At 44.5% G+C, this 267,038-nt stretch overlaps 8 protein-coding genes across 19 annotated transcripts; 2 read left to right on the plus strand and 6 right to left on the minus strand.

Annotated features, from left to right (window-relative positions):
* Positions 1–9,948: 9,948 nt before the first annotated feature.
* Positions 9,949–14,273, minus strand: LOC103058933 (platelet-activating factor receptor-like). The gene has a single exon (XM_088140296.1). It carries the CDS (start codon positions 13,610–13,612, stop codon positions 12,479–12,481), a length of 1,134 nt encoding a protein of 377 aa, XP_087996422.1. The 5' UTR covers positions 13,613–14,273; the 3' UTR covers positions 9,949–12,478.
* An 11,685-nt stretch (positions 14,274–25,958) lies between these two features.
* Positions 25,959–32,876, minus strand: TMEM35B (transmembrane protein 35B). Its single transcript, XM_088140235.1, has 3 exons — positions 32,709–32,876; positions 29,923–30,103; positions 25,959–28,212 (listed from the first exon to the last, which is right to left on the minus strand). The coding sequence occupies exons 1-3, from the start codon at positions 32,814–32,816 to the stop codon at positions 28,082–28,084; spliced, it is 420 nt and encodes a 139-aa protein (XP_087996361.1). The 5' UTR covers positions 32,817–32,876; the 3' UTR covers positions 25,959–28,081.
* A 6,769-nt stretch (positions 32,877–39,645) lies between these two features.
* SFPQ (splicing factor proline and glutamine rich) lies at positions 39,646–59,149 on the minus strand. Of its 4 annotated transcripts, XM_088140237.1 has the most exons (13): positions 58,318–59,149; positions 55,257–55,445; positions 54,856–55,157; positions 54,644–54,739; positions 53,395–53,591; positions 52,859–52,943; positions 52,371–52,530; positions 52,067–52,115; positions 51,859–51,980; positions 47,949–49,203; positions 43,173–47,829; positions 40,738–40,812; positions 39,646–39,737 (listed from the first exon to the last, which is right to left on the minus strand). In XM_088140237.1, exons 1-10 carry the CDS (start codon positions 59,029–59,031, stop codon positions 49,066–49,068), a joined length of 2,052 nt encoding a protein of 683 aa, XP_087996363.1. In that variant the 5' UTR covers positions 59,032–59,149; the 3' UTR covers positions 39,646–39,737; positions 40,738–40,812; positions 43,173–47,829; positions 47,949–49,065. The 4 variants fall into 4 exon arrangements, with proteins under 4 accessions (XP_087996363.1, XP_087996366.1, XP_087996362.1 ...); XM_088140240.1 differs by lacking the exon at positions 47,949–49,203 and having other exon boundaries at positions 43,173–43,220; XM_088140236.1 differs by having other exon boundaries at positions 43,173–49,203.
* A 20,582-nt stretch (positions 59,150–79,731) lies between these two features.
* Positions 79,732–134,604, plus strand: ZMYM4 (zinc finger MYM-type containing 4). 5 transcript variants are annotated; one of them, XM_007428303.4, is made up of 31 exons: positions 79,980–80,117; positions 92,198–92,257; positions 97,430–97,493; positions 98,899–98,941; positions 99,573–100,100; positions 100,677–100,744; positions 101,245–101,415; positions 101,758–101,836; positions 102,522–102,774; positions 105,334–105,508; positions 109,320–109,532; positions 110,486–110,636; positions 110,742–110,857; positions 111,964–112,233; positions 112,928–113,078; positions 113,313–113,485; positions 114,865–115,051; positions 116,607–116,750; positions 116,975–117,012; positions 117,970–118,114; positions 118,673–118,794; positions 119,304–119,466; positions 120,985–121,038; positions 122,470–122,649; positions 122,831–122,925; positions 123,804–123,975; positions 124,589–124,740; positions 126,854–126,965; positions 127,129–127,377; positions 130,053–130,170; positions 132,915–134,604. In XM_007428303.4, the coding sequence occupies exons 5-31, from the start codon at positions 99,596–99,598 to the stop codon at positions 133,120–133,122; spliced, it is 4,464 nt and encodes a 1,487-aa protein (XP_007428365.1). In that variant the 5' UTR covers positions 79,980–80,117; positions 92,198–92,257; positions 97,430–97,493; positions 98,899–98,941; positions 99,573–99,595; the 3' UTR covers positions 133,123–134,604. The 5 variants fall into 5 exon arrangements, with proteins under 5 accessions (XP_015743573.1, XP_007428365.1, XP_007428366.1 ...); XM_007428304.4 differs by having other exon boundaries at positions 118,676–118,794; XM_025166711.2 differs by lacking the exon at positions 79,980–80,117 and adding an exon at positions 80,347–80,712.
* A 2,680-nt stretch (positions 134,605–137,284) lies between these two features.
* On the minus strand, positions 137,285–140,860 carry LOC107326129 (interferon alpha-inducible protein 27-like protein 1). The gene is made up of 5 exons (XM_088140258.1): positions 140,729–140,860; positions 139,679–139,840; positions 139,066–139,095; positions 137,622–137,783; positions 137,285–137,533 (listed from the first exon to the last, which is right to left on the minus strand). The coding sequence occupies exons 1-5, from the start codon at positions 140,730–140,732 to the stop codon at positions 137,448–137,450; spliced, it is 444 nt and encodes a 147-aa protein (XP_087996384.1). The 5' UTR covers positions 140,733–140,860; the 3' UTR covers positions 137,285–137,447.
* A 33-nt stretch (positions 140,861–140,893) lies between these two features.
* On the plus strand, positions 140,894–144,611 carry LOC148216074 (interferon alpha-inducible protein 27-like protein 1). Of its 2 annotated transcripts, XM_088140256.1 has the most exons (5): positions 140,968–141,149; positions 142,031–142,192; positions 142,811–142,840; positions 144,111–144,272; positions 144,363–144,611. In XM_088140256.1, exons 1-5 carry the CDS (start codon positions 140,972–140,974, stop codon positions 144,446–144,448), a joined length of 618 nt encoding a protein of 205 aa, XP_087996382.1. In that variant the 5' UTR covers positions 140,968–140,971; the 3' UTR covers positions 144,449–144,611. The 2 variants fall into 2 exon arrangements, with proteins under 2 accessions (XP_087996383.1, XP_087996382.1); XM_088140257.1 differs by lacking the exon at positions 142,031–142,192 and having other exon boundaries at positions 140,894–141,149.
* Positions 144,612–146,592: 1,981 nt separating this feature from the next.
* On the minus strand, positions 146,593–214,006 carry MAP7D1 (MAP7 domain containing 1). Of its 4 annotated transcripts, none has more exons than XM_088140242.1 (18): positions 213,047–214,006; positions 178,522–178,941; positions 177,659–177,727; positions 173,807–173,970; positions 173,101–173,215; positions 168,567–168,677; positions 162,349–162,471; positions 160,793–160,935; positions 158,850–158,971; positions 157,840–158,096; positions 156,697–156,883; positions 155,290–155,428; positions 152,302–152,406; positions 150,856–150,909; positions 150,408–150,471; positions 150,093–150,201; positions 148,356–148,558; positions 146,593–147,311 (listed from the first exon to the last, which is right to left on the minus strand). In XM_088140242.1, the coding sequence occupies exons 1-18, from the start codon at positions 213,111–213,113 to the stop codon at positions 147,301–147,303; spliced, it is 2,463 nt and encodes an 820-aa protein (XP_087996368.1). In that variant the 5' UTR covers positions 213,114–214,006; the 3' UTR covers positions 146,593–147,300. The 4 variants fall into 4 exon arrangements, with proteins under 4 accessions (XP_087996368.1, XP_087996367.1, XP_087996372.1 ...); XM_088140241.1 differs by having other exon boundaries at positions 160,793–160,938; positions 213,047–214,004; XM_088140246.1 differs by lacking the exon at positions 168,567–168,677 and having other exon boundaries at positions 213,047–213,999.
* Positions 214,007–225,851: 11,845 nt separating this feature from the next.
* LOC103053807 (uncharacterized) lies at positions 225,852–256,856 on the minus strand. Its single transcript, XM_088140247.1, has 15 exons — positions 256,607–256,856; positions 249,468–249,622; positions 247,640–247,800; positions 245,850–246,009; positions 245,009–245,179; positions 243,523–243,614; positions 240,110–240,267; positions 237,907–238,010; positions 235,855–236,079; positions 233,937–234,022; positions 232,496–232,632; positions 231,377–231,466; positions 229,342–229,550; positions 227,339–227,545; positions 225,852–226,430 (listed from the first exon to the last, which is right to left on the minus strand). Exons 2-15 carry the CDS (start codon positions 249,615–249,617, stop codon positions 226,143–226,145), a joined length of 2,238 nt encoding a protein of 745 aa, XP_087996373.1. The 5' UTR covers positions 249,618–249,622; positions 256,607–256,856; the 3' UTR covers positions 225,852–226,142.
* Positions 256,857–267,038: the final 10,182 nt, after the last annotated feature.

Genomic DNA, 267,038 nt, shown 5'->3' on the forward strand with positions numbered 1-267,038 from the left:
GGAGTGACAGACAGTATGAATGTCTGGTAGTAATCTCTGAGGGGATCTAATTTTTGGCACGTGCTCTGTTTCCTCATATTCATAATTTAAGGGGCAATTCAGTGTAAATCAGTGTGCCACACACAAGCAAAGCTACTGAAAGCTAAATGGTGAATTAGTAAACCACAGTTTAACCAGGCATCTTGCACAAACTCAGCTAGTGCAATCAAAGTGCATGGCTTACTGTGCCATGCAGACCAAGAGAGGTGGGTTAGTTAATGATGGATAAGTGTGTCACACAAGTACAGCACTATATATATATATATCTCTTGGGTGGCCAATTTTATTTCTGTCACAAACCAGAGCCTTTAATGTAAATTTCAGGGCAAGCAACTAAGTATCACTTCAGGGATGTTCCTAGGGGGTGGTCAAAAAGTCAAGATGGCAGTCATGATGGCGCGATTGAAGCTCTGCTTGTTTTTCATGTGCCCCAAGATGGCTGCCATCTTGATTTTTATGACCACATCATGGGGACATCCCTACCTCCCTTAAAGGTTCCCCCATCTTGGGATGTTTTGGAGTGATGGGAAAGGCAGCAAAGTGGAAAATTAATTCTTGACATGTGTTTTGTTGGTCTGTTTGTAATGGAGCAATCTAGCTCAACCTAGTTGTGCTTAACACCCATTCAATCCTATGGGAGAAGCAAAGATCAGATTCAGAGTGGGTCAAGGCATTCTCTTCCCATCTGTGCCAGATTTCCATGTGCTCACTGATAAATCCATTTCTCTTGTGCTACCCCATTAATCTGCATGAAAATTTGCACTGAAACACTAAACTGCATGAAAAAAATTACTGAAATTCACACCCTTGGAATATTTTCTCTCAAAATAACTTTTTCATGCCTTTTTCAAAGGCATGAAACAGCATAAGAATATCCAAAAAGTGTGAAAGCAGACAAATAAGTAGGTTAATTAATCTGGGAACTGCAGATTAGTTCAATTCTGGTTTGGAATTTGCAGATGGGATTCTAGAGTTGGACTTTATGTACAAAATGTTATGAGTCAACCCATATGGTGCTTCATAGCCTCACTATTCCAAAAATATAAGTTGTTGGAAGGAAAGCTAATATGTTATTTAGGATTGCTGTGCAAAGGCTTCGCTGCACGGAGTTGGCAAAACATTGATATTTCAATGTCTCAGATCAAGTCATCAAATTAATAATCAATTTGATTCACCAAATCAGATCAAACAATTAGATTTGGTCAATCAAACAATCTGTGCGCATGTTTGCACAGGAAACCATTTTTTGGAATCACAGGAAAATCAAACGGATCCAATCTGAAGATTCAGTTTGACTTTTCAAGCAGAATCAGTTTGATGAACCAGATTGGACAAGATTCCTGCACCCCTACTGAGCTTCGTTTGGACTGCAAATTAGTTTAATGAGACATTTTCATATCATTTTAGGCCATTCTGGTTGTTTGTAAATACAGGTAGTCCCCAGGTTAAGAACCCCCAGGTTAAAGACAACCCATAGTTAAGAACGGAGCCTATTGTAGCAAAATTTGAGTTAAATACCCAATTATTCAGGTTAAATACACAAAGCTTCGAGTTCATTACACAATGCTACTCATACAGTATTATAAGTTCCAGCTTACATTCAAATTCAGCTTAAGGACAGACCTTGGGAACAGAACTCATTCTTAAACTGGGGACTCCCTGTATGTGCTACCATTTTATCTCTATCCCATGTAACACTTTAACCATGGTTAAGCATGTTGTTTCCACCTTGACAAGCCACCATTTCCAGTTACCTCTAGCTAGAACGTGAAACTAACAATTAACTATGCCAGCCACACATAACCATAGGCCTCTCTAGCCACTCGACATATTCAAGGAGCTGCAAGAGTGTCTGCAGGGCACGGTCAAAAAAGTTAAGTTCGCAATCATGATGGTGCAATTGAAACTCCGATGGGTTTTTATGCTTTTTTTCCATACCCTGCCAACACCCCTAAGGAGCAGCATGGAACAAGAGCACAAACATTCATGACACTCAACCAGAATGAGTTTCCATGACTCTGTGGAGACCAAAATGGGAAAGACTTGGATAGATCAACCACAGCTAAACTAAATCTCACTCTTCGAAGGCTGACGGTCTTGGCATTTGGGCATCCCTTTAGAATGGGGGCCCTCTAGCCCTTTCATTCCTGTTCACAGGGGTATAGTCTTGGCAGGTGGCAGTGCCTGGCTCACCTGGTCTGAGCTTAGAAGCTAAGCAGAGTCAAACCTGGCTGGGATGTGGATGGGAGACCCCCAGAAAATACTAGAGCTGCAAGCTAGATGCAGAAGTTGAAAATACCCCAGAAGAAAGCAGTAGGAAACTACTTCTGCCCTGTTGCCAAGAAAAGTGTGCAATTGGGTTTTTGCAGTCATTAGGAATCTAACTCAATTGGAAGGAATGCTTGCCCTTGAAAAGTCTTGGGAAAATATCTGGCATGGAAGAAAACTTGCCCCTTCATAGAATGGCTACGATGGGAGACACAGTGGTTCTGTTCACACAACATGCTTAACCAGCTCAGTTGTAAGCCAAGCAGTTGCCCTCATGGAACAGGGGAAGCTTGGTCAGTTGTAAACTAGTTTACTTTTTCTTTTTTCTTGGTTGTTTAGTGTGTTGTGTGAACTCAGCTAGTGTGGTTACTTTCATAATACGGTGTTCTATGGAAATGGGCTCATTTAGTACCCAAGTTAAGCATTTGTAAGAATGCAGTCAGTCAGCCCCTAAGCTCTGATTCCTCACAATTCTTCCTGCCAATTCTCCCTGTAGCTCCCCTCCACACACACACCACAATGCCAATAAAATACAAGAGGCACATCATGGCTGCCATATTGCCTTTTTTGACCACATCCTGTGGGCTCCACTGATACACATATTATTACCCCCAATAACCTTTTCTTTATTCTCTAAGCAGCTTATTGGGACCTCTATTTATCTATCTATCTATCTATCTATCTATCTACCTACCTAACCTACCTACCTACCTATTCTATCTATTCTATCTATCTATCTATCTATCTATCTATCTATCTATCGATCGATCTATCTATCGATCTATCGATCTACCTACCTACCTACCTATTATATCTATCTATCTATTCTATCTATCTATCGATCGATCTATTGATCTATCGATCTATCTATCATCACATTTACAAGCTTAGAGGCCCACAAGCATTCTTGGAAATGAAGTTCTTGCTGAAGCAGAGCAAACTGCATCACTTTGAAACACATCTACTTCTCCCCTTCTTCTTCTTTTTCTAAAGTAAATATAAAAAGTCGGTGGGGAAGGAAGCCGAGCAAGTGAGGAGGGAGATCACCATGTTTGGGACCCCAGCTGTAGGACATGGCTCTGGCGCTTCTGATCCAGAGCCCCTCCGCCCCACATCTCCAGCAATTCATCAGCTGCTGATTTTCAGCAAGCACATTAATATTAAATGGGGGTGGTCTTTAAGACTTGATGAGGTCAGAAAGAATGGATGGGGGAGTAATCAATTTATGGGGGAGGGGAGTGAATTGGCTTTTCTACTCTGGACACATCCACTTTCTACTTTGCCCACTCCACTCCCAACTCCCAGTTCCACACTGCTTACCAACACTTTGCACAAGGCCCACCTACCCCCCTCATCTCCCCCCAAAGGATGTGCAGCCTGTCACTCTGCATCTAATGGAGAAAGAAGCATATGATAACGATTTTCATAAAGAGGGGAGAGGATTCCTTATTGCATCCTTTCCTCCAACCCTGTTCCCCTGCAAAAACGTTGGACCTGCCACTCCAGCGAGTCCCAACCAGCTGTCAGGCATCGTGGAAACTGAAGTCCCAAATATTTGGAGGCTCCAATGCTTCAGAAAAACTGCTTTTTTGCTTCAGCAGAAAACACACAGTCACTCTGACCACCTTCCTTTAATCTTCCTTGTAATTCTGGCCACCTAGAAGAAATCCCCCAAATCATTCAACCTAACAATGAAGCTTTCCTACACCCACAAATACATCTCTTATTCAGAAAGCAATACTGCTCTCTGCTGGCCCAGGAGTGCAGTGGCTAAGGCCTTCTGGCTTTCTGTATCCAGACCTGCCTGACCTTTGGGAGCCCCTTCCTTCCTTCCTTCCTTCCTTCCTTCCTTCCTTCCTTCCTTCCTTCCTTCCTTCCTTCCTTCCTTCCTTCCTTCCTTCCTCTTAGTCTCAGTGATTGCAACCTGGCCAAAGAGGCCAGTGTAGTTTCAGGGCCAGCCTGCGACTCTCAAAGGTTGCCCCTTTGGGAAGCAAGTCCCACAGCTCACAATCCATGTGAAAGGGCCCTGCCAAATCTTGGAGCCTCACTATCAACCCACAACAGAAGGCAGCCCTCCAGTCTCCAGATATTTTGGACTACAAGCCCTATAACTCCTTGCCACTGGCCAAGAGGGCTGGGGCTGCTGGAGTTGCTGTCCAAACATCTGGAAACCTGCAAGGTAGTCCTGAAGCTTCTTAAAGTCCACTCTGCGGGGTTAGTTTGCATAATAGTGGTGAGTAAAGGTTGAGGAAGCCCTTGGCAAGACAGCATATCCTGGTTCTTCCAGATTTGATTCCAGCTTTATTTTTCCCAAATGCAGTTGGCCGCACTATACTTTTCCACACACATCAACAGCGACAGCTGCCTTGTTATTTGTACTTACTGCTTTTTCATGTTGTTTTTCACATCATAGCACTGGACCTTCTGGCCCACTATCTTTGGAAAAAATAGGGACCAAAGCAGGGGGCATTTGGAGAGTAGGAGAGCCCCCGCAGGCTTCATTGCCAGTGGCGTAAGAGATGGATGAATCCATTTTTTTCAGTTGCTCTTGTCTGTGTGTGTGAATATGTCAAGCTGGGTTTGCCAGACTCGAAATGTTTGGCTGTGTTTTGGTGCGCATTTCTCCAAGCCTTTTTGTTGGCAAAAACTGGATCTACGGCAACATGGCAAAGAATTCTCCCTAAAAACATGCAATTTTGCACACTGTTTTCATGAATAGGTGCATTTCTCATTCTGCATAAGATTTTTCCTTCGTGTACTTTTTAAAAAAAAATTGGTAAACAGCATTACAAAATGTAAGTAAGTGCAACCTTTTGTTGTTAACTAATTTTTTGGTTCATACATTGGGTCAAAAATACAAAATCAGCTCAGTACAGGATCAAATATCAACTAAATTCCTTTCTCCCCATCCTTGGCGGTGTGGGACCCAGAACTTGGCTGATTGTGCTACGTCTAATATCAGGCCTGATGACCTTTAATTATCCCCCAATCTCAATCCGTCCTGGAAATGTTCCAAGAAGCCCTCCCTGGGCTGAAGGTTGAGGGCAAAATATTATTTTCAAAGCCTAAAACCAGATTCATTCATCCTTCTTCATTTCCATCAGAATATTCATATTCTTTGCATTAATAACACCAAAACAGTATCATCTCTAATGCTTTTCCCTGTACCCTTGGAACAGTTTTGTTCCAATAAGCCTTCTTAACACAGGCAAACATCGCTATAATGTCACATTCCCTTTTAATTAGAAATCAACCCATCATCAGCGAAAGCAAGGTCCTCATAGCACATGACCTTAAAAAAAAAAAAACGAAGAAGGGCAATTGGTTGTCTAAATCTACCTTTGGTGGGGATTTGATTGAAAAATCTTGCATACCCCTTATTAACTTTAAAACAATGCCAAGCTATGTTCTAAACTGCACTCACTCACTCATTTCATCTAGCTGGAAATGTCCAACAGAATTACTTATTTGTCCTATATTCAGGAGCAACGTTAAGTAGAGAGGTAATTATGTTCCACCAAGTTGTTTTCGACTCCTAGAGACCACATAGATAGACTTTCTCCATGATGCTCTGTCCCTAACTAGAGAGGTAATAGACCCCATTTTTTCCATGCATTCAAAGATGTGGGGTTTCCTGCTAAAGTAAAAATTAAAGCCATGCAGAAAAACTGTTGTCCTACCAACTCTCTCAAACTGCTTTCAGTTTTTCTTTTCAAGGGGAAACCCAATTCAGAGAAGTTCTATATGGGTGGATGGAGTCATGAGATGGCCTTTCTTTCTTTCTACATTTTCTCCAGCTTCCCATGTCTCAGTTCTGTTCCAAGGAAAAGACTTCAGGAGAGAATTCTCTCTTTTTCAAATCAGGAAGTGTGGGCAACCAGGAGTTTCAGAATGCATAAATAATTCCAAGTGAACTCAACTCAACAGTAGCAGTTTCTGCTATCTGCCACATTAAAATGGGCTTTAAAAGAATGCCAAGACAAATTTAAAATAAATTCTCAAGCACCCTGAAAATAAAATAGAAAAATAGCAGGGGAAGGAAACTTTCAGGAAAGAGAGGACAGATTTCTGTACAGTGTTTGAATATTTCCATGAGGGGCCCAACTCAGAGGATTCCTAAAAGAGCGTTCAATCCTGCACAGTGGGCTATGAAATATCCTGAGAGAACTGAAATTAGAAGATTTTTAGCATCTTGGTCTTTGGTCATTGACACTTGCATTGGTTTTAAATACCACAAAGAAAACTAACAGAGTATCTTTAAATATCCAGGGTGGCACACTAGATCAATGTCCACATGACCTTATAATATGGATAAGGAGAGCAAAGCTATCCAGATGTTTGAACATTTTCTGTGCTTTATGGTTTGATATCCCAGGGTTGTTACCAAATTTTGCCTCTCATCATGCTAGTAGAAAAGTTCTTGTTCTGATTAAACATCTGTAGGAATTAGAAGAGATGCTAAAAATGAGATTTATGACGCTTCTCAGGGGAAGAGGGGCTTTTCACCCCCACCTTTAAGTTGCTGCCAAGTTTGGCACTAAAGCAACATCTGAAGTAGATCTGGAGGATTCTGCTCGGGCAAAAAACACCCACATTTTTACAGATTCTGAGATAAACTTTTAGAAATCAGCCCATTTTCTCTTTGGATGGGAGGGGAAAGGAATGAGTGGCTGGGAACAGTCATCTAAAGCAGAGACACTGAAGGGCTGAAAATATCCTTTGATTTCTCCCCTAGACACCAAGTCCTCATACCGTACATCCTAAGTAGGAGAACTGATGAGGAGTGTTTGGGGAGGGGGAGTTTGATTTTTTTGTGTGGGGGAGGGTAGAGGAAATATCCAATGGGTTGAGAATGGTAGATAGACCTCCTAGAGGGCATCCATGACTAGTCTGGTGCCTTTCACTTGAGATGGTGACCAGTCCCATCACCCCAATGGCCAGTCTGCACAGGGTTGATGAAAAAGCAGTCCATCACTCATGGAGGTCACCCAGGCCAAAGGATACTTTGTATCTCCAGGCCAGTATCCTTCTAGCAGTCCTGCAAATTTTCATCTCCTTTCTCTTTCTGCTCACAGTCCCCCAAGCCACTCCCCTATCACACCCATAGAGCCATGGGCAAAGCATTTGGCCAACCTTCTGTCACCTGCAGAGGAAGCTTTTGCTGATGGGGAAGCAGGGATAGGTGGCCATCCGGCATCTGTGGAGAGTGAGTCAAGTGCTATCTTTGGAGGCTTCCAACCAGAGAGCCCCTGTGCACTGTGAAAAGTCTTTCCAAAGCGGGGGGGAGGGGGACTGTTTTTTTAATCCCATCCACCTCTTGAGTTGAAAGAAGCTTTGTCTCTGTGAGAAATATTCCAAGGAAAGCACGCAATGGACAGACATTTTCAAGCAAGACACAGGCCCCATTAAGGGACAAGGACTGGGCACCTCCTGAAAATGCAATGCCTGGTTGGGGCCATGGCTGGACTGTCAAGGACTTCCTACCTGAGGAATGCTGGGAAATCACACGGGTAAGCGAGGCGCTCTTCAGCTTTTTTCAGAGCACAAGTCAGATCTCCCTGTTCCAGAGCCACCAGCCTTCCTCTGCAGGATCTTTCCCTAAGGAAGAGTTCCAAGTGAGCCACAAGCACAAAAGCTAAGCCAGCTTGGGCTATTTGGTCTGGTTCTCATCTATAACATTGTAGAACTGATGATGATGATGATGATGATGATGATGATGATGATGACGACGATCATTACTGTTTGAAACATATTTACTATTCACCCTTCAGCCCAGAATGTCAATACACAGTTTTAGAAACAATCCATTGCCACCACTTAGAAAGACACCCTCCATATAGCCAAAACATCTGCTCAAACTGTGTGCCTCTTTCTCATGTTCTTTCTGGAGAATTGCTTGCTCGCTCCTCTGCTTTCCTAAAGGGGGGTGGCGTTTACATCAGGGGTGGCAACTCGCAGCCTTCAGGGGGGCTGTCCAGATCCATCTCTCTGAAAACGATTGCTGAAAATCCATAACCACACTGACCATTATTTTGTGTTAGGAAACACATTGGAGTGATAGCCTCAGATTAGGTAGTGCATTGCTTAAAAGGACAAAGAAACTCCCCTAACCCACTTGCCCAAAATCTGGGGGTGGGAAAAATATCCCTGCCTCAGTCATCCTTATGACACAGCTCTTGCCATTTTGCATTGCTGCCTTGCTCCTCATGACACTGGTTGACCCACAGCCACCAACAGATTGGCCACCTCTGATTCGTAACAACAAGGTTCCTTCGAACCTAGATATCTTGGGTCCCAGATATCTTGGGCTTCCAGCTCCCAAATTCCCATTCAGCATGGCTGAGTTCAGTCCCAACACACTTGGAAGGTGCAGGTTGGTGATGGTTGTCAAGAAATCTCTCTGTGATGAGATTTTCCTATACCACAGGAATCGCACAAAATCACCTTTAAAACGGCAGTGCTAAACTCATATTATAGAATACTTTCTATTAAGGAAGCTGAGATTTATTTCTGATTGATGATAAAATGATCAGGTTCCACTAAATTCAACGGTATCTCCTTCTGTCTAGACATCCACTCTCAGATTATCCAAAGAATATGAGGGGGTTGTCTACAATAAAGACAGGCTCTAATAATATTATCCCATAATTATGATGTCGACAATAATATTGAATTTGAACTTGACAGGTTTGTCCCAGACTCTCTGCAGTTTTCATTTTTTAAATACACACAAAATTTCAACCATTCATTTTTCTTAAAAAGAAATCAGGTAAGTCTTTAGAAGTTTAAAACCACCCTTAAAACAAAATTTCTCCACAAGTTTTTTGAACTAATGTTTTGAGCCAATGTCTGAATAAAGTTCTGGAGAAAGCTAAATATTGGAGTTGCTTGTCCACCTGGAGATGTATTCTTGACCCAGTTGTTCTGAGAGGGCAAAATTATTTCGCAAACAAGACAGTTGGGGGGTATCTGAACTCTCTTGACAAGGCTTCCTCTCCAGATATTCCAGACTGGGTTAGGTACTATGGGTAGATGAAGTTGTTTTCTTGCTGTTGAAATTAACCTCACTGAATCATCCTTTCCATGGTTTCCACACAGAATTGCCCAGTGGGATGTGTCCAAATCTTCTCATCCTTTAGGTCAAATGTGTCCTACTGTGGAAAGACTTTAGCACAACCTCACATCTTAGCAACTTGTTAAAAATAGGTACATCTCAGGAACTTTTCCCAGGAAGCAGGTCCTCTAAATCTGAGATCTGCAGCAGCTAAAGGCACAAAGGGATCTTGGCCCATTCTATCTCCTCTACCACGATGGCCAGGGAACCAAGACCTGGTCATCCCTTGATCTAGATCTCAGTCCATATCTTAGTTCTTAGTGATGTGCCTGAAAGAAGAAGGCCTTCCACTTGTAAGGCAAATAAACTACTGTACAGTAATTGTGCCATGTGGTTCCATTTTTATTGTAATGATTTTAGCTGTAATAATAATAATAATAATAATAATAATAATAATAATAATAATTCCAATAACGAACATAATTAAAAAAATACTCTTTGAATATTCCAGACCCAGAGCATTGCTTGGAAGAGCTTGGTCAAGTCTGAAGTCTCGCCTCTGATTTTTTTAAACATGTGTTCTTCTCTGTGGGGATTGGCCGTTGGTCTGGCAAAGGCACCATCAAAAACTATTTTGAAGGCAAAAGCTGGCTTGTCAACTTTGCTCCTTACAAGGTTAGGACTTCTGAAGGCAGTGATAAGAGGAAATTTTCTCCATAGATTTGCATTCAACTAACTGTTGTAACTTACCATGAAAATTTCCTATAGTCAACAGTCCACAGTTGTACAAACCAAGGCTTAGTTTAATGTGTGAACTTACCATAGAAAACCGTTGTCAAACATTGCCTTTACACCCCACTAGATACTTTTTGTCAAATTCCTTCCACCATATTTTGGTGAGCCAATCCTGATCTGATCTTCTCACAAGGCCCCAGATTCATAGAACCTTTACTTAAGAATGAACAGCCTTCAAACGTGTGGAATTGACTTCAGTACTTTTTTTTCCTACAATCTCCTGTCCCCCCTGCCATAACTCAGGCATGAAATACTGTCATGCAGATAAGGCAGTCACAAACAGAACCCTCAATCCAAGAATTTGCTCTCCACTCAAAATTAAGGTCACTGATGATTTCATGTAAACCTTATTTTCTTCATGTTTGCTCATCAGCGCTCTAACACTCAGAACTGGACCCTTGCCCTTTAGATGACTATATCCAGGTACATTGTCCACCAGCACCCCAGACTGGTTTTGTTCTATTCGAGACTGTTCAGATGTAGGTAGCCAGATATTATGTGATAGGGCTCCAACCTTCTACCAGAAACTGAACACATGGACCTCAAGAGACAAAACCAGATCATACTGCCTCCTGGTGCTCAATGTAATTGAAAACCCCACACAGGAGACATGTTGTGTGAAAATAAAGTAGATCCCACCCCCAAACTGGGGGGCAGACATTATGCAAAGCCTTGTACATGGGGGCATGGCATAATGTAACATCTGAATCTCTCTCTCTAACAGCTTAATGGGTGGACTATAAACACTATTTGGTTAGATTCTAAAAGAGAGGAAGAAGCTTTTAAATAATTTCCATTGTACAACAATCAAAATACCTTGCTGATCAGCTGCAGATCTTGCAAAATTCTACCACTGATCTACGTCTTGCCCATTCCTGTCCTATTTGTAGGGAGTGGAGAATTTAAGAGAAAAAATGTTACTTACTTTACCTTTCATTGTTCAATCAAATGGAATGCAATCATAACCAACTGAGCTGTGTATCTAGGAAAATATTTCTTGCTTCCCACAATGCAGATCCATAAATTCAACCTACAGATAACCTTCTTTGTTAACATGTTCTCAACATTGACAGAGTTCCCACCAAGTTCCAGACAATACATTTCTCATCCCAAATTTGTAACTTTTTCACTCTTAAGCTCTTCATCAAAATGATATATATATCTTCAGGTTTTTCATCCTAGCCTCACAGATCCCTGGGCTCTGCTTTTTATTATCATCTCTCTATTTGAACCAGAGAATGAGATTGCCCTGAGAGCCAATGTGATCTAGTGGATAAGTCACTGGATTAGAAGCTGAGATGGTGAGTTCTAATCTTGCCTCAGGCTTGGTAGACAGCTGGGTGACTTTGAGCTAGTCACTCCTTCTCAGCTGTAAGAAGAAATGACTGGCAAACTGGTTCCAAAAATGTTGCCAAGAAAACTTCAGGGACTTGTCCCTGTAGTCAGTCAGGATCGATCCAATGGACCATAACAACAGACTCAACCATTTTGTCTCCCCCGATCCAGCAAAAAATGGAATCAGAAACTATGCTCCCTATCAGAAGCAAGGGGCTCATTTTGTAACATCCTGCCATCTTTCTGGAAACAGCATAATATTCCAATATATATCTTACTAAACCAGACCCAAGCTGTCGACTCCCATCAACTTCAATGGCACCATGTCATCAGCGTCCATCTCTCTTACAGTTCTTGGAAGCCAAATGTATTTGTTATAAAGAACAGTCCTTGGTTGCAAGAAAATCACCGTCACCACCAGTGTAGAAGTATCTATGTTCAGTCCTTAGCAATTTATTGGACTGGGAGCCTCATGTCATTTTGTTCCTTGTCAAAAGATGCTATTTGTTGCAATTAGGAACAATATATTTAACCCTCAACTAACTCAAGGGGCTGCATTCCTACCAACTCACAAGAAAACTAACCAAGCCAAAACGTTATATCCACGGCTCCATCCTCAATGCAGCAATTTCAACAGTAGTTTTTAAGACGAAGTGAGAGATGGTGAGAAAAAATACATTTATGATACAAAAGGGATTAGGTTTAGAAAAGGTGTGTCAGAAAGAACACCTAGGTTTATTCTAAAATCACCCAATTCCTGCTTTATTACACCCATTTATCCCATCCACATACTGTCCCTGGCATACTTCTCAAGTCCCCCACGTTGTGGTCCTCAACTCAAAAGAAAGTGGTACATCAGAGCAGGGACCTATCAAAAGAGGTCTTCCTGTTGCTAGGCGTCTGCTAATCAAAAGCGCTGAGACCAGAAGGTACAAAATAAACCTTGAGGCGATTTCATCTGGTTGGATGGATGTGGCCTTCTTCTCATCATAAAGAGGTTAAAGAAGAAGACCTGAGGTTGGGTGGAACTCGGTTTTCTGATGGCGTTGGCAAGGGTGGCGGCAGAGATGAAGGGAGAGGATGGCAGCGGGCAGCCTTTCGCACCATAGTCCATAAATCAGTCCGGAAGCGCTTGATAGAGAAGCAATATATAAGGGGGTCGATGCAACTGTTCAGGCTCAGGAGAGCCACACTCAGCATGTGGAGGTTGTCTAGGAATGATGGAGGGCTGCAGGCCAGACCAGACATCTGGTCGGTGACCCAGGGAACCAAGGAGAGGTGATAAGGTGCCACACAGACCACAAACACTAAGAGCATGCCCAGGACCATGGCACGTGCTCTGCGCCGGTGGCCACCTTGACAGGTGCCAGCTGCAGTGGACAGCGTTCTCATGATAGACAAGTAGGTCCCCAGCACCACCAAGAAAGAAAGAGCGAAGACCACCACCATAGCGTAGGCGTACGTTCTCTGGCCTGAGTGCTGTTCAAAGCATTTCAGGCTTGTGGACTCTGCCTGGTGGGTTTGCTGCTTAGCCAACGAGGGAACAGCGCAGACTAGGCACAAAATCCAGGCCATCACACAGCTGATCAGTGCCCCCTGGGGCCGGTTCAGAACCAGTTCTAGCTTTGCCACCGTACAGTATCGGTTCAGGCTGATCAAGGTCATGAAGGCCATGGCACTGTAGGTGGCCAGATAGTAGACGGCTCCAGCCAGGCGGCAGAAGACTTCTGGCAGACCCCAGTGTCCTTTGGCTAGGTAGTAGGTGATCCAGAATGGCAGGGTGAGGTTGAAGAAGATGTCTGCCAAGGTGAGGTTCAGGAGATAGATGCGGATGGCTTTCCTGACCCGTCCACTCTGAAGGAAAACAAGCAAGGCTGCCACATTGCCTGGCAACCCCACACATAACACCAGGCAGTAGGTGGCCGGCACTAGGACAAACTGCAGAGGATCATTGATCTGACACTGGACACCTGCCAGCCCCACAACTGTGGAGTTGTTCATCCCAACACCCCTGGAAGACAGGAAGGGAAAGAAGATCAGGCCACAATAAAGCAAAGTCAGAGAGAAGAAAAAGGAGGAGGAGGAGGAGGAGGAGGAAGAGGAAGAGAAGGAAAGGCTCATCAGCTCATCAAGATGGAGGTGGATACAGTAGAGTAAATTGACCTGTTAAAAACAAAGTGATTCTGGCTTTCCAAGCATTTCAAAACCTGGATGGTTTGTAAAACCTTCAGAAGTGCATACATTGTTCCTAATTAATTTCATTGAACTCCAAATTAATTTTTTATCCTGAGCTCACCTGCTTTTCTCTTCTGCTCTTTTCCACTGGGGGGGATGTAGCACATCAAGACCAGATGTGGTCCTCAGCCTAGAAAACACACGCGCGCATACACAGAGAGAGGGTTTAGATGGACTAGGTCTTGGTGGGAGAATAGGTTCAGAGGCAGGCAGCCAGCCAGCCAGCCAAGATGGATTGGTGGAGGGGGGCGTAGAAGAGGGAAGGCAGTTGACAAATTAGGCATTTCTTGGCTGAAAAGAGAAAACAGATTGAGGAAGAGGACGGTCCTTGCAGGATACAGTTGATCAGGCAGGCAGCCGATACAAAATGAAACTTTTGAATGGTGGGACCAGCAGACGGGGCAAGCGATGGGGCGGGGAGGCACGGTACAGAAGCTCTGCGGTGGGACGACCCTGGTGCGTGCACCCCCTCCCCAGTCACCCCCGGCTGACAGCGAGAAGGCTTTGTGTAAAAAGGAAAAGAAAACCCCACTCACAATCCAGAGAAGCTTTTCTGCAGCTCCCTTTCAGAGAGAGCTCCCTGCACCGGGTGTTGCTGCACTGACATTTCTGAGGGAGGAGTGGGGAGCACAGCTGCAGGACAAAGCCCCAGGCAGTACCCCCCCCCCTTTTGCCTGCCTTTGGAGACGCGGCTCCTGGCTCCAGAGCAGCTGCTGGGGCTTAGCTTTGGGGAGGGGGGGAGGGCCTGTGGGCAGAACCCCTCCCCAGCTCTGACACACTTCACCTGTTCAGAGCCCATCTTGCTGCCAAGGAAGAGCACAGCTGAGCCTGGGGGGTGGGCAGGAGCTGCTCTTGCTCCCCCCCACCCCCTTCCTCATCAGCCCTGGAGGCCTTGGCCGAGCAGAAGACATGCAGTGGGAGAAAACATCCAGTCAATGCTGATTTTTTTCAGGCAAAGGCCAACCACGTAGGAACTGTGGAAGCTGGAGCCATTTCATAGCAAGCACTAACTGGACCCACAGAAAACACATATTCTCCACCCCCCCACCCCCCACCCCACATACATCTCTTTAAAAATGTATATATTGCGATAGACAGACAGACAGACAGACAGATAGATAGATAGATAGATATAGATATAATATTTAATTTTTTTTAGTTTTTTTTTATCCCGCCTTTATTATTTTTATTAATAATTCAAGGCAGCAAACATACCTAATCCTCCTTCCTCCTCCTATTTTCCCCACAACAACAACCCTGTGAGGTGAATTGGGCTGACAGAGAGGGACTGGCCCAAAGTCACCCAGCCGGCTTTCATGGAATGAGATAATAAGACTCAGTGGCAGATAAATCTTCTGAAAGGGAATTATTAAAATTCTTTATGAAAAGAAATAATCAAGGGCAATTAGCCGTAGCTAGATGGAACCTCCTTAGTCAGTGTCAGTATATCTCTGAATATCATAGGCAGGGGAATAACTCAAAGAGAAGGTGATTATCTAGCAGTGGGGGGAAAAGGGGCATCCTGCCATCTTATATAAAGGATGTCAAATGTAAATTTATGCTTAGTATTAACTAATGGGGAATCATGGGGGGTGGTATTATTATTATTATTATTATTATTATTATTATTATTATTATTATATTATTCAATGTCCTTTCATAGATTTTTGTTTCATTTTTTGATAATGGAAGAGTACTTCCCACCCCTGCTGATTTTATGCTGGATTGGTTTTGATATCTTGATTGAAGCTGAGGAATAATAAATATTCCCTCCTTTTTAACTACGTATGGATGGCAATATGGGTCCCAAAAGAGCAGCGATGCTCCCGTTGATGCCCCGCGCAGACTGCAGCGTTGTAAGAGATTGCAACTTTTCTGGTGAGGACACTTCCTGGATTCCTCAGTCCCAAACGGTTCCTTGAGTTTCACGTAAGAAGATTAAAAAGCAGGAAATCGCATGAAACCAGCCTGATGTCCATATTGGTTTTCTCTTTGCCCACTTCTGAAAACACCCTTCACCAGGGAGTAACAGTCCACCATAGCTCCTGGCAAGCATGGGGCATGTTCACCACATCTCCCAAACTCTCGGGGGATGAATGTCTCACTTTCTCCATTCGGCTGGGTTCACACAAAGCACTGAACCTGATCCATTAAAGAACTAGCTGTTGCATTCGCACAACATTCTAAGGTTGCTTCATTTTAGCCCCAGTTTCTTTGCTGGTGATTTAGCACCTGGTGCAAACCCAGCCCATTTGGTTATCTTCTGCATCAGTATATTGTGGAATCCATAAAATGGGTTAATTCAGCAATTAAGCAGGTTGTGGGAATCAAGCCAATCTGCGCTAGCGTGATTTAACTGCCTTGTTTCTAAATGAATCTCAACAGCTCGTGTGTTGACCGTGATTATCAACAACAGGCCACCCCAACTAGCTCTAAAACATTCATTGATCCTAGAAGGGTATCTCCCTTAGTGCGCTCTCAGCAAACAGCAGTAAACAGCCATTTATTTATTTATTTATTTATTCATTCATTCATTCATTCATTCATTCATTCATTCATTCATTCAAACTCCCAAACTGCCTTATCTTACAATGCCTTTCCTACTTATTCCCACTTTTGTAATCTTGCCTGGCACATGGGAATTCTGTAAAACTCAGTCCTGAGTAAGATATTCCCAATACTCAAATGCCTTTGAAAAAAGGCAAAAAAGTTCTGGTCACACACATGTTGAGTTCAGTTGTATTCAGATGAACATGCTAGGCCTGAGTCAGTGTTAAACTTAGCTAAGGTTTTTGTGGCTTATGTGTTGGATAATCCCAGAGAATTTGGTTAGTTGATAGTACAGTGTATGAGGCAGACTCAGAAAAATGGGTTAATTTAGTAACCTGGTTGTGTGTTGTATAAGCCCAGACCACAAGCCTTATACAACTGTGTTGATTTATTTTCTTTTTATATTCATGCAAAAGAGGGTAAAATATTTTAAAACTGTTCCAAAAACCCTTCATAATTGACAGAAGTTGGTGTGTGTGTGTGTCTGTGTGATAACCTACTGCACCTATCCCTCTTTGAGACAACCTCAAAAAAAAATTCCTTACATACCAACCGTTTTACCCACCTTCTTCAACCTTAGACGGCCAGTTCGTATTTATTTATTTATTTATCCGCTCACATGTTTTATTTATTTATTTATTTATTTGCACAGGATCATCATCCTTTAAAACGTAAAGGAAACATACACTGAATTAGCTGCTACCAGGTGAATAGCCTCCTCCAAGGTTGCCACCTTTTAAAACGGCTTGTGCTTTTCTGCACTGAACCCCAGCCCACCGTGTCCAAAAACAGGGTGGAAATTTCCTGATAAATCCCGTCAACCCTTAACGTCTGCTGTAATCAGCAAGGAAAACCAGTGGATTTGCTGCCTAGAACCACGTTTTAAGGCAATACAGAAATACGTATAGGGCAGAATTTGTTCCCTTTTGATCCTTACCTAGCCCGTCTTCGCTCAGGTCTGCCTGTTTTCAGTAAGTGCTGCTTCCAGTCACTACGTGAGACCCCCTCAAAATGCCGCTCTCTATGCCAGTTATAAATGTCTGTGGTTATTTGTCACGACTGAGTCATTTTTTGCACCAGCTGGGGGGATATTCTACAGGAATAAAACAGGCAGGTGGGGAACAGTTGTGATTTTATCCATACAAGAAGTAGAAACCAGCTTTAGTCACCAGCGGAGAAGGGAGTCTGAGAGTCCGCGGTCCTCTTGACCTGTTACATGGGTGAAAGTCTAATTTATGGAAACAGCTACTTCAAAGCAATGTCCATGAGTCATGCAGAAGCGGCAAAGAGGTGGAAATGATGAAATCAGTGAGCTGTGGAAGTCTTAAAAAGGGACTTCCTCCAGCAGGGTAAATGAAAAGAAGGGATGGGATGCAGACACAAGGAATCTCAGATGGATGGCGTTCACACAACACCTTTAACCAAGATGGCTACAATCCTAGCAGTAGCAGTTGTTAGAACATGGAAAAGTTCCATTTGGACCATTTATCGTTTAATAGGTTATACTGACTCAGAAAATTGGTTAATTCAATGAACACAGGCATTGGAGAGCAAATGTTGGGGAATATGGTTGATAGGGTTATCTAATTTTCTGTACACCCCTCTTAGCTTCTTCAGAAAGAAGAGCAGTAAGTAGTAGTAGCAGTAGTAGTAGTAGTAGTAATAATAATAATAATAATAAATGGAAAAGTAACACAATATTGGAATTTGCAAACTGAAGTTGAAAGACTTTGGAAGTCAACTGTAATACCAGTAGTACGATATTAACTGGAGTTTTTGGAGCCATACCAGATGGATTCACCTAATATTTGAAGTTTCAAATTTACCAGACTTGAAACCACTGACTTTGCAAAAAAAAAAAAAAAAACCCACTTTGCTTGGAACTTCCTTCATATTATACCTCCATGATTCCTAGGTTCTTGGTTAGAACCCAAATTATCAGAAATACCCAGTCCGTGATATTCATTGGATGAAATAACAATAAAAAGAAATCCTACCCAAGAGACGTGGCCCTTGAGCTTAATTCAAAAAGACCCACCGTTAAAGGACAAAGGAATGGGGAAGGAGCAAATATAGCTACTCAGACATCCAATATTAATTGTATGATTGTGTTATAATGACCAGATCAGCTGGTATCAGTTTAGGAAGAGAAAGTCCCAGAGATACCTGATCACTCCTCGTGAAATCCATCCCATTTCCCATCCTGGCCTCCATTCCAGCCATCTGCTCTGTAAAGAAGAGGAAGCAAATTTTTAATGCCTCCGGCTCTTTGTAGATCAAGCTGGAGGGAGGGCAGAGGAAAGGTTCCTCAGTCAAGAGCCCTGATCCTCATTTTGGGGGGCCCATACCAGTGATGGATGGGGCTAAAGCAACAATCGGTGGCAAGACAGATTTCAAAATAGGTGGGACTGTCATCTCTTTTCTGTCTTGTCATCGGTCTCTTATGACTTCTATCTCTCTAGAAGCCTCTGTAAACCAGCTTCCTTGCAAGATTCCATTGCCCATAGAGCCTTATTAAATTTACATTATTGGTTGTATGCCCCTTCTGCCAGTATGGAGAAAATCTGGAGAGGTGTGTCTTCGAGAAGCAGTTTTCTTCCCTCTTCCTCTTCCTTTTTCTCCTTCCCACCTTCTTCCTCTCCATTCTTCTCTACCGAGCAGGCTGCTAGAGAAAAGACTGATTGCTCTTTCCAGAGGGCTGAATAAACTACAGACCAAATTTGGGGCAAGAGTTCCAGCTTTTCCAAGGCCTGGCCTACTCACCACTGTCAAGGCAGTGCAATGTAGTAGTGAAGATGCTGGATGAGGAGTGGCAAAACCCAGGTTGAAGCCATGAAAGATCCCTGAGTGACTTTGGGCCAGGCCCTCCCTCAGCCTAAAAGTCAGGATGGTGCAGTGGTGAAGATGCTGGACTAGAAGCAGAGAGATCCAGGTTCAAGTCCAACCTCAGCCATGGGTGACTTTGGGCCAGTCACACACTCTCAGCAGAACCTACCTCAAGGGGTTGTTCAGAGATGGAACTTGCTTATCTTCACCTGTTGGGTTAGGAGTGGGAAAAGTCCTGTTCTAGTTCCTCCTCAGCCACAGAAGCTTCCTGTGTGACTATATTGAGAAGAAACCAGAACTTTATTGGGTTGATGGATCACCAATTAGAAAAGACTCATGGAAGATGCATTCTTTATATGGTAACTTCAGCAACATTTCATACGCACAATGAGGGAGAAATACTGAAACACCCACAATGGAGGAATGGATTGTGAAGATGGCAGAATTAGGAGAAGTGGCAAAACGAACCTGTTAGGTCAGAGACATAACAAGAAGTACTTTTATAAAAGACTGGAAACCCTTTATAGACTTTTTGCTGAAAATGGAAAAAAAGTGAAATGATGATTTCTGGATGTGACAATTGAAAAAGGATTGAATAAGGGGCTAAAGGGAATTTTGTAATGTTTAAGAGGGAGGAGGGACAATGAGTTCATAACTGTTGAAAAAACGGTCGGAAGTCACTTACTTTTTCTGATTCTTCCTTTCCTTTATATATTTTTATATTTGTCTTGTACCTATGTAAAAACTCTTAATAAAAATTATAGGAAGTGGAAGTCCTTGTGGGACTTTAACCCAGTCACTCTCACTCAGTCCAGACCACCTCACAGGGTTGGTGTTATGGGAAAACGTGTGGAAGGAGTGATATGTAAATCCAAATAGATGTATATACAGTGGGCAGAACCATGGAAAGTGCTGTCCAATTGGTATCAGGCAGAGAGAAGTTTTTCCAATCATTGTCTATATGAACACGATTTTTTAAGGCTATGCACACGCATATGGTCTCCCCCATCTGTGCTGCAGATATGCAGACAACCACTGGGGGGTAGCACAGAATCACTAAAAACATTAATGCTTTACTGCCCCCTAGTGGTCATCTGCATGTTTGCAGCTGCAGATGGGGGAGCTCTTGTGATGGAATGGTTTGGTGAAGGCCACACTCAGGGAGATAAGCATTTCCTTAGCCCCCAGCAAGAGCGTGGGAAGGTTAAGAGGATGAGACTGGCACCACCCTAAGGAATTCGTGGTGTTTGCTTGCTGGCTTGGGAAGTTTAGATTCAGTCTGGCAAGATTGATGTCGGGTTCAGCCCAAAGAACTCCACACGACAGTACAGATCTAATTCGATAGCTTTTATTAGCTTTCACCCACAAGACAGAATCTTGCCAGACTGAATCCAAACTTCCCAAGCCAGCAAGCAAACACTGTGAATTCGTTAGGGTGGTGCCAGCCTCATCCTCTTCACCTTCCCACGCTCCTGCTGGGGGGTAAGGAAATGCTTATCTCCCTGAGCGCGGCCTTCCCCAAACCATTCCATCACAGCTCTACACATCACCATTAACTAGGTTACTGGATAAGCCCATTTTCTGGGCTTGCATAACACATTGCGCCCTAACAGGCTGGGTCCAAAACATGCTGAGATACCAAAAAAAAGTATCCTACCCAAGTTTAAACTAATCAAGGTTAGCATCATATGCAAAGGTAGTCCTTAGGTTAGTAAAGGCCCTAATGAAGTATGCTGCATGAACAGAGCTATAAGGTAAATCAGCTTTCCCTAGCTGTTTCTCCCCCAGTTGTGTGGGATTTAAGCACTCGACATCTCCCATCTAGCCGTCCCACTGACTGTTGGGGGGAATTGTGGGAGCTGATGCTCAAGAAGACCCCTGGGGAACATCAGGTTGAAGAAAGCTGAGCGAGATGGTCTAGGTACCCACCGTTGCGAGCAAGGTCAATCGAATACTGCCACGTTCAGTCATCCCACGGCTAAGAAACTCACCACGAGTCCTCAGTGTGTCTCATCACCAATGATTTCCACTCTGTTCACCTCACTTGACCCCTCCCAAAACCTTGCCAGACCCCTCTCACTTCCTCCAAGTTGGACACCAGCCCAAGATGACTCCATATGCTGAAGCAGCTCCAGATTGGAGGCCGGGTTCACACAGAATCCTAAACCCAAGTTAACCCAATACACTTTCTGCCAGCTCACTGGGACTATGGAGTGAAAAAAGGGGGGGGAGAGGGGGCACTCCCTAAATGGCTGCCATAGCAGTATACCCACACCCAGAAGCCACTGAGCCCTGCTCCCCAAATGCTGTCCACAATCCCACAGAGACCTTTGCAAGATCCAAAGCCTTTTCTGAAGATGTCTGGCTTACTCCCAGCACAGCAGCTTATCTTATTTATTTTATGAATCAAATTTATAGACCGCCCATCTCACTGTATAAGTGACTCTAGGTGGCTTACAAGTAAAACTTCTTATTTGCTTCAGAGGGTAGGGAGGGTTATAGGAAGAATTTCTTTTTCAAAAGTTAGGTGAGAAGCCAGACAGATACAAGGGTGAACATTTGCATCCAGAGGCACAACATTGTCTACCGCTGATGTAGTTGTTGTATTATAAAAGACAGTTTGCCATCCTGGAAAAAAAATCTTGGTATTAAGGATGCAGGCGAAAAACACCATCCATTAAGTTAAGATATGGCGTTTTCAACAGCTTCCACCACCATCAGTTTTAAAACTTGAAAGAAGTATTAAAAAAAAAAAGTAGGAATATTTCTGACAGGCAAACCTTGAAGAACCTGACACTGTTCTCTCTCTACTCCCCACTACTGAAATCTAAGACGATGCTTCTAGGAATGTGCTTAATAGCCTTCCACCTCATTACACAAACACTGTTTGCTTCCTTCCATCTTAGCAGAATTTATAGCAAAGCCTCCACTCAGAGTTGAGTGCCAAAAAGTAGGGCGAGGTGGTGACTCACGACTGGAAATCAGAAAAGTGCTAAAAAAAGCATTCCGGACACACATCTAGGGTAGTTTGCAAAGTTTAATGGGCCCCAAAAGATGAATAATCTGGGTTGGATCTCCAGAGAAAGTATCTCTTTGAATCCAATTATTTCCAGAGAAGTAGCTTAGTTCTGCTTGGTTAGCTCACATCATCTAGCTGATTTTGCCCAGTCTCAGCATCTAAGCAGGGTCAGAGCTGGCTAAGACTTGGATGGGAGACCACTAAAAAATATCCCAGGACCCTCCCAGGCAAGGAAGAAAGCTCAGAAACCCCAGGGGTTGTATTCCCACAACATACTTAACCAGTTCAGCTACAATCCTAGCAGCTGCGCTAATCCAACACGCCAAGCTTGGGTAGCTGATGCTTAATTTACATGCATTGTGTGAATCTGACATCTGGTGACTTTGGTTCAACATACTGTACAAATCCAGTAACTAATTCGGTAACCAGTTTAAACATGCTGTATGGACACAGTCAAGGAAATTCTGAAGCATGCAGGAAAAACAGGGGAAAGCAACTTGGGGAATGGTGAAAATTTCAACAGTGTACCCTACTATCTTTGATGGTGCAGCATATTCACACATATACTCTAAGCAAGTGGAACAGTAACATCCTCCCATCTTGTTTTCCTCCAGGTCAGGATAAAGATTGTGCCAAAGGGGGGCAAACAGGTTCACTGCAACTCTAGTGGCAAAGGAATGAGTTCACACTGGAATATGAATACAGATACAGATACAGATACAGATACAGATACAGATACAGATACAGATACAGATACAGATACAGAGGGGGGGGCAAGGGTGGAATCAGAGAATAATTTGATCAAAGGCTGTGAAGGGCAAAAGATTAACTTTGAGAAACAGGAGGAAGAGCTGGAACCAACACAACAATCAGATAAATGAAATCTGAGTCCAGGGTAGATCTGTAACCAGAGAAAGTGTCTCAGACAAGAACCTCCCTAGTTCTCGTGAAGATAAAGGGAGGGAGGGGGGAAGCACATTCAGACTTGCACGATTCTGTTACTATAACTTTATAATAAAAGTAGTCTTAGCGCTCATAACTTTGGTTTCCTAGTCTGGTCCACCTTGGAGAGCTGACAAGGACTTCCCCAACTCAGGACAGTCATATTTACATCAACTTTCTCCAATCCAATACCCCTCCGATCCAATCCATCAACTTTCTCCAATCCAATAGTTGGAACTACAGCTCCCAAAATACCCATAATATCCAACCTTGCCTGCACTGAAAGAGATCAGCCCCTGAGGCTTCCAAGCATCCATTCCCATGTGCCCCAACATCCCTCCCAGAACTCTTTTGTTGTTATGTCCCCATGATGTTGCCTTCATCTCACTGAGGTTCAAGCCACCCTTAGCTACCGTGATATTAAAGGAGCCCTTTCTCTCTTCTTCCAACAACGCTCAAGGGCCCGCTCAAGCTGTCTACAATCTATGCGGCTTTCTCACCTTTTGCCTCCAGAAGCCAAGCAGGACTAAGCAACCTGAATCAGAAGCAAAAGCAGGAGAGGAATCGGCTATCGGAACAGGGAACAACCACTGTCATGCCGGTGTATTTTTCTTTCCACCGACTCAAGGATGGGTGGAGAGCAATTGGACTCAGCAACAAAGAAAAGCCTCAAAGAAGCATCAAAGCAGCCCCGAAGCTCAGCTTCCCAAACACAACAGCTGCTGAAGGGGGCAGGAAGGAGACAGAGAGGGAGAGATCGGATTTAAGAGCTTCTGGAGATTTCACAGAGGCACAGCATCAAAGGAACCTTGAAGTCTGGGCCACAGTAGATGAAAAAATGCCTTGAGTGGGCATGCTGTGATATGCCAGGAGGGTGTGGGACAAAAGAGTGAAGGGGGGATCCAGCCCGGATTAATCTGCCAGGCATTTGAAGAATTCTTCTGCACGTCACCCATAATCTAGGGCAGAAGAGTGGTGTAGAAAATTAGACAGAAAATTAGAAGCCCTCGGGTGTATTTCGGTTTTTCAGTAAACCTAGAAACACATCTCCTGGCTTTGGATCACACAACACCCTCGATTAGGCAAAAAAATGGGGTGAAGTGGTTGTGGACAACATGTTGGACAAACCCAGCCTGTTGTAGGAACCAGACCATCAGAGTGACAGAGATGATTTAGAAGTTATGCAAATATAGCGATTATCTTTTGTTAAATGAGTTTTTGCATATTCCATGAAGCTATATACAGTAGCGTGTTCAAACAATATGGTTTACATCTCTGTATTTATTGCCTAAGCCATAAGGGAGATTCACCAAACACAAAACAAACCCAGTTACGGCTTACTCTATTGAATGAACTCAGCTGAATAGTCTCAAAGGAATACCAGTGTTTCTCAAGCTTGGCAACTTTCAGGTGTCTGGACTTCAACTCCCAGAATTCCCCAGCCAGCATGCTGGCAAAGAAAGATCTTCCATAGAAAAGTTTGGCTCTGCCGCTGCGTAATTGGGACAAACATCAACCCCATTATTAAAATCATGATGTTAATTTTAATATGTAATGTTAACACATTTTAGTATTTTTTTCAGTAACAATTGCCACAGCACCCTGTCCCTAAGATGCTTTCTACTATTTATTGATGTGTATCATTTTGAAACTTTAGGATAATTGAGCAATTTTTGGATATATTTTTGTAGAAATGCAGAAAAGAAATACAGTAAAACTTGGTAAACTTCCAGATTGGATCTGGCACCTCCAGCTTCATATACAAGTGACAATGGAGAAGAAAAATCTGTTTGGAATGGGGGGCAGAGGGCAGGGAAGGGAAAGGCATTTGCAGCTTGGAGGTAAACAGAAGGCTGTTGATATCAACCTACCCTATTTTTTACTTGTAAAATGTATACCTTGCCTTCCCCACTTAAGGAGATGTTTTTAACCCCACAACTGTGCAAGGATGATTGGGCTGTTTCACTATCATTGGATCACTGGACAAACTTCCATGGTTTAGCGTGGACATAAATATGGGTCTTGCCAACCCAAGTCCAAAACTTCAACTGCTTTGCGCCCTGGCCCTCAGTTACTTCCCTTCTTTGCACCCTCTAGATATGTGGGCTACAACTGCCATGATGTCTAGCCAAAGTGCCCTTTGACTAGAGGAAATATGAGGAAAGATCAACTGCAGACCCAAGATATAAATGGTATTTCTTTACTGTTGTATATGAAAGAACCTTCCTATGGATCAGTCTTGACCGCTGGGCCATCATTGGGCCCTAAGAAAGCAATTATTCTCAGTCAGATTCAAAATCTGTTCACCAGTTGCCATGACACCTAAGCCGGTCCAACTGTTTGCGAAGTTGGTTGCTCATGGTCCAGCCGGGGTTAGGTGGTGGCAGAAGGCACCTCTGTATCTCTCCTGCCAGCAGTTCTTGGATGTACCAGCTTCTGCATCTGTCTGGCTCCTTCAACCAGCTCAGAACCTGGGCAGTTAAGGGACAGTCTTGAATTAGGGTTGGCCTTTTAGCCACAAACAGTTTTCAGAGGAAAACCAAAACACCTGGATTAAATGCACTCTTTCCACATTTAGAGAAGGATCACTTTCCACTAGAACCTGTTTTCTCAGTTGTACGACAGACCAGATCATAAACGAACCCAAAGATTTGGGTTCACACAACACCTTAAGATATTAAAGAATCAAGCCTAAGCAAGCTTAGCATGTGGAAATGTAACTGCTAGGTTTATAACTGGTTAAGTGTGTTGTGAGAGCACAACTACCACACATATAATAATTCTTCCCTCCTCTCACATTAAAACTTCGTTTAGTGGCCACATCTATGGCTTCTGGAGATACGTCTCCAGTTGTGCATCACTTGGGTTAGAGATCAGACAAGAGTCCATCACAAATTTTATCAGTTGCCAGGGACAAGTGTTTTATTTTTAAAGAGTCTATCATGATCTTTCTCCAGCATTAGGTTTATAAAAAACAGTGATAACGGAAAACAGGATCAAAATGCACCAACAGGTTAAGCAGGTGTTGACACAATCCACACAAATCATCAGGAGGTCACAACAAGCGCCAACCCCCCCCCCTAAGAAATACATGAATCAAACAGCACACCCAGCATCAAAAAATACAGTCTGTAGTAATACTCATTTTAAAAAGTTTGATTAAATGTAACCTTTGGGCTGGCAAAATAATCAGGGTACGTGAGACAATAAGTAAATTTATATGGGAATGGTATTCCTTGAGAGCAATGAGCAAATACATTTCTGACATTTTTTAAAGCACCGATTCTATTTTTGGCATCATTTTGATTTTACAAAAAGTGTGCACAAAATAATTTAATGGTTTCCACAGGCGCAGAATTTGACGTACGTTGTCCTGCTCAGCTCTTCCTAACGGATGAATGCTTTCCAAGTATTTTCCCCGAATTTTGTATGCAATTTTCTATAAGGTACATACTTGGGCTGCAGTTTCCTATCATTCCCGTTTTGTACACAATTCTCCCGACCAGACATATTTTGGTATGCATCCTTTGACTGGGGACCAGCATGGCAAAATCTGAAGAAGTGCAAAACCCAAAGCTAAATTGTCTTTAGATTTGTATACGCTAGTTCCAGAAGTCAAATGAAGTCAAGTGAGTAAATGTTAGTCTTGATTAGTTAGCCATTCCTGAGTTGTGCAAAAAAAACCAAATCTGTTGAATCTCTTTCCTAGCAAGACAGAGCGTTTCTCTTTCAAGATGAAGTCCCTCCACCACCAAGTTCTTCATGAATTTCAAGAAACGTGAGGGCAGCAAAGGTATCTTTACTCGACTTTCCTTAAAGCAGAGTGTCAGCAACAAGGGGATCAACTGGCAACTGTCCTACATACACACCCCCAAAACTCTCCTCTAAAAAACGTAAGTTTCTTTTGGGAAAACCATCGGCCGTGATCACGTCACACCATGAAAACCTACGAGATCCCATTTGAAACCATGTGAAAGACACATCTGCTTTAAGGAGTTACAGGCAAGGACTTGTGAGTGCCTCCGCGCTCTGGAGCATCTTTTCACCTTTGACTCAAAAGCACTGCACCGCCCCACTGGTTTTAACAAGCATTTTTTTAAAAGCAAGTCCAAAACCCCCAACAATCTTTCAGTCCTCCAATATGGACATAACCTTTGAGTCTACTGAATTTTGCAAATTATCATACTGGCATATTACATAGAATCCAGTGGTTTTGTAACTCGCCTATCCTGTTTCACTCCAGACTATTTATTATAAATGGTGATGGCTCAAGATCATGGCATACTTAGTAGAAAAAATCTATTCATCCCTCTACCTTTATTTCGCCAAATTCATGCCCTAACACTGGAAAGTTAAAAAGCACCTTCTATTGATGCCAATGGCATTTTTTAAAAAGTGGGTAAATGGAGTTGAATCTTTGGAAAGGGGCAAGGAATAGTGATTAAAGTAGACTTCCCCTACCCACAAAAATAAGTCCAAATCTGGATCAGGGCAACATGTGTTGAAGCAGGGTAAACAAAGTCCAGAAATCAAGCAGCACAACATGGAACAGATGCAAGATTTATCTGAGCCCTTAGATTACCATTCTGCAGAATTCCTGGGATTCTTTTACCCTCAACGACATTCTTTGGTGCCCCACCATAATCCCATACAACCCTCATTCTGGGCGCCTTGAAATGTTCTATTTCCATCCGACCCATGTTGTCTCCTGGCCTTAACCCAAGAAGGATCCACTGATTGAAGAGAGAGCAACTGGTTTTACAGAGAAGTCAAGATCTCCAATCAGGTCTAAAGAGGGGTAGAAAGCTGGCAAAGAGGGCAGCCGTGATAGGACCCAAGATAGGCCACCACCAATTTGCCAGACTTCGAGGATGCAACCCCCCTTCTGGATTACACATTGCAGGGTCCATATGATCTGGTTAGCAGGGGAACGGGAAGGGGGAACACAAGGTATCTGTCCTCCCAAAAGCTACATTTTGGATCCTTCCCATCTCTCCAGAGATCGCCTTCTCCTTGCCTCACTCAGACTTTGACTTCACACACTTCCCTCTTCCCCGGATGTTGAGGAGGAGCAAAAGGCCCAAGGACACAGTGGCAGGTATACACATGGCAAAAGGCTGTTTCAAAGCCAAGAGGCTGTAGATGGCACCTACAGTAACACAAACACAGAAAGGAGAGTCAGAGTTATAAAACCAAACGGCGATCAAAGGCTCCCAACTGTTATTCCAAGCTGCACTAGTTTCCATTCTCTTTACCTGTTTATTCTGTTTATGTATAAATAGGCTATCAGTCAAGTTGCAAAACACTGGGAAAATAACAATTACCAACCAAAACACAGCTTTACCTATAAAAACCAGGAACGTGGCAGAGGTTCAGTCTGATTAAAACAGGGGTCCCCCAACACTTCAGCTCATCAACCCCTTCATGAAGTTTCACATTGTTCATTGACCCCCAAGCATTATGAAAATAATTTAATAAACATTACTTTAACTAATAGTACTATAAATAACAATGACAGCTCAAGGTTGCTTTCGCTGGTGGCTGGCCATATCAACCACTTATTGACCCCCAGACATTTACTGATCCCCTCTGACACCCAGCTTGGATAGTCCCATCAACCCTTGGGGGCCGATATTGATCACTTTGGGGAACCCTGGAGTAAAGTCAGTTAGGCAACATGACGGAAGGATCGCATGAATACATGCTTCAGCTGGACAGAAAAGTCCTCCAGTTGAGTGTCAAGCAAATATCTCAAGATGAGCAAAGTGCTCAGGACAACATGTCATGCTTACTTGTGGCCATACATTCATCTTCCTCTACAGCAGTGTTTTTCAAATTTGGCAACTTTAAGTTGTGTGGATTTCAGTTTCCAGAATTCCCCAGCCAGCACACAAGTCCACACATTTGAACGTCACCAAGTTTGAAAAGGTCACGGCCTTTCCCCTCTGCTGAAGAGATGCTCTTCAACTTTGTCTTTCTATGCTACTCTACAAAGCACATCAGAAGATCAGTATCTTGAAAAACTATTCTTCCCCAGACCTGCTCAATATGCCATCCTCCAGAGGTGCTGGGACCACCCTTCCAGTAGCCCTGCTAGCTAGGAGTCATGGGAGTTGTAGTTTCAACTCATCAGGAAAGATCCCGGTTGGAGAGGGCCACAGCACATCCCAATAGTCCTTGATGCGTTCATCTTTCATCAAATTATCATTATCAGCAGCACCAGTCTGCTGGCACAGTATGATCTAAGGCAGTGTTCCTCAAGCTTGGCAGCTTGAAGATGTGTGGACTTCAACTCCCAGAATTCCCCAGCCAGCATAGCTGGCTGGGGAATTCTGAGAATTGAAGTCCACACATCTTCAAGCTGCCAAGCTTGAGGAACACTGATCTAAGGAGTACTTCTCTCCAGCTGCCAACGAACATCTGCTCAGCCACTATCTGGCTCAGTTTCCTGCTTCTCAGGGCAATTTCACGCTGAGGAAATTGGGGAACTGAAACGGATCCAAAAGCTGTTTTAACAGAGGCAGAATGGTCACGTCCGTTTGCCAATTCCCCAAAGTGAAATTAAATCTGTCGAAAAAAGCAAAAACATTTGAGGCGACTGAGATCACCCAACTCGATGGGACTATCCAAGGGGTCGATCAATGGCTGGGGGTCAAAAGGGGGTCCGTAAATATCTGAGGTCAACAGGTGGTTGATAAGTGATAAGCTCTTGTACAAGGCTCTTCGAGTGGCAGGAATCCGGTGATCTTCTGCGAGCGATCCACCCTAACCTGCCCCAACCCAGCATGAGCCCAGCCCAGATTAGAAATGGTTCAGGAGCAGGTCCCAGTCATAAAATCACGAACAGGACCATCCTTACCTATCATGATAACGGTGAGCACAAAATTGCTGATTTCCTGCAGCAGTTGAGGTCCAAAGGCTAAAAGGCAACCTCCCACAAGTTCTATCCAGCCCACTGTTTCCAGGTACCACGCTGGTTCTGGCTCAAAGCCAAACACCTTCAAAGGGAAGACATCTGCAAACTGCAGAAACTGGGTTTTCTGGAACAGGAAGGAAAAGGAGCATTAAACGGACAGCCAAGGAGGACCCAGGAGTAGAAGAGAGTTACCCAACTTAGTTTATAGCAGCCAGCAAAGACACACACAATCCAGGGTGGCAGAAAATGTGGGTGGCTACGCGAGGGTAGAAGCCACCTAGGAAACAGGCGTGCATTGCTGCGAGATGCAAGCAAAGAATAGCTTGTCCTTTAGGGTGGCAAGGCCCCTGATGACGAGGAGAAAAGAGGAGGTCCAGAAAAGACCGGATATTCTTTTCTTGAAGTTCTCCAAGCATTTGTTTGCTTAGGATTTTTCTCTCTTCTCATCTCTACGCTGAAACAAAAGCACAGAAACGGATGCCGGTATATCTTGTTAATTAAATCCAGATTATTTCCCATTTCCTTCCATTTCCCCCCAATTCTCCACCAACACTTAATGGCTGCTTTCATACAACAGACTTACTTGGTTAATACATTTTTTGAATTCACCCAATAGACTGTAGGTAAGCAAACTGGACAGGGCTATATTGGATCAGATTCCAGAAAACAGATCTACCTTTTTACCAGCTGACTTAATAGCTACTTTTTAATTGCTGCCTTTAACACTGTTATTGTTTATCTGTGCATTGTGGCTTTTATTATTGTTTATATGTGCGTTACGGTTTTTATTAAAGTTTTCAAATAATACGAACAGTCTATTTGTTAACTGCTCGTTTTCTCTTCTGTACTGTGTTGGTGTTTTTGTAAAATGGTTTTAATACTTCTTTTAAGGACAAGGAAGAGATACTTTCTCTACGTCATATTTTATGAACTACAGATATTGTATCCAGCATCAGTGCAAGTAAGATAAGAGAGTTGTCAATTACTGTGCTTGGGGATAATCTGTGATTAAGCATTATATCACTGTTTTTTTTTTTATTATAGTAGGTAACTCAAGGCCAGCAAAACAGATTGGTCCTATTAACTTCAGTGGGAAGTTATTAAGCAAGTGTATTATAAATTGGACCTTAATTTAAAGGGTGCATCTAAACCTTTAGATCAGCTTTCTCCAACTTGGAGCCACATGCAGGATCGGGAATTCTGAGCTGAACTCCTGTATCTGGAGGACAGAAGGCTTTCAAAGTATTTCGTTCATCTATATCAGTGTTTCTCAACCTTGGCATCTTTAAGATGTGTGGACTTCAATTCCAGAAGTCCACACATCTTAAAGTTGCCAAGGTTGAGAAACACTGATCTATATCTTTTCCACCAACTATTTTGCATTCTGATAAGGTCTTAATTATTTCTTAACAGTCAACAATCCCAACAGATCTGCATGTGTGTTTAAAATCTTGTGGTTCGTCTTAATTCAAGGAGGGGTTCTCTCTCCCTCCCACCCCACTTTTAATTTTTTAAGTTTACAAAGTAATTTCCACCAGCCCAGCCAAGGAAAAACAGACAGCCCCCCCTTCCGAACTGTCTTGCACTCCGGCCCCAACAGCCCACTAAAAAATCCGAAACATCAGCCTCAGGCGCCAAAATGTTTCTACAAATGGAAGCCTCGCCAAAGGCCAGGAAAAGTCCCTGATTTTACTTGGAGCGCAAAGCCAAGCCAGGCCGTTGACACAGAGGCCAGTCCCTGGGCTCTGGAGTTCTTCCCTCCAACTAATTTCGCAGAGGCAGGACCAGGGGGGGAACGGGGGCAGAAAGAGCTAAAGGACCCCAACTCTTCGGGGGACAGGATAAAACCCATTCACCATGGTAATAACCAGCTTTAAAACATCCCCACCTCCGATTCAGATACGTGGCAACGTCTTGGTTTCGAAGACCCAAATCCCATTTATAAATCCAGCTGAAATGAGAAGCGAGTTAAGCTCAGCCCTGTGTGTGTGTGTGTGTGTCTGTGTTTGTGTGTGTCTGGGCGCGCGTGTGTGAGAGAGAGAGACAGTGAGAGAGAGTTGCTGTTTCCTAAGGAGGAGCCCCGAGGGGGAAAAAAGATGGCCAATGTTTAGCTGGCCAGAAAGTGTGCCAAAGACATCGCTGGGCGGCGGCAAGGAAAACAGGCCAGGGCTGAAGAGGAGGCGAGCAGGCGAGCCCCTTTCCGCGCTGGACGCAGGGCGCGCAAAGGGAGCTGCGCGCCTTTTCCTTTGCAGCCGCGCCGCGCAACTCGGCAGGTAAGCCCAGAGCTCTGCCCCTTGCTGGGTCCCCGGGATCTACCCGCCGGGAAGGGCCCCGCTGCGGCTGGCAAGGCGGCTTCCCGCAAGGAAGGACGGACGGACGGCGCGGAGAACTCCCCCGCCAGAGCCACGAGCGCCGGCCCCACCGGGTGGCGCCAACCCGCCCCGCACAGCGCCGGACCGTGGCTGAGAGCCAGCCAGCCCGCCCGCCGCGCCTTCGGAGACGGCGGCGGGGCGGGGGAGCTCCTGCAGGTCCGGTTGGAGGAAGCGCCCCGGCGAGGGATCGGGTTAAGCGGCTGGATCGGGGCCGCCCAGCGCTTGCCGGAGGCGGGGGTGGGGGGCAGAAAGTGCGGCCGCCCGGACGGCCGCAGCCCCCGTCTGCGCGGTCGCGCTGCCAACCGGCGGGACGGAGCCCGGCGGCTTCCCCTCCCGCCTCGGCGGCGCCCGGCTCACCAGCTGCTGGTGGGCGTCGACCGCGATCTGGTCGGTGAGCTTGACGACCCCGCAGACCGAGAAGAAGAGGCCCAGCACCACGCGGAGGGCGGAGAAGAGCAGCGCCATCGCCTCCCTGGCCGTTTCCTCCCGCCCTTCCCGGCTGCTGGCGGGCAGCCGGGGGGCCGGCGGAGGTGGAGCCGGGGGCGGGGAGCGGAGGCCGGGGCAGCCGCCCGGGCGCGGCCTCCGAGCCAGCCGCCTCCCTTCGCGCGCAGGACGCCGGCCCGAGCCCGGGGGGGCTTCGCTGCTCAGACCGGAGGGCGCAGCGCAGGGGGGTGAGCCTTGGACGGCCAGTGGGAGACGACGACGACGACGACGACGGGGCTCCGAGGCTTGTGCAGAGTTGCAGGGAGACGCCCAGGCTCCGGGAGAGCTGCTGCGCCTTCCCAGGTCATGGGTCTTTGGGCGATGCTGACCCCTTTCCTGTTTGTGCAGCGGCCGTCCCGGGCGAGTGGAAATCTGCGCGGGGCTGCATTTCCCACGGAGCACGTTCGGGGTCGTCTCCGTTAGTTTAAGCATCCTCTAGGATGGCCTTAACAGCCCATTTATTTAATACATTCATAAAATCACACCCCTCACCATGGATAGAACCAAGAAGCGGGCTCCCCCCCGCGATCAGGGCCCCGGGCTTGATGGCAAAGCCACGTTTTTCATGCCTTGCGAAAGGCCAGCAGGGTTGGGGCACGTCTGATCCGGGGGTGGGGGATGAAGAGGAGGAGGAGGATCACGCGGGTGGAATAGCTCTGCCGAGTATAAAGAGGATCCAAGACTGGAAAAGCTGAAGGGAAAAGGTGGTCAAGACGGGGGTTCCTAGAAGAAGAGACCCCAAGCACACATTGCAAATAGTTCCGGGGAGAGAAGATGGGAGACAGCCGAAGCAGTGGGAGGGAGCCCCTCTAAGTTTCGGTTTGGTATGATTTTAGCGTTGTGTTTGGTCTTTCCGGCAGATTATCCGTCTCTCTTCTGCCTTTTTCATTGCTTAAAGCAGGGTTCCTCAACCTCAGCCCCTTGAAGATGGGTGGACTTCATCTCCCAGAATTCCCCAGCCAGCATCTTCAAGGGGCTGAGGTTGTGGAACCCTGGCTTAAAGCGCTCAGAGTGGTCTGGAGTTGAGCATGTGATAGAAAGAAAGAAAGAAAGAAGAAAGAAAGAAAGAAAGAAAGAAAGAAAGAAAGAAAGAAAGAAAGAAAGAAGGAAGGAAGGAAGGAAGGAAGGAAGGAAGGAAGGAAGGAAGGAAGGAAGGAAGGAAAAAGAAAGAAAGAAAGAAAGAAAGAAAGAAAGAAAGAAAGAAAGAAAGAAAGAAAGAAAGAAAGAAAGAAAGAAAGAAAGAAAGAAAGAAAGAAAGAAAAAGAAATCTCTTTGGGGAGGTCAGAAAACCAACAGATCCACATGGGAGAGAGGAAGAAGAATGGATCACCAAGAAAGCAATATTCATAGCCTGGAATGGTAGAGAGACCACTGTGAAACCCAAAGCTAAGAATGACGTACAGATGTTATAACAGCTGCTCCATCAGAAGTGACAAGGAAAAGGAAGGGCATTTCTTTGCCACCTGTTGGCTTCCAAACCCGATTCTTTGTGACCCGGGCTTTTCCCATTCGAAAGGTAGAGCGCATTCGTAAGGGCGTTCACAAAATGGCCTGTTATTAGTAGGCTGGAAAGCCACAACTCTTTTTAAATTGCAGCTGAGAAAAATGCAATTTGCCCGAGGGCCTGAGTTCGAGGCAGAAGTCAGGTCTATGCTTAAGTTTCTACTCCACTTTGCACGTGTGTGTACGCACACAAAAGGATGAGCTTCAGAGACAACTAAGAAGAAAGCCAAAGAAGTTATAACTATCGGATGGACTTGCAGAATCCAAGTGAAAGAGAACTTGCTTGATGAAGTATTAAAACATTTTAATGTGTTCGGGCTTTAAAACTGCATTGCACTGCATAAGTCAACTACCTGAAGCATTCTAAAGCCCCAGACCTGTGGATTAAAGCAAGCAAAAGTACATGAAAAAAATTAATATTTGTTTAAATCCGTCAGTTGCCTAGCCCTGCTTTAAGAATTCATCTAGGGCTGGCTTCCAACCCATAACCTTTATCTTCTCACCTTTCGACATCCGCTAACGAGATTTCATTTCAATCATCTTGGAAACATTCAGAGGAGCAAATATTTTGGAGTTTTCCTGATGATTTTTTTTTCCTTCCAGTTCTCAGTTGGGTGAAAGAGAAGCGGCTTTTGACATTTCTCTCAAAGGATAAGAGAATTTCACTGCACTTGGGTTACAAGGGGACCAAGGGTTTTGTGGGAATCTCTTCTCTAATCCTCTCTCCAGCAATTTGCAGCCTCCCTGGCTTTCTCAGAGGCAAGAAAATCAAAGCCAAGTCAAAGCAAGAAACTGCTTGGAGGGGAGGGGGTGTCTCCAGATTGGGAATGCCGGGCAGGTAGGGAGGTGTCATTGTGATGAGTTATGTGGCATAAAATGTCACCTGTGACACCCCCACCAACAAAAAGATAGTTCATAATTACCAAGGGCAATTTCAAAGCAACAGTCAAGCTCTGTAAAAGAGAAAAGAAAAATAGAAGCTTCACTTGCAGGGTAAGAACATTTCTTACCTGTGGTTTCTGTTCTTGTTTTGTAGAGAACGAAAGGGAGGGTATGAAGCGTGAAGGATGATTTGCAAGGATAGAGGGGTCTAGAAAGGGACAGCAAATGGTGTAAATCTTCCCCACCCCCCTGCATAAGATTTCTTCCATGAAAAGGAATGATCAGATGGATACGTATGTCTTGCAGAGAAATTTGCAAGGCGGAGATCAACACAGCATCAAATTCATTTGCCTTTGGGCTGCAAAGCAGGAGTGTTTAAGGACTTTAGATTTGGTTCAGAGAGGGGAATCCTGCAGGCTTAAAACACACAGTCTGTGCTCCGTCTATTCCCAAACATCTTCATCCCATGACTCAACCTCTGCCCTGGCTTTCTCGCTGGGGACATACACGTGGAGCTCCATCTTTGGTCTTCTAATCTGGGGTAGCAAAGAGGGGTCTCTGTGCCACGGGGGTCTGCAGTTCAGCCCAGTGATGGTGAAATCCTGCATGGTGTGGTGAGCGACTCGGGCACAGCCGCGCTGCTTGGGCCCCTGCAGGACATCGCGGCTGGCTTTGCAAGGACGCCCCGGCTTTGCAGCAAGGCGGACGGGTTTAGAAAAGTGAAAGTAGGTGTGCTTGTTCTTCAAGCCGTTGTCCAAACTCATGTTGGAAGAGGGGCAGTTCCAGCAACCATCTCTTCTCGGTTGAATTCTTGCCCCAGGAACCTTGAGGGAAAGTAGTTTACTCTTCTCCTGGTCTTGGGAACTTAAGCCCCTGTTCTGTTTTGAAAATGCATTTAAAAAAGAAAAGTATCAGGACTCTTAGAAGGCCTGCTAGACATCTCCAGTGTGATCGTTCAGAGCATAAGAGACCATTTGATCAAGTATAATTAAAAGTATGGGATAAATAAAAAAAGGCTAAGCCTAGTCTTTCTCTTCAATAATATTTTCATGAAGGCAACCAGGCTAAAAAATTGGATCAGCAAAGAGATAATTCACATATACTGCAAGATTTAACCTTTAATGAAACCAAGATGAAATCTTTCAAGGTTTGGAAACACCTTGTTGATTTTGCTGTCTTCAAGAGTGGTTCCAAAAGCCAGTTGGCATACTCGAGAGAGATTTGCAGGGTTTGTAACATAAAACTCAGAACCTCTATTAGGGCACATATGTAAGTAGCAGCCAAGAGATGATTCAGAAACAAGTCAAAGGTTGCATGATTAAATGGATGCATAATGTAAACAGGGCAGTTGATCGTGTGTCTGCCTCTCGGGGCAGGCCAGATCAAGAAACAGGTATGGCAGGAATTATCGCAGGGTAGAAAAACAATCTTGAAAGCCCATTTGATGTTCTCTCTGGCTCATCTGATACCAAACAAAATCAAGGTGGGATTATTCTGATTTTCCTTCCCATGCTTTCCTCTTTTTCAGGATTGATGAATCTTTTCTGAAAGCCCCCCCCCCCCAATAAGTTTGTTCAGTCCGCCCTTCCCAAAGCCAGGTCCATTTTCCATCACAATATGAAACTGTGGGAATATCAGTGGAAGACAAATAGCCAATTTATTTCTCCAGGCGTTGATTGCCAAAATGGATAACATTTTTTTTAAAAAAAGTGAAAATATAGCAATTGGGGGGAATCATTCACCGCATATCAGGTGGTGTCACAAAGCTCAGAAGCACAATATCTGGAGCCTTTTCAGTCAGGATTCAGACCTGGGTATGGAATGGAAACGGCACTGGTCGTGCTTTGGATGATCTCTGGCGAGGGCGGGATGAGAGTTTTGCACCCATCCTTGGCCTACTTGACCTCTCTGCGGCTTTTGATACCATTGATCATGGTATCCTTCTGGATCGGCTAAGGGGACTGGGGGTGGGCAGCACGGTGTTGTCCTGGTTTGCCTTTCTCCAGGGTTGATTTCAGTGGGTGGTGATTGAGGAAGACCCACCCTTGGCCCCACTACATGATTCAATGCTCTCCCCTCTTCTATTTAACATCTACATGAGGCCGCTCGGTGAGCCCATCTGTCATCATGGGTTGGGGTATCATCAATATGCTGATACCCAACTATATATCCCTGGCAAATTAAGTGACGCCATGAACATCTTATCCTGGTGCTTGGAGGCTGTGAGGGTCTGGATGGCAAACAGAGGCTTCAGCTGAACCCTGGCAAGACTGAGTGGCTCTGGGTTTTGGGGCCTGATTCTAGGACTATGCCATCTTTGGTGCTGGATGGGATGGTATTGCCCCGATAGACCCGGTGCTCAGTTTGGGGGTCCTCCTAGACTCACAACTGAAGAGCAGGTGGCAGTCATGGCTGGGAGGGCCTTCGCACAGCTTTGTGTTGTGCTCCAATTGCACTTTCCTGGAGCAGGCGGCTGCTCGGTCGTGCCTTAGTCACCTCCAGATTGTACAGTAATGCGCTCTACATGGGGCTGCCTTTGAAGAGTATCCAGAAGCTTCAACTTGTGCAGAATGCAGTGACATAGGCGGTTCCGTGTGCTCCTAGAAGAGCACATATTACACCTCTGCTCTGTGAGCTGCACTGGCTGCCAGTCAGCTTCTGGGTCCAATTCAAGGTGTTTTTTCTTCACCTTTAAAGCCCTTCTCAGCATGGGACCGGGTTATCTGAGGGACCACCTCTCCCCAATCACATCAGCCTGCCCTATTAGATCTGACAGAGAAGGTACATTGCGTGTACCATCTGCCAGGGACTTACATTTGGCAGATCACAGGAGACAGGCCGCCTTTACCATGGCGCCCACCTTACGGAACATTCTCCCCACCTACCCACTCCAAAATTAGGTTAACTCCATCCCAGCTATCATTTTAGAAGTCCAAGACCTGGTTATTCTGACGGCTTCACTGTGACTATTTTGCTATGCATGTGGGGTATATTTGAATTTATATTTTTAATGTTTTAACATATCTGTGGTTTTGATTGTTGCATGCCACCCAGAAAACTGAGGCAATGGAAATCAAAAAATCTTGCAAATCCAGGTGATTGCTATTCCTCCAGCCCTTGCCTGTTATTTGTAGCTTGGCTGAGTCACCTATTTGAAACTAAGGGTGCCAGTGGAAGCAAACTTACCTGGGGAGATCTACTGCAAGTTCCCAGTAATCCTGGAAAGCATGGCTGGTAATGATGGGAGAAGCATGCAGGCAGATACGGACTCATGGAGGCCCTCCTTGTGCCCCCCAAAGCAAGTTGGGTACCGTACTCCGTCTTCATTACAATCTGATAAAGGATGCAAAGAGCAAGAGCGTCTGCCCTTTTGTGAATTCCTCCAGCTGCCCTTTCTTCTAGCTCTTCAGAGTCTAAGCTGACACATAAATAATTCAAGCTCGACCTGCGCACAATATTCATCCGCAACCGAATAGGGTTGGTTGCCTGGCTTTGTGAACAGGCGTACTTTCACTTACAGGGAAATGATGTAACACAAAGAAACGTTACGTGGTTTGGGAGAGACTGGGAGCAGGAAGGTTTAAGGCAAGGCATAGAAACTTTCAATTTATCTGCCATCAGCAGAAGTACAATAGAGAGCCAGTTGGTCTGTTTGTGAGCCAAGAAATTTCATGTTTTGTTTTTTTTTTAAAGGGAAGCCTTATGAAATATGATTCTGATCATTTAGCAGGGACACAGAGCTTCCGGTTTGCTAGAGAGAATAGATTTCTGGCTGCATTTCAAACTTAAGTGAAAATTAAGCACACATTTAGCAGTTTTCAAAGCAACATCAGGTATGTATGAATGTAAACTAATATAACTTGAATAAAGGATCCTTTTCAACACTTCAACTGAATTCAGGATCCAACATGATTCACTGACTTGATTCAAGTCAGTGTAGTTCAAATGGTCTATTTCTATACTGCTATTCTACCACCATTGTGGTAGGGGATGGAAACCCAAGGCTTATATTTAAAAAATAAAATGTCCAAGGCCTTATATTAGGGAATAAATAGTTAAGCAGGCTATTTGAAATTGCTTCTAATCCTCACACTGGATTAGATAATGAATTACAGGAATATTGAGAAAGGGCCTGGTTGAATGCTAGAAACAGGAAGACATTTCAAATGTGAACTTGAGGGTTACAAAACATTGCAGAAATAGCAAAAGCCACTAGGGGCTAAACTCTCCAAAATCAATGCAGCTTGTTTTTAACATAATTCCAGGATATCTACTAAAGAGTATAACTGCTTATAAGGAACATTGTTCTGGAGATGAAGCAGTTAGACATATTTAGTGCATCAAATTCACTCCCACCTTCCTTCTGATATTTCAAATGAGCACCAATTATAGATTGTGAGCTTTTTCCAAGAAATGACACCAGATCTTAAGTTCCTGAACACTTTATTGAAGATTTGAAGGAAATGTTACTGCATCCCTGGACTCCTCCTTTCCGCAATCAAATCTACCATTCTTCTCCTGCAATAACAAAACATTAGCGATTATACTGATCAGCAAGACATCAAGATTTTTATAGCTGAATTTTACTGCTGCTGCATCCTGCTTTAGATTTTTATCCCACCTTTGTTTTTGGCCAACTCAAGAATGCACACATACCTAATGTTCCTGCTTTCTATTTTCCCCACAGAACCATCTTGTGAGGTGGGTTTGGCTGAGAGAGTGACTAGCCTGAAGCCACCTAGCCAGCTCTCATACCTAAGGAAGGACTAGAACTCAAAGTCTCCTCGTTTCTAGTCCAGCACCTTAGCCAGCATACCAAACTGGCTTTAGCACATTAAATGCAAATCAAGACTTGACATCAGAGTTACATTCAGAGAGTCAAGACACTATCAAAAACAAACACTGAAAATTCATTTTCAATGGAAAAAAAGACCTGCAAGTGTTCCCATACAGTAACTGGGATAAAAGCCAAGATCAGACTAAACCTGGATTTGGATTTGATTGCTTGCAACCATGATTTTGTGAAATCTGGATCTGGATCAAGCAAGAAACAAAAAGGTGGACCAGCACTGTCACATGATTTTATGTGAATAACCGTATCCATACACTTCTCTTCTACCTGGAGAACCTGACAGGTGCTCCTTAGTATGTCTACTGCAAACTGCTGTTACATGCAAGTCATAAAGATTTAGAAAAAAATGTTTGTAAAAATGAACCACTACAACCAGTGGCTCCTTTCATGTGCAGCTTGGCTACAGAGAATGAGAGAACTGGAAGAGGCGTTCTGACACCAGAGCCCACCTCCTGCATCGATGCCTAACCAACGGTTATCCAGCTTCTACTTCACCATGTCCACAGAAAAGGATCCTCACCACCTCTAGTTCTACCAGCAAGCTGCTTGTACTCTTAAACTCGCCACCCAGATTCACCTGGTGGGAAGGGTGGCCATACAGATTGAATGAAATGAATGAACAAACCCTTCAAACTTTCAGCAAGAATCTACCACCCTGTTCCTTACCTACAAATTGTGCAGAGTAGGTACACTTCTCTCTAGATCATTCAATTGTGTTGGCATATACTGGCCATTGCTCAACTGTAAAAAAAAAAATGTTTTAATTGTAACATGGAATACGTTAACAGGCTGTGTTTAATTTAATAACATCTAAAGGTTAATAATGACTTTCATTATAATTGGTTTATTGTAGAATGCCTTTTTAGGCAGGAGACTTGAGTTTCACTCACTTCTGTAAGGATCCAGTGATTCTATATAACTTGCAACTGACCCTGTACGTTTCCAATAAATATTAAATTTAAGAAGAGTCAGTGAAACAGAACACAGAACTACCTGCAATTAAAAGATCTGATGCTTATCTAGTTCTATATCCATCCTATGCAATTTCTGATTTTCCAGGAAATAGGTGTCTAACTTTTGTGACACAACCGAGCAGTACAGCACCAAGATACATCAGGCAATGCCTTGCCAGAATTGAATCTGCCCATCTGGGTATGGAGAAAGGACTCACAAATGTTCCCTCCCTCTGTGAGCCCTGCAGAGCAAGGGGAAGATGGCTGTAATAGTCCCCAGCTGATGGAATACTTTCACATGCGCAGACTTCACCTTGTCGCATTTCCAGAAACAGGGAAAAATTGATTTCAATGTGCTTTTGATCCCAGCTGTCTGATTGTGGATGCCTATCTAGGGTTTGATTTGGGATTTATGTGATTATTTTTTGGTTTTGACATTGTTCTGATTTATTTCACTTTCAGGATGTTCCTTAGTCTGTACTATAACATATTTTTAAATTCCTCATCAGATGACAACCTGCACCTAGGGCTTAATAAACTAGATTTAATAAGCACCTAGTTTGCCATGTTAGAGTGCTTTGTAATTTGATAAGCTTCCACACAGTTTATGCTCCCTACACCCATCTGAAGCCCCTATCCCTTCCTTTATATTCTTGATTTTTATATATTTTTAGTTTTTAATATAGCTTCTAACATTTCATCATTCTTTTTTAGATTTTTATTATCACTCTCGATATATATTTTTAGATCTTTTATACTTCTTTTCAATGACAGTACCCCACCCTCCCATGCTCATCTATGACTGCAATAAAGATTTAAGTTCCTGGGCTATGGTATGTTAAAATGAAGGCAATTAAAAAACAGATTGAAGGGCATAAACCCCATAAAATGGGTTCTTAACCTGGGGTCAGTGAACAGGTTTCAGGGGGTCAACTTGGATAGGAAAATAATTAGTTTTTTCATTTCTAATTAAAATTTTAAGATTGTCATTGAATGGATGATGTAGGCAACCAACTAATTTATGGCTTAGAACTCCAACATATCTGTTAACTTCAATGCATCTATCTAAAATTATTTTAACTTTTTAAAAATATTTTTGATAACTGGACAAGCATTATTAGTTTCCTCTGTAATTCAATCAATGTATTTTATTTCATGCATTCAAATAACTCTTCTGAGAAGGCATCCTTAGGTTTTCACCAGACTCTCAAAGGGGTCTGTGGCACAAAAGAGGTTAAGCAGCCCTGCATCAAAGGTTAGACTCTAATGCTAGTTACAATACTAATACTGTAATATCCTGTGGAGATGGCTGGTGGGATGATGGGTTGCCCCCCCACCAGCATCTTACAGATTTTTATAGGGCCAAAATTAGAGGAGGTTTTTTAGGGTATTTTTAATATGTTTTTAAATTATTTATAGTTTTTAGCCATCTTGGAGAGAATTGTATTTCTTTTTTATTGTGAGCCGCCCAGAGTCACCCGTGGGGGAGATGGGCGGCATACAAGCCGAATAAATAAATAAGTAAATAAATAAATATTACAGAATGTAATACTAGTTATTACATTTTGGGGCTTGCTTCTAAACAGGCACATATTATCAAACAAACTCTTAATTTAAAACAAACCTGGGTAGTTGCCTCAATAAATCTGAAATTACAGCATGTAACATACTTAAATCCAAGTTACCCCATTAACAGCAACAAAAGGCACCAGTAGGGTCCATGACCCACGTCTGCCTTTCTTCCTGTTCCGCTCAGGAAGCAGTTCATGACTCATCCAAGACTGAGGTTTATGGGGTTTTTTTAATTCTTAGTTATTTTTAAGGTACCTAAAAAGTAGGGCGCTCTGACTCAATTTCAATGCTGTGCAATAAAAGATACTGTATCAATAAACGGCACAGGAACAAAAATAAAAGCATGTAATATAAGCCACTGTAAGAATAATGTATATACTTAACATGGAAAACTAAAAATGACTGGGAGAAGGAAGAGGAAAAGCAAGAATATAAGCCTCAAGCATGCCTTCCTCTGGCTTTTATGTATTCGAACACTTCCCCATAACCAGATGCATGTGCCAAGTCGGTCCCCGGCTTAACATTTTCCATTCCAAGGGCTCAGAATCCTTAGTTCCATGAAGTGAAAAGCCTTACCTTATATGGGATAGCGTCCTAGTTTCATCCAGCTGATATTATCTTCACCTAAAGGATAAGAATTAAAGTTAGTAGGGGAATATAGACTGGAATATTTCTGAAAACAAAATTAAGTTTAAACATAAGTGCCACTTATAAACTGGTAAAATTGAGGGGTTTTATACAAAAGCTGCTAATAGTAATTGGGAGGTAGCAAGGGGCACGAGGAGGAGATGAATACTTTATTTCAAAGAGTGAAACACAGGATAGTGAACAAATGCAACTACTCTTAAAGACTTGACCCTGAACTGCCCCTCGAACAGATGCTACCTAATCAGAAGGACAGTTGCAGCCAGAGGTACGCTGCCCCTTAGGTGCAGGTGCAAAGCCGTTGCGTCCAGCTACTTGACTGCCTCTTTGAATTGCTGCCATGCACCCCCCTACCGCCCCATAAAGCAAATAATCCTTTCAGGTAATTGAAGGACAATCCAAAGCTTTCTGAATCTTTACAATACAGAGAAAGAATTTGCTTGCTAAACTGTCTACTACAAATTTCCCCCCTGCAGTTGTCCCTAACCATTTTTCAAATGTTCTTATTAAGGGCGTAAAGTGAAAGGTCAGCCTTTCCACCTGCAACTAACTCTTAATGGCCCTTAAAATGTAAGAAACACTTCCAAGCCAGCCAATGTGCCAGTCTCAAGACCACATATTGATTTAATACTTTTGCAAAACAAAAGGAACACATTTTAGGATGTAGGAATACAAATTATATTATTTTCCCTAGCTGTTTGTCTGCAGCCATCCTTTCCCACATTTCATTGTACTAACGTTCAGTACTGAAGTTTTCTGAGGGGGGATTGGTATACACCATCATTGGGCTTCCACAACACTTGCTAATGGAACAAACAAAATGGGAGACGCCTCCCTCTTCTCCTCCTCCCCCAGTCCCCCGTTCTTGCAGCATTTGCTTAAGCCCAGCAAGTAGCATAAAGACAGATCTGCAACTGACCTGTTGATTCCAACCTTGCTAGCTGTGATGGTGGAAAACAACCAATGGTCCAAACAAACCTAAAAAAGCACAATCTCTTCATGTTGGGCTCCAATTTTAGAAGTTACCACAGGCCTTCCTGATCAGCCGCTTGAAGTTATTTGCAGAGTTTCAGCCCCCTGGTTGCTTAGGTGTCTCCTAGTCTTGGGGGAGAGCTTCAGCCAATAGAAGCTTTGCATACTCACTGTAACAAAGCCTCCCCCCCAATAATGTTAGGAAGTGCTTCTGTCCTCACAGCACTAGTAACCGGAACTGAGAGCCTAGCAAAGTACGCATAATGTATTCTGGCACCACACTTCTGAGCTCTGAAGTCAGTTTTTGCAAGTAATGGGGGGGAAATCATAGACCAGAATGAAAGCTTAACATGGAATACAATGCAAGCACTTGTTATTTCTTATGCCACTTACACGCTTAGAGATGTTTTGAACAAAGAGTCATTGCCTTTAAGGAATACTGAATGTATTTCTGTTTATCACTGCAGTTAATCAAGTACACAAGAAACTGGAGTCCAATTCACCTGGTAACTAAATTCACTTATGTCAAGAGAAACCCTGATATAATCCCCACACTTCAATTAAACCATTGGCATATTGGTCAAAACTGAGTACAGCTACTATGGTTGAATATATTTGCAACCCAGTTACACAGCAAACATACTGCTTATTTACTGAGTTCATAATGGAATTATTATACTACTTGGAACATCCAGCTGGATTTAAATATAACTAGTCATACAATGAACATGCTTTCATAGGATTTAAAGTACACCCTTTTCCTCTGAATACATATACTATTTATACTGACAAGGATTTAAAAAACACTCTTCTCTTGCAAACCATTCAGGTACAAAAGACCGGGGACTCCAGTCCATTACTCGGCTGTTAAGATTCACTGCTGAATCCTGTTTGTGAATCAGCCTTTATTCTTGAAACACACTGAAACATGAGATTTGACAGAACTACACTTCAGTCTTAAATTGAGCATTGTTGTATCTTATGAATTGGTCAAGAGCCAAATCTTATGAAATGCTTTCAACAGGTAATATAGACCTAGCTAGCACAACCAAGCCAACAGTCCTGGAGGGCAACATGTGTTAGATATGTAACCCTACTGTGTTTTTTCATCAACAAGCAAGCAAAGTAAGCTACACTTTTTGGTAAGATGCATGGATTATAGTAAGGGGAGCTCTCAATTGTTCAGTATCATTTAAGTATCACAGCCATCATCCCACAGCCAGCCACCCATGTTACATAACTTTGCACTAAAATTACAAAATACTATTTACTCCCCAGCTCAACTTAACAGACGTTAAGTTAACAACGTTATTATAAAGGGCAAAATACCAATGCATTTATCTGCCTGACCATGAAAGAGGTTTCATACAACTTTTAACATGTAGCTGGTATGAACTGAAAGCAGCCATTCCTGCACACAATGAAAGACCCTGAGCAGCAAAATATGCATTCAAGTTGAACTTACTTTCCCCTCCCACTGAGGTCTAAGAATGTCTTTGTCACACAGTGAAGACAGAAACAAGTCATATGCACGAAGAAATCACGGGTCTGAGGCACAGATGTCAGCATCACAGTCAGCTTGCCTAATGCTGATTGCAGGTTAGGCCTCAAAACTAAGCACCGTACGGTAGGAGAAGTGCTGCACTGAAATCCCACCATCAGGAGTGTGATGCCAGAATACCCCCATAGCAAGATTACACAGAAAGTCACCAAGTTAGATTATAGTTCTTTTTACCTACCTGTATGCAGGCGACAATGAGAATCTTGGAGCAAGCAGGAATACTACATCCAGGTCCTAATGTCCATTGCCACTTGTGGTACTACGTTCCTCACAGTTATGCACTGCGGAAATGCTGTCTAAGTGCTGTTACATAGCAGGCCACTACTTTTAAACAGTGTCATATTGCAGTCTCAAACTCCAGAGAAAAGCATGCTGCCACAAGTGGTTGCCAAGGAGATGCCAAGAACTTTTTAAAAACAAATATACCACAAAATACGCACAGAAACAGAAATTCATTTATTACAACTAACAAGGATGTGGTTATAGCATGCTATGATTGTTAAACATGGGTAGACCCTTGAATTGGGATAACTTATGCATGACCTAAAGGCTTAATGGCGCGCAGAAGTGGAATAGTCACGCTTCTGCTCAAAAGGCATCTGTAAGTCTAAACAAATATTTAAATCCATTTAGAAAAAGCTAAAAAGATGGAACATTCAATTCAGTGAAAACTCCCACACAATTGGTTTGCTACTAAGGGACCATCCTGCTTGTTATCCTTTGGAAGTCAGACTATTGTGTAGATTTTTATATAAGCACGTTTGACAACAGTACTTGTCTAGTAAAGTGCAAGAATCTACTGCGGCCCCTCACTATTTCCTTCCATTTTTAACATCAGCCTAGTTTTAGACAAAGTGAAAACAAGAGATGAACCTTAGGAAGGAAATGGGACCATCAGCTTCCTTCACTCTTCCAAGATTACAGTACTACAAAAGAACATGGTTTAGGATATGTGCCAGCATCCTAAGGAAAAATGGCATGTAATCTGAAAAATAAACTGAAAATTAGTTTCCATTTCCGGAGGCCCCACCACTGTCAATCTCGGAAGTTCCTACAGCAGGTGTCCAAAAACACCCCCTTGAGAAATGCAAAACTGAGCTCTACACAGCCCAGGACACATTAACTTCCACATTTGTATCACAAGGGCTTCTCTACATCAGCAGTCAATGCAAGAACTGTAGGTTCTTTTCTTCCCCCTTTGATGTTAACTTCTTGAAGCTTCTGGGGATATAGCTCAATTCAACCACAACACTAAATGAGAGGCAGTCCAGCAACCTTGAGTATCAGCTGTTTACCATTCTTGGGTTTTCAAAAGGCTTGCTCAGCACAAGCTTTCGAGCAAATCCATTGGCAGAATCAAAATACGTAATAACTGATGGCAGTGAAGTTTCATATGCTGCAGTTATACAGAGTTTACAGGTAACGGATTCCTCAGCTTTAACACATTTAAAGTAGGGATGGGGAACCATGTGTGGCATTCTGGTTAACCTCAAGCTACTGGAGGTAGCACAGAGAAAGTATCAGTGGCTGAGAGAGGAAAAAACAGCCAAAACAGGTTACCTGCAAGCGATCAGTGCCAACTGGCCAAAAGCTATCTGCCCCTCCATCAACAACCTTCTGGGCAAAAAGGGAAAGTAAATGCACCACCACCCAGAGAATGTAACTTGTTTTAAACAGATATAAAATGGTTCCCATTAGGGGGGAAAAAAAGGTTCCCCACCCATATTTAAAGGATTTAAAGCACCCAAAATTATTGAATGAAAAACCAACAGGATTGATCACAGAATGGTCTGTGATCTGATCTGGTTCATCTTCATTTTATCAAGCCACTGTACCTTTTATATACCAGGAAACTGTGCACCCAGTATTCTAGGTACCATCAGGGTATAGAGTCCAAGACAGCTTGACTTCTTATAGTGTTTTAATAAATATGATTCAACTCTACCAAGTCAACACCACAAGTTGATACTATGTAGCCCAAGGAAAAACTTTCCATTTTTAATGGTACTGTATTTAGATTTCTACATGTCAGGCTTTAATCCAGTGTTTCTCAACCTCAGCAACTTGAAGCTGTGTGGACTTCAACCCCCAGAAGGCTGGCTGGGGGAATCCTGGGAATTGAAGTCCACACAGCTTCAAGTTGCTGAGGTTGAGAAACACTGCTTCAATCTAACAAATTACTGCACTGTAGGATACTACTTTAATCCTGAAGCTTCAAAGGATACTTTCATTTCTGCAGTTAAGTGCTGAAGTTTTGATATTAAATATAATACACAAGTGCCCACCAATGCTCAAAGCTTTGGGATCAAGATACTGGTTAAATCAAGAAACAATTTGATTCCCTCCAATGTTTGGATTGCAACTTCCATAAACCTCAATAGATATATTCAATCATCAAGGATTCTGTTAACATAAAACATCCGGTGGGCACTAAATTGCTTAACTCTAGCAAAAGAATTAGACGTGAAATAGATCAACCAGATCTCATATTTGAGTCGTTATTAGAAGAATGAGACACGGAATAATATGTACAAGTCATGCTATGACTTACAGCAGCTGGAATAAAAAGGCCTTTTGGAGAGACAACAGCTAATGCTATTAGATTACCTGCCCTTACCCATTCCCATCTCCCACCTCCTTACTCAAAACTGAACTACATCATTAATTCTGTTATTTCACCAAAACCCAGTTTGCTTCCTTACTGCAAGGACATTAAAATTCCACATACGTAAACTTGAATAATTATACTGAAAGTTTCACAGAACACTAAAAGCTTATTCTAAGGGTGAGACTTCATTGTGATATTACTTCAATACTGAAGTTCAATTAGGATTTTGAAATTGCATATTGATATTTTAGACTTTATGGCATGGCAGCATCTAAGCCTTATGTACTGTGCAACACTTCAGATTTCATTTCAAGAAATGCATTGCCTTTTGGAAGGGTTATTTGCCCTCTATGCTCAGACGTTTACGATAAAAGAATCTTGCTACATTTAGTCTATTTATTTTAAGCACAGTAAAAAAAGTTTACACTTGGGAATTCAAATGGCACACGGTACATTGCCATCAAGGTAGGGACGTTATACATCAAGAAAGCTAAGTTTAGAACACTGCATTACATAATTAGACTTTTTTTTTTGCCCAGACCACTTACAAATTCTAGGTCATTTTAAGTTTCTAACATCCATAAAAACGTAGCTTTCTTACTAAAATGCAAGAATTAAAAAAAAAAGTAGTGTCTAAACAAGACAAATAAAACAAACTGGAATGAAAAATCTACAAGTCACATCTAAAATCGGGGCTTTTTGTTTGGGCCTTCATATTCTTCTCTCCCTCTCCCATAGGCTGCAGGAGTTCCAGGCCCCATTCCTCTAGGGCCCTGGCCACCTACAGGCCCCGCACCTCCCTGTCCAAATCGCTCAGGGCGCTATTAGAACAATTAAGAGTTCATTATGTGTAGTTGATGTCCATGTGTGTTAAGAATTTATTTTAGAAGGTTCCGCAGTCAACGTTCGTCGATACAATCACCATTGAGTCGATCCACAGGTACCGGGAACATAGAAAGGAAAAAAGGGTAATTTAATAATTAGTTTAACTTAATACATGTCTTGAGGTATGTTCCCAACTTGATCCATTCTCAAATGTCTGTTTCAGCAAACAGATTTTCCCTGAAGTGCTAAAAATGCAAGCATTAGTATGGGTCTGAACCAAGAATTCTCTCTGAAAGGAATTCTGGTTATCTGCTACAATTAATTGCTAATCTGTAGTATCAGTGAACAAGGCACAAAGAGCTTCCTAAAGCATCAGCCATTTTGTATAAAAGCAGATGCCTAGTTAAAAGGTGCAAGACCATGTCCTTGAAATTACTTAGACTAATGTCTATTTAAATTATGTTTTTCAAAAGCCGCTAAAATCCTATGAAAGTACAAGAAGTATTATGCACCTGATAAAATTGCCCAGCCGAGACAAGAAAACTACTAAATGTTTGCACAATGTTGAGCTTCTTTAAATAGCTCCACTACAATAGAGGCCCTATGGCTTCAGTATGAGGATTAGCAAAGAGTCCATTATTACTTTGCAGTATCTAAATGCATTCAAGCTGGTCTCCTCTGAATCCACAAAAGCTCAACCAGGCTGCAATAAAGCAGACCAGTTAACTTGTCAATTTACCTGATCTTTCTTCATTTCTTGATTTACCAGGCACAAAGGAGGGTGTAATGAATCAAAGATGCTGATGTTGGTATTATTGGTGCTGTTAGGGCAGCATAGGAACTAGATTTATACAAAAAAAAGCTTTCAAATGCACTCAAGCTTAACAACAGAGCCAATTCACTCAGTATAATTCCTCAGACTAGCTGTATGAATCCTTTAACCAGATACGCATGCAGATGTGCTTTGTGAAAGGCTCACACTCAATTTGCTCCCCAATAACCCCACAAACAAAGCCTAGATTCCAGAATGCTACTGCCACAATCATCACAGATGAGAAAACATATGCATGAGCCCTTCACTGATTTGCATAAGTATCCAATCATGGAGTCACCAAGAGTCTGGAATTCTAGCATATAATCAAGACTCCATCAGATTTCCTCTAACAACTGGCTTACAGTTATTAGACTGCCAATTTAAACTCCCAAAGGCCAAGTGTCATGAATGAACAAATTCCATAAGGAGATAATTCTACTAAGCTTCTAAAGTTACGTACTTTAGAAAGACAGCACATTGCTTCACGCAAAGTACTGACCAGGCATTTTTTCTAGTGCCACCAATTACAAGTGAATGAGACGTTTAAGCACTTGATACACTACATTGTTAATTTTGAAAACACACATCCGGCTTTTACCAGACTACCTATTTCAACAGAAGTCTATGACTAATTGCAGACTCCTTTGAGCTATACGGTCAAACAGCCACAAGGCATCTTAAGAACCTGGGGTGGAATAAATGGTATTTGTTTCTAGGTTAAGTGACACATGAGCTACAAGTAGCCCACCTCATGTAGCAAAACCTTCAGTACAAGAGTAGCCTCCACCCTTACCCCCAACCCTATTTTATGTGTTAGATTAAACTCTTAAGGTGAATGTATACCACACAAGCAAGGATTAGACTTAGATTTCATTAATTCTATTTACCAGCTGTACTGCCCTTATATTACTCCAAGGCCAGAGATCAGGCTTCACGTATAGTGTGAATACAAGAATTTCTCTGAAGCCTACAAGTACAGGAACAGGAAGTAAAGTTCAAAGTGCTTGGAGAACAAGTGTACCATCTGCGGCTCCTAGTAACGGTACAAACCCTCAAGCATCAAAGGCAAGATACGCCTCTGAATACTGGTTGAAGGGTGACAACAGGAAAAAGCTACTGCTCATGGACATCCCCGAAGCATCTGGTTAACCACTTTGGGAATAAGATAGATCTTTAGTTTGATCCAGCAGCTCTGTCTATAGTCAGGAAACTTAAGCAGCACCTAAGCATGATAACCAAATTATGTATTATTTTAGAGTCAACAAGCAACTTGCTCAAGAAACAGATTGCTAATGACTTGCCTACCTAAAGAACTGCTTCTTTCCTCATCATCACATATTGTGTCAAAAGTCAATGTATACAATAGGGTACATTATTTGCATCTAAATACTCTGTGACTAATCCATTACATTAATAAGCAGTAGAAGTATAGTGCAATTATATTGTTTTTAGGCTTGGAAAAGTGTCTCCCTTTATTTTATACACGTTCATTTCTATGCACCACAGTTAACTCAAGTTCAGAAAGTGACAAAGACCACTTCTGCTCATTAAGCTAACTCAGGTAGATCGTTAGATTACAGAGCTAAAGGTTCCTTGCAAGCTTAGCCAGAGAACTCCCAACCCAACTGACCACAGAAAAGTCTAATATCCATTGCGTAAATATCTGGGCAGACCTGTCACCGTACTGGCAAAGACTAGACTCAGCTTTACGTTGCTCAACAAGCCTCTTGCTATCAGCAAACTGCTGGAAAGGGGAAGCTTAACTTGAAGTGTAGGTCATGTGGGATTAATGCAGAAATCTTTAGAACTGAAGTCAAGCTGCCACAGGATACATTACCATATCGCTTCCCATCATAGAGCCACTCATAGATGTTTGTCCGACTCCAGGACTGGTCTCATAGCCAAGGCCAGTACCACCTGCTAAAGGTGGGAATTTCTGAGCAGTTGTACCATAGGGATCTGTTTAAAAAAAAAAATCAAGTGATTATGCATAGGACTGACCACAATAATTTATGCATGCAGGTTTAATTGGAAAGCTTTTTTACCTCCCATGTTCATTGCACTGGTACCACCCATTCTCATGTCTCTTTCTCTCTGCAAAGACAAAAAGATGTTTTAAACAACAAGTAAATCACTTAAAAGCTCTAACACAGACCTGGATTAGAAGCTGGGAGACCATGACTTCTAATCATGTTTTAAGACACAAAAGCCAGGAGGATGACCAGCTCCAGGAGGGCAGGTAGCAATCCTCTATGACCCAGATTTACATCATCAAAATTGGGAAAAGACTTATAAAAAAATATATAAAAATAAAACTTATTCCTAGGGATCAACATGAGATTCAGGCACCTGGACAACTAGATTACTGGGATTCTTCCAGCCCTGACTTACAGGGTCCATGTAACCCATTCTGGTGTAGCTTTCTTCCCTCTGTCTTCTCATTTGTTCTTCCATCTCACGTTGACGGATCATCATCTCTTCTTCCCGTCTACGCCGCTCTTCTTCTTGCCTGAAAATACAATTCCTCCATTATAATTTTTATTTTTAAAGACTTGAAAAGTGTACTAATTCATTTTACCACAAAATAATCATACCTCACTGAAGCTAAGTAAGCCTTCAAAGTAATTAAATACTGTAAATAAGCCCTCATGAATTACAAGGCTACCAAAAAAAAAAAAAAGGCTCCTTGTCCTGGGAGAAGGCAAGGAGGAACAAAACCTGGCATTGATCCTCCATTAGTTCATTCACTTGGCTCCAAGCAATTTCTGGTTGCCCACAGATACAAACCTTGTACTTATATACAGGATTAAAAATGACAAGAGATGATCACAAGTTACCTCAATTGCATTTCTTTTCGTTTCTGCATCTCTTGATTGTGAAGTTCCTCCATGCGTCTCAATTCTTCTTGTCGCCTCATGAGATCTGTAAGTTTAACCATTTAAAGCAAACAATTGCTTACTAGATTATGAATTTCTATCAATTAAATAGAATCTAGACTTGACGCCATGTCTGAAATTAAGCTTACTTAAATACAAAAAAACCTAACTAAAATAAATTTGTACATAGACAACTTTGACTCCAAATTTTTTTAGTGAATGATCAATATACACAATGAACATTTAGCAGGCACATTACTGCTTAGGCCATCGTTGGGAGACAAATGCTTCTAGCTCGAACCTTTTCTGAAAATAGTAGCATAGGACTATAAGATAAAGACCAAACAAATAATAAAATATAACAATCTAAAAACAGCAAGTCTGTGTTTAAAAATATATTTGGGTAAAAGCAGTAACATTAAAATAGCAATAATGAAAACTTGAGAAAAGATGGGAGAAAGCAAGCAAAGTCTCAACCAGAGATCTGTGCCCTATACCTTGACGTAAAAGGTTTGCCTGATGCTCGTGATAAGCATCCTCCATCTCGCTTTCCAGTTTGTCCTTGGCATCTTTCATATTTTTCTCCACTTGATCTCTCTGCTGTTTCTCCATTTCATCCAAGGATTTCCACCGTTGAGAATATTCATACTCAAAACTTCCAGGCTGTGCAAATCGTGGAGGAGTTTCTCTCTCCCTAAAAATCCAATTGAAAATGAAATGCACATTTTGCAAAACAGCCAGCAGTGATGCTGGCAAAAATTTTGAAGCCTGGCAGTTTCAGATTAGGAGAGTCCTAGCAAATATCCTATAACATGGATACTTTTTTTTTCCATCTACAAAATGCTATTGTACTGGTCAGAAAATCAAGTACAGCAGAAGAAACAGTCGTCCAACCTTAAAACAGTTACAGAGGAAGAAGCATGAGCCTTTTTTGAATGGTACCATTCCATCAAAATAAACTTAATAAAATGAACACAATATGAGCCTGGCTGGAATTGACAAGTTTAACTTCCAGCTAAAGGGGCCACATGCTTCATCTCCTGCCAACAACATCCTACTTTTCAATTTCTCTTCCAAGTGGAGTATCCCAGGGCTACTGAGCATTTTCAATTTGCCAATTTTTTAGAAGACTGCAAATTATAAGATGCCCATGAATTCTGATATCACTATTGTTTCTCATCAGTCCAAATGTTTATTCCAGTCATCTTAATTTACAAAGTATGACATTGTTCTAGGCAAACTCAAAATCAAATTGCAATTAATTTTTTAAGTGAATATGCCAAAGTGTGTTAATATATAAAAGCTCTTGAAGCATGTACTTATTAGTGTGATAGGTTGCTTAAAAATATAGAGACCATAACAGAAATACAACACTGCATTTAAATTTTGAAAGAAAGCTCTGAATGTTTTAGATACATTTAAGCTACACTAACTTCACCAAATGAAACAATTCCATTTTATTCAAGTATTTCAGGTGATCTACTTTGCCTATTAGGAAAACTGTTCATAAACATACAGCAAAACTATTATTTGTTTAAAATACATACATACATTAAAACTATCTTAATTCAAGGCAATAGAAATTTTTCCAGATTTCTAATTTACATTACTGAAAACAGAAATGAGTCAAATTACAATATAGCAGGAAATCTATAACAATATTAACTGAGAGAGACCACCACAGATTTCAACATATCAAATACAGTTTAGTTGTAGTGACAATCCTGCATGGTTACATCTGCTTACTTTTGATACATTGGATTTTTCTGAGCCAGCTTTTCTGGAAGACCATCTTCATCATCTAGCTGTTCAAGTGGCTCCACAATAACTGGCCTAGGAGTGCTGAAAATCAGAGAGAAAGTGTTAAATTTGGTTTAGATATTGGCCTTTAAGTTTAGCTTTTATAGTTAAACTGCCTTCAGCTTACTAAACTACATAAAAAAGTGAGACCTACTTACGTTGTCAGAAGAAAGACACCTTCAGTACAACGTTCAAATGCTTTTCGTGCTGCAGGCTTAGATGCAAATTCTACAATGCCTTTTCCTGTGGATCTGCCACGATCGTCTACTATCACAATAGCTCTTTCAATTGGACCAAACTGAGAGAAGGCTTCTTCCAGCAATTCATTTGACACATATGGGGAGAGATTACGCACAGAAAGAGCAGCAGCATGGGTGGCAAAACGCACACGAAGCTGCCTTCCTCTCATAGGGATATCATCTAGTTCTGCCTTTGCAATTTCAGCCAAAGCTCGTGATTCCTGTGGATAGGTTAATAAGTCTTAATTTCAGAGCTATGTTCAATAATGTATAAGAATCTTAATATTAAAAATAAAAAAATCTGAAACATCAGTACTTACCAGTTTAATAAAGCCAAAGCCTTTCCCCTTGTTAATAAAGACTTCTCCTGGTTCACCATATTTGGAAAATAATCTCTTAAATTCATCTTCTGTGATATCAGCAGGCAAATTCCCAACAAATAGACGACAGCGCTGAGTATATGTTTTTTCCCCAGGGCGTCTCAAAAGTGACAAATTTGCTTTAAAACCCTAAAAAATTTAAAGACAAACACTAAATTTTTAACATGTATATATTTAACATACATATTTAGAAGGCGCACATCATTTTATCCATTTCTGTTTACACGTAGTATTATGCAAGCATAGATCTGACTATACACACACCTTACTCCATCCAACCTAACACAATACATCAGCCTGAAAATACCTATTTTCTTATGCTGATCTATATGCTATTGTCCCTTTTTTCATATTTACTTACATTTACTTTTCAATATTTGAAGAGAGAATTTTTCCTTCTATGAAAAGTGTTAGACTAAGCAATCTGACAATTTTCCATTTAGATGGACTTGATGAATCTACCATACACAATGCATAACCATTACTACCCTTACAGTATTTTAAAGAAAGGAAGAACTTTCTTAAGTACTGGTTGCCAGTGTTCTTTACACACCAGATAATATCTTTGTGTGAAGGAATAACTATTTTTATTGCATTATTTAAATTATAAGTTCCTCTTCTTTCACACAAATTGTAGAAAGTCACCAACATTTCAAAATGAATCTATAAAACAAATAAAATGCCTTGGAGAAAAAATGTTACCTTGACCAGTCATTAACAAAAATTAACAAAAAAACATTTAATGTCAGGACCAGTCATGCTTGGTTATTCCAAAGCTAAGGCATTATAAGTACTCCAAAGTATGCCTTCTCAGGCTCTTCATTAAATTTTATCTAATACCATCCACATTGGTAAAAACTCACAAATTCAAGAATTCCCAACATTCATAATAAAACTTTAGATTTGCACCATCACCTATTAAAGCATGCTGATTATAACTCCCAGGGAACTACTGCAAAGCATTATATTATGGACCACTACAACTACACTATAATATAAACCGTCTCGTACTGGTATCACCATTACCTCATTTTCCCCCAAGCCACTTAGCATGACACTAAATTATCCTTCATTAGGACTTTACTTCAACATCTCTATCAAGGATATCACCATTCTAACACAACTCATCATTATGCCATCCATTTACAATACTCTGGAGCACAGCACCTTTTTCTTGGCATTCAAAAACATGCAACTATACTTGAAACCATTCACACAGAAAAATGCTCCATGAAACAGCCACTCTATCATCTGCCATTCACTTGTGGCAGAAACTGAACTCAAACTAAAAAAGAATACTAAGAACTCGTATTTCCAGGCCATCACAATTGCCACTGCTAATACTCATATTAACCTACCGTAAGGGTAAAGTACATGTTTTTGGTTTTAATTGTGAGCTGCCCAGAGTCCCCCTTTGGGGGAGATGGGCAGCATACAAATTTAACAAATAAATAAATAGCCCACAATCGCCCTAAAGGAACAACTATCGGGTTTAATTTGGTTCACATAAACCACTAATACAAAGCATACCGTGACTTGCTTAGTTTAGGATTACAGTAGTGGCATCTGCAAACCATGCTTTATACGTACTGCTTTACATAAACCTAACTATTTATGGCTTAGTCACTAAATCAGGTATGGCATGGATGGGCAACCATTTGGTAAAGCCTAGACTTTTTCAGAATGCATGTATCAAAATACAATAAAAGTGAAAAGAGCAAGGATTGCTTTGTGTTATTAATTATACTGTATTTCTAATCCTGCACTACAATGCTTGCCTTAGATTGATGGGAAACTGGGCCACTGCTTTTCAGCAATTGAGGCTGGTAGAGACTCCAAAACGGGGTTTGGGAGACATGGGCAAATTTGGAAGCTCTGCTTGCGCCCCTCTACTGTGGCACAATAGTTAGATCTTTATGCCGCCTTTTTATATATAACTCAAAGTAAAGAACACATCTAATACTCCTGCCTCCTCCTTTCCCCACAATAACCACCCTCTGAGGTTGCTTGGGCTCAGAAAGAGTGACTAGCCCAAAGTCCCCCAGCCAGCTTTCACATCTAAGGGAGGCCTAGAGCTGAATCTCCTGCTTTCTAAACCAGCACCTTAACCACTACACTAAACTGGCTCTCTATACCATACGTTTTTTAAAATATTTTTTTAATCCTGCCTTTATTTTTATAAATAAGGCAGAGAACATACTTATTTTTCTCACAACCACCTTGTGAGATGAGTTGGTCTAAGAGAAAGGGACTGGCCCAAAGTCACCCAGCCGGCTTTCATGCCTACGGCAGGACTAGAACTCAGTCTCCTGGTTTCTAGCCTGGAGCCTTAACCACTAGACCAAACATATATATGTCTGTATATATACACACACACACATACATAAAAGAGCCAGTTTCGTGTAGTGATTACGGCACCAGACTGGGTGACCTTGGGCCAGTCACTCACTCTCAGCCCTAAGGAGGAGGCAATGGCAAACCACTTCTAGTCTCTCCAGTTTCCTTGGAAAGGTTTTTCTGGTATACCATTGCCTCCTTCCTAGGGCTGAGAGTGAGTGACTGGCCCAAGGTCACCCAGCTGGCTTCGTGCCTAAGGACTAGTCCTTGCAGTCGAAAACTGACTTGAAGGCGCGCGCGGGCGCGCACACACACGGTGAGCCTACTAAAAGAGCCGTGCGATCCAGGAAACCTCTGTTAATCACGCCAAGACCGCGAGGCAAAACTCCGGATGTGCACGCAGCAAACAGGCTCTGCTCCGTGAACGCCGCCGCCAGCACCACCGCTGCAGGTCCTACGAAACCACCCCTCCCCTTTAAAACTTGGAGCGCGCCGGCTGCCCGCCGCCACGCCCACTCCAGAGAGGCCGCGAGCCTCCGGCCCTCGCGCGCGCGCACTCCCGCGCCCAAGATGGCGGCGGAGAGCGCCGCCGGGGAGCGAGCCCGGCGCCATCTTGCCCGAAGGCGAAGGCAGGCCCGGGAGGGGCCGCCGCGGTTCTGCTCACCTCCGTGTCGGAGACTTTCTCCTCTCCCGCGCCCTGCTGCTGCTGCTGCTGCGACGGGTGCTGGTGCTGCTGCGACGGGTGCTGGTGCTGACTCTGCCCGCCGCGCCTCTCGCCGCCGCCGCGGTGCTGCTGCCCAGGCCCGCCGCCGCCGCCCTTGGGGCCGCCTCCTGGCTGGGGCCCACCCGGGCCTCCCTTCAGGCCGCCTACGGGCCCTCCTCCGCCTCCGGGAGACGGCCCGGGCCCCTTCTTGGAACCGCCCTGCCCGGGGCTTTGGTTCGGCGGCGCGTTAGGCTGCGGCGGTGGCTGCGTCTCCCCGCCTCGGCCGCCGCTCTGGAGCCCTGAAGTGGCGGCGGGAGCCGAGGCCGAGCTCGGCGTGGAGATGGAGGAGGCGGAAGAAGAGGTCGGGGGCGGCGCGCCGACCTGATTCTGGTTTGGCCCCAAGGAAGGCGACGAGCCCGCCGGGCTGGAAGAAACGGAGGCCGCGGAGGAAGGCGGGGTGGAGGCCGAGCTCGGCGGCTTGGTGGGCTCCGGCTTCGGGGGGCCGCCGAGGCCGCCGCCCATGTGATGGTGGCCGCCGCGCGATTGCCCCATGCCGCCTGCCATGCCCGGCGGCGGCGAACGGAAGTCGTGGTTGCCCGGGAGGCCACCCCGGCCTCCGCCGCCGCCGCGCCGGTGGAAGCCGCCTCCACGGCTTCGAAAACGGTCTCTCGACATGGCGAATATGGTGGCGGTTAAGATGGGGCCGGACGGCAACGCGGCGCTTTTCCTCCTCAGAGTGCGACCAAAGACAAGATGGCGCCCAGCACGAAGATAAAAAACGGCCTCGCGGCCGTCTTTGTCTCCCCCTTATATAGCCTCGGCGAACAGGCGCAATCCCCGCCTTTCCGGCTTGCTTTTTTTTTTTTCCCTCGGGTGAACCAACCGAAAGTTGCCCCGGACAGATTGATAGCTTCTGGAACCAATAGTTTTTCCGCCGGCAGGAGGGCAAAAAAGGCGGCCGGCCTCCAACCCCCGTGGCTGCCTCGTTAGTCCAATCGCGAGCCGCAATACAGAAAAGAGCGACAGTCTCTTTATGCAATAGGTGCTCGAGAATAAGGGATGAAGGATGCGAGAAGCCCCTTCACTTAGGTTTCCACTGATTGGATCGTTTGGTTAACAGAAGGCGGGGCTGGGTGATGAATGGGCGGGGGCCTAAATGGTGCGCATTGTCTTGCGGCGGATAGAGGCCACGTGGGTTGGCCTGGGTGAATGGACCTTTTGCTTACCTTGAGCATCCTCTCGCTCTTTCTACCCCCCCCATCCAATGTGGATATACTGTATTTCCTTGTTAGGAACATCCTTCATGGACAGGTTTAGTCTTAGATTTAGGTTTATCTTCCCCAGTTTGCTGTGTCAGCCACATGATTTAAATGCCAGGGAAAGGATAAGATGGGTTGAGCAAAAGAAACTGAAGGCGGGAGATAGGAGATACGGCTAACGCTCAGGCCCACCAGTGTGGTTCAGGCTATCTCACCATGCCGTTATCTCCTTGCAAGCTTGGCAACCTGGCTACCCGCTTCTGCCTTTTATGTAGCCTTGTGAGGCGTGTAGGGAAGGGTGGAGGCACAAGGCACAATTCACCTTTATGACATTGTGGTGGTGAAGAAGGGATGCTTAAGCAATAGCCCTCCCAGGTAGATGAGTCTTAGGCTCTGATCATAAACCTGATTCAAACTGCCGTATATCCCCATCCGGAAACACCAAACGGTAGTGGCTGATTTCGGTGTGAAAAACTGTTTGTTTTTGTTTAGCTTCTTTCCCTTGCAAGAATTTGAAACTGGCCCAGATTTGCAGTAAATATAGCCTCTCATGAGAAGTTGTCACATGCCAGCTTGAAGACGAAACTTACCTTTAAGGAGAACTGCCGATACATATAATGTTTATTTCTTGGCAGAATCAGGAAATATCTTTAGCCATTGTTGTCTGTTCTGAAAGGATGAATCCTGCCAAGTTTCAGATGATGAAATTTGAGGGGGTTATGCTATTATTCAACAACAACCCAAATAAATATTGATCTTCTGAGTAATGAAAAAGGCCCAATATGAAATGGTGAAAATAGCTCTGATTTCAGGAAAGGTTGTTTATTTACTTAATGTGTTTATTAGCATCCTGTAATATTCTTTATTTTCAACCCACTAGACCAGTGATGGCGTGTCAAAAATTCAGAAAATGCCTAACTTGACTCTGCTGGCGTGTCATCCACCCCAAACAAAAGGGAAACAATTCTTTACATATTCATTTATTTTTTAAAAATACAGTCCAATCATGGGTAGTGCTATGTATTATATAAAGAAACGTCAAATAATTACAACAATGAAATACGAGTAAAACAAACTCAATTTCTATCGTAACTCAGGGAGAATAGCTGTTGTTGCGTGTTGTTGAACGCTGGCATGTCATCCAAAACGTGTTGTGTCATCTTTGACATGTGTGTCATAGGTTCACCATCCACTGCACTACAGACTTTTGTATCAATCTATGGAAAGGCTTCAGTGTTGTGCCTGTCACTTGGTCTATGGCAGTGTTTCTCAAACTTGGCAACTAAGACCTGCGGACTTCCATTCCCAGAATTCCAAGACCTGTGGACTTCCACTCCCAGAATTCCCCAGAATGCTGTCTGGGGAATTCTGAGAGTAGAAGTCCATAGGTCTTAAAGTTGCCAAGTTTGAAAAGCACTGGTCTAAGGGAACAATCCCAGTTGGGTTGTCCACAGGGTATGGTCAAAAAGATCAAGGTGGCAGTTGCAGTGGGGCAATTGAAGCTCTGCCTGTTTTTACCTATGCATCACACCCTGTGAACTCCTCTGGACCTCCCGCATCACAACAGTTGAGCTTGAGACCCCCTGCTTTTCAAAGCACAATAGCAACATTCATGAAGCATGCTAAAGCAATAAAAACGTGAAGCCATCTTATGGATTACCCAATTTCTGCCTCCTGTTTTAGAAAACACAATTTTCTTCCTGCCCTCTGAGTTTTTTTTAACAACATCCCTTTATAAAATCCACTTAGCCACACTTTGGCTTGCAGGTAACATTCCTATCGCTCCTAAGTATGTCCACATCGCCAGGGTATTCCTTTATCAATCCCTCAAGAGCAGGTTGAAGGTAACCCACAATCAAGTTTCTTCCACCAACGTTGTAAGGCTAAGAAGGAGAAGGAATCACTGCCCTGGCCTGAGCTGTCACAGATCTTGGAGGAACAAAAGTCCTCTTTGGGAGTACTTGTCATAATGGAGAAATAAAATAAATTGTTCACACTTTCTCCCCATCTACTTCCTGTTCTCTGCATTTGTCTAACCATGCAAAAAAAAAAAAAACATCCTAGTGGTTTCTATGAGGGGAGAGTTGCAAAGCCATCACACCTCCTTTCTCTGCGAAGACCTGCTACGGTGCCTGAAGCCCAAAAATGGAGGCAACAAGAATTCCTACAGATGAGGAAACAGACTGTCAGCAAGTGCCCCTACAGCTACGAGTTTGCAATAAACTAGAATTGGGGTGGGGGGGAATCCCTGAGCTCTCAAAACCAGCCAACATTGTGTAGTTGTATGTTGAGAAGTGGTTCTGAAGAGGGGCAGGATCTTTCTGCGGAATAAGGGTGTCTGTAGGAAATTGTCAAAATGGTGGCCACAGTGTTCTGATCAGAAGTCTACCTGTTTTTTATCTTCATTGCATACGCAATGGGCAGAAAAAAACAGGCAGAGCTTTGATCAGAATGTCATGGCCGCCACCTTGACTTTTTTTTAAACATTCCTTGTAGATACTGTGGAAGTGTCTGTAGTTGGTCTTTAGGTAGACATGCATACTACATTCTGGGAATTTCTGTAGATAGAAATATTGAAAACGGAGGTTCACGGTTTTTGCATTTCTAGGACTGTGTGTAGGCTTCCCCCCCACACACTTTTTTTTATTTTCGTTGATATTCTGCCCTTTTTGTATCATCAACTTTCTCTGTTTCAATTTAATGAATCAATTTAAAATATTTCTTTCAAAGATCTGCACATGCTTTGGGGCACGAAGCAAAGCACCAAAAGCGGACTGCAGCAATTCTCACACCTTTGTTCAAGATAATTTCTTCGGTTATATATAATCTTGTATTTCTAGGTTACCTTGGCCAGATTTGTTATTTATTATCCTTCATTTACAGCATTTACCCACCACCAGCACCTTTTCTTAAAATGGGAGAGAGGGCATCTCCTCTCCTTTGGTCCCCACAGCAGCAGCCCTGTGAGCCAGGTGGGGCTGAAAACTAGCGACTGGCTCAAAGTCACCCGCAACCATCCTGGTCAAGGGAAAGTTGAACCTGAATTTCTAGTCTTCTCTGCAGTAGCCCCCGCTCTTTGGAACATCCTGTCCCCGGAGGTGCGATCGGCCCCCTCACTCCTGGCCTTCCGAAGGGCCTTGAAGACCTGGTTCTGCCACTTGGCCTGGGGTGGGGAGGGAATACCTCAAGCAGGGGGATGGCTAGCCCCATAGTGGCCAGCTCTCCGCAGCCTGATTTTCCATCTTCTTGGATCTTCCTTTTGTTTAGTATTGTTTTAAATGTTGGATGTATTATGTGTTTTAGATATATTTATAGTTTTAATGTTTTCTGTAAGTCGCCCAGAGTCCCCTATTGTGGGGGAGATGGGTGGGGGAGAAATCCAATAAATAATAAATAATAATAAATAGTCCTGGTTTCAACCAGGAAAAAGAACCAGATTCTGCCAGCTGGGTATTGTGGTTCTGTCACCAAGGACCGCATAACAGGCTTCCCATTGCTTCTGTCAACGAGAGGGAGAGGGTGCTATTTTGCATAGTTCAATGCTATTTAGTCCTCCAACCTCTAGAGATGGTTGGCCAGGCCCCTCGCTGCCAGCACTGTCCTTCCTTTGCAGCACATATTGACTTGCATTATATGGGAGCTGGGGTAAAATTGACTCTGGTTCTGCCAGTTCTGCTCTTTTTGGACAGAGTAAAGGCATGTACATAGCAGAGGGGCGTAAGGAGAAATAGGAGAGAGATTGCCTGATTCTCTTTGCAAGCCCTCCATCGTGCTATGACCTGTCACTTGGGCTATCTCTGAGTGTGGGTCTAGTGCTTTTCTGGAAGACACCCTGCCAATGTTCAGAAATAGCCTAACTGATAAGTTACTACCACAGAGGAGGGTCATGCCTGTCACTCAGACTACCATCCCAGGTACCCAAGCCCAACTAACTTCATGTTAAGGAAGCAGCTGGTGGTTGCTTTTCCTCCTGGCACCTGAAGTTGGTTGAAAGAGGAAATGTGGCCAGAAGAATCCACCAAACCCTGCCCTTAAACCAGTGTTTCTCAAACTTGGCCAGTTGAAGCTGTGTGGACTTCAACTCCCAGAATTCCCCAGCCAGCCAATTCTGGGAGTTGAAGTCCACACAGCTTCAACTGGCCAAGTTTGAGAAACATTGCCTTAAACTGTCCTGAATCAAAACTGTAAGGACAGCACCAATCACAAGCCTTGTTCCTGAGACTGTGCGATGTCTGCTGACCTACTTTTCTGACATTTCAAGGACAGGAGGAATGCACATTGACACAGACATGAGGAAGACTCCTATGATCCCAGAAAGCACTTCTTAGCTTCAGAGCAAATATTCCTTCAAAATCTAGACTGGAGAACTATGGTAGAATACAAGCTTTGTACACAAAAGACCTTAGGTTGACATCCCCTCGTGAGAATGGTAAAGACTCTGGTCTGCAATGCAGTAGAGTCACTGCCAGACAGTGCTGATAATGCAGAAATACATGGATGAATGATTCTTAAAGTATAACAGAACATTCTATACGCTTAATTATTATAAAAAACAAAGCATTCTTGATTGATTGATTGATTGATTGATTGATTGATTAAATGCTTATCAGTGGGGAGCCAAACAATAAAAAATAAACCCACACAAAATAAATCAGGCACTGTATACCCACTAAAATCCAATCCAATCTTGTGTATTGGACAGTATTTCCCATAATTCCCAACCAACATCCCAACCAGCTAGTGTGTGGTGCTCAAGACCTGCAATGAGAAGGAAAGAATGGCTGGATTCTCACCTCACATTTAAAATGTAGTTTATTTCTTTTGGGTTTTTTTTTTTTTAGCTATTGTGGATCATTTGGTTGAAACAAATCTTGACATAGAGACATATGAACACGCATTGTAAGTCCAATTGCCTCCAGTGTCAGTTACCTAGACATGTCATACTCAAGCTGCAAAATTCCTGATTGCCATTAGGTGGAAGCAAAAAGGCAACGTTTTCTGTAATTCTTGGCTATCTTCTAGAGGTCATCCAGATTTTTGCAGCCCAGATCTGATCAACCTAAATTTGCATTTGTATTTATGCTACAATTAGTTAATTGTTGTGGTTTCCCATGATAAAGAAGGGGCCCCTAAGAGCAGCTCTATTTTTATTTATTTGTATGTTTGCTTTCAAAAGATACTGTATACTTTCCAAGAACATTGAAGGTTCTTAAATGATCTTAAAGAAAATACAGGAAGGAAGGAAGGAAGGAAGGAAGGAAGGAAGGAAGGAAGGAAGGAAGGAAGGAAGGAAGGAAGGAAGGAAGGAAGGAAGGAAGGAAGGAAGGAGATGGTTGGGTGAGAGGAAGGCAGGAAAGAAGGAAGGAAGGAAAGAAGGAAAGAAGATGCTAAATAAAAATAGATCATTCCTGGAGTTTCTTGAGAGAAGATACAATAGTGAATGAATTAAAAGAATTCACAGGTTGCAGGACTAAAATAATGCTAAAAGGAGTCTGATTTGTTTATTTAGTTATTTGACATGGATAACTTTTCTTTTACAATTTTGTAAAAGTGGAAAGCTGAAGGGAAAAACTAAATAAGTTCAACTATGGGACCATGCCTGCTCATGATTTTGAAGTGAACTCCAGGCCTGAACATGGATGATCACCAAAGGGCAGAAGATCCTGAACTTCTGTGAGTCTTTGGCCTGACTGAGCTGGAAAGAGAGGCCACAGTCTGCTCTTTGCTGAGCTAACTTCTTGTAAGAGAGATGTGTGCACTCAGATCATAGGAAGATAAGCCCGATGGCCGTGTTTTAACAAAATGGATGGTCCTTTCAAAAGGGAACTTGTGTTTTCCAACAGCCATAAGCTTTTCAACCACTAGGTGTCTCAAAGTACAACCACAGGAAGTAATGAGGGAAGACCGTATGCTTTACCCTGGAACCAATTTGGAACAGTTTCTTGTATCTGTATAAAGCATCCTTTTACCAATCATCTCAGCTGGTTCCTGCAGGTCCAACTGCCCTGCAAAAGGTAGAAAGGTGGCCTTTTTTTAGCCTTTCTCATGACAAACAGAACTCAGTGGTCTTCTAGAGGGAAAGAAAGAAAGAAAGAAAGAAAGAAAGAAAGAAAGAAAGAAAGAAAGAAAGAAAGAAAGAAAGAAAGAAAGAAAGAAAGAAAGAAAGAAAGAGAAAGAAGGAAGGAAGGAAGGAAGGAAGGAAGGAAGGAAGGAAGGAAGGAAGGAAGGAAGGAAGGAAGGAAGGAAGGAAGGAAGAGATATTGGTTCTCTGAGTGAGGTCCTCATTCTTTTATTTGTGTGTTTTCAAAATGGGCCCATTGTTTTGCATTATGACCATCATCACAGAGCAGAAGATGAGATCAGTTCTGTGGTCTAGGTCTGCCTAGCACCCCTTCATCTGCCATCTTGTGCTGAGGGAGTCCTAAGCAGCTTTCCCAGTCAAGAGCCCTCCACGGGTGTTGAGAACGCCAGCAAGTCCTGACTGGTGAAGGGTGAAGGATGGACTCAAGATGACTTATGGAACAGGAGCAGGGAAGGGTTTCTTGCTGTCTGTTCAGGGAACTCAACTGGAGAATCAAGCAAAAGCTTGAGCTAGAATATAGTTTTAGCAGAAATATGAGTCAAATTTTGGAAAACTAGCCAATCATTCAAACCAACCAACCAACCAAGACAAATGATATAGTAGGGTTATTCTGGATAATGGTTGTGTTTGTACAACAGTCTTACTCATGCTTAACCTGATGGAATTAAGCCAAATACCTACACTTGGATAGCACATGAAACCACAAAGTAAACAAGGGGAAAGCAGACTTCAGCCATGCCATGGTATCATGGCACAAAAGACAGTATTCATGCCATTAGCATAATTAGGTCACAATGCAGGTGATATCGGGCTTCTGCCTCAAACCAACTAAAATGCGGATAGCTGGAGAATAGTACAGGGTGTCATGTAAACACAGCCTATGGAACAGTTTGGGGATGTCACTAGAGTTATCTCTGTCAGTATAGATTGAGGAGCACCACTTACCACCAACTTATCAGTGATGTGCTTCGCTAGACAGGGGCAACCCACCTACAACTGTACTTGGCTTGGAAAAGACAGATGGTGCAGAATGAAGCAGTTGAGCTCATGAGTGGGATGCTTAACTATGAACATATTATCTCCTGCTAAAACAATTACAACCACAAGGACTCATCTTGCAATACTCATGCATCGGCTTTCTCATTGGTGGTGCTTACCTCTTTGTGTAAAAGCTCTAGTCTACGGTTTGTAATCCACAGCAGTTTGGCTCAACCAATATATTAAGACACAAGCAAATCAACACAAGCAAATTATGCTGCAGTTTAGTGCCGTGCATGCCAGACCTCCCTCCTTGCAGTCTAGACTGGAAGCAGTTAATCCAAAGAACAAGACTGTAAGAGCCCTCATTAATAGTATTCATTGGAAGGAAGGCTACCACACAAGAATTCTAGCAAGTAGCCTGATTTCAAATGGGACGTCTATATATAGGCAATTTAGGGTGGCAAAACTCTTGTCTATTTCCTCCCTACGCAGAGGACTGGAAGCTTGCCTCTTTAGTAAAACAAGAAGCTGTCTGCTTCTGCTCACTGTCTTGATCTGTCATTCCCACCAGTCTGAGAAGCAGCTCTCACAATAAATATGAACCAGCCACAGGTGTCCATGGCAACTGCCAAGGGAAACAGCCATGAATACTCACATTCATTGGGATCTCCCCTCCCTTCCCATGGAAGACTGATGCTCAAGTACAGGCTGTGCACCAAGGACTTTGCTCTTCTGCCTCACCATGTCTTACTCGCTCTGCAGGTTCAGGTCCATCCTATCTTTCACCCCATGCAGGTAAGTTACCCAAGTGCTCCTGGCTGCTGGGGTGTATGTAGACCCAGAAGGATAAAAGCATTCGTGTTCCACTCTCTCACCCCATCAGATGCTACATTTGGGGATTTTTGTAAACTGGATTTTGTTCCCAGGGATGATCCAGTTTGTATAATTCCCAAATGGATTATTCTGTTTTATTTCAGAAGATATTGGGCATTGCAACATTATACAACAGGGGTTAAATGATAGGAGTGCACACTGGCTTCTGCGTGTCATATGGATAGAAGAGCAACTAGGTTCAGATCTCATGCTCAACCATGGGTTACTGTATAAACTACAAGTGGCTGGATTTTATTTATTTAGTTAATTTATATAGCTACCCATTTCACATAATGTGACTCTGAGCAGTGTACAAAGTTAAAAAAAACACACAAAAAGCAATACAATAGAATAACTAAAAACATAATAACAAAAATCATCAAAAAAAACATTAACAATAGAAACCATAAAAACCATAATCTGCAGGTTCATATAATATCTAGCAAACCGCAAGAACTAGATTTGTACAAACATGCTAAGCCAAAATAAACCACATTACGATTTAGTACAATCTGTGAACACCATCTGGGCTTCCGCATTCTGTTAAATCCTGCATTGCTTAACTGCAGCTTGTTTAATAAGCCACCACTGGCTGCCTCTCCTACAACATGCAACAGTATAAATCATGGCTTGCCTGCCACAATGACTGTGTTCCCACTACAGCGAAAACCAAACAAACCACCTTATGGCCTAGCGCAATGCGTGAACCAGCCATTGCATATTTTGATGCTCTGCCAGTATAAACAGAATTACCAGCAGTTTCACCCTCACCCTGTCTTGCTAGGTTTGGAGGGTTGCTCCATCGCCACTGTTTGGAAATATGTTAAATTCCCTTCACTTTCCAAGGAGGCCTCTTCAATCTCCTGCTTCTGGACAACAGTCCAGATATGAAGGATGGGGGATAGTCCTGGGGCACCTTCCATTTGTTAATCTTTCAGGCAGGGCTGGGGGATAAATCTTGGTGGCCAGGAGCTGGACTTCACCATTTTTGGTGGTCAGGAAGATGGTTCACTGAAGCAAATGATGTGATGGGATATGGGTGGGATTTTCTATTTTTCTCCAGGGTTTTAAGACGTAGTGATGGGGCGGAGGTGGGGTAGATGGGGGTTCTTTGCATTTTAACTGCAGTAGTCCTATTTTACCCAGCACTCATATTTTTCCAACCTTGGCTGAGCATAGAAGGTTGTACAGGGCCAGATTCAATTAGTACATTGTACAGGAGACCATGAGAAAATCCCAGGGCTGTAGGCTAGATCACGAAGTTGTGAAAAAGATCTCAAAAAGAGGCAAAGGCAAATCCCTTTCATATTGTTGCCAAGTGAACAACAGGGATGTGTTTATGATGCCATAAAGAGTAGAGCTTGATTGGAGAAGATTTTACATTAATCCCATTTTTATGGGGTTTCTGCCTCAGAATGGTAAGAAACCTAATTACCGATTTTCAACCACTGCTGAAAATCAGCTTCAGAAGCGGCGTTATAAAAAAAGTGTTATTCTTTCTGAAACTGCCATACATCGGGATCATATACGCACTTCTGTTTTCAAGAGGAAAAATGGGAAAGATGCTTAAAAAGTTTTGGGAGTACAAAGTTAAATAAATGCATTAAAAAAAAAAGATGAAGAATCCCTTTCATTGACTATTTAAGAGTAGGAACAGAGGATGCTCATTTTAGTCCCTGGCCCATTCTTTCCTTTCACTGCAGAACAGTCAGCTTGGTGATTTAACAACAAAAGAAACTACAAAAATTTACATGCATTCAGTTCTGGCTGCTGCAGCCTTTTTTTGGATCAGAACCAAAAGTTGGGACATGATTTAGTGTCAAAAGTAATGCAAGAGAGAGAGAGAGAGAGAGATTACCATTCACCCCAGAATTAAGTCCCCAAATTGTTTCAAGGGGCTCTATGTTTGAATAAAATCTTCTGCTTAGAAGATGCAGGATTGGCTGATGGTGAAAGGCAGCCATGTACAGTATTCCCTTTCTGCATTAAGATCCGGCTTCATTTGCATAGGGATAATTATGCAGCTGCTGGGCTTCCTGCTCCTAGAATGCATAAGGCTGAGCTGAGTGGGAAAGGAATCTCTCCCTCTTAAAAGTTCCATCCTTCTTTTGTCCCATCCACTGGAAGACCCTTTCCAATGTCCATCTGGAAACAGGGGTGGGGATGGGGAGAAGATGTGCTCATTTCACAAAGAAGGCAGTTTGTATGGGAAGAGAAGTTAATTTTAGCTCAACATCTGGGCTTTGTATTATGTCCTCCTTCTCCTTCTCTTTCTCCTTCTCCTTCTCCTTCTCCTTCTCCTTCTCCTTCTCCTTCTCCTTCTCCTTCTCATTATTTACATTTATTGACCATCAAATTCCTAAGAATTATAGGACAAAAATCTACATATTCCCAATAGAAATAACAGTGGGAAAACATAGTGGTTTGAACACTAACCCCCCAAAATGGAGCGAAATGGAGAGATGTTGTGTTTTGATATATTAGATATATTCATTTCTTCTGAATCAAGAGCATAACCACAACCAAGTCCTCTCCCCCATCTAGGACTTAAGGCAGACAAAGAAGAGGTTGAAAGATCAGCAGGAGTTTCATGAAACCCTGGAATAGTCAAGGCACGGACAGGCTTGTGAGAACTTATGACTTGAGCACGGCCCTGTAACTTGAGGATTGGCTCCGGGTTTTGTAGAACCAGCAAGGAAGATGTCCTGAAGGGGTCTACTCCCTCCACAGTCCCATGGGCATTCTCTTTGCATGCCTTCTTCCAAAGATCCCATTATTTTGACACCAAAGAACAGACCTAAAGTCCATTTGATCAAATGCATATAATATTATCCAGAAACTGAAGCATTCTTGATGCAGAGTAGGGGATTATAAAAAGAGAAGTCTGCGGAACACGAGAGGTTGGTTGTAAAAATGGAGATTATTACCTACAGACTGTGTCCATTTGTAAAATGGTTGGGTGTGGCAACAGATATACGGATAGTAGGAAACACTTTTTCTCTCTGATGAAGGAATTCACTAGAATCCATAAAAGCTTATGCCACCCATTTTTTTAATCTTTCAAAGGTGGCTGTTTTTTCCCCAGCAGACATAATATGGCAACCTCTGTAAAATCTGTCCAGAAGGAGGGGAGGCAGGCACAGCTGCTGTTTCTTCATTGTGCTCTTAACACTGGGGACTGTCAGTGCAGGGCTGGTGATCACCAAAGCTCCCTTGACTCCGAATGGGCAGCCTTTCCCAAACCAGCACCCCCCCCAGGGATATCCACATGGGAGGGTCAAAAAAGTCAAGATGGCAGCTGTGAGGGTACAATTGAAGCTCAGTGGTAGATATAAAACAGACAGCGCTTCAATTGCACCACTAGGGCAACCATCATGACTTCTTTGACCATACCGTGTGGATACCCCTGCACCCTCCAAATGTGTACAATTCAAATTCCAGGTAGCACGGCCAACACAGAATTCTGGGAAGTGCACATATCCCGAGGGTACCTAAGTGGGAAAAGTCTGACTTAGCTGATCCTTCTGATTTCCACCTCCCCATGGACCTGTAGAACTTGCAAAGGCTGAAAACAAATTACAGTATATCCAAAGAGAAATATACTTGTTTTTTCTTTCCCATATTTTAGGAGAGTCCTGGGACCACCCAACACCACCTTTACACCTGAAGAGATCCCATTTCAATGCCCGGATCCCTTCCTTTCCTCCCTCTAAAAATGCAACTGGCTACAGAGATGACGTCAAACCTCAGCCACCTTCTTTCTCTTTTCTTATCCCTCTCTTTTCTGCTTTGAACGTTTAACCGTCTTGCAACTCTTGGATAAACCTTCCGCTGGTCTCATAAAAACATTGCCCCTCAATGGATTTGACATGATGTTTTCCTCGGGCTTAAGATGGCTTACCCTGCTGGATCTTGCCTGGGAGAGCGCCGTTCAGGCTGCTGAATGCCTGGCCAGGAGACAGCCCAAGGACATGACTCTGTTTAACAATGAAGTGCCTGTGTTTGAGAGGGAGAGGCAAAGAAAGAAAAAAAAATGTATGTGTCCATCTATTTAGAATCGAGGTCCCAGAGATGGGAAGAGTCCATGTGAATGGCAGGACCAGTTTTGATTCCAGCTCCCTGTGAGCCTTTTGGCTTTCGGGCTGATGGTTCTTCTCTTGGCAGGGTCTATTCCCATGACATCGCAAGATTAGGGGAAAAGCCATTCTCCCCTCTGCAACTCTTCCCCTGTCTGTATTCTGCTGTTTTCCTCATTAACCTCCTCCCCCCCCTTTTCCTCTGCTGAGCTTTCTACCCAGGAAGGAAAAGAGATCGCCTTTTCCAGCCAGGTTCCCCTGCAGGCGATTACAATCCTCCCATTCAAATCTGCCATATTGAACCGAAGAAGAGCCATGAGCCAGGTGGCGCCTCTAAAGGATGCAACTTTTCCTAATTTTTTAAGTGTTATTTTATTCATCTTGGATGAGTTCTCCCTCCCACTCACCCAACCTTCCATCGCATCCATTTTATAAACAGCAACAGTAGCTACATTGGCCATTAGGGGAAGAAAAGAAATCCTTGCAGGCGAGATCGGTATTGCAACTGAAGTTTGTACAAAATCACGGCAAGTTTTCTGGAGCCTGAAACTTGCTTCCTCCCAGACCTTTCTTAGAAAGGAAGTGGAAGAGAAAATGTGGTTGATTTTCCCGCAGTGTGTTAGTTTATTTATTTTTTCAATCAATTTAAATAGCTGCCAGTCTTGACAACGATGCTCGTGGGGGTCACGTTGTTAGACGCAGGCCCCAGATCTGCAAATGGGATCTTTTCCCAGCATGCTGGCTGGGGAATTCTGGGAGTTGAAGTCCACCCATCTTAAAGTTGCCAAGGTTGAGAAACACTGATCTACAGTATTTTCAAGAGTCAAGACGAGATACAGTTACAGAATGGCTCAAAAACAGAAAGGAAACAAAAAAACCACAGTAAAACTCAGTAATTATAAAACTGGTAGGATAAAGAGGTGATGTGTTATACAGTTAGAACAAAACTTAGCCACATGAAGAGAAACAAGATCCCATTGATTGGATAATAGCACTGTAAATCAAATGCATCCAGGCGGTCTGGAAATTTGAAGAGACGTGGTATTGCAAACCAGGCATCTTTGCAGTGGGAGCCATATAACTAAATGGGGGTTAGTGTTTCAGGAATTCCTTCACCACTGGTGCAAAGTTTTTGTTCAGATGAGACACCCTGTGGTTGTCCCTCCAGAACAGCTGTTGGGAGGGCATTAAATCTTGCCAGGGTTAGGTCTATTCTGAATTTAGGAACCGTTATTTGGCTGAGATATCTAGCCGGCTCGGAAAAGGATGAATACCTGTCCAAAAACATATCTATGGCAGCCAGGTCTGATTGGGCTCCCAAATCCTTGGTGCGCTGCTTAAAGGCGGCTTGTGGACGTTCATACCCCATCATCACCATCGCACTTCAGTTTCTCATGCAATGTCCTACCTCAAGATGAAATCATGTCATCCCTTAAAATCAGAAGTGTTAAGCCGGGGGGGGGGGGGAGTAACTTTAACCAATAAGAGAAGATACCGTACATGTCCAAAAAGGGGTTTCAGTTTTGGCCACACCAGCCTCATGGCATAAGACCACTTTAGGGGCACATTGTGGGGCTCGAAATACGTTCCTTAAACATGTAGATTGTGCTTAGTCTAAAGGGGTCTATCAGTTTTCTTTAAAAACCTATTTCAGTGAAAAAGAGACAAGAAATCGTCATGTCCGTCAATATAAATGTTTTATAATATACAGTTAATATGAAGCTGGATGTAAATTTGATTAGTTATTCTAGGTAACAAAAGTCAATTAAAGTCAAATTGGGTATAATTACCTACTGGCAGAATGGAACAGAACCTAAAGTAATGTTTAGTTCAAATAATTTGTTTCTTTCCCTAAGCAACTTATTTTTAATTTCCATTTTATACATGCAGATAAGAAATTACAATTGTTTGTGGCTGAAACAATTGAATGGGTTTACACTAAGACATAATGTGGCTAGTTTGTTTCTGGGTTAGAACATTGTGTTGCTGCTAGACATTGTGGTTTTAATTTATTAACCATAATTATGTGTGTTAAAAAATGGTGTATGGCTCAGGGTGTTGGATGATCCAGTAAACCATTTGGGGATTTTTATTTTTACTTTGCAGTTCTTGCCTACAGCCCTGCTATTTCTTACTGGTCTCCCTTCCAAACACTAACCAGATCTAAACCCTCTTTGCTTTTCAGGATCAACCAATGTCTTTTAGGTCTTGCTTCCTAGTTGGGTACAACACTTATAATGCTCATTTTCATAACATCACAATAACCTTGTCAGTTCTTCCGAGTCAGTTAAGCCGAGAGATGGGACTACCCATTGTACTAAGCATTCATCTGCCTTGTTTGGTTTATCACTAGCTTATGAGTGATCCCAACCACTGTGTTAGCCATGGACCAGATTCACACATCAACTTATGCCATGGTTTAACTGTGGTTTATTTTTGGTTAAGCCAGAATGGCTGGATTTGTATGTCATGCAAAGCTGAAACCAGATAAATCCCACTACAGTTCAGCATGATATATCAACTGACCCAGCCACAGACTAGCTGACAGCGGGATTCAATGGAAGAGTGAGAATTGCAACCTCAGTGTTTTCAGTTCAACTCCAGCAGTCTAAATATTGTTTCATACTGGCTGTCAGTAAAGATTTTAATGTGGGGATACATACAGATTATGTAGACAGATGAACAGATATACAGTATATGCATAATAACTAGAAACCATTATTGTAGTTCTCTGGAATCTGCATTTATGCCAAGATTGCCTTACTTAGTGTTGATGAGAAATTTCCCTGTGATAATACAGTAATCTGTGGCCAGTCCTACCATTAGGTATTATACCCAACACCCTATATGTGGTTAATTAGACTGTGGTTTTCTCAGTTGACCCACTTTTCTCAGTTTCTGAAATCTACAGAATGACCATATGGACTGGGTTCATGCAACACATTAAACTATGAAAATTGATTAAAATTAAAATTATCCAAGATTAAAATTAACCCAGTTTAGCACATTTTGCAAAAAACAGCAAGAGGGAGGTGGTTTATCCGATCAGCAGACGGTCGCAATCAACCTGATGGAGCCAATCCATGCTCCAGGATTCCCCTATATCTAGGATCAGTATGCCAACCATAGACTTCCTTGGGGAACAACCATCTGATTACCTGTCCATCTCCAGTGACTGATTTTCCTTTGAACAAGATTATAAAATGGCAGCTGGCTAAGCGTCCGTGGGGTTGATGTCCATATTTGGATGGCAGTAGAATGTGGAAGGATGCATTAGACTCCTAACTGGGACCTTTGGGGGGCAATTATCTTGCTGGTAGTGGGAGAAAAATACAGGGGAGTTCAGTCCTGGGGCTATTTTTCAGAAGTGAAGTGAAGTGACGCTATCACTTGCTTGAGCTCCAAGGTTTTGAATGGATTTTCCTTGCCCTGATAAGGGAATTAGGTGATTGCAAGGTGTCTTTTTGGGAATCAAGTCTATATGTAATTATTTTCCCCAAGAAAATGACAGCGTCCATGCCTTGTGCTAATCCGTAGAATTGTTCAACCATGGTTTCTTGTAAGTCACAATTTGCTGGCTTCACACATCAGACTAAGTCATAAATGATGACTTGCTACCTCAGTGGCAGAATTCACATACGCACCAAGTCAAATCCAAACAAAATGATATTGCGGCTTAATGCAATTTGTGAATTAAGGTACCAGGCTTTTGGCCTCTGCCTAAAACTGAAAGTAATTCCTCATCCAAGCATGATTCTCACAGAGTCTTTAGCAAGATTTATTAAGACAGAAGATATGGGGTTATAAGAATGCCAGCAACTGAACTATTTCCCATCTATGACTAATACATCCCTGACATACATTGGGGCAGGGTTTCTCAACCTTGGCAGTTTTCAGACGGGTGGACTCCAACTCCCAGAATTCTCCAGCCAGCCATGCTGGCTGGGGAATTCTGGGAGTTGGAGTCCACCCGTCTGAAAGCTGCCAAGGTTGAGAAACCCTGCATTAGGGCAAAGACTTCCTCATTTTTTTCACACGGTCTATGAACCGACAAAGGACTTGTAGGAGGCTCTTGATAAAACCGTCTCCTGAATCTTTATCAATCAGGGGACTGACCGTTACAATATGAAATGACAGCTACCATGAACTAGTCAGTTATTCAGGGAATTTTAGAACTGAGCTACAGGGATTTCCTGCAAGGGCTGAATATTCAGAGACAATCTAGGGACCAACTTCTTTTAATGATCAGGACAAAAGCACTGTGAAACCAGTTTTGTGGGTCCAGAACGGCGTTTAGATTCTCCACCTAAACCAGCAGTCACCTTCCCTTTGTACTACTGATTTGAAATTGGGGGGCCACGTGCACGTCTCTTGTTCAAATGGAAGAGGGAAATTATTTTACCAGCAAAAGCAATATAGGCAAACTAAAGATATCTTGAAATCATGATTGAATTACATTTAAATGTGTATACATGTGATATTATAGGTGGCAGTACAGAGATACAGAAAACTCAATGCTCTGCTGCCCTCTATTGTTCACCTGTAATTTTGTAGCCAAATACAGTAGACCTAAATGACTACAGGTAGTCCTCGCTTAACAACGGTAATTGGGACCAGCAACTCCATCGCTAAGCGATGTGGTCGTAAAGCGTGATGTCACATGACCACACCAACTTACAATGGCAGTTGCAGCAGTTTTGGTTGCCGTCATTAAGCAAATCCTGCAGGGTCATTAGGTGCGACGTCATGAGATTGCCATGTGAGACCGCCTACCCGCTTCCCCATTGACTTTGCTTGTCAGAAGCTGGCAGTGAAGGTTGCACATGGCGATCACATGACCGCTGGACACTACAACGGTGTAATTGTGAGCCGGTTGCCAAGTGCCTGAATCGCAAACACGTGACTGTGGAGACGCTGCAATGGCCACAAAGCTACAAAGACCGAGTATAAGTCTCCTCATTCAGCACCATCGTAACTTTGAACGGTCGCTGAACGAATGGTTGTTAAATGAGGACAACCTGTAGCTAGCTTCTTCCCATGATAGACACTGGAAAAACTGAGCCTAAAGTCCAATCCTATGCACAGTTATTTACTTCCCAGCACATATGCATAATAAGGGAGAGTTGGTATACATTTCTTTGGGATACATTCAACACTGAAATCATGCTCACACAGATTGCTTAACCTGTTTATTTAAATAACCCATTGTCTGAATTCACACAATTCCTAGACTAAACTGTAACTTAGCCAAATGGGCTCAGCAGCATCAGGAGCAAACCACAATGATATCAAAGTGATGACATGATGCCCTCATAATATAAATGCTGCCGTTATGTACTTGTGTTCCAACATCTGACCCAAGTAGGTAAACTGTGGCTTTGTATGATGTGTGCATCACACACAGATCATCATTTGCCCCTTTGCCTCACCTGCAGACATCATGAATGGCCTAGGTTCATATCACGTGTTAAGGCTTTAAAAAAAAAAAAAGTAACCAAGTTTAAAACGAACTACCTTAGCATGTTGTATTAATGCAACCACCATATCTGAAACTGACTTGATAAAATGTGGTGGGTAAATGCAGCCAGGAAGTCTTACAAATTTCAGATTGTGGTTTACAGTATGTGAGCCTCCCCCAACCCAGGGCCTTCCAGATGAACTATTTCTACATTTCCCAGAATTCCAAGACACTGACTTTGCTGGTACATAGGGAATTCTGGAAGCTTCATTCCTTACATTTCAAGAGATACTACATTAGGAAAAGCTGATGTAGGCTATACATTCACAAGAAGAAAGAGTTCTGCTGGACTGAACAAAAGTCCACATAGTGCAACATTTCGCTTTTAATAGGAATCACCCAACTATCGCCCCCAAAGCATCATTGAAAGCTTCAAGAGAACAGCTCTTCTCTATTGTTCCCTTCCAATAGCATTCAAAAACATTGAGTGCATCTCAACACCCATGTCCTCTTTAGCTCTTGTAGCTAATAATGTAAGAGCTCACCTCTTTTAATTTGCCCACTCTTCTTTTAAAGTACATCCGTGGATCCAAGTTTCATGAATTGATTTTTTTCTTAAAACAAATGCATTATATAGTTTATACCAATGTTCTTTTGGAGGATATTGGGGTGATTAATTACATTGTCAGCTTCAAATATTTGGATATAGATTATATTTTTCACAGATTTTTAATCAATAGTTTTATTTTAATTCATAATAAAATATTAAAAAATAAAATTATAATGTATAGAAACTGTCTTGTGAATATACTATGACTAGAGTCACAAACTGAGCCATGGATTGATTAGCTATGGTTTGTTAAATAAACCACTTGCCTTGATTTGCACAATACACTATGTCATAACCATAATTTACAAAACACTGTCTGAGTTGATTCACTGTGCTAAGCCAAACAAATCACTTTATGATTTACCACAATATGTGAACCTACCTGCCCATAAGGTTTGTGACATAAATCACAGCTTACAGATCATATTGGTTGAGTTTATACATTGTGCTAAGACAAATGAAACAATATTATGGCTTAATGCAATGTGTGAACTCAGCCAATAAAATAAAAATTATGTGAACAGGAAGAAAAGGGGAGGAGAGAGTAGCAGAATTACTATTTATGAAATCCTCAATATGGAGTGAGGTGGATGTTCAAAAAGACTGTAGCCAGATTTTAGTAATTAGAAATGTTATTACAGTCAGAACTTTCTAAGAATATTTTTCTATAGTAAGTTAGATTCAAATTTAGTCATATGAAAAACAGACCAACTTAAATTAACAAGCCTTAAAGTAGACATGATTAATTCAACTCCAATTCATTTCACAGCTAATTCTGATAAATCTAGACATAATTTATTGTGCTCATTAAAGAATTTGATTTAAAAAAATCTTTGACCTAATTTTTATGAAAGGAATAATGAAAAACTAATTTCCTTGTCACAAAACGGGTCTCTAGGAACAGTTTGCAAGACTCATATGGTTGCCCAGAGCAGAAACTAAGATTCAGCAACTGTAAGTGGAATGGTGCCCCGTTTTACCCGTAATAAAAATCTTAGATTATAAGGAGCCACAAGCTTCATTCATGATTTGACTGTTAATAGACTCATGTAGCAACCTCTATGGAACTTGTCATTTGGGTCAATTCTGAGTTGGGAAGTTTTATGGGACAGATGTTGCAGTTGTCAGAGATGAGTGCCTGGGCCCCAACACAACTTGTGGTTTGATGCAGGCGCTAAAGTAAACACTGTCAGATGGCACAGGATCTGTGCAGTTATGGAGATGGCAACTGCGGGCACCGGGAGCACCTACTTTTTAAAGAACTGGATATTCCCTTGCCTAAAGAGGGAAATACGCTAAAAACGTGGCCGAAGATTAAAATGCTGCTCCACCAATTAAGAATTTGACCCTCGCACTTGACCGCCTTCCAAAAGTGGCTCATGGCACATTCAACATTTCGAAGTTCTCCTAGGCCAAATGTGTATTGGATCGTTTAAGCCATGAGACTTTTTGTTAACGTATCGGCCAAAGAAATGATGTCTATTTATTTGTTCCAAGGGGCTTAATTGGAATCTGATGGTCCTTCGCCAAGGACCGACGTGACTTTGGGCTGGAAGTGCTGCTCTTCTGCATCCCGGAAAAAAATGGGTTAGGAAGACTTGATCAACAAAAGAAAAGGCTGGTGGAAAACAGCTATGGCCAAAGATGCGCTGGCAGCCGTAGCAGGGGCTCTGCCACCAGGCACCTGGGCACAGGAGCATCCAGCGCCAGGGCCCTCTAGGGTGGCCGGGCAGGCTTGCCCCTTCCAATGGCTGCTAAAGCAGGCCCATCCCTTGCTTCAAAGCCCCCCTTGGGCCTCATGATTTTAACTTCCCCAATGGCTTGTCATGACCCCTCCCCCACTTTCTGGCTTGGGTCTTCCCCCAGAAAGAGGTGCGTGGCCCTTTAAGAGGGCGCCATTCTGGGACCAGTCCTAACGTGCTCCAAGCTCGACAGGATGGGCCTCCACTGCGCCGGCGCGAAGGGGAGGAGACCAGGAGGGCCCGAAAAAAAGGGCAGGGCGACGGGCCGATGGGCGTGCGCGTGCGCCGGGCGCATGCGCACTGGCCTTCTCCCCGCCCCTCTCGGCTTGGGCAGGTCTCTGCAGCTTTAAGAGGGTCGCGCGGCCTGGAGGGTCCCGCCGGCCGTCGCCTCAGTTTGGGCTTGGTTCCTTTGCTTCTGTTTTCTTTCTTTTCCCCCGTGGAGGGTTTGGACCCCTCCAGCTCCTGAGGGAGGCGCTGTGCCCCAGCCCACCCGCCGCCTCGCGCGCCTCTCGAAGGCGGCTGAGGACCCCTCCGGAGCGCCCTTTGAGGTGGCAGCACCCACGCCCACTCCCCTCAGCCTGGGAGCGAGGAAGAGGAGAGCCTCCCCTCCCCCTCCCCTTTGGCGGCGGCCCCCCAAAATGGCGGCGGCCAAGGAGGAGGGGCCAGGACCGCGCGCCAGAGTGAGTGGGCGGGGTTGGAGGCGGGGCCAGGAGGGGAGCTGGGAGGGTGGTGGGCATCTGGCTGAGGGTCAGCTGTGGGGTGGCAGGGGATTAAAGGGGGGTTGTGGGTGCTAAGAAATGTGGGGAGGGTCCCTGGGGGAGGGATGAGGCTGGGGAGGATGCCTTAAGGCCTGGGGGGCTGGGGGTTCGGTGGGTTGGGGTCCAGCAGTGTTGACCCAGGCATTGAGAGCCTGCAGAGCCAAGGGAGGAATGGTGGGAAGGGGCATTTCCAGAGGATCTTTGGAGGGTGGCATTGATGCTCTTTGGGGTGTGTGCCCTTTGGTGGCAAATGGAAGGAGGTCAGAGATACTGGGGAAAGCTTCATTGGACCTGGAGGATCTCAGAGCAAAGCTGCAGAGGAGTTTCGTGAGGATAGGGATTGGTTCACCCCTTCTTTGGGGCAGCAGATCTAGCAGGTTGGAAGAAGGCATGAAGATGTTGGAAAGGACATGTTGGTGGTGAATCGGGATGCACGTGTCCCAGGGAGAAGTTGCTTAGAGTGGAAAAGTTGGATAATGGAAAAAAGAGCTTGAATAAAAGGAGGACTGATTAGAGGGTATGTGTGTGGGCAAAAGGGTGTTTGGGGACCAAGAGAATGGTCATTGGGGGTAAAGGATTATTAGCACTAAGATTTACCCTTGTAACATCTTGATGGTGGAGCCAAAGGGATTTTGAGTTGGTGGGTTAACATTTAATGACATATGCTAGATAAAGTCCTAGGTATGTATGTCTGCAACCTTCTTTGGGAGCATACTGCTAGATTACAGTATTTGTTAAAAGAATCATTAATGAAACTGATGACTTTAATGATTTTCATTATCTCTCCTTTTTGGCCCATAAATGACTGGAGCCTTTAAAGGAGGCCTTTGTGATGTACAGCCTAGTAAACCAATTTGTATCTGCTTCCAATTTGTGACTTGCCAAATGCTTGATAGCCTCAGTTTTTTCAGCCAAATAGACAGGTGGATTCAGCTTGGTGAGCTTGATATTAATAGGATGCGTTTATATGGAAGTCTCATGCAGCCTTGGTATTGGCCCTGTCTACTCCATATTACTAGAATATAATAATGAATTGTTTCCTACTTGTAGTCTAAGCTGTCTGACCATTTCCTTTTTAAATTAGCATGTTGAAATACTGTCAAACATTTGTGCACTTGCACTTCATTGTGATCATATTACTTTTTAATAAGTCTAAGACTCAGCCTTGGGGAAGGAACCAAATAACAGTAAAACCCAAATATGCAGGGAAAAGTATGCAAAAAGGCTGGGCATCACCAGTCTTAACATCAGCATGCTCAGATTACAGTGCTGAGTCAGAAAAAAAATAAACTACAAACCTAATCTTAATAAAAAAAAAGGGGGGGGGATAAAAGCGCAATGAATACCAAAATTTTGTTATTGGCAATGACATTTTGATTCTCTTGGCAAATGAAGGACTTCAGTTACAGAGGAGGGAACTAGTATGTAATTGAGCAACCTATTTTAAACTTTCTCTCCTGCTGGTCAAACTACATGCCTTTCCACTAGAATTTTGCTGCAGTCCCACCTATGTTTTGTGATGTCATAGCATGGAAGAGATGGAGTGTGCTGTATCAAACAGAAGGTATGTCTGCTGATGTGCTTGCGTTTGGGATGAAGGTGAAGATTCTGGCTATGTGTGTGAGCAGCTTACAATTTTTAGTACGTGTTTTTAATGATAGTATTCCCTGTGAATAACATTTGCTTTGGCTTGGATCTTCCAAAAATATAACAATTTTAAGTTCAAGGAAAGGGGCTTTGCTTTTTCTCCCTAAAAATTAACTCCTGAGAATTGGGGGACTCTTGGAAAATGTGTGGAAAGGCTCTAAATAGCATTCTGCAAATAGGGGAAGAATTACAGACAGTTGTCTGTTTTATGTGAGTGGAAAAGCAACTTGGAATCTGTGCCAATATTTTGTGTCACTAACATGTTGGATGGCATCTCTTATAATTAATGCAGAACTTGTATAAATAGACTTTTATTAGATGCAATTTAATCTTGCCAGCTACCACATGCATATAATAGTTTATTATTGTCAAGGAAAAAATAAATCTCATTTGATTAGCTGTCAGGATAATAATGTAACTGTAGCTGAATTGAAGTAACTAATCAAGATACAATTTCTTTTACTTATTACACATTTTATTTGTAGCCCTGGGTAATGTAGCCAGACTTAGATTTGAGTATCCGGGCGAGTAAAACTAATTGTCTCACTGTGGCTGTAAATTATAGTAAAATGATGTATGCTTAGGACTTATATTCTAGTTTCAAATCAATTTAACTATGAATTTCGTAGTTTAATTTTTGTACTATAAATGAAATTTCATACTACATATTTTATTCCTTTGGCAGCCCTGCTAGAGAAATAAGGAAATACTTTTCATTGAAGAACACAAAATGAAAACTTTCATTGAAAAATATAACTCCAAGTTGAAAGTGCTGAGAATTGCTATTCTGCTATAATAATATAGACTGTACCCATCAAACTATCTTTCCACCAGTAATAGAGGCTTTCTGGAAAATGTTTAATTAAAGTATTTTCAATCTCCCTAAATGAATGAAAATCTGCTGTGGCATTTTTATGTAATTGATATATAGTAAACAGAACTAAAGTCATGTTAAATAGCTAATTATTTATTAACCAGCATATTCATTATTACAGTTTGCGAGTGGAGGCACTGGTTTAATAAAGTGCACATTATTTGAATGACAACAACTTTTAGTAAAATAACACTAAAGCAAGCCAAGATAAACACATAGTCTGAATGAGCTTGTTTGGAGAAATCATAGCTTAAACCATCAAAAAGACAAGCTGTAGTCATGCCAGAGTAGGAAGCTTAATCATATAGCACTATTTGTTTAAAATGTGTTCGTTGGACATGAAATACATTATTAGGACCACTAAATACCAAAGAAATAGAATACTTTAGATGGATACTAGTTTATTTTAATCTATAAAATCAGCTTAAAAATAAATTAAAACCAACATGCAGTGAAAATAACAGACACCTGATGACTAAGTGAGGATCACTTGGGAGTGTCTTCTGAAAACCAGAGGTTCCCACAAGAAAGGGCCATGCTCTGATAACATCAACATTTTATAGTGATCACGATCCAGTACAGTAATATGTCTCACCTAACATAGCGGGGGAATCTGGAGAAAATATCTAAAGGGCAAGATTTTTATGGCCAAATTCAGCCACTGGTATTGGGCCATTGGATCTTCACGTACCTAGATTAATTCAGATACAACACTTGCATTCTCTCTCCTTTGTTTGCTCATATTTTCCTTCTCACTTTCACTTTGTCTCTGAAGTAGATGAACTATAATTTGGAAAAATGATAGTTTCCTTGCAAATTAGGGCTGAAAAACCCAATAAAAAATTAGAAGGAAATCTCCATACAAAAAGAAGAGTGGCAAATTTGGTGGATCAGAACTGTAAAAACCCTACCCTCCTAGCTGTTCAAGTTATTTTTGTTTTTGCCAAAGGCAGAATATCATATTATTTAAATTTTCCATTGCTACGCTCAGCTTTGCTTTAAATCAAATTCTAACTTCTTAAATTGGAGATTGATAATGATTTGGTTTGAAATATCTTTTCCATGCTTGCTTTGGATGCTTTTGCTCCTTGGTTATAAAATCATCATGTTAATTATTCATCTTAGAGGAGTTTCTGGAGGAGTTAATGAGAATGGCGTAAAACTGTTGCATGCTAAACATTTTTCCAAAAAAGAATATTTAATATGATTACAGTTGTGGTTGTAATTTCTGTACTTGTCAAACATTGTTCAGTAGTGTTGAAATTACATTTTCCAAACTCCTTAATCCATATGAGGCTTTGCTTTTTAATTTTATCTTTTTTTTGCACTATCTTGCTTTTGTAAGAGCAAGCAACTTTTATTCAATATCAAAGATCAAATCAGAATTGCTAATTAATTGTGGTTCCCTGGCCTAAACTGAGAAGCATCAGCTATTAAGATATCGAGTTCACATAATTTGCACAAATATGGCATAGCCAAGAGGGCTTGTTCATAGCAAATTGTTTGGAATTGACTGAGTATTCTCACCAACTTGAGTGGTCAAGAGGGTTGGTGTGCCATATGTTCAAAACAATTTCAACCACTTAAAATCTTGATTAGGACTGAACTCAAAGTAACACAAAAAATGAAAGCATAATACTGTAAATGTTCCACTCTTATCTGTTAGTTTAATGTAATGCAGTTTTCCCCAGTTTGGTGCTTTCCAGATGTATTTGGACTATAGTTCCTAGGATCGTCATGTTGGCTGGTTTTTAGTCCCAACATATATGGAAATTGCCAGTTGGGAAAGATGTTTTTAGATGATTTTTGTAAACACGAACATTCAAAATTAATTTGAAAAAGGAAAGATGGAGAATCCAAACTGGATACAAAGGCAATGCAGACATCCCTTTAAGGTAGACCTCTGAAGAGCACTAACAATAGCATGTTTCAGTATCCTCCCAACATCTGGTTTTTGGGGCATATATAAAAAAATAATTAAGATTGTGCCTTGTGGCTCATGCCTTGTTACTTTTCACCTTCTGTAAGGGCACATGGACCTGCTTTATAATTCCCCGTTTGGCAAAATAGAACATTGAAAGATTTTATGGAGCTCTGAAGTCTGCAGTTAGTAACATAATGCTCATGGAAATCATGTTTTATTTATTTATTTATTTATTTATTTATTTATTTATTTATTTATTTAAAAGATTTATATGGCTGCCCATCTTAAGCAACTCTGGGGGGCTCACAACAACAGTAAAACCAATAAATAAAACAATCATAAAACAGTAAAAACAGTGAAACAATAAAACAAAAACCCTGTGCTGTAATCGTTTCCTCGGGATTCCCAAGTTTTTTGCTTTTATTTCAGTAGTCTTACCTTTATTATATGGTGTTTATAGCAGTGTGGTTTATCCACAAAAAATAATCCATAAAATTGCTCCAAATCAAAGCATTTGTTTTGTTTTTATTTAGTAAAACCAAGCTAAAATAGTATAAATCACGTTCATTTTTCATATTGTATCAATATATGATACAATTTGTTAATAGTCAAAAGGAATTTAACTTGAAGGTGAAGACATTCATTTAGAGTGCAATCTATACCATTCTACTTTGAATTTAGTTCCAGTTGTTTCATTTGGGCTTATTCCATAATGCATGGGTAGGATTAGAGCCCAAAGATTACATTACTCAGCTACCAAGGTTATTTTATTAGCATATCTTAAACTTTATGTTCCAACACATTTAAAGTGTTGCCCAAAAGTTATTTGGAGGATATTTAAATAGTTTAAAAATGGAACAACTCAGTAAAATACATTTCTGTTACTGAGACATTAAGGAAAAACTAGGACATTGGAAACTTCAGTGTGCCTGAAGATCTGTACTCATTGACATGTGATTGTATATTTACAGGTTTTGATTTCAAATTTGACTAGCAATGTATTCATTCCACTTCCCAGTTTGATGATATGCTAATTCATTAGGGATATCAATTTTCCATTTCTGAAAAAGGAAAAATTAATTCATTGGAAATGTGAAAATATATACCGCTTATCCAGAGAGAAGGTTGGATACAAGCGTTCTCACTCCTTTGCTTCCTTAAAATAATTGCTTTTGTAGCTCTTTGCTAGTTTTCTTATTTTTATTTCAGTATTTGTATTCTGCCTTTCAGCTAATGCACCGAAGGCAATTCACAGTGTAAAGGAACACCTTTAAATTAATAAGCATAAAGCAGAAGGGAGAGGGAAGAAAGATGAAAGCATAGTTAAAGTGTATTATTCATCTTTGAAACGGCAAAGAATTTGTTAACTATTGTTTACCTGAAACAACTATTAGTATTTTCCTCAGCAAATACTTACATGGTTTTATTTAAGATATGTTTTAATTCTGTACACCACATACTTAGGTGTATCCCAGTAATTCCTAAACTTTTATCTGTACAAGCATAATTTTCTGCAATAAACATGGCTTTTATATGGTCGGTTACTAAATTCACTCAGCAGATGTGCCCAATAATGAGGTGAATAGATTGTATTCAGAGGCCCACCCAAATATATTCTGAATTATTTTAATAAATAATTGTTATGTTTTTATTTCTTTAAATTGTAGGCTAGCAAAGGGCAATACCTTTATGATCTGGGCAGATCTTGAGAAAGCCAACAGAGTTGGATCTGATAGTACTTGAACGAGGAACCAAGTGGAAATGCCAGGGCTGTAGGCTAGACTGGAACATTAAAAAACATCCCGTAAGAAGGCAGTAACAAACCATGTCCATATTTTGCCAACAATACAACAACACAGATCATCCATGTATTTATCAGGATTTGAGCTTGGCTCAAAGGAGGCCTTTTCTTTATCTTAGAGGCTTACCAGTTAAACCTAGATAATCAAAGCATAAAATAATTTCAATGAACGTCGCAGAATACAGTCAATTCTCCAAAGTGCCCCTTTGCCTATGCTGGACAGCCTATCACCGAGGCTTCTGGAAGTGATAGCTCAGCCATATCTCAGAGGGCACAGGTTACTCACCTGTTGTTTTGAAAAGCATAGGCCTAGTTCAGATAGGCAAATATATCACTTGATTTTACTACATCAAGTGGTTGCCAGCAGAATGTGAAAACTGCTTCTTTAAAAATCGTGGTGCTTATTGTGACTCAAACACAGAGTGCCATTTAATTTCTGTGATCTGTCTAGCAGGGGGCTGGATCTGGGAACACGCAAAGCATATGCAGTATGCAGTGTGATGGTCTTTCCCAGAGGCCTGCAGTTGTTGCAGGCTGTTAGTTCTATACAGCCAAGATGTGACACAGGAGAAGTGTAACAGGAATCTCTTGTGGGATCTGGGACTGTGTTAGTCTGCTGGGATCTCAGATATGTGCTGCATTACATATATCCAGGCTAACAACAACAACAACAACAATAATAATATATTACACTTGTATGCTTCCTGACTCTCAGTGACTCTGTTTATGTTTATATTGGTTTCTTGTTTTTTTATAATGCTCTTTGATTAATTAGGCTTTTATGTTTTTAATAATTATGCAACCCATGGAATTTTGGTTATCAAGCAAATTAAAAGTGTGATCAGTGAGTAGCAGGTTTGGGGGATGGAGGTGGGGTTGAATTAGATCTGTTTTTTTTAAAGGAAAGCAGTTAATTCTTGATAGCTGTGATGTTTTCCTGATGAGGTTTTCCTCTTTCTGGAGCGATCTTTTGCTGTTATTCCGTGAGTCAAATGGCAGTTTCAAGAGAGAAAGAGTTTTTTATTGGGAAAATAACAAGAATGAGTTCATCTCCATCCCCCAGATCCATATAACAAAAGCCGTGTTTTCTCTTTCTTCCTCCCCTCCTCCTCTCTGCTTTTAGCTCTTTAAAACTTTGTGATCATCAACAAAAATCACCTGTGTCAAAGCTATAGAACTTGACAATCTGAAATTGCTTCAATGCAAGTCCATTACAGTAACATTAACAATGTTATTGGGAAGTAGACTAGGACAAATATTAGAGACCACAGCTATGTATGTGACATAGTAAGAGACAACCCCCCAACCCCAATTGGATGCTTTTTGTGGGAGTGCATTTGTGGAATGTTTTCCTTTAAAAAAAATATTAAGAATATTGAATAAGTGAAAATGACACTGAAATCTTATGTCCAAGTTTTGAAAACTGGGCCAACTAGTTCTTTATCTCAAGGGGGATTTTGAATCTTTGTTTCTTGTTCCGTGTTCTTTGATATCCTTGATTGAGGGGATTTCCAAACCCATTTGTGATATGACCCAGGGGTCTGTCCTGCAAAAAAAGGAGGGGCTTGTTTCAAAACAAGAATTTGCACTGACACATTTATAAGCTCATGGAGATGCCCGGAGTAGATTTTTGGCAGGACTGCAGCTCACTGGTTATATAGGTGCTTTTGCATGTAAATGTCCCAGGTTAAATCTTGATTTCTGCAGGTCTGGCTGAAAAATAATGCTGCCTGATGCCGTGGATAGCATAGACATCAATATCCCTAGACCTGGGCTGGGCTCATAGTTTTATCTAGAAAAAGCCAGTTTCTTATGATCTAAGTATGTTTTGTGTCTAATACTTGGCGCTTCCATGAGCATAGTTGGAGGAAGTGGGACAAACAGTGATAATGCAAAGGCACAACAGTGTTCCTGGTGCAAGAAATCCCTTAACTGTGCACTTCCCATACATTAGTTTCATTCCACTCTTGAACATAACTGCTGATTATGTTTGAGGAAAACAAGTTGTTGCTGAAATGGAACAGAAAATCTATGTATAATTATCATATATGGCTAATACTGAACTTCCAACATCTGGAGGGTGCTAAGATTTAAGCAATCTTCCTCCTCCTTCAGGAGGAATGCAACGTAAAAATAATTTAAGTGGGATTCTTTCTAAAAAATCCATTTCGATACAAAGCTGGACCAAAACATATTTAGAAGACATTGGTCCAAACCATATAGCTGCTGCTTTTTAGCTTTATTTTAGTGACCCAATTTTGCTGGAATATTTTGCTGGCTTACTTGCACTAGCTCAAAGTTTGTCTCTTTTGAAAAGTAGCTTCAAACATTATCTGTATCTGTGTTTGTGTATATTTCTCATAAATCTCATTGTGTGTGTCTTCCGTATATTACAGTGTAAATAGCAGAATTGTGGATGCCTTTGAGGAATTCTGTGGTGGGCTTACAATTTCTGTTCCCCCATATTGCTCCTCTTAACAGCTGCTGAATATACAGAAATTTTCTTTACATCAGGACAAAGCTTAACTACTGGTTGCCAAGCTGCTATTAAGGGAACAGAAGTAGAACTAGTAAAAAACGTTGCTGATCCAAGATATTGATATTATTATTACCTACATCCTGTGTAGTTTTCCGTAACACCTTTACCACAATTTCTTTGTTCATCCTATCCTTGAACAATTTGAACAACCGAACGTTTCCATCTAACCTTGCAGTGCTTGAAAGAGCATGAAACAGGGGCATGCATTTTCAGTTCTTGAAAAGAGAGAGCAGGTGACCAAACAGGATGAACATGCAGAGACCCTCCCCTTGCAGTTTGATGGCGTTAGACGCGGGCAGCTGCAACAGCTGCTAATGCTAGGGGGCTCTCCACTTCCAGCAGAACCTTCCTGAGTTCACAGCTCAAGCAAGCTCCCTCCTTACTTGCTCTCTATGGCTGTCCTGACCTCTAGAGGTTCACTTCCTGTTGGAAATGCTGCTTTTCCTGCAGCAGGTATATGCAGCAGGCTGGCTCTTTGTTACCCACTGCACTTCTCTCTCCTCTCTCTTTAGATGCTTTGAAGGTAGGAATTGATATCCTGCAAAGGACCCGGGAAAGGCACTTGCCTGTGGGATGACCATGGTTTCTATGAATGATAAAGGGGGTTTCTCAAGCCTGGGGGAGGGGGAGGGGACTGTGATATTGACTAAAGTGTGTGATATTCCCCCTCCCCCTCACCAATGTGTCCAAGGGCTGTGAACTATTGCCTACACATTATTTTGTCAGGGCTTAGGAATATCTGAAATTTTGATGCTCTTGCAAAAAAATGATTTGCCTATTCTGCACATTTTTTTAAAGAAGCAGTTTGCTTAAAAGCATTCTATACACAAGTTAAAAATGTGTTGTTATAGTTCTACAATTTTACAGTTTCAGAAGAACTACTGAACTTCTGAGAACTTGTTATAATGGAGCAAACATTATTGGATCATAGACATTTTTTTTCCAAAATGTTGCTCTGGGCCAGTCTTTCCAATGTATTCAGATGGATAACTTCTATATTTGGGTTACAAAAAGCAAAAAATATTGAATTAAATGTGTGGTGTTTAAAACCTGTTGGAATATTTATATATTTGTTTTACATTTCAATCTTGTCCTATCTTAATGGGGTCATGGTAGGTTATTTCCTGATGGATTTTGGGTAATAAAAAGATACAATATTGAAAAAAGTCAGTTACATGTAATTGCTGACTGATAAAGGGATTAATGTTTATAGAAAGGTGTATAGTTCAATGATAGAGCACATAGTTGCAAGGAGAACATTTGGAGTTCAGTCACTAGCATTCAAGGGTTAGTAGAAATGACTCCTTTCTAAAAACTGCTGCTTAGTATTAACGGTACTGAGCTAGATGCATCAGTAGATTGACTCTCAATACATGCTTCCAGTGTTTCTATTCTTATATGTTGCTCTTCTGAAATACACAGAATTACTTGGTAATCCTTAAAACCCTGCAATGTAGGCCAGTATTTTTAATTCCATATTGCAGATGGAGGACTGGATTTTTGAGTGTTCAAAGTTGCACACTTATCGTTTATTTAAACAATTTACACAGCCACCCATCTTTACCTCAGTAATTCTTTACATTTCACAGCTGTTTTAATATCAGTTATGAAATATTAGGGTAACTGTTCACTTAGATTATTTGTCCTGGTGTGTCTTTGCTGGGGCATTTCTTTTGAAATAGTATTTTGCACTACAGTACAGTAGTACAGTACTGTAGTTTTTATAGGTCAGATGCAGGTTCTTCCATGGACCTTGCACTTTGCATTCTGTATAATGTAAAAAAAGATTCAAATTATTGCCAGTGTAACTTCATTCTATATTCCTACCTCCTCTCATCTTTTAAATTCCATTCTTCTTTGCATGAAGTATTGATGTAACCGCTGCATTTCCTTTCTCCAAGTAAAATTCATTTATATAAACATGTATATTTGCCCTTCTAATGTTTACACACCAGTGATGTTGAAATGAAAGTTAAGTGCTTTCTGTTAAGATAACTTCATTTCCTACATTCATCCCTTTCCATCAGTTGTCTCCTATTCATCTATTCCCTTCAATTTATTTTTTTCTACTATTAGACTATAGGGCCAAAGCAAAGCATATATAATGTGGAAAATCTATAGTTGTAATACTCAACTTTTATTTCGCAAAAAAGTCATGGCTCCAGCACAAAGTTTGAGAGCCAATAGAGAGTGTATTAATCCTTTTCTCCAGAAATAAAACCCATAAGTGCTCTGAAAGAAGTTTGCCCTGCAGCAGACTGATAATATATACTAGACCCCAGGGACTTTTATCCCAATTTCTGTTCCACCTGATGTCACTAGGACAGTCTGTTTAATACAGTTTGTGTGAGAATTAAATGGGAGGGAAGTTTAGGCTCTGCCTGGGAAAAAAGGCAAGCTAATTATAATTAACAACTGTTTGTGCCTTTTAAGGGGTTATTTGTAAAGTTAAAGTTTAGCATGCAGTTAGTTTCTTGTGCAAAAAGAAAGGATTAGTTCTGCTTTTCCCAATGTAACTGCTCTTATCAGAATCACATCCAACCCCATGGCTGCAGAAACATTGGAAGATCTGATCCAGGATCTCCTAAATGACTTTTGTTTTGGCTTTATGGTGTAAGCATGTTGGTGCAATGGGCATTTTTTAAAAGAAAAATATTTATTTATTTTGCTCATGGAGCTGTAAGGTTTCACATAATTTGACAATGTTTATATAAGTAATTATGCAACAGTATATGTTTTGCACAATTCATTTGGGGCCTGAAAGGATTTCTTAATAAGTATGATAATAGGCAGCCAAAAATGAGAGGAAAGATTTTGAAATAGGAGAATTTGGTCTGGAGCAGCCCTCCCTAATCTGGTTGTCCTCTAGATGTGTAAACTTGAGCTTCTAGAATTCCTAGTGAAGGCCATGCTGGTTGAAGATTGAAGGAAGTTCAGGCTGTAGAAGGTTTGTCAGTCTGAAGTCATAAATACAGCATGAGAACTAAATTTTCTTTAAATGAGATATGAAAAGGCAGTGCTATAAAACTTGGATTAATGCTGAGAGAAGGCAAAAGACTCCTGTTGACCACCAGAATGGAGGATAAAGAGAAAAAGAAAGGGTCTCAAGTTTTTAATTACATCTTACTCAGAAATAAGCTCTATAACTTGCGGGGGCGGGATGGAAAAAGCTTCAGAAGTTGGAATTGCAGCTGCTATAAACTGTAATCTTATGCAGGTTACTCAGAAGTAAACCTTATTGAAGTAAGCTGGACAAGATCCTGGAATCACCTCAATGGTGAGTTGACTTTGCTTTCTGGCACCTGGAGTTGGATACACAGGATTGTTGACAATTAATTCTGGTCTCTTAAGTTTTGGAGGTGACTCCTACATTGGACCAGGTTTGTCTGCTCCTGCAGACAACATAGTGGGGTTTTAAAACCAGCTTTATTTTTGCTTTTTTATTTTCAGAAATGAAATGCTCTAATTTATTAACTTAACCTAGGCTTGATTGTTACAATCTAAGCCAAACCTTTCACCAGTTCCATCTGTATGGAGTGTGCAAACATACATTTCCTCTGTAGAAGTATGTAACCTTCACACAAGGCAGTGTAGAATTTGGACATAAATGCACGTGTAGATGAAAACTACCATATCATATCTCATGTAAACTATGTGGCCAAACAATAACAAATGTAATTTTTTTATAAGCAAAACATTTGCATTTTCAATTTTAACTTACTGTAGTTTTTATCTCAAGTGTGTTGTTACATATTGCAAACATATTGTACTGGACTTCAAATTTCATATTTCTAAAACAGTAATAATATAGTATGTAATTCTTAGAACATCTTCTTAGAATCATCCCTAAATCTTTTTAACTAGGTTTCAGTTTTATTCTTTTAGCATTCTGGAAAAAAGTTAGTGTAAGAAAAAATGCTGTTGAAGCAAAAAAAGGCAGAGAGAAGCTAAAAATGCCCCTCAAAAATAGAAAAGGGTCTCACATTTTGCTTCTCATCGAAAACATTGAATGATCTACATAAAATATGCTATGAAAGTAAACATTAGAATTAAACAGTCTAATAAAACCTGTTCTGAAAGGAAACAAGTATGGGCTAATCTATCAATCAATCAATCAATCATACAAAAAAGGACAACTCAGGGAAAATAATAGGTCTTCCAGCTTGCAATTTTTTAGAAAAACTGTGTTCCATCTCAGAATTGTTTCTGTTGGCCGATCTTCTCTGATCTTGTGCCTTTGGATGACTGTGTTGGATGACTGCTCCTTAGGAGCCTAACCATCATAGCTGTCTTGATTGAGTGATGGGAGTTGTAGTCCTACATATCTGCAGGACGTAAAGTTAGGGAGAAGGCTAATGTAGATAGCATGAGGAAGTAGCTTGGTTCTCTAAAAATCAGTGAGAGCAGAATTCTGGATGAGGTTATAGCCAAAAGGAGTGATTTTCCATTACAAAATCTAAACAAAATGAGGTGCTACTGCATGGTCCAAACAACTCTTAGAGATGGTTCCCAAAGAACTAGTGGCAGTCTCCCAAAGTGTTAAATAATTGGGCAGACCACAGTCTTCACAGCTGATACTAACTGGAACTGACTGAACTTCTTAGCCATGGCTGCTGGTTACCATGCAGAGATATCTGTGTGTCAAAACTTAGAATGCAGATGCTAGATCAAGTCTTCAACCTTTGAGGACATCAGACTTTCTGAGAAGTCCTTAGAAGATAGCCCTTCTAGCCACCTATATCGGAAGGAAGTGAAGGCAGTCTACTAGGGTCCAAACTAATTCCATTCATCTCCAGTCTAGAACCAGAGGTACAGGAAAATCCAGAGTCCCTTGGCAGGGAGCTAAATTGAAGCAAAAGCAGATGCAGCGGTAACCCAAAAGCCACCCCTTCTCTACCATGTGCAGAGGGGCACCAGCAACAGTGACTATCTGCCAGAAAGGAACAGGTGCTTCCTATTTGCCTAACTGGCTCATCAGCACCATAGGTGCCTGGGTGTTTAAACACATTTTTCCATTCCATTCCATGCCATAGAATTCCAAGATAGACCTTAAAATCAGTACATATATTTCCTTAGGATGTAACAGAAGAAGCACTGCTAGATGCTTCTCAAGTTTTCAGTCATCTGAAGACATCAGGGATGTAGAATCTGGACCATTGGCAAAAACGTTCTTAAGTTTCTACTCAGTTTTCTTCATAGTGCTTATAAAAAATAGGCTTTTAGAGCCATTCTGGAGGATCAATTGACTTATGTAATATCTCCATCCTAATTATCAGTGACTCTAGCCTTTGGAACTGGAGAGCTGATTTTAAGGACTGTATGACTCAAGGATATTAAATACTCTGGGATTTAAAACACAGCATATATTTCATGGAGGTCAGGGTGATCATATTAGTAGTTTATGAGTTCAAGCTTCTGCTACATCATCACCAAATGGTACTTCTGACAGCAGAATGTCCTGAGCACAAATGATATGCCAAGACAGAATCAGGTTCTTTTTTTTTATCATGGAGAGCTCTCAGAGATGCTGGGATGAGCTGTCTCTCATCTCTGTCTCTTTCAACCAAGATTATTTAAAGTTCTTTCACCTGAAGAGTAGATTAGCTCAGCAGGTTCAATACAGATTTGAGAGAGTTAGAGCTAAAAGTCTTCCTTGAGAGTACTGCATGTTTGGGGAACCCTTTAATAGACCTTCTTACAGTGCCAGCCAGATGCAACTGTCCAGTTCATTTCCTGGGTCCTCATGAGAATGCCTCAGTTTCAGTTGCACAGAACAGCTGATCAACATTTTTGCGTTGCTCCCCCTGCCACCCATGTTCTGACAAGATATATCAGGAAAACGTGGAAGTTCTCCTGGTGGTTCCAAATTGGACCTCCTCGCCCAATGAGCCTTGTTTCATTCAGGTCTGAGGTTATGGCTGCATGCCTGATATTGAGCACCAAAGCACTGAAGACCCTAGGCTGTGATGCAGATTCCATCCATGCCATCTTAACCTTTTGCACAGCATCAATAGTTTAGATTTATGACATCACCTAGTGTGCTTTCTGCTACTGAAGCAGAAGGGAATTTCATCCACAGAGGCCTTAGTTGCCAAGTTCTTTTGAAAGCAGACCTCAAGATTCCCTTTTCTTTGTGGATAGAGTTTATCTGGATTCCCCCTTAGCACAGATTAATTTTTTCACTGAATATGGAATCCGTTCTCTAGTGCCCTCTTTTACACCTGCATTTTTTCTATCCTATGCTTCAAAGTTCTTACTAATACTGCTCGTCAGTCTCTTAACTTAGCTGCTTTCTACTGCCATCTGTAGTCTATAAAAGCAAATTATTTGATCTTGCCTGCCAGAACAGTGGGGGAGTAAATCTTGGGAAAGACACCCTCTTGTCCCTGATAGGGGGAAAAAAAACTTATAGAAAGTCCTATGTTCCAGTTAAAACATACAGAAGGACATTAGTAATAATTAGAATATCTGTACATCTTGGAATTAAATACAGAGACATGGCAAAGTATGTCATATATGGCAGTGATGTATTTATTTTATCAGTTTATCAGCCACCTCAATTCCTGTGGCAATTCTAGGCAACATACAATCATGTAGTAAAAACAGAAGAAGATTAATAATAATAGCAACTTTTAACAAATCACATTGGGGAAACCATAACCACTAATACAAAACGTTAATCAAACTCAGAAATGGGATCCCAAATCATGCTGCCCCAGGACCTGCTGAAAGAGCCAGATCTTCAGGTTTCCTAAAAGCCAGTAGGGTCATGGCCATGTGGACTTCCAGGGGGAGTGCTGTTCCTGAGGGCAGGAGTGGCCGTGGAGAAGGCCCATCTCCAAGGCCCCATAACACAACATTGTTTGAATGTCTTTTCCTACATGGAAAGTCTGAAGGAATTTGAAACTTCACATATTTCAGTAAAGTAGGAAAGAATCTGAACTCCACCCAGGAATTAAAAGAGAAAGAACAGGTAGAAGTAGGTACCGACTACTGAACCAAACATGATGGATTAATGAATTGGTGAATGAATCAACCCTGGAACTCAGTGAGGTGACAGATAACCAAAGACCCTCACATCCCCACAGACTGATGTATGGTATCCAGACATTTCCTTCTTGTGATGAATTTGTACCTATATGAAATTGCTTTGTAGAACGAAGGCCTATCTTCAGATGAGCAAAAAAGCATACAAGCTTGGTTCACACATTGTGCTAAGCCTGTTTTTGACTTAGCTTATGTCAGTTCAAATACTGAGGGGTATCCTATTAACTATGATTAAATTAACAATGGATTAACGTGGTAAATATATGAAAATCACAGAAGAGGCATCGCACAGTAAGACTTAAAGATTTTGGCTAATATATTCTTGTTTGTCTTTAAAGAATAATAAATAACAGGAACTATTTTTTTCTTTTGCTCATTCTATTTAGATTATATATGTGCAAAACGTGGTCACTTTCTTTTTTCCTCAAATGTAGCATCTGGAATGCCACAAACTACTTCCTGTTCTGGAAAATACATTTCTCTAAATGGAAGAATTATCCCTGGCTTTTTTGGATCAACCCATTTTGCAGAACATTTGAGGAAAACAGAACATTCCAGAAATGGACTACACTGTTCTGTGCATCCTAATTTAGAGCCTGGATAGATCAGAACAATTAGGCAGTCATAAATTTTAAGAAAGTTACAAAGCAACTAAAAAAAAGTTTGCTTTTAGAGAAATAAAAGGACAATGGGTGTGGGGAAGTAGCTTATTACATTGAAAATGAAATTGCTTATAATTTTTATAATAGCAAGGGAACAAATCAAAACACACTTTTTACATTCTGGCTTGATTAATTGCAAATGAATGTTGATGTCTCCAAGTGTTCACAAGTTCCACTTGAACAAAGGCATATCTCTACATTTCCTTAAATCAATCCTTATAGAAGGCAGTGTACCCAAAATTAATGATGTTATCCTGCCTAACATTGACCACCAGACTTCCCACGCAGTAATAAAGAATGGTTGTCCATTTTTCTTAGTGAATTTGTCAGACTTGACAACACTTCCTTGATTAATAATAGTATTACGGCTTTTGTGTTAGATTGGACAGGTTGTACCAACTCTTGTGTCGCTCACTGCTCTTACTAGGTTGACAGCAAACAGTGCTGGTGGTGTGTCCAGTTTTTAATTGCTTCCACTTCTAGAATGTTTGAAGAAAACAGGATATCAAAAGCTGAATGATGTGGCTATTGCACTTGTAAGCAAGCAGATCAAACTGTTACTGCTACTAATCTTAGAGGAGATTAGTATGGTATCAGAATCATTTCCTTATATCCATTTACAGTTATAAGAAATGCTAGACAAGGGTAATGATGTTCCATTTGAACAGAAATGTGTTGTGTTCAGAGACAGCCCTCCATTTCCTCCTAAACAGGGCCGTCTTTCTTTTAAACATTAACAGGTGGAGATGCAAGGCCTGGTCCGAGTGGCAGCATAAGGTGCTTCAGTCTGTGGAATGTCTTCAGGTATGAAATATTAACCCCAAATCTCTGATGGGTTGAAGATAGAATGTGCTAAACTGTAAAATAATAAGAGGGTAGAGAAAATTACTCCTGAAGGAAAAATAAGATTGAATTGCATAAGATCTTTCTCTTGTTTAAAGAGAACTTTTAGAAAAATCATGCACCACGTCTATGCAAATACAATAAATTATGTAATTTCTCATTTCCTCCCTTGCATCCCCAAGAAAGATAACCAAATATTGCTGTGGGTCATAGCTGAGAAAATTAGACCAAACAAAACCAGGCGCTGACTCAGCAATGTGGAGACTTTACAGCATGTTTCCATCAGGGCACTTGAGTGGAACACACTATTTTAAAAAACCTGAATTTAAAAATAGAATGAGAAAATCACAAGCAGAATTGAATAATATGACTTCATTAAGTCAAATTCAGATTCACAGTGGGCCAAACCTCTCTGAGTTACATGCAGTAGCAAACAGTGTTTTGAATCCAGTTTTGTTTTGTTTTTTTAAGAATTCAACTTTGGAACTTTGAATGTCATGCGATTAGAAGGGTAAAAAGTTGATGACTCAGGGAATCCTATGTTGATTGCATCCTTAGTTTGCAGAAACCAGGGCTTGAGGATGCGTTCACTGAATGCTTGGTTTCTAACTTTATCTTTTCTACAGCATCACAGATTTGCTTTCTGTGCTTAAAATACTCCTTCCAGCAAACCATCTGTAGATTTCTTCATTTCAATATCTATTGTTATGAATTGTACTAGAAAGATAAATTTGAAAATTGCTCAGTTTCACTCTTACTCGTGCTGTGGTATTTCATCACAAAACACGATTTAATTTTCATTGCTCTGTGTGACGGAAATCCAATGAGTGCCACGCTTGCAGTGATAAATGATTTTTCAAAAGCCACAAGCAGACATAGGTGAGCTCAGAGAGGAATTCCTCATGTGAGATGCTTCTTAAAGCAATAGAAGTTCAGCACAAGATGGGTATTTTAGGCAGCCTCAGATACTTCATTATAACCCATTTTACTTTGGGCCAGAAAAACCAAGGAAAACTGGATGCCTAGATGGTAAGTGGTAAACAAGGGCCATTGATGACATTGCTTAGCTTCCCAAGGCACTTCTGTTAAAGCACCAGCTTTAGCTTCCAGTTTGACAGGCTTGTGGAGTTTGAACCAGTGTGAAGTAGCCTTAATGCTGAACTTAAAGTAGCAGTTTTTCTATATTTGAATATAAAACCTTAGAAAATACGTCTGTTTCTTTCATTTGTATAGCAGGATGTGTTGCCAGATAATCCCAAATTATAGCCTTTGCTTTGTACTGGGAACTAGATAATAGAGAAGAAGGAATACTCTCTTCTTAAATAAACCAACCAGAATCACAGTGCAATCTTTCTCACCTTTGCAGTTTGAAGACAAAACTGATGCAGTGTTTGGTAACATAGAAGAACGTAAGTATGCAGTCATTTGCTCACGAATGATTTCCTTCACCCCAGGTTTTTTGTGTGTGTGTATGTGTTAAAATGTCCGTGTATCAAATTAAGATAATCCAAAATCCGGGCACTTGTAAATGCAGCATGTGTTGCTAAAGATGGAAAGGAGTCCAGGGACAGAGGTCTTGCTCAAAGCCCCATAGCCTGGTCAGCTGGATTAGGCCAATGGGTGCGAGGTTTCCTGTCTCTGGTTTAATATTATACCCCACAGGGATTAATATTGAGAATGATTGCTTTACTTCTGACATCCTTTAAATCTGTGGTACAGCTACTTTTCATATGGTATGTGCGTTTTGAGTCATATTGACTCAAAAGGAGTATTGCAAATTTGGAAAAGAAACAAAAAGGTTTCACTATTACTGTAGTTATTTTTCACAGGGTGTGAGAAAAGTCTAATTGAAAATGGGGGGAGGCTGATGACTGGAAGGAATTTAATAAAGGTTGTAAACATAAGAAAGTGCACATTATTAATAATTTCCTCTCAAAATATTTAAGTCATTCAGAGAATTCAATTGGTAATATGTTCAGGTCGGATAAATCACACAAAAAATCAAATTTTTGAGGCATCCCATTCTCTTCCCCTCTTCAGGTGCAAACATTATAAATCCTGAGATGTCTGAGAAGACAGTCCACAACCTTACTCCTGCTTTTGACAGCATCCCCTACAGAATGCAGAACCGGACAGGATCTACCAACTCCTTGCTGGATGACAATGATTATTTCCTGAACTCGGGGGACCTTGCAGGAATTCCTGTTGTTGGGAGTGACAATGAAGAGGAGCAGACATTTGCTCCAAAGGATGGTCTCTCTTCTGCCCTTCGGTCTGAAGATAGCCGGGGAGATGGAAGGAGGGTCCGGGATCATGTGGTGGACAATGAAAAAGACACCCCGATGCAAAATATGATCCAGAAGGACCTCTCTCCCCCTTTTGACAAGGGACCTTCTGTGTTTAAGTCCCTTCGGAAAGACTTTAGCATAGCAAGAGATGATAGTAAAGACACTTTTTTGACAAAAGAGAAAACCAGAGAAGGATCTTTCCAAGAGCGTGACAAACGTTTGGAAAAAATGCCGAAGGAGCTGGATTCCAGGTTGAAAAGCAGTTTGCTTGATAAATCAGGTAAATCAGTTCTTCACTCAGATTCAACAGGAATGCTCAGAGCTCCTACTTCTTTCAGGAACTGGCTTACACATCACACTCAGCCACAATATGGATTGCCCTTTTTAAGTTAGCGTATGACTTCAGCTGTTGTGGGTTTTGTTTTTTTTCCCCCCAACAAATCCTGGTTAAATTATAGCTTAGCATGTTATGAGAACCAGACCAGTGAGATTGTGCGGCAAAGGTCTAACCCATATTTCCAACTTCTGCTCTGCTGTTCAGGTTCTATTTCCTTGCTCTTCTCATGGTCAGCTTGCCTCTTCTTGATCTGTTGGATTTAATTTTATTTTAAACATTTGAAGCTGCTTAGCTCCACCAGTTTTTTAAGAAACTGAAGCACAGCCGAATAACTTGTCTTTGTTTCTGAAAGCATCTGAAGAAAACACATTGAAGGATGTCGTGCGTGCTCGCTTTAGTTGGTTGTGCTTCCCCTAAATAATTATTTGGAAGATATTGGTATAGCTGGTTCATGCTTCCACAAGCATCCAAGGAATAGTTCTTTAAAATGTTACTAATTGCACCTTATGTTTTCCCCAGTTGCTAATCAAGTAGATGAAACATTACGGACCCATTTAGCACCACAAACACCGGAAACTAACTTCAGGGTAAGTTGTGGCCCTTGTGGGGTTTTCCCCTTTGTTATAAATCTGTCATAAAGCAGATTTTGGGGAGTAGGATTATTGTAAGAATTTTGTTGTGCTGCTGTACCTCCAGCTAGTGATTGGTTAAGCTGTTCTAATGTCCCAGAAGAGTGGGGTGATTAGAAGGTCTGGGGTGATTGGCTCCGAACTTACAAAAGAATAGGGTGCGACTGAAAGGCCAGGGAAAGAGTGGATGAATTGCTCAGATAGAAAATGGAACCGAGGCCGCACACACAGTGCCTGCCTGCAGCTCTTTACGGGTGGGTTTCATGGGTTCACTTGGTCGTTGCAGAGGGCAGCTGCGTGATGCTGAGAAAAGGAGCTGCAGCTCTGAGGAGTTGCCAGTATGGGCTCTCTTCATGTTGCTGTACATGCCAAAGCACCTTTTTAGAACAAAGCCTGAAGGGCCGCGTAGCTCTAATGTGACCGCTAAAGCATCTGTCTTTCACATGTCTGCGTTCTAGGAATCTAGCTACCTGTTTGCTAATAAAGACTCTGTTGGCCAAGAGCTCGGCAATTCCTACGCGCCCAATATTAGAATCAAGGAAGAGCCTTTGGATAATGATTATGATAAAGCTATGGCACCTCAGCCGGGGCTGCTGAATAAAATTAAGGATGAACCAGACAGTACTGAGGTAAGATGGATGCTGAACCATCTCTGTTGTTGGGTATGTGTTGGTTTCAGGGTGCTGTGATAGTTTTGTGGTTCAGTCAATATTACGGTCGGAAACTATCAGCGCTTACAAATATGCAGCTATTAAATGGTGGGTGGTGGACTCTGAAATAGTCAGCCACTCCTACCCAGCATAGGTGTTCTTAACACATTAAATGGAGGAAAAGGCATTTCATGGATGGGGATACTTACAGCAGGACTCTTATGTCCCTGATTGTGGGTGTGTATTCCAGAGATGGGCCTGGATGGTTGGATACTCCTGGTTACAGAAGCTAGAATTTCATCCATGACTATTTTGTTTCAGGAATATGGCCAGCAGCCAAAAACTCAGGAAGGGGAACTGAAAATCAGTGCTGTGTTTTCTGTCAGTGGCAGCCCTCTTGGTAAGGATCAGGATTTGCGTTTGTGATTTGTGTCGATCTGTTGCTTGGAGAAATAATTTCACATGTTCCACGCAGACAAGGCTAGCCTTCCCCAACAAGGCATCTTCTAGAGCAGCTTTTTTCAACCTCAGCAACTCTAAGATGTGTGGACTAGGAATTCTGGGAGTTGGAAGTCCACACGTCTTAGAGTTGCTGAGGCTGAGAAACACTGCCCTAGAGGTGTGTTGGGTTGTGTTTATTTACTTGATTTATATCCTGCCTGGGTTGTGTATGTGGATGGCTCCCTTCATCTTATCCCCACAGCTTTGTGAGGTAGGTTGAGCTGAGAGAAGGTGGTTGGCCCAAAGTCACCCAGTGAATTTCCGTGCCTAAGGATGGAATTAAACCTGGTTCTCCCTGGTTCTAGGCCAACCCCTTAACTCCTCCATCACCCTTCCAGAATTCCCAGCCAAGTTGACTGTTTTGATCAGGGAAGGCTGGCCTGGAGAAATTATTGTGAGAAGTACTAAATAAAGGCTGTTGAGTTTTTCCTTTTCATCTGTCAGGATTGGGAAAAACAAAATAAAAAATGCATTTGCAGGTGTGGTAAAATTAGTCATGTTGGTACCAGGAAATCTAAAATGGGATTCCACAGGTGAGAAGACAACCTCAATAGCATTATGTGTATGTTCTCTTTTTTGGTAAGCTCCACAGCTGACCTCAGGTTTCCCACCTAACACGCCATCCTCTGGCATGAACAAACTACTTCCTTCAGTCCCAAGTACAGCCGTTCGGGTTTCCTGTTCGGGATGCAAGAAGATCCTGCAGAAGGGGCAGACGGCGTATCAGAGGAAGGGCTCTACTCAGCTCTTCTGTTCCACACTGTGCCTCACGGGATATACTGTACCAGCTGCCCGACCACCACCTTTCACCAAGAAAACCTGTTCCAGCTGCTCAAAGTAAGGGTAGATAAATGAAACCATTCTCACTCAATGCCCACCTAGTCCAAAAAGGTTTGGTGAAAAGAGCAGTGGAAAAATGTCAGTAAAAGGGTGAAGTTCATCCAAACATCATCTGGAATCCAACCTTTTGATTCCTCATAGGTCTTTCTCTCCACCTCTGGACTTGAAGTATGGTCAGGGTTAAAGCATCATGGGCAGCCTTCCATAGGGCATTAACCCCGCAGGTGTGGCAGTTACATTATTGTAGTACTTTGATCTTCTTATAGTAAAGCAGAATCTGTTAAAGTCCTTTACAGCACACCTCTGGGATATATGGGGTAACATTTTGCCAGGCTTGAGTCTGCCAGTCTGGACCAGTCATCAAGAGGTGCCTGTGGCAGCTCCCCTCTCCTTCCAAGGTTCATGGGATGGGACCAGGCTCTAGGTCTTCTCAGTGGTGGTTCTTGCTTTGTGGAATGCCCTTTCCTAGTAGTTCATAAGCAGATCAAAGCAGTCTTACTCCAGGGTGCATTTGGCCTTTGGTTTAGTTTGTTTAGTTTTATGGGAAGCTGTGGTATTTATTGCTGGCTGTTTTTTATTGTATGATATTATTTAATTTTGTATACTTTTGTTCTTCATTTGCACATTGACCTTGTTCTACCCCCTCACCCCCAGTCTATGGATTGGGGGGTAACTGTGTAATAAATAAATCCAGGAGTTTCTGGGTAAGCAGAACTTGATTAATTAAAGCAATAAACTATTAACAGTGGTCTCACTTGGATAGATTTTAATACTACTTTTGCAGCATATTGTAGAACTCTGGCTGGCTTCTGAATAAAAGAGGTTCATGCCTGTAAAATATTATGGGCCCTAAAAAGTAGTCCGTCCCTCACCCTTTAATTGAACTGTAGTTCTGGTGATCATGTAGTTTTCTTGGAAGCAGTACAGAAGTGGTTTGGCAACATTGCTGCTTTCCAGGATTTTTTTTTTTTTTTAACTTTCAAGTATATCCTACATCCCTGTAGGATAACTAAGAACTAGCCAGGGCCAGCCTGACTTAACCTTGCAGTTCTACCACACACGGAAGACAGCTGCTTGAGGAAGGCTGGCCTATAAGTTTGTGGTTGACTAGAAGGCTGCAGGGAGTAGTTTTTAGTTCAGGCAGTGGGAGATGATGGTTCTGGGTCAAGAAGAAAAAGTGTTGAGGCCAGACAAAGAATTCTAGCCCCTGTGTCTTCCTTGTTGCTCTTTACACAGAAAACAGAAATGTCCGTGTCTATTTCTGTGAATTTTTCTGTTCGTAGAAAAGACATGGCTTTCAGATATGCTTCCTTGGAAATAACACTGATCTCAGAGGGGCTTTGTAATACATGGTTTTGTAACCCTGTCCAAAGGTTTACAAATATGAATTGAATGGAGATCAGTAAGTAATTAATTTTAAAAGGAGGAGGAGGGAAAAGGGGTAAAATGGACAGTTTGGGAGTGAAGATGGCTCATGATCACAGGATGTAGGCAGTATTTCCCAACAGGGGATAGTTACCCAGGTATGATTTTTGAAGCAGTAAAAGCAGAGAGGGTGTGGAGAAACACATGTTCATGTTTGGTCTCATGATGATGTGAGGGCTCAGCTATAAATAGGGATATGCAAAGTTTGTGAATCAGAATTTGGAAAGTGTTAAGATTATAAAGATTGGAAAAATTATAAGACATTACTAAAACAGTGAGGGCTTGTTAACCATAAAGTGAGAAGATGTGAATTACGATACTTTTTTTTTTGGTCTGCTACTGGGTTTTTGTCTGTGATCAGTTATTTATAATCACTTTACGTCTTAAAATTATGATTTATCCACACAGTTTCATCAGAATTCATGCTCAGTTTTAAAATTATTTGGAGGAAGCAATAGAAAACCAGTATCGCTGGAATAGGGCAGTGCTGCGAAAAAAGGTTGGGAATTAGGGAAACAAAATGCTTGCAAAAGATAAAAACCCTCCTGTACTGGATGGAGAAATTTGCTATCTTTATTCATTCTATTAGGCAGGAATTAAAGATGTGTCGTTATTATCATCCCATATATGTCCTGGCGATATAATTGAATATTGGTATTAAAAAGTTACATAACAGTATTTATGTCATCTGCCTTTGGTACTTTTTCCATATTACCTTCTTGGTTAAAAAAAATCACAATTAAGGGTGCACCTCTGCAAAATCCTAGAATACACACACAGTATCTTGAAATTCTCGGCTTGCCCTCCTCATTTTGCTCCAGGGAATTAGGGGGCTTGGCAGGATTCCAACTCAGCTGGTGGGTGGCACTGAGCAATTGACACTCTTGGCAGTAGTGATACCACATCTGTCAAGGGAATTACCAGAGCAGTGATTCCAGTGCCTGGCATCCTTAGTCGTGTTAGGACTACAGCTTCCATGCTGTTTGAGAATTCTGCAAATTGCAGATCCAACTCATTGGGAGTGGGGGGAGCAGCAGAGACATCACAGATACAGCCATTACTACTGTTCTGTGCAGAACATTATTTCTAGACTGAAAAAGTTAACTCCTCTTCTTTCTCTTAACCGTTTAGGGACATCCTGCATCCAAAAGATGTGATTACAGCTCAATTTGACAATACAAATTCCAGCAAGGATTTCTGTAGCCAGTCCTGTCTTTCCGTGTATGAGCTGAAAAGGAAGCCTGTTGTCACCATCCATACAAACAGTATTTCCACCAAGTGCAGCATGTGCCAGAAGAATGCAGTGGTAACCGCATCTTATTCCGAATGTTTGGGGTTGTTTCTGGGTTGGCTAGCTTTGGAGATTAGAGCCATTGTGTTCAATGTGCATTCAGCTACAAAGCTCCTCAGATTGCTTTGATTAAAATATTAAACTTGTTGAACTTTATGAGTGAATTTTTGAGATACAAATAGTAAGAGTATATTGTACATGCACCTGACCTAAAGAAATGGCAAATGATAACATTTCCACAGGGCATGGAACAATCTGCAGCTCTGCAGAAGAATCTCATTGGCAATTGTATTCATTTTTGTAAGATACTTCTTGCAACTGAGTCTTACATCTAGCTGTAGATGTAGAGCATTTAGTTCCTTGGATTGCTTTTCTGAGTTAAGTCTAAGAGGCATCACTTCTGGCCCTTCCTGGGAGGTTAATTCCAGCAGGTGGTACTGAGGGAGTTGCTTATCTCTTTGATTTAGGGCAGGCTACCCAATGAATTCAGACTACAGCATACGGCTAGGATTTTGGAAACTGTGGTCTTGGCGTATCGGAAGGACAGATTGGGAAAGCTAGCCTGAGCTGTCCCACAGGGGTTCCATCTTACCATGTCTTTTGTTTAACATCTGTGCAAAATAGATGGTAAAGGTGTTTTTTTGGAGCTTTGGAGTTTGTAGTCATCAATGTGCACGTGACATTCAATTCTTACTCTTTTTTCTGCCTCAAACAAAGGAGAAGTTGGAAATGTTGAACTGGTGTCTGGATTCAGTAAGGAAAGTGATGCTTAATCCAGACTTAACCAGGCAAAGTACTAAAAGTCAGTAGGTTGGTTGATCCAATGATGGGGCTTCAAACTGTTTGGAACAAGGTAACAGTTCTCTCCAAAAATAAAATATGCGGTCAAGGGTGCTTCTGGATTTGGGGCAGTTTTTGGTCTCTCAGATGCGGCATGTGAAAGGAAATCTTTTGCCCAGTTTTAGCTGATGGGCTCAAACCATGGTTAAACAATGATGGTTTAAATTGCTCTGTGTTTATAATGAAATACTGTCAGGAGTCATGAAGATCAAGACTTAAATAGGTTCTTTTAATCTGACATTCATCCCATGGGTTTGAAGAAACTTTGTTAAAAAAAAATTGTATAAGATGAATTATTTTAAAAATGGAAGTATAACCCTTTTTCAGGAGAGTCTTAATGTACCTCATTTAGGGCCCCCAAAATAGGTTCCCCCCCCTTCAACAACCTCCATGACAAGTAATTCATCTAGTCAAGTCAGAAGCAGATGTCACTTTGCTCTTAATATTTAGTGAAAAATCCAAATTTGGCAAGATAGCATTTATTTACATGGCTTGTCAGAGTTTGTTAACACATTCAGAAGCCCCAAATAATTATTTTTTAAATTCTAATTCTGTTCCTACTTCAATACTAAAATTTTAGCCCTGGGTATATTTGGGAATAAGCTCCAGTGAGTTCTGTAGCACTTTATTGAGTAGCACATAAGCAGGCTTAATTGCCTTCAGTTTATCCAGTTTGTTAGGTTAGATCCAGACTTAGTCATGCTTAGAACATTGTAATCAGCGAGAGAGATTTCATTTTCAGTGGAGCTACTCTATGCATTACAACAGAGCTGTGCAAAGTGTTTTGAATGCAAAACACTTCAAGCTTGAAACATTTGAGCCCGAAATGGCTGTTTTGGCCTTACCAGGTGAATGGTCAGAGCAGTGTCAGGATGCTTCCCATAACAGTAGCTGTTTTGAACTCAAATCATGGTGTTTTGTGCTTAAAGCGTTTTGAATCTGAAATGCTATTATAATTCAAGGGGGCTTCCAACCAGAAGTCCAGCTCCTAATGTTGAGTTTTTCTGTGATAAGGAGCAAGTGGAATTGTAATTACTTTCCACATATTTGCAGTTTTTTACGTACTTTTCACTGGGGCCTTTCCATGCTGATGGGCGTGACATAACAGTATAGATAGGAAGTGGCAAAGTTCAGTGTACCAGATTGTTGATTATATTTCTGACCTGCCATCATAAACATTAAAAAAAAAAAACCTTTAGGCTGCTGATAGAGATCTTCTCTTCTCTCATTGCTAATTTCTGTTTGTTCAGCTTTTGTTTTAGTTCTGTGCAATTCTTTCTTATTTCGTATGTATCTCACATATACTTCTGAAGGACAAGGCAGTATTCCATTTCCCTCCCATTTAACCCCTGCAGCAACCTTATGGTTAGGCTGAGAATTAGACTGGCCCCAAGTCACCTGGGGGCTTCGCGGCTGAATAGAAATTTCAATCTGGCTGTCTCCAGTACCAGTCCAACGTAAAATCCCTATTGTACATTGGTTCAGACAAAGTCAGTTTGAAACTCTGAATGGTTTCTGAAATATGCTCATAAAAAAAAAGGATAATGTAATGGTAACCCTAAATTTAACTCTGGCAGTAACAGTTAATGATTATAATAAGTACAGGTAGTCCTTGCTTAACGATGGTAATTGGAGCAGCAACTCCGTTGCTAGGTGACATGGTCATAAAGCACATCACATGACTGTTCCGACTTAAAATGGCAATTGCAGCAGTGCTGGTTGCGGCCGTTAGGTGAATCCTGCACGGTCGCAGCATCCCATGTCAAGTGATCACCACTGTAACCCCCTGCCGGCTTCCCCATTGATTTTGCTGGTTGGAGGCTGGCAGTGAAGGTTGCAGATGGCAATCACATGACTGCAGGATGCTGCGAGGGCTTCAGCTAAAAAGACCTGTTCTAAGTCCCCCTCATTCAGTGCCATCGTAACTTTGAATGGTTGCTGAATGTGTGGTCATTCAGCAAGGACTGCCTGTATGCACGAAGCAGTCTCACTGGACATCAGAATAGCTGCTGCTGCTGCTGCTGCCATAGTTCTTCTACAGTATTATGCTAGTAGTTTAAACCAAATTTCCCCAATCTGGTGCCTGACAGATACCTCGGGCTTAACTTTCATCTAGCATGGTTACAGTTCCTCTATTCTAATGTTTCCCAGACTGGGTGCCTTCCTCATATATAGATCTCAACTCCCAGAATTCTCCCCACCAGCATGACCGCTGCTGAGAATTCTGGGAGCTGAAGTCCACACCTCTAAGAATTGCTATTATTGGGAAATGCTGCTGTATTGGAATGTATTGGGATGCTCTATTTAGGGCTTGTTAAAGAAGGTGGGAGTTGTTATTCAGACTCCCTGGGAAGCACCACTTTGGGGAGGGTTCCTTTTAGAAGCTTTTGGGGTTGGGTCAAACGAAAACAGGATGAGAACATGCCAACTGGAGAATCAAGCAAGCTCATTCACATGTAGTAATGGTATGTGGGAAAGACCTTGGGAGATGGGGCAAAGAGATGTTGCCTAGGAAATGGTCAGATAAGAGAGGGCATAGCCCGCAGCTGGATAATGGGTGGAGAAAGAGGCTCAGAAGGGACCCTCCCTAGTTTCTTGGGCTGTAAAGGAGATGGCAGGAGAATTATACTTTCAGACTTGCAAGATTGATGCCAGCCTCACCAGGTAGACCAGACAGAAAACATGACCAGATCAGCAGCTAATTCTCCTTTATTGTAAAGCTACATTGACAGAATCTTGCAAGTCTGAAAGTACAATTCTCTTCACCCCATTTCCCAGGGTCTTTCCCACCTACCATTACATGTGCATTAGCATTATATCACAACCAGGGCAATGATCTCCTCTGCTGTTTGAGAGCCCTCCACGCAGACCAGAAGTGGTGACCCCAAAATGGTTTTTGTGCGAGTGTGTGTGTAACTCCTTTGATAAAAGGAAAAGTCTGAGGGATTTCTTCTGGCAGCAGCTGTCTTGCTTTTCCTACCTACAGATTCGGCATGAAGTGAATTACCAGAACGTTGTACACAAGCTCTGCAGCGATGCCTGCTTCTCCAAGTTCCGCTCCGCAAACAATTTGACCATGAACTGCTGTGAAAACTGTGGAGGTTACTGCTACAGCGCCTCGGGGCAGTGCCACATGCTTCAGATAGAGGGGCAGTCCAAAAAGTTTTGTAGCTCAACATGCGTCACCGCATACAAGCAGGTCTGTGTTTTCTCCCATGGTTGGCTTGTTCATTTTTGGAGAGCACATTTCTTTGCAGTAGGACATCGCGCATTCAGTTTCCTAAGGCTTGGGGAGGGCAGCTCCTCCAAGACAGCCACTTTAATATAAGAAACTCTCTCGAAGCTGCATGTGCGCGGAGAAGCTGCCCATCGGGTGTGCATTATCAGCCCCAGAGCTCTTCTTTCATATCGAACAAATTGCTGCAAAGTAACAAGTTGAGGGGATGACTGACAGCAAGCAACAGCACACTTCTGGCATGTTGAAAATTGGAAAAAAAATCTTATCATTTTTAGGGGGAGTGGGGACAGATGTTGTAACCCCATGCCCCTCTCAGCATCTTCCACAATGTAGGATGCAGATGTTTTCGGGGAAAAGACCTTCCTGTCCTCGAATGCTCTCCACACGAGGACCCTAATTTTCCAGGATCCGCATTGGCATAAAGATCCTGCATATATGGGAAAGGTCCTCTGCTCCAGGTAATTGCATTCTGCTCCTGGGGCAATGTGAAAGGGGCAAAGACAGACTGCTGACACTTTCACAACACCTGATGAGAATGATCAGGAAGAGAAGTTAAACCCTTTTTTCCAACCGGCATTCCAGGTGCTCCCCCCTTTACAATTTTCAGGAAAACAAAACACCTGGGCTTATGGGGAACAAACTGAGTCAGCAAGGAATTGTGTACTTTCTCTCCATCTGTCATTTTTCGATTGAGACCTCAGTCTCTGTCAAGATACACAGTTCCTTCCTTATTCATGTGGCATAAACAGAGCTGGGGTTGTACTCTGTTCTTACTGTAAATAGTGTCATAGGAGACTTCATATATCTCCTCCTAAACTTTCTGTGATCTGCCACATCGAGAGAGCTCATTTTTCAGGTAAAGCAGACATTTTCTCCTAGTATTGTTCCTCTATGTATTACTCCTCTTTTTGCAGAAGTCTGCAAAAATCACCCCCTGTGCACTGTGTAAATCTCTGAGATCTTCAGCTGAGATGATTGAAAGCACAAATAATGTGGGGAAAACAGAGCTCTTTTGTTCCGTGAATTGCTTGTCAGCACACAGAGTCAAAATGGTCACATCGTCAGGTACCACATACTTTCTCCTTAATTTCATATATGTTTAGAAAGCAACAGGATAAGCATACATTAAATTCATTCTCTTTTCTTTGCATGTTTTTTTTCCCCTGTCAGGTGTGCAGGTTCAGTGTAATAGCTGTAAAACCTCAGCCATCCCCCAGTATCACCTTGCAATGTCAGATGGAAGCATACGCAATTTTTGCAGCTATAGCTGTGTGGTGGCTTTTCAGGTACATCTTAACTCTCAGTGTGTCTCCTTACTTTGATTGCACCATGCCTGAACTTGATTTCTGAACACACATGAGTCAGGGCAGGTGGCATGCGGGGATTTCTCAGGAACAGAACGAAGCTGCATATTCTGTCACATAACACCCGTTGGTGTGAAGAAGGTGTATGTGGCTTTACTTATCAGGAAGCTGCTGCAGCTGCACCACTTAAAATTTCTAGACAATTTTGCTAAACAAAATCTGTATAACCAGAAGCCTTTCTGCTAGAGGGCTGACAGTCTTTGGGATGTTTTTAAGAGGCCATGTGTTCCTGGCAGACGGAAGACTGGCAAAAAATACTGATCTCTCTTTAAGCTGTTGGTGCATGGAATCTCTGTCCCTTCCACTGCCACAAGCAGTTAGGCTTGGGTCTGGCCTCCCTCTGCTAAGTAGTAAGTCCAGCCATCTCTTTGCAGACCAGCAGTAAGAATGCCTGATAATATGCAAGATTGCTCCATAGAGGTGCTTTCAGGAGGGCTACCGTATGGGGGCTGCAAAATAACCACTAGATGGCAGCAAGGAGAGAGCTTTCTGAATCTCTTTGCTACCCTCTCGTGGTCCCTTCAATGTTTGCAGCCCAGATATAGTAGCCCTTAGCTTTGTTGGCTTGTGGTTGGACTGCTTTAACCCCAGTTGGATAAATTCCAAAAAGTAAGGTGTTATCGGCAGTCTTTTGGTGTGGTAGGTGAAAAAGAAGTAAGAACAAAATACTAAATTCTGTGCTACTTTTGGGGTGACCATATATTAAGATAGGGACTGCCCTTGTGAGCTTCTCTGACAATTCAGCTGCTCACTGTTGGAGGCGGAATGCTGATCTGTGCAGACCTGTGGTCTGATCCAGCATGGTGCCCCTTGCCATATTCTCCCTTGCTGTTGTTATTCATGGGCTTTGTCACTTGCACACGCATTTCTGTCAGGAGCGTCCAAAGTAACGCATAACATATGTGCGTAGACTCCTTTCTAGGCCCATTTCGGTAACCCTAATTTGAAGCAGAGCTTGGAGGTAAATCGGATAGGGACAGGTCTTGATTGTGCAAATCTGCATCTGCTCCTCTCTTTGACCCTTCCAGAACTTGTTCAACAAGCCCGCGGGCATGAACTCCTCCGTGGTGCCCTTGTCGCAGGGCCAAGTGATCGTCAGCATCCCCTCAGGAGCGACAGTCTCCGCGGCGGGTAATACTACCTCAACGGTCTCTCCCAGCTCTGTCAGCAGCTCAGCCGCGGCCGGCCTCCAGAGGCTGGCCGCCCAGTCCCAGCAAGACTCCCGCACCGTCGCCAAGCTCAGGTGTCAACACTGTAACCGCCTCTTTGCAACGAAGCCCGAAGTGCTCGACTACAGGGTAATTGGCACCTGCCATTGTTGTTGTTCACAGATGCCTTGACGTCGGACACATGAGGGCTGTAATTGTGGACGAGAAGCCTAGTGACAGGCAAGGTCGTGTGTATTCCATGCTTAGTTTTTTTTCCTTAAACAGTAAAATCGTTTGCGCCAGCAAAAAGTGAAGCTTGAGACTTGTGTGAATAACGCAGATTGTTCCTATTTGCATAATGTCTCCTTTTGCTAAGCCCTTCTGCTAAATAAATACATTAAAAAAATCGTTCTACATACCTCTCACCCAAACAAGGTACTTTCTGGGGTTTTTGCAGCTCATGAAAGTGGCAAGGAAGCACACTCTTTTTCCAGCTGCTGGGAGTCTTTTTTACCGCCCTTCTGGCTTCTGAGGTTCAGCAGGTGTTGGTCACATGTTTTTTGAGTAATCTGTACAGCTCTAAGATCCAGGCCGTTGATTTTTAATGGAAGCTGTGGACTTTCATTTCTGAGCTGACTACTGTGTCGGGTTTGTAAACCAGCACCTCTGTGAATGGCACCTTGCAGTCTTTATTAATGACAGATCTTGGCAAGTTGTTGGTGTTTGTTTTGTCTCTGTTTAATGGAAATGGATGATCTTGCATCTCTTTTGGAGAAGAATGGGATGGCATGTTCTTTTCTGAATTGGGTTCCGTTTGATCAAACTGCTGTTTGCTTAATTGCAGGGCAAAATGTTCCAGTTTTGTGGCAAGACCTGTTGTGATTCATACAAAAAGATAAACTGTGTCATGTCAATGTGTGAATACTGCAAGATTGAGAAAATCATTAAAGAGACAGTGCGATTTTCAGGCATTGATAAATCATTCTGTAGTGAAGGTAAGAAAAGATAGGGTGAAAGCATTTACTTAAGGAACATTCAGTCCCAAAATAGGCAGTGGTGGAAATGGTAATTTTAATCATAATTTCTTCCATATATGCCTATGTGAAAAAAAAAAAGCTTTAGCTTTTGAGTTGTAAAAAAGTTTGCTTCTGAAATTGAACATCTGGAGAGCTAGAGGTTTGGGAGAGGTTTGGAGAATTGTCATTTGTTCTTCTCTGCTCTTTTTCTAGGCTGCAAATTGCTTTACAAACATGACTTAGCCAAACGTTGGGGGAATCACTGTAAAATGTGCAGCTACTGTTTGCAAACATCTCCGAAGCTGGTGCAGAATCACTTTGGAGGCAAGGTGGAGGAATTCTGCTCAGAAGATTGCATGTCAAAGTTCACAGTTTTGTTTTATCAAGTAAGCTATCTCAGCACTCTTCAAATCTGTCTTCTGTTGATTCTTTCTCTTTGAAAAGTAATGCTTCAGTGCAGCAGGGAATCTTATATCACCTGTGAAATAATTGGGATAGGAAGTACAGAATCTGGCTTCAAAGATGCTTAAGCATTGTCATTGGGCCTCAGGATAGTTCATCTTTTTCATGTCAGGCTTATCTCTATCTCTGTATTCAACCTATAATTATATAGGTGTTATACAATTATCTATTATGATATGCAAGTAGTCCTCACTTAACAACCACAATTGGGACCTGCAACTCCATTGCTAAGTGATGCGGTCATTAAGTGAGACATCACATGATCACAACGGACTTAGGACCTCATGTCTGCCACAGTCATTAAGCGAATCATCCATGGCCATTACGCCACAGATCGCATGACCGCAACTTGCGATTTTACCACCGGCTTCTCCATTGACTATGCTTGTCAGAAGCCAATTGTGAAGCACAATTGTGATCACGTGACCATGGGACACTGTGATGGTCGTAAGTGTGAGGACCAGTCGTAAAATCACTTTTTCAGTACCATCGTAACTTTGAACAGTCGCTAAACAGGGCAGTCATTAAGCGAGGACTACTTGTAATAATATATAGAAATAATGTAATGTTTTATTTATTTACTCAGCACTGTATGCTGTTCCAATCCGACAGTTCCATACCAAACACAAAATAAAGATTGCAAAGCATAATAGAGAAGTACTCTGTATATAACATCTCAGCAGGTAGCAGCAGTTGGCTGATCTTATTTGAGCTTGGAAGCGAAGCAAAGGTTTGTCTGTGTAGTACTTGGAGACTGTCTAGAAATAGATGGGGAAGTAACAAACAAAATCCAGGAAGAAGGATAATAAACAAAGATTGTACTGTGGTCAAGAAGATGACATGGGCAGGTCCATGTCACCAGAAGTCGTTCAACTCAAGGAACCATCTACTTTTACATACACAACACCCAGCGTCCTGATGAATTGTATCCAGGCCTGATAGCAGCCGACTAACAGCAGATGGTGGAGAGAACTCCTTAGTTGGCTTCCCAGTTGGTTATCAGATGAAATGAGAAAAATGTGGTTCAGTTACACGTAATTAGGCCTAGTTATAGGATTACTTAAGGTACCTGTCATTGTCCCCTAGATTTAGGATTCTTGAGTCTGGTATTTTCCAAATCAGATGTAAAAAAAAAAAAGGCAAGCAGTATATGCCAAAACACATACATGCATCCTTTGTCTGTTTTTTGATTGGACAACTGGAGATGATTTGCAGGAAGAAAGTTGTTTAAAGCTGAAAATTACACAATAGCAGGATCAGGTTTTTAAAAGTCTTCTTGTATCCTCTTCCTCTTTCTTTGCAGATGTCCAAATGCGATGGGTGCAAAAGGCAGGGTAAACTCAGTGAGTCCCTGAAATGGCGGGGTGAAATCAAGCATTTTTGCAACTTGCTTTGCATCTTGATGTTTTGCAACCAGCAGTGCGCATCAGATCCACCACCGCCCCCACCACCGCCCCCTCCACCTCCACCTCCGCCTCCGAATAATGCAGGTAAAAGAAGGGCTTGGGCTGGCATTAGAGCAACTTCTGTAGAGCAAGTTCCAGTACAGTGAATCTGGCCCACATGGAGGTAGGATGTTAAATACCTGTGAGCATACACTGTGACTGCTGAAGCTTCCAGGGATTTACATCCAGGTGGAAAATAGAGCAGATCTGGTATCTTTTCTTGGTAGTAGCCATGATGAGGCACAGATGCTCCAAAGGGAGCCATTACATTAATGGTTTGATAGTGTGCTTCGAAGGGGGCGCAGGAACGCTCCTCTCTGCTCAGACCTGCTTATAGAATGGAGTCAGACATAGTCGTCTGTCTGCTCCTGCCACAGTGCACTGCTAAATCCCCCTATTCATCTCAGCAGTTTAAAAGCAAGACCACTCAACTATACCCTAGGGCAGTGCTTCCCAAATCTAGGTAATTACCCCAAACTGGGTAAAGGTGGTTTTTCTTTGGTAACAACCCATGAACTCATTACCCAATCACAACAGGGACATTTACATTGACTTAAAGTGTTTTACCTACATTGAGTAAAAAGGACTTTCTGATCAGTGGTTTTGGGTAATGAAGGGAAAAGTTTGGGGAGCATTGCCCTAGGGCAAAGACATCAAATTTTCTATAGTGTCCAGTGCAGTTACACTGGACTTTGCATTTGACTTTGACACATTGGCCAGCAAGTTTCCCTGATGTTACCATGTACTCTGGGTATGGTATCGACTCCAAAATCTTAATAAAAGCTAATAGGTATTTGCTCAACTTTTTGGGTTTATCCATCTCCAATTAATTCCTGCTCATTTGTGCAACCAAGTAAGGCAGGGTGAAATATTTGAGGCTCTCCTGATGTTTCTCGTTTTTCATCAGTCATACTAGTATTGCCATTGGTCAGGGATGATGGTATTTAGAGTCCAGCAATACCTGGGGGGGTGGCATAGGCTGCCCAATCATGCCTAAAGTAAGAATAGCCTTTTCTAACTTGGTGCCCTCTTGTGAAGTTGGACCACCTCTCAAACGAACCAGATTGGAGGAGACTTGTAAGGTGACAGGTTGCCCAAAGGGCCTAAAATAGGAAGATGGATAGCAATTCCCACATCAAGCGTGTACTTGGAGTTTATTCATATGATACAGCAGCTAAAGTTCGGAGTCCCCAGACAATTTAATTTGTTCTGTGTTAGGTGGACCCTGATGATGGGTGATGCTCAAACCTGTAGGGATTCAGTGGAGAGGACGTAGCTACATCTGCCTCCTGCAGTAGAACCCCTTCCCTCAGCTGTGTGCACAGTATGTTGTACCTCAGATGCAGTTCATGCAAAGATAGAAATTGACCACTTGCAATACCAGCTGATGACTTGCTAATTTGAAAGGGCCATTACAGACCTATCATTAGAGACAGAGCTTCTCCATGCCTTTCCACACGCTCAGATATGATACCTTAAACACGTTTCATATGTATGTTGGATGTAGAAAAACTGTTTTTTTTAATGTCTGTGTATAAAGATGAGATCCTTGCTGCCATTAACCATGTCCCAACTTATCTCTTTTCCCTTCTCCACCCAGCAAATGTTTCTATGACATCGACACCTTCAGCAGGGCCCCCTTTATCTCTCAGGAAGGACTCTACCCCAGTGATTGCAAACGTGGTGTCTCTTGCCAGCACACCAGCCGCTCAGCCTACAGCCAACTCCAATAACGTTTTGCAAGGTAGGCAGCGGATGTGTCTTTTCTCCCCTACCTGTTAGGCCCACAACTTCTATTTTGTTGGTTCCTCGGATGCACATTGACATTTTATTGCTACAGTATGGATTGAGCATGTCTGCACGAGCAAACAGGCATGTAAGTGTCTCTCTGTGATCCCAAGTCCTGAGCTGCTTTCAGTGTTGAAAAGGAAGGAAAACAATTTTTCTATGTTCTTTTCCTCCTAACAGGTGCAGTTCCTACTGTAACAGCAAAAATAATTGGAGATGTAAGTTTTCCTGAAAATGATGCTTACTGATGAATTAAATATCACTTCTGTTTATGTTCTGCCTTCATTCCTATGTCATGTGTTGACTTTTCCTTCATTTTTAAAAAATTTTTGATAAATATTTTCCTCCCTCCCTCCCTCCCTCCCTCCCTCCCTTCCTTCCTTCCTTCCTTCCTTCCTTCCTTCCTTCCTTCCTTCCTTCCTTCCTTCCTTCCTTCCTCATGGCAACTTCAGCATAGTTTAATTCATGGGATGGGTGTCATCCAGATGTCCTGGATTTCAACTCATCCCCAGCAATATTGCTAATAGAAAAAAATTGTTGGGCACATGGTTACCTTTACTTGCATTGTGCACATACTGATGCCACAGCGACTAGTGGTTTTTGCATTTGCACAATTAAGCTAGGTTGCAGGTATTTGTCTTAATCTGGGAGGAAAAACTGTTTTGCCAGCTTTGATTCTCAAGCTTCCCTGGGAAGTGACTTTGTTTGTTTGTTTAATATATCAGTTTATACAGCTGCCCATCCCTCAGTCTGGGCAGTGAACATAGGATTAAAAAATCAACAGAAGGAAGAACAGACAGTCATAATCACTTTATAATGTCATAAGGACATAATGGCACCTAAGGACAGTCTAGTTTAAACTATATAAACACAGAATCCCATTAATGGTCAGACCCCACTTCCAGACCCCCAGACCTAGGGGGGTCTTCAAGGATTTACAAAACGCTAGCACTGTGGAGTTTACCAAAAAGTAAGATGCAAGACACAAAACCATAGGCATAATTCCATCAGTAGGCTTCCTTAGAATGGAAATGACCAGGAAACAGAAGGGAAGAGATGGAGGCACAGCAAGCTAGTAACTGAGGCTTGCTGGCCATGCTGCTGCTTGTCTAGATATCACTCTTTTAAGGATGCGTAACAAACAGAATGACTCTTGTTTTCTGACCTGAAACTAGGCAAGTACTCAGACAGATGCTTTGAAGCTCCCACCCTCACAGCCACCCCGGCTCCTCAAGAACAAAGCCTTGCTGTGCAAGCCCATAACTCAGACCAAGGCCACCTCTTGCAAGCCTCATACGCAGCATAAGGAATGCCAAACCGGTAAGTAACAAATGAGGGCTGATCTCTGCTTTGGCCTGCAAGAAAAAGGTTCAGCAGTAACACGTGTCACCTTTCAGCGTATTGGGACCACCTAAAATATCTTGGCGGGATGTGTAATCAAACCCCATTCTTGTTTAGGTTCAGCAGTGTGGCAGGGAGGAGGGAGAAGTGAACAAGGGGCTAGTGTGGAAAAACTCCATTGTAATACTTTTAAAAATTGCTGGGCAGGAAATATAGCCACATTGCACAGTATCCCTAAGACTCTTAGGGTTGCTGAAAAAAAGCATGACTGCTCTGACATTGAGAAAGGAAATCCAGCAGCTAGTGAGTCCTGTTGCCATTGATAAAGTCAACATAAGAGTCCATTGCCCCAGGAGTGAGTCATCTGCTCTATTTGCCGGCCAGGAATTACCTTGAAAGAATGGCAATACAGGGTGGTGAGTTGGGTGCAGCCATAATGGTTAGCAGAAAACAGTAATTTAACATGTTAAGAGAGATGAATGGACAGCTGCTTTTCTTCAAGAATCACACTTTTCTTTTTAACATGGCAATGGAAAGAAGAAGAAGAAGACGTTCCACCCAAAATCATTATGGTGCCTGTTCCTGTACCAGTGTTTGTGCCAGTCCCACTTCATCTCTTCACCCAGTATACACCAGTCCCTCTGGGAATGCCAGTCCCGGTGAGTGATGTGTGGGGTGCCCCTTTCTTCCAGTCTGGCTTCCAAGATGTGCTAGCCAAGGACTGAATGGGTGGGCTTCTACCTGACCAAGATGTGGTGCCTTGGCATGACCGCTTGTGATTATCTGAAAAGAGTGCTGGTCCCAGTATGTGCTGATGCATCCCATTGTGGAATGACAGGTTATGGTTAGGTATTCAATCCATGTTTTGGCTTCCAAATGCCAATTTTTAGAAAAGACTGGTAGTCCCTTTTTATCAGCCCCTTATTCCAGGAAGGCTCATCCAACTATGCAACGAGCTGCCCAGATAACAAAGATACACTGTAAGAGTGCTTTCAGACAGTGTTTGCCAACCTTTAAGGGACTGCCCACAGATTGGAGGCTATAGGTGGGGTTTGGGTAGGTAGCAAGAAAAGAATCAAGGAGCAGAAGGAGCTGACAATCCCATCTTATCAAGGAAATCCTTCAAAGCTTGTGAGAAATAAGGGAAGTTGCTGGTATTCCTCTCCAGGTCCCGGTTCCTCTGTTTGTCCCACCTGCCCCAGAGAGCCCTAGCAAAGCAAGAGAAGCCATTCCAGATGTCAAAAAGAACTCTGCTGATGCTTTTGAGGCTGATCTCCTCCAGATGGCAGAAATGGTTGCAGAAGATAAAGACAAGGAACACTCTCAAGGAGGTGGATGGATTTTGTCTTAGAGGGGGTCAAGGGGATGGTGAAAGAATGAAGAAGTGAGAACGAATTTGGAGAAGAGGGATTGGGAGGAATCCTTGTGGGGAAATTTTGTGGGTTTTTTGGGGGGGGTTGTGAGAAAGGGCAATTCTTTCCCTTCCTCTACTAATTAGAATCTGGAGCACTTGGGCCACCTAGCAGATTTTCCTAAATTACTTATTTGAGGGAGATAGGGAATGGAGCTGCTAAGGTTGGAGAGCACAGACAGAAGGAAAGGAAAAGCAGCAATAGAAAAGTAATGAAAAGGAGGTAAGTCAGGGGCCCACCCCAGAAAATTAAGAGGCATTTAACCAGTAATGTATTTATGTAAATTGCCTTGAAATCATTAGAAGATGACACTTCAGTTAGAGCCATGCAGAGATTAAAGAGCAAAATGTAATTAGGAACATTAGCACCTTTGGGGAACACTTTACACCAAATATTTTTTTTTCTCCCTGGGATTGCATATCAGCTGCAGAGGGCAGTCAGTCAAGCCCAGGAAAATGCAGTTGCTTTAAGGCAGGGGTTCCTAAGCTTTTTGCTATCACACCTCCCTTAAGTGTAATCTCCCCTACACATCTCCTCTAAAAATCCAAACACCAAAATGAACAATGAAAACAATACAGTGAAACTTTGAGAAAGGTGGATTTATTGTAGCAATGTAACTGAAAGGTTCTTCACACCTCCCTGGACTCTGTGTGCACCTCCCCAAGAGAGGTACATATCACAGTTTGGGAAACCCTGCATTCCAAATCCCGTTTTGCCCTTCCAGTTCAGATCTCTGCACAGCCTTAATATCAGTTATTTAAATAACAACAAAAGGGGAGTCATTGGAACATTGTCCTGGGTAAGCTCGGGATAGAACCAGTCAAGAATTTAGCTCAGGTAAAGCACACCTGTTCTGCATGCATAAGGGCCCCTCCCCATCAGCTTGGGTTTAAAAGGATCAGGCAACGGGATGGAGAAGGCTTTGTTCCAGAGTCCAGCTGAGTCACGGTCATTCAGAACAATAGCCTTAGCCAGAGGTGCACTCCTGAGTTAAGCGAGGACTTCATGTGACCATGATTTCTGACTTCCTGCCAGCTTCCCCATTAACTTTACTTATGGGAAGCCAGCAGGGAAGGTCACAAATTGACCATGGGATGCTGTGACAGCCATAAGTACGAGGTCTGGTCATAACTACTACTCATTCAGTGCTGTCATAAGTTTGAAAGGTTGCTGAATGAGTAGTTGTTAAACAAGTACCAACTATAATTCTATTCAATTAACAAAAAGTGAAAGCAAATTTAGTTTGATGCTACTTTTTGGAATAAGATTTCAGGCTTGTTATGTAGAGCTCAGGAGATATCTTTGGCTTAGGTGGGTCATGGGTCCCTCTTGAATAAATCTGTTTCATATGGCATTAATTAAGTTTTGGAATTGTTGCTGAGTATTAGTTTGTTTAGCCATATGGTTTATCTTGGTCTTTCTGTCATCTTGTTTCAGGCTCTCAAACATCTGAGCATGAGCTGTTCCTGGACCCCAAAATATTTGAAAAAGGTGAGCCCATAATTCAGATTAACAGAGATCCTCACATACTTAAACATCCAAACAGGAATTTTAATAATCATTACTGCTTTGGTGGGGAAAAATAAGAAGAAATAAGCCACCTTTAAAAAAAAAATTGCCGTGTCTAAACAACATTATTCATTTAAATAATTAAAAGGAATTATTTAACTATTTAAAATGCTTCAGTTGCTTTAAGAGCAAAAGACTGGAGAAGGGGGAAGCTAGAGATGATCCAGAAGGCAATTTGAACATACAGATAGTCCTCACTTACTGACTGCCTCATTCAGCAACCATTCGAAGTTACAACAGCAGTGAAAAAGTAGGTTTATGACCCGTGAACTTGCTGCTGTTGGAGTGTCCCCACAGTCACATGATTGCTATTTGGGCACTTCACAACCAGTGTGCATTTACAATGGTTGCAGCATCCTGCAGTCACATGATTGCCATTTGCAACCGTCACAGCCGGCTTCCAACAAGCAAAGTCAATGGGGAAGCCAGCAAGAGGTTGCAAGTTGTAATCATGTGATGTTGCGCTGAAAGACTCGTGATTCACTTAATGACCCCAGCAGAACTGATGTTGTAAGTCTGGTGCAGTCGTGACATTTCACTTAATGACAGCTATGGAATTGCCAGTCCCAATTGTGGTTGTAAATGAGGACTAGCTGTAGTAGGTTGAAATTTTTTTTTTTTTTTATCTGCGCTCAGTCGTTACCGACTCTGCAGTGACTGCTTGGACGAGTCCTTGCAGTTTTCAAGGCAATTGTTTCGGAAGTGGTTTGCCAGAGCCTCCTTCCTAGGGCAGAGCCCAGCTGGCGAGCGCAGGAGGCGGGGTTTCCGTTGCTTCGCGCCCTTTTTGGGCATGCACAGTTTTTTGCGCTTACCGGCAACTGCTCCCGACTCCTTTTTTGCAAGGCGCCGCCAGCATTTTTCCTCCCACCGGAGTGAGAGTACCCATTTATCTACTCACGTGAGTTTTTGAACTGTTGGGTTTACAGGAACTGGGGAGGAAACAGGAGCTCACCCTGCTAACGCGAAGGCTGGACTCGAACCACTGAAGCGTCGACCATTTCTGGCCGGCAACTTTCAGCGTCATTAAGCCGCTGCGCCACCGCGTCCCCCTAGGTTGAAATTACAGAAAGGCAGATTTCAACTGAACATGAGAAGAAACTTTTTTCTGACAAAAATAGTTGTCTATAACACCCACACCCCCACACACCCCTTGAAGGTTTCAGTAGAAGCCAATCTTGGAGAATGTCCTAGATCTGAATGTTGTGCATCGTGCAGGGAGGCACACTAATGACCTTGGTCTGCCTCAAGCACGTGGCTTCTTTAAGGACCAATTTTCTAGTTGGCTTGGTTGGTCCCGCCTCTTAGCCCTCTCCAACCCCTTCTGTATTCAGCTTCCTTCCTTCTCCATTTCAGACCAGGGCAGCACCTACAGCGGGGACCTGGAGTCGGAAGCAGTGTCAACCCCCCACAGCTGGGAGGATGAGCTGAATCACTATGCGTTACGCTCCAATACGGTGCCGGAGCCGGAGCCTGAACCAAGACAGTTCTCCAAAGGCGAGCTGGAGCAAGACCTGGAGGCTGACTTCCCATCAGGTTTGTCAGCTTTGGAAGAAAGTGCTCAAGAGTATGAAGGTGTGGCATCCACTCCTCTAGGCCACAGCCTTTTATCCCCTGCACCCACATGAAGAGTAATTCATGATCTGCCCCATTATTTAAGATCAGCTCTAACTGCTGCCACCTTTCCGCTAAATCTGTGCCTTTGTTTCAAAATTAGATTCCTTTGACCCAATCAGCAAAGGGCTAGGTCTTCATTCACGTGCACGAGCAAGGCGGAGACATAGAGACGGTTTTCCACAACCAAAAAGAAGGGTAAGAAACATGGTTGGATTCCTTGTTCGTTACTAAAACGGGAAGATCAGAGATGGTTTGCAAATGGGTCAACAGTGGCAGCTCAGGGAGCAGGGTGAGGTTCTACTTTCTCCAGCAGTTTAAGCCCAAATGGCTGGTTTTAATTTAATCAGAGAACCCAGTGACCTAGAATATCCACGGGAGGTTTTCTTCATTTTCCCTGGGACTATGCTGCTGTCAGGCTGGAATGCCTTAGATTGGTTTCAGCCTGTATCGGCCACAGGCTAAGGGGTGGAGGTTCCATTGGGAAGAAATGTCCTGGATAAAAAGGTAAAAGAGGCATCTTCATGCTGGAGCCAGGAGGCTGTGTGGACAGGCCTTTGAACTCCTCTCTCCCTATCCATGGCATAAGGGTAGGTAGGCTGGCGCCCATGAGTTCTGATATAGCCCTGGATAAATCACCTGTTGACTTGCTGAGTCTCTCTTCCTGGTCCTCTTGTCGCTCCACAAGGCTGAGATGGATGCCAAGGATCTATATAATTTCTTAGAAAGCCATTGTGAAGAAAGAAAGGGGAATGGCAGGCCAGAATACCCAGTCCTTAGAAGTTACTGAATTGCATAGTTCTAGCCGTTGTTTTCTCTGACTTTAACTCCTGTTGATAACTGTGGGGAGCAAAATGCTGGGCTGGCTGTGCCTCTGGGGGCAGTTTTAGTGGGGTCTCTGCATACTTTGTGACTAGGTACATGCCTCATGCTAAGATGTAATGTGCTTTGTCTAGTTCTAGCTTAGTGTGTTGTGTGAACCCAGCCAACTGTGGTTTATTCTACAAACTGTAGTTAAATAAGGCACAACTTAGTACGGTGCACAAACCACCTTTTTTGGGCTTTCCTTCCTTCAGGGCAGAAAGAAATCCATCATTTCTGTGGAACCCCGAATCCTAGTGCAGAGCTCCTATCCAGGCTGTTCTGTTTCTGGGATGAGCCTCAAATACATGTATGGGGTGAATGCCTGGAAGAACTGGGTCCAGTGGAAAAACACCCAGGAAGACCAAGGAGACTTGAAATTTGGAGGTAATGTTGTTTTGTTTCGTCATCTTCTGAATTTGGGTTGAATGATGGAGATAGAAAAAGCTTGGCCCAGCCTTGGACAAAATAACATTAAAGGATAAGATGGGTGGTATCTAGCTGAATTGCAATGTAAGACCTTGAAACTGTATCATTTAGGAATGCTAGAAGTGGATTCTGAGGCCTTGATTCTAAATTATGCAGTAGAAAGGCCCATCTAAGGCAGTTTTGGCTTAGGTTCATTGCCCTACTTGCTGTGCTTGGGGTTCCTATGCACAAATGAGGATTTACATTTATTATTTTTATTCTTTGCATTTGTTTCATTTGCTCCTTGGCTTACCTCCATTCAGCAGTGGGGTCAAGAAAGTCAAGCCGGCAGCCACAATCATCTGATCAAAGCCCTGCCCCGTTTTTATGTGTCGCTGCGATGGTGCAGTTGTGGCTGCCCTCCTGACTCTCTTTACTATTTGACCCCATCTGTGCGGACTCCTCTGCCTCCACTGCTGATTAACACCCTGGAAATCACCTCAATTGCTCTGATCACAAGGCCTGAGCTGGTTACCATCTCCTTCTGATGGTCAAGAAGTTGATCTGCTGTAGGTGCTTCTCCTTCCTACAGTTCGGTCTGTGAAGCTCAAAGAGGACATCCTCTCGTGTTCCTTTTCGGAGCTGAGTTTCGGCTTGTGCCAATTCATCCAGGAGGTGCGGCGACCAAACGGTGAAAAGTATGACCCCGACAGCATCTTATACCTGTGCCTTGGAATTCAGCAGGTTATTTTTCTTCTTTACATCCATTTTCTGGAATCGCATGTCTTTATTTGACCTTGGAGGAAGAGTAGCAGAAACAACGGTTTATATAGAAATGGCAGATGGGCTATTAATTATGCTGGGCTTTTATGAACCCCCTTGTTGCCCGTCTGTTTCCAGGTTCAGTTGACGGTGCCAGCTTTTAAATGCAAAAACAGCTTTCCCTTCTGTATTGCTGGTCTACAAGTCTGAATATAGAAGAGAATATATGTAGCTCAGGGCTGAACTGTGGAGCCCTTGGTGCTCTCTGAGCTTGGTTGTTTGCTTTAGATGTTTCATTACCTGACCGGGTAACTTCATCAGTGCTAGTGAGTGTAGGGTTTGCTCCCTGTTTACAAACAGTAGGTTGCCCTGCCGGTATTGATGGGGGGGGGGGTTTCTCCTTGTTAGTTCCTTGATTATTAAGGAACTCCCACATTGATTTTCAGCTCAGAGAGCACCAAGGATTCCACAAGTCTGAATATCTCAGTTCTACATATACCAGATTTTAACACATCTGGAGGCCACCTGATTAGAGGTTTGCCCATGCCCTGGAAACCTTGGGTCTATGTTGAATATGCAAAAAGAGAAAAATCCAACAATTTCCTGGAGAATAACTTTATTAACTATACTTAACTTTATTAACTATACTTAATTTAATTGACCTTAAATATAGGTGAAATCAAATCAAATAGGACTTTTATTCTGGTCCTTCCCACTAATTTTGGCATACCAGAAAACCAAACATGCCTCTTGGTCAAAAAAAGGTTGCACACCTCTATCCTAGGAGCCTGGGGCAAGGTTACCTTAGGGCAGGGGCACTCAAGCTGTGGGTTGGAGCCCCTCAGGGGGACCCAAGCAACTTACAGGGAAAGTCACCCTTAAAAAAGAAAAACTGATTAGGCTTTCTCAGGCAAAGGGGAAGGCATGCCAAAACGTCCTATGGGCTTTGCTCTTTTCTGCCTGTGCAAGCCGGCTGCAGGCTTGGCTGGGAAAAGCAGGAGCAAGTTTGATAGCACCCCTGCTTTGAATGTGCAGGCAAAGCGGGAGCACCATTGACACTCGCTCTGGGCTTTGCAGTTGTAGTATCTCAAAACTTGAGGAACCCTGGTGATAGGTACTTATTTGCTTCCAGTATTTTGCACTGGTCACTGACCGTAATAAAGTTTGTTCTGTTTTGTTTTTTCCAGTATTTCTGTATGGCCACAATTAGGCAATCCCCTGTCAAATCATAAAAACATTAAAAGCCCTACACACGTCACAACCACACTCTTAAAACACTAATAAAATTTAAAATAGCCCACTGCTGATTGGGTAGGAAGGAAAATGTAGGTGTTGGTCCCCACCACCTGTCTGAAAGGCCATTGTTTTAATCATTTTCCCCGAGGTGACTAAAGTAGGAACTAGTTTATCTCAGGAGGGGAGGCGGGGGAAGCTATATTCCAGAGCGAGGCATTGTTACTGATTTATTTTAATAGATGTCGAAGAACTCAGGGAAAATAACTGCTTGCTCTTTTACCCCTTCCCTGGCTACCCAAATCAGTTTGAATTATATATCTCTTGCAACATTTCTGTCGGCCAAAGGGATTAATAGCCAAATTTCAAAATTTCCGTTTGGGGACTGGCCAGATTTCAGAATCGGTGGCACTCGCCAAGAAATATCCTGTGCCTGCTCGTATGGACCTGGCTTATCAATTGTATGTTATATCTGAAGGAATATTCAAGGTCATGCTTGAAAACAGGACTGGTGGCAACATCTCACTTGTATGAGCACCTGTATTATCTGGCCATTCCCCAAACCCTCTATCTCAGCATTTCTCAACCTCAGCAACTTTAGGATGTATGGACTTCAACTCCCAGAATTCCCCAGCCAGCCATGCTGACTGGGGAATTCTGGGAGTTGACGTCCATACATCTTAAAGTTGCTAAGGTTGAGAAACACTGCTCTATCTGGCGGACAGAACCAACCCTAAAAATATTGAAGGTTGTATTAAGATGGGAGGGCAGAACTGAATCTGGAGCTAGGCCAGCGGCTCTGTCTCCACATTTCTATGCAAACATAGTCATTTTCCCTATTTTTCTTTTTTCTCCTTTCCAGTACTTATTTGAGAACGGTAGAATAGATAACATTTTTACTGAGCCCTACTCCAGGTTTATGATTGAACTTACAAAACTGTTGAAAATCTGGGAGCCTACAATACTTCCAAACGGTAAGCTTGGCAGTTTGTTCAGTTTCTAATGCTGCTGGTGGACCTTTGGAAAGGGGAGAAGATATCTTTGGAGGAAGACGGGGCTTAATTCCAGATGTGCACCTTTGGTCGGTGCAAAGTGACCAACTGGGCATTCTGCTTTTTCTCCCTTGCTCATCTCCAGGTTACATGTTTTCAAGAATTGAAGAGGAGCACTTATGGGAGTGTAAGCAGCTGGGTGCCTATTCCCCCATTGTGCTCCTGAATACGCTGCTTTTTTTCAACACCAAATACTTCCAGCTCAAGAATGTCAGTGAGCACATGAAGCTATCCTTTGCCCACGTCATGCGACGCACCCGGACTCTGAAATACAACACCAAGCTGACTTATTTACGCTTTTTCCCACCTTTCCAAAAGCAAGAGGTAGAACCAGGTGGGTAAACCTATCCTTCTTGCATTCTTCCTGGGAGTGTTGTTGACTCCCAGTCTAGCCTCCACCCCTGAGATTTCTACCTAGTCACCCATCCAAGTACTAACCAGGTTAGACCCTGCTTAGCTTCTGAGGCCAACAAGGTCAGCCAATTGCCATTTACTGGGGAGCATAAAAACCCATTGACAGGGACACTGATACAACCAGTACAGTGGTACCTCGGGATACGAACTTAATCCGTTCCGTGACTCTGGTTGCAACTCGAGTTGGTCTCAAGTCGAGGTAAAGTTTCCCATAGGGTTCAATGTAAATCCGGTTAATCCGTTCCGCTCTCTGAATTTGGTCGCAACCCAAGGCAAATTTCCCCATAGGGTTCAATGTAAATCCGGTTAATCCGTTCCGCCCTCCACCCAAATTTGGTCGCAACCCGAGGCAATTTTCTCTTCAGAGCCTTACTCCCGCCAAGCCTGCTCTGCATTTTCTTTGGAGCCATGCTAACACGCACAGCAAAAACCTTCGCAAAACACCGCAAAACACACCACAAGCCTCACCAAACGTCTCCTTGCTACCGCGACCTCGCCCACAGGAAGCCGTGACCGCATGGCAGCAGGGAAAATGGCCGCGGATCCGGTTCGTAACTAGAGGCGAGTTCATAACCCGAGGTAAATTTTTCCTGCCGAAGCTGGTCGTAACCCGAAACGTCTGTTAGTAGAGGCGTTCGTATCCCGAGGTACCACTGTACTTTCATTTTTTTCCTTTCCCTACTTGTTTTCTTCCCATCTTTTGGATTAAACATTCAGGCCCTAGGATGGGCATATCTCATCAGACTGCCTCTATTTTTGAAAATAATTAAAGGGAATATTGGGACATTTGCCCCCAATTTCGTGCAGGAGGAGACAGGGGTGATCTTGGGTTCAGCGCAAAGTTTTGTCCCAGGAACATGCTGAAAGTGCTAATCAAGCATAGGTCGTGGAGTCCTTGGTGCTCTCTGAACTTGGTTGTTTCCTTGCAGACATTTCATTACCCGAGTAGGTAATATCACCAGTGCTAATGAGAGTGGGGTTTGCTCCCTGTTTATGTACAGTAGCTTGCCCTGCCAGTGTTGGTGGGGATGTGATTTTCTCCTTGGTAGGGTATTGTTTTGTACTTGATTGTTTGTCTGGTGTTAATCCCTGCTTATCTGGTTGTTGGCTGCTGGAGAGATGTTCTGGTCTTTTTGTTTCCTTTTTAGCTTTTTTATTCTCTCTTTTGAATGGTGTGTAAATGTGATTTATCTATGTGTGTCTATTGATGGCTGATTTGTCTGAATGCCAAGCTTCCGCAACACGTGAACACAACCATAGTTTCAACTGGAAACCGTGAGCATCCTAGACCAAGCTAAATCCAAAAACACTAGGGGAAGCTTGGCAGTCAAGAGTTGACCCTTTTTTCCATGCCAGATTGACATTATGGGGAAATCCAGCTTTCAAAATTGGGAAAAAGATGGTGATATGGAAAAATTGGATGGAAGCAGTCATATTAACTTTGGACCAACTGATAGATGATGAAGATGAATTTTTAACATACTCAGTCTTAAGAGATATATCTCATCTATCAGATGTAACCCAATGGCAACATTTACAGCTACAACATTTGTTAATAACACTGTTTGGACCAGCAGCATTTTCAGCGTCTGAGACACCTGAGATATTAGAACAATATGTTAAAGCCTTTAAAACTAAAAAGCCTACTATTAGTTTGTATAGATATTTGTTATCAATAAATCAATTAGATATGCAGATGTTAAGGGATGAGTGAAATAAAGAATTAGAGGTTCTTATATTGCCTAGACAATGGGAGCGTGTCTTAACTTCTATAGCAAGAGTGTCAGTGGACCTTAAACTACAACTTACACAACAAAAAATAATATTTAGAATTTATTGGACTCCTCTACATCTGTATAGAAAAGGATTGTCAAAAACAGCATTTTGCTGCAGATTTAATAAGGACAGTGCCTCTTTTAAAGCATATGTTTTTACAATGTCCTATACTTATTAAGTTCTAGGAGAAAGTAGTGTACTCTATATAGATATGATTGTGCAACAAAAACTAACATTTTCAGAGGATCATATTCTTTTGACCTATATACCTAGTACATGGAGTTTGACATCTGAACAACCCTGCTTTAATGGAAAGTGGGCAAAGTTGCAGCTCTGGAGCCTGGTTATCTTTATGTTTTTCCAGCTGGGGGATTTATTCCAAAAGTTTCATTTCGCTTTTATTGTATTTCCAATAGAAGAATGGTAGGAAATGGCCACGCTGGACCAGTGGAATAGTAATGCAAAGTAGAAAATGTTGGGCTTTAGGTGAAGGTCCTACATGATTGCTTCTCATTTAAACACACATTCCTCCCAGGCAAGAGAACGCCTCCAGACATCTCCCTGAGCAGCTAACTTGCTTTGGGCAGGACGTTTTTTGTTTACAGGATAGAAACAGTCGTGTGATTATACACTGTCTGCAGTCCAAGCCCAGTTTTGCTATTCATCTGCATCTGTTGTGTAGGGAATGTTGGCCATTTCACAAGCAACACTCTGCAAGAAAAGGAGACTCTTAACTGGTTGCCCCTGCTGCTGCTGGGTTGTGGTTTTTTGGGTCTTTGTGCCCCATTTTCCATCCCAGTCTTTCTTTTCCATCTCCAGATAAATTAGTGGGCAAAAGAAAACGTCACGAGGGCGAAGAAGCTGTAGAGATGGTTGAGAACACTGACAATCCCTTGAGATGTCCAGTTCGGCTCTATGAATTTTACTTGTCAAAGTGGTGAGTGATGCCCCCTCTTTGGCCTATTTTCTTCTCAAAGAAAAGATCCAAAAAAATCCACCTTGCAGAGCAATGGTGAACGGACCAGCACTTCCCCCCTGGCCTGCCCGGATATGTCCCCCCTTGTTCAAGTTTACAAACTACCTTTCCTTTAGAGAACACAGCTAGTTGGGAGCTGGTTGGCTGGGCTCCAGCGGTAAAGATTCCCCCTTCTCTGAGCATGTGGATGAGAGGAGTTTTGCCTTCATTTTTCTGCAGGCTAGATCACAAATTACTTTTGAAAGCTGAATCAGGCATTCAGATAAGCTCACTGTTAGAAGCTCACTGAATCAGGCATTCAGATAAGCTCACTGTTAGCGAAGCATCGTTTTTATTACAGTTAAGATGATGTGGGAATGCATATCAGGTTTGCAAGTGGCACAACGTTGAGCAGGTTAGCTAATATCCTGAATGGCAGAAGCAAAAACAACAGTGATCTGTTATAGGTTGCAGAAGCAGGATAAGCGAGAGAAATGCAGAGTTCTTCATTAGGAAAATGAAATCAGATGCACCCAGCTATAGAATAGGGGATGCCTGGTTTAACAACAGTACCCAGAAAATGGATATTGGGATTGTAGACAAGCATAGTGTGAATATGACTCAGCAGGGTGCAGCGGGCCCAGAAAGGCAGTTCCAGTTTTAGCTGCATCAATATTAATATATCAGGCATCAAAAAATTGACCCTCCAGCTGCTGATGAACACATTTCTCACCATGCTGGCTGAGATGCCTGGAAATGGAAGTTTAACCATACCTGATTTTTTTGATGCCAAAAGTAAATTCCCAATCACAGGAAGAAATTCTGCACTGGTCAGATCACTGCTGATGATTGTGATCCATTTCTAGGCACCATATTTTAAGAAGGTTCATACAAACAGGAATAGGTTTGGGGAAAGAGAGTAAAGATAATCATGGGGCTCAAACCCTGTGAAGAGAGGAAGGAAATGGATATTTTTAATTTTGAGAAGATGGAAAGTGTTTCAGCCAGAAAGATGTCGAGATCTGTCTCCATTGGATCCAGAATGCTGGATAGGAATTCACGTGGCAGGAAGGCAGCTTTCAGGCAAAGATAGGAAAAACTTTCTAACCGAGTCAGGATAGAAAATGGGGTGGGGGGGGGGATTTGTATTGGCTGCGAATGACAGGCGTTGTAGCCTAATCTAGCTATAGATCCCGACATGGGGACAGGTAGGAATAGGTCATTCCACCGTTAAGATGTAACATAGCTGTTGAATAAGAAGTTACAAACTCTCACAGTTCATCCATTAACTCTTCAAGTGGTCTTGGGAAGCCACTGCCCACTCGGCTTCAGCCCATCCATCCATCCATCCATCCATCCATATGTTGCAAAAGCATCAGAGCAGCCATATTAAGAATTGCATTCCAAATGTATTTTCTCTGTATGTATTTGGTATGCCCGTGTGCACAAGCGTTCTATGTGCACTTCCAGGCCAGAGCACAAATGAGACCCAGGTGCTGAACCAGCATTCCATATCCTGGTACAAACTGCTGAGTTGTGTATGTCCCGATTGATTTATAAACCATAAAGATTATTTTAGACTAGATTAGATTAGATTGTGATTTACTGTTTTGTAGTATCCCTGTAATCCTTAATTGCTAGTCTGAATATTGATTAGGGTATATCTAGGTGTGCTGAGCATGTGAACAAATAAAATGGGCACGCTGTCCCACCCTGCTGGAGAACACTTTCTTACAGAATGCAGGGGAACTCTCCTCTCTGTGCTGGCTCTACGCACATTCCAGCTTTCACAGGAACACAGCTACCATTGGCCTGTGTTGCAGACAATTGGGTTGGATGGATTTCGGAAGCATTGCTTCAGTTGGGATTGGCAACACCCAAACCATGATAGAAATGAAGTTGGTATAGTGTAGAGAAAATGGTTTGTTTGTTCACTTCTGTTGGTGTCACTTATTGTTCTCTCTGGCCAAGTATCCTGCTCTAACTGCTCCTGTTCCTGCACTGGCTCCTGGTCTTCTACTCACCTTGGCATCAGCCTTCAAAATTCTGATGCCCAGATTTCCATTCCAAATGCTTGGTTGAATCTCAATCAATCAAATCCATATTATGGTCACAGCATAAACATATGGTGGGGTACAGTAAAGCATAAAGGATACATCAAGAGTGAAAATAAAAATCTAAAAACTTCATGAAAACTAGAAGATAGAAAGAGAGCCTGTTTGCTGTAGTGGTTAAGGCCCCAGGCTAGAAACCAGGAGACTCTGAGTTCTAGTCCCGCCTTAGGCACGAAGCCAGCTGGGTGACCTTGGGCCAGTCCCTCTCTCAGCCCTAGAAAGACGGAGGCCAGGGCAAACCACTTCTAAAATTTTGCACTATTGTTGTTATAAACTAATGTAATTATAACCTTTAATAAAATTACTATTTTAAAAAAATGAAATCTTGCCAAGAAAACTGCAGGGACTTGTCTAGGCAGTTGCCAGGAGTCAACACTGACTTGAAGAAGAAGGTACATGAATTAGAAACTAAAAGTATATATAAAAAGTGAGAATCTAAAAGAAAGGGTAGGAGCATTAGATGGGTGTAGGGGAGCATAAGAGGTTGGTGTGTGGAAGACTGTGCCTGTCAAGTTCCAAAGCACTCTTAATACAGTGAACTAGGTGCTTGTTGGCCGAGTCCCTATTCTTTGTGGGCTGTCTCCAAACGCTCCCCTTTCTTTCCCCCCACAGTTCTGAAAGCGTGAAGCAGAGGAGCGACGTCTTTTACCTCCAGCCAGAACGTTCGTGTGTCCCCAATAGCCCAATGTGGTATTCCACTATGCCAATAGATCCCGGGACTTTGGACATCATGTTAACGCGTATCCTCATGGTAAGGGAAGTGCACGAAGAACTTGCCAAAGTTAAACCGGAGGACTCGGATCCGGAGCTTTCGGACTAAACTTGGGCGAAGGGGAGGTTCTCTCTTTTGTTTGTTTGTTTGTTTTGGTTTTGTTTTCTTCCCTTTCCATGATACCTTGCAAAAAGCACCAAACTGAATGCACCCAGCCTTCAGAAAATCACCCATGTCACAAACCCCTCAGAAGGCACAGCGGAAGCTGCAACAGGTTGCAAAATGAGACTCGAAGGATGGAAAGTGGCAGAAGACGCAGGAACACTGGAGGGCTTTCAGTGGCTGCAAATGCTCGTGAAAACGTTCGATTAAGATGAACTGGAGACCTGTCTCTCCCCCCACCCCCAAGTGGTGCTTGTAGTGGAATAAAAAACAATTATGGATTTGTTTTTCTTAAAAAGGAAAGCAGTGGTGTATATCCTTCCCTCCTAACCATGGAAGCAAAAAAGCTAGATTAAGACCCCTGGGTGATCCATGGGGTTGCCTAACACTTGCTGTAGGACACAAAGCAGAACGTAGTTAAGACAGAAGCCCATGGAAATGCCATCTGTAACATACACACCATATCCCTTCCTTGCCCTGTCCCCTTTTATAATTTTCGTTTTTTTTTTAGGAAAAACTTGGGTTGTTCAAAAAGGCTGACTCAGCCAGAAGCTGAAGCAAAGAGGGGAAAACTTGGTGGACTGCTGTGACATTTTCTTGCTTTTGAAAACACTGGCAGCAGGAACAAACCAAGTTTAGCCAGGCCACCTCAACAGTGAACTCGCACACACATACGCAGCGACCCCATGCAAACAAACAGGGTTTGGTACTTGGTTCCCTCTGCCCCCACCCCTCCAAAACCACTTGACTGCTTTCATAATAGCAAGATATTCAAAAGTGGTTCCTGAGAAATTGTGCCGGCTCCCTCCCCATTTTTTTCCTTTAACTGGCCTAGGCAGCGACTTTTCCTCCACCACTCATTTCTAATTACTTTTACAAATTCAGGAGAATTGGGACTTCGGAGGCCTTGCAAATTTTTTGGTTGTTGCATTATCCCATTTGTTGTTTTAAACAAGGCATCATAACCCTTGATTAGCATGATGTGTGTACTGTCACTTCCATTCAAAAAGGCATAGAAATAAGATTCCAAATTTGAAAGAGAATTTGGGTGGCTTGGCTTTGCCTCCCCCTCCCTCTGGGTAGAAATCCCCTTTATCAAAACGCAGGGCGCGCAGGCTCAGCCAAGTCCGTTTCACCACGTTCCTCAAGCCGAAGACTTTTTCTCAGTCTCGAAGATCACTTTGAAAATTGAAACTATTTTTTAAAAAAAAAACAGAAAAAAATTGTATGTTTTTATTAGCAGTTTTGTCCATTCACCAAATTTCTAAAGAGTTCTTTAAAAAAAGAAAAAAAAGAAACACCCTGTTGGTCTCTCCAGCATTGAACAAAGCCTTTTGTGTATGTATGTGTGCGTGTGTGCGTGTGTGTGTTTGGGGTATTCTTTTTAACAGTAACAAAGGTTAACAATAAAATCAGAAAGTAGTCTTCTCTTTGGCTGTTGTGTACTTGATTGTTCTCTCCCCTGCCTGTAGTGAAATTGCTGGTGTATTTTTGGAATGCAGAAAACCCTGTGAAGTGAGTCTTTCCCAAGTACCTGCCCCCACGTGATTTCTGTAATCTAACTCCCCCTCACTCCCCACTTCCTCGTGCCCATCATTTTTAAGCAGATACTCCACATTTTATTTTATACATTAAGACTAATCATTAGAAGCTCCCACGGAGGAAGAGTTGTGGCAGAGCTGTGACCTTCCCAATAAATTTCCCAGTTTGAATTGCATGGCATTTTTTAGGTGTTTTTAAAATACGTATATATCTATGGATGCTCCTGAAGTGCCCACGCAGACGTGTTTCCCCTTTACCATAAGCCGCATGAATTTGCAGCGGAGTATCAGATGCACATAGGTTTCAACGGCAAACGTGGTTTTCTGGCATTTACCGTAACAAAGTCCCTCATATTAAAAAAGAAAAGTTGTGATAGGGAAGCAGCTGTGTTTAATACTGCTTAGCGTGTGGCAGGATTGCACAGACATGTGCCCAGAGTTCTCCCAAGCCAGTGTTGTCCAAACTTGGCCACTTTAAGATGAGTAGACTTCAACTCCCAGAATTCCCTAGCCAGCCATGCTGGCTGGGGAATTCTGGGAATTGAAGTCTACTCATCTTAAAGTGGCCAAGTTTGGACAACACTGTCCTAAGCCATCAGGAGAGGAGCAAGGAGAAGCCATCAGAAGTGCCTCTCTGTCTATCGAACTACCCTTGATCTTTCCCTTTAGGAAATTGTCTCTTTTTTTGCTCTCAAGGCACAAATAGGCAGGAAGGGAAATACCTTGGCTACCTCATGTAGGGAGTTGTTCCACCCTTCCAAATATCGCAGAGATTCTTGTTTAGAGTTGGGGAAGAGATTGGTCTCTCCGAGATCTTTGTAGGAGGAAAAGCAGGAAGGCTTCGCATCGCAGAGACTCTTGGGGTTTGGGAAATGAACCCCAAACTTCCTGTGTACCAGGCGTGTTCTTTTGCAGAACTGAAGCCCCAGTCAAGCCAAAGCAGGTGAAACAGTAAAATCAGGTTTGGTTCTGGCTGAACCATGTTATGTAAACTCAAGCAACTGTTCAGTAGAGCAGTAAAAGGAACCCAGTTGTGTGAGCTCAGTTGTAGAGTCAGACTGGCCTAATCTTTTCTGATGGTGAAATGGCACTGCAGGAAAACCGAACATCAGTTTCTCAAGGAGGCACCTTATCCGAGATCAGCCTTCCCCAACCGGCCACCCTCCATATGCACTGAGACCGCGATTCCTGGAATTCCTAGCTAAGTTCTTCCCATGCTTCCAGCTGCACAAGCCTACTGAACTGATAACTCCACCCTGGGCGCTGCCCCCCCCCCGAGACCCCAGCAGCATGTCAAAATGGTCCAAATCCAAGGCACGTAACACACAGCCGAGGGAACCCAGGAAGGAAACTCCAGTCTAGAATTGAACCCAGCCAGTGCCGTGTAGTCCAAAGCTCTGCTGTGGGACTCCAAGGAAGCAAGTCCAGCACCTTGCAGGGGTCGATCTTTCCCCAAACCCAGTGCTGGGATTTGAGGGGCACAGCCCATGCCCGTTTTCAGATCCTCCTCTCCCTGCAAAGTGTTGTGAGAAAGCTGCTCGCTTAAATTAGAAAACACGGCATTTAGAGATAGATGCAGCCAAGTATTATAACAATTGTTTCCCTTTTTTAAAAAAATATTTGGTCAACTCAAGTGGCGAACATACGTAACTTTTCTCCTCAGCAACCTTGTGAGGTGGGTTGGGCAGAGTGTTGACCGGCCTGAAATCGCCCAGCTGGCTTTTATGCCTAGGGGAGGCCTGGAACTCACCGTCTCCCGGTTTGTAGGCTAGCACCTTCACCACTACACCCAACTGGCTCTCTTTATTAGAGATAAATAAATATTATTAATTCATAGTATACTTTATTGGAATGTATTTACAGAGATCACTGCAGAAAGCGGGAGAGCAAGCCCCTGGTGAACCATTCTACAGATCCTATGTTTGCTCACTTGCATTTGAAACAGAAAGATAACACAGCTAATAGAATGACATGGGGACCCTTCTTCTCGAAGGCTTTGGTAAGCTAGTAAAAGGACCTCCCTGTCCTGCGTCACACTTGCAGCATCCTTCCTGATATTATCCACGTGCACAGCAAGCAACACTGTTTGCGTTGTAGTCTCCTTTTACATCCTTGCTCCCCAGAAAGACAAACTGTCTGGTTTTTATTAAGCTCTTTCCACTCCAGGTTCGCAGTACTGACCAACAAGCTTTTCCGTTACCAAGCAAACAGGACATATCTGTTTCTAAGGCATAAAAATGAACGTACGAATTAGACCTCCCCAAAAGAAGGAGCCATCCAAAGGGGGTGGGACGGCTTAGAAAACGCTGTTTTCTTGGCTTGTCACCAGCGGCAACAGAAAGGGGGAAAGAACCTCCCCAGGACGGATCCCGAGAGGTTGAGAAACCTTCACCTTCTGCCGCGTGCATCTCTCCTGCTTTAGGGAGGCCCGGTAAAGACCTCCGGGTTTTGCCTCCTTGGGGCAGGGAAAGGGAGCAAAAACCAGACGCAACCGCAAAGGCAAAGAATGGCAACCCATCGACGCGGCCGTCCCGTTACGTTTCATATGAACGGAAGTACAGAAAAACTAGGGCCTACAGCACTTTAATCGTAGCAAGCAGAGTGGTTAGGCACGACTAGAAGAAAGGCGGCCAAGCTGGAGGAATTCAGGCAAGGAGACCCAGCGGTTTCGCCTTCAAGCAGATCTCTCTTCGGAGGCATTTTGACAGCCGAAGGGGCTTCCTTGGCCTCTCAGCTGCAAAGGTCCTTCAAGGCCCCCAGCACCGCTCCTCCGGCCGTTGCTGCTGCTGAAACTGCGGTCGGCACCCCGGCAGCCCCTAGACAGAGAGGGGGAAGACGAAAGGTGAGACGCTAGTCCTCATCGACAAGGCCGATCCCTGTACCAGGGCTGGGCAGGAAGCCTACCGATTGACTGCAGGGTGGCAACCACACCCCCAGCAGCCACTCCGCCGCCGTTCGCGATGGCCGCCGCCGACATCATCTTTGCGCCGATGGACCCGGCCACAATTCCGGCGCTGCCGAAGCCCAGAACGCCAACGGCGGCCGGGATACCCACCGCCGCCACACCTGCAGAGCAAGGAAGCGAACGGAGCTGGTCACGGTCCTTGTGCGTCAGGAAGTATTCCCGACGTTCAGAGGCCAAGAGGCACTTTCTGGAAAGAACCGAAGTCCTGGTCCTGCCAGTTTGCGTGGGCAAGAGGAGTTCTAACCAACCCAGGGGGTGCCTGGCGCCCTGATGGCGTTCCCCGAGCCTAACGATTTTTAGTTGCCATCAATTACCTTGGAAGGTGCTTTCTATCTATTTAGGATAAATTGCTAAATTGTATTTTTAATTCATATTTACCTTTACGTAAACTGCCCAGAGTCGTTTTTTAACGAGATGGGTGGTGACAAATTTGATAGATAGATAGATAGATAGATAGATAGATAGATAGATAGATAGATAGATAGATAGATAGATAGATAGATAGATAGATAGATGCCACTCCATAACAGCTCTTCTGGAAATGGCCCTTCGGGGACATTCCTCTTCTCTTCCAGAGCAGGATGACCTGGTGGCCTTCTGGAAGTCAACCCTCCAAACTGACCACAAGAACAGCCGCCTTGGTGTGGTGTGGAGGAGAAAGGGAAATGTCCGGAAGGCCTCTGGAGCACTTGATTCCCGGAATGATCAGTTGTGCATAGCTTCGTTCCGCACGTTTGCAGTGCGTGGTACAAGATGGGCAATCAAGAGGATCCACATGGATCTTGCCACTTCCCTTCGATGATGCTGCCAAAACACTGGCTGCAGAATGATTATTTCCAGCACAGTTTTGCGCTGAGGTTTCGGAGAGCGTGAAGCATGGAAACAGGAGCAGGTTAGCTAAACCCTCATAAAACCAGGCTGGAAAGCAACCACGCCCTTCCAGCAAGGCTACCATGCCAACAGAGGACCTTCTGTGTCCCTCCAGAAGATGGCAGCTAATCGTGGTCCCTGATCCCCCGTGGGCCCTTATCCCTCTTGAGAACAGCTCAGGGGGGACTCCCTGTCCTGGTTTCCTCCAGGTGTATGGAGACTACGATCCCCGGATTCCTGAGCAGAATGTTCCAGTTGTCAGGCTGCAGGGACGCTCCGGGTGGCTTTTGAACAGGAAGTCCCAGAATCCCCTGCCCACGCTCAGGGATTTGGGGAGCTGGACTCCAAAGTACTGGAGCACACCAGCTTGCCTGCTTCTCCCTTCCACCCCTCTCCCCCCATCTCTCACACGGAAGACACCAAGAGGCAAGGACCAAGGGAGAGGTCTGAAGCCCTCCAGGTCCCGTAAGGACCCGCCTTCACACGCCGGTGGAGGAAGGAACTGCGACTTACCCAAGCCTACTACGGCACCGAGTACAGAATCTGGGGGGGAAAGAGAATTAGGTTAACTAGGCAGGCAAGACTGCAGTACACAAGAGCCGGAAATCAAACAAGAGGATCGCAGCAGCGGCAGTTCGCGCAGAAGCGGACACCAGCTTGCTTAACTGTGCTCCTTGACAGGCGGCCAGGTTCATTCCACCACGCTTTCCCACTCCGCCACAAATGGGCCGGAAACACTGTTCATGCCCGCCTGGGGGAGAGCGCCATCCTGTGGCCCGTCGGAGGCTGCAAAGAAGCCGGCAATCCAGTTCTTTTATTTTTATAAAATAAAATATAAAATAAAATTTTATTAAAACTTTTTAAAAAGATGAAATAGAAGCCAATATGGAGTAAAGAAAAGAAGAAAAGAGAAAAAGAAAGAAACCAAAGAGAAAACAGAACGTGCAAGAAAAGAAAAGAAAAGAAAAGAAAAGTTAAAGAAAAACAGAGAGGAAAGAAAAAGGTTCCATTTTTACGCAAAAACTCCATAAGAGGTTTCCAGGCGCCAACAAATGTCGATCGAGCCCTTTCTCTAAGCAAAGAAGACGGCTTGCCCATCTCGGCAAGATCTGCCAGGTTCACCCACCGTTCCTCCATGGGGGGTGACGTCGGCCCTTTCCATCTCCCGCCAGCCCGTTTCTCCAAGCGTGCGTCGTGATCCTCGGAGAGGCCGCGAGACCATACACGGAGGGTGTCCGGAGCACACTCGCCCAGCGAGATGCACAACCACTGCATGCTAAATGGGGAGCTGGGGAAGAGCGGGCTGCTAGAAAAGGGCCGGCCCCTGGGCTGCCTCCCTCCCCTCCGATGCCAGCCTTCCCCCCAGCGGCAGCAGGGCAGAGGGGCCTATAACAGCCGCAACCTTGGAACGGGCGGGGCGGGGCGGTGGAGGAGACGGGGGGGGGGGAGAGCAGCCAAATTTGTTTAGAAAAGCCGTTTTTTCATCACAGAGACTGGATGGTCCAGAGGAGGAGAAGTACAGAGGCGGAGCCAGGAAAAGCGCAAGTATCGAAGTGAAGCCCAGTGTGGGACGTTGCAAGCACTCTACGTGCCCCAGCCAACCTTCGCACTGTATCGGATAAAGTGCGATTAAAAGTGGTATTTTCTTGGCCAACACAACCCCAAGGACACCGCTTTATCATGCGGGGGGGGGGGTCATACGAATTCATGCTATGCCGGGGTCGCAGCCGCACGAAGGCTGAGCGCCTCTGACCCAGCGCGGTGGGCAAGCGAAGCTGACTGCACAATCCAGGAACCCCTTTGCGGCTGCATTCCCACAACCCGCTTCTCCCGGTTCCTTCATGCCACCGAACCACAAACCCTCCCAAGCAACAAGATCTGCCGGTGAGCTAAGCAGCCCCCCCTAAAAAAAAAAGTAACCAGGTTTAAATCTAACTTGCTTAGCATGTTGGGTGAAGCTCGCTAATACCGCGGAGCCAGCGACCACCGAGCGTGGCTTATTTCGGGGCAATAAAAACAAGGACAAACAGCATTTCCAGACCCAGGCAACGGGGAAAAGGGGGGACTCCGCGGAGGGAGGGAGGGAGGGAGGGAGGGAGGGGCAGGGAAGGGGGCGGCAACGGGCAGGGGGGCTTGCGGTGCGGGCGAGCCCGAGGCATCCGAACAGCCAACTCACCCATTGGATACCGCTGCTCCTTTTCCTCAGCGGTGCAGAGAGCCCTGCGCAAAGACAAACCCCGCTTAGCCGAGAGGCGCCGCCCCCTCCCCGCTGCCTGGCAGGCGCCTCCGCAGTTTCGTTTTCCCGACCCGGCCGGGGAGGACGCCAGTGCGGCTGCGCTTCTGCCCCTCCAGCGATTCGCCGGCGTCCTCGTCGATCCCGGTCTCTGTCCAGTTAGGGGGGCATGTGGCGGGGCGTGAGATGCGGGCGGCGAGATCCCAGGAACAGCCTCCGGGACAGAGAGCCGGGTCGGGAAAACGAAACTGCGGAGGCGCCTGCCAGGCAGCGGGGAGGGGGCGGCGCCTCTCGGCTAAGCGGGGTTTGTCTTTGCGCAGGGCTCTCTGCACCGCTGAGGAAAAGGAGCAGCGGTATCCAATGGGTGAGTTGGCTGTTCGGATGCCTCGGGCTCGCCCGCACCGCAAGCCCCCCTGCCCGTTGCCGCCCCCTTCCCTGCCCCTCCCTCCCTCCCTCCCTCCCTCCGCGGAGTCCCCCCTTTTCCCCGTTGCCTGGGTCTGGAAATGCTGTTTGTCCTTGTTTTTATTGCCCCGAAATAAGCCACGCTCGGTGGTCGCTGGCTCCGCGGTATTAGCGAGCTTCACCCAACATGCTAAGCAAGTTAGATTTAAACCTGGTTACTTTTTTTTTTAGGGGGGGCTGCTTAGCTCACCGGCAGATCTTGTTGCTTGGGAGGGTTTGTGGTTCGGTGGCATGAAGGAACCGGGAGAAGCGGGTTGTGGGAATGCAGCCGCAAAGGGGTTCCTGGATTGTGCAGTCAGCTTCGCTTGCCCACCGCGCTGGGTCAGAGGCGCTCAGCCTTCGTGCGGCTGCGACCCCGGCATAGCATGAATTCGTATGACCCCCCCCCCCGCATGATAAAGCGGTGTCCTTGGGGTTGTGTTGGCCAAGAAAATACCACTTTTAATCGCACTTTATCCGATACAGTGCGAAGGTTGGCTGGGGCACGTAGAGTGCTTGCAACGTCCCACACTGGGCTTCACTTCGATACTTGCGCTTTTCCTGGCTCCGCCTCTGTACTTCTCCTCCTCTGGACCATCCAGTCTCTGTGATGAAAAAACGGCTTTTCTAAACAAATTTGGCTGCTCTCCCCCCCCGTCTCCTCCACCGCCCCGCCCCGCCCGTTCCAAGGTTGCGGCTGTTATAGGCCCCTCTGCCCTGCTGCCGCTGGGGGGAAGGCTGGCATCGGAGGGGAGGGAGGCAGCCCAGGGGCCGGCCCTTTTCTAGCAGCCCGCTCTTCCCCAGCTCCCCATTTAGCATGCAGTGGTTGTGCATCTCGCTGGGCGAGTGTGCTCCGGACACCCTCCGTGTATGGTCTCGCGGCCTCTCCGAGGATCACGACGCACGCTTGGAGAAACGGGCTGGCGGGAGATGGAAAGGGCCGACGTCACCCCCCATGGAGGAACGGTGGGTGAACCTGGCAGATCTTGCCGAGATGGGCAAGCCGTCTTCTTTGCTTAGAGAAAGGGCTCGATCGACATTTGTTGGCGCCTGGAAACCTCTTATGGAGTTTTTGCGTAAAAATGGAACCTTTTTCTTTCCTCTCTGTTTTTCTTTAACTTTTCTTTTCTTTTCTTTTCTTTTCTTTTCTTTTCTTTTCTTTTCTTTTCTTTTCTTTTCTTGCACGTTCTGTTTTCTCTTTGGTTTCTTTCTTTTTCTCTTTTCTTCTTTTCTTTACTCCATATTGGCTTCTATTTCATCTTTTTAAAAAGTTTTAATAAAATTTTATTTTATATTTTATTTTATAAAAATAAAAGAACTGGATTGCCGGCTTCTTTGCAGCCTCCGACGGGCCACAGGATGGCGCTCTCCCCCAGGCGGGCATGAACAGTGTTTCCGGCCCATTTGTGGCGGAGTGGGAAAGCGTGGTGGAATGAACCTGGCCGCCTGTCAAGGAGCACAGTTAAGCAAGCTGGTGTCCGCTTCTGCGCGAACTGCCGCTGCTGCGATCCTCTTGTTTGATTTCCGGCTCTTGTGTACTGCAGTCTTGCCTGCCTAGTTAACCTAATTCTCTTTCCCCCCCAGATTCTGTACTCGGTGCCGTAGTAGGCTTGGGTAAGTCGCAGTTCCTTCCTCCACCGGCGTGTGAAGGCAGGTCCTTACGGGACCTGGAGGGCTTCAGACCTCTCCCTTGGTCCTTGCCTCTTGGTGTCTTCCGTGTGAGAGATGGGGGGAGAGGGGTGGAAGGGAGAAGCAGGCAAGCTGGTGTGCTCCAGTACTTTGGAGTCCAGCTCCCCAAATCCCTGAGCGTGGGCAGGGGATTCTGGGACTTCCTGTTCAAAAGCCACCCGGAGCGTCCCTGCAGCCTGACAACTGGAACATTCTGCTCAGGAATCCGGGGATCGTAGTCTCCATACACCTGGAGGAAACCAGGACAGGGAGTCCCCCCTGAGCTGTTCTCAAGAGGGATAAGGGCCCACGGGGGATCAGGGACCACGATTAGCTGCCATCTTCTGGAGGGACACAGAAGGTCCTCTGTTGGCATGGTAGCCTTGCTGGAAGGGCGTGGTTGCTTTCCAGCCTGGTTTTATGAGGGTTTAGCTAACCTGCTCCCGTTTCCATGCTTCACGCTCTCCGAAACCTCAGCGCGAAACTGTGCTGGAAATAATCATTCTGCAGCCAGTGTTTTGGCAGCATCATCGAAGGGAAGTGGCAAGATCCATGTGGATCCTCTTGATTGCCCATCTTGTACCACGCACTGCAAACGTGCGGAACGGAGCTATGCACAACTGATCATTCCGGGAATCAAGTGCTCCAGAGGCCTTCCGGACATTTCCCTTTCTCCTCCACACCACACCAAGGCGGCTGTTCTTGTGGTCAGTTTGGAGGGTTGACTTCCAGAAGGCCACCAGGTCATCCTGCTCTGGAAGAGAAGAGGAATGTCCCCGAAGGGCCATTTCCAGAAGAGCTGTTATGGAGTGGCATCTATCTATCTATCTATCTATCTATCTATCTATCTATCTATCTATCTATCTATCTATCTATCTATCTATCAAATTTGTCACCACCCATGTCGTTAAAAAACGACTCTGGGCAGTTTACATAAAGGTAAATATGAATTAAAAATACAATTTAGCAATTTATCCTAAATAGATAGAAAGCACCTTCCAAGATAATTGATGGCAACTAAAAATCGTTAGGCTCGGGGAACGCCATCAGGGCGCCAGGCACCCCCTGGGTTGGTTAGAACTCCTCTTGCCCACGCAAACTGGCAGGACCAGGACTTCGGTTCTTTCCAGAAAGTGCCTCTTGGCCTCTGAACGTCGGGAATACTTCCTGACGCACAAGGACCGTGACCAGCTCCGTTTGCTTCCTTGCTCTGCAGGGGTTGCGGCGGTGGGTATCCCGGCCGCCGTTGGCGTTCTGGGCTTCGGCAGCGCCGGAATTGTGGCCGGGTCCATCGGCGCAAAGATGATGTCGGCCGCGGCCATCGCGAACGGCGGCGGAGTGGCTGCTGGGGGTGTGGTTGCCACCCTGCAGTCAATCGGTAGGCTTCCTGCCCAGCCCTGATACAGGGATCGGCCTTGTCGATGAGGACTAGCGTCTCACCTTTCGTCTTCCCCCTCTCTCTGTCTAGGGGCTGCCGGGGTGCCAACCGCGGTCTCAGCAGCAGCAACGGCCAGAGGAGCGGTGCTGGGGGCCTTGAAGGACCTTTGCAGCTGAGAGGCCAAGGAAGCCCCTTCGGCTGTCAAAATGCCTCCGAAGAGAGATCTGCTTGAAGGCGAAACCGCTGGGTCTCCTTGCCTGAATTCCTCCAGCTTGGCCGCCTTTCTTCTAGTCGTGCCTAACCACTCTGCTTGCTACGATTAAAGTGCTGTAGGCCCTAGTTTTTCTGTACTTCCGTTCATATGAAACGTAACGGGACGGCCGCGTCGATGGGTTGCCATTCTTTGCCTTTGCGGTTGCGTCTGGTTTTTGCTCCCTTTCCCTGCCCCAAGGAGGCAAAACCCGGAGGTCTTTACCGGGCCTCCCTAAAGCAGGAGAGATGCACGCGGCAGAAGGTGAAGGTTTCTCAACCTCTCGGGATCCGTCCTGGGGAGGTTCTTTCCCCCTTTCTGTTGCCGCTGGTGACAAGCCAAGAAAACAGCGTTTTCTAAGCCGTTCCACCCCCTTTGGATGGCTCCTTCTTTTGGGGAGGTCTAATTCGTACGTTCATTTTTATGCCTTAGAAATAGATCGTATTTGTACCAACAATGTACCAACAGAGGAAGCTGAGATGCATGTTGTGCAAACCCAGGCTATATGTATTCTCTCAGAAAATGGTCTAATTACCTAACCAAATGAACTATTGCCTGTGAATTTAGCAACTGCATCTCATTTTTCCTTGCAGCATTTCTTTCCCCCTCTTTCCCCTCTGAATAACAGCTGCATGCACTTACAATATTCCTACCTCGGGACTCCAAGCATCTCACAAAGAGAGGAACAATATCCATTGAAGCTTCAGCGATAACCAAGTTGTTACCAGTTTAAAGGCCACCAGCCTATTGTTCCTGATGCAAACAAGACAATGGTGCTGTTTCTAATCCAGTGTTTCTCAAGCTTGGCAACTTTAAGATGTGTGGACTCCAACTCCCAAAATTCCCCAGCAGCATGCTGGCTCGGGAGTTCTGGGAGTTGAGGTCCACACATTTTTAGTTGCCAAGGTTGAAAAACACTGTTCTAATCTTAATTCCGGACTAGCAAAAACTCCACCAAACTTGGTTGGCATGACCACTTCCAGGGGATGAGAGGTGATATTGGAGTCAGACACGGATAAAGCGTCTTCCAAATTTTTGGAGCTTCTGTGGCTGAGGAAGGACCTGAATCTGGATCTCTCTGATACCAGTGCAGCACCTTAACCACTACACCACACCAGTTCTCTTTACAAGATCCCTGTAGTTTTCTCAGTAGTGCTATCCAAAGGGGTTGTCATCGCTTTCTTCTGGAATACCTTTCCACTTTCCAGTCTAGTCTTTAGTTCAGGGATTTCTGGTGGTCTTCCATCCATGGAGTAACCAAGTCAAATCGGGCTTCCCTTTTTCCAAGATCAGCCAAGGTTGGCAAGACAGGGCACTTGGTGTGGGGGTGTGGTCAGGGTTTTCCCAGGTCCTTGCAGGGGGCTGAGAAGGGTGGTTTTTGTTCTCGGGCATACGTCAAACCACGTGTGTGTTTTCTGTTTTGAAACGGCGTGAAAATGCATCACTAATTTGCAGCAGCAGCTGCCTTTTGGAGTCTGAAATGTGTTTTGGAAGCTGCAATGCAGTTCCTTGGACTTACTCTGGAGGTCTCATTTCTACAGCCCAGCCAGGGAATCTGAGAGTGGGTTATCTCCTCCCCCTTGTTCAGAGGTAGGACCCAGACGGGGAAGGAAATGCCTGGAGAACCACGTGCTTCCTGGCGAACTGGCAGAGCAGGGTGCGGAGCAGGCTTGCCATAAACCAGAGATGTCCTCCCTTTCTAAACCAGCCTTCCCTCACCTGTTCCTCTTCAGGTGCATTGGACCTCAATGCCCCTCATCCCTGGGGACACTCGTAATGATGGTTATTTAAATGGAAGCCTGTGCTGGCTGGGATCCTACACATCTGGCAGGTGCCAGTTTGCGAGCTTGAGCTAGGGCACAAGACTCATCATTCCAACCTCTTCCTACCTTGGCAGCTTCCAGATGTGGTGACTTCTATTAATAACAGCCAGGTCAGCTGGGGAATTGTGGGAATTAAGGTTTCCGCCTCTGGAAGACCGGCCAGGTTTAGGGAAGGCCTCCTTAGGAGAGTAAGCAGAACATCTCAACCCAGTTGGCAAAGGGGATCCCCAAAGAAGAGACGATCCCCCATGATTTCTCCGTTTTATTGTCCGCAAAAGGTTGCTCGGATGCATAATACTGTCACAGTGACACTCAGCACAGCAGTCCCAGCCAACGCCACACCGAGAAACAGCAGCCTCCCGAACAAAAAGCACAGTGTTGGACGATGGCAGCTGCTGAGTCGCTAACAGTGCACACACACACACCCACACAGCCACACAACGTTGCCCATCTCCTGGCTGAGACCAACAGGGAGAGTTTAAATCGGAGACCTAGACGCTCCCCATTGGCTGTAACAAACACTCACCCGCAACATTGACACGCGCTCGCTTATGAAACCCGACTGGAGGTGGGGTCGGATCTCCCCTTCCCATGACCTGGCCCTCACCTAAAAATACCCCCCAAGGGGCAGGGAGATGACAAAGGCGACCATGGGTGCAGTCCCCACGCTAACATCAAAGTTTATATACATTATTCACATCCTTTGTTACCAGCCAGTTAAATAACTATGGTTATATAGTGTTGAGGGACAAGCTATGGGATGGGGTCAGTCTGATAAGGTGCTTATTAAAAAAATAATACTAATCATAAAATGAGGACAGGAAGAGAGGGTCCATGGGGCTGGGCACCCCAGCCTGGCTCCTTGCGTTGCCCTCAAGTCCATTGGGCGATCATCTTCCAATCTAATTTAGCTTGGAGTTGGCACACTGTAGCACCTGTCCTTTGGTGTCTCCATCTACAGGACCTCTGCAGGAGGAAAAGGAAGACAGAAATCAGAGACTTGGAGGTCTATCTGCCCCAAATGAGGTGTTTAGCATAGTGTCTCACCCACCCAAGCATGCCTGTACAAAACAGGGCTGAATAATCACTTTTTGCCCAGACTGGCACGTTTGTGGTTGTTATTATTATGTCTTTGAGGGTAGGCTGGAATGAGATCATCTAATTAAGGGGCAGAATTTGGGGCTCTGTTTGGGGATCTTTTGGGGATTTGAGAAGGCTTAGCAGTACAACATTTGGATCTGGGAAAAAAATGTTTCAGAGAGCCCACAATGCCTGAAATGAAACACGTCTTTTCCGGGGATTTTCTTCCAGCCACAAAGACTCTGGGAAAAGATGCAGCTGCTTTAAAGAGCTGCCTAAAGGTGAGCACCGCCATGTGCTTGGAAGCTGCCTTTTGCTTTCAATTCTGAAGCAGGGCACTGCCTGCTTAATGCATTTCACTTGTTAGTTCTTCAAAAGAAGAGGCCAAGAGTGTTTCATCACGGCAGCATGACCATGAAGGCCTTTGGGGGCAGCAGGTAGCCCACCCATGCCATGAAGGGCAGACTTATATGAAGTCCAAAGTAGACCCTTCCCCATTTCTGCATCTGCTCCCATTTACTCACCAACCTGTTAGCACTTCTTAGGCACTGGATATGTAGAACTGAATCCAGAAACTCAAAGTGACATAGATAGCACCCCTTCCCCAATTTTCCTTGAAAGAATCACCCTGTGAGATACAACTGAGACACAACCCGTGGGCCCTGTGGGATGTGAACCTTTAGTCTATTCCAGGGTTTCTCAACCTCCGCAGCTTTAAGATGGGTGGACTTCAACTCCCAGAATTGAACTCCCATGCCAGCAACTCCCAGCCAGCAACTCCCATGCTGGCTGGGGAATTCTGAGAGTTGAAGTACACCCATCTTAAAGCTGCTGAGGTTGAGAAACCCTGGTCTATCCTTTTGTTCCAGCTGGGCACCTGAACTGTGACCCCAGGGAGGATGTTCCTGGCTGGAAAACAGGCTACCTTACCTGTGATCTGTGGAGCCTTGGCCACGGCCTTGTTGAGGAAGGGCTCCTTGTTGGCAAAAGGCAGGATGGGCTCATCAGCCACGCTTAGCCCAGGCCCTGCAGGGTGCTCCCGTCCGCCCGGCTCCTGGGCAGAGGAGAAGCCATTCTCATGCTTGCTGGACTGCAGGCCATTCACCAGGGCCAGGGTGGGGTTCATGGGGGAGCTGCAGGGGAAAGAGAGGTGGGGGTGTGAAGTCACTGCATTACAAGCCTCCCTCAAGGAGATGGGAAGGAAGGCAAAGGTGGGCAGAAGGGAGCACACTGAGATCTCCATCCTGAAGAGCAGATCTTTGCAGGTATCCAGGTTCTGACCAGTCAATCTCAAAACACAGAGATGAAACAATCTTTGTTTCAGCTCCCCATGCTGTCCTCTGTAAGGGACCTTTGAGCTGGTCTTGGGGAAAGTCTGAACGATCTGCTAAGGGGGGGGGGGGAGAAGGAAGGAACAAGCCATTCAGGAGGGACCGGGAGCAAGCAATTACACACTCCAGAGACAGAAAGGAACATGAGAAAGGAGGTCTCTGGGAGGCAATCACCCAACCATCCCCACATTCAACCAAGGGATAAAATTGTGCTGTTGAACTTTGGCCATGTTGCCATCAAATGTCAGAGTGCTGGGCAAGTTCTTGTCTTAATGTTGTTAGCCATCTCCAATGGGAGTTTTAAACAGAGGCAAAAAGGAAGTGAAGAACAACTCAAGATTCTTGTATGCCAAGAAGAATTGGTAATGTGGCACTTGTAGGCATCAGGTGCCCACTGTAATCCTGAATTCAGCCATCTCCCACCTGAGATCTTGCACGGGTTTGGGTATTCTCACAAGACCTTGGGGTGGGAGCACTAAAACCCTCAAGAGCCGTTTGTTTGCCTGTATGAATGCTCAGCGCCTGCAAAGATTGCTATTCCCTGAATTATCAAAATGAGATGTTTGTTTTTCCCTGTGGGATAAGAATGAAAAAGAGGAGACAATGCTGAAGGGCAGAAGAAACAGAAAAGGAACTTGAGAAGGAAATGACAAAGACTCTTACTCAAGGGACAACTCAAGCTTTATCCCACTCTGATCCCAGGACATTCCAAGGATGTTAAGAAAGCTGCGCTACTCTTGGAACGGAATCAAATGTGAACCTTGATCTGGCCACCATATGCTTTTATTCAGGAAGCTAATACTGCATCCGTGTTTTCAGCAGCTGTATCAAATGACCGCTCACACACACTTCTGCCAAGGTCAATTTTGCTACAATGACCCCATCTTGGACTCTCCACCTTTCAAGCTATGTTTCTCAACCTTGGCAACTTTAAGATGTGTGGGCCTCAACTCCCAGAATTGCCAGTGTGCTGGCTTGGGAATTCTGGGAGTTGTAGTCCACACATCTTAAAGGTGCCAAGGTTGAGAAACATGGCTTGAGACCAATGGCCCAACCAATGGGAGGAGCTAGAGAATTTGGCTGATTGAGAAAAGCTGAGCAGGGTTGGATCTGGTTAGTATTTGGATGGGAGAACATCAGGAAATACCATGGCATTCCAGAAAAGAAAGTCGTAACAACCCCCTTCCTTATGGTTGACAAGAAAACCACATGGACCTATGAAGCTCCACTTGAGGGAGACGTTGCCTTTCCACAGCAATAACGAAGGGGGCTCTGGAAAAGTGTCTGCCATGGAGACTGTAATTTTTATGAGCTGCCCTTCCAACTCTGTATATACCTGTGCTGCATGGCCTCCGGGCCCAGCCCTTTGTGACTGGCCAGACTTGAGGGTTGCATCTCGGGCAGTTCTTCTTCCTTGGGAAGACTTCCAGGGTATTTCTTGCCATCTGGAAATGGAAGAAAATCTTCTGTTAAGAACACTAGAGACCACAGACTCCAAGGACAACACCGCCCCCCCAAAAAAGCTGGAGCTCCCAATGGATCCAAGGTAACTATAAAGCAGAGTTCATGTAAAAATCAGAAAAACAGGGGCTGAGGAGATGAATCAGACCTCATCATGAGTGTATTCAAGGATGTGGGGAGGGATTCTCACCTGGACTCATTCCACCCTCTTGCTTCCCTTCCTTGCCATTCACCATCTTCTTGTCCTCTTTCTTCTGCAAAAAAGGAGGAGGACATATATTAAGGGAGAAGGGAGAGGCCTTCCACCAGCACGTTGGGAGAACGTCTGACCATGCTTGCTATCTTCTCTTGGGAGGAAGGAGACGGCCCGCTCTTTCTGGGCATCTGCAAAGGCCTCTGAGATGCAGGGTGCCAGAGACCCAAGGCAACCCTATCCTAAGATGGGCACAGCAGTCAGCAGAAGAGAAGCTGCCTTGTGTAAGGGCTGTGCAGAAATGCTTAAGAGCGCTGGCTGAGTTGTGCTCCTGCTCATTCAAAAGAAGGGCTGCTCTTTGCAATCTCTTCTGCAGGTATCTAAGGCCAGAAACAGCAGCTCACGGTCCTCTCCTCTGATGGAAGAGATCAGGAAAACTAATCACCTTTGCATCAGCTCCGTCTGCTTTTCGCGTCCGTTTCATGATCTCTTCCAGGCGCTGCAGAGAGAAAAAGGTTGTCAGAACACATCCCTATTTGAAAGCAACAACTTGGCTGCCTCGCCAGCCACAGCAGGAGGGGTGAGTCTGATCTATAAACAGTGAGATGATTTGGGTAAGTTGGCATGTCGGATGTTTTGTTATGGGGTGGGGGTGCCGGACGATCCTGTACATTTCTCTCTTTTCAAATCCGAAGGGTTTGCGCAAGGAAAGTTTGGTGGAGATCTCTTTCAAGCCTTCAGGTGCTGGGACCTGAACAGGAACTAGATCCCCTTGCTCAAGTGTTATCCCATTATTAAACTCCTCTTTGCAGCATGAGCAGAATCGCATGAATCAGCAGGAGTCATCGTTTCTCCAACATCAAATTTCTGCAACTTTATGCCCTCTAGTAGACAGTTCCCACATCTGAAAAGCAGCGGTAGTCTACACCAGTGTTTCTCAACCTTGGCAACCTGAAGATGTGTGGACTTCAGCTCCCAGAATTCCCCAGCCAGCATGGCTGGCTGGGGAATTCTGGGAGTTGAAGTCCACACACTTTCAAGTTGCCAAGGTTGAGAAACACTAAGCCTACACAATGAACTTAAACATTAAGAGGCAGAGGATTCTGGGTTCTAACTGATATCAAGGCAAAAGACTTTGGGGAAAAGCACAGCCGCTGAAAAACCTATACACCTGAAACACAATTAGTTATTAATAGCTAGGTAATATGATTTTGGTGTCAGAACAGGGATTGCGTTGAACTGGAGTTTCACGAAGGCCCCTCGCTTATGCGACGGGTGGTTGAAAGGTACAAGGCTGTGCTGGTGGATAAAAAGAAATGACTTGGAGCAAAATGAAGCCCCCAGATGCAATGAAGACGTTCCTTGAAGATTTGTCATGCTTTTATTCTCTCCCGATACGTCAGGGAGAAACGTCAGTGGGGAGACACAGAGCCTGTTTCAGGTACGGCTGCAGTTGGTCTTCAAAAACAAATCACCGAAGAAGACTCTTTGGTATCCTGAGGTAAATAAGTTAGCACCCGTTGACGGATTCTGTCAAGGTGGCTTTACAATAAAGTGGAATTAGCTCATCTGGTTGTGTTTCCTGTCTGGTCGACCTGGTGAGGCTGGCATCAGTCTTGCAAGTCTGCAAGTACAAACCTCCTGTTCTCTCCTTTACAGCCCGAGAAACTAGGGACAGTCTCTTCTGAGCCTTTTGCCCTACCCATTATGCAGTTTTGGGCTATGCTATCTCTTATCTGACTGTTCCCTAGGCAGCATCTCTTCCCCCCATCTCCCAAGGACTTTCCCACATACCATTACACCCCCTCCCCATCTGGCAGATGCCTCTGCCTCCTACTCAGCCATGCAGCCATCGTGCTGCACTGTCCCTCCAGCCGCAGGACGCACTGACCTTCTTCCGCTCCAGCCGCTCTTGTTCTTCCCTCTGGAAATGTTTTTCCCGTTCTACCCGCTGACGCTCAGCCTCCTCCCGGGCCCGAGCCTCAGCTTCCTCCTTCTGTAAGCAAAAAGAGGAGAGGTGATCACCCACTGTGCAAAGGAACCCCCCCACACACCTCCAGCTGCTGCAGAAGGAGCAGGAGAGCAAGCGAGGAAGGTGGGACTTTCCAGGTCAGACCCCACAGGGATGAGACAGAAAAGGCAGCTACTCTTGCCAGCCTGTTTGGGAAATTCACGGATCCATTCCTGAAAAGGCGTAGGAAGTTCTTTTTGTATAAGCAAAATATCAGCACTTCTCAGCTGTACAGGTAGTCCTTGTTTAGCGACTGCCTCGTTTAGCAACTGTCTGCAGTTATGACAGTGATGAAAAAGTAACTTTGTGACCAACCCTCATTTATGACCTTCGCAGCTCTTTAAACAAATGAAAGCTGAAGTAAGATCGTAAGCACCATCACAGTTTCACTTAACAACTGCTTTGCTTAACGACCAAGTTGCTGATCCCAACTGTGGTCACTAAATGAGGACAACCTGAATCTCTCTAGCTGGTTCCTACAGCTTGTTACTGCTACACATTTGCAGGACAGCCATGTTAGTCTATGGTAGCCAAAAATCTAAAGGAATCCGGTAGTACCTTTTCTGGCTAACAAGAAGGCAGCTCCCAAAAGCCTTCTGAAAAAAGATGTTTGTGGGAAAAGATGCCACCAAATCAACTGAATTTGGGATATAGGTTACAGGTGTTTTTTTTTAAATACATGTTTACTTATTGTGTAATGTTCTCTTTTTCTTTGTGTATGGTAAATTGCTCATTTTTATTTTTTGTATGTCTGTTTGAAAATCAATTAAATATATATATAGAGAGAGTAGATAGATAGAGAGATGATAGATGATACAGTAGATAGCTAGATAGCTAGATATATAGATAGTCTCGTGCTGAATCCAGCCTGACCATTCCTGCATTTTGCCAAGCTTGGGAACCTTTTCAGGTGCTGTGATACCACATGAGGGTGGAGGCCCTAACAAATAGTCTTTATTTGCTGTTATTAGATATATATTCTGCCTTTTCCCGATGAGATTGAGGCCGTTTATCCCATTCTTTCTCCTCCAATCACAACAACAAATCTCTGAGGTAGGCTGGGCTCACAGAGAAGGGCCTCCCCCAAAGTATCCACTGAGCAACTTTGGCTGTAGGTGGACTTGAACCTGGCTCTTCCCGCTCCTGCTTCTACCCCTTGATCACAACTGGGTGGCAACTCTTCCTTTTAAAAATCCAAATGGTGAAAACGAGGCCACCAATTCTCATCTGATCTCAGTGAGAAAGCTGACCTGACCCTGGATTTCAGCTGTCTTGTCTGAAATCTCATGGGGTCTCATGCAAGAACTGCCAAAATGGGGGGATGATATGAGATTTAATCAATTTTTAAAAAGGCAGTTTGGGGCAGCCTGGCTATAGAGGACCACTGAGATGACCTTGGAGAAGGTGTGCAAAGTGTGCAAGCTTAGCAAAACATGAATTAAACCCAGGGAAGAAGATGGGTTGGAGACTGGGGATTGCAGAGAGGAATGAATGTACTTATGGATATGGGTGCCTGGTTTTTCTTGATTTTTTTTATATTGTTTTTATTGCTCATGTTTTTATTATTGTTGTTAGCCACCCAGAGTTTTGTGCCACCACATGGGCAGCCACATAAATCTTTTAAATAAATAAATGTTAGAAAGAAAATTGATGTCAGCCCTTTGAGACTCCATAAGAAATACAAGTAGTCCTCGACTTATGACCACAATTGGGACCGGAACTTCTGTCACTAAGTGTTGCGGCATTTATTTATTTATTTATTTATTTATTTATTTATTTATTTATTTAATTTCCCTCTGCCCATTTCCCCCCAATGGGGGACTCTGGGTGGCTCACACAAAGCATTAAAACAGTAAATATATATAAATACATAAAACATAAAAAAATTATACAAAACATTACCAAAAAAGGAGAAAGTCCAAGATGATGGATCTATGGCTGAAGACAGCAGACCTCTATGGGGCTAGCCATCCCCATGCTTGATGTATTCTCTCCCCACCCCAGGCCAAGTGGCAGAACCAGGTCTTCAAAGCCGTCTGGAAGGCTGGGAGTGAGGAGGCCAATCTCACCTCCGGGGGCAGAATATTCCAAAGAGCGGGGGCTACAGCCAAGAAGTCCTGCCTTCTGGACCCCGCTAATCAGAGTTCTTTTACCGAGGGGGTCCGAAGCATGCCCCCTCTGTGTGATTGGGTGGGATGGGTTGAAGTCATGTGGAAGAGGTGGTCCCTTAGGTAATCTGGTCCCATGCCATGTAAGTGAGTTACGCCCAATTTTACAACCTTTTTGCCATGGTTGTTAAGCAAACCACATGGTTGTTAAACGAATCTGGCTTCCCCCATTGACTTTTCTTGTCAGAAGCTCCCAAATGGTGATCACATGATCCTGGGACGCTGCAACTGTCATAAATACATGCCAGTTGCCAAGTGCCTGGCTTTTGATCACATGACCACGGAGATGCTGTGACACTCGTAAATGTGAGGACTGGTTGTAAGTTATTTTTTTCAGCACCGTTTTAACTTTGAACGGTCATTAAACTAATGGTCATAAGTCGAGGACTACCTGTATTGGAACTCGACTTTATTGACTAGGCTATTATAAAAGATTCTGGAAAGCATGACAGCGTTTCCCCTTCCCTCTCTCTTATACCAAAGAGAGTCAAGACAAGATCACTTTGAGTTTCTTTCTAACATCTTTTCTTCCTGGACTTAGTTCACGTTGTGCTAAAGGTCTCCACGTAACTTCTCCAAGGTCATCTCGGTGGTCCTCTACAGCTGCCAACCACTGGTCCAGAGAGAGGGTCACTACTGAGCCTGCAGCAGCTGCGGCCCCCTTCCCACCTCCACCCTTGCCCCCCAGCTCACAACGCACCTGCTTCTGCAGCCGCTCTTGTTCCTCCTGCTCTGCCCGGGCCCGTTCCTGAGCCTCTTGCTCCTCCAACCTGGCCAGCTCAACCTGCTGCTGTAGGCGGTCTCTGGCTTCTTGCTGGGTCCGCTCCTCCGCGAGGTGCCTGCCAGATGCCAAGAGTCAGTGTCTCAGCTCAAGCCGCAAAGAAGAAGACACAACGGAAGGCGGCTGCTAAGTGCATCCTAGCTTGCTCTGGAAACAATCTGCCTGAGTTGCGGAAGCTTAGCTCTGGTTATGCCAAGAGAAAATAAAACCCTGCACGCGCTCCACGTCACCCTCTCGTTTCAACTTTCTAGGTCCAGTTATTATAATAACTTTGCTTCAACCACCCAGGAAAAAGCATTAGATGGTAGTAAAAAGATAACTCAAGTTATAGCTCTTGCCGGCCACCTCATGTTCACCTAGATTTTGCAGCCCAATGAGGGCAACCTTAATTCTAGGACAGAGGGGCAAAAAGCACGACCCAACAGCTGCCTGCGAGCCACCTGCTCCCCTTGAGCAGCCCGTGAACGGCCAGCATTTTCTGCCTGTCTCTTTTGTGTTTTGGGGACCGGGAAGATGGAAGGGGTGAACTGAGTGCTTTTACCCTGAAAGCGAAAAACAGCACCCCCAAATTAGGCTCTCTTGGGTGCCCCAGGGCTTTGCAAGGGCTAGGCACCCACTGGGCCCCTTTGCCTTCCCAAACCTCCCAAATGACCCAGAAGGTTTGACCCCACCCACCCCAGCAAAGTCCTGACATTGCCGCCTCTGCGTCTTGCAACCCCTGAGGGGCAAAATGCTTTTTTAAGAAAATAGAACGGCCTTTGATTGTAAGAAAACGATGCCCGTGGAAAGGGGATCACAGGTCTCTGTGCCACTTGGCTGCGTACCATTAACCAGGATCAAAATTCTCTGCCTAGGGATCCAAAGGATTCTGGGCCTTCATTCAGCTCCAGCGCTACCAGCTTCCCCCACCTGCTGCCTTCCAGATGCATTGGACTAGAGCCCCTATTATCCCCAGAAGCATGGCCAGGCAGTAGAAGCAAATGGCTGGGGCCCCCGAGGCATCTGTGGCCCCCTAGAAGATCTTCAATGAGTCCCAAAATCCCACTCTAAAAACGGCTACCTTTTTATTTTTAAATGGGGGAAAGGAAGAACTATGAAATACCTGGGGAGGAACCCCATTAAAAAGATTTAACTAATTGTAATTGAACTGAAATTTAACTGCAATGAAATCAAACGTCTTTTCTGTCCAGGCCTCACCCATTACTTTTCCTAACACCACCCCTGGCTGGTCACTTGAAGGTTAATTGTGCCCAACGCTCCAGAAAAAAACAGCGTCCTCCTCCATGAGGTCTAGAAACCTTGCTTCAGCTGCATTGGAGAACTCACCGCTCCCGCTCCTCTCGCTCCTTCCGTTCCTGCTCTTCCCGCTCCCGCTGCTCCCGCGCTTGCCGCCGTTTCTCAGCCAGCAGTCGCGCAGCCTCCTCTCGGTCCGTGGTGCCGGCCATCGGTTTGCCTGGCGTTGGGGGAGGAGGTGCGGGCATCGGGCTGGTAGCGCCAGAGGGGGCAGCGGCATCTGCCGAAAGTCAAGCACATGGTTAGGCCACCCCCCCAAGAAGCAGAGCCCGCCTGCCTGCCTGCCAGCATCTCCGCCCAGGCACCACGTTCATAAGGGAGGGGAAGACGTAGCTTGGCTTGATTGTAGAGACGGCTCTCGGATGGTTAAAGGGAGCCCAGAGACTGCTTGCTGGGTGGCTTTGGATAGTCACTGTGGTTGCATTCACACAGTGCTCTTAAGCTGAGGCTCAGTTAACCTGTTGCTAAACTAGCCAAGGGGGTGCGTTGACATAATAGGCAAAGCCAAAATAAACCTAGCCAAGGTTAACACTGTCCGAGCGAGACAGGTTGCGCAAAGGCACCTGAGCGTCACCTTAGCTGGTTTAGGAGGCTGTACAGATGCACTCCATCTCTCAGCCTACCTTGCAGGGTGGGTACCATAAGGTCGTCCCTGTAAAGCAGGCCAGGTTAGGAAACAGACACTGCAAGGACTCTTAGAACTCTATCATTGCAGGAATAACAGAATCTTGAAATCCTGCCAGTTTCCTTGTCCTCTGTTATACCCTGCAAAATCAAGGGGCCATTATCTGGAGGGTCTTCCTTACACTTCCATTTTTCCCCAGGGCTGAGATTCCATTCACTGCCTCTTTCGCGCTCCTTCGCTATCTCTGCCTCCTTCTCCGTGTAAAGTTGGAGGTTTCCATCCCTGCCTTGAGCAACCAGCGGAAAGGCAGAATGTAACAACCTCTGGAATCATTCCTGTTTTAGGATTTGCAGTATCCTAGTTTAGCCTTCTAGCCCCCTCTGACTATAAATTTAAAAAATTGAAATGTTAATCGTTCTTCAATGTCCTGCTGTTCCCCTGTGTTTACTTGACTGCACTGGACAGTAATTTGCTTGCTGTTGGGTCTCTGGCCGCCACCCAGTGTTAACTAATGCCAATTACAGCCCAACTCTTCCATCCCCAAGGCCCACCTGCTGCTGCTTCACTGCTCCCCATTGTCTTCAAGCTCTCATCCGGGGCTGGGGAAGCTGCCCCACGTTCCTTCTGCTCGTTCTTGCGCTCACGGGCCTTGGGTTGGCCCTCAGGCTCCCTGCGAGGCCGCCCCTTGGGCGAGGACTGGGCACTGCGAGCCAGGCCCGGCCGATGCGAAGAGCCGGGACCCGGGCTTGGCGAGGCTGGGTGCTGTTTGGCAACGGCTGGTGAGGCTGGCCTGGGCTTGGGGCCTGGGCTGCCAATGCAAGCAGAGAGGAGACGGCATGAGAGACAAGGTGGGGGAAAGAGCCTTGCTAGCCACCCAGTTCTGGAAGCCTTTCCTGGAGCAGAGGTGGACAAAACAACTCTCCAATGATATGATTTCCAGGGAGAGCTCATAGCTAGCATCATCGCACCGGCAACGATGTGCTGCAAAAAAATCCAAAGTCTTGTGGAAACTTGCAATTGTCCATTTCAGCCCTCCCCAACCAGATGTGTTGAATTCCACACTCAGGCAGTGCAAGGCTTCCAGCTTGACTCCCAAAAAGTGCTTCAGAACATGGAGACGTGTGTGCATCTAAAGCTTGTCTGCAATCCTAGGAAAAGATGCAGCTGCTTTAAAGGGCTGCAGGCCGATGCTGCTTTGGCACCCCTAGATGCACCACGGCATCTGTTCTGAATTCTTTCCAAAAATTCAGAATTTGCAAGGTAACTGTGACTTCTAAGACTTCTGCAACAGATTGTACAAAATAGAATGATCACCCTAATAGGGCTGGTTATGAGGTTAGGAAAAAAGCATTATTGCCAATAGAAGTATTCCCGGGGGTGGGGAACGTCAAGAAAACTAGGACAGCAGCTTTAACCATGTAGTCATGGCCCCCGTCTTGAATTTTGAGACACACTTCCCCACAGCCAGCCATGATTGCAAAGCTGGTTTCCCAAAGTCCACCTGGCCAGTGCTAAATTAATTGTACGCCAAGCATCTCGTCAAGATCCTGGGACCTCTTACCTGCCTTCGGGTCCGTGCAGCTGACGCACCTGGCCAGAAGGCATAGAGTGGCGTTTGCGGAGGGCTAAGGCGGTCTTCTCCTGGGTGTTTTCCCGATCCTTGTCTTTCTTCTCTTTCTTTTTCTGATGGTGGGAACAGGAGAAGAAAGAAGCATGAAGCAGAATCCATTTTGATGGTGGAGAAGCAGTTCTCCAGAGCTCTGGGCCAAATTAATTCAGCAGTACCATCATCTTTAAAGCAGGGAATTGTTGAAGACAGTGCTTCTCAACCTTGGCAACTTGAAGATGGGTGGACTTCAATTCCCAGAATTCCCCAGCCAGCCATGCTGGCTGGGGAATTCTGGGAGTTGAAGTCTACCCATCTTCAAGTTGCCAAGGTTGAGAAACATTGGTTGAAGAGCAAATTCTTGGGACCACTTTGTTAGAAAGGGCAAGGCTTTTTAGACCACCTTGGGCATTACTACTGCACCAAATGCTGATATGTGACTGGAGCCGCCCCAAGGAATTCCATCCCAGTTTTGCACCTTGTAAATTCCTCCCCCTAACAGGAACCTCTGGAGAAATGACCCCGCAACAGCAGAATTTTGAGCTGGAATGGCTGAAGGCAAGGAATTCTGGGATTTGCAGTCCCAGCACATCTGCAGGTCCCTCCTTTCATCTGCAGCAGGGAAGTAGTTGGGTGCACTCCTGGCAAGAACTTCGGCCCTTGACTGGTGGAGTTCCCAAAGGCAATTTTTGTGAAAAGGAGGCTCCTGATGTTACTCAGAATGGTCCTTCTTTATTTTCTCACCTTCCCACCTTTCTTCTGTCATGCAACTAGGGGAAGATGCATTGGAAAGCCTGTAGCAAAGGTGCCCAAGAGTGGCCTGGCGTGCAGACAATCTCAGAAACCAGGATTTCCAGAGAGAGGGCTAAGCTGGAAAAACTTGGACTTGAACACTTGTTAAATTGAATCCGTAGAAATAATACTGAGCTATCCAGATGTTCCAAGTTAGATGCCCAGAACACTCCCCGCTGGACACCAACCCATTGCAATCCTGCTGAAATCTATCAAGATGGCCACTCCTTGTGCCCAGTAAAGATGGAAAATGGTGATACAACAGGTTTATAGACTCAAGAAGGTGATGGAAGTGAAGCCTGGTGGCTCATACAAATTTGGCTTTAGGTCTCCGCCCATGGGTTCCCCAGATCCCAAATCACAGGACTGCACATTTCTTCTTGAATGCTCTCTGCTCGGCTGCAGTTCAGCCCAGCTTCAAAACTTGGGACAACCTTTGTGTGTGTGTCTGTCTATCCAGTTGCTTAGCAACTGAAAGCTATTTGGTTTTCATCTATACCTCCAGGCAACAGCAGAAGCATGTTTGAACATGTAAAGCTGGGATGTAGCATCTGGCTGATCGGTGTCTCTCTCCCACCCCCATACTGCAGGTCTGGAGCACAGACATTCCGCCTAAGAGGGCAGGGCTCAGGTTTAATTTAGGAAGAAAACTATCTATCGTTGGGCTGAGAGCCCCAGGAATGAAGAGAACCCTGGAAAACAGCCACTGAGAAGATGATTTTCATTTCCCATCAGATGAAACGTCTCTGGCAATTTCTCCAAATTGCTGGCCTCCCAAGGTATTGGAATATAATTCTCCTCATCCCAACAGGCAGATTGAAAATGAAAGGAAATGTAGACCCACACAATTTGTTTGGGAAAGCTGAGCTACTGCAATGCTCAAGACCATCAGGAGCACCTTGCAATCCCATCCACTAGCCTCCGTTGCTTCTAACAGGAGAGAGGAAACTTTGGGGGAATATGGATGTGAATCTAAAGCAGTGTTTCTCAAATGCAGCAACTTTAAGAATTCCGGGAGTTGAAGCCCACATATCTTAAAGTTGCCGCGTTTGAGAAACACTGATTTAAAAGGCTGGGATGGTGAAAAACATTTCATAGCAACTTACAGGAGAGGACTGAGGCTTACACCGGGGTGTTACATCGGGGCTGCTGGTTGCTGGCCGCCGTCGCTCCGCACAACGATGGTGTAAACGTTGGTTTTTGCAGGGGCTTACAGGGCTGGCAGAAGCTGAGCGGGGGCACACGGGTACTGCTGGGGGTCAATGAAAAGAGAAGGACTGATTCTTTTTGGTAGTCTAACAATACAAGAGGTTCAGTCTGGGAATAAAATTCAAGTCCTGGCTCTACACAAAAGGTGGCCTGCCATAATGTTGTGCTTTCTATTTCTGTTGGAGCTCTAATACCCAGAATTCCCCCAGTATATGAGCTAGGCATTCTGGGAATTGTTGCCCTAGTACCCTGGAACGCAACAAGGTTTATACAATGATTATATCATTCTTGCAATGTGCTATGTTGGGGTTCCTCAAATCCCACGCTGATCAGCCTTTCCAACCTGTTGTCCTTGTATTTGACATCAACCCCTTTCATTCCCAGCCAGTTCTTGGCTGTGCTTGATGGGGATGAAGGGCATTGGAGTTTAGCATCTTGGAAAGACAGGCCATGGATAAAGATATAGCAGTAGACCAAAAAAAAAAAAAAATGTTAAACAACAGATTCTCATGTAATTTGGATTTCATTTCTCCCTTCCTATAAAGGTATTTTGAAAACTGGTTTATGACCAACTTGTGAACCAGAGGAACATTTCCATTGGGACAACTCTGGATCTTTTTCTGTTTTCCAAAAAACTGCTATGCTCTTGAGTGGTATAATTGCACTAAATAGTTGTGACTAAATAATTGGTCACAAAAAAATAAGAGACATTTTGCTGATCTCTGGACTGTTGTTTTCTTGCAACATTATCTCCTCTTTTTTTAGGCCAATTCTCACTCTTTCTTTCGGGAAGGACTAAATTCCATAAGCAAGCAAAACTTACAAATTGATGAAAATATAAAAATGGTACCCATTCTTTCAGGCTAATGAACGTGTCCACAGAACAAACTTCACCGGGTTGTGGAAACAATCCATTTTCTTTTTTTGCCCAATATGCCAACCTAACCCAAAGGCCTGCATTCACACAAGAAACTCAACCAGAAAAATAAACCAAGATAAAATATAATCAAGTTTAGCAAACAGGATGAATGCAAGTGCTAGGTTTGTTATGAACCGGGTTAAGCTTTGTAGGACTGCAGCCATCAAGCTAAAAATAATGAAAGAGTTCCTGTTTATGGTTAAAAAGACTCTTCATAAAAGTGGGAGTGACGTATTGGAGGGTGAAATTTGGGGAAAGCTGCATAAGAGCAGGAAACAAAGGCTAGTTAACCTTTGTGTTAACCATGGTTTATTCAACCAGCCAAACATGATATGCTAAACCATAAACCCTGGTTCATAAATGCAATGGCTGAGTTCACAGAATGCAAGCTACGACCAGTGAATCAACTTCAGGAGGCAACGGCAGTGTTTGCCTGGTGCAATTGCACACGCGTCATTTTTTTGGCATCATCGTGGTTTGCTGCAGATGTTGGTGGAACCATCCTGCCCTCCCCCGGGTAGCATTTTCGCTCACCCTGTTCCTTGCCGTTGCCGGCCAGGGTCACAGCACTCCTGCTACGTGCCAAGAAGGAAAGCGTGGGTGTCATCAGCCGGTCGACGATGCTACTCTCCCAAGGACTAAGTTGAAGACTACGGTCTGGGGGAGAAAAGACAGAAAGGAAACGCCTGGTTAGTCCAAGCTTTACTAGTCTCAGCTTCATCCTGGACCAACCTTCCAGCTCCTGGAGCTGCAAAGCACTTCTTGGATTTCTGGTCTGCAGGGGTGTGCAAACAAGGCTAACTTTCAGAGTCCCATTTTCTGCAAAACTTGTAGCTCAGGTGCCAAGATGGGACTCCTGTTTGCCAAACTAGGTGCGGAAGGCAGGGCTGATGCCAAGAAACCAGGGTTTAGGATGCTTGGAGAAGAAAAGAAGCTGTGTCCTGGGCTTGACCAGGGCCAGGCCACACTGATTATTCATTTCTACCTGATGCACTCCCCTTTCCTCCTGGAGCTGAAGAGAACCTGCCTAGAACTCTCTCTGGCACTTTTTCTTCATAACGGCAACCCTGTGGGGTAGGTTGTGCTGAAAGGGAGGGAGTGGCCCAAAGTCAAGGAAGGGCTGGCCACGGCTGAGGGTGGGCCTCAGCCCAAGTGTGCCTGGCCCTTGCCCAACTCCCTGACCACTCTCCCACACTCGATCCGCTTTCCTGCAGGCTAATCTCAGTTCCGTAATCCTTCTGCAAGAGATGATTTCAGAACTCTGGCACAAGTTACGCCACCTGGCCTGCAGCTGTCTTGGATGGGCGCGAAAAAAAGAAAAGACATTATCAGGGAGAGAGAGGGTGTCCCCACTCATTCTGGGTCCTAGACCCATCTGCTTACATCTCCCAACAGATTATTCCTGATGGAATACAGTAGAAAAAGGGTTACACATCCTGACTGGGGCTGTTCAATCCATGCAATCCTATTTTAAGGGGATGCCAGGATTTTCCCATCTCCTTCCTTTTGTTCCCCACACATATTTCTAGAGCAGTGTTTCTGAGCCTTAGCAACAAGATGTGTGGACTTCAACTCCCAGAATCCTCCAGCCAGCCAGGAGAGTTGAAGTCCATGGGAGTTGAAGTCCACACATCTTAAAGTTGCTGAGGTTGAGAAACACTGCTCTAGAGCAAAAGATCAGGCAATCAAGTCTTACAGACACATATTGGTTGAAGGATTTGGGTGGGGAGCACCAGGTTCAGACCATACTTGATCCCAGAACTCATTGGCTGGTTCACACAATGTTAGTCCAAATTGCACTGGCTAATGGATGGTTCAGTGAGTTGTGGGAACCCACCTCTGGTCTCAGCATTTTGTGTGCACAAGACCATCACAATATGGATGTTGGGGAATCCAACCATCATGTTTTGTTAATCTAGGTTGTGTGCAGGGGCATCTGTGGGGGCAGAGTGTGTCAAAGAATTCAAGATGGAGGCTGCAACTGAAGCCACCATCTTGACTTTATTGACCCCTCCTCCCCATGGACACCGTTGGTTGTATTGTTACTTGACTCGGCCAAAGTATTGAAAAAGCATTATCTGGGACTCATAAATCTGAAAATAGTTGCTTGCTTCCCGTTACATTAAGTGACATATTCAGCTTCACCACACTTGTAAAGAAACCAAGATTAGCTGTTTTACCTCTTTACGCATTTAACGTGTAGCAAATTTCTCATTCTCTAATACTTTTGCTGTCCAAACGAGCTACTTTAAAGCTGTAAAGCCGCTCCAGGAGTTTAAAAGACTTTTGTAATGGTTATGGAGCAAACTACATGTTGACATTCTGGGTATGGTAGACCATTCAGCAAACAGTGTTGACACTCAGACCACCTTTGCCTGAAAAACGTTTAGCTTTGTAGATTCTGCCAGAGGAAATGAGTTGCAATAGAGACAAACGTGAACAATGGGAGGTTGAAATAGCAAATTTCATGTAGTTAATCATGGCCAGGAATAACCCACACCCTAACAGTGGGAAACCTTTCTTTTCGAGAGACACCCACCACTTGAACATTTTTCTGAACAAACTTATTTTCAGGGGCTCTGGAGAAGAGAATCAAAGGGGATTTTAGTGCGTTTTACATTACTCTTCTAAGCAGCCTGAATGCTTCTGTAAGACAAAGGTGGGGTGTATTTTACTTTATTTTAATATCTTCTATTTTATGCATCTATGGCTTTAGTTTAATATATTTCATTTTTTAAAAGTGGGGTATATTTAATAGATTTGAATAGGCGTGAACAAATGTGTCAAACCGGCTGGCATTTTCACGTGTGGCATCGCTTGTACGGTTGTTTTATTTTTTGGTTTGTTGGCATTGTTTATGCTTTAATTGGAAGCCCCCCAGAGTCAGAAATGTGAGGCGGGCAGCTACAGCCATTGAATAAATAACCAATAATGATGATAAAAATAATTTTATATTTATAGTCCTGCTTCTCTTGGCTCGGTCACTGCTCTAAGTCCCTTCTAATCCACTAATCCTTACCGTCAGCATTGTGAGATTACAGATTCATGTTTCTTCACCTAAAAAGGCCAATTCAAAAAAAAATAAGAATGTTCCTTAAGCTGAAATTTTCCTCTTGGCCTCCATCCATCCCTGCTGTCTGGATAATAATTATCCAGACGTTGCTGTCTGGATAATTTTGCCACGGGACCCCACCCAATTCCCTTCCCCTGGCCTTTTCCTTCCCCTTCCAATCTTGTTCAGATATTTTAATCATCACTAAGCAACATGGAAACAAAACAGCGGTGGGCAGAAATACTATCCTTAGCAGCAAAGAGACATTTGGGCAGAGAGTAATTGGAGCCGGTCGAGCTCAGCGCTGGGCGATCTTCTTGCAAGGGCCGGTGGGGTAAAATTTCCCCTTGCTGGAGAGAGAACCCACAGCGGGGTCAGGAAGCTGTTCAGGTTGAACCTCTGGGAACTGTAATGCAACACATCTGGAAGGCATCAGGGGGCGCTACCCTATTTTGCAGTGCCCGTGCGAGACACAACCATCACTGCAGGCATCAAAATAAACCTGGCTTGTTGAGATTCCACCCTGATTTGTGTTTTATATTTTGGGGAAGTTCTGTCTTACTCTTTCACAGGGCCTGCCGTGTCCCCGGCTTTAGCGTTTCGGGTGAGACCCACTGCAAAGAGTGGCTCTGAAAACACCTGGCTAGGAGGACAAGGGTCTCTGCAAAGGCCCCATAAGGCAGGGTTCCTCAACCTTGGCAACTTTAAGATGGGTGGACTTCAACTCCCAGAATTCCCCAGCCAGCGTATGCTGGCTGGGGAATTCTGGGAGTTGAAGTCCATCCGTCTTAAAGTTGCCAAGGTTGAGGAACCCTGCCATAAGGGTTCGGGAACTGAGCGGGGAATCAGAAATGGCCGATGCCCATTTCTGCCAGCTACACCCCAGCGTGACCCATTGGGCAATGCGAGGGAGAAATAACATCTGCTTGGTGAAAAGAACCGCTGGGATCTCCGAGGCAAAGCCTCTCGAGCATCCGAAACACTCACCCTCAATGCAGAAGCAATTTCCTTCCCTGCCCCCCGAAGATGCTTGATAGCAGAACTGCTGAACAGGCCAAGAGCTTGGAACCCTACGAGGCTGCTGTCCCCAAAACTAGTAAGAAAGTCAACCCTTTTAGCTTTTATCAGACTGAACCTTACGATCAAGCTTTGCTCTTCCTCCCACCCCTGGCTGAGTGCTGATTATATGGCACTCACAACGTACTTCATGTGGCTACTGTACTTAATTCATCATACAGGCCAAGGTTGGAAGCCATACTAAGTGCCCAGGGACCCCTAAGTTAGTCTGCTCCTCTTGCCCCACTCTCTATCAAATCAACCAGCTTCTGAAGTTCAGGGAGGGAGCATCGTGTTCTGCCGATCAAGCAGCAAAATGCTTCGGACTGCTTTGTATCTCTAATGGTTGTATAAAATCAACCCTCCAAGCTCAACTCCTGGGGACATGAACATGCCCACGTTGTGCTCTTGGCCACAATACAGAAATGATTTGCCACTGCCGTCCTCCAGGATTTTTTTTAAAACTTTGTAGTCTAGCCTATAGCCCTGGGCTCTCCTGGTGGTCTCACCTCCAGGTCCGTCCTGCTTAGCTTTTCAAATTCTGCCAGTGTCAGCTTGGGCTACCACCTACATTGGGCCACAGTGGTATGGAAGGCAGGTAAAGGAGAGAGCGTCCTTCCGGTTTGATCTTAGAGGGAAGTCAGATAATAAAATACTCTCTGATGTTTATTTCCTTTTTGATCAGTTGCTGAACTTCAACGCTGCAGCTAAATGTTGTTCTTTTTAAGTACTGCAGTATTCATCTGCTTGCACGGTGAGCTTTGCATTCAATTCTTTTGTTCGTTAAAAGCACTTTGAAGAGCTGGCGTAGGAAAAAAGCAGGCCACAAATATATTGCAATGAACATATTAACCAACCGACAAGGCTGGACAGCAAAACCTGGGGCTGATGACTGAGAGATGAAAAAAGAACACACCACACATTTGCTCCCTTTATGGGAAAGAGCTGAACTACTCCAATGGCTAGGAAATAAAACAGAAGTGCTCGGTACAGTGCCTGGACTGGGACAATCCCCCCACAAATCCTGCCATTGTCTTTGGTAACTTTGCACCAAGCTCTCAGCATTATCTGATGATAAAATGTGGCTGGCTGCATGTCTGTTGAGTCCTTGGTGGGAGGACAAGTGGAATATCACCGTCAACGGTGGGGAAGTAACAGCGTGGCAACAGAGTCCAGCGTTAACATTACAGAGTCAGGAATCTAGGGTTAATCCTGGTGGTGCACAACAGCCCTGCAGCATAAGCCAGCGTTCCCATTGCAAGTTAAAGATGGAACTGATATTCGTTTAGCATTTTTTCCTTGTCTACCATCTCCTGTAAAACTTTCTGGAGAGGAGACCAAAGTTCTGCTTGCACACAGAAGCCTTGTGCTTTATTACTCTGCACCCAGATTTGCACAGAGCTCTGAGCAACAGAGTGGCCACCTCTGGTCTCTGGGTGCGGTTTGGCCGGGTTCGGGCATTCTATTGGGTCAACCCTTGTTTAACTGTGGCTTGCTAAATAAGCTACAATATCGGGGTTCTGCCAGGACTCCACAGGTAGTGTGAACTAGCTACTCTGGTTGAGCAACCACCATACATGGCTTAACGTGACGCATAAGCCCAGCCTATCATGCTTTCTTCCACAAACGATGGCCAAAGGAATCACGATAGCACAGTGCGCGAGCCAGATGACAAACTCTTTGAGGGCTTCAGCTGCTCCTCGATCAAACAGCGATGCTGATCAACGAAAAGGTGCTTCAAATGAGTAAGACAATCATTCCCGATGCATCTCGAGGAACAGCATTTCCTTTCAGACAATTCCTTATTAGCATGGCAGATGAGAAGTGTTATTTCTGGCATTCCTTGCTCTGAGACATAAAAAAAGGGGTGGGGGGATTGCTTCTTCTACTCTCATATTCACTTACTGCCTAGACATCACAAATCTAGGAAGAAGAAAAGCCACACTCTTGCGGGGGGGGGGGGCATGCAATTCCATACACGAATCTGCTGCTGCAACTCCTATTGCTTATTCCACTAACATTGAATCACAAACTCTACATCAAGCGATAAACAAGGTAAACAAACAGGGAAGGAAAGCAGAAACTTGGTGTTATGAAAAGCTGCATAGACATCGATTGTTGGGCCATCATGAGGAACAAGGATGCTCTGCCCCCAAATCCCTTCAAATTCAGCTCAGCCCCATCTTCCGGCTGCTAAAATTTCAGCCTGCGTTGCAGTGTTTCTCAACCTTGGCAACTTTAAGATGGGTGGACTTCAACTCCCAGAATTCCCCAGCCAGCATAGCTGGCTGGGGAATTCTGGGAGTTGAAGTCCACCCATCTTAAAGTTGCCAAGGTTGAGAAACACTGCTGTATTGGATAGGTTCATGCTTCTCTTGGCAGTCATAAGAGCTAGGATCTTGAAACTTTTAAAAAGATCCTCCCATGGTTGAATTTAGGCTGAACCTCACATCCTGCACTTATATGTTTGTCTACAACATACCAGGAGCCCCAAATTTTATTTATTTATACTTTAAAAGTGTCTTTTCACTTTACACCTGTCACCTAGCCCAGCACCTATGGAGAGGAAGGGCTTAAAAGGGGGACCCCCCCCTCTACCCATCCCTTGCCGTGGCACAGCTGCTCGTCCCCAGGGGTCTCTTACTTCTACTGGGTGAGTTCCAGAGGGTGGCAGAAGATTTGGAGAGGCGTTTGTTGATTATAGAGTCCACATGTTTGGGGAGATTTACAGCAGAGAGAGAGCACCTGTTTGCACCTACGAGAGGGAAAAGACACACAGGTGTTAAGGGCAGTGGGGTGGGATCTGGTGGACATGCGAACATGCAGCAGCGGGGATCATGCAGCGGAGGGAGACGCAGAGGAGACCCCGGGAAAGCTATTTGGGTATCTGGTTTCCAGCTGTCTGCAGGAATATAAAAAAGAAACACAACCACCTTTTTAGGGGCTGGTTTGCAGCCTCAGCACATGCTTTGCACATGTACTGTGGCGGCGCACACTCCCACCGAGGCCTAAGTGAGCTTGGCAGAAAGCAAGTTAGCACATGTGGTGGTCCACTGGCTCTCTGCAGGCCTATTGGCAGAAGGTCTGATTTGGAGATTTTCTTTCTGCAGCCAAACAGAAGCAGGAGGTGAAGACATTATTTACAGCTCCTTCTTGTTACAAGCTGACTTCAACTCAGGCCCCGTTCAGCTGAGAGAGGCTGAGTCCCACAGAAAGCATGCAACAGATGACAGCCTTCGTAGGAGATGTTAAATACTAGCTTCCCGGGTGCACTTGCAACATATTTATACGATCATGGCCAAAAGATGAGCAAGACATAGACGCAACCACCCAGCAACCATGTCCCTCTTCAGACACAGAAGCGGTACCACAAACAGTCTGGGTTGACAACAAAGCAGCTTTTTCAGACCAACATTAGGGTGGGGTGAGTTTCAACAGGACAAAAGTGAAAGCATTTTGAGCATTCAGTCATAGGACGCAATCAGAATTTGAAACAAATCCTGGATGCCCTGTTTTTTATCCCAGGGCCACAAAAAATAAGTGGGGTGGCAGTCCATCCTAAGTGCTATCTGCCAAGCAATCTTTTGAAAAAACTGACCAAGCAGGTGATTTTTTTTTTTAAAGCACTCTTAAAATTCTCATAGTAAAGAGTGGTTGTGCTTCCCTAACATGCCTAACTAGATGGTTACACGCTTAACTAGGGTAGTCATTTGCACGACATGGTACGCCTAATTAGTTTTAAACTTGTCAGGGCTTTTTTGTGTTCTGTGAATCCAGCTTGTTTGATTGGTTTCTGGTTTAAAGTATTATACCAACCCAGGAAATGAGATAACTCTGTCACTGTTGAGTTGTAAACACAGCCAACCAAAGCATGCCTTTTAACATGCTTTTCCTTGTTCCACATAGCAATTTAAACATTAAACAATGGATAGGACAATTTTTCTGCAGGTTGGGCCGTCGGTAGCATTCTGCATGGTCTCCTTCTGTGATCTAGGATGAAAAGCAAGGGCTAGCATGGAATTCTTGTTGCCAGAAACCACATGCCCTGTTTTGTCCAAACTCAGGCAAAATCCCTGAATCCCAAACAATTTGGTCCAAGGTTGAAATACTTGAAATGGCCAGAACAAGCTCAGCCTATTTCAAAACTTGGAAAATTTGCATGCTCCTAACCAGTACTTTAAGATTGCTTTTTCATGGCATCAACCCCCACCCACTAACATGACTGGGGGCAGAGCCGGACACAGAACAGAAAGGCTGATAGATCAGTTGAGTTCTTTTCTATCGTCTTTTGAGCCTGCTGGTATTCTAACAACCAGGGTGCTTTGACCGTTCAAGAAAAAACAGGGGCGTGGGTCACTCTCTGGCCTCCCATCCTGGGCACTGCAGTCAGTCGCCCATGCCCAGGCCATCTCCACGCTCATTGCCATGGCAACCAAGCCACATCAGGGCAAACGGAGGACAGGATCAATGTAAATTTGAGGTAGGTGAAATTAATCTTTCAAATTCATTCGAGGTTCCAGGAGAGGAAAGGAAGCCCCAGGGGTTCGCAACTGGCTCCATCTTCTGAAATAAAAGTGATTATTATTATTTTTTTCTGAAGCTGCTGACTGACCAAAATTAAGATGGGAGACTTTGCTCATGCCCTGAACATTTAGATATTAATTAGTGGGAAGCAGCAAGGAAGCTCTTAGCAGCAAGGAAGACTTCCTTCCAGGATTTTTAAACATTTCTCCATCTATAGTAGTCTATAGCCATGGGGTTTCCTAGTGGTCTCCCATCCAAGTACTGACACTGCTCAGCTTCAGAGGCAAAACGAGGTTGGGCAGATGTTGCCATCAGCTAAGCCCACAGAGGAGTTGTTGGAGGGTTATTTTATGTCTCTTTACCTCTGCATAATTATTAATATATCAGTGTATTGTAAAAGTTAAAGTATTAGACTAAGATTTATGGAGAGGCACGTTCCAATCTCTACTAAAGCTCACTGAAAGACTTTGAAGCTACTTTGGGATATGTTCATATAACATATTTACCCAGGTCTGGTAAGACCAAAGACTGAAGCTGGCCAAGAATTCTGTGCACTGTAATACCAGCACATCTGGAAACATCCAGCTGGGGACAGCTGACCCAGATGTACTTCATGAGCACGGGTGCACTAAGAAATGGCAGTCCATGAATGAGATAGTATCTAGCTAAGTTTTTAATTTCCCCCATGAACTGTAAAAAGAACAGCAGATTTGGGCGAGGAGAGGCTTACCCAGGTAGCTATCAAATTCACAAGCAAATGAAAGAATTATCTTAAATGCAATCCTTTTATACAGGTCCAGTATGCCCACACTCCTATTTACTGACCATTAAGAGGAAGAGCTGCCAGTGCTGATGAAAGATTTTCAAGGATTTGTCTCTGCAGAAACAGACCAATTGCAGATAATTGTTTTGAAAATCATACATCCTATTTCTATTTTGCAATAAATAAAATCCAACCCAACTGACAGTTTTTAACAAATTCAGTTACGCCAAGTTAAGGAGAACAATTTCATCCAATGACCTGAACTCAAAAATAATTAATTCCCTGAGAATTCAGCCAAGAGAAAATGTTGTTCAACATTAGAAGAGCACTACAGATAGTCCTCATTTAGCAACTGCCTCATTTAGTGACCATTCACAGTTACGACAGTGATGAAAAAGTAACTCTGCAACCAATCCTTGCATTTACAACCTCCATAGGTCTTTAAAGCAAAGGAAAGTTGAAGGAAGATTGTAAAATCATGATATTTCACTTAGCAACTGCTTTGTTTAACGACCAAGTTGCTGGTCCCACTTGTGGTCACTAAACAAGGATGACCTGTACTGGATAAGATCAAAAGCCCATTGAGTTCACCATTCACTTCCCAACAAGATATATAGCTTCCAACTGTTCATATAATGATCAATAGACCTTCCTCACAGGGATTTTGAAAGTATATATGAAGTGCTTTCAACATCTGAAAAGTTTACTACTACTACTACTGCTACTACTATTATTAGCAGCAGCAGCAATTTCCAGTCAGTTCAGACATTTAAGGTCAAAGCAAGAGCACCACAGGTTTGTAAGTAATAACAATAGTCTGGTTGCCTACGGAGAATTATTAATCGCTACCGGTGACCAGGAAGTTGCTCTTGAATCAGTTATGTCTGTTCTTCTGTTACTTGTCTGTCTGAAGCTCTTCCAGAGCATTTCTACTTTCTCATCCTGCATTCTGCCTTGCACGTCTCTCTCTCCAACCATGAGAGCTTGTGACCTTAGAAAACACTCCACCGGGGCAGCATGATGGCTTGGGGAATTCTGGGAGTTCAAGTCCACACATCTTAAAGTTGCTGAGACTGAGAAACACTGCCTTAGGGCAGCCGCCAGAATCACCCCCTAAAACGCTTCCTGTCCCAACCCAAAGAGGAAATCCTGGCCCCATTCACAGACACATACACACGCACAGCCATGCCCACTTGGTATCATCATCCCTGCAGCGTTCGTGCAGTGGGGCACCTCCCACACTCATTCTCCACTTTCCCGCTCTCCAGTCCATTCCTGCCCAAAGTCTCCTGGGGTGGGGAGATTCCAGGGTGAATAATGTGCTCGGCTCAGCGGTGCAGGCGTGGGCAAGCCCCATCTAAGGCTCCCCTCCTCTCTACCTTGGTCCCAATGTGCCCGCATTGTGGAAACTGCCAGCAGATGAGGAGAGAGATGTGTAAGCGCAAGGAGCAGCGTGGGAACTGAAAAATACCAAGTGGTCAAAGGTCCACTGAGAATGGACAACATGCCCCAGTGAAGCTACGAAGAAAAGCCCTGTTGTCCTGCATGCAGAGAGGAGAAGGAAGGAAGGAAGGAAGGAAGGAAGGAAGGAAGGAAGGAAGGAAGGAAGGAAGGAAGGAAGGAAGGAAGGAAGGAAGGAAGGAAGGAAGGAAGGAAGGAAGGAAGGAAGGAAGGAAGGAAGGAAGGAAGGAAGGAGCTTTATAATTTCCAACTATAAACTAGGGTGCAGAGACCCCTCCTCATCCAGGTACATGCGCGTGCAAAACTGCCCAGCCGTGCAAAAGCATCAAACCCCCCAGGCCCGTTGTGCTGCCTGCTCTCAGTCGTGTTGCTGCTCCCCCCAGGAACATGTCGGCCGTGTCCCCAGGGGCCGAGCAGGGCCTCCACTCACCCTCCTTGTGAATAGGGGAGCCCTGGTGCAACGCCCCGGCCCACGACCATCGCTGCTGCCGGATCTCAGCCCAGGTTTTCTTCGTTGAGCGCTGGATGGCGGCTTCGTAGAGCTCCTGATTGCGAAGGGGGGAAAAGGGAGGTTTAGTTCTCTGTGTTTGCCTGCTGCCCCAGTCATACAATGTGGGGCAGCGTCAGGAAAGACGCAGTGGATACACTGGCAGAAACAGCGAAGCTGACCAATTTGGTCAGAGAAAAAGCAATAAAGGCTTTTTTAAAAGCCTGGAACCCTTACAGGCACTTTCTGCTGACAGAAGAAAAAAATGAATGGATGATTACAGGATTTGGGGATTAAAAACGAGATGAAGAGGTTGGGGAAAAATTTAAGATTACAGTTGCTTGACAGAAATAAGGGCAGAAGGCACAACTGCATGGCTCCCCCCGCCCCAATTTCTTTCTTGTTTCCCTATCTCTTATTTTTCTATCTCTGTTCTTGCTTTCTTTCTATCTTTGTTCTTGTATATTTTATTCCATTAAGAATTCCTAATAAAAATGGGAAAGACATAGGGGATGCAAAGAGGTGCCTCTGCATCTGTTTCTTTCGGGCCAACACAGCCTCCGAGCAAGGCAACGTTGGGGACCTGCAGCTCGTCTTGCGGACGGCAGCTCGGTTCCCCTTTGACCCCCCGGGAGACTCCCAAACCGACCTTGTTCCTCTCCAGCTTTTGACGCTGACGCTCCTCCAGGGCAGCTCGCCGCTTCTCTGCTCGCACCCGCTGCTCTTCAAGCCGCCGCCGCCTCTCTTCCAGCTGCTTTTCCCGCAACACGCGGGCCTTCTCTTCTTTCTCCAGCCACACTGCCCGCTTGGCGGCTATTGAAGGATGTTCAGAGAGAGAAGAAGACAGAGCAGGGTCTAGAGACACAGTACGCACAGCGCCTCCTGCCCTAGACGCTCACAGACTCACTCCTGGGGCATATTAGGTTAGCATGAAATGTGGGGGGCTTCATTTCTTCCAACAGTCTTTTGAGGACCAACTGGATGAAGACCACCTGGGCAAGAGCTCTGAGAGGCCTCCCAACCAGCCTTAGTTCTTAAACTTTCTTCTCTCAGGACCCCTTCCCACTTTTAAAAATTATGGAGGACCCCAAAAGAGCCTTGGTCCGTAGGGGTTATATCGATCAACATTTAAAAATTAAAATTGACGGCTGCACTGCTGCTCCTGCTTCTTGCAATGGTTTGATGGATTTTAATATTGTATTATTTTACAACCTAGGCTAGCAGATGATTCTGAGGACCCCTGAGAGGGTCTTGGGGGAGCCCCAGGGGCCCTAAGACCACACTTGGAGAAACACTGGTTTGCAGGAACCCCAGATTCAGAATAAAGACAACAGCCCCTTCCTTCACTTTAGCCCTGCAATACCAGATATTTTGAGGAAGCGGCTCCAGGGGACAGAGATTCTCTTAAACCATCAGGATGGATTATGAGGAAGGAAGGAAGGAAGGAAGGAAGGAAGGAAGGAAGGAAGGAAGGAAGGAAGGAAGGAAGGAAGGAAGGAAGGAAGGAAGGAAGGAAGGAAGGAAGGAAGGAAGGAAGGAAGGAAGGAAGGAAGGGGAAGGAAGGGAGGCAGGAAACAGGCATAGAAAGAGGAAGGAGGGAGGGAGGGAGGTAGAGTGGTGGAAATCAATGGAGCAGGGAGTGTGTTGCAGGAACTCCATCCCCAGCTTCAGGAGCGACCCCACAGCTGGTGACAGCTGGCTGAGACAGAGGGGAAAAAGCAAGAGGTGGAGGGAGGTGAGATGCTGAAGGGGCCAAGCACAAAAGAAATGGGAAGCTGCCTGGAAAAACACATTCAGGCCAAACAATTGGGGAATGAAGTGGAAAGGGACTGAGGGTGACCTGCCACTGCTGCGAGGGAAGGGGGGGGGACCGGAGGGAGGCTGCTGGAGCAGAGAAGACCACCCTGCAGAACACAAGGCTGCCGACCAGCAGTTGGACACAAGGAGCCTCCTTGGCCAAGAAGCGACTCACACAACGGACCTTCCCAGGAGAACCACCTCGTCGCTCCTTGGGCTACGGAGCAAGTGAGGAGGGCTGTGAGCTCCGGCCTTCAGAAGGCTTTGAATCCAGCCCTTCGAAGGGTCATTTTGAGTGGGACCAAAGGGTAAGCGATCCCGTGAAGAATTAATCACATTTCAGCCGAGCTGAATTTCAATTTCCTGAGTTCCCGTTCTCTCCAATGCTTTGTCCCACTCCCTTTCAGAATGCACTCCTGGGGGCCCAGATTTGCTGCACAATGAGGGCTCTCCAGCATTGAGCTAATGCTGGGAATTGTAGTCCATTATACCTAGAGGACATTGGGGACAATGATTATGGAGGAGGGAGGGAGGGAGGGAGGGAGGGAGGGAAGGAAGGAAGGAAGGAAGGAAGGAAGGAAGGAAGGAAGGAAGGAAGGAAGGAAGGAAGGAAGGAAGGAAGGAAGGAAGGAAGGAAGGAAGGAAAAGGAGAGGGAGGGAGGGAGGGAGGGAGGGAGGAAGGAGGCTTGTGATTTCTTCCCACTCATAATTTTCTCAAAGGATGAGTTCACACAGGATGAAAAACCAGCTTTGGTGCAGTATGTTGTGAGAACCTGACTAATTATAATTTAGTCAATAAAACTTGGCTGAGAGAGCCAAGCATTAACATGGCACATGAACCGTAGCCAGTGATGTGAAGGCTGTCTTCCAACAATAATGGATCCAACTCAGGCTAGGATTATACAAAGCTTTCAACGTAGGACAAGAATTGATGTTCTTGCTTTCACTCAACATAGACAAGACTCAGCAGCTATGATTTCTGTGGACACTGAAAGTTTCCAAAATTTTTGATATGGTTCCCTTGGGGGGGGTTGAATTTATTTGGGCTTTCCTTAGAATTTTATGTTTTGGATTGATCTGATTTATTCAGTTCCTAAATCATGGGTGGTTATTAATGGTGCAACCTCTCCTTGGACGAATTTATGTTGAGCTCCGTGCCAAGTGAGTCCTTGTGCTCCTTCTCTGTTTAATTTAGCTTCAGAAGTCCTTGCCTGAATAATTAGAATTTCAGAATATATCCCTTAGAGTAGGATGGGGAAGAGTATAAGATTCTATTATATGCTGATTATACTTTATGTTTTATAGCTAGATCAGAAATCAGTACTCCTACTCTTATTTATTAATACACAAATTTGGAATCCTGCCTGGATATTTCAAGAAGTGGATTATTCCATCATACTGGTTGAAAGGAATTTACAAGGGCTTGAACAAATTTCTTCAGCAAGGAAATCCTGCAAGCTTGTTGCTCTGTAAAGTGCAATTACCTGTTATCAAAGATGGGTTAATTTTCCATTCTTTCACGCTATTGCCAGGCATTCTTCCTAGCTTCAGTAACTGTTTAACTTGGCAGGTATTATCTGGCCCCACTGCAATCTTGGGTGTTATTTATGCAGGGATCCATTTCAAGACCTGCACTTAATGCTGCAAAAATATATATAGAAAATATTGGATCACAGATACCCTTTTTCATCTGTTGAACTCATGAAAAACTTACACTGTGGAATAACTGCAGTTTAAAAATAGCATCTAAATCTGTTGGGGGGATAAACTGGGCGTCTCATAAGAGCCAATTCTGAGGAAGGCAATTTCTGAACTTTTGCAGCATTAAAAATGAGTCTGATTTACCCCAGAGTATATTTAACTTAAGCATTTGTCAGCTGGTTTATCTGGACCAGCTGTTTCTGAAGTTCCCCAGTGGTTTAAGGTTTTAGAAGATTTGTCTATGGCTTCTAAGCCAGCAACCCTTCTTTATAAGAGGGCTGATGAAATTGATATCTTTTGCTTGAAAGATATTGTGTATGTGTGTGGGGGGGAGTTTGGTTCTATCCTCATTATTTGGAATCTCTCAAAATATCTTGAATTAGGGATTAGGGAGGATGGGAATTAGCTAAAATAATTCTTATACAACCCTGGTAGGAAAAGGCTACCCTTGATTTGCAGCAATGGGTTATTATGTTTTGTCTGTCAACAATCCTGGAATTCATCTTTTTTTCTACAAGGGGGTAAGGAAGAAAACATTCAAGTAAATGATAAGTTCACATTTTTGGATTCGCCAGAAAAAGGAGTCCAAACATCCCTTAATATATTCTGTGCATTCCCACTTCCATTCTCCTTTTAGGAGGGAAGAATGAAAGGGCATTTTGTTCACCATCGATCACATACACTAAGTGTCCCAGCCAAGAGTACAACAGAAAGAAAAACACGTTCGTCTTGGGTTTTTTGCCCCATTGGGCTTAGTTTTGAAGAGAACAAGGGCAGCATTTCCTAAATCTGCCAAATGTATCGGAATCCGGCTCCCATCATCCCCATCCTCTGCATGGAGGGCTCGGCATGATAGGAACTTAGCTGTACCCTCTGGAAAACACCAGGCTGTAGGAGAGGGTGAAATAACCAGACCATAAATCTGGATTTGCGTGTCTGACATGGCTCAATGAGATGACCCCCAAAAGCCTGGGATGCAGATGACAGATAACCTGCTTCTTACCCAGATGTTTGGCTCGCTCTTCGCGACGCTCCCGGGCCAGCCTGTGTCTTGCTTGGGCCTTCTGGGAATCTGGAAGAAGGAGAAGGCAAAGGCGTCAGAACGACGAATGGGAGGTCCTCTGCTCAAGTCCACTTGATGCTGGAGATCCCTTCACCTTCCATGCTGCGGTGGAAGGTGGGAAGGGATGAATCCATGGCTAAGTCATCCTGGCCTGAACTAGGTCATGTGGCTGGAGTTCCTGCTTTTCTTGTGTTCCTGATCTCAAGCAGGATTTCTCAACCTCATCAACTTTAAGATGGGTGGACTTCAACTCCCAGAATTCTGGGAGTTGAAGTCCACCCATCTTAAAGTTGATGAGGTTGAGAAACACTGCAATAGAGGTTACAATCTCTTAACCAGTTCAAAGAGTGAACCTGGAGAAGGGACAAGTCTCCCCTTCTCTTATTTAACCCCCCTCCCCACAAAGCAGCATTTTGGCCCTGGAACACATTGGCATAAATGCCCATGGTGAGCTCACTGTGGTCTTCCATCCTTTTTCCTCTTCCTGGTGGGGCTCATAGGAGCAAGCTGGTAGGCTTGGTTGAACCCAGTCTTGTTTCATGGGAGAATATAGAATTATGATCAATATCGCCCACTTTGGAAAGGTTTACATTTTTCCAAACCCAAAGACCTAAAAGCATCTCCTCTACACAAAGGTTTTGGCTGCCCCAAAATCCTGATGTGTATTAGGCAAATGCAAGGTTAGCCCCCCCAAAAAACACAGACGCTTTCTAGATTTCTTCATCAGGAAAGAGGGCAACTGCGCCCCAGAGCCCCACCAGATCCCCTCCCCAAGTCAGTTCCCAATTGCAACACGAACGTACCTTGTTTTGCCCGGGGGCTGGCCGAACCCTGGGCAGTGGGAGGCTGCTCGCTCTTCGGGGGCAGGCGGGCACTGCCACGCGTTTCCTCTGTTTGAGGTGGGCTCGGGGCTCCAATGGGCGGGGGGCGATCACTCTTAGGGGGCAAGCTCTCTGCTTCCAGAAGTGGGGCGGTGGGCAGCGGGCTGGGCTGGCACGTCTGGCAGGCAGAGCCTGGTTCCGAGACAGGCGCAGTGGGGGTCTTGGCCCCCAGGAGGTCATTTGGGGTGGGCTGTGTCACAGCTACGTCTGGCAGAGGTGCGGGTGCTGGTTGGAGGGCTGGGGGGGTCTGGCGGCCAGGCTGCGTCTCTGCCTTCCCCACCAAGGGCGCTGTCTGTCCATTTCGAGGCGGTGGCATCATTTCCGAGAGGGTCCCGCGGGAGGCTGCAAGACAGACATTGTCTGGCTCAAATCTCCTTCCACTGCTGATACCATCTTTTTTAATCTATCAATAATTTTATTTAAACATTTAAGGAAGAAGATAAAAACTAATTGAAACGAATAGAGAGTAAGGAAAAGAAAAACAAAACAAAAAGAAATCAGAGAAAGAGTTAAAAGTGCAAAAGTAAAGAAACAAAGAGGTAGCTTCTGATCTGCTTCACGGCAGTTATAAGTACAGGTATAAATTTACTTCTTGCTCTATGGTGACAACGTAACTCTATTTTTTCTATAATCCATTCTTTCTAATCATCAAAACCATAAATCATAAGTTCATTTTTTTCTGCTTCATGCAAAGCGTCTATAAGGGGCACAGCTGCTGATATTATCAATGGTTACACATGGTTGTTTTAGAAGGGAGCGGCAAGCAAAGGAGGTCAGGGCTGGTTTGTCCTAGGATGGGAGACCACTAGGAAAGCCCCATGCTGTGGGTTAGACTAGAACAGTGTTTTTCAACCTGGGCCACTTTAAGATGGGTGGACTTCAACTCCCAGAATTCCCCAGCCAGCAAGGCTGGCTGGGGAATTCTGGGAGGTGAAGTCCACCCATCTTAAAATGGCCAAGGGTGAAAAACACTGGACTGGAAAGTCAAAAAAAAAAAACCCACAAAGAAGCAGAGCCAAACCATTTCTGCAATGCTGCAAAGAAAGAAGCATAAACATGGCCCCCAAATCCTCTTTACTGTGGGTATCTGAGACCGCCAACCAAACATCGTGCAAGCTGGGCATAAAACCTCCGTTTGCCTTCAGGCCCAGAAACCTGGCATGACCCAATGAAGTCGCCAAGACCCCACCCTCCCGGCTTGGATGCAGGTGCCACCTTTAGGGACGAAACCCTCAAAACGTTCAACCCTTTGGTCAGCCTTCACCTCACCTCCGAAAGGTGTGACTTTCCTGGAGTTTTTGCATTTCCCCTCCAGGCATTTCTCAGGCCCCTTTTGTTTCCCCCCACCAAACCCCACAGAAGCCCCCCTATTTTTTCCTTCCAAGGCACCCCCAAAGCACATACATTGAGCAGGAGGAGGGGAGGGAACCCCTGGTTCTGATAATGCACCACAGACGTAATTCCTCACTATCCTCGATGCACGCAGACCTGCCTGTGCAAACACACACACACACACCCAGATGCAAGCACACCGCTCCCCTCGTGGCAGCAGGGCCTTTGCAGACAACAGTTAACTCATGCAACAAGAATGTCCAGCCCCAGACGTGGAGAAGCCCCGAGAACAAGGCTGCAAATGTCATCTTTGCCAAGGGAGGGGAACGGCTTTGCCAGCTTCTGCAGGAAGGAAGGCAGACAGAGACAGAGAAGCTGGGGGGGGGGGGCAGGCATGGGGGAAAGAGGGGAGCAGGACCGGACAGTGGAGAAACCGTGGGAAAAGCAGCCTGGGCTGGCTGGCCGTGCAAAACCAGACCTGGTGGGCTAACTGCTACCAGGCACCTTGCTCAACCTTGGCACCTTGAAGATGGGTGGACTTCAATTCCCAGAATTCCCTGGCCAACATGGATGTCAGGACTAGTTTGTCCTCAGATGGGAGACCACAAGGAAAGCCCTATGTTGTGGGTTAGACTACAACGGTGTTTCTCAACCTTGGCCACTTGAAGATGGGTGGACTTCAACTCCCCTTGCTGGCTGGGGAATTCTGGGAGTTGAAGTCCGCCCGTGTTAAAGTTGACAAGATTGAGAAACACTGCTCTATGCCATACCTATAATGCATTTTAGCAGTACAATTTACTCATGCTTCTATTCTCTTTGTTGAAAGCACTGGGTGTTAGAAATTGTTGTTGATCCACTTGAAATCACCCAGAGGTTTCTAGCTCTCACTCTGCAACCCTGATTCACACAGCTTCAAATGATACTTATGGAAATATGCCTATATCTTATGTCAACAACACGGAGGTCATCTACTCAGCTCAGCACTTTCAGCAACTGGTGGCTTCTGCTGGGAACTGGGTTTGATCAAACCTGTCAGAGAAGGGGAAGGAGATGGTCTGATTTGGGGGCCTGGAAGGCAAAAACTGATTTAAACCCCCTGGGAGACATACCTGTAAACTACCATTAAACTGATTTAATTTAAATCCAATATAACAGCTGCTGGAAAGAAGACTCTGAGATATAATATGGGACAATCTGTCTCTTGCAATTGCCATTTTACCTAGGATGAAAAGCCTTTTAGGACGTAGTGTCCCCAGTCCTTTAATTCAAGAATCAATTCCCATAAATCCATAAGTAGATAATTTTGATAAAATTGATGGATTCCCACCAGCTTTTCCATACGGTGTTGGAGAGGGAGATCCTCTTTTGCTATAAGGAACCAGCCATTGGCACCCCCGTATTGACTCCGGCTGAGCCCCCCACAAAAGCTAAGCACCCTCAAACCTGGATGGGAGGCCACCAAGAATTCCAGGGGCTGTGGGTGAGACTGGGCAATTTCAAAAAGGTCCCTTCAATTGAATGCTGCCATCTTGCAGGACTGAGGCAGGGTGCCTTCTCTGTCACGGTCCCCACCCTCTGGATCAGCATCCCCCAGAGATTTGGACGGTGCCCCCTCTCTTGGGGTTCTGGAAAGCCCTTAAGACCGGGGTTAATGTGGGTGTAAACTATGGGTCAGGCCCCTGCCATATTGTGAGTCTGTACTGTTTGCTGTTTTAGTCCAGGCTACCCGTTTATGAGGATTTTAACTGTTTTACTCTTTTTATGGATTTTGTAAGTCACCCAGAGTCCTCAGGAGTGGGAGGCCATATTAAATTGAATAAATTAAATGAAATATTAAATTAACCCGCGTATCAGTGTTTCTCAACCTCAGCCACTCTGAGATGCGTGGACTTCAACTCCCAGAATTCCCCAGCCAGCATGGCTGGCTGGGGAATTCTGGGAGTTGAAGTCCACGCATCTTAGAGTAGCCGAGGTTGAGAAACACTGCAACATATTAAGCCCTAAAGAATTAACCCACCCAAGTTTAGTTTGGGAGATGCCAGGATTCTGAAAAATCTGGTTCTTGTCAAGTGGGGTGAACCCCAACAACGAAGAAGGAAATGGGCAACTAGCAAGAGCCTTGAAGGAGATGTGCCCCCCACCAAAGGTCTGAACAGTTGTAGAGTGGGTGTTCCCAGCCCTGGTAAGAGTATTTCTTGTTTTTTTTGGTTAAAGCCTCCCTCACCACTTCCAGGGATCTAGGGATGACTCCCTTGTTGTGCAGCTGTCTTCTTCTGCCCTCCTGAAGAGCATCACAAGGAGGATTTCCTTGTGCAATCGCTCCTTCTTCTCACCTTGCAGGTATTCCTGCTCTGAGTCATCTCTTTCCCAACCTCCGGTCCCACATCCTGAACCCCTGCCTTGCCGTTTGGCTGCTGAGATTCCCTCAAGGTCAACAATGGTGACTTCTTCACACAATTCCTGAACCCTGCCCTTGTTCCTGGGTCAGTTCCTCCCCGCAGATCAGCCTCCTCTACCTTGCAGCTCTCTGGATGTATTGGGACTGCAACTCCCATCCTTTCCTCTGAGCATGGGAGTTGGAATCCTGACGATGAGACTCCAACTAGGAACCTGGTTCTTAATTTTTGTATCTAGCCACGCTCTCTTCCTGCAAGGGACCGCCCTTCCTGCTTACACCCAACAACCAAGTGATGCGTGATGGGTGAATCTCAACACTGTCCCCAAAGAGTGCCCCCTCCTCTTTCCTCCATGCCCCAGTTCTAAACTTTAGCTTAACTTTTCCATCTTCCTTCCAAAAATCTGCATGGTTCGGTTCGCAGAACATACAACACAGAACAAGACTTGGTTGTTCAGCCAGGCCTTTGGTGAAGGAGAGGGAGAGCCCTCGCTTCATTTTCTTTATCTTTTATCTTTTACAGATGTTATTGTAATTTCTTGGTTTAATTGTTGTGAACTGCCTGGAGCCCTTGAGAGTTGGGCAGCGTACAAGTCGTCATCGTCGTCGTCATCATCATCATCGTCATCCAGGTTATTGAACCAACCCATTTCCTGGGTTTGCACCATGCAGTAAATGACCAATTAACCCATCAGCCTGGATTCACACAACTATAGGAAGCTACACACACACACACACATGCACAAACCTAACCACGGCAACAACTAACCTGTTGTGTGAATGCAGCTGTTACATTTGCAGCCAACCTGGTTTAAGGGTGGCTTATTCCCGAACTTTTCCTTTGTGGGTTTATATTTAGTAAAGCTGGCCTGGCTGAAAATTGCAGGGAGCAGCATAGTAAAGTAGACCAAGGGGAGAGAGGGCTGCGCCCCAAAGCCTCCACATTCTCTTTTGTGTAAAGAACAAAACTCTCTGCTCTGTGTGTCAACAGGCTGGGCCTGGGGATGGATGGCTGTGTGGCTGCCCTGTCACATGGAGCTTGGACTCCAATTTGGAGGGCACCGATACGTCTACATTTCCAGATTTCTGCCCAGATCATCAAGTTAAATAACAACCATAATATAATAGCAACATGCAATCTAATTTAAGAATTGATTCTTGAGCTATCTAGCCCAGGCAGAGTATGCCCTCCCTGAATGTCTGTTCTGTTGCTCCGGGCTGACCCTTCAACCACAGTCTGCCTGCCTGCCTGCCTGCCTGCCTGCCTGCCTGCCTGCCTGCCTGCCTGCCTGCCTGCCTGCCTTCCCTTCCTCCCTCCCTCTCCTTTTCCTTCCTTCCTTCCTCCCTCCCTCTCTCCTTCCCTCCCCTTTTCCTTCCTTCCTTCCTTCCTTCCTTCCTTCCTTCCTTCCTCCCTCCCTCCCTCCCTCCCTCCCTCCCTTTTCCTTCCTTCCTTCCTTCCTTCCTTCCTTCCTTCCTTCCTTCCTTCCTTCCTCCCTCCCTCCCTCCCTCCCTCCCTCCTCTTTTCCTCCCTTCTTCTCCCCTTCCTTCCATCCTCCCTCCCTCCCTCCTCTTTCCTTCCTCCTTCTCCCCTTCCTTCCTTCCTTCCTTCCTTCCTTCCTTCCTTCCTTCCTTCCTTCCTTCCTTCCTTCCTTCCCTCCCTCCCTCCCTCCCTCCCTCCCTCCCTTCCTCCTTCTCCTTCCTTCCTTCCTTCCTTCCTTCCTTCCTTCCTTCCTTCCTTCCTTCCATCCTTCCTTCCTTCCTTCCTTCCTTCCTTCTCTCTCTTTCTCCTTCTCTCCTTCTCTCTCTCTTTTCTTTCCCTCCCTCCCACCCTCTCCTCCTTCCTTCGCTCCTTAAATAAATAAATAAATAGAAATAGATATTTCCATTTATTTATATTTCAAATTTGTCACCACCGATCTCACCGCTGAGCGACTCTGGACGGCTTAACAGTAAAAGAATACATATTAATTACAATAAAATAAACAGTAATTAAAAACTCATTGCAAGAGGTTCCTATATAAATAATAAATAGCATCCAAGAAGCTGATGTTAACTATGTTATATGATGAAGTACAACCAAAAATACAACATTGCTAATATAAAGTCAAATATATATATACAAAATAGTAATTAAATGAGTGATGTTTGAAGAAACTAAAGATATATCTGTAAAGTACTAAATTAGAACTAGTTCAGTCCTTTAACATATTATTAAATCTAGCCATATAGACCATCTATTCTCAAACTTGACAACTTTAAGGTGTGTGGACCTCAACTCCCAGAATTCCCCAGCCAGCTCTGGGGAATTCTGGGATTTGAAGTCCACACATCGTAAAGTTCCCAAGTTTGAGAAACACTGATCTATTGCTCAATCTTCTCAGTTTTAATACAGTATATGATTTCAGTACAATAATATTCATACGATAATTAGGTACTTAATATTCTGTTTAGATGCCTGAGAGTAATGAATATAGATAAGTGGATATCCTACTAATATTATTACAGTTTCACATATTAATGTTACAAGCATTATGATTATTTGAGCTTTTCTTCAAAGCCCTCCCATCTTCTTGAAGAGGCAAACCCTCACATAGGTTTAACATAACTTGTAGAAAGAAACTCACCTGTACTGCCCATTGCAGCTTTCACCCTCCCCCAAATGTTTACCATGGCCCCCAATCACTCAAATGCTGCCCCCTCTTCAACAAATCCTGTTTCTATTCTAGGTTCCAGCCCTGGAAACATCAACTCCCAGAATTCTCAGCAATAGCCGTGCCATCTGGGAAATTCTGGATGCTGAACTTTACACACATCTGATGGAGGGTGCCCAGGTTGATGGAGGTTGATCTAAGTTGGAAACACATTGTGATAAAAAGAAACTGGTCGTGGGAAATGCCAGCCCCCAGCTAAGCCTGGAAGTTTACTGGAAGCCACATGAGGGCTTCAAAAGTTTTCAGAGTTATTCCTTTCTGGTCTCCCAGAACAACCATCCCCAACCATAGTCATTTGGGAGCTGGAAGGCCTTCTAAATCAATAAAGCAACGACAATGTGACACCTCCAGATGTGTGGACTTCAACTGCCAAAATTCTCAGCAATGGCCACGATAGTTGGACAATTTGGGGACTTATTCCACTCATGGAAGGCATCCAGATTTGAGAAGACCAGTTTACTATGCCTGACAGCAGTACAGCTGAATCTCAGACATTGAGGAATCTTTCTCATTAGCTTCTACTGAATGCTTTTAACTAGACACACTGGAGACTCAACCCAGGGAGTTTCTGCATGCAAAGTGTGCTCCTCCACACTGTCCTTCAAAAAACAGACACACAACCAATATACACTAGTCCATCAATCAGCTGACAGTTCCCTTTATCCCAACCCCATCGCTTTAAACCTTGAACGGTCTTGGCATTGTGTAATTAGGGAGTACAAGCTGCTTAGTCAACAGTATCACCCTCCTGATAATGATGGATGAGCTATATCCAGCGCAGGAGACAAAAGAATCTCAGCAGACAGAAAGCAAAGAGAGAAAGAGGAGGAAGGGCCATCGGAGGGGTAGAGCAGAGCGACAACTAGACCAAGGAAGGCGGTTGGCAAGGAGACCTGGAGCCAATCGTTCCCCCAAGCTTTTGAGAAGTAGATATGAGTCCCTCTCCTGAATGCAACTTCTTCTACTGTCAGATCCAGGAAGGTAATGCAAGAATGAGTTGGACTTGCTCATGTGGCCATTCTTAAATGTCAGGCATCAAAACTGTTTTTTCTCCTCCATGCATGGTGGGCATTTGGTTCATCTACCAAGGTCATCTACAGTGGCCTCCCTGTGTGGAGACAGAAGGGATCACTTAGGCCAGCAGCCCAGACTAGGAGTTTCCCCACAAACTGAACATTAGCTACCAGTAGAAGGGAATATCTGTAGCTCAGGGTTGAACTGTGGAGTCCTTGGGTTTCTCTGAGCTTGGTTGCTTGGTTGCAGACGTTTCGTTACCCATCTAGGTAACCTCTTCAGTGCACATTAGCTCTCCTGATTTTCAACAATTGTAATCTTGGCTGGAGAAGGCCCAGAATTGCTCCATGCATGTGAACAGCATCCAGTTTAGGGAAGGCCCATTGAGTGCTCCTCAGTGTAGAAATCCAAAGTAAAGCAACCGTGATGGATGGCTGTCCAGAGCGGCTCTAGATCCAGGCAGAAATGATTTCTTGAAATTCTCCACCGAGGTTGTAGGCAGAGAAGTTGGAAGGGAGATTTTTCCAAATTGCTTTAGGAGAAGGAGAAATTCTTCAAGCAGTTCTCAAGTTGACAATAGCACTGCCCTTGGAAAAGTCTCTTGAGTTTTGGAAGCCAGGAACTTGGCAACAACTGGAGAGAAATTTCTCCAATGGAAGCGAGGACCATAAGTGTCCAGGGAGGGGGCAAGTGATATTATATACATCACAATGCACCTGATGTCATCCCGGCTTCTAATGGACGCCTATGCATAGGAGATTCACACCCACTCCTCAGCTGCCTTGGCACTAAATGAAGTGAGATGATCACACTCTGCCCATGAATATTTCACTGAAAGTCCCTTTTCCTTTGCAAGAAATTTCTAAAAAAAAGCGCTTTCATTTAATCAAATGAGAGCCAAAAGAAAAAAAAATGCAGAATTTTTCTGCCCAATCTCAGCTCATGTGATCATTTAACTGTTCTTTCTGTTAAACAGAGTTTCCTTCCATTCAATCAGAGTCTGTCTTCCTATCACCTATGGCCATGATTCCTTGCCCTACACTCTGGAAAGATAACTAACAAATGTCAACTTTTGTCTGTGTCACATTGTTCAAGTATCTGAAAAATGTTATCATCCCCCTCCTTGGTCTTCCCTTCTCAAGGCCAAACAGATCCAGATCCATCAGTTTCTCTTTGTTAGACTCAGTTCACCCTTGTTCCTCTTCCAATCCCGTGGCCCTGAATGGTCTATCAAGTATGGCTTCCAGAACTGGAGTCAAGGTGGCAGTCCCACCAATATAGAAAGTTGGGCAGGTGAGGAACTGTGCAAAAATCCACCCACACTCTTCTCTGCCTCTCACCAATATCTCAGTGGGGTTTGGTTAAGGAAAGTCTGTTTCCAAGATTGTTGAGAAAGGTCTAACTTTGCCCTGCCTGAGGGTAGGAGGATGGCATAAAATGGCAACATTCATGAGGCACTCTTGCTACTTCGTGGGCTTTTTTCTCGACATCTCTTCATATCCAGAAGGGGCTTAGTCTTCTCCTTAATTCAGGGGTGGGCAAACATTTGAGGTCCAAGGGCCACATGCAACAATTGAGGAAGGCTGTCAAGGACTTCAAGTAGGTGAGGCTACCTCACACATTGGAGAGGACTGGGGTTTGATGGACGTTCTGTGTCTCTTCTTCACTTTTTAACTGTGAGATGCCTAGTCCTCAACTTATGACCAGAATTGGGACTGGAATTTCCATTGCTAAGTGATGCAGTCGTAAAGCGAGGCATCACTTGATTGTATCGCTTGCAGACAGCAATCCTGGCACTTCCCACTGCAGTCGTTAAACAAAATCTGCCATCTAGCTGAGGACCCACCTCAATCCAAGACTATCTGGGCTTGGTCTCTCCCAGCCCCGAGCCTCAGTAAAGTAAAGGACTGCCTCCAACTCCTCCCACCTCTGCCTTTTTGGCCGCCTTGCACCCTGCCTTGTGGGGCGGCAAGCAGTCCCAGAACCACGTGGCTCTGGGGCTGCTTGCCACTCCCCAGGAAGCTGCAGCGGCCCCAGCCCAGTCCCGGCCACAATCATCCTTGCCGCCCTGCACTCCGAGGCCCCTGCCTCCCTGTGTGCTCCACCGCCTCAGCTCACCTTTGCTGCCTTCTTGCTCCTGCTGCTGACGAGGCGTGCCCGGCCTGGCTCTTCACGAGGCAACTGCTGACCAGGGGAGGCCATCTTCTTCTCCAGGTCTTGTGAGGAAACCATCATGCACAACCTGGGGAAGAAAGCCTCATGTGGCCAGAGCTGTCTTGCGAAGAGCCAGGCTGGGCACGTCTCATCAGCAGCGGGAACAAGATGGCGAAAGTCAGCTGAGGCGGTGGAACACAGGGCAGCAGGGGTCCAAAAGGGCATAGATGGGGGGGAGATAGTCAGGTGGGGGGAGCTGAAGTGCCTATGCAGTCATAAGTGCAGGCAGGCTGCCAAGTGCCCAAATTTTGATCATGTGACCGCGGGGGCGCTGCAACAGCCGTAACTTTGGGCATGGGTCATAAGTCCCTTTGTTCAGTGCCATCATAACTTTGAACGGTCACTGAACGAATGGTCGTAAGTCGAGGACTACCTGTATTTAGGGCTGAACAGTAGAGTTTTCATCTGTTTTCCATCTCAAAATAGTAGGAAACTGTGCCCCTGTGTTTCCAACACTCACGATCAGAGGGACGAGGCACAGGGACACTTGCCTTATGATAACCAGACAGGAAGAACGTGTTTCAGTCTCTGTTACAACACATTTTGGAAGCACTTTCAAATCCAGATCGAGCCAGAACCTGCTCTTTGCTTTCTACTCGCCGACCACTGACAATGTACATGTTTGCACAGAAGCAGAGATGCCCAAACAGCTTCCTTCTTTAGCATTTGCCAAGCTGCCATATGAAATGCAAAGCATGCGCCACGTCACGTGCCGAGCACCTGCCGATAACAGTTTATACTGTGTTTGTTTGCTTACTGGAGAATGCATTAGCCAGCATTCCACTGTATGACTGCAGCATTCCAGTAATCAAACAAACAAATAAATCATAATAAAGAAGATGCAATATTTTCTCAGGATTGCATAGGGTAGGTGTTCAAGTCCATTTAAAACACACTCAAATACAAAAATGACAATGATAAAAGCAGCAGGAGAAGAACAATACAGTCCTAGCCACAACGTAACGATTACTCCCAGCCTGTCCTGACCCAGTGTTCAGGGGATTCTGGGAACTGTAGTCCAGCACCTTTGAAGAGGCACAGGTCGACTAAAGCTGTCCTGCTCTCTGAAAGAAAACTGGTCCTTGGAATAACACAGGCAACAGCAGGGAAGCCTTTGGGCCCCTGAACTCATTTGGAACTTTGAGAGCATGTTGTGAGCGCTCTCACAAAATGGTGGGGCTGCTCAGTCATCGAAATAAATTATTCTAATTGTCAGTTTTAGTTTTTTCAGGAAAGAGCTTTAAGTCTCCAATTAGCTGGAAGATCAATGGGAGACTTATTGAACATATTAAGACCTTCAAGTATCTGTCTGTCTATGTATGTATCATCTATCTATCTATCTATCTATCTATCTATCTATCTATCTATCTATCTATCTATCTATCTACCTACCTACCTACCTACCTACCTACCTAATCAACCTATCTATGTGTCTGTCTGTCTATCATATCTATCTACTTCTATCATCTATCTATCTATTGTATTTATCTATATCTTTATCTATCTACCTATCATCTATTTATCTACTATATTTTTCTGTCTATCTATCATATCTGGGGAATTCTGGGAGTTGGTCCACATATCTGAAAGTTGCTAAGGTTGAGAAACACTGTTCTACTGTCTATCATCCATCCATCCAGTCTTCCTTAGCCACCCAACTCCCATGGACTCTGGGTGTTCAATTTCAATCTTCCACTTGCCAGATCAACCAGGTGAACTTAATATAAGAGCCCAGGAGCATCTCTTGCGATGATCAAATATGCAAATCAACATGGCAACTAGCAGCAATTAAGTTATTTAAAGTTATTTAAAGCCCAGGTTCTGAGTCTGATGCTCTATGGTGCCCAGCTGTGCATCTATAAGGATGCATCTAGACTCAAAAGCATCCAATCAACACTTCCAAAATCTAGACTGTGTGTCTCTGGCCCAGCTCTCATACCATTAGAATCATGTGGCATCTCCTTTGGGACTCATCTGAGATTCTGTCATCTTCTGGTTAAAGCAAGTCCTTTGAGGAACCTCCTTGGTTCACCTTACCCTGTTAGATAGGTTCACTTCTTTGTTAAGACAAATAAATTATGATTTGACATACCATGGCTCTCCAGTTCTGGCAATATCCACTCTTGGCCTTGATAAAATGTTGGCTAAAATTACATTTATTGAGGATTTGGACCCAAGGCTTCCAGGATGACAGAGCTAGTGTCTCTCACCTTCAACATAAAGCAAACTCCTCCTGGGCAATTGGCTTTCTATATGGTAACTGCAATGCTATTATATGCACAAAGATGGAAGAACCCAGAAATACCCATAAGGGAAGAATGGATCATGAAGATGGCGGAGCTTGCAGAAATGGCTGAACCGACTTGTTTGATTCAAGAAGGAACAACAATTATTTTTATAAAAGACTGGAAACCCTTTAGGGACTTTTTGCTGAAAATGAATAAGAATGAAATGGTGATTTTGGGAGTTATTGATTAAAAAGGGTCGTTTATGGGAAGAAGGGAACCACAATACGTAATTTAGGAGGGTGAAGAGGGTAATTCCCATGTTTGTAGCTGCTGCAAAGAAGGTCAGAAGTCACTTCTTTAGATATCCTTCTTTTTCTTCTTCCTTCTCTTTTGTTGTCTTTCCCTTTTTCTTTTATTCTTTAATCTCGCTCTCTTTTCTACTTTTCTTTTTATGTTCTGTAGTTTTTTAATCTTACGTAAAATTTTCGTTCAATAAAAATTAGATAGATAGATAGATAGATAGATAGATAGATAGATAGATAGATAGATAGATAGATAGATACAAAAGTATTATACAACCTCCCCTCCCTTTTGGACTATCCCTAGATATTTTTTAAACATTTTACATGCCCCACACAGGAGATTTTTCTCCCCAGCCCTCTTCATATTACAAATTTTCAGGCCTGTCCTACAGGAAATGGATGGACGGACGGACAGACAGACAGACAGACAGACAGACAGACAGACAGACAGATAGATAGATAGATAGATAGATAGATAGATAGATAGATAGATAGATAGATAGATAATCTGCTGTATTTGATGTATTTTTCATGATTGGTCTTCCATTGTAAATGATTAAATAATAAAGCACTCCGTCACAAAATTCTCCTGCAGAATGAAAAATGCATTTTTTTTTTTTTAAAGAGTAGCTTGGAATATCCATAGGATGAAACACAGTGTGCCGTTTGCAGCCTGCTCGCAGATTCCTTCCCGGATCAATAGAGGGTCTGTTACGAGCCCCCCACCCCACTCCACGTGATGCAGGAAGCTCTGTCGAGAGTTATGCCGAGTTATTTGTGTTGACTTGATGAGGCCCAAGCAGATCAGGCTGATTTCTTCTTCCAGTCTCTTAGCACAGACTCAGGAGAAAAAAAATGTGCGCGGATGAGTAATCGTTTCCAGTCCTTTTCCATTTCACAGACTGCATCAGCCAAAGCAGATCGTTCAATGAGCAGCGGGCAGGTTGGGATCCAGGATTCAGCCCCTGGCACCAGCCTGGGGCTTGAACCTAAAAGGGAGGGGGACATTTTTGGCTGGGGCTGGCTTCTTCTAGGAGAAAAACACCAGCTTTGTAGAGCCCGTGGAGCCCCACGCTGGCGAGGGTTTCCAAAGATCACAAGATCTCTTTCAGTTTTCGTTCTGCCCCCGTGATTCTTCCCAGTTTGCGCGTGGGGAAGGACAGCGAGGGAGGAGGAGCAGGGCTTGCTGTTCCTCTGCGTCCCCCTTCGCATATGCACAAGCATGCAGGAAAACCCAAGCACACGCAGACGTCACGCAGAGGCCGAGCAAGCAAGATGGGAGAGGCCCCGGGGGAAAAACAGGGGTGCAGCCGGGTGGCAAGAGATAAGATTCAGAGAACTAATGGGAAGCTGAGAATTGATGTGGGCAGCAGCTAGGGATGAAAGATGGCATCGAGGAGGATAAAACGTGGAGGATTAAAAGCATTTTGCTTAATAAGACTTGCTTAAGACGCTCGATTACCTCTAGAACGCACAGTTAATTAAAACCATTTTTCAAAAAGAACCACCCTGAGAACAAAAGTAATTAGATTTACATTCAGGCATTTATCAGGAGAAAGGCACAAGTTCAAAGCCTGAAGAATACAGGTCGTCCTCACTTAACAACCATTTATTTAGTGACTGTTCGAAGTTACAGTGGTGCTGAACGAAGGGACTTACAATTGGTCCTTGCACTTACAAACCTCACGGCAACCCTACAGTCACGTGATCGCAATCCAGGCACTTGGCAACCAGTTTACACTTATGACGGTTGCAGTGTCCTGGGGTCATGTGATCACCATTTGTAATCTTCCCACCCAGCTTCTGGCAAGCAAAATCAATGGGGTACCATGTGATTCGCTTAACAACTGCATGATACATTTAACAGCTGTGGTGATTTGCTTAATGACCACTGCAAAAAAGGTTGTAAAATCGGGTGTGGTTCGCTGAACAACCGCCCTGCTTAACAAGGAATTTTCCGGTCCCTTTTATGGTCTTTAAGCAAGGACTACCTGTAAACCAAATGGTTCTTGTCTGGTCCAAACTTCTAGCCCAGAGTTTCTCAACCTCAGCAGCTTTTAATATGTGTGGACTTCAACTCCCAGAATTCCCCAGCCAGCATTCTGGCTGGGGAATTCTGGGAGTTGGAGTCCACACATCTTCAATTGCTAAGCTTGAGAAACACCGCTTCAGGGCATCAGATTGCCCATCCCTGCCGTAGATCGGTTACATATCTAAAAAAGTGAAAATGGAATTGCAGGAGGAAAGAAGAGAAGGCCTGGTCTGTAGGAATTTCTCATGGCGCCTGGTTTTGCACCCTTGGATCTTGGATTATCCATGCTGGCTGGGGAATTCTGGGAGTCAAAGTCCATACAACGTAAGGTTGTACAATACAATCTGTATTGTAGTGTATTGTTGCTGAGGCTGAGAAACACTGGGCTAGCCTAAAGCAGAAAGCCATCTAGAGATGGCTGGGGAATTCCTGCTGGAAGGTCCTCAGTTCAATTCCTACCATGCCCATTTCAAAGTGGGTCAGATAGCGATGCTATTGTGCAAATGCACCTTTGCTTGAATTGCTGGGAAGCTATCACTAGCTCTCAGTGGACCGTAAACAGGGGTGTCTGCAGGGTATGGTCAAAATAAGGACGCACATAAAAAACAGTATCGGATCATGCCATCAACTGTTCATCCTTCCATTTGGAATGCCAAGGAGAGATTTCATCTTTTAACCACGATAAAGACCTTGCACTATCATAAGCAGCTTTATGGCCATGCCAGCCTTTTTTTATATTGATAGGCACACACAGAATTTCATGGTAAATACAACGGAGGGGGGGTCTATTTAGATATCAAACAAATGGAAACAAATCACCTACAGCAGTGATTCTCAACCAGCCTGTGAATTTGTTTCTAGTGGGCCACGAGATCTGTGTCTTATTTTTTCCATTTTTTCGGTAGTATGCCTAATCTGAATAATCCGTATATTCAACACAGTGCGCATATTAAAAGAAATTGAACAACGTCCCCTTGAACCAGGCCTCACACATTTTAAAATACGCACCTACAATTAATAATTTTCCGGTGTGCCACAGAATTACCGTGACGTTCAATATGGTGCTGCAGATTCAAAAAGCTTGAGAACCTCTCATCTGCAGGTTCAAACCCACTTGGGAATTCACAGATCGTTCAAGACAGTAGAAGAAGCATCTTCACCCGAAAGCCAACACCTTGCGATGAGCAAACCCAACAAAGAGGAAATTGTGGGCGTGCAACAGAATTAGCCAGGGACTTAATCCCTGAAGCTCCTGTTCAGTACCTGTTTCAATAGAGATGAATCAGAAGCGAGCCACCTGCCCACTTAGAACATTACACTCTGCCTGGGTTGTGCACGGCTTCAAATTACTTATTAGTGAATGCCTTTGCAGTACTTGTTCAAAGCATCACCTCCATCTAGAAGAAGAAACAGGCTAGTTTCTCAACCTCAGCAACTTTAAGATGGCTGGACTTCAACTCCCAGAATTCCCTAGCCAGAATGGACGTCAGGACTGGTTTGTCCTCAGATTGGAGACCACTAGGAAAGACCCATGCTGTGGGTTAGAGTAGAACAGTGTTTTTCAACCTTGACCACTTAAAGATGGGTGGAGTTCAACTCCCAGAATTCCCCAGACAACATGGATATCAGAACTCGTTTGTTCTCGGATTGGAGACCACTAGGAAAGACCGATGCTGTGGCTGGCTGGGCAATTCTAGGAGTTGAAGTCCAGACATCTTAAAGTTGCTGAGGTTGGGAAACACTGGGCTACGGAGATGAGCTTCTTTCTCAACATGCTAGCTTTCTATATGAAAGGAAAATGTCTGTACATATGGAAAAGAAGTCTGTTATTTGAGTTCCCCTCAAAACAATCCAGACTGTCAATACTTGTCACCACTCCTATCCATTTCTTTTCTTCACCCCCCCCTTTAATTATATTGGTGTAATGCCTTACTACATTATATTGTTCCATACCGTGATATTTTTATTACATTCATTCAACATCATTGACCTTCTCGTCTGTTGTTTTGATCACTTAAGGGTATTGGAAATAAATAGTATTCTATCAATATTCATTACAATTTCAGATGTCAATATTATCGAGCATATGCTTATACGCTCACATCCACTGCTTTTATTTATTTAGTTAGCTACTTGAATTTTTAAGTACAATAAAAGTATAAAGAATCAAAAGAAAAATGAAAGAAAAGATTGAATCATGACTTCCACCCTAAGGTTAAAGTTTAGCCCACATTTTGGTGACTGCCACTGCTATTTGTACTACAGTTACTATAATAATGCATTTTATGTAATTTTCCTGCAATGTTTAAAAGTTTTATTAATAATTAAAGGTCAATGTATTTTATTGTTGTGCTTTCTGGTCCATAGGCTGTAACAAAGGTTTTGATTGATTGATTCCACCCTTCTTTCTATCCAGTAGTTACCATCTTCCTCTTCCCCTCCCTCTTTGTTTTAACCCTTTTTAGTCCCCAAATCCATAAATCCTCAATTCAGTCTTTTCTTCTTCCAGTGAAAAGTCCATATAAGGTTTCCAGGCTTTCAAACAAGGACTCATATCCATTGCTGATGAGGAACGTGTGCCCCCCAACGCAAAGAACCTTTGCCCACCGTTGGGCTTCAGCCTTCTTCACCCACTCTTGCATTGGCAGAATACCAGCGTGAAATGCATAGTTCCCATTGCAGATCCTTATCCTGCCTCTGTTCTGGTTCATTATGAGACACCTGAGATCCCTCCAAGGCAGCGGGTGCCAAAACTTAATGTATTTTACACACCTTGAGATGTTCCTGGATGCTTCCAGAATAAGAGGGAAAACACTACTTTAGCACCAGTGCAGCTAAGGATGACTTAAGCCGTACTCATGGACTTGGGGACAAGATGCACTCATTCTAGAAACAGAGCAGATCAAGAATATTGCCAGATACAGCTTAGCAAGTAGGGAAAGTTGGAGAACCTACACTTTCCAACTAAGTTCTTCCAGACCAGGATTCTTATATATATGTGGCATACATACATATAACATATATACAATCACATTTACTCTAAGATTCAAAGTGTGTCAATGGCCAAATGTCACTGATTCAAATGAACAGGCCTGGAATTCTCCTTCAGCAATGTGTCTTCAATACAGCCAACCAACCTGGGCCAAGTTGTTTGAGAAGTTCTGGGACAGACCCAGCATAACGTGGCAACCAGCATCTGAACAGCCTGCATGGGGATATGCTATTCTAAGAATCAAGCTTGCAAAGAATCTGGAACTACGAACTTTTTTGGTTGCTGTTGTTGTTAAAGGAATCAAGGGAGGGTTGTCAGGAGTGTGAGGAAGTTCAAAAGACTTGAGAAAAAAAGAGAGTGAAACTGGAATTTCCAGAAAACACACAGACAGAATAATCTCTGCTTCCTCCTTCTTGACCTAAACAATAAATGTTGATGTCTCTGGTCAGCTTCACCAAACACCCTCCAGATGGTCCCCTGCCTCCCCTCCATTATCACAAAGGTTCACATCTTCCCTAACTTTAAAAATTCTCTCACTGATACATTCCATCAATTCTAGGGAATATTCCAAATTTAGTAGCACTCAATTAAACCGTAGCTGTCAGAAGCTCCTAATTCTCCACTGCAGCATCTGAAATAAAAGAAAAGGTGCTTAAAATAGGCATTTTTGCCCAGCTCAACCCTAGGGTTCATCATGCTGCAAGAAGAGAGACAATTTCCCTAGCAGTTTGGGGGACTGCCTCCACCTAAGCCTTGTCCCCCAGAGCAGTTGAGGTTCACCTCCCATAATCCTAGCCATCAGTAATACTCTAACTCAAAATTTCTCAACCTTGGGAACTTTAAGATGTGTGGACTTCAACTCCCAGAATTCCCCAGCCAGCATGGCTGGCTGGGGAATTCTGGGAGTTGAAGTCCACACATCTTAAAGTTCCCAAGGTTGAGAAACTCTGCTGTAGCTGAATTTATGAGTCCAAGAATGAAGACAAAGAAGAAGAACCTCAACAGTACAGTAACTGCATTCCCAACTGAGCATCTAAAGTTCCCAGAGAAATCATAGATTCATTTTCTTGCAGAGATCAAAGAGCCCATCTTGGTTGGGCCAGTGAGAAATTTAACCCCTTTCTCAGCCAGACATATCATACAGCGCTGTTCTAAGACTAAGAACCCAGTCTGGGCAAAATGTGTCTTCTTCACTTCAGCTGAAACCCAACCTCTGCTCGGAGAAATACTCTACGAGGTTGCAAAGACATCGTCTGGGCCTCTGTGTAAGGGACGGGTCCATCTTTCCAAAGACCGTGCGGGATAACGCCGCAGCTGTTATGCATGTTTGAAGAGGGGATTATAAGGTCATCCAATCCACCCCCCCTCCACACACCCCCGTCATGCCCCCATGCAGTGCAGAACGCAGCTACAGAATCTCTAATCCTTGGAGTTCAATCACCGCCGAACTGAGTGGAACGCTACCCTTTCGGGATCTGGGATCTGGGCCCTGGGCTTCGACTGACGCCATCCCATAACACATTCCTTTTTTCAGCAGATGCACAGCACATGCTGGTTCGTGTTCACCTTTTCAGGTGCTCCTTTGCAGATTCGGAAGCCAAAGGAAGCTTTTAGCAAGCAACAGGCTGGCAGTTAAAACGGGGACATTAGAAAGGGAGGTTTCAGCAAATGTAAGGGAATCCCAAGGTAGGAAAAGGGGGGGGGAGGGACGGGGGGGGACAAAACTCCAGGGGGAAAAAAATGGAACAGAGTAGTCTTGGAAAGGGCCTGGCTGGCAGAAGCACTCCACAGTGCCATGCTTTATTGCATTTCCCACTAAATGGAATGGAATACCTTGCCCATTTTTTCTTGGCTCCAGGTCTCCAGCGTCTTCTAAAATTAGCCTCCGGCTCTTCTCTTACAAGGCCCATCGCCATTTTCTGCAAGACTCCACAAATCCTGATGTGGAGCTGTTATCCAGGAGTGGACGATACCAGGATGCCTACAGAGCTCTAGGACCAGGGAAGCTGATACCGTAGAACCAGACTAAGCCCTTCCTGATACAGAGGTCAGCTTAGATACCTGGAACATTTCCTCCTGGAACATTTCCTCCATAACACCTTATATTTTGGAGGTCAAGTTTACAATATCTATTCCTAGGAAGTCAGGTCTCCCAAAGAAGCTCACAGTTAGGCACAGAACAACCCCTTTCCCACCCAATTGTTATCACACCCAATTTAGAGCAGGGTTCCTCAACCTGGGCAACTTGAAGATGGGTGGACTTCAACTCCCAGAATTCCCCAGCCAGCATACGCTGGCTGGGGAATTCTGGGAGTTGAAGTCCACCCATCTTCAAGTTGCCAAGTTTGAAAAGCACTGCCATCGTGCAATCTGAGATGGGGGAAGAGGTATAAAACAAGCAGTACGAACACACACACACACACACAAGTGAGAGAAATCATTTTTGGGGAATCTTCAAATGCAGAAATGGGATGGGATGGTTTGGGATGGCTTTCCTCCTTGCCAAGTAAGAGTCTTCGGATGGGCTCTTAAGGAAGGCCTAAGGTCATGAGGAAGACCCCAGCCACTTCCATGACAAAAACCCAAGGGACGGATAGCGGCTGCCAGCTACAGTAGATTGGATAGGCGTGAATCGGAGAAGAATTGTTGACATTTAAACACAAAGATATACTGTATTCCATCTAATTCCAGCATGCCAGCCATTTTATCTTTCTGTCAGAACTCTTTTCACCCCAGCAGGTCATCTTGAACTTGAACACCAAATCCTGAGCTTGCTTTCTTCTCCTCCCTCCCCACTGCTTTTCCTTGTGTGCTATGTATATTAGATGCCCGAGAGCAGCTTTCTGTTGATATTTATAAGCTGCTACAGAAAAACATTTTGGCTATAAGGAGGGATAAAATAAATATGCTTTAAATTGGTAAGAAAACGTTCCCACTGCTTAGCCAGCTGTTCTTGTGGACAGGCGTCTTCAAGGCCTCCACTCCTCTTGGGGATTTGTTATCTTTCAAATGGACCGACGAGATACTGAATCCTGACTTTTCATGTGACTGTGGGAGAGCAAAGAAATGCATCTGCCACACCAAGAACCTCAGGAGAAGATTCTTTATTCTCTATCCATAAGTCCGGAATTATTCAGAATTGACAGGAAAAGGGGATGAAGTTATTCATGTCTCTTGTTCTAAAAGTCCTTCCTTCCCTTCCCTTCCCTTCCCTTCCCTTCCCTTCCCTTCCCTTCCCTTCCCTTCCCTTCCCTTCCCTTCCCTTCCCTTCCCCTCCCCTCCCCTCCCCTCCCCTCCCCTCCCCTCCTTCCTTCCTTCCTTCCTTCCTTCCTTCCTTCCTTCCTTCCTTCCTTCCTTCCATTCATTCCTGGTGTGCACAGAACTAGTGCAAACACACGTATTCAACCCTTGTTGCAGTTGCATGCCCTCCTTTACAAAACGGTTGCGAAATGAACCCATTTCTTGGATCAGCCTGATACTCCAAACCACATGCGAATCCGGAAGGGAGCAGCACCCACACGCTCTCCCAGCTCTTGCCTGAATGACAGAAGCCGCATCATGCCACAGCATCATGACGCATATAGAAAAGGGGTGGGTCTTGCACAGTGATGCCACAACATTGCTTGTGCCCCTCTGACCCGCCCCCCGCAGACGTTACTGCAAACAGGCCAGGTTCACGTGAGAGGTTACTGCAAGCAAGCCAGTAAAAAACCTATCCCAGGTTAAAGCTAAGCAAGTTTAGCAGAAGACGCAGATGGAGCCAGTTTGGAATGCGTCTGATAACCCTGTTGGGGAAACAGAGTCAGAGGGGCACTAGATGCAAAGGAGATCTTGGTCTGATCTTGTCCACGTGGCATGACAGGCAAGGTTCTGCTAAGTTTTGGGTCTTAACAAATCCAGCCAGGGCAGAAGACTTCACTCGGTGCTCCCTCCAAAGGGTTCCCCCTATAATTAGAGCCAAGAATATGGGAGATTTTAAAAAAACATTCCAAAATTGCAAGGGTCAGCGGCAGCAGCAACAGCCGCCTCGCTGGCTGCTCCAGAAAGGGGGCCAGCTGCTCGGGTCCCTGGCGTCCTTCCCTGCCTGCTCTGCCCCGTCGCCAATGACAGGGCTAGACAGGCAGCAGCCAGAGCGACAAGTCCTTAAGTGCGGGTTTGGCAAAACCACAGCACCGCACCCTCTTGATGCGCACCAGAACATAAAGAGCTGCTGGCCGGGCAAAGACAGGGTGGTTGGAAAGGTTTGCAGGGCGAGACGGAGCAGCAGAAACAGCAGCATCCGAGAAGATCCTGGCCATCGCGTCCACCCCCACCCCACCCCATCTCATTTTCTCCCGCGGTGCTCTGTGGACGCTGGATACGTCCGGCTGGGTGTTTCCAAGCACGCTGGAGGGTCATGTGCCAGAGAAGGCCCTTGGCATTCAGTGCATTCTTGAGTCAGCTTCACGGGGAAGAAGGTTTTCCAAACTGGGTCACTACGATCCTCTTGCTAACCACAGCCACGGCCTCTTACTCATCCACCACCCCATTCTCTCATTACATATTTAGGTATAATTATATATACATAATTTTCATTACAGAAATTTTGAAAAGAATAAAAGTGATACACATTTTGAAAGAACAAAGGAGCAAGGAAAGTAAAGAAAAGTAGTAATTAGGTGGGGAAAAAGGGCAAGGGGAGGCAAGGTTACAAAGAAGCAACTTCCGATCTTCTTAACAGCAGTTACAAGTACATTTATATCTTACCTTCTCTAAGGTTACAACATAATTTCCTTCTTTCCACAGGCTACCCTTTCTAATCATCCAATCACAAGTTCATTTTTTTCTTGTTTCAGCAAAACGTCCATCAGGGGCTTCCACGCACTAATAAATGTGTTTATTGTCCTTTCTCTAATCAAACAAGTCAATTTTGCCATCTCTGCTAATTCTGTCATCTTCACCAGCCATTCCTCCATTGTGTGTATTTCAGAGTCTTTCCATTTTTGCGCACAGCATAATCTCGACTACGCCATTCTCTCCTGACCAAGTTCTTAGGAGAACCAGAAGGTAGGAACCTTGGCTCTTCCCCCCCTTTTTAAAGTAGGCATGGGACCAGCCATCCCCAAATCTTTTTGGTGCCCACAAAGCCACAGCAGAAACTTCTGGCATGCGCCAACAGATTTTGGTGGGGCCACTGCCAAAATGCAGCCATACTGTGTCTTGCCATTTGGGGGAGGGAGATGTGCAAAGATGTGGAGTCCTTGGGGTTCTCTGAGTTTGGTTGTTTTCTTGCAGACGTTTCATTACCCAGCTAGGTAACATCTTCAATGCTAGAAGGGGGTGGGGTTTGCTCTCTGTTTATAATATACAGAGAGCAAACCCCTTCTAGCACTGAAGATGTTGCCTAGCCGGGTAATGAAATGTCTGCAAGAAAACAACCAAGCTCAGGGAACTCCAAGGACTCCACAGCTCAACCCTTCTCTTCTACTGATGTGCAAAGAGGAGCATAGATCCTTAAATCGTTCACTTAAAAAGGGGGCTGTGGAGTCTCACAGGTAAAGAGGGACAACAGCTGCAGAGAAGGCAGAGTGAGGGAGTGCCCCAGCCTGAAAATATGGAGACTTACAATCATGGTGGAAAATGCTACACCAGAAGCAGCTGCTTGGGGTCCTCCTCTCCAGCAACGCTGTGGCCATTGCTCCAACCATACCTCCACATTCAAAGCGGCAAGGAGAGGGAGCTGTGATGATGTTCTAATAGCCTCCTTGGCCCAGGATGCAACATTTTTGCTCCGCGGAAGAGGAGGAAGAAGAAAACAACACAGAGGCAAAGAAGGAGAAACCAAGTTGCTTTTAAAGAAGCATTTCCCACGGAGTTTACCAACTGTGCTCTGGACCATCCCTTCCCAGTTTTGTTTGGTACCCTGAGGGACCAGATAAGGACTGAAAGATGCTTGAGTGGAAGAAATGTGTGGTGGGGGGACATTCCTCATGGCTGGCGCAAAAGGCAGGCACACTTAACTTGCAATGCTTTTTCAGTGCGAATTCTTTGAACCCATCCATTGTGGTTTATTCAATAAGCTATGGTTTGAACAAATCATGACTTAGCCAAGTACCTGAACTCAGAGGCACACTGTCTTTAGACCCACTCCTCGTTATCTCATTTTTTTTTAGATTTTTTTTATCTCGCCTTTCTTATTTTTATAAATAACTCAAGGTGGTGAACATACCAAATATTCCTTCCTCCTCCTGTTTTCCCCACCACAACAACCCTGCAAGGTGAGTTGGGCTGAGAGAGAGGGGCTGGCCCAAAGTCACCCAGCCGACTTCCGTGCCTGAGGCAGGACTGGAACTCAGAGCCCCCCGGTTTCTAGCCTGGTGCCTTCACCACTACCCCAAACCGGTAGAGCAACATTGAACCTGGGATTCTGTGCTAGTAAATGAATGAATCTTGGGGAAGATATGAGAGAGCCATTAAGGGTCTTGGAGAAGCAATTACACAGTCCTAAGACAGAAGGAAGTGTGTTTAGTTCAAGATGGGCCAGACAGAAAATCAAACAGGCTTTCAAGATTCTGTTACTCTGTTTTACTACAATGCAGAGCATTCCTGGAATCCCTGCCAGGCCTGTTTTTTGTCCTGGCCTACCTTGAAGGGTTGACAGTGACAGAAATGCATTCTTAAAATGCCTAATAAACTACAGGTTGAGACAGGAAGCAGGCAAGACGAACCTCAGCTTTGCCTTCCTTCTGCCTTAAAGCTGCCTCAACAGAATGACAAATATCCCCCACCAGGCAGCCGGTCTAATGAACCTGCAGGAAGCTGGTTTGGGGTCTGCGTTTCATGGGGCATCCCCCCATCTGGAAGGCCGGACAGTAGCAGGAAAAGCTGTGTTGGGAGGGGACAGTCTCGGCATGGGACGAGCCAGAGGAAATAGGCTTGTGGGCTCTTCCTCCACTCGGGAACAGATCCAGCGAAGGGCATCAAAGCATTGTCTCCAGGATTCAGGAAGCCCCTTCCTGGTTCTTCTTTTCAACAATGTCTAGGAGCTGCATCAGCAAGCCTCACTCTGGGCCAGATGTTTGAACACCAAAAGGCGGCTTAGCATTTCGGTGGATAGAAGGCTGCCTTAACCAGGGTTTGAGAAGGCAGACAGCATTATCTGTGTTATCACCTCCTGACACCAAGATGAGATAATGCTATGTTTGTTTAATGCAACATAACCTTGAGGACCGTGGGTGAAAGAGTAAGCAGTGAAACAGCCAACGGGCTCAACTGAAAAGCATTTTCTTCAGGGGTGTCCTCGGGGTTTGGTCAAAAAAGTCAAGATGGTGGTTACAACGGTGCAATTGAAGATTTGTGTGTTTTTTATGTGCCACCCCTTGTGGACACCCCTGATTCTGCCTGAGGGGACCCAAGGCAGTCAGAGGATTTTATTCATACTATTTTATCTGCAACAGCTCATCCTCCTAGCCAATGGTCTTTGAGAAATTAAGATGCCTGTTTGGGCAGCCCTTTTTAACTTCGCAGGTAACCAAAGAGGCACAAACTCATACTTTTCAATCCCAGATGAGTTTATTTGCAATAACAGCAACTCTCTAGTTTGGCATTCAAAAAATGATATGGATACCTTTGGGGAAAAATAAAGGCTGGGATTGCTATAGTACAGAGTGGTCTAACAGTTATTCCTAGAAATTCATCTAAATGCTTTTTCTGCAAGGATGGAAAGCAATTCTCATCCCAAAATTTAGGCCAAGCTTTTCAACCGAGCTCAGAAATACCCACTGTTTTCTCTCTGTTGAATGACATAAAAAGGTGACATTAAAAAAAAAAAACTTTAAACCTTGAAGAACTATGATTAGTCCCTGCTCTCGATGAAAGCAACAGCTTCTCTTGATCTCCCACTGATTTGGGTTTACAAACAAGGAGATATAATTCCCAATCTCTTGAAATATAAATTGCATTCTAGGGAAACAGTGGCTGGGTTTAACATGACCCATAGCCATCCTGTGATTGCTATGTTTTCAGCCTAACACAATATACAGACCCATTCCTTGTGGCTTACTCAAATGGCAGAGTAAAGACAAACCAGGGCTTAAGACTGTGTGTGAACCCAGCTAGCAACCTAGATGGGAACAAACAGAAAATTCCTTCTAAGTAAGAATGGTCACATTGAGTCACTCTAGATCCATTTCGTTCACCATTCTGTCCCTAAGAAAAGGCCGTCAGGTCACAGAGAGAAGGACCTTCCCCCATTGCTCTTCATCAGAGGCACCCTGCCTCTGAACATGGACGCTGGGAACATAGACAGATGACTTTGCCAGCTTACTGATTCATCTCATCCAGAATCTGGCCATGTTGCCTAGGAATTCTGGAAGCTGTAGTTCCAATACGTATGAAGGGTGCAAGTTTGAGAATGCTCCGCCTCTATTCTTTTGCTGTGGTTTTGGGGAGGATCTCAGATAGGGGTCTTCTTCTGGTTCCTCTTGCAACTCTTCCTGGGGTCATTTCCATGAAAAATGCACGTTCCATCTGTTGCAACATGGCCTTTGTCCCTAACTCAGTGTTGTCCAAACTTGGCCACTTTAAGATGAGTGGACTGGGGAATTCTGGGAGCTGAAGTCCACTCATCTTAAAGTGGCCAAGTTTGGACAACACTGCCCTAACTGACTCCACCCCAGATCTCAAACAGGTGCACTTTCCCCAGATGCTCGGAACTGAATCTGGCCTCTTTTACATACCTCACCTAAATCCTTCTGGTCTTTCATCCTCCTTACAGCTTAGGTCTCCTAATCATTAACTGCTGTTGCTCAGCATTTCCTCCTCTGCACGTTTCCTCTCGCCATCCAGCAACCCTGGTGGCTAGCCTTGCATCTTGAGAAAAGGAGGTTTTTTAAGTTCAGATCCTTTGCTGTCAGTAAAAGCACTTCCTAAAACTAACTTCCATCCAGGAGCTGACTCCGAGATGTCCTCTCGTGAGCACCCCTGCCCCCCGGAAGGCTCTTTCAATCCAAAGGGCATGCAAAAGTACTCCCCCCCCCTCAATTCAAAGCATCCCTCTGCCTGTCCAGAGACCTTTGGGCAGGAGAGCAGCGCACTATGGTGAAAAGGGAAAGTGATTTTTAAGAGGGAGGGAAAAAGCCAGCCATTCTGGAGGAACCTTGTATCAAACTCAGCTCCGACTGAATGCAGCCATGCTGCAATTTTGGAGGAGTTGTCCTGCCCGTGGCTCTGGCCACACACCACACGTATGTGCTGGAAAGGGCTGGCAGCTGGGGCAAAGACATGGAGGGGAGAGGGCAGAAGACATTCTGAGCCGAAGTCCTGGCGCAAGTGAATGATGGGTTCCAGTTCTGGGGCGACAGTCACACGTCCCCTGACACTGTGCTTCAAATGTACCTGCAGGGAAGCAATCGGGGCACCTGAGAGGCCCTGCAAGGCCTGTTGCTCCCAGTCACAAAATCCTCATCGTAACGCACTGGCATTGAAGCCGAAAGACCTCAGGAGTCCAGAGAAGAGAACATCACAGCACTTGCTTTTCCTGCCGGCCGAGCAACATTAAGAGCACAGAGGGACCCCCAGAAATGTAATGCAAGGCCACTTCAAGGACCTCCACCCCCCTCCCAGGAAAAAAATTCATCTGGAATACAGGTGGCCTTTTTATTACTGCATATGCGCCCACCGCCTGCGCCTTCGTTATGGGCTGCAATGCTGGAAGCGAAAGGCTTGATGTTTAACCTCTGCTATCAGGTGTGGAAGGAGGAAGGCAGTCTGTGTACAGACGTGTGTTTGATCAGGGCTTTGCAAACATTTGTTGAGGTTGCCGGGGCAAGGGTGATTTTGGACTGGCAAGCGGCGGAGGCCTGCAATGCTGAGGCTCGGCTGCAGCACAGCCCTGAAATTTGCAGCTCCTGAGAAATGGGGTGAACCTTCTCCAAAATACAGGGGGCCATGGGAACCCCGGGTGCCCTTTTCCAGTCTGGGGAAGAGAGGGGATTCAACCCCCTCACTGGGAAACTGGATTCTGGAAATGCTCAGGAAACCAGTGAGTTTTTTACTAGCTTCTCAATGGCCCCAAAACTGCTGTTTATCTCCTGGCTTGGTTCGATGGAAAGGAAGATGCTTGCCTCCCTTCTTGGAGACTGGTGCCCAGAAATTCTGAACGAGAGCAGAGATCAGGCTGCACATTTTAGACTACTCAGTTGCACAAGATGGAAAGTCGGAGCCTCCATGGGACATGACCCAAAGAAGCCTCCAGAAGAGAGAGATGGGCACCAGGTTGGGGAAAGCTGGCTTAGGCACTGACTGCATTTCCATACTACCTTCATCTCCATGCCAAATTAGACCATTTTCTGGGTTCAAAAAATACAGTATATGGAATCGGGGGCTACCCAACCAAGACACTAATCCACAAAAAGGCTGTTCAAGGTCAAAAGTAGTAGGGGTAGCATTTTGACGTGGTACATGCTTACAAGCAAAAGTAACTAAGTATAGTAGATTGTACTTGCTAGCTTTGCAACCAACCTAGTTAGGCATGCTTTGTGAACACAGCCATTGGCAAGCAAGGTCAGCCATGGGCAAACCTTCTCAGGCCTGATGCCATCCATAGGTTGGGCTACAAGTCCCATCATCTCCAGTCAGCATGTAGACTGATGAAAAACCTTGAAGGCAGAAACCTTGGTTACTGTCTCCTAGAGGTTGGGGAGGGTTTCAAAAAGCGGTCTCAGTCTTCTTTGGAGATGCCAAATTTGAACCCAGTCTCTTCTTGGAATGATGTGCTGCACTGGAATTTCTGTTCAGCAACTCCCTCTTCTCATCAAGGCAGTTTCCCCACAACCTGGCCAGGACAACCTCCCACTTGGTTAATCCCTCTGACCCCCTGCTCAGCTGCCCTGATCGCCCCAAGCCTTGATGCTGAGGTTGGCTTCCTTCCTATCTGGGGGGGAAATCATTCAAACAGGACAGGAAGGCCTGCTTCCTAAACAAGGGAAGGTCAAGATGAATCATCAGCTCCTCAGGCGGATCAGTAAGACAGCAAAAATGCAGAACTTTGATTACTCAACCATGAAAAGAAGTTCAACCAAGGCAGCCTCTGGATCCTTTCCCAGGTACCTGCAAGCCACAGGTTGGGGCCACAGGCTTCTCCGCAACATTGCAACGGGGCCAGCCAAAGGGAGGGTCCTGCCCTGTTTGTCTCCTGCTCCATACAAGGAGCCGCAAAGCTGAATCTTAAGCCACATCTTTCTGGCAGAGCTGCTGGGTGGAGCTCCTAAAACACGTGCAGTCAGTCCACTTTCAGGCAAACTGTAATTATGCTGGGGGTGGGGAGGCCAGCCTGATGCCATTCAGGGCTCAGGGCTGGTCCTTGCCTTCGTAGGCAGTTTGTAGGAATAAAGAGAGGGAAGGGGACCACCGGATGCAGAGACCCCTCCCTTTGCTTCAGATTGTGGGGAGGGGGGCACTTTTTAAGACTCTTTTTTTTTTTAAAGGCCTTTCCAATGCCAGGAGGGAGAAGCTGGTGATGCAGCCATAGCACCGGAACAGGCAGAGCACATATATTTTTCTTTGGTTATTGAGGAGTTAAGAAAACCAATTGCTGCTTTGAGCCCTAAAGAAATCCATTCTGCTTGTCATTTTTGCAAAGCCAGGGGGCCAATTATTCTCTTTGGGAAGATGGGGCTAAGGGGCCAAACAATGAACTCTGCGCCCTCTGCTGAAAATGGGCATTTTCTCACCAAGTTCCAGCAGCGTTTCTGCAGTGCAATCCGAGGATGCTCTGAGGCAGTGTTGTCCAAACTTGGCCACTTTAAGATGAGTGGACTTCAACTCCCAGAATTCCCCAGCCAGCATTGCTGGCTGGGGAATTCTGGGAGTTGAAGTCCACTCATCTTAAAGTGGCCAAGTTTAGACAACACTGCTCTGAGGGGCACAAAATAGGAGGCCAAACATTGGAGTCCACCTCTCTTTCAAAACCTCCAAGGCCACCTTATCTGGTCAGCCTCTTTGTCCGCCTCATCCAGAGAGAAGCAGTGTGAAAACCGGGGAAATGCTAAGACCTGCACCTTCTATAAAACTTTGCAACGATGCAGGCGCAGCCCCGCATGTACAAAATCTTTGGCCTGGTTACTGAATTAATTCATTTTCTGAATTCACACCATACACTGAGCCATAAACTAGCTAGACAAGTAGCCTGGGAACTCAGTCACCACATCTAAACAGTCTACAGCAGTGAGTTTCCAACTTGGCAACTTTAAGACATGCTGGCTGGGGAATTTTGGGCGTTGAAGTCCACACCTCTTAAAGTTGCCAAGTTGGAAAAGCCCTGGTCTACGGCATCTCTATAGGAAAAGGAGTCTACTTTTGATGACAGAGCAGAAACTCTTTCACACGGAAGTTCCAAGCTGCGATAGTCAACATCACCACACTGGCCTGGAAAAGACCTTGCCGTTGGCCGAAGAGAACCTTCAACCTCATGCAATGGTGGGATACACAGAGTGGAACTAACATATTCCCATTTTAATACTGGAGGTTGGTTTCATAGTATCTCGAAGAGGATTGGAAGGGATCTCTGAAATCATATAGCCTAACCCAATGCAGGAATTCACTACTGATGGCAGCTATCCTCCATTCATACACCACCAACATATGAGAGTCCACCATCTCCACTGTAGTCTACTTCATCGCTGAACAGCTCTAACCATTAGGAAATAATTCTGGGTGTCCACTCAAAATCTCCTTCCTGGTCATTTAAACTCATTGTTTCCTGTCCTGTCTTCTGGACGACTCCCAACAATTCTGCTCCATCAGATACTTGAAGGCAACTCCTGGCCTTCTGTAAGGCTTTGAAGACCTGGTTCTGCCTGGGGTGGGGAGGGAATACCCCAAGCATGGGGATGGCTCATAGAGGCCTCCTGTCTTCAGATTTTTCATCTTCTTGGACTCTCCTTCCCCTTTTTAGTAATGCTTTTAACTGATGTTTTATGTATTTATATCTATATATGTTTTTAATGTTTGTTGTGAGTCGCCCAGAGTTCCCCCACTGGGGGGAGATGGGCAGGTGAGAAATTTAATTAATAAACAAAAAAACAAACATGTCTTCCCCAGTCTTCTCTTCTCTAAGTTAGCTGCACCCAACGCTTCTAGCCATTCCTCACATCTTGTTCCTTCTTAGGCCCTTTTGCCCACACATGAATCCTTACCAACTCTCCACCTCCCTCCAGATGACACCATGCTCACAACAGCAGCAAGCATCTTCACAAGCCCCTGTCACAGCTCACGTGGTTTTGTAGGTTGCATGAACCCAACCACTATTCATCACACTATGATTAAAACAAATCCTTGCTTCATATAACATGTGAAACCAAGCATGATTTGCATATGCGCTTTGGATATCAAAAGAGCTATTATTTGTTTGACCATGGTCTACTGACTAAGCAAAAATGTGCTGGGTTCCACGTAACACTGAGCAATAAGCCACATTTACAAATTGTCATGGCCAGATGTATGCAGCATGCTAAACTCAAGACAAATAAACCATACTTTGCCTTAGTGCAGTTATTCCCAACTTGTTCTTCATGGTGAACCACAAGCACTTATCTGGCAGATAGCAGAGAAATGTAATGCAACTAGAATAGATCAAGGAAGCATGATAGCTGAAGTATTTTCTCAGTGAGCATCAGAAATTATTAGAAAGATCTCTGTCTTTAATATCCCTTGAGGTATGCTTGACCTCCACCTGCAGAGGCTACTTCGAAATGTTTCAAGTACCTTCTTGAGATGGGAATCGGCAAAATCTTGCAACCCCCATCTAAAGGTCCTTATCGAAAGAAAAAATGGGGCGGCACTGCCTTAGTCTGATATGTGACCCCTCGTGCCCCATTTGAGCCACAGCACTTGCAGGCAATTCTCACCCAACATGCTGCTTGGAAGGCCGCGTGCTGGAGCCACGGTCCGAGAGGTCCCTCCAAGGCCACAGCTATCACCACAGGGCACTTGACAGAGGTTTAAATTAGCATCGAGGGGCCCTCCTATCCAAAAGAAGGGCAGGGGGAGACACATCTGCGTTCCCAGCTGACTTGCTGCAAGTTCCAGACCTTTGCAGATCTCCCCCTGCACCAGTCCAGCCCCACAACTCCAGCGACCAAGTCAGGTTTTGTCCGTTCAGAGCAGAGTCTTGTTTGCACCTCCCATGTAAGGAAAACCACAGCTATTTCTCCTGCTCCTCCAGAAACATCCGCACGGACTGGGGCCACATCTTGTGCTAAGCCATGGTTTGTTGAATGACAGCTTGTTGATTTGGCTAGATGAGCACAACAGGCCAAGCCTGTTCACCACTCCGCTTCACCACAATGGTTGCAACCTATGGCATGTTAAGGCCAAAGCAGAAGCAGAACACACCTCGGCTCAGCACACGGTGCGAGCCTTCCTTGCATGTCCTCCAAAAGCTGAGAAATCCACAGGGATGCTGGAATTTCGGGGGCCTGACCAGTGAGTCAGTTGACTTAGATCTGGTTCTCCTCACCAGGTCCTCTCCAGATGTGCTGGCCTTCCAGTCTCATGATTGCCATCCCGAAAAGCATTTGAAGGCCAACTCATCAGAAAGGTGGCAGGGTGGAGGAAAGAGGATCAAGATGGATAATCCTGCATCTCGCTTGAAAGATTTCCACACCTCGGCAGCCTCCCTTGGCCTCGATTGTGGCCTCCCTGCATTTTTTTTACAGTCTAGTCCAACCAGCTTCTTTATCCAGACGTTCCCACAGCTCCTGGAGTTTCTGATAGGCAGACATCTTCTGCCTACAAGTACCCATTTCAGGGCCATGGGGTTTAGCTCTCCTCCCTTGCCCCACCTTAGGTCCCCTCGTCTTTGGCAGAAGCCACCAATAACCCATAATAAGCCCCATGTAGGCGCGCTTGAGCTGGCTGGCTCCCCAGCATGTTGTGGGAAGTTCAGAAGCTAGAGTCCCTCCTTGTCTGCTTAACCCATTAGCTGCTAACCCCACAGGCTGAAGGCCACTTCCTCCAGTCTGGGGAAGCCCTGGCCCCACTCGAGGGAAATTAAGGGGGTTAAAGTCACCACAGGAGGAGGCTGCATTGAGGAGGCTGCTGTGGATTATGGGTCCTTTGCCACTCACTCCCTGATCACAGCAGCCAAGGTCAGGTCTCCCAATGGATAACTAACCCAAAGGGCAAACCCACACTGCGTTGACGTAACAGGAATTCCGCAATGTGGGCCAATTCGTGTCATTTGCACAGGGACATCATGATGCAGATGACCTCATCGTAGCTTCTCATAGACAGCAATGATTCCCTGCATAGGCGGGATGAAAAATTTTAGGAGGAAACGCCAGTGTTTCTCAACCTCAGCAACTTTAAGATAGGTGGGCTTCAACTTCCAGAATTCTGGCTGGCTGGGGAATTCTGGGAGTTGAAGTCCACCTATCTTAAAGTTACCGAGGCTGAGAAACATTGCACTAGTCAAATCACTCTGTGTTTACGGAATATTATGCCCAGCATATTATTATACTCATAATATATTGATCCATGCCCTAATTGAATGAGGCAACGCTACTCAACATACCAAGCCACACCAAAACCACCCAAGGATGAAATTAAGCTTCGCAAGTGGAAGACACTAGGTCTATAACTGACCTAATTAAGAGTGTTGTACAGATACATCCTGCCCTTCTTCTCTTGTTATTTGAAATCCTGTCCCTCTTCTTCATCCCCCACCTGTTCTTCCAGCAACCGTGAGCCTCCCCCCAACTTAGGTACTTGAAAAGACAACAGCAAGGACAAGCAAGCAGGGGCTGACGATAGCCCCCACCTTTGTGGAGAAATGCAGAAGGAAGAGAAGGCGACGTCTGGTTCTGGTTCTTCGACACAACGGCAAAACGAGCCTAGAAGATCCTTAGACTCAAATGACTGGCCTATGCTGAAGTCTGCTGTATCACCAAGGACAAAGGGTGCCCCGCCCAGCCTTCCCCAAACTGGACTTTTCAAAGTTATCTCTTGCCCAAAGTCCCTTGTGATTTCAGCAAACAGGGCCTTGGAGAATTCTCTGCCGAGAGCCTAAAGCAGAAACCCCGAGCAAGGTTCAGAAACTTGACCCTACAGCCCCACCCTGCCTAGACCCAGAATATCTAGGAAGGAGAGGAAAAATATGGTCCACGTTTCCGACTGACGGGGGAACCGGCCATCATCCTGGTGGCCATAACCAGACGGCGCAGTTAGGCCAGATGATTCTTTTGGAGAGCCAGGCCAAGAATCAGGATTTGGAGAGGCGAAGCTACGACTAAGGGGCAGGCCCAGCTGTCGGATGGATGGGGAAAGGGAGAACCGTTGATCGGTGGTGGAGCAAGAGAGCCTTTGCTGACCCTCTCGGTTCCCAGAGACTGAACTGACTGGTGGCTCGGCCCCCAACCTTCCCCTTCGGGTGGTATGGAAGCCGGACTGCAGGCTGGCCTGGTCTCCTCCACCCCCTTTTCCCAGGAAGCCCAACCTCAGAGCCAAGCCCGGAGCCAGCCCCTTTGGCCTATCCCTCCTCCAGACCCCACTCAAGCCCAGGCTCAGCCTTAGCAGAACTTGGACCGCGGGGGCAGCAACTGTCTCTCCGGATGAGGAGGGAGGGGCTCTCCACCCCCCCCCCCCAAGGTCAGCAAGAAAACGGGCAGGTGGTCTTTCCCCCAGTCCCAAAGCAGCTGTCGGGAAGATGCCAATCTAGGGTTGGGGAGGAACTGGGATGGTTATTTATAAACCCCCAATCCAGGGCAGGCTGGATGGCTCCCTCCTCCTCCCCCTCCTTCCCCACGCTGGCTCTGGGATCCTGGAAAGGAGCGGCGGGGGGGCTGCTTTATTTGTGCCCTTCCCAAAAATGTCCCAAGGGAGGAGGCTGTCCCACCTCCAAGAACCCGCAAAGGCAGGGGAGAAATCGGGCTCCGCGTCCTTGCTCCCACCCGCCGGCCCCGCAAAGAAATCAGCGCCTCCCAGGCCCCGCTCTCCCCACCGCGCCCCTCCCTCGCCGGCCCCGGCAGCGGCAGCCGGTCTGTCCGCAAGCGGAGGCCGGGGGAGGGGAGCCCACGTCCCACTTGCCGGACCCCCCCCCCTTTCCGCCCGTGCCCGCGCAGACCGAGACAAAATCTTTCTCCCCCCCTCCTCTCCCCCTCCCTCCCCCCTCCCGCACACCATTTGCAGCAGCATCTCCCCCAGCAGACCGGGACTTCGCCGCCGCCGCCGCCGCGGCGCAAATCTTTACCTCCGAGATCGGGCGCCTGCTGCTGCTGCCCGGCGGGGCCCTCGGGCTGCTCGGCGCGCTTCTCCATCCTGGATCGTCGGAGCGAGGGGGAGGAAGAGGAAGAGGAAGAGGAAGGGGGCGGACGGGGGTGGGTGCCTCGCCTCGGCCCCCCTCGCTCGGGTCTGCTCGAGGCTGCCCTTCCGCGATCCGCGGGCTGGCCGCTGGGGCTCGAACCGGACCGGAGGCTCTTTCCTGGGAGCGGGGAGGAGGAGGAGGAGGAGGAGGAGGAGGATGTCCCGAAGAATTCAGAGAATCCTCCCGCCGCGCTCTTCCTCTTTTTTCATCGCGCCCGGTTCCGGGGACGGCTCGTGCGCAGAGGAAGCGGAGAACTTGGTCCAAAGGGGGGCGGGGGGCGGCCGGCGGAACACAAAGCCAGGAACATCAGGGAGGGATCCCCCCCCGGGGAAAAAAATCCTTTGTATTTTTCCCCCTTTCCGCACCATCCAATATTGCTAGATCGGGAGGCACGGGGAGAAAAAAGGGAGGGGGGCTTCCTAGCCAAGGCGATTGGAAGCAAAGAGGTATATTAAAAAAAAAGGGGGGGCGCCCCGCATAAATCCAGCCCCGCTCCGACAGCAGCTGATTCTGCAAAATGACCAGGGCGAGAATCTCAACTATTGTGCGGACGTCCTCGCTCCAGCTCGGTCTGGCCTCCGAAGCCGGGCGCTACCACCGCCGGGCAGCAGAGGCGGGGGAGCCGTGGTCCCTCCTCCCGCTAAGAACCGCCGGCCCTTCGGGTTCTCAGCCCACGCCCGCTTCCGACAGGCGGCGACTGGACGGCTGAAGCGGCATTCCGCGCTCCCGGGTGCGCCGGCTCCGCCCGGAAGGAGGGGAAACGCCGACCGGCTGGCCCGCTGGCACCCCTGGGCCGCCGCGCCCCTTGGTCGCGCCCGGGAGCGTGTTGAGACCGTGTTGGGAAAGTTCAGACTGAGATTCCTCGCCCAGCAGCTGAAAGGGTGACTCATTTTGCAAGGAAAAAAAGGAAAAAAAGGAGGAGGACTGGGGTGGGGTGGGGGGATTTCCAAGGCTGACGAAGAAGGAGGTGATTTGCTTTACAAGGGTGGGAGGCGAATGCATCTGCGGATTAATCGGCATTCATCAACCCCCAGCAGAGGGTCTCCTGGTCTCCAGAGTTACAGGTGGCCTGACCTTAAATGGGTTTTGTGATCCTCTCTTCCCTGCCTTCGGCCTGGTTTGAGGAATGAGGGGGGCCACCTCTGGGCCCTTGAGCAAGGTCTCTGGAGCCATGCCCCCCCATTTATTCATTTATTTAGAGTTTGTTTATTCATTTATTTAGAGTTCCCCCATTGGGGGGAGATGGGTGGGGGAGAAATTGAATAAATACATTTATTTTTAAGAACCCCTCCAAGCAGATAGGTCTTGGAGTGGCCGCAGAGCAACTTTGAGTTAGGAGAGAGATGTTTCCTTTTATGATCTCAAAAATACAACGGCCGTTGCAAAGTTTCTTTGGGCTTTGCTAGTTTCCAGATAAATGGAGGGAAAACAATAGTGCATTTACGCATTACGCCCCGCTGAACAGTAACATTGTCTGCATTCACTGGTTTCAACTGAGTCAAACCAGATGGACTAGAACAGACGTGAATTTTGTAGGAAACTATGATATAAAGTGGTTGATTATTAAGTCCCTCTATGTTTCTATTTTCTATATAGAGGTAACTTGAAATTTTAGGGGTAGGGAGTGCTATTATAAATCTATACCATAGTACTTGAAATATAGAAAATACTTTTTATTAACTTCCCACATTAACACACAATAATTGCACTCATCAAAGGAACATTTAAAACGCTTAAGTGTATCATTTTTAAATACAAATGGCAATATCTGACTTAACCCACTGCAGAAAGATAGTAGAAAATTAAAGGCAACAATTGTAGGTTTTGTATCTATATCCCATGAAGAAGATGGAGCCTTCGAATCAGGACTATAGGATTTAATTCTGAATTTAAATACCTAAGATGGTGTCCCAAATTAGTTGTGTGGGCCCCAGCTGGATTTCTGACTTCCAATACTTTATAAAATATTGTAGGTTTGGGATAAAGAGTTACTTTTTTATCAGATGAATTGCTTCCAGCATTTAATTCAGTCCTTCCTTTTTCTCATTTTCCTAACTATTCCAAAATAAAAACCAAATGCATGACAGAACAACATGCAGTTTTCCAAACCATAGCAAAGCCATTACTCATTCTTCTTTTCACAGGCCCAAAGCGTTCCCATATTTATTGAGAAGCACCATTTACCCATCCTTGCCCAGTTAGCACTGGAATGAGTATAACTGTGTCCCAATCAGCAAAAGATCATAAGCAAGAGATACATGGCTGGGGATGATGGGCTTTGTCTGCCCAATACTCCAAGGGGCCCCAGATTGGCGAGAGATCCATGTACAGTCAGAGAGGTGAATTAGGTATTAGGGAGGGGAAGCTCATTATGCTGTATAAGAAGGCAGCCATAGCTACCCCAAATCAGGTAGAATCGGTTTCTTCTTTTCAGATGAACAAATTTGATTCAAAGGCAGAGGCTTTTGGGAGCTACCAGACTCCTTCTGATTGTCCTTAGTTTTAGGACCCTTTAGTAGCTGGCCATTCTTGTTTGGGCTGGAAGCTAAGTGGGGTTGGATTTGGTTGGTATTGGATGGGAGACTACCAAGGAGTACCAGGACTGTAGGGTAGCCCAGTGTTTCTCAACCTTGGTGGCTTGAAGATGCATGGACTTCAACTTCCAGAATTCCCCAGCCAGCCATGCCAATTCTGGAAGTTGAAGTCCACGCATCTTCAAGCCGCCAAGGTTGAGAAACACTGGAGACTAAGATGTAAAAATAACAGCCGAAGAAGGCAATGACTAACCACCTCTACATTGTTGCTACGAAAAATCAGCACAGAAGTGTCTGTGAAGTCTACAGCTCCACACCTGGGCTGCTGAGATCCAGATGACCACTAGATGGCTGCAGGGATCTCTTCTTGGTTGCCACCTATTGGTCATCTGGAGTTTTACAGCCCAGGTCTGGACACCAGGAGTCAAGCTTGACTCAAAGGAGACCTTGCCTTCTTATAGAGTAAATGGGGATTTTAGCACATATGGAGATTATGGAACAGAGAGGGGGACATCTGATGCTCTCCAGGTATTTTACATTGCCCTGCTGTTCAGCCAGCATGGGCAAGGATCAGAAACGATAAAGTTGTCAAACAAACAGGACCACTTATCCTTCAGAGGGAAAGATTGACCTATGGTCCATGGATTCCTAACCCTGCATCCTGGTTATCTATCAGGGGTGGCTTCAGGCAGAGTCCCCTCACTTGCCAACTTCTACAACCTCAGTACTCACTCCACTTATGTCATTTGCCTAGCTGTCACCCACATTTCTTATGCCTTTGAACTGTGGTGCTGGAGAAGACTCTTAAGAGTCCCCTGGACTGCTAGGAGGTCAAACCAGTCAATCTTAAAGGAAATCAACCCTGATTGCTCATTGGAAGGATTGATACTGAAGCTCAAGCTCAGATACTTTGGTCACCTAATGCGAAGAGAGGACTCTTTGGAAAAGACCCTGATGCTGGGAAAGATGGAAGGCAAAAGGAGAAGGGGACGGCAGAAGATGAGATGGATCACTGAAGCAATGAGCATGAAACTGAGCAAACTCAGGGAGGCAGTGAAGGAGAGGAAGGCCTGGCGCAATATGGTTCATGGGGTCACGAAGAGTCGGACACGACTTAATGACTGAACAACAACACCCACGTTTCTTAGCAGGTAATCATGCCTAGGCAGTCTTTTCTCATCATTCTGTGTCTGCAAACTGTCGCTCCCAGGGGAACTGTCCCCTCCAGGTACCGTGAAGACACCTATCCCCCCATGTCCCAGATAGGGCGCATGGACAACTACTCTCTTTTGTCACCTCTAATTCACAGGGATGGGTTTGAAATAACCAATAAAGTTGTTGCATCTACATTCAATATTGGAGGGGCATTTCTGAAGGATGCCTCCCTCCAATCCCATTCTTGTGCATCTTAACAACTTTGTCATTCTCCCTGACTTCTGAAAGTTCTTCAGAGCTTCTGAGAATATGGATCGTCAGGGTAGAGCCCAAAGCAGCCTACTGGGAGAACAAAGAGAGCTTCAAAGGACAAGGTGGGCAGTCGGACCTCCGTCACATATGACCTGACTCATCATGGCAGAATTTCTGAGCACAAGTTTTCTTCTGTTGCATGAGTAGCAGAGGACAGATTTGAGGAAAGAGGGCTTTAATGTAGAAAGCTTGCTTGAAACCATAACCCAACCAATATGTTAATGGTGAGAGCCACTGGGGGTTATAATTCATCCCACATGGAAAGCAAGTTTGGTACTTCACATTCATTCACTTCCTTTCCACCTTGAAGATAATATTTTGATATCTGCCTGCACTAGAGTTCAGTAACTGGACAGGGAGGTTGTGCCAACAATGTCCATGGTGGAACACAGATGGCTATCTTTTGAAGATCCTACAATAGTAGAATATCCTATCAGGGTCAGAAGGAGACTAGGAAATGGGACATTTCCTGTACATTTTATGATTATCTGTGAGGGCTTGTATTTCATGCAAGACAGTGGAAACCATTAGCAACCAAAAGGCAGGGATGAAGCATAAAGAGGAGAAATGGTTTTTTTCTGGAGGAGGTTGCCCGAAATCCAGCATCAAGCCATTGCAACTGAGGAACAGGGCTGCTAGCGGAAACAGCAACAAAATCTCTGCAGTAGGATTAAAAGGGTCAGAGCCCATACCTTGAGCAAAGAAGCTGGGATGAGTGGGGTGAACCAAGGGGATTATCTGCAACACTCAAATAAATGCAGGAAAGAGAGAATTAAACACTAGATGTTAATCAGAAAAATAATTAAAACTTTAATATTCTTTTTTTTTAATTCCAGAGGGAGGGAGGGAGGGAGGGAGGGAGGAGAATGAGGAAGGAAGGAAGGGAGGGAGGGGAGGGGGAGGGGGAGGGGGAGGGGGAGTGAGGCATTTTTAAAGTGCTCCATCTATACTATTCAGAGTATTTTGACAGCATTCCTCCAACAGTGATGGAGGTTTTGGCCTATGGGCCAGATGTTGTTCCCTGGCTGACTCACAGGCCCACAATGCCTCTCCTCCACCAAGTTCTGCTGTTGTAAATCTTCCAATGTCCTTGCAAAATCAGTGCTATTATCTTCATTTTTCAGTGGGGACCAGAAACTAAGCAACAGGAGCTTATGTAAGGCCCATCTAAAGCAGGAGCCATCCGAGTTCAGGTTTGGGATATTTCTGCTTTTAATTAATTTTTTTAAACTAAAATCCTTCAACTCCACCCATAGAGTGAGATGCAGAAATGTGTGGGTTCAGAATCAGGCTGAAAATGGTGGTTTGGGGTTGGAATATCCATTTTTGTAAACAATTTTATACACAAGGCACTAGGGATCAAAGATTTAGTTATCTACACTAGTGTTTCTCAACCTCAGCAACTTGAAGAAGCATGGACTTCAACTCCCAGAATTCTCCAGCCAGCACGGGAGACCTCTGGGAGTAGAAGTCCACACATGCTGGCTGGGAGGTTCTGGGAGCTGAAGTCCATGCATCTTCAAGTTGCTGAGGTTGAGAAACACTGAGCTACATTCTTCAAGGACATAGACAAAGCCCCCCACTTAATAGACATATTCTAGGGTGATAAATCTGAAAAACAAGAAAAAAGCAATTAGCAAAGGAATTTCATCATTGGGTACTGTTAACCATTGTGAGCCAGAAGCCTTTCTTAGCCTGTTGAAACACACAGAGAGATCTACCGAAAGAGAAGGTGTCTTTCCTGCTCATTCCTCTCTGGAGACTTCGCGCAAAAGGAATCTTTCAATTTGCTTAATTCCAAAGGCAGATGTTCCCAAATGCACCCATCAGATAGGTTTCTGGATGTCTAAAGCTTTGTTCTCTGGAAGTGAGGGAGCCCAAGGATGATTCAGGGAAAAAGCATGGTTGGACATTGACAACCTAGACTTCCAGAAGGGGTTCAACCATCTACAACAGAGACAAGTAATGCTGTGTTACCTGTTCTTTGTAAGGTTGCCAGTATTATTCATCTGCCCTGTTCCTGTGTCTTTCAAAAATGAAGCAATAAGCCAAACATGAGGAGGGGAACATCTTCCTGGTGTCTGCTGTCAAAAGAACAGAAGCCAGGGCTATTAAAAAGAAAAGTTGGCTACCATCACTTGACTTTTGGGGGTTCTGAAGGCCATTGGTGCACATCGCAGTCCCTAGACCAGGGTGTTCAACCTTGGCAACTTTAAGCTGTGTAGACTTCAACTCCCAGAATTCCCCAGCCAACTCCCATGCAAAAACATGGGTGACACAGCCACCTTATGCCCATGAGAACCATCAGCTCCTCAGCTCCACACAAAAGTCTCCCGTCCCCTTCCTGGCTTTCATTGTAAAAGCTCAGGGCTTTCTCACAAGGGCAGAAGACCAGCTACATACATTGTCACGTGGCTAGTAAGACCTTAGCATGTTGGGGAAACCCAAGCTCTGCACATCTGTAAACCATATTTGAGATCCCTTCAATCCTATGATTCTGTGATTCCACGGAGGAGAGCTCAGCTCAGTTAATCAGAGCACAGGTCTGCAAACTGGCTAAGTTGACTTTATTCTCCCTCCTACCACCTTTTTGTCCCCACCTGCAGAGCTTCTCCCCTTCCCCTTTTTCTTGCAACAAGCCATGTCAACCGAATGATGAGGTTTGCTCCTTGCTCTAAAGCCTGTTGGACTGAACCATCTGCCCTTGGCTAGGTTCATACGCTGTGCTCAACATCAAACACAGTTTACAGACGTGCAGAGCTCGGGTTCCCCCAACACACTAAGCTGTCTTACAAGCCACATGACAATGCATGTAGCTGGCCTTCTGCCCGTGTGAGAGAGCCCAGAACTTTCACAGTGAAAGCCAGGAAGGGAACAGGAGACTAATGCTGACTTTCATCAGCAAAGCAGCTGGTCACTGAATGTGGCCTCCATTCAGAGGACATGGAGGTGCTGCTGAAATTCCCTCTGGCCCACTTGAGCCAACTGTTTCACAGACCCACTGACCTTCCTTCCTTGCTCAGATCACGGTCTTAAAGCTCTGCAATTAAAGGCGCTCCCCCTCTACCACGTGCTTCTGGAATGGGCTGGCCTCTTTCGGGGGAATTGGGTTTCGTTCTGGCCGGCTGCTCTGCCCACCACATTTTCCCCATGCTGAGTCAGGCTGGGAGACAGGGCTGAGTAGGGTTTCATAGGCAACCTTTTCTCCAAGCGAAGACAGTAGAGAAGTCTAAATGCTTGGAAAGATCAGAGCAAGCTGCCTTTTCAGAGTGCCACCTCCATTCTGCCTGGGACTTGCTGTAGAATAGGCAGAAATTCAACATATAGATAGCGCTCTGGTTTTTTTCTTTATGTTTATTTATATATCGAATTTGTCACTACCCATTTCATTAAAAAGCGACTCTGGATGGTTTACAGAAGAGATAAAATCAATTAAATCAATTAAAATACGGTATAAATTATGCAGGAAGTTTCTTTATAACAGTGTTTCTCAACCGTGACAACTTTAAGCTGGGTGGATTTCAACTCTCAGAATTCCCCAGCCAGCTTGAAGTCCACCCAGCTTTAAAGTTGCTGAGGTTGAGAAACATGGCTTTAGACTAATCTTTCCCCATCTTGACATCCTTCAATCTCAATCTTCTCCATGCATGGAAGCACAACTGGCTGGGGAAGGCTATCTTAGATCTTCTAGCTCAGTACTGGACACCCCAGCCTTGCCTAAAACTGCTGGATTCCAGATGTTTTGGGTCTTCAGCTTCCAGAACTCCCCACCAGTCACAGGACTTAAAATGTCATACACCTGGAGTGGGCCAGGTTGGGAAGCCTGACCTCTACCTGTCAGATGGGATCAATAGATGGAATGCTTCTTCAAGAAACACACTTGGGACTTGCAATAAAAGGATGCTGGGTGGGAGGATGGGGTTCAGGATTCCATCCTGTCCTACCTGCTTTAGTTTCCTGATTGCTGATTCCTGCCACAGCCAGCATTTTGTGGACCCTGAGCTATTATTGAGAGTTTCCCACTCTATGTGGAAGTTCTTCTCAAGACCACTATCTGCAAACATTGGGATTCCTCCTGTCTCTCCCCTAAGCCCTTTTGGGCTAGATAAGCCACAGCGTTCTCAGCCTGATCACCAATGGTAGAGAATGGTTGCATCGCATCGCATTGTGTTTGAAAATGGGGTCAGATGGCGTTCACACAGCAGCCTCCCCACCAGGCTGAGTTTCAGGAGAATCCTCCCCACCACACTGCTGCAAAAACAGGAGCAATCCCATGGGACAGAATTCCTCCCTCCCACCCCCGCTTTTAAGCACCAACTTTCAGGGTTGAGTTTGCCTGGCCCCCAGACGGTGGAAAAGACAATAAAGCAGCTTGCATCTCTCGTGATGCTCCAGGGTCTGATCATAATGAAGTCATAGATTTTTCCATAAGTCCAGGCAGATCAGCTGCTTCTGAGATTAGGGTGGGCAATAACTCATTCTGCAGAAGAGCCACCCATTGATTTTTCCAGTCATTATATACATCTGCTGGCTGGCTCTGTTGCAACTTACCACTCTTGATGCATCATCAACCAGAGTCTACCTGAGCCTGAAGCCGTGGCTTTGGCACTGCTTCCTTCTTTGATCTCCATCAGGCCACAAAAGAAGCTGGATGCAACATCTGAGGCAATAACAATGCTGTTCCCAGCTGATGCCAGCAGTAGGTCATCCTGTCACTTTCTGGATTAGTGTATGCAGCATTGGCAATGCAATTCCTAAAAGGTTCTTCAGAGTGCATGGGGGCAAAGACAGCACCTACTTGCAGCTCTTTAAAGCAGCTGAGTCCATGCCAATCCTTTAAGTCTGCAGGTTTGTGCCTTGCCGTGCTCCAAAGCTCCTTTCTGGAATCAAATCTGAAGCCCTGAATGTTTCTACTCCAGTTGTGTTGGGACCACAAGTCCCAGAATTCTCAGGAGCAGTTCCCACCCATCTGGAGAATGTTGGGTTGGTCAGGGCTGATCTAGAAACAAATCTAAAAAATTGGCCTTATGCTAAGCCATAATATGGATAATTTGTTGTTGACAGTACATGGTGGTGTGTAAACCATACTTTATGGCTTACCATGTGGGAACGTAGCTATTTGTGCCTTATTTAACAAATTAGATGAAGTACATCATGCTTTGCCACTTATGTAAATCCAGAATCTTTCATCCTACCCTCAAAGCCATTGTACAATAGAGTAAGTGAACTAGAATATTGAATAACCATGAAAGCCTTGGAAAAGATATTCAAATGCTGTGATGTCTCTATACCTACAAAGATCAGAATTGTGCAAGCCATAGTATTCCCTGTGACACTCTATAGAAGCAAAAGTTGGACTTTAAAGAAGTGGGATAGGAAGAATATTGACACTTTTGAACTTTGGTGTTGGAGAAGACTCCTGAGAATACCGTGAAGAGCCAAAAAACAGATGATCATCAAAGAAATCAACCCAGAGTTCTTACCTGAGGCACAAATGGCCAAGCTCAAATTATCCTACTTCAGATACATTATGCAAAGATCCAGCTCTCTAGAGAAGGCTGTAATGCTGGGAAAGGTGGAAGGAAAGAGAAGAGGACAACCAGCAACAAGGTTGGAGGGACTCAGTTACAGTTGCAATGAGTGCACCATTGGAAGAGCTGAAGGACCAGGTTAGGATGGCTCATCAGGGAGAAAATCTATCTGTGTGGTCACTAAGAGTCGACAGTGACTTGATGGCATGTAATCAATCAATCAATCAATCAAGTTTCTACTGGTTTCATCTCTACTCTGAATCCAGAGGACAGTTAGATAGGCAGGAGACCCCCTGCTGTCTTTGAATGTCACCAGGATCCGCTCTATGGCATTCCTCTTGCACACCTCACACAGAATTGTCTCCACCCTCTCCTGTGATGACAAAGGAATGAGTGGCATCCACCCGCTACCCCTGATCTTTCAGCTGCACCACCATGTGAGAACCCCTTCAAAGGTCCAGCTCATGTCTATAGAATCTTCACAGAGAGAAGTTTGCCTCTCTCTAATGAGTCATTTTTCTGACTATCATCCTAATTCTTGGTTCATCTGTCTTCCCTGTTGTGTAACATCATCCTTTTTCCCTGCCAGAAGGAGATCCAGTTTCTCCCCGGGTTGTTATCCTGCATGCTCCCTGATGCTCACATGCCTGAGGTAAGATTCAGCATCCACCGTTTTGGAACAGCACATCTCTTACCTTCACACTGAATCACAGGGGAACCACCACACACCCCTCCTGCTGCTGGGGTGCCACACCCTGTTTCAGACGCAGTCTTACCCAAAGTGACGTTTCCCCAAAAGACTCTTTGCTGAGCTGCGCAAAAGCAACACATGAAAAAGTGAACCATGGAAAGATGAGCAAGAAAACACAATCCTTATCTGCAAAACAAAGTTGTTCTTTGGGCAGCTTTTCTCCTGAGCCCACTTCTCCTTGCTCCACATGGTGCAACTTTCCCATGGAAAGACCTCCCCCCATCCCAAATCTGGTGGGACTTAGGTCTCAGTCAGGTTCACACTCACTGCTTTAGGGTAAGTCATGGTGTCTCAATCACATTTATCTACAAGAAGCAACTGACCAGCTTGTTGGTAAGAAATCAGTAACTGTGGAGTCCTTGGTGCTTCCTGAGCTTGGTTGTTTTCTTGCAGACGTTTCATGACCCAACTAGGTAACATCATCAGTGCTACTGAGTGTGAGGTTTGCTCCCTGTTTACATATAATAGCTTGCCCTGCCAGCTTTGGTGGGGGTGTGGTTTTCTGCTGGTTTGTCTGGTGTTAATCTCTGCTAAGCAGAAAACAATGTCCTAATCAAGGAACTACCAAGGAGAAAACCACACCCCCACCAACACTGGCAGGACTGTATATAAACAGGGAGCAAACCCCTCACTCACTAGCACTGATGATGCTAACTAGTTGGGTAATGAAATGTCTGCAAGGAAACAACCAAACTCAGAGAGCACCAAGGTCCCCACAGTTCAACCCTGAGCTACAGAGATTCTCTTCTATTGAAATCAGTAACTGCTAACCCTTGGTCTGAATTTGAATGTGAATCAGAGGAGTGGATGCTTGAGCAAACAGCTACCACCACTGGCAATGGATCACCTTATAATACAGATTGGGACCTTGGTATTCCAGGAAAAAGAATAGCTCTCCACTGTTATAAGCTAAGTAGGGTTGGACCTAGTTAACACTTGGATGGAAGACCATCAAGAAATCCCAAAGCTGTCAAAACAACTTCCTGAATGGAGGCACTGGCAAATCACTTGCCAGGAAAACAACCCGGATGAGTCACAAGGAGTCAAGCTTGACTCAAAGGAGATCTTACTTTATCATTCACCATTTAAACTTATTAGCAGTGGTAAGATGGATGGAGGAGCGAGGCTCCACCTGCTGGCCACACAGTCACACTGCAAGGATCCTTCAGAGCAGAAGGAAATTGATTGGGGGCAGTCTCTATAAATTTCTGTCTTCCCCAGAATTTCTGGATAAAAGTATGAATGCAAGGATACCACTGCCCAAGAGGAGAGCTCTGGAAGTAGAGCAGAGGCAAGACAGGGATCAGCATGTGCTTTGATATTATAATCAATGCAACAATACCAATATACAGCATTTCTGGAATGATGGTCTTTGAGGGGAGATCTTAACTTATTGGTGCATCTGTAGTTTCAAAGAAGATAGTGGGAAGCCCCCGTCCTTGGAGAACTGATCTCAGCCAAAGTAGGTCGTATGGGGTTGGATCAGTTCTCCAAGGTGACACTTTCCAAATGTGCTGGGAAACCAACCTGATATTTCCTAACCATGAAGAAGCCAACAGACTGGGAAGGAAGGGTTCGATAGAACCAATAATTTGACTTGATTTTTAGTGAAGACAGAGAGATCAACACATGTGAGCGTAACTTCATCCCAAACATCCACCGTTATGGTGGGAGCTGTTAAGGTGCTAACCTTGGAAGGCCCAGGTTCAGCCTACATTCAGTCATGGTTGCATTTGCCTAATAGGCTGAACCACCACAAGGTTGCCCTGTTTTAATTGAACAATCTCATTCTGCGTGGCTACTCAGTGGGTTGTGTATCCCTCTTCCCTAGAAAACTGGCTTGAGTAAACTATATTTAAGTTAACCATGGGTGTGCTGTATGTGTGCAGCCACTGGGTGACTTAGTTGAGCTAGACTCAACCTATGTGTAGAAGCTGTGGTTGAGGATAAAATAAGAGGAACCCCACCACAGGCATCTGGTCCAAGCCATGATGTCACATGTTTGATATCATGTGCAAATAATTCACATAATTTGGTGATGTCGTGGCACACGTGGGGACATTTGTCCCCACCCCCAGTGCCTTCCCACAGACACCTGCTGAGTTTCTAGAAGGAAAATGGGATATTAATATAATACATCAGTCATTTTACACCATTTCAACTGTCCTGCTTCACCCCAACAGCCCTGGGGATTGTAATGGGCTACGACACCTTCTCAGAGGTCAGTACCTCTTTGTCCCACTTCAAAATGATGTCCCCCATGGAGGAAAAAAGTCATCTCCAACACTTTGGCTTCTTCCCTCCAGATGTCAACGGTGCCACAAAACCAACATCGGCTTTCAACCACCTTGCTTTGCACGAAACCTGCATCTTCCTGAATGGTAGCCAAAATCAGAAAAGGCACCAAGACCATTTGAAAATGGCATTTATTACTATTCTGTGAGCAATCTGTTATTCTCCTGGCAATCTTTTCTTTCCAGGGCATCCCCTCCCTCACCCATCATCAGTGCAAATTGGGGTTAGTAAAAACAAGACTGCCACACACACGCACTCAGACAAACAGTCATACCTTCTCAGAAACCTCACACGGGCTTTCTCTATTACAAGCTTTTACTTAGTGAAAAACTTCCCTTCAGATAAACTCTGACTCAGCAAGCCACTTGGCTGTTTTCCTGAGCAATCCTGGCCTATTTGGGAGACTAGCATTGGCTTGTGCTACAGGAATTCCCAAAGACATCAAAGTTGGCTTGGAGGACATTTGAAGGAAGGCGTACTTCTTGGAAGGGTTGCTGACCGCCAACAAAGAGGGTGAAAGGGCCAGGCTCCAGCCACCATTGTCCAGTCCATATGGCTCTCTGGCTGAAAGATAATGGGAAGGTCACCTTGGCAGCTTGTCCTTGGGGTATTGGCAACCTGAGGAAGCCAACTAGCTGCCAGCGGGGCATAGGCACAGATGCCTGTCCCCAGCGGAGGTAGAGCTGCACCACCTGCAGAGGAGAAAAAATGTTAGACGTCATCAAGAGAAGAAGAAGACACCAGTAGATTCTTTGCACATACAAAACATATTCCTACTTTTGGAGCACCCATGGAGAGATCTTTTATGAACAATACCACCCATCTATCCAGAATCAAGGACACTGAATTTATGTGAGTGACCCCTGTAATCCTTCATCTACCCATCTGAAAATTATTAATAATTTTTCTCTTTGCCTTGGTTCCTTGAGGATTAGAGACAAACATGTGTATGACCTTATTTGGAAGTATACAGTGAACCAAAGGGGTCAATTTCTTCCTCTCCTCCTCTTTCTAGCAAACCAGGGGGGTTCTACAAACCCTGCCAGTGGTAGAAACAAGGGAACTTCATGGCTTCTAAGATCCAGAGAATAGTTACTTGCATTTTAATCCCTGCCTGACTTCTGTCCTCTATCAAATAGGGAATATTCTGTGCTTCAAGCAAAAACCATTGCTCAAAGGAGAGTTGAGATATGTAATTAACCTGGATTTGGACAAGTATTCTTTATTTTGCTTATCTAATCCTGTTTCTGCTGGCCCTGCAACCTGATCCCTAACAAATCTATTTCAGCAAAGCCAAAATTGGCTTTCAGTTCTTTGTTCAATGCTGTTCTTCATGAACCAAGAACTGGGACTGAAAATCAACTGCCACCTTGGATTCATAACCCTTGTGAAATTTCAGTAAGACTCACTCGTATCTTAAATACCTCTATACACCATAAATGGGCCTTATAAATACATACAAATATCCTTAGGATGTTGAGTTGGAAGCCAACTGCATGGAATTTATCCATCAACAGAGACACCTCCAGCTATTGCTCTTTATCCCAACCTCTCTCCCCTCACCCGTCTTTGCATGCAGGCAAGCAACGGAACTCCTCACCTCTTCACCATTTCTGGACCCGACGTTCTCCACCACCACGGAGATGCTAAGATTGCCACAGATGGGCACATGGTCAGCACTCACTACCAGATCACTGTACTGGAAGGTGGTATACGAGAGCCCGTAGCCAAAGGGATACAACGGAGCCTCTTTCCCGTAGTAGCGGTACGTCCTGCCAATCATTGTGTAGTTCTCCATTGGTGGTACCTGCAGTTGAGGACATGACTAGCTGAAGAAGATGGAAAGATTTGGGGCTACAGCAAGCAGGATCTAGGAGCCACTCAAGGGAGTGTCCCCACCCAGTCTTATCTGTTAACCACCCTTGAATGAGCTCTCTAAATTGTCCCAGTGTCAGTTTATCTTTCTGTAGCTAAGGTTTAATTACTGATTTGTTCTCCTTTGCTTTTATTTTAAATGGTGTAACAGCATTATTTTGCTGTACACTTTAAAAACAATCCTTTCTATTCAAGGGGCAGTTAATGGACTGTAGTTAATCCCCCAGTTGAGACCAACAAAAAACTAATTCAATGGGTTGAATCTGCATAAACCTTTAATTAAAATTGCCAGCGGCCTTTGCAGAATGTGACGTGCTTCAAAGGAAATATTGCAACAGAATCTGGCTATGGGAAAGGACGCTGCTGAATAGCACACCGGACTTTAACATTATATGATGTGTTTCTGCTCTATATTTAGAAAAGTCAAGTCTCCTTCAAGTCAAACCCAACTTTGGAGAACTTCACAGAGTCATCTATGTAGTTTCCCTGGCAACAGTACAGAAGTGTGTGGTTTTTTTTAATGCCTTTTTTCAGGATGTTGTATGAGTTCCCAGTCTAGTCTACCACCTTGAGATTCTCTGGTGATCTCCCATTCAAGCAGTAATCCCATCTGAGCCTGCTAAGCTTTTTGAGATCAGCCAAGGTGGTCAAGGGATCTGTTTCAGCTTTGACTATCTTGGAAAAGCCCAGCACATTTGTAGCTGTGCTGGGGATTCTTGGAACAAAGACCTTTGAGCATGATCATGTGGCCACGCAAAATTGCTGATCGTGTTCCCTCTGTGTGGGTTAGTCTTTGCTGTCTGGAATGTGATTGTTATTGCTCTTATGAAGATTTTTTTTTTAATATTGCTTGAACCTTGTTGGTTGTAGGACTCTTTACTAGGTTGTAGGCAGAGTAAGCAAGTAAAAAATAAATAGTAAAACTTGACTTTCTTCTGCCTGGTAATGTTTCAGATAATTGAAAAGTTCTTTTGAATTCTCTTTCTGGCTCATCCTATCATCATCGTCGTCATCTAATACACTTTGATCAACTCAAGGTGCTGAAGTTATCTAGTTAATTCTTAAGATTAACCAACCGTTTTTCTTCATAGGACTTAGTTTCCAGGTCCTGGTTATCTTTATTGTCCTTCTCTGCATTTGTTCCAATTTCTCTGAATTGTTTTTAAATATGATACCCAGGACTGGACCCAATATTTCAGATGGGACCTAACCAATGCAGAATATCTATCTATCTATCTATCTATCTATCTATCTATCTATCTATCTATCTATCTATCTATCTATCTATCTATCTACCTATCTATCTATCTATCTATCTAATTTTGAGGCTGCCCAACTCCTCAACCACTCCGGGCAGCTTCCAAATAAAAAAGAAAAACAGGACTTATAAAAAAGATCTCAGCCAACTGAAGGAGCAAGGCCACCAAGTATAAGAAACGAAGTTATCTCATGGGGCCTCCACAACCATGCTATTCCAAGTCCTGGGAGAACAAGATTTGAAGGATTTCCCGAATATCATCGAGGTGGGCAGAAATGGAGAAAAGGATATGGATTCCCCCAGAGGAACTGATGGATAAGGGACACCTTTCTGAGATCTGGCAAGAATCTTGCATTTTTAAAAAAATCATGCTATTGTTTGTTTTTTTAAGAGAGGGAAGTTTCAGCTATTTCTTCAGTTTCACGTGCTGCAGCCAGGACAGACGTACCATTTCCCACCCCCAGCTATACCTGGTGCATCCCCGCTGGCCACGTAGCTGGAAGCCTGCCAGCAGGATTTGCCCCTTCAGCGCCCACCAACATCTTGGCAACAGCCAGCCCTGTGGCCTGAGCAGGGAAGAAACAGGCTACGATTGCCCCCACAGCATCCTTTTCCTTGGCCCAGCTTACATCCAGCGGGCCTGCGTTGAACAGGAGCAGAACCACAGGACGGCCATCAGCTGAAATTAAAGCCCCCCCAAACTCATTAGTAGACAAGTTACAGTCAATGCAGGCTACTCCAGCATCCTTCCAAGGTGATGTTCTCCAGATATGCTGGACTACTACACCCCTCAGCCCCAGCCAACATGCAGAGGGAGATCCGAAGACTGCTGACCATGGGAACTGCCCATCACCATTGAGTTCCAGATGCTTTTCATGAGAAAGATCCACAAGTGGTAGTAACAGGTAGTTTCCTCTGAATACAGGTAACTTAGAGGTGAGCAACCCAGAGTCCTGAGGATGCCTTTCCAACCCTGGAATCCCTCCGCTCCCAAGGTCATGCAGCTAATATCTGGCAGCAAACCCCCAATTATTATGATGCAACGTTCTGCCTTTTTTGAACAAAGAAGATATAAAATAAGAATCATGCAACTATGTTTTCCAAAGCAACCATTCTTTTTATTATCAACGTTAACAACATTAAAAAAGTTTATAGTGCTGTGTAACGGTATGTGGGAAAGACCTTGGGAGATGGGGTGAAGAGAGGCTGCCTAGGCAATGGTTAGATAAGAGAGGGCATAGCCTGCAGCTGCATAATGGGTGGGGCAAGAGGCTCAGAAGGGACTCTCCCTAGTTTCTTGGGCTGTGAAGATGGAAGTGGGGGAGAACTGTACTTTCAGACTTGCAAGATCCTGTCAATGTAGCCTTACAATAAAGTAGAAATATTTCATCTGGATGTGGTTCCTATCTGGTATACCCTGCAAGACCGACATCAATCTTGCAAGTCATGTTAGGCCCTCCCCTCAGCTGTCCTTGAAGGCCGATACAGGAAGGTTCCTTACCCAGAGAGACAAGACCCCTGTGACTCTGGACACACAGAAATAACAGAATATGTGCTTCTCCAGTGCCTGAATTACAGAGATATTTGTACTAGCCTCATCCCACCATTACTGCATAAATACCCAGGGCGCAAAGGACAATTCTACACCTCCCTGCTGCTTTCAGATACCAACCCTGCTTCAACATACAATGCTGCCAGGTTCTTTGCAGCAACACTTAAAATTCATCAGATGGTGACCTGTGCCATAAACTAGAGCCTATTTAATGAATTAAAATTTTAAAAAAAATTAATTAAATTAAAATTTAAATTTAAAAATTTAAAATCATTAAAATTTATTTAATGAGCCTACTAGAGTACTCTAGTATGCCATAGTAGAGTACTCTGTAATTTAATAGATATAGTCTTCCGTATACTAAACTTTATGCTCTCCTACCCCCATCTAATGCTCCTACCCCTCCTTTTAGATTCCTTTTAGATATATACGTTGTGTTATAACTTTTAGCTTTTAATAATAATAATAATAATTATTTTTTAGACTGTGATGTATTTTCTATGTTTTTTAATTGACTGTACCCCACCTTCCTTATGCTGGTCTTTCACCATAATAAAGATTTGATTTGGTCAAGATCAGCCAAGGTTCCCTAGGTGCTACCACTCAGTTGGGCAATAATAATTTAACTAGATCATAAAATAGTTTATGGCCTTCTGTCTTCAGCCTCAGATTTTTCATTTTCTTCGGACTCTCCTTCCCCCCTTTTAGAAATGTTTTTAAACTGATGTTTTATGTATTTATATCTATTTATGTTTTTAATGTTCAGTGTGAGTCACCCAGAGTTCCCCCATTGGGGGGAGATGGGCGGGTGAGAAATTTAATAAATAAAATAAAATAAATAAAATGTGGCCCAAGGAGCCAAAAATGCTGGCCCCATCTCTTCCAGTGATGTCACTAGGCCATCCCCAGGCTTCCTGTAGTCCTCCCCTGGGGAAAGGGACAGACAAACTCACCCCAGGTCACAGCATCCTGCAGAAGGTCCATCTGATGTCTGGGCAAAGACAAGTTGCTACGGTCATTGGCTTCTTTCTCCAGCTCAGTTCCTGAGTGGAAGGAACCAGGGAGTGTGTGAAAAAGACCCTTTTGCTGCGCCCACCATCCAGGGCTGCCCAACCTCCATGGGTGGGAAGCTTTTCTAGTAAGAGGGGGCACCCTTTCTCTCTGTGCCCTGCTGGGGAACCATGGGTGGTGGTGTGCTGTGAGGCCCCCAGAGTGGGGCATAGTCAATATTTTCCAACTCATTTTTTAGAAATGGGTGGATTAAGTGTCTTATTCCTTCCCTCCCTTAAAGAAAGTTAAGGATCAATGACCTGGCTGTCATTGGCTTCTCTCCCCATTGCCTTTCAAGCATTTATAGAGGTTTTACAGCCTCTGGAAACATCAGGAAACTAATTTCGCCCCTTAAATCTGCCATTGCTCCAATGCCAAAAAGGTTCATCCCTCTCTTCTTTGGAACTACGAAGGCAACACTGAGGACTGCTAGCAATTCACCATGCAGTCTGTCCTCCTCACAGCGAGGTCTCGAATCCCCTTTTGGACCCAGTAGGAAACACAGACCACAGTCTTCTTCCAGATGCAACTGACTATAACCCTGTCATCACCAGCCATGAGGGATTTGCAACCCTACACATCTGGAAGCACCAGGTTAGAGAAAGCTGATGTAGAAGTGTCAGCCTTCTCCAAGGAAAAAATAACAGATCTACAACAGACAGTAGAAGGCTTAACAGAATTTGCCAGTGGCTCATTCGATGGCAGGGCACAGGAGTCGTAGTCCCAAAGCATCCATCACACTGGAAACTGAAATGGCTTATGAGAAGAACTTTGGGAGACAGGAGGAAGAGCTGCAGCCTAGACAAGGGTCAGACAAGAGATATCTCTGCCCACAGAAGGATTGGGGGTGGAGGAAGCATCTCAGAAGGGACCCTCCTTAGTTGTCTGGAAAGTAAAGGCAAGGGAGGGGAGAAACGCTTTCAGACTTGCAAAGTTCTGTTACTCTAACCTTACAGTTCCTGTCTGGACTACCTTGGAGGGCTGACAGAGCCCTGCATTGCCTTTTTAGTCATATGTCTTACCTGTCCCAAGGCACACAACCACAATGTCTGCTCCTTTTATTGCAGCTTTCACATCGTCGGGATGGTACTGCTCACATCTCGGATGCTCACAACCAAGGCCATAGGTAACATTTGCCGAGATAGTTGCCAAGCCCCTCCTGTACCAGTCAGAGACAAGAACAGCTCCTAGCTTCTCAAGTAAAAGTCAGAACCATCAGAAGGATCTCATCTTTACCTTCAGAACCTTGACTTGTGAAAATGGATCAACCAACCCTGGGCAGGTCCTTCATAAGCCCCACTATATTAGGCATATTTGGAGTCCCAAGACTCCAGCAGAGTACCCAAGATAGTGGCTGAACTGCAGTTAGCCTCATAGGTGAGCGTAATGGGAAGAAGGAATAATCTTGAGGAACAGGAGGAAGAGCGGCAACCAAGATAATGGTCAGATAAAAGAAATCTGAGTCTGAGGCAAAAATGTAACCTGAGTAAACATCTCAGACAAGACCCTCCCCAGTTCTCATGAAGATAAAGGGAGGGACAGGGGAAGCGCATTCAGACTTGCAAGATTCTGTTGCTGTAACCTTACAGTAAACCTTATAGTATTAGAACTCATAACTTTGGTTTCCTAGTCTGGTCCACCTTGGATGGCTAACAGTGGGTTACAACAAGCAGACCTGCTCAGGTTTTTCCAACTAGGAAATCCAAAGTCTGTGATTGCATCCAATTAACACAAATATGTTCCCATATGTTAATGGAGCATATATGATACTGCAGTATTTTAAAAGGCTGTCATTGGCTCAGCATTTCTACATGGTCCTCAACCTACAGCAGTGTTTCTCAACCTCAACAACTTTAAGATGTGTGTTCTTTAACTCCCAGAATTCCCCAGCCAGCATAAGTGGGCTTCAGCTCCCAGAATTCTGGGAGATGAAGTCCACCTTAATGCTGCTGAGGTTGAGAAACACTGACCTAGATAATTACAAGCAGAATTTCTTGTTTCTTCCTGACCTTTCCCACAATCAGCAAAAAATTTCCCTCTGTAGATCAAGAAAATCATCACATCTTCCCAAAATTGCATGTACACCCAACTCTATTTCTGCAGCAACCAGATTACCCAAAAATTATAGGGGCATGGTTTCTTCTCTTTCTGAAGTAGGGGGGGAAAACCAGCAAAATCCTTAAAATTGCCTTAGTGCAGTTCAAAGAACAGAGGGAAATGTCTCCACCAGCCATACAAACTAAAGAAAAAATTCCCCCAATCTTACCCCTGTGCAAGACAGAACTTTGCTCACGCTGCACACCCACCTCACCATAAACCCCCAGTCATACATCATTCACACCAACTGTAGAAAAACTGAGGGGAAAGCGAGATCAGAGTTCAGATCTAACACCACCAGCTCCAATCTCACCAGAGCGGTCACGCAAAAACGTGCTTGGGGGCAGAGAGAATTGTTGGTCCTACCTGGGTGTATAAATGTATTGAGGTTCTGAGACTGGAGCATAGTCCCCAAAGAGAAGATCAGCGTTGTCTGCAAAGGGCCCGACCACCTGCCAGGAAGAATAAGGGAAAGTAGAGGAGATGGTGTCTCTCAGAAGAAGATGAGATTAGTGGCCGTCAAGGTTTCTGGGACTGACTGATTGATTTTTTCCCATTTTATTAGTGAATTCAACAAGCAAACTAAAAACAGCAGCACTGTGTTTATGTTTTAGGGTTTTTTTAAATCAGTATTACCTATGTTGGTTATCACCTAGTGGCACAGGGCCATTGTTTCTCATGGACTCTGCTCCTCCCCAGCAGGGTGACCCTGCTCCAGGTCCCTCCAAACAATGTCACCTAGAGGGACTTAGAAAGCAGGACTCCTGTGTCATAGCACCCACCCTTTGGAACAGCATCCCCAAGACTTGGATGGTCCCGACCCTGTTTGCCCTCAGCAGGACCTTGAAAACCTGCTTTTCTCCCAAGCTTTAGATGAGCCTGTCCTGAAATGAAATTATTTCAATGGGAATCTGTGGTGTTGGGTTGGTTATTCCATATTGGGTGCTCGTGTGTTTGCTTCCTGGTATGTATGTATGTACGTATTTATTTATTTATTTATTTAATTTGTATGCCACCCATCTCCCCCAACAGGTGACTCTGGGCGGCTCACCCATTTTTATATTTTTAACCATACAGAAGCCATCCAGAATCACAACTGCATAGTCGGGCAGCCATATAAATCTTCTAAATAAATGAATAGTTCTTCTCCCCCTCACCCCCATTTGATGGTATTAACACTGTTGCATTGTTTTAATTTATTTTTTAAGCTTTAGTTCACTTTTATCCCCTTTTCACCGTTCGGCTTTAGTGACCCCAGAGGTGAGGTTTCTTTTCTGAACTGGGCAGGGTCTTATATAATAGTACACAGTTATACTGCTGTTTAGTTTATGTATAATACAGACTCCTAAACTTTTAAAAAGAAATGTTAATTGTAATGTTCTTGAAACTTAATAAAATGATTGTTTATTACTAATACGTATAGAATCATATACACGGGTTTATATAGTATCATCACTGACATACATCTATATATGTATATGTATATATACACATACACACTCACACATGCACACATAGTATCTATCATTGTCTTCACCACCACTGTTGCACTGTTTTTGTTTCATTTTTCAGAGTTTTAGTTTATTTTTTAAATATCCCCCATATCTATCTCAATCTTGATCTTCATACACACACATGTGCGTGCACATGCGCGCACACAAACACCTATTTCCCTTAGGGCTGTATCACCAACCTTATTTTTTTATTATTAGAAACCCAGACTTTAACAAAGCATCCCAGAAGCACCACAGGGGCTCAGTCAGTTGAACCCCAGAAGTGAGGCCACAAATCTTTTCATGCCAATCTCTATTCCTGGTTCTCCCTGCCAAGATTCTTCTTCAGCAGCCCAATTTAAGAGAGCTTCTGCAGGTGATGGCACCCAGCCGACCTTGGCTGACCTTGAAGGGCCAAATTGGGTTGGATCGGTTTAGTACTGAGATGGGATACCACACCGGGAGATCTCAGAGCTTGCTTGAAAGTTGAAGAGAACTGCATGAAGGTGTCCATGTAGACCTCAGAAGTTGACCTGGATTTGAGGGAGTCTTTATCTTTCCACTAATTTCAGATTTTTTTTAGTTCTTGCATATTTTGAGATTTAGGAGCCAAATGATCTATTGTGAAATCCCCAGAGGTCAAATGGGAGAATCTGGGCAACTTTCTGCTCATTCATGTTCCCAGATGTCCCAACCTCCCCATTAATAGGTCCCAGGAGAGAATGCCCGTTGTTATCGTAAGCCTGACAGGAGCAAGCTGACTTTCCGAGTGCCCCTCGCTGAACGCTTACCGCAATGGTCTTGCGCAATACGTATTCTGCCTTAAAAGGCAGCATTCCGTTCTGGTTCTTCAGCAAAACGAAGCTCTGGAGGGCAGCTTTGAGGGCCAGACTGCGGTGGGCTTCTGACTGTATATCCTTAGGTCCCAGTGCGTTATAGGGGTTCATGGTTGGTGGGTCAAATTCTCCCAGGCGCATACGGGTGCGGAAAAGTGGGCGGACACGGTCCCGGATCAGCTGCAGGAAGTAGGCAGAAACAGAGGCTTAAGTAGAGGAACTACTTTTCTACCAGCATTTACGTATCTTAAAATGTCCCCATGCATTTTCTTATCTTTCATAACCCCATCAAGGTACACAAGTTCATTTACCTGCTTTGTTTTTTTTTTTTTTTGCCATTGATGTGTAACTTGCAATCATTCGCTCCATTTTTCCTATCGTGCATCACTTTTGATATTCTCCACTGCATCATACAATCTATCTAACATTCACTGCAAATCATTCCTGTTCTTAGCCAACAACATGGCATCATCTGAATTAAAAGTACACTTGCATTCATACCTGCACTCAGCAAACTCAAACATTAACACAAGCATTCCTTTTCATCTCATCCACTGCCTTTTCATCTTATCTATGCCATTCCACCAAATCGCCATCACACATTTTGGTGGCACTCTTCTCCCTGCTTCTCGCAAGCAGCCTCCACATTTTCTTTTCTTAATTCCACTTTCCCTTCATTCTGTTGGGAGACTAAGTTATCTTCTAATACTTTTCCTTAGGGACTTGTACTTTCTCTTCGCCCAGAAACATACTTTTTCTTTTCACTCCAATTTCTTTCACTTTTTTTCCTATGTTCATTTTCCCCCAAGATCCACTTCTAACTACTAAATGAAAGTCTGCCCCACATACAGAACCTACCATCCTTCTATCCTTCACGAAGCTTTTAGCTTTTTATCATAATCAAATCAATCATATGTTTAGGTCAGTGTTTTTCAACCTTGGCGACTTTCAGATGGGTGGGGAATTCTGAGAGTTGAAGTTCACATATCTTAAAGTTGCTAAGGTTGAGTAACACTGTGCTAGATTGAAGTGCGTAGTCTGTAGTTCAAGAAGGTTGTGTAATTCCAACCACTGCCTTAGTATGGATGCAGGCCAACACTGTTTATTTGCTCGGGCACTTCAAGTAATGACTACCTAGCAGTTGTGTTTTGATAATCCAGGATGTAAGGTTAAGCATGTTCTGTGAACACTGGTAGGAAATGGAATGGAATGTGGGAGTGGCCCTGGAGATGGGGGGGCACGAAGAAATGCTGCCTAGGGAACGATCGGATAAGAGAGGGCATAACCCGCAGCTGCATAACGGGCGGAGAAAGAAACTCAGAAAGGAACCTCCCTAACTCCTCAGGCTGTAAAAGAGACAGTGGGAGATTTGTACTTTCACACTTGCAAGATTCTGTTAATGTAGCCTTACAATAAAGTAGAATTAGCTCATCTGGTCATGTTTCTTGTCTGGTCTACCTGGGAAGGCTGACAGGACATAACAACCCCAAATCCTGGAGTTGCAGGGAAATAGCAAAGATCACCCAGTCCTCTACACTCTGCAACTCACCATCAAAATGCCTACCTAACCTCTGCTTATAAAGTTCCAGTGAAGATGAGTCCAACACTTTCCATGACACGCAAACAGCTCATTTTTTTCCCTAACATTGAATCAGAACTTCCCTACTTTGTAATATGAACCCATCATTGTGGAACCTCACTTGTGAAACAAGAGAAATTCTTAGCCCTTCTTCTTCAAGGAGATGTTCCTTAGAGTCCTGCCCTTGTTGCTGAACTACAACTCCCAGCAATCCCATTTAGTGTAATTAATTGTGAAAAATGCTGAAAGTTGTAGTTCAGCAACATTTGGAAGACCCTTGAGTTTCTTATCCTTCTTCACCCATTTGGAAAAGAGACAATTTCACATCCTGACATGTCTGCTTTGGAACTGGGTGGTCACTCATGCCCTATCCCGTGGCACTTTCAGTGAGCCTCCTTTCTTCCACCACAGTGGGATGGGCCACTTACTTCCAAAGAAACATTGCTCTTGGCAAATGCTTCAGTTATGTGCATGAAAACATTATTCTTTATCCCATAAGAAACCTCCAGATTACATCCTGCATTCACAGCCACTGCAGGGAGAAAGGAGAAAGATAACATTGTTAGTCCAAAAGGTCAATGAAGCATTGGCTTCAACTCATGTTTATCTGCAAGGCACGGGTTTGGCTATCTGTTTATGCAGACAGACAATCTGGGAGCGGCATGCAAACCTTGGCAACTGGAGAGAGTGCTGGTAAAAATCCTCACCTGAAACTTGGAGAAGCTGCTGAGAGTTGGGGTCGACAATGTTTTCAGGAAGCAGCACCATTATACTATCTTGCATGGTAGCCTCTGTGTTGGGAAGCTGCTCAGAAAGGCTTGGTGTTTTTACACATTATCTCATGGAAGAATGCCATGAGGATGATCCTGTGATGACTTCAGACACTTTTCTTTAAACCTTAATTTTGGGGTGCTCCTATTTTAAAGGGTGCCACAGGCAGTAGGTTGCCAACCTCCATGTAACTGACACTCAGACAGATGGACCAACAGTGGAGTCCTTGGTGGTCCCTGAGCTTGGTTGTTTGCTTGCAGACATTTCATGGCCCAACTAGGTAACATCATCAGTATTAGGTAACATCATCATCTTGCACTGATGATGTTACCTAGTTGGGTCATGAAACATCTGCAAGGAAACAACTGAGCTCAGAGAGTACCAAGGACTCCACAGTTCAACCCTGAGTTATAGAAATTCTCTTCTGTTGGAGATGGACAGAATTCCATCTAACAGCCAGATTTAGCTTAAGGTGGCTTCCTTTTCTTCCATGCTATTCTTATGTCTTGCAACAATGGAGGGTTCTTCAATGCCTTCCTATTTGAGCAGAGCTCAGCTTAAATTGCCAACGTTCATATTAGAACCCTCTGGACCTCCATTTCTCACTGCAATCATTAAACTTGTCAGTTCCTAGGCTAATACTTAAAATTTAATTCTGGATATCACAGGGCATGGTTTTAAATATGTATGCTTGCTATGTCTTTATTGTTAAAATTGATTTGCTGGCTTGGCTGCTAACCTGGGATCTAAATTTGTTGGGTGGAATTTTATAAACGATTGTGTTTTTGTGATTGTACCCTGTCGCAGTAAAGGTGTGTGATAATAAGAACAACAACAGTAATGTGCTGCTATGATTATAGTTGTTGTTGCTCCTGAGTTATCTAACCAGGGGCACAACAAATAATCAAACAAACAAATAATCAATCAGTCTATTTCACCATTAGGCCAGCCTCACCATATTGCCTCAGCTTCCACCCTGCCCCTCATCTCTGATGGCTGTAAGACCTTGATTTTAAGGCTAGGGCGGCACACCTCTAGACCACAGACCAAATACAGGTAGTCCTTACTTAACGACCATAATAGGGACCAGAAAATTGGTTGTTAAGAGAATCGGACCTGATTTTACCACCATTTTTATGATGATTGTTAAGCGGGTCATGTGGTTGTTAAGTGAATCTAGCTTCCCCAATGGACTTGTCAGAATTCGCTTAATGACCACGGTGATTCGCTTAGCAACTGTTGTAAAAAGGTCGCAAATCGCGATCATGTGATGGCAGGGATGATACGACTATTTGCAACAGCTGTAGGCATGAGTACAGGTTGTAAAGCACTTTTCCGAGGCCATTGTAACTTTGAACCATTGTTAAACAAATGGTCATTAAGCGAGGATTACTTATAAGCATGAGATCAATGACTAATCAAATTGGGCTACCAATGACCACTTGGCTTGAAGGCTGCTTACTACCTCCAGAATCCACAAACAGCAATAACTGTGGAGTAATGCTTGTGAGCTTCCTGAATGTGTTTGGCTGGCTACTGTAGGCTAACAGAGCTTGGAAGAGAACATGGGCTATTGATCCAGGCGTGGGATTCTTCTTAAGTTTTAACCACAACTTGATTCAATTCTTCATCACTGTCTTAAAGTACAATTAAGGACAAAGAGCTTTTGGTGGATCTGGGAGAGAAGATAGCGCTTGGATGCTGAAAGTAAGACCAGATGGAAACAAATCTGGGTTCCAGACTAGAAGGTTAACCTGACAGCAATGCTACTAGGACTCTAGGAACTCAATCTATAACTGAAGTTAGGTTACAAGGAGCATCCAGCACAGATCTGAGCAGATCCTGTTTTGCAATACTCACTAATTGCAGTCTCCAGGAAACTGTGGGTGAAGCGATGTCCAAACATGATCAGCTCCAGAGCACCTTCATCGCTCACCACATAACCCTGGAAGCCCCATTCACCACGTAGGATGTCTGTCAGCAGCTTCTTGTTAGCACAGGCTGGGACTCCATTAATTCTGCCAGATGGACCAAAGGATGGTTAGCAGACTTACAAGCATGACCTCTTGGGGTCACTGCTTCCCGTCTTCCGGCTCTAACAAGCCATAACAGCAGTGAGACGCTCAGAGCAGTTTGCGAGAAGCCTGTGGTCATTCTTCCCCAGCCTTTCTGAGCTCTATTAGAGTCCAAGTCCCAGTTCAGCTTAAAGACTTTACAAAAGTCATCTGCAATGACATTTTATTTCAAGAGCTTCACGGAATCCTAGATTTGAAAAGACTTAATGAATCCAACTCCCTGCTCAGTCCAGGAGTGCAAATCAAAGCATCTCACACAGAATGGCTCTGCAGCCTCTTATTTGAACACATCCTTCAGCGCCTCCTTGGGAAATTGGTTCCAGTGTGGAACTGCTCTTCCCATGAAATGTTACAATTCTGAAGTGGAACCTGCCTTCCTATAAGCAAAGCTTATATCCTGGACTTTGGGATGATCCAGAACACCCTCTTCTGGGTAGCACCCCTTCAGGTACTGGGTGTCAGGCCTAGCCCAAGGAACTCCTGGAGACCATGCAGGTTCATTCAGCAAGATTTATTAGCTAGCGCTTATTTACAGAATTTTCTCAGACTGACCTGTAGTTCCCAGGAACAAGTCTCTACTATCTTCTGGAATGTTTAGGGATGCGCCAGCTTTCTCTGCTTATCTCCAGAGCGTTGCTCTGGAGACGAGAGCACCATTTTCACCCCCCTTCCTCCATTCCAGTCCATCACATCGGGTGCTACCTTTTCTCAAGGCTAAACCTTTACACTTCCCTCCAGCTCCCTTCAGGGGACTGGAAACTGAGTTCCCGTAGATGCCTTCACTGCTTTCCTTTAACCTAGTTTGTCTGCATCCTGCTTGAAGTGTGACGCGCAGAACTGGACACGGTTTGGATGGAGCTTGACCAACACAGAATAGAGAGTGCAGCTATTACTTCTTGAGATATAGAAGCTTCAACTCAGTGTTATTAGCAACTGGGCAGAGCTACTAATAGGATTTTGCAACCAAATCCTGTTTAATTTATTTGGTGTCAGATGCTGTTTCCAAACTTAATGCTGCCCCTCTTCTATATTCAATGTTTGTTTTTTCACCGAAGATAAATTCCTTGTATATATTTTATACTTGGCCATTAAAGTATTCTGTATCTGTATAGTCAATGGCAGTGAAGAGCAGTAAATTACTTGATCTTTCCAGAATGAGACAGTTTCCCCTAAATGCTTATTTTCCTACTCAAGGTGGGATGTATCTTTGCATATGCTCTTTCCAGGAAAGCATAACTCAGTTCATTCTTCCAACCTTTCAACTCTTTCAAGCAATGATTGCTCTGAGTTTGTGGCTAAACAAATGTCCTGTATAAAACTGCTTTGTCCAATATAGTCATTTTTCTTCCTAGAATGGATGATGGTCTGCAGGGACCGATTTCCTTTTATCACCCTTAATCATTTTTTTTAGAAAGCAAAACCCTACTAGAAATAATTATACTACTGCTGTTTTGGCATTAGATGAGTTCACACCACACTAAGCCACAGCTTGCTTGCTTATGGTTTCTGTCAGCTTGCAGAAGTTTACATAACCACCCAACAGATATCCTGTTATTTTGCAACGGAAGTAGAAGCTGAGAATAAGAGTTTCCCAAAAGAAAAGTTTTCCCATAGGCCAGAGAAGGCAGAGGCTTAAAACAAAACACCCTAAAAGTCTACTGAGTAGGAGAACTAGGAGGAGGTATGATGGGTGGCAACCTAGGACTGGGGCTAGATGCCATTAGCTGTTGAAGAGTTGTGGCCGATGATCGACGATCCTGAATTGCACTGGATGGCTAAAGAGTCTTGGTTCCAAGAGGGTCTGGGGCAAGCTTTGGTGAATGGGAGGATCTGGAGAACCACCAAAGAACTGGAGAACCATCAGCAGATCAAAATGTCCAATACGGAAGGCTCGGGGATTCCAGAAGGAAAGGTCTTTGGAGCTGTCCTGTGGGCCAAAAAATGTTGCTGCCAACTGACCAGTATATTCTGCTCCTTTCCTATCTTCGAATATTAGAAGATTACCTTCTATTTAATATTTAAACAGTGTTATTTAAAATAGAGCAGGGTACAGAGTCACTTTTGTGAGTTGGGCAGCCATTGAAATCAAATGAGTAAATAAATAAATCTTAAGCCAATGCAACAGATTGTGCACACACACACTCACTCATATATACACAGGTAAAGAACATTTATGCTGTATACCAGTGTTTCTCAACCTCAGCATCTTTAAGATGTGTGGACTTCAACTCCCAGAATTCCCCAGCCAGCATGGCTGGCTGGGGAATTCTGGGAATTGAAGTCCACACATCTTAAAGATGCTGAGGTTGAGAAACACTGCTGTATGCTATTCCTTGGGGGGGGGGGAGGGAATCACTTTTGAAGGCATTTCAAAACTCAAATAGCACCAGAAGATTTTCAGCTAAACTGCATGGAGTATAGTTATCCAGCTAAAATTCTTGCCAAGGAAGGCTATAAGAACCGAAAGTAAATGTTCTTTGTTGTCTTAATATGAAGGGGAAAAAATGAACCAGAGGAGTTTTACACTGTATTTTGCACTAAATCCTGTGGACTTAAACAAGCCTATGTCATGATTGGTTAATTAAGCTAAAGTTCATACATAGCATGGTCATAAACTATGGTTTACAGATTCAACAGCTGGTTTATGCTAACAAACCACATTACTGTATGGCTTAGAATAAGAGGCAAATCCAGCCATCATTTGGACTGACAATGGTACATTTTAGGCCCATTAAATAAACTTGAAAAGTTGAACTTTCTCTGTCCACCCCACAAATCAAGATTGATTGATTGATTGATTGATTGATTGATTGATTGATTGATTGATGTTTGTATGCTGTATTGATTGATGTCTGTATGCTGCCCAACTCCCAATGACTCTGGGCAGCTCTCATGTAAAAAAAATTTTTTTTAAATACAATAAGAAACAAAAATAAAGAATAAAACATAGCAAAGATGACAGAAGCCAGATTGAAATGGAAAAAAACCCAGACCCACGCAATCCAAGGGGGCTTCACTCATCCTCGCTAAAGGCCTGGGTAAAGTTCTGAAAACTCTCTTACAAATTCTAGTTCACTAGAAATTGTGAGCTAAACACAGCTGTCCAGTACAAGCCGCCACGATATCTCATACGTCATGATGCCATTATGTATGACATCATCATCACTGCCTTCTCAGGAATGCCCTGAGGGAACATACCTGTTGTAGCTGCACATGAAGCTGAATGTTCCAGCCCGCACACAGGCTTCAAACTGAGGCAGGAAAGTCATGCGCCAATCACGCTCTTCCACCTGTCACAAGAGACACCACCATGTCCTCGCTGTCTTGCCAGCCCACTGAGCATGGCTTGTTAAACTCCTCCCAAATCGATTCTTTTTACTAAATATCTTACATTCATAAGCACCTTGTGAGGCCTCCTTGTTCACTCCTCTTTCTAACCTATCTTCTTTACCATCTGCTCTCCCCAGATGCTGGACTACAAATCCCATTCTCTTAGCAAGTGTTAGAGAAGATGGCCCTGATCCAAGCATTACCCTGACCCTTGTGCCCTGGACGCCTAAGCACCCAAAATCATTTTCTAATCCTGGTGTGGGAATTTATTCAGAAAGAAAGAATGGTAAAAAGATAAAGATGCCCTCAAGTGGAGCTGAACTCCTGTTAACAACATGGATGCATCCGCACAGGGAATGTTCATGTTCATTTCTCTGCACCCTGCAAGGCTACTTAGCTTCTGTAGCTGTAGAGAAGGTCATCAGAGAAGGTCATCATCCCACAAGCTACACAAGAGCGAGTCAATGCAGGGAAATGCTGAATTCCTGAAGAGGAATCCACATTTGTTGTCCACAGGAGAGATGGGAATGAACATGCAAATCTGGGCCAGAAGCACCTAGATGCTGTCCTGGTTAAGGAGGACAGGAAAATAACACCGTATTTCAAAGGAGCAGGTTGGTCCTGTGGCTCATGGGGGAGGCCACCATCCCAGAGGCCCCTCTGGGCACGTCTGAGCAAGTCACCAACAACCTTGGAGCTGTTCCTGAAGCTCGTCCTCCTCAAGGCACCCTCCTTGCTTGATTTTGCACTAATGTCATCTACTGGCCTTCATGGATAGAGCACTGCTGCTCACGTTTTCAATTTCCCCTTGTTTATCTCCCATTTCTCAGCTGCATTAAAGTACAGGCAGTAGAGACATTATTCTCTTTGCCCTGGACTGGCCAAGTACTTGGCTTCTCTGGAGACAAGGACTCTCAGCTCCTGCTGCAATTGCTTCCTGGCTCCTGCTACCTGGAAGCAGGTATACATCCCCCAGGAATAGCTTTATGATGGTCAAATATATCAGCTGAACCTAAAGCAGGTGTCAGTTTCTATGTTTGTCATGCCAGAACTTAAATCTTTCATATTCTGGTTAGGAGACAGTGGTTGATCCAGATTCAGACAACACCCATATGTGAAGGAAAATCATTGACCATGATTAAGGCGCACAAGGCCAGGGACAAAGTCACAGAGGGCTTGTTCCCATTATCCAGAGGGGCGTGTCTCTTGTGTCTGTTGTTGCTCTGAGGGTTACAAGAAACTAGGCTGTTGGGACTAAATAAATGGGTCTAACACTAGAAATTGGCAGCAAGGAAGGGGCCCAACTCAGAAATCCACTGGACAGAAGCTCCATCTCTGATCCTCTTTCACTGACCTTGGCATCAAAGATAAACCGGGATATGGGGATATTCTCAGGACCCCCATGGACATCAAAATGCTTGCAGCCAGCACTAGCTTTGACGTAACGGGGGTGGTCACCCTGCAGCCCCTTCACAAATGCAATTCCCAGCTCTGTGGTCAGGAATGGATCCTCCCCATATGTCTCCTAAGAGTGGGAAAAGAAACAAGCTGGTCAGTCCCATCCTATTCCTCCCACTCCATATTGATTTCAGTTAATGGCAAGCATAACATGAGAACAATCAGGCAAACCAATAAAGAGAAATACAAAGCAGAACGCACCAGACCAAGGCGATTCTTCAAAGTAGGCGTATAACGTGACAAGATATTAATACTGTAATCCTAAACCTCTAACTCTAAAATGAAATATAGAATATTAGGAGCATTAAAAGCTAGAGCTAATACACATGGTCAAAGAAGAAACAAAGCCTCTGATCAGTGAGTCAGTCATTTCTATTTCTTCTGGTTATCCCATTTCTGAGAAGAAGAAACCTAGCAGTTCTTTGGTTCTACCTTAAATTTCTAACAGGTCAAAAATCTCAAGAGTGTGTTAACCTAACTTTGGGGTCTCCTTTTTCAGCTCAGGCGATTATTATGGCTAAGAGCAGGAATATTTGTGATCTTCAGCACAATCCCTGCTGAGATTCAGGTATGATTGGTCTTCACAAATTTTGGAAATACTCAGCACTAATTTCATTTCAGAGGACTTTTCTTGGGACAGTTAAAGCCACTGACATGTTTTCCCTGATCTGGGAGCTTCCAGGTATGTTGGACTTCAAGCCTTACCCTCCCTACCCTTGGCCCTAAATCACTGATACCTGGTTCCTGCCCCAGAGCGGGTGCCGCATGATGTTCAAGACAGGGCTGAAGCAGCTCAAGCCCATGTGGTCATTATAATAGCCGACAGAGACAAAATAGTTGTGCTTGGCGCGAACCTCAGTGGCCGTAGCGCTGGCCACGTCGAAGATGAGTTGAGGGCTGTTCGAAGACATAAGGAGGGTTGGAGAGAAAAGGATTTTGGGTTGCAATGAAATGAGGTCACTCAAAACTTGCAGCATGCAATACTACGCTAGGCCACCATCCTGTACAGATGGGGTCTCAGTTCCCTGCAGGGCCAGGATAGCACTTCCCGAGATCCACAACTGAGGCCCCAACTGTGTAATTTGCACCAGTGACATCATAGGGAAATAGTGCACAGCATATCATTTACATTCTTTGCATAGTGACATCACGGCACAGGTGACATCATTTGTCCTCCCCTGTGAATCCCCATCTTCTTTTAAAAAGAATATAATTTTTATTGAATAAATTTTTAACAAGATAAAAACACAAATATTAGGAAAAAAAATAAGAAAATAAGAAAGAATAGTGAATAAGTAAGAAAGAAAATAGAAATAGAAATAGAAATAGAAAAAAGGAAAGGAAAGGAAAGGAAAGGAAAGGAAAGGAAAGGAAAGGAAAGGAAAGGAAAGGAAAGGAAAGGAAAGGAAAGGAAAGGAAAGGAAAGGAAAGGAAAGGAAAGGAAAGGAAAGGAAAGGAAAGGAAAGGATGATAAAGAAGTGGATTCCAATCTTTTTGACAGTAGTTATAAATGCAAATAAGCAGCAACCTGATTTAACAAAATGTTCAGTCTGAAGAAAAGAGGACTTACCAGAGACGTTAGCCACATTCAGATACATAAACGGAAGCTACACAGAAGTTGGGGTTGGGAACTATTTTCCATGGCCACAGAAACTAGGCTCAGCAATAAGTTGAAGCTACCTAGATTTCCTTCCAATGTAAGGAAGAGCTTCCTGATGGTTGTTCTTAGGTTGTTCATAGACAGTGGAACAGTCTACCTATGGTGGTTTGGAGTTCTCCATCTCTGGAGGTTTTGAAGAAGAGGCTGGACAGCTGCCTCCAATGGATGGTTTAAGTTGTCTTTCTGCACATTTCAGGGGGTTGGAGTAGATGATTCTTGTGGCCCCTTCCAACTCTACAATTCCAAAAATGGTACCCAGTTTTGAAAGCCTAGACACTTAAGTTGTCAGTGCTGGTAAGTCTGGTGGCATGCTGAGGATTTAGCAATGGTGGGACACCAAGATTCTAAGTGGATTAGTTTAGAGAGAGAATTAAGGTGTCTAGGAGAGAAACAGGAGAAGAAGAGAGACGGGACTCATTTGGAAAGCCCTACCCAAAGTCTGCATGGCCCTGGCTCTGCTGTCTTTTAGGAAGGTGTCAGAGACTATGGGAAGAAAGTCTGGTTTATCCAAGAAGAGGCAACACAGTCCAGATGGAGAGACATGAAAAGAAAGCCTTACAACACAATTCCGTCTTAATTCACTCATTAAAGAAGATACTGGGAATTTACTCCAACTGTTTCAAGATTCTGTTTTTACCCCTGATTTCCCTGGCATGCTATTTAAAGTTGCTGTTATAGTTATAAGTTTTTGCTTGTTGATTTTTAAAGGTACCTAGAGTGGGCTGCAACCATAACAATGTCCCTCAATCAGTAAAACATCCATGGAACAATGAGGACTGTGATTTCTAAAAGGCATTTATTGTACATGGCCTAGATCTGCTTTAGTGACTGAGGTGGCTTCTCAATGGACTTGAGGTAAAATCCTACCTGAAGGAGGCAGCCAATCCAAGAGCTTGAGGAAAAGATGTTGCCCAGCCCTGTGCTTCTCCATCTCCACGAAGACATTCTGTATTCCAGTTGTAGGGCCCAATGCCCAAACGGTCAATAGGTGGGGCCGGCCCATTGGCCCGAGCTCCTCCTCTTGACATCTGTGGGTAGAAAGCCCATACAGTAAAAGGATGATCATCACTGCCCTACCTGGTTTCTCCACCTTTTGAGCTTTAATTCTTTAATTCTGTCCCCACTGGCAGTTCACCCCAGCATCATCACCCAATCTTGAAACTCTAGGGAGCATACATAAGTCAGAGTTGGAGTGCTGGGTTCTAGGAGTTAGTTTTCATTGGCAGGTGTTTCATTATGTGTCTGGGGAACGTCTTCAGTACTATAACCCTGGAAGAGTCTGAAAGTATTACTTAGGTGAGTCATAAAATGTTTGCCAATGAAAAATCAAGCTGAGAGACCTCCTACAGCCCCCGACCCAATCTTCCCCCTTGCAGGTCACTGTCCTCATCTCATCTCCAGTCCAAGAAGGATCTTGCCAAGAAGGATCTTAGTGAAGCCATCACTAAGAACTAGTATAAAAGTTGCCTTTCCTCTTTAAGCTAATCCTAACGTAACACAGCTTCAGGGTGCGCAAAATACATGTTTGCCCACACATGGCCTTGGAGGCTAAATCCAGTGACCTACTAAGGTGAGTTCTGGGAGTGTCATGGAATGGGGGCTCATCCCTCCCCTCCCTCCCCATCAGCTTCCTCTTCCCTCTCCCAGTGCTGGTCCTCTCCCTCAGCACTTCTTTTCCTGAATTCCTTTCATAGACTTTGTGTCTCCCTCCCCATTTTCAACACTAACTTCTCCCTGTATTTCCAGCGAGAGGGGAACAGAAGAACTCCACTATTTTATGTGGGACAGAAGAGGGGGAATGTTTCCCTATTTCCCTGAAGCAGCATTTGGAAACTTATTTTTTACCTTAAGGTACAGCAACCCCATGTTTTCTCTTTGAAATGTCCAAAAAATATTGAGAAACATTGAATGGGGTTTGGGTTGCTCATTGGCTAACTTTTCTGAATTTGTGAGGTTTAACTCTGTGCTTTCCCAGTGAAGCAATAGACATGGCTGCCCCAAAGCTAGACAGTTTCAGCTGTACAGGACCCAGCTAATTGTGCAATCCCCATGGGGTCTGCCTCCTTGTTTTCTGGGATTATTTCCACCCTGGAGTGTTTCCATCTGTCCCTTTATTTCACATTATTCTGAGATGATTAAATGGAATAAGAAAAGAGGGGCAGACCAACCAACTAGAGTGACAGGTAGAGTCCCCAGATCTTCCCCATTCCAGCCCATTCTTGATTGGTGGCTCTTTTCCCTACTGTCTGGTGACCTACTGAAAGGGGGCAGCCAGTAGGGTCTATGGGGAAGGGTCAGAAGAGGCAGACATGGCATTGTGATACAACCCATGCCCTTTTGTATCCACAAGCAACATTGGCACATGTACAAAAGGGGTGGAGCTTGATCCTTTGGGGTGTTTTGTACATGAGAGGAGCTGTGCTACAGATGTGGACAAATGCCCAGAAGCAAAGAGGTCTTAGCAATAAGAAGCATCTAATGGACTCCAAATGACAGGGCTGGGAGGAGGAGCTAGAACAGCGAAAGGTTATGGGTTTTCGGTTTCCAGAAGCCTCTGGGGGTCCACAGTGGAAATTACACAATTATGGTCCAGGGACCCTTCTGGTTTGGTCTGACAGATGAAGACTCGCCGACTGGCCTTCCAAAGCCCCACTGATGCTCAACCCCACCAAACCATTCAATGTCTTTCTCATACCTGCAGGATCATCTCCTCTGGGGTCAGCCTGTTAATCAGATCATCCAGTCGTTCCTCCCAAGGCAATGTGGGATCCCTGAAAGGGAAGTCCCATCCCCAGCAGAGCCCAGCCAACAGCAGTGGGGCAGCAAGGTGGTAAAAGGCCATCATTTTGTCTGCAACCAAGAAAACGCAGCTGTGAGCTTGTGGTGCAGGGGAACATGCCTTTGAGCTTTGACTCCTTGTGTTTTCATCCATGTACGTTTTTCTGGCATATCGTGGAACTGGCTTGCCGTTCCTTCTTCCAAGTTGTCCTTCCTATTTCCCACTCCAGCCTCCACCCTGGCATTCCTTGGAGGTCTCCCATCCAAGAACTAACCAGTTTCTACATAAAGCTTCACAAAAGACCACAAACCTTCCCAAGAACTAAGTCCTTGTTCCTGGAATGAGTCTTTGATGTTTTATTGCAGTGTTTCTCAAGCTTGGCCACTTTAAGATGGGTGGACTTCAACTCCCAGAGTTCCCCAGCCAGCCATGCTGGCTGGGGAACTCTGGGAGTTGAAGTCCACCCATCTTAAAGAGGCCAAGCTTGAGAAACACTGCTTTATTGAGAAAGGCCCAAGGGAGATTCAGGAGCACCAGCTTGGCCCCACTGCTTTAATTCTGTGTACAGTGGCTAGATTCATCCACCATGTCCATGCTCACACACTGTTCAAAACCAGGTTTTGTTTCCCCAAGGCTCATTGAATTAACCACAAATGATTGGCTTTACACAGTAAATTAAACTATGAACCATGGCTTACAAACCACAGTCACTTGCTCACACATCATGCTAAGCCCAAATTAAAGCAAATGATAATTCAGTGCACTGTGTGATCTCATCCCATTGCACTAAACCATGACCAAATAAACTATGACCATTTGCAGTAAACCATAATGGGGAGTGTTGGGTTTTGACCGAGCATGATACGTGAATTCAGCCATTGTGGCTTACTCAACAAACTATGCCTCACCATAATTTATGAACCCATCCAAGAGTCACAAAGAGATTACAGAAAGTCACCAAGCCACAGTATTTGATATTCCGGTGGGGTGAGGTGGATTCAAATCCAAACTTAGATGTTGGGCCAATTGGGGCCAATCCCATAGGGAAGTGGGAGACAAGGATGGGGGAACCATGTATTCCACCCTAGCTCTTTAGAAAAAAAGTAGAAGGAAGCATTGCAACAATGTGGGTTCATAACCACTTGATATCAACGTTCATTTACTGATGAGCCAATATGCCAGCCCTACCAGAATGTCTTAGCTATCAGAAGATAGGAGTATCTAGACTCCCCAATTTTGAAAAATCCAATTATGTCTAAACCCAAATAAAAGTAAGAAATTACATTTGTCTATTAGAGAAAGAAAAAAAAAAGCCTCCAAAAAGTTACGTTAAAGCCATCTCAGCAAGTTCCATAATCTTCACCAACCATTCTTCCATTGTGGGTAACACTGAATCTTTCCATCTTTGTCCATACAGTGGTCTTGCTGTAGTTATCATGTACAAAAATAAAGCTCCACGACTGTTTTCCAACTGTTTGTCCATCGATCCCAAAAGAAAACCCGCTGGCCTCTTGTATATTAATCTTTAACATCTTCTGAATGTTATGTATTTGAAGCCAAACATTTCTAGCTTTTTTATACAGGCACCAAACATGATAAAAGTCTCTTCTTGTTGTTCACATTTCCAACATAACATTTTTTGATCAAAGAAAATATATTATCTATATTTATTGCTGACTGGAAACCCTTTACAGACTTTTTGTGTGAAGCAGGGAAAAAATGAACGTATGAATTATGGTTTTGATGATTAGACAGGATGTTGTAACCACAGAGTAAGAGGTAAATTTAAAGCATGGTTCAACTTGAATCCATAATGTGATTTGGTTTCTATGCTGTGTGTTGTATGAATATCCAGCCAACTGCAGTTTAATCAGTAAACCATATAAACAAATGGCTTTCTGCAATGTAGGAACCCAGCATATGATAACTGGGTTCCCTTTGGCTTAAATGAAAGTCTTTTTTTAAAAAATAACTTTATTAAATTTTAAAATAGAAACAGTAAAAACTAACAACAACAACTAATATTAAAGGAAGAAAGTAAGAAAAAGAAAGGAAAATTAGAAAAAAGAATGACCAAGGTCAAAAGTGTGAAAAAACAAAGAGAAAGAAAGAAAGAAAGAAAGAAAGAAAGAAAGAAAGAAAGAAAGAAAGAAAGAAGGAAGGAAGGAAGGAAGGAAGGAAGGAAGGAAGGAAGGAAGGAAGGAAGGAAGGAAGGAAAGAGAATTGACTTCTGACCCTCCTCACAACAGATATAAGTAACAGTATACATCAATCTTTTACTCTAAGTTTACAATATAACTTTCATTATTACTATGCACCCATATTATTTCTAATAATCACATCTATACAACATAATTTCATTTTTTTCCTGTTTCCCACAGAAAGTCCAAAAAAAGTTACCAATTAACATTAAAATTGCACAATATCTTGTCTCAAATCAAAGCCATCAATTTCACCATCTCAGCCAACTCCATCAGCTTCATCATCCATTCTTCCAATGTAGGTAATATCATATCCTTCCACCTTTGTACATATAAAAAAATCTTACTGCAGTTATCGTATCTAAGAACAAAAATTCCATAAATTTAAGAACAAAGATATTTTAACCTACGTCAAAAATAAATCCATTTTATAATCCAACTTATCATTTTCTCTGGAAAAAAAAAAGCAAATGAAATATCTCCCCCTTTATATACAAATCCTTAAAACCTCATCGTTCAATCTGGTCAGAAAAAAAATCCTGTTCATAACTACCAAAAATCTCAACATATATATTAACCATAATCAAATAAGTTCACTCTGTAAATCTTCTATTTACTTTTAAAGAGCTTAATCTTTAGTCCTTTCAAATAGTGTCCCACATGTCAGATTCAGCCGCGGCTAGGGACTTGCCCAGCCGCGCTTAGTCAGTTTCACCGCTGGAGCGCTAGCAAGGAAAGGGAAAGTGAGAAACTGCAAACCGATTAATGGGCCAGCTGGCGCCGCTTAACTAAACCCGGATACTTTGTGTTAACGCCAGATTGCCGCGGGCGTTGTAGACAAAGGGGAGAGCCTCGGATTTGAGTTAAAGTAATCAGCTCGTGATTGGGGAACTCCCGGTTTTGCGAGCAACAGAAAGACCCATTGACAACAACAACAACAACGCCATCCATAGACAGCAATCAAGAACCCAAAAGAGCTGGACTGAATCTGCCATTTGAGTAAAGGGGGGGATTACTGCGGGTAATCTGTAACCAAGCAACAGGGGCTAAGCACAGGAATGGGGAACTATAAATTGTATTGTAAAATGTGCCAAGCCAGTCCTGGCTTTGTAATTATGAACGTTACCCTTGAGTAAACTTCTTTGCTGAACACACGTGTCATGAGAGTTTCTCTGAGTCGAACGGGGCAAACCTTACACCACAAACTGATTCCCCATTATTCTCTCCTTGTCTTCTCTCAAAAGCAGCCCCAGTCATTTCCCTTTGTCTCTTCTCAGGAACAGCCTCACCGATTCAACACATTCTTTTTGCAAATCCAAGATAAAAAGTCTTTCCAAATCACTCTTCCTTCTCATTATTTGTATGTTTCCTTTGATTATAGTGACATCAGTTGGTTTCATTTGTAAATCCATTCTGGCATCCTTTTCCAGATCACTCTTATCCTTTGGCCTTTTTAAATCCATTTTCAAATCCACAGCATCTTGTTCATACCACCTTCGTAATCCAGCATTTTTTCTGAACTCCAAATCCACATTCAAGTCAACCTCTACCTCCATTTCAGAATTAGCCATCTCATCCAACTCTCTCATCATCCTCTATGTTCTTTTCAAGGGACTTGAATTTAGCTCCTAATTCATCAAACAATGATTGGAGTAAAGTTAAAAGTAGCTAGAAGGGGCCCTTTGGAGCAGTCGTGAGAAGTTAAAATGACTTCTTTAACTTTTAACAGCTGCTCCAAAGGGTCCCTTCTAGCTATTTTTTTTCCCCACCAAAGCAAGCAACCGTATAAGTGAAAGTGAGCAGGCAGTTCACACCCTCTCGTGCCTTTCAAGCTGCAATTGCAGGCACACACCAGCAAAAAATACACAGAGGGCTCAAATTACTATCTTCTTTATTTTGAAAATCCTGCCAACGAACAGGCATATCACAGAAAAACGAAAAGTTTTCCCACGGAAAAATCAAATCCAATTAATACAGATGGAGTTTCTTAAAATTAAACTTATAACAAATAGATCTTCCCCTTTCACCATAAGTAACTTTTATACCTTTTTTTGTATTCTCTATATCTTCCAGCTTTTTGCGAGCTGTTCAAATTACAATAAAACTCTAATTCTTCTTTTAAAGTTATAGACCCAGAAATAATGAAAAAAACACCAAGAGAATGACTTACCTGTTGCAAAGGAAGGTCTCTAGTACGTTAAAAAATAGTTATATTTCAAAGTGGGTTAGATATGGGGTTCGGCTGGCTCCACATTTAGGCTGCACCACAGCTGTGAATGAAGATGGATCCCCGCCTCCCAGCCGGTTACTCACAAGCTGTTCACAGAGACTTTGTTTCTACAATTAGTTTATGAGGAATGGCCGTCCCGGAGACTGAATGGGTTGATTTCTCGTTTCCTCCTTAATCCAGAGCAGGTTGGGCAGCCAGCGCTTGCTGCCAGCCACCGATCCAGCTGCAGTGCCATCTCCCCTCTCACGGAGAGATGACTAAGCCGCCACTGTCCCCACCGGAAGCCCAGTTTAAATGAAAATGTCAATGGACCTGATGCAATAACCTGGTGGGCTGCTGAGGCTGTGGCTTCCCTCCTTCGGTAGCTCCTTTCGGAAGAATTGTGCAAATAGGAGGATGCTGAGAACGAGGTGAAGATCATGAACCAAGCAACAAGGAAAGTGTGGATAAGAAGAAAACAGAAGGAACGCTCTCTTATGAATGAGCCTTGTTGAAAAATAAGGTAACCTGAACCCTGGGGCAAAGAACATGGAGTTTCAGGGCATGTACTGATTTTTAAAGAATTGGAAAAAGTTCTCAGGACCCACAGCTAAATAAGTAAGTGAAATCATCTTGAGAAAGGAAGCTTAATGTGAGTGTGAAGTAACCTGAAATTTCTAGAAAGCAAAGGTCTTACGTGAGAATCCATGAACATGTCTATGAAATCACTACATAGTTTTCTCAGCAATAGTATGGAAGTAGCTTGCCATTGCCTTCTTCTATGACGTACTATTTTCTTTCCCATTTCCCACGGGTGGATTTCAGACTAAGTGCCATTCATCTGGTCTGATCCTGCTCACCATTTCTGAGATCAGCCCTGATCAAGCTTGGTGTGACCCCATAGCCAGGCAAGGAAAAAAGGAAGAAGAGAAGGTTGCTAGGATGTTACTTAAATTCATTTCACCTTTTTCTCCCCTTTCTCTTACTGATCAGCATTGAATAAAAGTTACATCCATGGTGACTTAACTCAATCCTGGTCTCCAAAAATCTCCTCTACGGAACCTGGCACAATACAGTAACAATGGCTAACTTTGGGGTGGCCAGCCTAGGATACTGGACTCCAGATGGCTGACCTGCAGTGCCCTTCACTTCAGAGTCTGGGAGCTGGAATTCTCCTATATCTGAAGGGTCAAAGGTTGCCTGAAGACCAGCTGAACATCCATCAGCTATGCATTGAAGAACTATTCTCTGCTACTTCCCCCTCCCCAATGGCACCAGGGAACCAGAAACTTTCAGCAGGGAACAGGAAGCCAGAGACAACCTCTGTCCCCCAAACTCAACTGGACCCTGAGCACAATGGGGTGGCAGACCACCCTATGGATAGATTCCTCCATCAAGGAAGCCATGCATTGTTAAACATGTCCCCGTTATCTGGCTTCACAAATTGGCACTACTCCACCTGCAAAGCCCAAACTGAAGCAATCATACCGCAGCTCTACGTGTCCCGTGAACTGATCCTTTCCACCTGCAGAGCTAGACGCAAAGACAGCCACCCTAAGAGATGGAACTTAATGTAGCACGCTAGACGGACCTTTCAGTCTTGATCAATGAGATGCATAATCCTCCAAAAAGCTTTTCCAATAGTGAATCCAAAGTTGAGTTGGGAGATTTTCACCGTAGTACACTGGATATTGTCATACCAGAACTAATGCTTTCATCAGAAACAATGCTCAAGGGATCCAAGGTAAAGGTGGCTTAGAGAAACACATCTGCTCCATCTTCTTGCCAACAGTATGGAAAGAGTTTATCGTGTGGTCTTCTTTGAGGATGACTTCCTTCCTTCTCCGTCTCGTTTTCACTCCTGGGTTTTCCGGGTGGCTCCCATCCAAACAGTAACCAGTCTAATCTTGCTTAGGTTTTGGAGTTCAACACATCGGCTGACCTCCCACCTGCCACCCTCTAGAGGCAGCAGAACAACCCCTTCACAGCCAACTTTGTAGGGTCTGGAAAAGTATGCTGACTAGGGAACTCTGGGAGTGGAAGTCCACGCATCTTCAAGTGTCCGGGACTGAGAAACCCTGAGTTAAATGAACCTGTCTTCCAGATACTCAAAGAATCTATCAGCGGGGGGACTTTGCAAGAGCTGTGAGCCATTCAAAGCCAAATCTACCTTTTTTATTTTCTTGTTCAGGCCTGAGACCATTGCTTGAAAAGCAGGCGTCTGGCCGAATCATTATAGGGCAGCGACCCCAAGCTAAGAAGGGGTCTCCCTCTGAAGGAAGAGCCTGGAACGCACGCGGGCCCCTTTCCCGGAAAAGCAGATGTCAGCACACAGCAGCCTCTGGCTATAGAAACGCTATTTGGTTCTCGGACTGGCCTCTGCTCCGGCCACTCGTTGCGACGCAGACCTGCGCTTTCCTGGCTCGGTCTCCGGGTTGCAAGGCGGCGAGGCGAAGCGAGGCGGGGGGGCGCCCCGCATCCAGCCCCAGGGAGGATGGATCGTTTCTCCGCTTTCAGCGCGCTGCGCGAAGCCAGTTCTCGCAGGCAGCCAGCGCCAGCGGGCCGGGAGTCCCCCGTGCAGCCGGAGGCTCGGCGAGAGGGCGCAGCGGGTCGCCGCCGCCTCCTCCCACCCCGCTGCCCCTTACCTTCTGCCGCGATCCTCTGCCCAGCCGCTCCGGCTCCCGGCCGCGTCGCCCCGCATCTGTTGCAAGCGCAGAGCTGTTGCACAAGGGCGATCACGAGGCAGCTCCCCGCCTACCCAGCCCGGAGCCTTGCGGGGAAGGCTCAGCACCGCCGCCCGCAGGCAGGCAGGCTGCGGTCTGGGGCGCGAGCTGGAGCTCTCCCGCGGCCGACGCCTTTTATGCTTGCAAGGAATTCGCACCTCCGGCAGGCTCCGGGCCTCCCGCTTCCGCGAACCAGGAAGAGCGGGCGCTGGGGCGGAGGTGGCGCTGTCCCCCCGCCGTTACAGGCAGCCCAGTCCAGCCCATCCAAGGCGAGCCGAGTTGCGCGCGAATCCGACCCGGTCGATCGCCCTTCCTGCTTGTCGCGGCTTGTCCACTAGAGGGCGGAGCCCGCTCGCCCACCAGCCTGACACCGGCCGTGCATCCCTAACCGCACATCTCGGACAGGTGGGAACAGGTAAACTTGCTGAACCGAACTAAAACTTGCTGAACCAACTAAACCAGTTGCGCCCGGTCCTAGATCGGGGGGTGGGGGGGGAGGGGACTTTGCTCACAGTCACTCATGCCCTAGTCGCCTCCCGACTGGATTACTGCAATGCGCTCTACATGGGGCTGCCCTTGAAGAGTATCCAGAAGCTTCAGCTGGTGCAGAATGCGGTGGCGCAGGCAGTTAAGCGTGACTCTGAACAGCACATGTTACACCTCTGCTCCGCGAGCTGCATTGGCTGCCATTCGGCTTCTGGGTCCAATTCAAGGTGCTGGTTTTAAGCTTTAAAGCCCTTCATGGCATGGGGCCGGGTTACCTGAGGGACTGCCTCTCCCTGATTATATCTGCCTGTCCCATCAGATCTGGCAGAAGAGGCATGCTGTGGGTCCCATCCCAGGAGAGTCCCAGGGAGGTGGGCCTTCCCTGCCATGGCGCCCACCTCATGGGACATTCTGCCCCACCCCAAAGTGAGATTAGCTCCAGCCCTGTTCATTTTCCGGAAGTCCCTCAAGACTTGGTTATGTCATCAGGCCTGGGGGTCTCAGGAGACCGGTGGGATCTTGAGATGGCTCCATTACTGTGGTTAACATCTATTCTCTCTTGTGACTTTTAATTTTTTAATAATGACTGTTCTTTATACTACATTTATTGTTTTATCAAGGGCTGTAAACCGCCCAGAGTCACTTTTCGTGAGATGGGTGGCCATATAAATTTGATATGTAAATAAATAAAATTAAAAAACTGGGAAGACATGCGAAGTCCAGCTCAGCTCTTGCTGACTTCACAGACTCAACCATGCCGTTTTCTAAATAGGATATAAAAAAGGTGCTTTGCCCTTGTCATCTTCTGGGACTTTAAAAAAAAAAGTCCAAATTTGGGCTGTCTTAGTGGTCTTTCCTCCGACCCCTAACCAGGACCCAGCCTACTTAGCTTCTCCACCCAGATAAGCCTGCCAAGCCGTGGCATCTCTTGTGGCATCTCCTGAGCAGACAAGAGTGGTAAAATAATGGCTGAGCGCATGGTATCTCATAACGTGGTGTGCTGGCAAAAAGAATGGTTGGTCCTACAAACTGATCTTTTACCTTTACGAACCTCAAAGCAAGCCTGAGTTAAAATGGTCAGGCAAGCCTCTGGGTGTGGTTTCTGGAAGTCTTCCCAACATTTTAACAAGACCCCTGGGAAGGAAGGGGTGCAGCGCAACGCTGTCTTCCATGGGAATATCATGGGGGATTGTTTACCTGTTTTTTCCCCCCCTGCAGCTCCATTTTCCAAACCACTCATCCTTTTGATCGCTTGCTCTGCCACCCCAAATCCAGTCCCGTTTGGTTGAGTTTGGCAACCTATCCTGCGGACGTTCAGACAGAAAACCCAGTCTGGAGGTCTTTGACATCATTGTCGCCCAACCTGCTGCTGGATCCCAAAGAATACTTCTGGAATCCTTTCTCAGCCCATTACTGGCAGTGGCCATAGAAGCCTCTGAATTTGCCTCGGTGTGATGAAGTTACAGGTTGCATCTGCATACAGGTTTTGAGTTTCTCCTTCTCTCTTTGGGTGGTGCGTACAGAGCAACCTGGACAGGATATGCTGTGGGTCACAAGACCAAGAGGAAGAGAGCTTATCCAGTTGCTCCTTCCATAGCTTTGCGTGTATGTGTATCTTTTCTGGAGTTTTTCTCTGACTGGATTCAGAAAATCTTCCTTTCGCTGGCTTCCCTCTTCCCCCTCTCACTCCCCCACCCACTAAATTTAGTCTTCTGCTGCTTTCAGAGTGTGAAAGAGCAGGCTGCTTAGAAAAAGGGCAGGCCCCTGGGCTGCCTCCCTCCCCTCCTGTATGAGCCTTCCCCCCAGCATCAGCACGGCAGAGTTGCCAGCCAAGCCACAAGCTTGAAACAGGTGTGAGAGGAGAGGAGAATGGAGAAGACGCGTGTTTTGGGAGCTCGGCAGCCACCAGCAAACAGAGTAAAGCAGCTGAATAAAAGAAGGCATTTCTCCCTTAGAGGGAGCGCGTGGTCCAGAAAAATGGAAGTATGGAGGCCCACCGAGGAAAAGTGCAAATAAAAAAGCATAACATAGGAAGCTACAAGTACTCTACATGCTGGCTAGTAACAGGGAAGAAAAAACAGAAGGAATTCCAGAGACAGGAATTAAGGCAGAACAGTGTGTGTAAGAAGAAAACATTGTTATAGAATAGTATTACTATACAGCGGTGTTTCTCAACCTTGGCAGCTTGAAGATGTGTGGACTTGGCTGGCTGGGGAATTCTGGAAGTTGAAGTCCACACATCTTAAAGTTGGTAAGGTTGAGAAACACTGACCCAAAGTGTGAAGTATGTACACTAGTACCTCATACAACTGTACCTTTTAGCACCAGAATTCAGGAGTTCCAAGAAATTGTAACTTGACGAATATCCTTGTCTGTGTGTGTTTGTGTGTGTGTGTGTGCGTGCATTTGTCTGTGTCTCTGTGTAGTGCAGGTGTTTCTGTTAGACCTGCGCGTCTATGATTCTCAGGGGAAACAGGTATGCAAATTCATTACCAATTTTCTAGCGTATTCTATCTGCACCGTTGCTCTTTCGGAGCAATCTGTTTACACGTTCATCCGCTGAGCTGAACTCATGGAACCTCTTCTGAAAAGTTTAATTCCAAATAGCTGTGGTCGTCATGGTTTAAAAAAAAAAATTACCAGGATGGCCGTATTAAGATTGAGGGATGCTTGATACTTGGGACTGTTTTAAAATTCCAGAATTTTATATACTGTATTTTTCTTTTTAAACTATAAAAAAATAAAAAAAAGATCTGGCCTATTTTTGAACTTGGTGCTTCCTTTGTAAGGCTCTTCTACCGTACCAAATTTGGTCCAGTTCTCTCTGATTTTTGGAAAATTATCCTGCTGAAAGATAAGAGTCCTGACTTCCTTTGCACAATTTCTTCCCAACTTCCTGTTGGGTTGGAAAGATTAAAAAGGTTGAGGGGCTTCAGCTCAGATGCCTGCAAACCCCTTCAGGCTGTAGTGTTGTTCTTGAACTTGTGCTTGGTGAATTACTTTTCTTTTAGCCTTAACTTAACCATGCCCACAGTGGGGTCCATTTGGGGAGGAGTACCCGTGGCAGTGCTAGGAACAGCTCGGATACTGCACAGAACCCTCAAACTCCCAGGCCTCTGGTAGAGGACCAGAGATTGAGAAAGGCACGTACCACCCACAAGAGTGAGAGGGGACCCCCCCCACACACACACAGGATATGTAAACCCATAACAGAGTGACAGTACAACCAGCCCCATTGAAAGCTCAACTTGTATTCATTCTGGGTCTCAGAAAGAACAAGTCTGGTTCTAAACTGTCACCTTCAGCAGGGAACCCCACGGTCCCATAGCAAAGGGGCCCTTCCACAAACAGAGAAGCCCTAAACAAGTTCACACAGGAGCAAAAGGTGCTAAAGGTAGCAAAACAGCTTAGGGGGCACTAAGCTAGGCCCATTCCCTGAAGAGAAATAAATCAGGATATCTTTAATTAAACATAAACTGTGCCAATCAACTTTGGTTAAGAAACTGGTTGTCTGCCAGTCTGGATCAAAAACAGAGATAATTGTGATCAGACTGCAGATTTATTTGTATCACAAAGGCCGACTTTCTTCAAGTTGGCACCTTCCCTGTGATGTTATGCTACAGATTTCTTCACTCTCAACCTGCAGGTCCAGGAATGCCCTGGCTGAAAACGACAGTTGTAATCCTGCATATATGGAAAGCAGCAATGTGAAGAAGGGTGTATTAAAAAATTTTTCAGAGTCTGCAAGTCGCCAGATGGTTTTGTTTGTTGGATTGAACTGGTCTTCACAATAGATATTTTCACGTTCTTTGTTTTTCTAAAATACGATCTTTTCTTCCCCACCCCAAATAATTAAAAAAAACCAGCAACTTTAAAATAGGCAGTGGTCCAGTTAGGAAAATTTATACTCAGAATGTTTGTACAAGGCCCCTTTTCAGATGTGTATCGTTCTGAGTAGTCCATGGTGTTTAGAAGCTGTTCCTCTTTGGTCTGCTAAGTAGGGGGGCCCTAGATTTTTACCCCTGAGTCAAGGTTAGAAAGAACTACCTTTGTTGGAAGAAGGTATCCAGGTGAAATGATTCCAGATGTGTCTCCTCTCCCAAAGAATTTGTCTTTCTGTGTATGGTGATAATGATTTTGGACAAAGAGATTGACTTTGGGGAAGGAGTTGCTGCAAAAACAGATTTTTCTCGTGGGTCAGCTAGTCCCATAGAATTCCTGAAACAATCTCTTCTACCTGCAGGGGAATAGACAGCAAAATCAGCTTTTTAGCTGATCTTTAGGACTAAGCTCAGGAGATACAATGGTGAAGGAGACTTTAGAGAGGAATTGTGGCTGCCATGAAAATACATTTTCTTCGCCTCTCCCCAAAAGGAACTCTTGGCTACTTACTGTACATCTACCATATCAACTTCCATGAATTTCAAAGGACTGTCATGTTTCTCCAAATGCAAAACCCTGATGTGGAAATATACAATTGAAATTACTACATAAAGTTTTAACTTTAATTTAATTTTGAGTAGCTTTATGCTGTTTCTCCCAGACACTGGTTTTTCTTTTTCCCTTTTATGGGCCTTTTTCTGGACAGATTCATTCATTTATCTCCATTCTCTGCGCTGGAAGCACAGTCTTTTGCTTCTTATTAAGGGAGCTTAATTATGATAAAATAATAACCGTAGCCAAATACCCCTTATCATTTGATGGAGCATTGGCTGGGAACCCCACAGAGTCTCCTGTAATGAACCTAGCTATCTATCATAAAGTTTTGGTGCGTGCTGTGTGAGTTATAATTTTGTGTGTTTCTCCTTATAGAATGTTATTATTATTATATATTATAAACTCATGGTCAGAAAGGAAAGAGGTATCAGTGAAGGAGTTTTTTTATTTTTTTATTATTAAAAGGAAAAGAAACATAGAAAGTGCTTTAAAAAAAAGTGAAAGCAGTACAACAGTAACAACCAAAAAACATGTTAATATGTCAGTGAAGGAGTTTTTGACCTTTTTCAGAAACTGCCAAGTTTACCAATGAGAACAGCTTTCATATTATGCTGGTGTTATTTTGGGGCAAAACTGAGTTGAAAATAGTTGGATTCACACTCCACTTGGTTCAAACAGCTCTTTATCCCAACCCTCTACTGAAAATTAAAGTGTTTTGCCGATGGTTTGTGCTGGACTGAAAGAAAGAGGAGGGTGTTGTGCGTTATTTAGATGCCAGCAAAGCTGGTCATCTTAACGCAAGATTATTTATTCATTTATTCATTGATATTTCAAATTTGTCACTGCCCATTTCACTGCAGAGCGACTCAGGATGACCTGTGAGTGTTTGCACTGGGCCTGGTGAGACTCACTTCGGAATGCAGAATTTACCTATCAACCTGATGCCCTAGTTGACATTTGGGTGGGCATGGAAGGAAAATGCCCTTGGTCATCTTGGAAGGTGATGATGGTTTTCCCTGCACCCACTGTATCAAAATTAGAGTACAGCTCTTGAACCTTTCCCAGAACTGGGTTGTTCGAGGTTCTCTACCCCGGGTACTATAGACACATAATGCAATCAACATTAACACACACAAAAAATCATAATTTGGATGTTTTGCTTAGCTGCACTTCACCCAACCCCTTTGGGACTTGAGAGGCAGACTTTGTGGCAGGAACAGGGAGGGGGAAACAAGCAAAAAGATAGCAAGTTGTGCTGTGCGAGACCCCACATCCTGATTTCTGACTCTGAAAATTTGGCAAGGGGCAAAGGTGCCATTCTTCCAAGCCGAAAGCTTCCTCCTCCCTCTTCTCCTGCATTACAAGTGTCCCCAGTCCACATTTGCGGTTTCTTGCAGGGCAGAGAAAGGTCGGTACAGTGATGTCCTTCAAGAACTAACAGTCTCCAGGTCTCCAGATCTTTGGGGCACTTTTCCAACCCTCTCCCTTCCTGATTTATTCTAAAGGCTGCTCATTTATAGAAAGGTCCTGTTTCTGCAAAACGTAATGACCAGAGACTTTTCACTGTGGAAGCCAGAATATCATGCTGTACTAAACTGTGCATGGAGTCCTCTTAGAAGTAAAACAAGAGGGTCCAAGGCTTTGGTTTCAGTGATTCTTTTGGGTTTCCAGGAAAAGGGTGTTCTAGAACAGTGTTTCTCAACCTTGGCAACTTTAAGATGGGTAGACTTCAACTCCCAGAATTCCCCAGCCAGCCATGCTGGCTGGGGAATTCTGGGAGTTGAAGTCCACACATCTTAAAGTTGCCAAGGTTGAGAAACACTGCTTTATTGAGAAAGGCCCAAGGGAGATTCAGGAGCACCAGCTTGGCCCCACTGCTTTAATTCTGCATATAGTGGCTGGATTCATCCACCATGTCCCTGCTCACACACTGTTCAAAACCAAGCTTTGTTTCTCCAAGGCTCATTGAATTAACTACAAATGATTGGCTTTGCATATTAGATTAAACCATGAACCGTGATTTTCAAACCACAATCAGGTGAGGGAGGGAGGGAAAAGGTCTCTCTGTGTCAAGTGTGTGTGTGTGTGTGTGTCTGTGTTTGTGTCAGAACATACCCAAACCCATCCAAATGATATCAACAGTTCACCTTCCGTTAAGTTTTCAGAGAAAGAGAGATACAGATGTTGTGTCATGCCTCCAAGTACAGGCTTTTGACATACCTTCCAAGGGAGAGGAAATCTTTATACAGCATATAACCTGTGTGGTGTTTTCAGTTCCACTGACCACCAGGAAGCAGTATGTGACCTCTTTCAGTCTTAAGAATCATCAGACATAGATAGCCAGATGTTCTTCTACTGGATTAAACTCTTTACTGGGAACTGAAGTCACAAAGCATTGCACTTTAGATGAATATATATAGTGTCTTAACTTCAGGAGATATCCAGCTCCTGCCACTCCATGGGTTTGCAGGAATAGACATGTAGAATCTACCAGATTATACAGCTCCAAGAGAAAGAAATGGGAGTGGAAGTCATATAAAAACCCTTGTACACAGAGACCTGACATAATGTAACATCTGCATGTCTTTTTGAAAGCCATTTCTTCTTAGGCCTTGTAGATTCTGACTGGTAAATGTCAGCTTTTTCCAGTAATCTGAATTGTGATCTAACTTGACCTTTCTCCATCTGGTGCCTTCAAGAAGTCTTTAGCTACACTTTCCACTCTCCCCAGTCTCTTCCCATGTCCATCCAGATACCATGATCATTTAAAGAAATTCTTCCTTGCTTTCAGTAACATCAAACATTTAACATTTAACATTTCTTTGCCTAAATTTTGTGCCAGTAGTGAGGGCTTGTTCTGCCTCTAGTCTGCTATGAGTTTCCTAGAGAAATGTGGTTGGCATTTATTGAAGAAGAACAGAGCAACAGACAAACCCCCATTTGCCCCAGCATGGCTCTTCTTGGGTTTGCATTTTGCTTTCGTCAATAAAATAAAAACGACAATTCGGAGAATATGGAGGATGGACAGAACTCTCTACAAATTGTCCTCAGTCACGGAAGTAGAAGAAATACCCGATGAGGAATTGAAAGCACAACCTGCACTCCTCTCAGAAAATTCCAAAAGTCATTCCCAAATGTTTAATGTGAGAGAACAGGAAACAGTGTAAATGCAGGGCTGGAGAAGAGTCATCGAAGGCTGATTCAATTTAAATGTAAATCAAAGTTTTGTGAAATTTAATGTTTGTCCTGGCCTTACACACTACATTTTTGGAGTGTGGTCTCAGATGAACACCCACATGTATTGGTCCAGAAGAAAAATTGTGCACCTATTGTACTTCACAAAATATTCTTTTACAGTATTTTCATGTCCTGAATCTCCATTCAGATTTGGAAGACCTTGACTTCTACAATGACAGGTATGAAAAGTAGCTCTCTGTGAAGCTGTTGAATTCTAGCTCGTGATTTTACATACTTCCGTCAGGCCCCCCCTTACATCGAAGTCCCAAGGCTGGACATATAACTTACCTTTCCTTCAAGGAGATGAATTAACCCCATAACTCCTTCAGCCTGACAAACTCCCAGAAGTATGAATGCAATATTTTCCCAGTATGTGTAACACAGATTTGATGGGAAATTAGAGGGGGAAAAAGGTATAAGCAGAAGTAAAAGTGACTATATTATCTTCCATCTTGAGGTTATGAGTTCAATTATCCACCCCTATCTATAGAAATTATTTCTGGACAGTGTTCTGGGTTTTTTTTGCAGGTATAGGCCATCTGGTCTCACTTCAGAAGCAGTTCAGGCTTCTCTTATATAGTGAAAACTCTGGATAAAGAGAGAAACCCTCAAGGTGTGATTATGTAGTAAAGCTTTAGCTCTGTTTGCCCAGATTGTGATTAATTACAGTCACACACATGGGTATGCTTAGATTAACTGAAAATGAAACGGTTGATATTGCTACAGCTTGAGGTAAGCCTGGGGCGGGGCTGTATTTAAAGCATCCTCTTCTAATTTCTGAAGCTTTGAAACAATCCCCCACCCCACCCATCCAGTTCAGAACAGTACACCTTAAATGGATTCAAGACAGCTTTTGTTTTGCATAACACAGGTCAGCAATCTGCAGGACTAGGGCTGCAGAAGCCCTCTCTTTCTGCTGAGCAGGCCTCTATAAGCAATCAGCTGAGATCTCTGGTGAGAAAGTCTTCTCCTCCCATCATCCTCACTTGCTCCATCAAAGAACCTGTGCCCCACCCAGCTTATCTCTTCCTTTCCTTAAAGTGGAAAGTAGCTTTACTTAAAATGCAAAACTAACCTTCCTTCCTTCCTACGCTCTCCCTTTTCCTCCCTCCCCCCCCCCCCGCTCCAAGTTCCAGGCAGGGGCTCCCCAAAGTGGCCTTGAGTGCTGCCCTACATTTTAGCTCCTGGTGGGTTTTCTATCCCTTTACAAAGGTTGGGGCTTCAACCCCACTGCTCCATTCAGCCTCTGGGCACTCCTAATTTGCTACCTGTGGGTTTCTCCAAGGGAAGTTACAGTTGGGGCAGCTTTGCCCCATGTGATGAGCTGGCCCTCTAAGTGCACCAACAGAGATGTCCTCCTGGCAATTCTGCTACTGAAACCCAGAATTCCCCAAACAGCTGGTAGGTGTACTTTCCTCCCGCTTTGTCTTCATCACACCAGCGATGCATGCACCACCAACCGAGAACTGCTGTAGAAGTCCACATGTGCACTCAAGGCTCAGACATAGGATCAAGAACTGAGATTAATCTGAAATTAGCTAAACAATTCCACCCCTTCTTTCATCAGAGAGCAACAGCAGAAGGGATATCTTCAGAATATTGAGTTGGGGAGAAAGGCTCAGGAGGAGAACCATAGAGATGAGGGTATAAAGGAGGATTAAGCTGATTGCAAATGACAAATCCAGTTAACAAATTAAGAAAGCTTTGTGGAGAGGACTGGAGAGGGGGAGAGTTGGACTTAATATCAGGTGGGAGGTTTTTTAAATCTGTGAGTGGGTTGATTATACCACAGCAGTCTAGTGAGAGGAGACCAGCTGGAGGTATTGCAAGAGTGGTGTTGAGTAAAGTGGATTCTTAACTGTTCAGAGGGGCTGGATGCTAGGCAGAAGTGCCTCTGATATTACAGACCCCTGGTTGGGTGGCGGCTGGACTGTGTGTATGGGGAAGGGGGACTATGAGGACCTACCTCATGGCAGTAAGGGTGGTGAAACATAATTATTTCTCTGTCCTTATTGCATCTGCAGACAATCATCCAGCAACCCTATTCTGGGTGATTCAGTCCCTCCTAGGAGGGAGCAATACTGAAGTTCACCTACGGGGTTGCTGTAAAGAATATGCCGGACATTGGCAGATAGCATTCGCTCTATGTTGGAACCCAACCTTGGGGCAGATCTCGTGGAGGTTATGGGGCTTC

Source organism: Python bivittatus, unplaced genomic scaffold, assembly GCF_059951505.1.
Source record: "Python bivittatus isolate LINGU-HERP-01145 unplaced genomic scaffold, Pbiv_v1 ctg000260_np1212, whole genome shotgun sequence".
Lineage (NCBI taxonomy): Eukaryota > Metazoa > Chordata > Lepidosauria > Squamata > Pythonidae > Python > Python bivittatus.

Excerpts from the sequence above, each read along its gene's own strand:
- LOC103058933 (XM_088140296.1), bottom strand. The coding sequence starts at position 13,612 with ATGAGCCTTTCCTTCTCTTCCTCTTCCTCCTCCTCCTCCTCCTCCTCC.
- TMEM35B (XM_088140235.1), bottom strand. The coding sequence starts at position 32,816 with ATGGCGCTGCTCTTCTCCGCCCTCCGCGTGGTGCTGGGCCTCTTCTTC. Across the intron at positions 30,104-32,708 it reads TCGACGCCCACCAGCAGCTG|AAAACCCAGTTTCTGCAGTT; the intron begins GTGAGCCGGGCG and ends TTCCTGTTCCAG. Across the intron at positions 28,213-29,922 it reads GCTCACCGTTATCATGATAG|GTGCCATCTACAGCCTCTTG; the intron begins GTAAGGATGGTC and ends GTGTTACTGTAG.
- SFPQ (XM_088140237.1), bottom strand. The coding sequence starts at position 59,031 with ATGTCGAGAGACCGTTTTCGAAGCCGTGGAGGCGGCTTCCACCGGCGC. Across the intron at positions 55,158-55,256 it reads GCTTTGGCTTTATTAAACTG|GAATCACGAGCTTTGGCTGA; the intron begins GTAAGTACTGAT and ends ACCTATCCACAG. Across the intron at positions 52,531-52,858 it reads CGAAAAGAAATGCAATTGAG|GCAAGAAGAAGAGCGGCGTA; the intron begins GTAACTTGTGAT and ends TTGTATTTTCAG.
- ZMYM4 (XM_015888087.3), top strand. The coding sequence starts at position 99,596 with ATGTCTGAGAAGACAGTCCACAACCTTACTCCTGCTTTTGACAGCATC. Across the intron at positions 105,509-109,319 it reads TGTGCCAGAAGAATGCAGTG|ATTCGGCATGAAGTGAATTA; the intron begins GTAACCGCATCT and ends TCCTACCTACAG. Across the intron at positions 130,171-132,914 it reads GAATTTTACTTGTCAAAGTG|TTCTGAAAGCGTGAAGCAGA; the intron begins GTGAGTGATGCC and ends TTCCCCCCACAG.
- LOC107326129 (XM_088140258.1), bottom strand. Across the intron at positions 139,096-139,678 it reads TCACCCCCCATGGAGGAACG|ATTCTGTACTCGGTGCCGTA; the intron begins GTGGGTGAACCT and ends TTTCCCCCCCAG. Across the intron at positions 137,534-137,621 it reads TGCCACCCTGCAGTCAATCG|GGGCTGCCGGGGTGCCGACC; the intron begins GTAGGCTTCCTG and ends CTCTCTGTCTAG.
- LOC148216074 (XM_088140256.1), top strand. The coding sequence starts at position 140,972 with ATGCGGGCGGCGAGATCCCAGGAACAGCCTCCGGGACAGAGAGCCGGG. Across the intron at positions 142,193-142,810 it reads TCACCCCCCATGGAGGAACG|ATTCTGTACTCGGTGCCGTA; the intron begins GTGGGTGAACCT and ends TTTCCCCCCCAG. Across the intron at positions 142,841-144,110 it reads CGGTGCCGTAGTAGGCTTGG|GGGTTGCGGCGGTGGGTATC; the intron begins GTAAGTCGCAGT and ends CTTGCTCTGCAG.
- MAP7D1 (XM_088140241.1), bottom strand. The coding sequence starts at position 213,113 with ATGGAGAAGCGCGCCGAGCAGCCCGAGGGCCCCGCCGGGCAGCAGCAG. Across the intron at positions 173,971-177,658 it reads AGAGCGAGCCAAACATCTGG|CCGCCAAGCGGGCAGTGTGG; the intron begins GTAAGAAGCAGG and ends ATCCTTCAATAG. Across the intron at positions 173,216-173,806 it reads AAAAGCTGGAGAGGAACAAG|GAGCTCTACGAAGCCGCCAT; the intron begins GTCGGTTTGGGA and ends CTTCGCAATCAG.
- LOC103053807 (XM_088140247.1), bottom strand. The coding sequence starts at position 249,617 with ATGATGGCCTTTTACCACCTTGCTGCCCCACTGCTGTTGGCTGGGCTC. Across the intron at positions 245,180-245,849 it reads CGCTCTGGGGCAGGAACCAG|GAGACATATGGGGAGGATCC; the intron begins GTATCAGTGATT and ends TCCCACTCTTAG. Across the intron at positions 232,633-233,936 it reads CAATACATTTATACACCCAG|GAGGGGCTTGGCAACTATCT; the intron begins GTAGGACCAACA and ends TGACTGGTACAG.